This window comes from Triturus cristatus, chromosome 3_1, assembly GCF_964204655.1.
Source record: "Triturus cristatus chromosome 3_1, aTriCri1.1, whole genome shotgun sequence".
In the NCBI taxonomy this organism is placed as follows: Eukaryota; Metazoa; Chordata; class Amphibia; order Caudata; family Salamandridae; genus Triturus; species Triturus cristatus.
The window spans coordinates 686,577,314-686,842,740 of record NC_140583.1 but is presented as its reverse complement, the minus strand read 5'-3'; the positions used below and the strand labels follow the sequence as shown (position 1 = coordinate 686,842,740).

General features: G+C 45.7%; 1 long non-coding RNA gene across 1 annotated transcript; it reads left to right on the top strand.

Annotated features, from left to right (window-relative positions):
* Nucleotides 1-51,195: 51,195 nt before the first annotated feature.
* LOC146860804 (uncharacterized) lies at nucleotides 51,196-218,930 on the top strand. Its single transcript, XR_014979205.1, has 5 exons — nucleotides 51,196-51,251; nucleotides 77,663-77,740; nucleotides 78,104-78,190; nucleotides 150,518-150,595; nucleotides 218,664-218,930. It is a non-coding gene; the product is annotated as an uncharacterized LOC146860804 (long non-coding RNA).
* Nucleotides 218,931-265,427: the final 46,497 nt, after the last annotated feature.

The window sequence follows — 265,427 nt, the reverse complement described above, 5'->3', positions numbered from 1 at the left end:
TACCAACAATCCAACATCTCGTGGCGCACGCGAACGGATAAGAAAACTCGTCGGCTTACGCAGGGACCCAGTAAGTCGCGACCGCGCACACGAGAACGCATTTTTAAAGCGCGAACATGAAAAATACTTCCGTTTCGCGGCAGATTACGAAAGTATTGACATTTTCGCGCTCTCTGCGGAACGCAAAAATTTCAAAATATCGCAAATCCCGCGAGCGGAACGAAATTTACCGCCCAGGCCGACTCAATTACAGATCAGTAGTGAAACATGGGGTGGATATCGCGGGCCTCATACTTGCAAACAAGCTAGACATTCTAATCCTGACCGAAACATGGATAAACGAAGCCTCAACACCTACACTTGACTTACTAGTCCCACATAATCATGAAATCATTAGATTAGATAGACCCAGCAGACCTGGCATAGGTATTGCTAGCATACACCAAAACAATCTCTCAGTGTAACAGCCACATAACATTGCGCTATCTTTATGCGAATACTTATGCATTGACATTTTGAGCAACAACAAGCCACTGTTCAAAGTGCGCATGATTTTCCACCCACCAGGGAATGACATCTCATTTATAGAACAAATTATGGAAACCATCTCAAACACAGGACCACACTGCACTCAAATCTTCCTCGGAAATTTCAACATCCATTAGAATGACCCTTGTGACCAAGCAGGTAACAGTCTTAAATCCTTCCTAGCGGACCTCAACCTTGACTAACACTGCTACCCATAACTTGGGTGCAACCTTAGACCTTATCATTGTCAAGAGTTAAAGCATCCAACTAGAATCAATCATCCCATGTAACTGGAAAGATCACCACCATTTCACTTTCCTCATCACAGAATCGGTGAAGAAATTAAAGGCTCAACTAAAGATTCCCAAACAATGGAAAAAAAGCATGCAGAGTATTAACTAGAACGATCTGATAACCCTCCGCAATAACATCTTTATACCTCCCGTCCATTACATCACAGACATCTACAGCAACTCCATGCTGAACTGTCTATACTCGTTAGCTCCCTTACAGCTTAAAAGAAATGTTCACACAAGATTCCAAACCTTGGTTAAATGACAGCCTAAATGGAGAAAGACATGAGCTTATACTATTCGAATGATCATGCAGATTCATACCATCCCTCGAAACTGTGAAACAGCGGAAATCATTGAGGAACATTTACAGCAAACATATTTGAAGCTTGAAAGCGAATTTCTTTAGAGTCCAACTAGATAAAGCCAGAAATCGCCCAAGACAACTGTTCAAACTTGTCAAACTGCAATTTAATAAGCAGCCCAACCCTTCCTGTACAGGTTCTAATCCTTAACCAAATGGTGAGGAGTGTGACGCCTTTATCATGGAAAAGACAAGAAAGATTGAAAGTGACAATATTTACAGATGGCAGTGGTGGTCTAATTGGTAGCACAGCTATTCTCTTTGTGCATTAAATGTAAGTATCCAAGTATTGGTGCCACTCGAGGTTGAGAAGACTGCACCCCACTACCTAAGATGCCAAATCACCGAGGCCCAATTGGACCCAGTGAAAACGTTAAACAGATATATATAAACCTTGGCACTCTTATTCAATTTAATATTAATTCATACAGTTGTTTAAACAAGTCAATTTAAAGTACCAGCAGGACATAAATTTAGTTCTTGCCGTATCAATTTAATATTAATATATAACAGAGTCTTGAATCACAAATTTAAAAAGCAGCGACATTATAATCCAGGAGTAGACAGCTTGGTGTAACAATCCTCCATTTAAGCGTTTAACCGGCAGCCGACACGTGTTTCGTTTCATAGAAACTTTTTCAAGGCTGCAAATAATGCCATAAGAAAAATAATTTTCATTGTTCATATCCATAAAAGATCAAACTTCAAAGGAAACAGGAAAAACGCAATCTTATTTATAAATAGAAAGCAACAATATGGAGATTATAAGATCAGCTATGTTAATATAACGTGTGAACATGCTTAAGACAAGGAGATAGTGCAAATAGACCAAGAGTAACCCGTAGTGAAAAATGTAAAAAGAATGCAGTGCTTATAGTCCAAGATGAAGATGTTCTATCAGATAGAGGGCTATTTCATATAGCCCACTAAAGATTCTGTGGTCTTGTCCAAATAGATACCTTTAATCATTGATAAAGTGGCGACCAAACAGTTGTATAGAAATGTCCAAGTCTTGTATTGGGGAATCGTCTGTCCCTAATGAATTGTCAATAACAGAAAAAAAAGAAAGTCTAAGAACATTCTAGCTCAAGAATAAAGGATATGATATCCCATATATGTTGACAGATTAAAAATAGTAAATATACCTAAATATATTATAGCTCTTTGTCAGAACAGAAGACCGCGTCACATATTTTTTGTATAAATCCACTGGTTGTTTTATCTGTAAGGTTAGAATAAACATAGAATCAGAATATTTCTAGGATTTGATGGGTGACTACCTAATTTTTAACATTTCTATAGGCATGCTAATCAGTGTTGGCATTCTCATTCCATGTATTACATTGTATTCCGGTTAATTTTTCTAGGTCAATTTTCATCAAAAACATATATCAGAAGAAAAAACAGACAAAGCCGCTTGTGCGAGTTATGTAATACCTTCCAAGCACTCGGCGCTTTCTTTGCCTAGTTGTTTCGGTTAAAAAAACCTGGCAAATTCTATGTATAGACAAGCTGAAACAGTCCACTTTAAAGGACATGTTTAATAGTGGAAACAATTATAAAACAAAAAAAAAAGGACTTACAGTTTTAGTAGTCACAGAAACTAGGGCTATGATATGCCCCTAGGAGCCATAAGGAAAAAAAGAAAAGAAAAGTATTAAAAGGCAATAAAAACCAATCAGTTATATGGTGCATTGATCCCTTACTAAATTTAATTTAGATGTCTCTGTTCTAAGTATCTATTTCATAAAATTCTTGTATGACAATGCTTGCCTATGTAAACGGCTCGCAGTCCCAAGCCCATATAGCATCAGAGACAAACAGAAACAATGAGATCAACATATCATTTAAAAATATGTTTTTTTTGCATAGAAAGAACTCTTTATAATCATTGGAGCAAAGAATGTAGGATCCCCAAATTACAATGTAGTAAGTTAAGTATCAGTATTGTGTCATTAAAAAATGCAAACTAAATCGTTTGTGCATTACGACCAAGTACTCGTATTGCCAATATTTCGACATATACTAGTTGCTTACAGATGCGAAGAAATATCTCATCTGTATTTCAGCCAAGCGTCGACATATACTAGTTGCTTACAGATGCGAAGAAATATCTCATCTGTATTTCAACCAAGCGTCAAGTGACAATTACCCACGGCAATTTACTAAAACCATATTCGTTTACAAAACGGTCCTGAGTAGTGTTGGTCCCAACTAACCAGTAGTATAAAAGTCTCCCTTGCGGCGCAGTCGTTCCAAGTATAATACGCAAAACCGGCTCCAGTTACCGGCACTCATTTTAAAGCGATTTCGTCGGCTTAACGTACTGCGTCATGTCACATGACATGTTCCATCAGTACTTGTTCATTGTAATTGAAAGAGGACTATAGTGACTACAATCCTTGCTATTTTAATATATCCCGCAGCGGCCATTGCTACATAATGTTAATCCTGCCTGCTGTGTTATTTCTGCATGCCATTGTAAAATTATTTTGTCCCAATATATTGACAGTGCATTAGTAGGTGTGTGTTGAATACTATCATCTCATCTATAGCCTTGTGCAGAAATTAGATGACGTCTTTTGGTTATTGGTTACCGACATTTCGAACAGTGTTAGAAACAATTCTCTCATGTAAGATATCTCAATTGACGTTAGTATGTGCCCAGTGATTCAGAAGGAGAAAGAACAAATATTTGTCAACTCAGTTTCAAAAGCACATAGTAATCAGACACTTTTTACATATAGATTGTCGTGTCTTTACAGTTTTGAAATCACTTTTAACATGTCATTCATTACGTATCATTCGTTGTGTTAATGCTGCACTTGTGATTATATTAAATTCCCAGTTTATACAGCACAAAATGAGGGTGGTACATATCATATAAATACAAGTGTACACAGCAAACACAATACCAAGTCAACTTGATTTGATTAGTCCCAACATATACATAATTGGTATTTCTAGCATCCTCTTAGTTGATGTAACAGTTTTATAGGATACTACTGTTGCTGAACTTATTTGTAGGCATTCTTTTCGATGTCTATGTTTGCAAGTTCCTATCTTAATAGTAAGAACCATCTAGTCTTTGAGAAAGATAAACAGCTCCTTGTCGATATTGATTCCTCTCTGTACCGCAAAAAGGCGTATGATCCATTGAGCTTCAGCCTTTCTCAACATTAGCGTCCTATCTCCACCCCTGGCATCAGTTTTAATTTCAGTAATGCCATGGAAGCTCAGACCTGTCAGGGTTCTATTATGATGATCATTGTTGAAATGTACAGCTAAAGGGTAACTGCAATCGTTGATCCTAATGGCCCTTACATGTTCTTGAATTCTTTCTTTCAAAGGTCGAATAGAACTGCCTATATAAATTAGGCCACAAATGCAATGTAAACAAAACATATCTTGTATTGCAGTTCATGAACTGACGAATCTGATCGGCTGTATTGGTGTTATATCTAAAATCCTTCAATTTGTTGCATGCAAATTGGCACACATTGCAATGTGCACATTTGTAGAACCGATGTGGTTTTGTCGATAATCAAGTCATGTCAGCTTGTTTAGGGGGTACGTAACTAGAACATAGAGAGTCCCTTAGTGTTCTACCCCTTCTGTACACAATGCTAGGATTCTGTGTAACTAGCTTTCTCATTGTGCTGTCTAAGTTCAATAGATGCCAATGCTTCTTAAAGATTCTATAGATCTGATGGCTATGCACATTATAGTTTGTGATCAAACTAATCTTGTCTCTTCTTTTCCTCTTCTGTGAAGCATTGGATCTATTTAATATAGAATGTCTGGTCTTTTGTAGGATTCTCTTTCTAGATTCGTTTAAATATGTCTGAAGAGTAACCTCGACTTCGAAAGCGCATTTCAAGGTTCGTCAGTTCTTGGCAAAATATGTTCTCCTCACTACAGTTTTTCTTGAGTCTAGTAATTTCCCCGCAGGGGATTGAGTTGATCTGCACTGAAGGGTGACTACTAGAAGCATGTAAGAGAGAATTACAGGCTGTTGGCTTCCTATATAAGCGGGACATGATTTTATTGTCCTTAGCATAGATCTTAACGTCCAAAAACTCTATTTCTGATCTGTCAAAAGTGTTGTTATTGAGATACTCCGTCAGGGCATCAAACTGGATCTTATTGCCTGCCCAGATGATAAAAATATCATCTATGTATCTTGTTCAGTATACTATAAGTCCTGTCAGTTCTGAAGGTCCAAGAAGCCATAGATGATGTGCCTCAAATCTCTCCATGTACAAATTAGCGTACGATGGGGAAAATTTAAAGTGGCCTGCAAACAGCGAGGGAGCAACTTCCTCTCTCATCTCATATTAGCACCCCCAACCCCTAATGGCCAAGACACCATATTGCCCAGCTCACACCTCCAAAGCAATGCTTCTTTGAGCATATCCAAAGCATTTGATGAAAGCGTGTTTCTTAAAATCCTAACAGCACTAAAATCTTCAAACCACTTTAGCGAACAACAAATGTCTGCAGTGAGATCAAAAAGTCCTAACTCCTACTCTTGACCAAGCTAATTAATGCCTCAGTTCTTCAAGGATCGATACCTGAGTGCCTTAAAGCTGAGCAGATTACCTTCATTTTCAAAAACCCCACCGCAAATCCCTCAGACCTACACAATTTACGACCAATCTTTAAGATTCCGACTCTACCAAACCTACTTTACAAATATATCCATAATCAACTTTGTAACCACAGTGATCAATTCAGTCTCTTAGATCAATTCCAATCCAGCTTCTGTTAGGGCCACAGCCCTAAATTGGCATTTACACTCATAGTTGATGATGCACTACAAATGTAGCATCAGACCAAATCCTGCCTTTTTATCCTCTAAGACCTCTCATTAACTTTCAATACGGTCAAACATGCCAGCCTCCTAGACCTACTTGAATGTAGGATGGGGATATCGGCGTCCATTCTTACCTGGTTTAATTCTTTTCTGCTCAACAAAACACACATCTAACCCTACTCAAGTAAAGTTTTGGGTCCCTCAGGGGTATTGGATCTCTTCTACTTTCTTTAACTTGTTCATGGAACCTCTTACCAAATTGTTGATCTTATCTAACATATACTAGCACATGTACGCAGATGACACCCAACTGTAAATCTCTTCTCTGAAGATATTAGGGTGCTCAATACAAAACTACAAAAAATATAAAAATGGATGACTTGTAACTACCTCAAACTACATGCTCTCAAAACGGAATTCCTCATAATTGCCCCAACCAAACATTCACTGTACATCGTAGAATGGATAAAACAACTAACAGCTCCTAACTTTGTACCATACATTATAGATTCAATAAGATCTCTGGGAATAACTCTTGACAAGAATCTGAACATCCAGGAGCACAAGTTGCTGCCATCAAAGGCGCAAACTTCCACATGAACATCTTAAGAGAAATAAGACCCTGCCTACCCGCGAATGACTTCAAGTCAACTGTTCAAGCCCTAGTGATACCCAGGTTGGACTATGGGAGTGCTACCCTCTGTGGCCCACCAAGATCTAACCTGCCACCACAAAGTGCCTCTCTTAACTCTGTTGCAAGGCTCATTACAGGATCTAAAGAAACAATCACATCAAACTTGGTCTTAAATCTCTAAACTGGCTCCCATACGAAGCAAGGATTAATTTAAAAATTGCTTTCATGACCCATATTGCCCTACACTCCAACACTCCAAGATAGGTTTAACAAAAACTGGAGCTATCTGGTGACGGTAGAGCATCGAGAGGCATTAGTTCCCCTCTGCTTAAACCACTGAAATTCTATAAAAAGAAAACATATAACCAAGCCCTCTCGGGTATAACCCTGAGAATCTGGAATGCCCTAACCCAAGAAATCAGACTGAATACCTCAACTGCTTCATTCAAGAAATAAGTTAATACTGATGAATTAACTTCTGCTGTGGAATACATGAACTAAATGCCAGGAGATAATTTAGCCCTTAGTCTGCACGTATGCTTATTTCCTGCATGCCATGTGCCTATTTCTCGGTTCGTAAGCATCATGGAGCTTAAGAGGTCCTGTTAGGGGAATTTTCCCATACCATGTCCTGTCCATATGGTGATGCTGTTTTTCTAGGTGTTGCCTCGAACATTTTAAACTTCTGATACCCACAAGGGTCATGTTTGCACTATATAAAACTATATAAATCACATTTCTTTTTAAATCTTTAAAAAAAGCCTGTGAGAGGAGTTGGCCTAACGGTTAGGGCGCTCGACCTCGGACCTGGGGGAACTGGGTTCGAGTCTCGGTAATGATGCTAAACATCCTGTGATTCTGGGCAAATCACTTAATCTCCCTCTGCCTAACAAAAAATTAATGAGTGTCCTCATATAACGGAACTGGTGCTATGTAAAGCGCTCTGATACCTGATTGGATTCGGGTCAAGATCAGCTATATTAAACTCTGCAAAACAAAAACAAAAAATATATATATATATATAGATATACTCCTCAAGATTAATGCTGGATATAATGAGGGTAGAAATTATGGAATGTGGTTGATTAGTAGAGGTAAGTAGGTTCCTACGAATAGTATTAAGGTCACAATCACAAAATAATACCCAGTCAAGGTCTCAATAAATTATTCCCTTAGTTGCCTGTGAGCAGGTACGCTTAACTTAGGAGACCGGTGAGTGAAGCATGTAAAAACATCAATACATGTAATAAGTAAGACTCAATACACAATAAGAATCCAACATTAATTTATAGAAATAGGAAATATGTTTATGATTTCAATGAAACCAAAACTACAAAAATACAATGTAGGGAACCAGAGATATGAATTTTCGAAGAAAAAGTGCTTTCTAGTGCCTAAAAGCCAAAAGCGCCACTTTGGCCCATCTGGTTGCGCTTGACCACGACAAAATCAAAGTTTCAGGCTGACTGCAATGGAGCATGGGTTGGATACACTTAGCGGGAGGGCCCAGTCACGTTTTCACCATCCGACGTAGTCACTTTTTTGGAGATTTTTCTCTCGACGTCGAGCGAGGTTCCTCGTCAGGCCGGCTTTGGATTTGATGACGGTGGCTTGGCTCAGTGTGATGCCTCGGGAAATGCCTGGAAGTTTTGTTGATGCCAAAAAGCTCTGAAGATTCAGCGGGGCAAACCTGACTCTCAGGCCGAGTAGCGGTTCAACGTCGCCGGCTTGACTCTCGTCAGAGAGTCGATCACCTTTTGGAGCTTTTTAACAAAAATTCTCCAAACTTCTCCAAACTAAAGGTCTTTTGGAGTGCTAAAGATTCCAAAACACCAATACAGGGTTGAAGAAGCTCTGAGTTGCTCTTTGGGATGTTGGGACTACATCTCAAACAATGCACCTTGCAAAACCTTTAAAGTCGAGCTGAAGGTGGTCAGCTGGTTTCGTCTTGCTGGAGATGATGCAGATGGAGCTCTTCTAACCTGTTGCTTTCATGGAGTCCACTAATTCACTTTTTAAAGCAAGGCAAAGTCATTAGGCCTGTAGTTCCAAAGTGTGCAGCAGGTGCAGTCCTTCAGATTTCAATCTTCTTGATGCAGGCCAGTGTTCCAGCAAGGCAGTCCTTCTTTTTCTTGTAGTTTCTGGAAGGGATGTGAGTTGGTGGGCAGCTCTCCCATATTTGTCCAGTGTTCTTGGGTGACATACAGGGGGTACCCCTGACCAATGGGGTGTAGGGTGCCCCCCTCAGGTATGACAACGTCCTCCAAAGTGTGGCATATTCTTGTCCAAGAAAGCCCTATTCATTTCAAATCCAAAATGGAGAAACTCTCTCATGTTGGTTAAGATCTGGCTAAGCCAACCCATGGGCATTGGTACTTTTCCCTAATACTCCCCTTCCAGCCCCTCTGCTTATTCAATTACCGGGGCTCCTGTCCGACTGGGGGTGCAGGATGTTGGGGTGAGTGGCGTCCTGTTCAAACTGTGATTGCCTCTTTGAAGACCAGTTGGGCTACTCCACCACAGTCCTACCTTTTGCTCTGCAGCCTCAGATCTCTTCCCACCAGATCTCCTTTGAGTCTATGCAGGTAGCTTTACACCTCATCAGAGCAGTTTGGGCCAGCCTGTCAAAGGCGGGCTACTCAGGAGAGGCTGCTGGAAGGCTGAATTTTGGTTCTTCAGAAAAGAAAGTCATATAACTTCTTTTCTGTGATAGTTATAATAAATCTAACCTTGGCAAGTTGTTGGATTTACTCTAGCTATCATTTTAATACTTCGAAGTATAGTTTTAGCCCACTCCTACCACTAGTTCTACTTTATTAAAGTATTCCAATTTTAGTCTATGGAGCCAATGTGCTACAATGGGGGGGGGGAATTGGTTGTTTTTCCCTCCAAAAGACATATAAACATAGTTTAAAACGCCCCTGCTCATAGTGGCAAGGCATCCTGCCCTTGGGACACTTAGGGGAGACAGTAGTGGTAACATATATGCAAAAATAAGGTAGTTCAAGACATTGGAAGTACTTTCAATTCCAAAGTTGAATTTGCATATAATTTAATTTTAAAAGCAGCCTGAAAATCAGGGTTGCCGTCTAAAAACTCAGTTTAGAAAAATCTGTAGTGATGCCTTTGAATAAGATAAAAAATACTTTTGCTGGTATGGGCCTTTCCTGGTACCCCGACAAGATAAATGTCTAGAGATCTTGTATTGCAACAGTCTCAGAGACACACTGCAATCTAATATGGATGCTCTTCTTTATGTAATTACAAAACAGATGCTGGGTTGGTAACCATTATTCTTGTCATAATGTGGCTGCCTTGACAATCAGCATTATGGAATTTCCTAACATCAATTTTTATCTTATGATGCTACCAATTAAAATCACAGGGAAATATTTATAGTTATTGTTAAGCTCTTATCTCAATTTCTCTGGAACAAGAAACCATCGTGTACATCTTTACATTGAATGAAATTACCCAAGATTTCAGGAAGGGTCAATTTCCCTGTTTCCTCCTTTCGCACATCCTTCATATGTTTCAAACCCCTAAATATTGGATACCTTCATCTATGGCACACTCATGTTTGCTTTTCAAGCCATATTTCATAGCTCATCTCTCCTTATATGAGCAGCACACTCCTGTTCTCTTTTCAAGCCATATTTAGTATCTCATCTTTCCATATATGAATAGCACACTCCTGTTCGTTTTTGAAGCCATATTTAGTAGCTCATATCTCCTTATATGAGCAATTTCTTCAAAGCTCCATTTGGTATAATAAATGTCTCTTGAAAAATGGAAAGTCGCTGTTTTGGCGAAACTGGTTGAACAAGGGTTTATTTACAGTCTCTCACTCACTTCTCGATAGCAATGCATTCATTTTGAAACTCCTTTCTCTTCCTTTACTCTCCCACCTAAGTGTCTGAAACAAAATTAGCTTTTGGAACCCTTGCTAGCTGCAATACTTCTCTCCTTTCCAACCTCGTCCATTTAGAAATATGATCCGTAGACACCCCCTTCCCCAGCTCCATCACCAACCCCTCCAAAGCAGCATTTATAAATAAAACATTGAGAACGCTTTCAACAGAGGAACCTAAATCCAAACTCAAACTCTTATGGGAATCTTTATTACTATTCAGTTGGCCGATACCCTTATGGGAAAAAATATGGGAAAAGATTTATACTACTGCATGTCCAGCCAATCTCAGTCAAACGTTATACTACTTTTATATTGGACTTTTTTACACCCCAGTAAATTTTTTGAAACTAAAATTGCTCAAAACCACATATCTTCTAGTGTTGAAATACCATTCCCAGTACCTACATTCATATGTTTTTCCTATGTCTTAAGATATCCCAATTTTGGGAGCATGTCTGGACAAGACTAGGGGATATCACATAGTTGTTTTATTTCTAGGTGGTTTGAGTAATCTATGGTCTCATAATAAAATGATTATCTTGAATTGGAAATCTATCGACAATATTAAACTTCAATAGTGGTGAAACTTGGTATGTCATAACCATCGACTGGATTGGTATCATTAACACTCAACTTCTTTATTGGCAAATGCGATAAACTGTGGGAACCACTTACTCATGTTTGTCTACACTTGCAAGCGATACAGCCTAATTACTTTCTAACTTACAATACTTTGTTTGTAATTTATTGTTTCGCTCATTAACCATGTTGTCTTCATCACCTTTTTATCATTAATATGTTTATACACAGTTTCAGGACGTTTTTTTCGGTGCAAGGGTCCATTTTTCCTTTTCTTTATCTCTCGCCTCCTTTTTTTCTTCTTCTCCTCTCCTTTCAACTTTTCTTAGCTATACTTCTTAGGATTACCATCCACTCAGTCTCGTTTTAAATTGGGCATTATTATCTTTTCATTCACTGCTAGATGATGTTGAATTACTTGCCTTCTTTGTTTTATGCTAATGGATTGGTATGCCGAATTTCATGTATACTTTTACTTCAATAAACATATTAAACTTAAAAAAACTATAGTTAACATTTCTTGAAGAGGATGTAAGAAGTAATGGTATACAGGGAAACACAGAATTAGGGAAAAATAGAATCACCTTTAGTTCTAATTATCACTTTCTGGGTGTTTGGTTAAGAGACAACAGATTGAAATGTTTTTAGTTTGCTGCCCTAAATATTTAAACAAATTAACTTACATTTGCATTACAATGATTGTGCAGCTTATTGTAGAGCTTTGCAACTCACCTGCTACTGGAGTTTACAGGGCCAGGGTAATTCTAGCTTTTCCAAATGGACACATGGTATATCAAGCATACACATGTTCATATCTGCATAAACTACAAATGACGGTCAGACTCAATAAGCAACTCACAGACCAGGCTTGGATTTGGTTTAACTGAGCAATTCCTCACTGTGAATGTAAGGCATGAATTGAGATTCTCAGACAGTGGCTTACTGTGTTGTTGCTTATGAGACAAGATGAATAGTTCAGAAACACAAGTGAGCTGTACTCAAATGAATCCTTGATCAGTTGCATTTAAGGATGCACATGAGAAACCATATTTGGGAAATGTCCTGGCCAAAATATCAAGGATATCTGCTCAGAAGGATCTGGGTCAAAGAAAATATGTACATTATGTTTTACTCTAATATAACAGGATGGAAATTCAAACCTGAATGTATGTCGATACTTCGCATACCATTACTTCGCATGATTGTAGTGCAATGTTTTTACTTAGCATAAACCATTACTTCGCAAGTTTTAACTGTGCATGCATTTACAACACAAATGGTTATAAATGTACTATGGCTTATGCTAATTAAAAACATCGCACTAAAATCATGCTTACACTACACTACCTTACACTACTTAAACACCGCTACGCTACCCTAAACCCTTAAATACTACACAGCCCCTCTTACCTCTCTCTCCTCGGTTCCTCTCTTCTCCTTGTTTGCAAAGTAATGGTAGGCGGACTAACATCCGCGTACTAATGGCTGTTTGACGGGAGTGACAAGCCCTGGTCCTTTCACACCGGACAATAAATAGAGCGGAGGAGAAGGCTTCTCCTACAAAGAGATCGCCCAGGCTGCGTGCACATCTCCGACTACGCAGTGGGGTCTGCTGTTACCCTTTTTCAGAGGTTTTCATCTTGATATTCAGCGAGGTCTGCAGCCCCGTCACCGCCCTGCATGCCCAGAGCCTGCACGTGCAAGCGCGCCTGCTGCCCGCTGTCCAGAGGCCGGACGAACACGACTGCCTGAAGGACAGACCGCCACACTCTGCCAAGGTGACAAGCTCTGCCCTCACTTCCCTCTCTCTCCTTCACAGCCGTCGTCTCTCTGTGTGTTATGCGGTTTATCTCGCAAGCGCCGTTGTCAGCTTGAGTTGAGTCATGTTCCACACATTTTTGTTGCCTGAGTTTATAACGCACGCCCTGACCCCGCGATTCCTAAATTCAGGGATGATGTAGACATCATGCACATGTTTAATTATGTTTTCGCCCCCGACGATGGAAGGAACATTGTATACTGCATGCTGCTTGACAATGTTTTCTTTGCATAACTTCATCGACGCCAGATAAAGGTGACGATGAAATAATGAAGTATGCCAGCCTTTAGTTTACATCCCAACTTATTAATGAGTTGTCAGGCTAAATATGAATCGTGGATCAAAAATAACTAGCCCCAGTCTCCCTCGAAGCTATATTCCTCTCTACCTGAACTCGCGTGGGTAGGCGCCGACACAGCAGAATTGTCATAGCTTAAAAAGGGGCGGAGGCATTTAAGAAGAACATTTCTATATTCTGGGACCGACTGTTAGGTCATCGACTTCACTTTTATTTTTGACTTGGCAAAGTTCAGAAAACTTGCAGAGGGAAGAAACTGTTGTTTTGTTTTTCTCTTTTCTAGATGCAAAGGTGCACAAGCTTCGTGTTCATCTCGCTAATCTTCTGTGCCAGCCTTTCGCACACGTTTGGACTTGTGTTATCGGTAAGCTGTCTTCATTCATCAATGAATTAACGCGTGAAAACTATGCTGGGGGGAGAGGGGCACTGTTTCTGAGGCGCTTCATTTCTTAAAAATAAAACATAAATATATGTAGAGGCCCAAAGTTGTTCTTATGAGCCTGTGGCCAGTACTGCTGGAAGCCGACATTAGCCCTGGTCGCCAGTGTGGCAATCTTTTTTGGCAACTCCCCCTCCTCCCCCTCCTCCCCAAAGACCCCCTTCTGCACAAATTCCCTCACTACCACCATCTAAAAAGTGCCCCTCATCTCTCCCTATCCCCTCACTAATAAACATTGCATTTGTTTTGTAGCTCTACTCATACCAGTTTAGGGTGTCAGTGCACTTTACACCACGCAGACATGATATAGAGACAATAAATCATGTGTGTATTCATCTGTAGAAAATGGTCCATAAAACAATGAGGATTTCAAGGTGGAGAAATCACGCATCCATACAAGAAGGCAGTATATTTAGTCTGGAGAAGCACAACTCAGGATTTAAATATCGCAGTGGTTGGAGTAGGTTTTACTAATAAGAATGAATTTCTACCCAAACAAACAATTTTTAGCAACTTTATGATAATGAAAGACTGGGCAAAACATAACATTCTAACCCTTGCAATGCAGTTTGCATGCAGTTCTTTGATGACAGTTCATAGTTACTGTGCTGTATTAGGATTGCAATTTATGAACTGAAAGTAACAAAAGGATCTCTGTGCCAAAGGCAGTTACCCACTCAGCTATCCAGATAAAATACAGCTCTATACTATGCATGATACACCTTCCTATGCAGGAGCATCTTAACCATCTGTGCTACTTTATGATCAGTCAAAAATGTCACTAGACAAAACTCTGATCTCTCTCAGGCAAGAACATTAATCTCAAGCATTAGCTTCATATTTGTATTGTTGCCTGCAAACTGCTGGACACATAAGGACCTCTGAAGCAGGTGCCTTTATACCCATAAGTAATTTCTAAAGACAGCAAACCCCACCCTCCCACTGCTCGGTGCCAGGTGTCGCTGCACGGGTCGCACTGCCCTGAGCAGGCTCTGCTGCTGAATATAAGAGCTACCCAGTCTTGAATCCTCCTCATGCTCTTTTCTTCCACTACCCTATCTCTTTATCTCACGTTTGCAAATTCTGTTTCAACCCTGCTTTCTCCCTTTGTCACTGTTTTTCTGTCTTTCTTTTCCTCCTTCTTTTTACAAAACATGAGTTCTGATGCCCATCCATGACACAGAGTAAGCACTGCCAGCTTCTGCATATTGTTGTGTTATTCAAATGATATGTATCACTGCAATCCCATTAATCTCAGACATACTTTTAGAAGTCTTAATATTAAGTATTTTTAACTAACGGGTGAAATAATATTAATGAAGATCATCCTTGTGAGAAAAGCAGACCAAGCAATATGTTGGAACCAAAGAGTACTCAAAAATGTATTAATCATGGTCCTACCTGAATAGTTTTGTTATTAGGTTATCAACGTAGGGGCACTTTTACTAACATTTCATGCAATGCTGGGCAGCAAGCACGTTTTTCTGCTGTGTTGTGTGAAAGGGAGAGAGAGAAAAAATGATCCATGTTCACAAAGATATGGAACATGTCTACTCTCTGCTTGCATTAGCGCACTTTGTGCTTCCTGGTGCCAGCACACGCACCCTTGCAGCATAGCGCTAGGGCGCCTGCATTACAGGCAGGATTGTTTTTCTGCAGGAAGGGACACCTTCCAGCACAATAACAACCTTTGAAGCATGTTCCTTTTTATATGTGTAATGCAGTGATGCATCAAACATAGACAGAGGAAATAACGAGGAAAAATAAAGTTATGTCTCCTCGTTGCGCCTCACTGGGGAAGACGTAACATTTTGAGGCATTCCCGTGTTTACTAGATTTAATCAATCTGGGAATATGCCAAAATCCATGGGTGGACGCATGGGAACGTCCATGCTCCACCCATGGAATGTCTCCCAAGTAGAAATGTAACGTAACACAGTGCAAGCAGCTGCGTTGCATTACATTTCCTTACCAAGCTACACAAGGCAGCGCAAATTGCCCCTTGCGTGCCTTTGAAAATATTACTGAAGCACTTACCTGGAGATGCAAGGACAATGCAAATGCTTCACAAACCCAGCCTCAGACTCTTGCTAATACTGAAATCCATTTCACACAGGGGAACATGAGCAACAATATTGGTGGAATTGGACAGAGGTAGTTAGTTTCTAAGAATTCCAAGTGGGCACCAAGTGCCTCTCTGGATCACTGACCGCTAATGTTATCTGAAAGCTGCCTGATGAACCTTACCTTAGTTGATGCACTTAGATCTCAGTGCTACAGAGTGCAGTCCACTAAGCTCGCCCCATATTGGACACACTCAATAAGAAAGGGTTCCACAGAGTTCTTCGCTGTACCTTTCAGTCACTTGCAGGCATTGCTGGAAACGGCATCAGCCTTGACTATGCAGAACTATTTCATGTTAGCCTCTCTTATCAGTACCCCCAAATTGGGATTGACGCATGATTGTACTGGGTGTTGGGCTGAAGTGGCATGGTGTCTACAGTATATGTGCAGCTGCTCAAAGTGCTTCTGTATGTAAAATTGACAATGTGGCATTGTGTAAATACTATTCATACACCAAAATGTAAGGAGTATCACTTTTGACTACAGAAATGGATGTCAATCTGGCTCAACTATCATGATGTCCAGGCGTACCAGATGGGAAATAGCAAAAGTACAGAAGGTAGGAGATGTCACCTAATGGTCAGAACTGCCGATTTTGGAAATGCAAAACCTGGTTAGAGCTTCTGTGTCTGCTCAACATGCTGTGCAACTCGGAAAATGCACTAATCTCCCTGTGTCTAAAAAACTGAATATGACCTTGTGTAATGTAATCTGGTGCTCATATAAGGCGATCCAAAGCCCGTGGGCAGAGACCGAGCTATATAAAACTGCAAAAAAAAATCAACCACATTTGCAGCAAAATCATTTTCTGAGTTTCAGAAAAGTAGCACGTCCTATGTTCTTTACAAGTTGAAAAAGGTAAGGGTACTTATACCAAGGGACGATCCCACCCTAAATAGGTATTTTTGTTATACTATGAAGGCTAACCTATATGTGGGGCATACCTCTAGAGCCTACAGGATACGGTTACATCAGAAGAAGTATAGGTTAATTATGTCCTAAAAATCACTTAAAAGAAAAATGGTACAGTCAAAAGTAATTTAGACATGGGAATAATTCCGATCCTAAACTACTTTTGACTGAACCATCTTTCTTTCAATCCAATTTCAGGACATAATTAAGTAACTACTTAGTGTGCATACACTGAGCGAGTCGCCCTCACCCTCCCCACAACATGTGGCCACATAAAGACATGAAGCAGGTTGTTGTCGTTCACTGCGTAGTCTTTTATTAAATCTTAAAGCAGTGTAATTAATCCTTTATTCATTTTGATTAAGGTACTTGACGATTTTCTGCAAGGCAAAGGTATACACAATATTATTTACCATCCAATCATGGCCATACCTCTTCGTCATGGCCCCCTGTGCATGTTGTGCCAGCAGGCCCCAACTTGCCCTGTTTCAGTTGTAACTTTCTGTGCTAGTCCTCCTCCCAGAGAGAGGCACTACCACCGGTGCACTGCTTCCACCTTGGCCCCACCGTACCGGGGTATACCCCCTCCAATGTTCTTAGACTTACACACCGGCATCCTGGGTAGGGCAGGAGAGTCCAGGACCACCAGTAGGTCAGTCCCCCCTCCCGCCAGCCCAGAGCCCCACAATGAATGCTTGCCCTGTCCAGGGTCAGCCAGTCCATGCCAAAAAGGAAGTCTACACCCTTTTCTTGCCTGGGCCCCCGCCATGCTCGTCCTTATTTGTAGGTATGGGTGGGTGGGTAACTCATCGCTGGCCCGCTGCCGCCAGAGCTGCTTGGAGAGGACAAAGAGGATTAATTCTGCCGCTCCCAAAGCTTTTATACCCCAGGAGGAGGGGTGGACGACCCTGCCTCTCTGATGACGTTGTGCACGCATGGGCACGCCTCACCTTCTTCCTCTTCTACCTTGCAGTCTCCCCCTTGTCCCCTTTCTACCTCGAGGAAATCTATGCTGGCTTCCGCCGGGGATGCAACTAAGGGCGCCACGCCCCTAGGTGCGGGTGGCGCCGCTCATAGTGTGCATACACTGAGCGAGTCGCCCTCACCCTCCCCTCAACATGTGGTCACATAAAGACATGAAGCAGGTTGTTGTCGTTCACTGCGTAGTCTTTTATTAACCCCTTCGCCGCGGCACGAATTCCGCCGCGGCGCTGGGGGAGTTCGGGGTCAGTGCGGCGCCGCCATGCTCGTGACGGAACCACTCCGTCATGAGCCACGGGCGCGCTGTGCTCATGACGAAGTGGTTCCGTCACGACTCCGCCCACTCGCATTGATCGCCCGCACAGGCGGGGAATCAGTGCCGCGTGGGCGGAGCGGCCGCCAACGGCCGCAGCATGACAGAACCACTCCGTCATGAGCACACGGCGCCCGTGGCTCATGACGGAGTGGTTCCGTCATGAGCAGGGAACGGCTTAAATCTTAAAGCAGTGTAATTAATCCTTTATTCATTTTGATTAAGATACTTGACCATTTTCTGCAAGGCAAAGGTATACACAATATTATTTACCATCCAATCATGGCCATACCTCTTCGTCATGGCCCCCTGTGCATGTTGTGCCAGCAGGCCCCAACTTGCACTGTTTCAGTTGTAACTTTCCGTGCTAGTCCTCCTCCCAGAGAGAGGCACTACCACCGGGGCACTGCATCCGCCTTGGCCCCATCGTACCGGGGTATACCCCCTCCAATGTTCTTAGACTTACACACCGGCATCCTGGGTAGGGGAGGAGAGTCCAGGACCACCAGCAGGTCATTACCCCCTCCCGCCAGCCCAGAGCCCCACAATGAATGCTTGCCCTGTCCAGGGTCAGCCAGTCCATGCCAAAAAGCAAGTCCACACCCTTTTCTTGCCTGGGCCCCCGCCACAGGGCGAGGAGCTTACTGGCGGACTCGCCCTCCCCCCAGCTTATATCGTGCTTAACTGCTTGGGTGCCACCTCTACAGCACTAACCTGTTCCGGTATGACCAAGAAACCTGTGCTGCCTGCGGGTCAACCTCCGCTCATACCAACCACCAGCTACCTACCGGTTGATGGCAACTACTCGGCACCCAACCGGCGCATCCTAGGAGCCGTTTAACACACCGTCCGTCATGGTGCTTATGCTGTAGCCAAACCCCAGACAGCTTCCATCCTACCAGGGAACTCCAGGGTAACACAGGTAGTGCTGCCAAGACTACAACCCCCAGCCAGTCGGTCTTCGACTCCTCCAACTGGACTCCCCACCGGTGCCCTCAATCATGCCTCTGTTCTGGTATCGGATCGCCCACCTATGGCCCACCGCAGTCCGGAACCACCAGCAGGTCCGACCTCTCTATCTCCAGCCAGGTGACGTCCGGGACCACCAGCAGGTCAGTCCCTTCTGTCACAAGCCAGATGCCCCAGAAGCTAAGTCCAGGCTGATGACCACCATAGGCAGCTTCACCAGAACCTCTGGGAATACTCATGACACACAGCGTGTGTGAATGCCTGTGTTGTGATCCATCTCCCAGCTGCTCCAATCCCAAAGAAGAACTGCTGCCCACCACCCTTACCTGCACACATCAGCCATTGTCAACTTATCAACTGGGCACCTCCTTGTGCCTAGACACCACTCAGCTATGCTGCATATTTTGTGTCCATCAAAGGACCCTCTTGTGCAGGACTTGTACTGACCTAAACTCCTGCACAACCGCCCTCTGAGCTATTGCTCCACCCACTGAAAAAAGCTGCTCCCTCTGTGAGAGGTGTTGCTTAACTCCTTACTGTTAAGACCTGTCGTTATAGGCTGCCACAGGGGTATAAAAGGCTGGTTTTGTTTTGCCTCTTACTGTTAAGACCTGTGGTTATAGGCCGCCACAGGGGTAAACATGGCTGGTTTTACCGTGATAGTATAACGCGTTCCCCGTAGATACCCCGAACCCGAGGTGAAGTTTGTAAATTGTACTCCATCACCACCTTTACCAGGGAGCCTCCCGTCACCGTATCCCCTGCTATGTATCTCTTAAGCTTATTCATCCTCCCACCCCCGCATGGCCAACACTACGAAGATGACGTACCCTTGGTCAAGGGAAACCGAGGCTGGATGATTTAATATTGCCTGGTAACTAGCCAGACCCGGTAACCCATGCAACAATACTCACCGCTCAGCCCCAAACGGACTAATACCCTGACGGTTATTATGCCCCCCGTAAAAAAACCCTATGTGAAAGGAATAAATACTGTTCCCTATGGGCACAAACTAGTGGTGGTAAACTTGGGTTTGGGAGGGGTCCTCCTACAACAAATGCCTTGAGAATGATTTTTAAACTTATTAGCATCACTTATTAACATTGCCTGTGAACCATGTCACTAATCAATATCTACATGTTATTGTGATGAGCTTTTAAATAAATGTCTTTAATCCCAGGGATAAGCCTGCCGCCGCTCACATGGAGCCTGCTAACAGAAGCAGAGCCGACTCTTACACCAGATGGATGTTCCTTAAGAAGGCACGCTCCTTACAGCCACACCAGAACACCTTCCTGGGTAATAATGTGCTCCAGCAGAGCAGCATAGCATATAGCCATATACTGCAACACCCCTACTACCTCTCCAAGGTATTGCACCGCACGGGAGACTTTGGTACCCTGGGGAAATGATCTAGTTATACGCTACCCATACAGCGCCCCCCCCTAATGAGGGGGTTTGTCTTCCTGCCGCACCAGTGAAACCGGTAGCTACCAGCGCAACCTTGCCAGAGCAGTAAAGGGTGTATCTTTATGATGGCCGGTCCTCAATTATAATAATTGTGATGGAGGAAGTTCCCCCATGGCGCAATAGTGTAAGCCCATGTATAAATCACGGCAAATCGCCAACCAAGAAAAAGTAATAAAATATAGCGGCAATGACACAAATTACTAAAACCTCTTACCGGATCCACGAGGCTTGCAACCAAATCATTTGGCTTGTTGCACCTCTGTTGCCCCTGCCCGAAGTGTCGATCCCGACCTCAGAATCCAGCCCCTTAATACGCAGAGTAAGAGGCAGTAAATGCCAGACTGTGAGGTAAGTGACCAACCATTTAAACTAGAGATGGCAGGATGCAACTGGTCCTGAACCGAAGTGCTGCCGCACTCATGATATTACTGTCAATGCACCTGACCATGTACCCAGAACATCCGAACATGTGGTTTAACACGCTATATCGCTGGACCTTAAGAAGGCTGAGACTCGGACAAGAGCTGTCTTCCCCACACGTTTGGAGCCCTTGATTAACGTACTGTTCTCATGTAAAGCGCAAAATTCATTGTGTCGCCTTGTTAAACTATTCCCCCCCTAACACTATTGTTTCCATTGGGTCGGGTGTTTGGAACACATCCAGTTTAGCATTTACGTTACCAGGCAGTACTACTGCGACAAGAAAGAAGCGTCCCCCTATTTTATTAATTTCTACAGAACTGCTGTCTACCAATTCTCTCGCCCTTTAACCTTGCGATGTAACAGTTACCACAATTCTATTTGAGCTGTAGTTACCTAATGACTGCAATGCCTCCTTTGCGACTGTGCTGTACCCTAGTCCTCGTTTTTCTAAGCACACCTGCAAGTACTGTGGTTATTGCTCAACTAAATTGGCAGGATTTTTATACAGCGGAAAGAGAAAAGGCTACCGAGACTTACACTGTAGGCTTGGGGCTGCCGTCCAGTTCCCTGGACTACCGCCCTGTGTCCCCCTCATGAGCCAGAGCCTGCTCGCTAGGCATCCCACTTTTGTATCCACAATCCACATACCAGCGTGAATACCATCACAGTACATTACCCAGGATTTGCATAGCGCCAAAATTGTCCATGAGGTACTTAAGTCGCCGAATAACCAAGGCAGGGAGATCACGTGCCCCCCCCCACGAATCCCCAGGCATTGATGCCCCGACTGGAACATTAATCCCACTAGCATTCAAGTCAGCAGCTCAGGCCGTTATGCCACCTCCTCTGATTGCTCCGCTAACCTGAGATTTCCACAGCGGTGTTGTTATAAAATGTAGCATGGAACAGGCGCAGAGCTACGCACACCGATCACTTCACCATACCGCCTGGCCATAATGACCGTGTTAGCAACCTCCACAAAGATGCATGCGGCGATGCCGGGGATTAGACTCTAGGCCTCATACATGCAAAGCATGCGCTCTACCACTTAAGCTACATCACTTTCCTCCTTCGCCTCGAACCCTCAAGCCTCCGGGTTTCTCAGCTGGGTTAGTCGGGATATTGCCGTGGGGTCGTCTGCCTGCTTCCCCCCTCTACTCCTTGCTACTGCTACCGTAACATCAAATTACAGCTACTTTGTAGGGCTATGGCCGGTACCGGAGATGTGTACTACTATGTTGCCATTACCAGTAGATTGGCCTGGACTTGTAACTGCAAGCTAAACGGATATAAAGTCAGCGTATAACCCGCTGTGTACGTACTGGCTTGATACCAACCGATACCAGGGGTGACCCAGGACCCTTACACTAGAGCTGGTGTACTTGATGGTTGGTCTTCGTAGCCGTTGCCGCGTCTTCTGCTGCCGGCTCTTCAACGTCCCCCCTCCAGAAACGCCGGTCGACTTCCCAGGATCATGCCACGACATCTCAGGGAGAACCACATGAAACAAAGGGAAAAGCAACAATAACTGTTACCGTGGACAGCAACGCTATTCCTGCTCTATCATCAGCACTACATCCGTGACTCCCCTATATTTGTTACTCCCCTACAAACAAGAGTGACCTAATCGCGGTGCGATAAACCAAGTATTTTATTTATTTATTTATTTTAATTTTTTTTATTTATTTATTTATTTAATTAATTTATTTAGAACCCCCAGATGCCCGCGAGCAGGAAAATGCTCACGGCACCCGGGTTTCCGAGGAGGCCTCCCATCCACGTACTAACCAGGCCCGACCCTGCTTAGCTGAAATGATCGGGCGCATGCTGGGTGGTATGCCCGTAGTTCCACTAGGGCCTCCTAACCCATAAACTTCTAACGCGTGCTCGCGCCTCGAGTTGAGCAGCAGGCTGCCGATCCCACTTCGCGCTCAGACGCATCCCAACACGTATACCATTGCAATTACCTTCGCACTAAGGCCAGTTTGTTAGCTATATGGAACACACTGCATGCTGGGCTTTACGCCCGTAGATCCGGTGCGGCCTCCTAACCATAAACTTAACGCGCGCTCGCGCCTCGAGTGGAGCAGCAGGTTACTGCTCCCATCCTGCGCTTTGATGCCCCCCCCCACTGGTATGTTGCTCTAAACCATCGCAAATACCTTCACAACAAAGCCACTGTGACGTCGATCTTGTTAATTATATGGACCACACGTAACTGTATCTAAGCAAATCGCCGCCACCCTCGCCTAGCTATAGCTCTGATGCAGCCTCCTAGCACATACGCTTTAATGTGTGCTCGAGCTTCAAGCGGATTAAATAGCCACCGCCCTCGCGCACAGCAAATAATGCCTCAACTAGCCATATTTGTGCCGCTAACAGCCCCTACTGCCGCCGTTACCCGCATAACATCCATGAAAGTGTTAAACAGACTTGCTTCAAGACCAGCCATTACCGGCGGCCCAGCATACACCCTGGCCGAGACTCAATACCGAGAACGTTAACCCCTAACCATTTAACTCGTGCTCGCACCTCGAGCCCCCCTTTCCCATTATTCTTCCGAACCCCACTAATATCCCTTAACTACGCCAAGGCCCCCCAGCCTGCTGTGCAACTCGCTTCCAGGCGAGCGCGCTTCAGGAATCTCCCATCCTCCTGTCGACGATGCGCCCCTGCTGCTTGCCGGAATCTATGCAGGCTACCTAGTAAGGGGAGGCAGAATTTCAAATAAAACGTGTGGCAAGAAAAGCCGAAAGCTCTATGAACCAGCCTATGATTAAGGTATTCTTACCGAAACGCGTCAGGCTATGTCCCAGCATGTGAGAGTTGGCCTGAGAGGAATTGTGGCAGCCAGAGTGCGTTCCCGCCTGTGGGCAACTTTTGGAGCGATAAATAATACACGGCGGCCCAGCCGTGGGGCATGAACCGCCGCCTGGAGTGCAAAGCGGACCATGGACCTTGGAATAATGACAAGTTCGTAACATGGGGCAGCGACACCGAGAAATAGACAATGCACGTTCTGGGGCCCATCCAGGGCAATGATTGGGGACACATTGAATACGGCACCCATTCATGGGAGAATCACCGCACTACGAATCCCAGAATACCAAGGCGACAGCTCATTGGAGGAGTCTATTGGCCTATAGGAAGGCAGAATTTCAAATAAAAGGTGTGGCAAGAAAAGCTGAAAGCTCTGTGATTAAGGTATTCTTACCGAAACGCGTCAGGCTACATCACGACACGTGAGAGTTGGGGTGAAAGGAATTGTGGCATCCAGAGTGCATTCCTGTCTGTGGTCAACTTTTGGGGTGCGAGTGGGTTAATAAGGTAAGAAATATACATATCTACATCTATATCTATATATCTATCTATATATATATATATTCACTGAAAAAACCATAGGTTTCACACATGTTATAGTTAGCTGGACATTTTACTGATAAAAAACCAATGAAATTCCCCCGTTATAGTTACTGTAGGCAACTATAACTCACGCGACCGCAATCCTCTGCTGATGCTAATACTGTATTTAGACACTTATTTGCCCATGTCTTCTTCCATTAAATTTTAGCTATACATATATTACAAATATTTTTTTTTCATAAAGACACATATGTCATCAGCAGAGGATTACGGTCGCGTGAGTTATAGTTGCCTACAGTAACTATAACGGGGGAATTTCATTGGTTTTTTATCAGTAAAATGTCCAGCTAACTATAACATGTGTGAAACCTATGGTTTTTTCAGTGAATTTGTACGGTTTTTTAAATGCTAAGTTACTTTACGCCATTTGTGGACGCAGTTCGTTCCATGCGCGCACGGTGCGCTTCGCGCACCGTGCGCGCACAGTGAGCACGCGGTGCGCTTCGCGCACCGCGTGCCCACATTACGCTAGATGGGCCATGAACGCACGATGCGCTTCGCGCACCGTCCGCACATGGAGGACATATGATGAGCAAACTCTTAAATCTGCTTTTCATTTATTTATTTTTATTTTTTTTACCGTACGCTTACCGTAAGCTTACGGTACGCGTACCCCGTGATTTTTTTTAAAATCAATAAATGTTTTTTTTGTACTTTTCTGTCCTTCTTTGACCCCCTTACAAATGTTAGGGGGTCTGTAACTCTCCTCATTGCCCCCTTTCCTTGTTTTCTCTGTTTTTTTTCTGAGTGAAACACACAAAATGGCGGCCGCCGCTTCCTGGTTTCGGCCGATTCGAATGTTTACTAAGATCTAAGAGCCAATCAGAATCGCGCTCGCGCACGCCACCGTACGCTTACCGTAAGCGTACGGTAAGCGTACCGTAAGCGGGCTCAGATATATATATTGATTTAAAGGCTATTTTCTCAGAATCTACTGAACAGATTTACACCAAACCTACAAAAGGCACTTCCTTGACCTAGGGACTACCTCTCTGCCAAATTTTGAGTAATTCTGTTCAGCCGTTCGGGCTGTAGCTCGTTCTAAAGGTCCTATGGAAAAATGCATGGGAAAAACGCGTTTTGGGACCCCCCTTTTATCTCAGCCCCCGCTTGACGGATCCCCCCGAGACTTTCAGGGTAGGAGCGGAGCGTAGCGCCCCACCTATTTTGAGAAATTCGCGAGGATTCGTCGACCGGCGCCAAAGTTATTCAAAATAGAATGTTGAGGTTTTCCTATGGAAACGTGGTCCTAACTATAACTACCTACTGGCGACCGCCAGTAGGTAATATAGATATATATATATATTCACTGAAAAAACCATAGGTTTCACACATGTTATAGTTAGCTGTACATTTTACTGATAAAAAACCAATGAAATTCCCCCGTTATAGTTACTGTAGGCAACTATAACTCACGCGACCGTAATCCTCTGCTGATGCTAATACTGTATTTAGACACTTATTTGCCCATGTCTTCTTCCATTAAATTTTAGCTATACATATATTACAAATATTTTTTTTTCATAAAGACACATATGTCATCAGCAGAGGATTACGGTCGCGTGAGTTATAGTTGCCTACAGTAACTATAACGGGGGAATTTCATTGGTTTTTTATCAGTAAAATGTACAGCTAACTATAACATGTGTGAAACCTATGGTTTTTTCAGTGAATTTGCAAGGTTTTTTAAATGCTAATTCCTAACTATAACGTGTGTGAAACCTATGGTTTTTTCAGTGAATTTGTAGGGTTTTTAAATGCTAACTTACTTTACGCCATTCGTGGCGTGCGCGCCCACTTTACGCAGTTAGTGCCATGCACGCACGGTGGTCACGCGGTGCGCTGCGCGCACCGCGTGCCCACATTATGCAGGATGGGCCATGTACGCATGATGCGCTTCGCGCACCGTGTGCACATGGGGGACATATTATGCGCATCGTTGTGAAATGTTTTTTTTATTATTTGCAACTGTTACATAAGCCATGCACAAATGGTGCCCTGCAGGCACCATTTGCGCATGGGTTGTGGAGAGTGTGGATAGTATTTTTTTTTTTACTCAAATTTTACCGTACGCGTATGGTAAGCGTAATCGGCGATTTTTCGAAAAAAAAAAAATATATTTTTTTTTGGCCTTGGGGGTTGTTTGGGGGCCCGTATATCACTGCTGGGTGAATATTATCTCAATAAACTGCCCCTTTACACATTTTTGGGCTTCATTTATGCTGCCCCTCTCAGAGTGCGAGAGAGAAAATGGCGGCCGCCGCTTCCTGGTTTCGGCCGATTCTAATGTTTACTAAGATCTAAGAGCCAATCAGAATCGCGCTCGCGCACGTCACCGTACGCGTACGGTAAGCGCACCGTAAGCGCACCGTAAGCTGGCTCAGATATATATATTGATTTAAAGGCTATTTTCTCAGAATCTACTGAACAGATTTACACCAAACCTACAAAAGGCACTTCCTTGACCTGAGGACTACCTCTCTGCCAAATTTCAAGTAATTCTGTTCAGCCGTTCGGGCTGTAGCTGTGTCTAAAGGTCCTATGGAAAAATGCATGGGAAAAACGCGTTTTGGGACCCCCCTTTTATCTCAGCCCCCGCTTGACGAATCCCCCCGAGACTTTCAGGGTAGGAGCGGAGCGGAGCGCCCCACCTATTTTGAAAAATTCGCGAGGATGCGTCGACCGGCGCAAAAGTTATTCAAAATAGAATGTTGCGGATTTCCTATGGAAACGTGGTCCTAACTATAACTACCTACTGGCGACCGCCAGTAGGTAATATATATATATATATATATATATATATATATATATATATATATATATATATATATATATATATATATATATACACATATATATATAGATAGATATATAGATATAGATGTAGATATATATATTTCTTACCTTATTAACCCACTCGCACCCTAGACCTAAAAAACACCCTTGCCACCCAAAAACCCACACCCACCTAAACCCTAAAAATGCCCTTTCCACCCAAAAACCCACATTCACCCTAAACCCTAAAAATTCCTTTGTCACCTAAAAACCGATATCAACCCTAAACCCAAAAAATACTCTTACCAGCCAAAAACCCCCACCCGTCCTTAACACTAAAAATTCCCTTGCCACCCAAAAACCCATATCCAACCTGATATATACATAATACTCTTACCTGCGAAATACTTATATTTTCATTGTAAAGGAAGGCATGGTAAAGGTATATTCGTTGTAAAAGTCTGCATGGTAAAGGCATACATGGTAAAGACGTGTTGTAAAACCTGCGTGGTGAAGGAATGCGGGGCTCAGCCATCATTGTAAAGGCTGATTCCCCCCTTCAGACATGATGTAGATTGCTTTAGCTCAGCATATCTCCTTGGGTCTCCTGTACGGATGGATGATCAGGCTGGCTACGAAACAAAAAATAATGCGCAGTTTAGACAGTTTTATCAAAATCACTTCAAGATGTAATCAACTCATTGGCTTGGATTTACTATGGCTTTGCACTGTAGCAAAGTATTGTAAAGTGCCTCAAAATGACAGATTAGTATTTACTTTTTTCTGAGCAAACAAAAGTAGTTTGAGCTGCTTTACATTGCTTTACGTCAAGGGGGCGTTATTGGGAGCGTGCGTTGGCACATTGCAAATTTATTGCATATATTAATCTACCAAATTCTTCACCTGTGCCTGTTTTCTGTGCTGTCGGTGTTCGAAACCTGCGGTTTGCTGATAGAATTGCTAATTCTGTAGAAAAAAAAATCACATAACTTATGCACAGTACTAGTGAAGAAGAGGCTCACCAGACAAACACTATCTGAGTTTAAAAGACAAAGAAACAAAATCACTAGAAATTTCTTAGGCAGACGTTAATAAATTGTCAATGAACTAGACAGGACTGAAAAAATCTACGTATTCCATGTTTGCACACTCTCCTGGTTTTAGAGTCCCCAAACTCCATGCAGGCAATGAAAAAAGCCTCTTTCCTTATCAGATTTGGTGCTTGGTAGCCACCACTAGAACATGGTCAATTTCTCTCAATGGAAATAGTGCTCGCGCTCCGTCCGTTGAAAGATAACTGTGGCCAACCTTATCACTCTTACATCCTTTTTCCTATAAAAGATCACAGGGTGGGTAATCATGAATAAGACATACTCACCTTCATTTTACCTGAGGTGTCCCTTGCATGCATGTTCTTGCAAACGGAGCACCCAGTCACACCCCAAATACCTAGGGGCTGAAAGCCATTTATCATCTAGTGTCCTCACAACAAATAAAGCTGCTGTTTCAAAATGTTTTCCATTCATGTTCCTTTGGAGGCACAATGGGCCCGATTCACAGAACTAACAAGACAAAATCCTAAACTTACTACCATTTTGGTATTCACAGAAGGCACTTACTCATTTTGGTATTCACAGAAGTTAGGAGTCCTAACTTTAGGACTCCTAAATGCCTTCTGTGAATACCGAAAGACTTAAAGTTAGGATTTTTCTAGGTTTAGGAGTAGTAAAGTTAGGACTCCTAACTTTAGGACTCCTAAATGCCTTCTGTGAATACCGAAAGTCTTAAAATTAGGATTTTTATCAGTTTAGGAGTAGTAAATTTAGGACTCCTAACTTTAGGACTCCTAAATGCCTTCTGTGAATACCGAAAGTCTTAAAGTTAGGATTTTTCTCAGTGTAGGAGTAGTAAAGTTAGGACTCCTAACTTCAGGACTCCTAAACTGCGAAAAATCTTAACTTTAAGACTTTCGGTATTCACAGAAGGCATTTAGGAGTCCTAAAGTTAGGACTCCTAACTTCTGTAAATACCTAAATGAGTAAGTGCCTTCTGTGAATACCAATATGAGTAAGTGCCTTCTGTGAGTACCAAAATGGTAGTAAGTTTAGGATTTTGTCTTAAGTTAGTTCTGTGAATCGGGCCCCCACTCTTTATAATAACTCTTCAGAGCGTGAAAAGAAACCCAGGAGATCCCTATATCAGAGTCATGCTAGGTCAGAGTCTGCCATCACTTGGTTAGATTGAGATCTAGCACTGTATCTAGCCAAATCTTTGTATTTGCTGCCACACAGTGGATTCATTGGATCGAAACCAACACGACTGGCCCTGGCTACACTCCAGGGCCAGTTACATGTCAGCAGTAGAACATGTCAATAGCACCCCATGCCTGCTGCACCAAGATATGATTGTCAAAGGATTTTAGAGCTTCTTGTTGGTGTATTTGAGGACAGGTAACTCTTCAGACAGTTGAATACCATAGTATCTTCCTTAATGTCATGGTTTAGGCATATCCTTCATTTTTAATTTAAAAAGAAGGGACTAGATTCTTTGAAAACAGCAGCTATAAATACTACAAACTCTTCACATTTCAGACATGTTTGCAACGTGCCTTTAGTATCTAAAAGTCCAGAAGTAGTTGCTATGCTACAGATGCACGTGCTTGTAGAGTGCAGTCAATCCCAACCCTTTATCCTGCATAGATTTGCCCAGCATGTGGGAGTGAGTCCTTCTGCACTTCATGGCAGGCCTGTACTGTGTCAGATGAGTGTGTGCCCTGATACTACTGGACCTCTTTGAAGGTTTTTGCCATTGATCCTGAAGTCCTTTTGAACTGCGGGCCCCTTGTGCCGCCGGTGTGTCACTTTTTGTGACACTCCGGTGGCACAGAAGCCTGCTTTATATTTACCAGGCAGCACTAATCCACTTTTTAATGGCTTAATGCTGCCTTGGAAATATAGTTTCCTTTAACACAGTTTTCTTTATTAGAGGGGCGTGCAATGAGTGTTTCTGGGGGAGTTCCGGGCAACATTCATGGCTTTTTTACACTGCCTCAGATTGACAAGACATCGTAACTCTGAGGCAGCGCCAAAAAACCCCAAGGGAGGCATAAGGGAGGCATAACGAGGAAAAATATCTTTATTTGATCGTTTTTTTGCAGAGATATTTCCCTCCCTGCACAAAAATACTTATCTCCGCAATGCAGGAGATATTTCCCTCCCTGCACAATAATAATTATCCCCGCAATGCAGGCCCCATTGCACAAGGGTGCCTGCATTGGCACAGGGCTGCCTATTGTATGCCAGCGCAGGGGAAAAGGACAGGACTGTGACGTATATGATAGATATGGCGCATTCCTGCCCTTTTCTTTTGCCGTAGGGTAGCGCAGCAGGAAGGCCTGCGGCCCTATCCTCCAGCAAAAACTCATAAATGAGGCCCTACGTGTTTTGGTTGCTTTTGGACACCACTTTCTAGGGTGGCTCAGGGGCTTCTTTTTTCTCCTACCATTTGTGTCCTCTTCCTCATGCTGTCATGTAGTGTTTGTCCTTGTCAATCTTTCTGTTCATTGTTTGATTACATGGTGTAACTTCTTTATTAGATTTGTAGCCATGATGTTACGTCCACCTTAAGCTGGAAGGAGATCTGGGTTGTTTTCAGATTCCAGATTTATATCATGTTTAATTACCGTTATAAGAGAATGTGATTTACCAGACTAATACATTTAGCACAATTAAAAAGATAACTGAGGGAACCCTGTCCTTGCATTTACGGTCACAAATGAAGCTTTGCTGGTTTTTCGTGTGGTCACGATGGGTTGTTTTCACCTCGATAAAATTAGAAGAGTTTTCCATTTTGACTTTGCTACATGGGGCTGCATCAGACTTTGCCATCATTTAATTGCATGTGGTCTTTAGCAATATTTTACATTTGCACATGGCAGCGCTTCTTATCAGGTGCGTTCACAATGTTCAGAGTATGGTTTCTTGTCTGGTTGTGATGCTGTTAAAAAATTAGGGTCAACGCTTATTTGCACTCTTGCACCGACCGTGGGTATCAGCAACCAGTTGCTCAAAGTGGTCTAGCTATGTTAAATGGCTATCCATTAAAGGACCCTCCTTACCGCCCCCACAAATTTGCAGCTACAATAATTCCCATTCCTTCCGGTCGTCAATGGAAAGATGTTAACATTCAGCCTCATGCATCAACCCAAAATCCAGTCGGTAAAATACCGAATCGCTAATAGCTCCCGGTATTAAGTTAAAAATGCCCAATCGCAATGCATCAACCCAAAAGCAAAAATCGCTATTTAAGGAATCCTTAAATAGCGATTCTTTAAATAGGGATTCCTTAAATACCAATTCCTTAAATAGCGATTGCATTTAAGGAATCCCAAAGTGAGATTCCTTAAATGCAATGCATCAAAGTTAAAAAATTAGCGATTTCGCTAATAGGGGGAGCAAATTACCATGAAGATGAACTGCATGGTAATTTGCAAAAACTTTGAAAAATGCACTTTTGTGCATTTTTCAAAGTTTCATGTTGCGCATACACATGCCCTTAGAGCATGTGTGTGTGTGCAACATATGTGCACATATAATTTTCAGGGGTGCTATAGGGTGTCATTTTGACACCCTTGCACCCTTGAAATTGCATGAGCAATTTGCGAGAACCTACTGGTACTCGCTATTTGCTCATGCAATCTCCGATTCATTCCTATGGGCCTGGAGGCCCATAGGAATGATTGGGACGGCATTCCTTAATTGCTACTCGCTATTTGCTAGTAGCAATTAAGGAAAGTTAAGGAATCGCTATTTGAATAGCGATTCCTACATGCATAGCCTTTTGCTATTCCTTATTAGCGAATCCTTATTTTTTGCTAATAAGGAATCGCAAATGCTAATGTTGATGCATATGCCCCATTGTTTTTTGCATGCTACAAAGGACAAATAGTCCTATTGGTTCTTATAACTAGGCTCTTGAACTCCTTCTGTTTGTGATTTGAAGTGTGAGGACAGCCAGATCTTTCACCATCTTGGCCACTCCAGCAGCAATGACGTTGTGACATTGAACTCCTAGTTTCCCGGGCTGGACCTTCAGAGTTTTTTCGTTTCCAGATGCCATTTTTAAGTCAATCGTGCAAACTAAGCAACCCAAATACCTAAATGCAAGCAAGGAATAATAGTAAAAGGAGTGGCATTTCAGTGCCTCCCCTCATAGGGAACCCACAGGCACGACTGCAAGGATAAGCTCCCTGTACTTTGTATCTGAAGGGGTTTCAGAAAATTGTTATTCATAAACTGATCATTTTCCTTTCCCTTGTTTTATTTTGAAAAATAGTTACTTTTTAAATCTTTGCACTTTACATTTCAAAGACAATTTTCCAAAAGATGAGCTAAATTCACGGGTTTCATTCTTTTTTTTAATTTTATTTCATTTTAGTCCTCCTATTCACTCAATAAAATAAAACTAGGGCACGTCAAAAATTTTACTCAGTGGTGCACCAGCTGCAGCCACAACCGTCAAAAACACTAACTGGGGGGGTAAGGGACGACCATCTGGGGGCCTTACCATATGGGTGGCAACTCATTTGGGTTGCACAGCCGAGTCTGTTAGCACTCACTCGGACGATATACAGTGTGTAATCCTGAAATGGCCCAATAATTTTAAGCTGGCTGCTGTGAATGTCTACTCGAGGCCTGTCAGTCTAGCTAGTGAGTCTACTACGGTCGACGAACTATCAAATTTTCTGTACTCCATCCCTACGGATGTGTCCCTACTAGTAGCAGGAGATTTTAACTGTCACTATGAACCCTTACCGGGGATGGATCATGGTGCACTTGCAACTGAGGATGATTACTGGTCCATCCCGCAAATTCAATCTCCTCACACTAGGTCCTGGTCCCCTCTAGCGGTCCAAATAACGGCCCTCACACTAAGCCATTCAATTAGGGCTTGTAACGGACGCACCAATTCAGATACACCTTCTAGGTGCACATACAACAAAAAGGGCCACGAATCACGTCTAGACTACATTATGGTTCGGACACAGTTGTGGTCGAAGGTTATCGACCTCGAGATTATTGTAAGGGATGACAGTGATCACAATTTGCTGAGGCTGGAGCTGGCTTCTCCGGTCACACAACCGAAGGATTTAGGACCTAGAGATGCCCGAGTAGATAGGTTAGTCTTAACGAATGACCGGCGCAGGGTCAAGTGGGACAAGGTGGAGGCATCTTCTGAGGACCTGGCAAGATTGTACAATTCAGTCTTGCCGTGTTTTACTGAACTAGATGTCTTAATAACCCAACAACCTCCTCCAGATTTTAATATCAAATTGTAGGCCCTGCATACGAATCTCGTTAGTATCTTGTCAGATGTGTTTAATCCAGTAGTAACAAAGAGAAAGAATAGGGCCCCCCTCTCCTCTTGGTATAATGATGCTTGTCGCCTGGCAAAAAAAGAGTTGATTCGGGCTGTAAAACAAGGCAATGACAAGATCCTTATCACCACCAAGAGAACACATTATAAAGCTATACTGAAGTTGGCCAAACAGGATTGGGACTATGCAAAATGGACCGACCTGTCATGCGCTTTAGAACAGAAAGATGCCCGTAAATTTTGGTCTATAATCAACACAGGAAGTGGGGATCCCAAACTGGCTACTGAGCCTAATATAGATGCTAGTATTTGGGAAGACCGCTTTAGAGCCCTGTACGCTATTGAAGTTGATATGGACACATATCCGGCTCTACCAGCATTGAATGACTCCTATGACTATATAGAGTTTTCGCCTGAGGAAGTTGTTAATGCCATTTCGAAAATTCCATCCAGTAAGGCCCCTGGGCTAGATAAACTGCCGGGAGACCTCTTTAAACATCAAATGGAGATCTGGGGACCATATCTATGCATTTTATTTAATGCAATCTTGAGAGGAATGAATGTGCCCTGCACTTGGTTGGGTGCAGAAATCGTTCCCATTTTCAAGAAGGGTTCCCCTTTGCTACCGGCAAATTACAGGCCCATCAGCCTCATAGATGTTCCGCAAAAAAATTTTGCGCGGCTCATCCTTGAACGACTTGAGGACTGGATGGAGGAGCACGCTATACTGAGCCAATACCAAGCGGGGTTTAGGAGGAACACCTCTACCATGGACCAAATCTTTCGCTTGTTATTACTATTTTGGAAAACAGCAAAGATTGAGGGTGGCAGCCTCTACATGGTATTCGTGGACCTCCGCTCCGCTTTTGATCTAGTACCCCGAGGGAAACTTTGGGGCGTGTTGGTCAGTTTGGGGGTGCCTCTACCAATCCTGACAATACTGATCAAGTTGCATGAGGGCAATTTTGCCCAGGTGCGTCATGGGAAGAACGGGGCTTTAACCTCTAAGTTCCCCATTGGCAGAGGGGTGAGACAGGGGTGCGTTTTAGCACCTACCCTGTTCTGCCTATATGTCAATGGTGTGATTTCCCATCTTAATAGCGCCCTTAATAATGACGCCCCAATTTTGGCAGGTAGCAGGGTGCCAGCAATTATGTTTGCGGATGACACCCTGCTACTTTCCAAATCACCAATGGGAATCCAGCGTGTGCTTGACAGTTTCGAGGATTTTTGTAGATGTCGTGGCCTGGAAATTAATGTGAACAAAACAAAGTATATGGTGTTTAATCCCTCACCTTCCACACGGCCGAACCCAAAACTAGATTCATCAAATTTGGAAAGGGTAAAAACCTTTGATTATCTAGGAGTAACGCTGAGCGAAAATCTTTCATGGGTTCCACAAATCGCCAAGGCGCAGTTGAAATTAGCTCAGTATGCTGGGGGTATCCTTAAGTTTTCCAACACGTCCACATACAAACCAATTAAACCCCCGCTTGAAGTATACAAGAGCCAGGCCAGGGCAGCAATTTTATATGGAGCGGAACTTTGGGGGCATTTACCAGGGTCGGAACTTCTTAAAATTGAAAACAAGTTCATCAGACAGCTACTATCACTTCCACAGAGTACTCCGTTGCATCCTCTAAGGATGGATCTGAATCTGAGGTCGATGGATGATGAACTAGCTCTGAAGCCTCTTAGGTATTGGCACAGGTTATGGACTACGCCGGAACTACTGCATTATAGACTAGAGCTGAAGGAAATTCTGGCAAGCAACTGTGTACTAAAAATCCCTTGGTTTGTGTTTATAAAATCCCAGTGCATCAAACTCGGGCTAGGTGATATGTGGTATGAACCGGAATTAAGCTGCAAGATGATCTCACGGAAGATGCTCACTAAGATCTATGTGGCTGAGCAACAAAACAGAGTGCAGACTGCCCCTAATATTGGAGTTTTAACTAAATCTTTTTTAAGTGTCAAGGATTTTTATCAATTTGAGAATTTTATGGATATTATTTATCCTATACCATCAAGAAAACTATATTTGCAATGGAGATATGGCACACTACCTCTGCGAGCTTTCACTAGCAGTTGGGCATCAAATTCTATTGAGGCCTGCCCTGGCTGCAGCTGTGCTAAAGAGGATGAGCCCCACGTATTATTTTTTTGCCCTGCATACTCAAAAACTAGGAAGCATTGGATAGTGCCTATCTGCAAAAATATGGGTTTTCGGCAATGTAGCCATGCTTTTAGAATTTTAAAAACAGACACATCTGAATGTATAGTTTTTGCAGTTTCTAAATTCCTTTTAGCAATGTGGAATAGGAGAAGGGGACTATGCACTACTTAATGTATTGTCATGACTTATTTCATTCTGTGCCAAGTTTGTCTGTGTATATATTTATTTTTTTATGTACTTTTTAAGGCAAATTGCCGAAATAAAGATATCTTGATGATAATGATGATGTATCTGAAGGGGTTTCAGAAAATTGTTATTCATAAACTGATCATTTTCCTTTCCCTTGTTTTATTTTGAAAAATAGTTACTTTTTAAATCTTTGCACTTTACATTTCAAAGACAATTTTCCAAAAGATGAGCTAAATTCACGGGTTTCATTCTATTTTTTTAATTTTATTTCATTTTAGTCCTCCTATTAACTCAATAAAATAAAACTAGGGCACGTCAAAAATTGTACTCAGTGGTGCACCAGCTGCAGCCACAACCGTCAAAAACACTAACTGCACAACATCCAGGGGGTGGGCAAGGCCGGCAATGCCATCACTCACCGCCTGCCTGGCATGTAAATCCTGCAATATGTGCTTTCTGTGATGCGACCTATGTAAGACAGATTAAGTCTAAGGGGCATATTCTCAAGGACTTATCGCCGAGTTAGCAGCACTTTATCGCAGCCAAAGTGGTGATAAATGTATTGCCCCATTCACAAGCTGGTGCTTACAGTTGATATCACCAGTTTTCCTGCGATAGCAGCTGCAAAAAACATCGCCATGGATGACACTGGCAACTAACGCTAATGATATACAGAGTAGGCGTTCCCGTGCAAAAAGCCACAAAAACAGCACTTCGCAATATTCCCAACGACCAACCAGATTGGCGATAAGATCCCAAAACATGCGATAAGGCGCGTTAGCAGCAGGGATTTAACACCTGCTCCTACTTGGTGTTAAGTCGGATGAAAACCTGCACCAGAAACGGGAGCCCAGCCTGCAGCCACATCAGAAGAACAACAGATGCCATGTAGATACTGATCATGCAGCTCGGACACCCAAGAGGGCCACAATACCCACCACCACCACCCCCAGGCTTGCCACCCCCCTTGGAGCCCCCCGCACCCTCCCAGACTTCCACAGAGGCAGTGCAGACAAAGACAGTGGACCTTCAGAAAACGCACCAGCCTCACAGACTAAACACCAGAGGATGTCATTGCCCAGTACAGGCTCAAAAGGACAACCATCCTCTGCATCCTGACCCTCATTGCCCACAGGCTGATGGTACCAACACAGCGGAGAACCAACATCCCTCCACAGACAAAGCTGCTGGCTGTGCTGCACTTGTTGGCCTCTGGTACCTTTCAACCAACAACTGCCAGAGTCAGAGGAGTCTCACAGCCAGCCCTATCCAAGTTCCTCACACCTGTCTTGGATGCCATCATCAGCATGGTACCCCAGCACCTTTACTTCCAACACGCTGGAGACCAATCAAGGCTTGTACGCCATAGCTGGCTTCCCAAATGTGTTGGCGGCAATCGACTGCACACACGTACTCCTCCTGCCCCCTGCCGCCACTGCACACAATTACCGCAACAGTAAGTACACGCATTCCATCAATGTGCAGGCAGTAGTGGACCACCGGGGACTCTTTACCAATGACGTCGCTAACTACCCAGGCAGTCTGCATGATTCCATCATCTTCTGACAGTCCATCATCAACCAGCGCTTTCAGGATGGCACCTATGGATATGCACTGCTTGTTGGTAAGTAACAACTGAACACACTTCAACTCCACAAACATACAACTCACAACTCTGGGAATGCACACGTTACAAAATCACATACAACATGACAACCAACATGCTCACATACCAGACACGAAAACACAACTTACTGGGGCAACCTGGGCTAGCCATGTGCACAAGCCATCAACGGCATGGCACCTCAGCCACACAATAGCAGAATGTGGGGAGAGGTGGGAACCAGGCATGTGCGAAGGAGGCAAGTGACCGCTTGAATGTGAATGTACACAATGCCAAGTGTGGCGTGGATGTGCTGGACAGACTTGAGTTTGCAAACCACAGACATTTCCATGTCAACATACACTACTGATGTTTGGAGTGTACTGGACAGTGGACACAACCATGTTACCTCAGCCAGTGTGGAAGATCGCGTAAATGTAGCTCGTTATGTCCCCCCCTGTAAGCGTGAGCGGAGTGGGCTGGCCCGGCATACGCCAGGCCAGCATAGGAGTGTGAATAAAAAGCCCTTTGCCCTGGGCGTGGTTCTCTTCTGGAATGGCCAACGTGTCTGCCAGGGCAGCACCTCTCAAGCCGCCACGAGGCCGACACCGTGAGCAGTGGTGGCTGCGATCTTGTGCGCTTGCTGCACCCCAGGCCGCTGGTCCCCAGACCCGTCTTACCCGCCCCTGCGCACCTAGACCTCACTGCTCACCTGCCGACACCGGCATGTGTCAAAGAGTGCCCACCACGTGCCGGAACAAGCTCTAAGCCCGAGTCCCATGACCTTGGCAGCCTCCTCAGACCATCGCTGGCCTCCGTGACACAGGCCCCCAGCACACCTTTCTCGTTGATGTATTCCACCGCTGCCTCTGGCCTACACTGCAGTAAAGTAGGTCACACATTTGGAACTGAGTCTTGATTTATTAATGGCCGAGTTCATATCATTGTACGCAAGGAGAGGAGTAAGAGGAAGACGCGATTCAGTCCGGAGGAAAAAAGGATCAATGTTATGGAGGTGATCGAACACTACCAACAACTGCTCTGATACCACTTGAATCCCAAGCCAACAACACGTGTCTGTGGGCCCCTGCTGACCGCTGCCTCTGGCCTACACTGTGGTCAAGTAGGTCACACATTTGGAACTGTGTCTTGCTTATTTAATGGCAGAGTGTTAGAACTGGGGGTCTCTAGTTGGCAGAGGTAGGTACCTGTGTCCAAATAGGGACCCTTGCTTCTAGTCAGGGAAAGGGGGAAACACTACTAAAATAACCCCTGCTCACCCTATTGGTAGCTTGGCACGAGCAGGCAGACTTATCTCAGAGGCAGTGTGTAAAGCATTTGTGAACACATACAGTAATACAGTGACAACACTACAGATGGACACCACACAAAAGTTGTATGTAAAAATAAGTATTCTTTATATAGACTTATCACGAGACCCAAATGACAAAAATCCACAATACTAGTTAGTAATAAGAGTTAGTTCAGTTCAAGTAAATGCTCAATGCGACACTTTGCTCACAATATACCTTTGGATGCGTAAAGCAAAACACACAAAAAGGGTTGCAGGGAAGGTGATGCTTCTATTACTTCATGCAAGAGCGGAAATGTGTCGGTTCCTTACTGCAGCGCAGGGACGTAGATGCGTTGGTTTCCTTACCGGAGATGAGGTGATGCGTCGGTTCTTCACCGCGTGGGGATGGGAAGCGTCAGTTTCTTACTGCACCGTGTTGTGTTGCGCCGAGATGTCTCTTCCATGCGATGATGATCCGGTGCGATGCGAGAAAATGACATCTTCCTCACGATGCAACAACGTAGACGTGATGCGTGCATGCCCGATGGCTGTGCGGAGACTCAGTGATTTCTCCTGAGCCGCGGCAGGCCCTGCCACACGCTTCGTCGGTGATGCGACGGTGACCTCTGTGGCAGCGGCACGCTTCTCCGGTGATGCGGGGCGCTTCGGCGATGCTTTGGTGACAGAGGCAGCGGCGGCACGCTTCTTCGGCGTTGCGACAACAGTTGCTGCGGTGACGACGTGCTTCTTCGTTGAGTCCCGCTTCCAGCTCCCAGCGATATGCAATCTCTCAGAAGTCCCAGCACAACAGCAGGCACTTCAATTCCCAGCAAGGGAATTCAGGAGGGAGCTGGTTGGGGACGTCTTGTATCCCTGGGACTTTACGCATGAGGCAAGATCAGTTCAAACTCTTAGAGATCTTCCTCAATGTGACAAAGCCACAGCAATGTCTTTTCTCCTGTACTTGGCAGAAAGTAACCACTGCAGGCCAACCCCTCAAAAAGCACAGGGGCAGTACTCCTCCTTCAGCTTCTCTGGTTCTTCTCATTGGCAACAGGTCTCTTGATTTCCCAGAAGTGATTGCAAATCAGGGCATGCTCTACCTCTTACTTACAATGCACCCTGCTGGCAGGCCTACCTTAGGGGTGACTAATATGCATAAAAGGGAAAGTTTGGGGACTGATAAGTGTGGGCACTTACCAAGTCGACATGGCAGTCACAGACTGCACACAGGCTCTGAAATGGCAGGCCTGAGACACACTTTCCAAGCTGCTCCGGTGGGTGGCACAACCAGTGCTGCAAGCCCACCAGCAGCATTTGATTTATAGGCCCTGGGCACACGCAGTGAACTATACTAGGGTCTGACAGTAAATCAAATTAGCCAATCATGGAGTCACTATTCCATACATCAATTTATCATAGGGAGCACTTGCACTTTGGCACTGATCAGCAGTGGCAAAGTGCCCAGCAAAGTGTCCAGCAAAACAGGTCAAAAACAGAGGAGGCAATCAGTAAAAAATGGAAGGGAGAGTCACGCCAATGGTACCAGGTCTAACACAGAGTACATATGTTTATGGCAGATTTTATATCACTGTACCCCCTTCAACGTGGTGCCACCAACTCTGTGCATAGCATTCCAACAACACGTGTCTGTGGGCCTCTGCTGACCACTGCCTCCGGCCTACACTGCGGTCAAGTAGGCCACACATTTGGAACTGAGTCTTGATTATTCAATGGCAGAGTTCATACCATTGAACACGACTCATCGCAGACTGCATCCCCTTTCAGCTCTAGTGCCACTAACTCTGTGCACCAAAATTCATGGACACTCTCTGGTTGAACTTTGGTGGCGTCTGAGTCTATGGCCTGGGGGTTGTCTTCATCATCATGTGGCTGGTACTGACTTGGTGTTAAACATGAGTCTGTAGCATTCATTTCCTCCATATTGCCTGTCTCAGCTTGGTTCTGCCCTCTGCATCATGCCCTGGAAGAACACCTTCCACTGCCCCCCAAAACCCTCCACGACATTCAACTTTTCATATCGACGAGGACCCGCTCAGCTCTTGTGGCCCTACCTCAGTGCACCGCAAGTCACCATCCCATGGTGGTGTGCCTGAGCCGGCCGCAGTGCATCCGGGGCCACTAACTCTGTGCAGCACAAGTCATGGACCCTTGCTGTTTGCCTGATCACTGTTGTAGTTGTTGCCAGCACCAACCATTCTCTGAGGGCTGTCTTACACTCACTTCACACTCATCCAGCATAGGCGTCACTGGACATATGACCATGGCAATAAAAGGGGCCGGGCGCACATGCCCGTAGCCAGTTCCACAAACTATCTAAGTGTGCCTGTGTGGTCATTATGTATGCATGAGGGCCCCGGGCCCTACCACATTACATTGTGCTGTGGACAGCGGATGCAACCATGTCACCTCAGGCAGTGGGTAAAACCTGGGACATGTAGCTGTGTCGTACCCCCCCTGTAAGCGTAAGCAGAGTGGGCTGGCGTACGACAGTCCAGCGTAGGGGTGTGGATTATCACCCCGGGGCTCTGGGCGTGGTTAAGTTTTGGGCTTGCCAAGGAAGTAACTAATGCATGTGTCTCTGTTGCAGTGTCGGCGCCACCCGTCCCGCAATGGACAATGTTTCAATGTAGCATGTCCCCAGAGTGCGGGCTCGGCCGAAGGGATAAATGAAGGAGGGCAAGCCCGCTCGGGGTCCGGGATCATACATGCCAACTGTTCAGTGCGTATCGCTATTACCGCAGCATGAGCCAAAGGTCTAGCCTCAATCGCATCGCGAGTTCAGCCAGTCATGAACCCTACATCTGTGTCTGCCCTATCTTTACCATAGGCCTACACACACATGGCCACCCACCTACAACGCACAACATCACAGTGTCGTTGTCAGGCTTGTGGACATGGGCAGACAGGCATGACAATGGTGTGCTGTAGTAGTGCAAGTGATGCAACCGTGCATAGGAAAATAGGCTTGGGGGATAGAGGAGCAGCAGTAAGGCTACGTAATACACAATGATGGCGCTCATTTGCTACAAGCAGTACATGTCAAACTGGAATCACTAAGTCACACATATCACACACCAATAAACTAGTGAGCCTGCCAATACATCATGCAGAACCAACTATTGACTCATGTCTCTCTGCACTGTCACAGGTGATCAAGGATATGCAATCTGCCCTTGGATGATGACACCCCTCTGAGCCCGAACACACAGGCCCAGAGGCAGTACAATTGGGCCCACAAATGCACCAGGGGCATCGTGGGACACACATTTGGCGTGTTGAAGTCACGTTTCAGGTGCCTGGATATCACAGGTGGAAGGCTCCTGTACAGCCCAGACATCGTGTGCAAGATGATCGTGGCATGTTGTGTGTTGGACAACATATGTGTACGCACCAATGCCCCATGGATACAAGTGCCAGATGCACCGGACAATGATGAGGAAGATGAGGCAGGTGGACAACACCCCACTGCAGCTGCAGCAGGAATAGCCCATAGGAACAACATCATTAACAATTTCTTCACATGAGGACGTCACATTGTGACAGTCCTTAGCAATCATGGGACAATACCAAATGACCACAGGCACAGCATGTGCAAATAAATTCATTACAACACACATTCCCTGAGTGTATGTCACTCCTCTGTACAAGCACATCACTCTGACAAGTGTAAGTGCAACATGTAGTGCTAACAATCTCTGAAATGGAAATTAGATGGTGGGTGTGTCACCTCTGTACAGAGAGGCTGTTTAGGATGCCACGTATTCGATATGCCATATCTGTGTATCAAAGATGTCACGGAATCCTACTCATCAGCGTATCACATGTGTCCCAAATCATTACATAGAGGCTGTCATTTGTGACCTACAATTGACAACAGGGCTTCTTTTTGGGTCAAATATGTGACACCATGATGCAGGGCTGCACCCTGTGACTCAAGTCCCTCAACATGGGCAACATGGACGTAAGGTGGAATCACTGCCCCTACATTCTCCCATGCTTTCATACTTGATTAATCATATACATGACACATTTGTGTGTATTTGAATGTATTATACACGTTCAGTGGAGTGTTGAAGCTGTCTTAGTACTGGGCCATGCAAACAACACTTTACAATGTTGCCCTGTGGAGGGACAGCCAGAGTCCTTTAGGGATTGACAAGTTACTTGGAAGAGGAAGTGTCCAGTCCGCAGTCAGATTGCTGTGTCATTGTTGAGTAAACAAAATATGGCAGTCCATGATGAGGTCAAAGGTTGTTGTCGCTGAGTGTATCGAGGGACAGTGGAAGGTGTTATTCCAGGGCATGATGCAGAGGGCAGAACCAAGCAGTAACACGCCATATGGCGGTGATGAATGCTACTGCTTTCTTCTTACCACTAAGGCAGATTCATCCTCATCTTCGTCCTCTGACGTTTCATGTGCCTCACATGTGGGTGGTGGTGTTTGGTCTGCAGCACTGTGTGACACTGACACATCAAGGGCCAGAGATGCGGATGTAGAAACAGCAATCATCTGCTCAATGTCTTGTGGCATCACTCCCATGATGAGGATCTGCAGGGCATGGATGATCCCATCTACAGCTTGCTCGTGTGCAGCCGTGGTAGCCATTCTTTGCGCCTGCATCCGCTCCATGTTCTCCATGACCCTCCTTATGTTTCCCAACTCACGGATGACATTGCTGTGGCCACTCTGACTAGACAGTTGTTGTAGTCTCCGAGTCAGGACTCCAGCAATGCCAGCCATGGATTGTTAGAGGGCATGGGGCGGACTGTTAGTGTCCGTTAGGGAGTGTAAGTGGTCCCTGATGGGACTTAGACACTCACATATGGCATCCAGTTTGGCTGCCATGAGTTGGAACCCCACCCGCACCTGTTCAGCCAGCCCCCCCTGTCAGTCTAACACACGGCTTTGGAACGCCATGTGTTCTTCTGTGAGGTGCTGGGAGCCAGACGTGGTGGTGGGTGCTTCCTGCTGTATGGTCTGTGCAGGTGGTGGGCTCATTTCGATGGTGCTGTGCTGCCCTGTTACTGGAGGTGGGCTATGGAGGTTGTCCATGAACCGCTGGAGTTCGTCGTAGTCGATATCCTGGGGCTCGTCTCCATCATCACTGACGTGATGTAGGGGCTGCTCTGCAGGAGGTGTTGATTGTCCCTCTGCAATATAAAGGGGAGATGCAGTTTCACTGTGTGTTCCATGTATGTTGACGCATTGGCGAAGTTTACAAACAGACTGCATGACAATGTACATTGTGACTGTTTGTGAGGAGATGCCTATTTGATGCTGGACAGTGGACATTTGTGCTACATCACGGATGTGAGGTTGTACTCGTACATTGTCATCTCACAGTTTCCTGCTATGCCAGATGTGAATTGCCATTTTGTACACACATGCGGCACCCATTGTGTCCTGTGTTCTGTTGTGAAAGTGTTGCAGTTTGTACCACATTGTTGTCAATGTTGAGGTGCTTAGATTCTTATGTGTGTGTGCTTCATTGTGGGTGAGTCATCACTGCAGCTCTGATTTGGCTGCCCCTTATCCCTTTCAGGCAGTGTGCCTTTGACTTATGTGCTTCTACAGTGCTGAGATGTAGCAGACTTGGATAAATTGGGCTCTTGGTCAAGTTGTGACTCTTGGTCATGATTTGTGCGCAGATGTGTTGTTGACGTCAGGGGTTGTTTGTGCACGTGGATGTGTCAGAGTGTGACCTGCTCCTTTCCGGATGTGGTCCACACTCAGCCACCTCAGTGTTGTGTCGTGCACAATGTCATGATGATTGGACTACAGCCATCCTAATTGTCAAGTAGTGTCACTTGCATTATCAGTGTGGCTCACAAATATGCATCTTTGCCGGGTTTCGCACATGTTTATGTGTTGGTTGTGAGACTGGTGATGTGTGGGATGGGACCCCTTTGGGCACATGGTGGACGGGGGCCTACTTGGTGTTTGTATGTGTGCTGCAGTGTTGCACAGGGATCAGGGAGATGATCCAGAGTTATTGTGGGTATGCAGTGTGCTCTACTTATTTGTGCATGTGTGCCATTGTGCCCATCTCCCCCAGTCCCCCCAGTCCCTGGTTGGTACTCACCCTGTTGATGTTGTGTCAGGTCATGTTGAGTAGTGTCAGGGTCCCCAACGCCTGGCACCGTATCCCGACTGATGACTGTGGCCACCATTTTCTCCATGTCATCCAGCTTCGGGTGTGCCTCTGGTCCCCCACCTCCAATCTGCGTTGCTGCTTTCGTGTTGGCATCGAGTTTTTTCTTGGTATTTCCCTGCGCATCATTCCAGCGCCTCTTGCCCGCCTCCATTGTCCTCCTCAACGCTGCAACTGCAATCACATGGTCCAAGATGGTCTGCCATATTTGCGTCTTTATTGCCAATGACACGTTGGAGGTGACGAACAGTTTTTGGTAGTGTTCTATCACCTCCGTGACGATGATCCTATATTCCTGCGGGCTGAGCCACGTCTTCCTCTTCTTCTTGGCCTTCCCCGACCCCGAGGTTCGTTGCTTATCGTCTGTGGGGATTGTGAGGTTCGCGTTGTCCTCTGCAATCGGTTCGGGTGCGTCCATGGTGCTACACTGGGAATTGCAGGCCTGTCGCTGGTTATTGCTGATTTTTGTATCGCGATTTGGGACATCGCCACTTTTTTCGCATTCGTGTTTCGCATTTTTCGACAACGAGTTAATTTTAACGTGGTCAATTGTCGCGTTATTGTGAGACTATCGCATGGTACCGCCGTGTTGGGAATACTACGTTAACACGTGTTTATTTTCCCGCGATAGACTGCGATGTGAGAAGTTGCTTTAAGCAAATTTTGCGATAATTATCACACGTTTTTGAGAACATGCCCCTAAATTTTAAAATAAAGCCGCCTTCCACTGCTGGGGTAGGATCACAAATATCTGGAATTGAATAGTATACATTCTCTGCCATATTTCACTATTTTAAACAAAACATATTTATAATTACGCATATTGGGCCTCATGTAGGTAGCTAAATACCGGTCGGTAACGGCCGAAAATCGGTAAATATGCCGTTACCGACCGGTATTTAGTCAAGTGAGATGTAGGAGGCCAAAAACCAGTTTTCGGTAAATATGAAGCGGTAAATACCGATTCATATTTACCGAATACATATTTACCGAATCGGTAAATATGAAGTGGTAAATATGAAGTGGTAAATATGAAGTGGTAAATATGAAGTGGTAAAACTGAAAAAGACATGTAGGTAAATTCGGTAATTAAGAAATCCATGAAATTCGGTAATTAAGAGTCGGTAATTAACACTGATTGAAAGCAGGTGGAAGTATCAACAGTGCATATAAGCAATCCCAAAATGCAACAGCGTGGACAACATGGCCGCTCTGTATGTCATTGCAAGGCGCCTACGTCTACAGGCAGCAGGTCTGAGGATATGGAGACGGGAGGAACGCATCTACAGACAGCGCATCACACTCTTCCAACTGACTGACGCAGAGATACATGAAAGGTACAGGCTACACCCACAAACCATCATGGACCTGATAAGGGACCTGCACCCACTCCTGGACCAGCCAACAAGAAGGGCGCATGCCATACCACCACATGTGCAGGTGCTCTGCAGCCTACATCTACTGGCATCTGGCAGTTACCAGGGGGTGATAGCTGCGGTGGGCGGTGTATCCCAGAGTTGCCTGTCCCGTTTCTTCAGGAAGTTCCTGGATGCCATGATGCAGAGAATGCACCACTACATCAGCTTCCCAAACACACAGGCTGAACTGCAGAAAACAAAAACTGACTTTTATCACATGGCACAGTTCCCCCATGTCATTGGCTGTATTGATGGCACACACATCCCAATCTGCCCACCAGCTGCCACTGAGCACATCTACAGGAACAGAAAGTCCATCCACTCCATCAATGTGCAGGTAATCTGTGATGCAGGGAACATCATCACTGATATTGTTGCGAAGTTTCCTGGGAGCACCCACGACTCCTACATCTTCCAGAACAGTGGGATCTACACACGACTGCTTGCCGGAGAATTTGGAGAGGGATACCTGCTAGGTAAGTAACAGTGACGCCCCATGAAACCTGCAAATCATAGTGTATTGAGGCATGTGACTGATGGTTCCCTTTTACTCACCTAGGCGACAGTGCATATGCCTGCCGGTCATTCATCCTCACTCCCTACCTACACCCATCAACCCAGAGTGAGAGACGATATAACGTGGCACATAAATCTACACGCAATGTGGTGGAGCGCACGTTTGGACTACTGAAAAGCAGGTTCCGCTGCCTCCACAAGAGCAGAGGCGCACGCCAGTACACACCCATCATCTGCTGCAAGATCATTGCCACTTGTGCAATGCTGCACATCCTTGCCACGAAGAGAGGTACAGAGGTGGAACTAACAGATTTTGAGGACAATGAGGATGAGTCAGGCCAGCCAGAGGCCAACGCAGCTGGAGTGCCAACTGCAATAGATGGGAGAGAGAGACGGGCAGAGATCACATGCAACTATTTCTGAGTAAGTAAGGGGACACAGCCAGTTGTTGGATGTCATGACGTAGTTTAATAATGCGCCACTACGCCATAACAACAAGATCAAGCCAATCTGGCAACATTGCATATTTACAAGGAGTAAGTCCAGGGTTACGTCACCCATTAGGAATTGGCTACGCAGGGCTGCATCAATGTTTGCGCACACGCGCTGCAGTGTGGGATGGCACGGATTGAGCATCCTCACTACTGCCAACCCCAAGCCGCCTGCTGCTCCTGCGTGTATCTGGGACGGGGGGTGTGATGCTGCTCCTGCTGTTGGAGTCGATGCTTTCCGCAGCATGCCCTGCAGCAGTTGTGGCCGCCTGACTTGTTAATAGCACCTCAAGTGCACTTGTGACCTGCACCATCCCCCGAGACACGTCGCTGCAGCAGTGTGTCAGGCCCTCCAGCATCGACACAGAGCGCCGGCAGAGTAGAGAAGTGGCAGTTGCCAGACGGTTGAGTGCCCTGGTGTGACTGTCTCTCCTCTGCCGTTCCCGGCGCCGTGCATCTCTTTTAGCATCTAATTTGCTGCACAACAGCTGGATTGACTGGGACATGTCCCGAATGCCCGCTGCCATTTCACCCATCCCCACTGCCATTGTGCTGATGTTCTTGTCCATGTTGACAAAAGTTGATTTCATGCCCCGTATATGCCTCTGGACTGACATGACTGCCTTTGTTTGCAGGCGCTGTTGCTTTAACATGTTGCCCTCGAGCCCCGAGAAGACCCCATGGCTGTCAATGTTTGCTGGTGGACTCTGCACACGCGACCTGCGGCGCAGTCTTGCACCCGTGTGTTCTACCTGTGAGGTGTAGGGCACAGTGGCATGGCTCCCATCCTGGGGCATAGTATTTTGCTCCGGGCCCCTGCTGTCGTCAGACGAGGTGTCTAAGGCTCGCAGCCTGGCGGCAGCATGCCTCCTCGACCTCACACATGCAGGCGGTGATGTGGCCGGTGACTCAAACATGAGTGGCGATGCTGGCTCTGGTTGAGGTGATGCTGGCTCTGGTTGAGGTGAGGCTGGCTCTGGTTGAGGTGAGGCTGCCTGTGGTAGTGGTGAGGCTGCCTGTGGTAGTGGTGCAGCTGGCTGTGGCAATGCTCCCTGGGCTGAACTTGTGCTGGCCAGAGCTGATCTGTCTTGCCGGTGTGCCCTCTCTCCTGCAGCATGTCCTGTCCTGCGCGATGTCACATCTGTGGACAGAAATGTAACATCAGCTCAGTGTACCTGAAGGGCTGTATTGCAAGCATCACAATAAATTCATGTAACACTCTCACATTGTCCTCTGCCTGCTTTTGGCTAATGTGTGTACCATGCATTGTTGTCCTGTGCTATTCACTTCACGGTTGGGGGTTCCCTGACTACATCTCCCAGAATGCATTGCCTGTCTGCACTAACACATGGACTGGAGTGGGATACTCATTTCACAATGGGGGATGTGGGATAGGGGTAGGGGGGGCTACATTGCTGTGCATTCGTCTTACCTTGTTGGGTGGCGGCTCTGGCAGAGCTGTCGGCATCCCCAAGCCCCACGACGCTCTCGTGCTCTATTGTGGCCTCCACCAGCTCCTCCAGTTCGGTGAGGGCAGGTGCTCTGTTGGTTCCACCTCCAGTCTGGCTGGCCTCCTTCTGGATTTCCCCCATCTTCCTCTTGGTTACAATCCTCAGGTCATACCAGCGCTTTTTGAGTACCTCAATGTCCCTGTGGGTCACTCCCACAGCATTGACCTGCGCCTGGATACCCAGCCATATATTGCGCTTTTCTGACTCCGGCACTTGCAGGGACTGCCTCCCAAACAGCTTCTGGTACTGCTTCACCACCTCCTCCATCAGCACCTGGAGTTCCTTGGGACTGAATTTCATCTTCCTCCTCCTTTCCCCTCCATCTCTCAGTGTCCTCTGCGTGGACATGATGATTTTGTGCTGCACAAACAGGCACTGGCTCCCTGCCTCTCCTCTTCACTCCAAGCCTCTCCAGAGTCTGTTAATTGTGTGCACCTGCCTGGGTGTGGCCACTTCCTGGTTGGGTGGGGTGTGGTTGCACAGGATTGGCTGTTTCATCCAGTCATGTGATTTTTTTTCCCGATTCGGTAAATACCGATTCGGTATTTACCGAATCGGAAAATAACTCTTCGGTATTTACCGAATCGGTAAATGACACTTCGGAATTTACCGATTTGGTAAATACCACCTCGGTATTTACCGATTCGGTAAATTCCGATTCTTGAATACCGAATGTTACCGATTCGGTAAATATTACCGAATTATTACCTACATATAACTTAACGATTCTTAAATACCGATTCGGTACGGTTCAGTATTTAAGAATCGGTAAATTTTATTTACCTACATAAGGCCCATTGTCAGGCAGCATAACACATATTGTGCTTAAGCAGATGTAAGTGGGTCGTGCATTATTAGAGTGCAGAGTAACCTGCTGAAACATCTGCTAACACGTGCTTGTCTGGTTCTCACAATCTTTGTCGAGAGGAGTGCCCAGTGAAATACATCACAGCAGGCACATATCCGCAGAGGTTCATTGTCCCTGCTCCTGACTCCAGAAGATTGTTCCATGGGAAAAGCATGGAGGGACTCTATCAGGGATGAGGAATTACACAGACTCAGCTCGTTAGTGAGTGCAGAGACTCCACCGCGCAGCCTACCTCTTGTGCAAATACAAACACAGGGGCTCTTGCTCAGTCCCTTCACTCAGTGCTTTGACATTGAGACAAACACATCTTGGATGAGCCCTGAGCAGTATTGCTGTCCTACCATCATCCTGTTGCTATGAGGCCGGAGGTCGGAACCTACCTTAGGATGCGCTTCCATTGCTATGCATGGCTTGCATTGTTGTATTGTTGCATTGTTGCACATGGCCGGCACTACTGCATCAACGCAGAAGCTTCCATGCAACATCGATGTTCCTTTTAAATGGAACTCATTCTCCAATGTAATCCAACGCGTATACGAAGCATGACGTAAATAAGTATGGACATGCTCCAGAACACTTGTTAGGTGTTATTTTTGAATACTTTTTTAGTATACATAAAAATCTAAATACGGCTGAAAGAAGGTTTTTTTAAACATACCACCTGGCAAATATAGACCATTTACATACTTTTCTTGCTCATATTTTAAGTAAGCTTTTCTGTTTAGAACTGGACCATAGACAGCTTTAGTTTGTATGGCATGGTAGGCAGATGTGAATAATGAGCAACCTCGCCTCGACATCCACCTGTCACGGCTAAAAAGGCAGATTGCTGACTAAATGCTATGGATGCAGAAATAGTTAGAACTCTACAAGTGCCTGTGCAAGTCTCACTTCTCATTGCAAGACCTGAGTGTAAAGCACTGCAGGGGCTGGGCAATGTAATTATCTTAATGGCCATTGCATTAAAGTAATCACATTGCCCGGCTTCTGGCTTTGATCACGAGGCAGCTCTCCCAGCAGGAGAGCCCGTGTGATGGCACCTACGTGGGGGAATGCCAGGGTCATCGGGTAATGTGGCATTCCGGGGGGCTGGGGGCTCACAAGATCCCTGCTGCGGATGTTGCTTCAGGAGCACTGCATGGCGCCGGGCAATGTCATTACCTTCTTGTCATTACCTGGAGGCAGGTGCATTGCCCAGCTCCTGACAGTTCTCCTGAAAGCTGGTGGAACAGCCCAGATTTGCCTGTTCTGGTTTTTACCGGAATCTTTCACTCAAGGCTAATTCGGCATATTGGAAATCTTTACAGGTGAACTAATGCCTATGTACTAGCAGGTGTGACTGTATGTATGGTTTGTGTGTATTGTGCGTGTGTTTTTTCACTTTTATGGGAATATCATTGTATGTGCAAATAATCTTGTTCAGAGATGTGGCACCGTCCCTACTACAGCGCGGGCATGGGACCTTTACTATTTGACACTGTCTAACTGACGCCATCTTTTTGTCAGGCAAAGGAGAAGAGAGGCTGGACGTTGAACAGTGCTGGCTATCTGCTAGGACCAGGTAAGTGCGCCTGGAAAATTCTTGTTAAAACATGCCTACTGTTGAGTAACCTGAATGCAGTGGTTCAAGCGGTACTTGTCAAATCATATGCTTTTAATTGAATTATTTTGTTTAACTTCATCCTTTGAAAATATTAAGCTGGTTGAAACTATTTTAAATGTATCAGATGTATTTATTTTAAACATGATCAGAGCATTACTGCATGTGAAAAATTCCATAAATAAATGCTTTTAAAATCATGACCACTTTAGTTTTTTTTTTATCTTATTTTATGTTATTTTATCGTATCCTATGTTCCCAAAAATGCACTGAACATATCTGGGCTTAAGAACTGGTTTAGATATGAAGTAAGCTAAAACACACGACAGCAGCTTTTCCTCACAGGACATGGCTTAAAGTGATTTTCGGAGCCACATAATACAGATCTTTCTGGATCCTAACTTCTTATTACAGATTGGGTGTAACAATTGTACCGGGCTGTAATTGTGGTCACCAGTGGCAGTTTTGGTCCTCCTGTATGCAGCCGTGAGTGTTGACAGACAATAGGCGCCACTGCCAATAATCCCCACAAGCATTACACACTGCATGCCACTGCCAACGCCCTCTTCTGAGGCAGGGAGGCATTATTTGCTTTGTGGCATACCCCATCCAATTGGGAGCTGTCCTTTGTCACCAATTGTGCTGTGTATCATGTTGGTATCAAGGTGCTGGTGGAGGAAGCTACACCACCCCAAAGCTTCGACCAGCCATTGCAGGTCTTAATAGTGGTCCTATTGTGAGGGTATAGGAATATTCCATGTGACTCCATCCACCCACTTGGTGAGAAGAGGAGGCACAAAGTTCCCATGCACAGAGAGAGGGAAGGCAACCGTAATACTCGTCACCCCTCAGCAGTCTCATTTCCAACCCGGCCTCCAGTAACTGAAACTTACAGGTGCAGAGACGGATCGTTTTTTTAACCATCCTAATGGCGGGAGATTACTTTACATAATGTTCCTCCATTATGGTTTTCTCCTCCTGAGTGGAATAGTACACCACCCACTCTGGCGGTTCGTATTTGTGCCTTGCATGTACATCTCGCATGCTTAGTGGGCGATGCTTTCCTAAAGAGAGCAGACTTGAGGAAACAGATAAGGAGGGCTTGCACCTGTCCATTAAATATTTTAATTATCATTGGTTGTACCATTCTTCAGTTACAAAAGGTGTCAAATGCCAAAACAGATTCCAAAATAGAAGCTGTCCAATGTGTATTACTCTTAATGTAAAAAAAGACCTGCGTTGTTTTCCGCATCACTGAGTCAAAGGAATTATGTTAGCTCGCAAATTACAATATTTGGAAGCAATGGGAAGTCAAATTTAATTTAAAAAGAAGATCTAGATGTTAAAAAATGGCAACTGGGGTTGTGGCCAAGCAAGATGGCTGAACGCACGTGAGCCGTTTCAGCTCCGGACACCCTTGGCTGCTGATACCCCTTTTTCGGTCAAAGAAGGAGAGGCAGATCCTGCATGCAGAGAGCGGAAACTTACCAACGTTCAAGAGGTGTGCTACGGCCGGTTCCGGGGTCGGCGACCAGCACTGGGGGCCGAAGTTTGCAGGGAGACAGGAGCGACCAGGCAGGCCCTTTAAGATGGCGCGCTAGAGGAGTAATGGCCGCGGTGCCCGCAAACCTGTGGCAGCCCGTTTGTGATGAGCGCTACCGGAGTACACTTTTGCCGGTGGCGAGCCCTGTCTTTTATCGGCTCCTGGTGAAGAGGCGGCACATATCCCTTCGGCTCTCTGAGACCGGCCAGACGCGGGAAAACGCGGCCCACGGGGCAGCAGGGCTGAGGCCAGGCATCGCGCCCGAGATTTGGAATAGAAACACCGCTGTAATTTCTCACCGCCTGCCACTGGGAATGACGGCGGACGCCTCGGGACGCTGCTCAGCGGGTCAGTCACCCCTTTTCCTACCTTCATTCCACAGTTAATGTGCCCAGCAGGAATCCCTGGTGATCAGGCATGCCTGACCCTAAGATGGCGCCGACAATGCGACCTGGCTTGAGACAGGGCCCAGTTTCCTTCACGTGATCTCTGAGTGGGCTGAAGAACTCTGTGAAATCTCCTCCCCTGCTGACCCTTCTGCGGCCCATACCATAAAGCGACACCTGCTACTGCTCACAGGCTCTTCCCCACAGCTGCCTGACCTCAAGAGGGCTGGGGGAGCTTAACCACCGACTTCAGGACCTGTTAAGCGTCTAGAGGCATTGAACACAGAACCTGCATGACAGCGACGACCCGCGGAGGGGCCCTTGAGGCCAGCACCAGCCCCACACTTTACTGCCCCTATGCCACCCAAGAAGACGGCAGACAAGTCTTCCCCCGCGACAGACGCGACGCAGGCGCAGAAGATGGCCCTCACCAGGGAGGATCTGCTCGCCTCCCTCCAGGACTTCAAAACTGAGCCCTGTCAGGAAAGAAAACAAGACCTGCGCACCTCGATGGATCAACCTAAGGCTGACCTGACGGAGAAAATGACGATGCTGAGCCACGATGTAGATGCATTAGGCTCCAGGGTGCTAGAGGTGGAGAAGCAGGCGCAGACCCTCGACCTGCGTTCCAACAAATTACATGAAACACAACCAAACCTTCAGTCGCAGCTACACCAAGTGATCCTGAAGACAGAAGACCTGGAAAACAGGGCCCAGAGGGAGAACATTTGCATTTGAAACCTGGAAGAAGGCGCGGAGGGACCGGACCTCGAGGCTTTTGTGACCGGTCTTTTCTCAGAAATCCTAGCACCCCGCCAATTAAAGGTGAAGATAGACCGTGTCCATAGAGTGGGGCCCATGTTGACGGGGGAACAACTCAGGACACGTGATGTTCTGGTAAAACTGCATTCTTTCAAAACAAAAGAAGCCATCCTCAGTGCGGCGAGGAAGAAAGACGAAACTTCCTTTCAGGGCTACAAATGCACGCTTTTCCAGGACTTGGCTCCCTCAACTCTGGCACGCAGGCAGTCGCAGCGCCCGGTTACCACCAAGCTAAGTGAAGAAGGGATTCGATACCGCTGGATCTTCCCGTTCGGTCTTGCTTTTGAATATAAACACAAGCCACAACACATCACTGATTTTCGAGATGGCATCCAACTTTTGGGCCTGCCAGACCCTGAGAACAACGAGGCCACGAGGCCTGTGCACGATCTGAGCCAACATCGGAGGGACACTTGGTCCTGGCAAACGGTCACGAAGACAGCAACTTAAATGAGTATCTCCAGTTTGGGATCAACGGATGTTGGCTAGGGACGCCAGGAACATATTGGAGGAATCACAGAGTTGCTACACTGAAGGTCGCAAGACAGTAGTCGCAGACGAGATCTAGTTTAACGTGGAAACGCTGGTTATTACAACATGACTGTCTTCAACCTCTACTGAAACTGTTGACTGTTCTCTTCATTCATCTTGCATGGCAGCCGGCGGGTGCGGGCCTTGCCCGTACTGCTCAGAATTACCGTACTCTCTTTATGGGAGTTTTCAGCTGGATGCCCGTTGGCAACCCAGCATGATCTTTCTAGGGGATTTGAGGAGGGGTGGGTTTCCGGTGGTGGTGCGGCGGTAGTACTTTCACACATCCAGGTGGGGTTGTTATAGCTCACAAGAGAGTCCGTGTTGTAGATCTGGTAATATTGGAACGAGGAGCTACAGAGTATACATGGTGTTCCAAGGGGGAGCGTTGTAGGAGTGGGGAGAGGGCTCGAACCGCTTAAATGATCTCCATAGCGTCAAGGAACATTAAGGGTTTAAATTTGCCTCAAAAACGTCAAAAAATATGGAAATACCTCAGTGATCGCCAGTTTGACGTGGTGGCCCTCCAAGAAACACACCTTAAGAAATCCGAAGAAGCGAGGCTTCGCCACAAAACGTATCCGTTGGTATATAGCTCCTCAGCGGGCACCAAGCATAATGGAGTGGCATTGCTGTTTCGTAACATGGCTAGATTCCAACCTGAGGCTCTTAAAACTGATTGGGAGGGCAGAGTCTTGTTGGTGAAGGGGAGGCTCAGAGGTACGCTATGCACATTTGTTTCTCTTTATGCACCCAACTCGGGTCAGGCGACATTCCTATCTACCACTCTTGACATGATTGGTGACTTCGCAGAGGTTCCGGTCATTCTTCTAGGGGACTTTAACTCGGCCTGGCAGGCAATTTTAGACAGCTCACACGCACACCGGGCTACCCCCACTGGTTTCTCTAAAGGGGCCAAACAGAAAATGTCCCTGTTGGGTCTCAGTGACACCTGGCGAACACTATATCCCACTGACAAAGATTTTAACTACTACTCTCATGTCCACCAGTCCTTCTCCAGGATAGATTGCATCTTTATCAGTCAAGTACTGGTGGGTTTACTGCAGGCGGCTCAGATCCTACCTCTTTCAATATCGGACCATAGCCTTATAACTGCCGGTCTAGTTCGGGAGGGGAACAGGCCGGGCGCGGCACATTGGTACGTCCCGGGCTCACTCCTTCGGGACAAGACCAGCACCGCCGAACTGAGAAACTCCATTAACAAGTACTTTGCGCTTAACACGTCACATGCTACTACACCACAGAACAATTGGGACGCCTTTAAGGCGGTGATAAGGGGCAAATGCATACAACTCAAAGCAGCGTTGAACAAACAGAGAGCGAAAGAATGCGTAGCGCTTGAAGGGGAATTAGAGGTAGTGGAAAAAGCCCACAAAACCGCCCCCCACATGGATGCTCTAGCGGCAGCTCACTGCACTGAGGGGCAAACTCTGTGCTATCTATAATAATAGAGCGGAGTTTACGCTACTGAAACTGAGGTGCTCAGCATTTGCTCAAGGGGATAAAGTGGGGAGTCACCTAGTGCGACAACTTCGTGAGAAGAGGGAACGCGAATTTATCGGGGGTATCTTGGACGGGGATGGCCATGTGACACATGCAGACGACCACAAAGCTAATGCCTTTGGCAAATTCTATGGGGAACACTACACTGGCACCACACCAGACATAGTCTTGCAACAGTAATATTTAGCTTCAGTAGAACTTCCACAGCTTTCCCCAGTGATCGCGGAACCCCTAGAGGGCCCCATTACCGCTGAGGAGGTCAGACAGGCTATCGCCAAACTTAAGCTTCACAAATCCCCGGGCCCCGACGGACTTACAGCACAATTTTACAAAAGTTTCATGTCTGAACTTGTCCCACACCTTGTTGAACTTTTTAACCCCTTCGCTGCCAGGCCTTTTCCCCTCCTGTGCCACGCCCTTTTTTGGCTATTTGGGGTAGTGCGTGCTGAGGCCCCTGTAACTTTTTGACCACATAAGGTATCCACGCCAAATTTGCGTCCTTTTCTTCCAACATCTTGGGGATTCTGAAGGTACTCAGGGTTTGTGGATTCCCCTGGAGGGGTCACAGAAATGAGCCAAAATACAGCAAAATGTAGTTTTTTGGGGGGAAAATGGGAATAACGGGCTGCAAATGAAAGCATCTGGGTTTTTCCCTGCAAATGTTATCAAAAAAGGGTTTGTGGGGCTGAAATCACCATTTTCCCAGCTTTTAGGGGATACCAGACTTTTGTCAGAAACCCAAAAGTTTTTACACAATTTTGGAATTTTTCTGGGACATAGCCTATTTTTGCTATTTTTTGTGATTTCAACCTCCTTCCAGTTAATGGTAGAAATGGGTACAAAAGCAATAATGGATCCTGGAAAGCTATACATTTTAGAGAAGTAGACAAAATTCTGAATTCAGCAAGGGGTCATTTGTGTAGATCCATCAAGGTTTCTTTATAGAAACTAACAGTTAAATATAGGATAAATTGAAAGTTTGTTGAAAAAAAGCGCCTTTTGTGTCAACGATTTCACCTGTAACTTCTTCTAATTTTGACAGCTCTTTGAAAGCAATATACCGTTACATCCGCTGGACATTACTGGTTGTGGGGATATATAGGACTTGTAGGTTCACCAAGAACCCGACGAACCCAGAGCAAAAAACTGAGCAGCAACTTGCAATGGTTTTTTATTATGTACCGGGTATATAGTAATTATTCTGTAAAAATGTGTACATGGAAAAATCGGTATGAAAGACACCTATGTATTTCTGAAATGGGAACAAAATATAGAGTTTAGAAACAGTAGATATTTGCACATTTCCGAAATTGGGATACTCATACTAGCATGAGAATTATGAGTCATTTTTTAGAATGACTTCTTTTTTACACAATGTCTTTCATTTGGAAGGCAGAAATGCATCGAAAGTCAATAGGTAATAACAGTTCCTTTACAAATTTGAATTACCCTAAATCTCCCGATAAAAATGGTACCTCACTTGTAGGGGTAGGCATAGTGCCTACGACAGGAAATGGCTCAAAACCCAACGTGAACACACCACATTTTCACATTGCAAAATTACCCTTTTTAGCAAAGTGCCTAGCTGCAGTTTTGTAACCCTAGCTCTGCCGGCACCTAGGGAAACCTAGCAAACCTATACATTTTTAAAACTAGACACCCAGGGGAATGCAGGATGGGGTGACTTGACTGCCTCCCACCAAGGTCTGTTACCCAGAATCCCTTGCAAACCTAAAAAATTGCCAAAAAAAACACCTTTTCCCCACATTTCTCTGGTTGAAAGTTCTGGAATCTGCGTGGATCCACAAATTTACACCCACCCCGCGTTTCCCAAAGTCTTCCGAGAAAAATGGTACCTCACTTGTGTGGGTCAGCCTAGTGCCCGCGACAGGAAACGGCGCAAAACGCAACGTGGTCACACCTCAATTTTGCAGTGAAAAAAGACCCTTTTTTGGCATAGTGCCTAGCTGTAGTTTGTGAACCCTAGCTCTGACGGCACCTAGGGGAACATAGCAAATCTATACATTTTTGAAAACTAGACACCCAGGGGAATCCAGGATGGGGTGACTTGACTGCCTCCCACCAGGTTCTGTAACCCAGAATCCCTTGCAAACCTAAAGAATTGCCAAAACAACTGCATTTTCCCCACATTTCTCTGGTGGAAAGTTCTGGAATCTGTGTGGATCCACAAATTTCCACCCACGCCGCGTTCCCCAAAGTCTTCAGAGAAAAATGGTACCTCACTTGTGTGGGTCAGCCTAGTGCCCACGACAGGAAACGGCGCAAAACGTAAGGTGAACACACCTCAATTTCGTAGCGAAAAATGACCCTTTCGTGGCAAAGTGTCTAGCTGTAGTTTTTGAACCATAGCTCTGCCGGCACTTAGGGAAACCTAGCAAACCTATACATTTTTGAAAACTAGCCACCCAGGGGAATCCAGGATGTGGTGACTTGACTGCCTCCCACCAGGTTCTGTAACCCAGAATCCCTTGAAAACCTAAAAAATTGCCCAAAAAACGCATTTTCCCCACATTTCTCTGGTGGACAGTTCTGGAATCTGCGTGGATCCACAAATTTCCACCCACCCCACGTTCCCCAAAGTCTTCCGAGAAAAATGGTACCTCACTTGTGTGGGTCAGCCTAGTGCCCGCAACAGAAAACGGCACAAAACGTAACGTGAACACACCTCAATTTTGTAGCGAAAATTTACCCTTTTTAGGCAAAGTACCTAGCTGTAGTTTTGAACCATAGCTCTGCCGGCACCTAGGGAAACCTAGCAAACCTATACATTTTTTTAAACTAGACACCCAGGGGAATCCAGGATGGGGTGACTTGACTGCCTCCCACCAGGTTCCGTTACCCAGAATCCCTTGCAAACCTAAAACATTGCCAAAAAAACAAAATTTTTCCCACATTTCTCTGGTGGAAAGTTCTAGAATCTGCGTGGATCAACAAATTTCCACCCACTCTGCGTTCCCCAAAGTCTTCAGAGAAAAATGGTACCTCACTTGTGTGGGTCGGCCTAGTGCCCACGACAGGAAACGGCGCAAAACGTAAGGTGAACACACCTCAATTTCGTAGCGAAAAATGACCCTTTCGTGGCAAAATGCCTAGCTGTAGTTTTTGAACCATAGCTCTGCCGTCACCTAGGGAAACCTAGCAAACCTATACATTTTTGAAAACTAGACACCCAGGGGAATCCAGGATGGGGTGACTTGACTGCCTCCCACCAGGTTCTGTTACCCAGAATCCCTTGTAAACCTAAAACATTCCCCAAAAACACATTTTCTCCACATTTCTCTGGTGGAAAGTTCTGGAATCTGCGTGGATCCACAAATTTCCACCCACCCAGCGTACCCCAAAGTCTTCCGAGAAAAATGGTACCTCACTTGTGTGGTTCGGCCTATTGCCCACGACAGGAAACGACACAAAACGCAACGTGGACACACCTCAATTTCGCTGTGAAAAATGACCCTTTTTTGGCAAAGTGCCTAGCTGTAGTTTTTGAACCATAGCTCTGGTGGCACCTAGGTAAACCTAGCAAACCTATACATTTTTTAAAACTAGACACCCAGGGGAATCCAGGATGGGGTGACTTGACTGCCTCCCACCAGGTTCTGCTACCCAGAATCCCTTGCAAACCTAAAAAATTGCGAAACTAAACACATTTTCCCCACATTTCTGTGGTGGAAAGTTCTGGAATCTACGTGGATCCACAAATTTCCACCCACCCCGTGTTCCCGAAAGTCTTCCGATAAAAATGGTACCTCACTTGTGTGGGTCGGCCTAGTGCCCGCGACAGGAAACGGCACAAAACGCATCATGGACACACCTCAATTTCGCAGTGAAAAATGAACCTTTTTTGGCAAAGTGCCTAGCTGTAGTTTTTGAACCCTAGCTCTGCCGGCACCTAGGGAAGCCTACCAAACCAACATATTTCTGAAAACTAGACACCCGGGGGATTCTAGGGAGGTATGGCTTGTGTGGATCCCCCAATGTTTCCTTACCCAGAATGCACTGCAAACCTCAAATTTAGCTGAAAAAAAAACATTTTTCACACATTTTTGTGTGGGAAAGTTGTGGCATCACCAGGCTGACACAAATTTCCTACCACCCAGCGTTCCCCCGGGTCTCCCAATAAAAATGGTGCCTCACTCGTGTGGGAGGCCCAAGTACCCGCGACAGGCAAGGGCCCACAACGTAGTGAGGCGACATGAAAATTGCCTACCTCACAACGACCTGGTTTTGCAAGGGGAGTCACCTGGGTTTTTGGCCCGGTGCTCGGCGGCCACCTAGGGGAACCTACCAAACCCACACATTTCTGAAAACTAGACACCCGGGGGATTCCAGGGATGTATGGTTTGCGTGGATCCCCCAACGTTTCCTTACCCAGAATGCACTGCAAACCTCAAATTTAGCTGAAAAAAAAACATTTTTCACACATTTTTGTGTGGGAAAGTTGTGGCATCACCAGGCTGACACAAATTTCCTACCACCCAGCGTTCCCCCGGGTCTCCCGATAAAAATGGTGCCTCACTCGTGTGGGAGGCCCAAGTACCCGCGACAGGCAAGGGCCCACATCGTAGTGAGGCGACATGAAAATTGCCTACCTCAAAACGACCTGGTTTTGCAAGGGGAGTCACCTGGGTTTTTGGCCCGGTGCTCGGCGGCCACCTAGGGGAACCTACCAAACCCACACATTTCTGAAAACTAGACACCCGGGGGATCCCCCAACGTTTCCTTATCCAGAATGCCCTGCAAACCTCAAATTTAGCTGAAAAAAATCACATTTTTCACACATTTTTGTGTGTGAAAGTTGTGGCATCACTGGGCTGATACAAATTTCCTACCACCCAGCGTTCCCCCGGGTCTCCCGATGAAAACGGTGCCTCACTCGTGTAGGAGGCCCAAGTACCGGCGACAGGCAAGGGCCCAAAACGTATTGAGGCGACATGAAAATTGCCTACCTCAAAACGACCTGGTTTTGCAAGGGGGTCACCTGGGTTTTTGGCCCGGTGCTCGGTGGCCACCTAGGGGAACCTACCAAACCCACACATTTCCTAAAACTAGACACCCGGGGGATTCCAGGGAGGTATGGCTTCCTTGGATCCCCCAACGTTTCCTTACCCAGAATGCCCTGCAAACCTCAAATTTAGCTGAAAAAAAACAATTTTTCACACATTTTTGTGTGGGAAAGTTGTGGCATCACCGGGCTGACACAAAATTCCTACCACCCAGCGTTCCCCCGGGTCTCCCAATAAAAATGGTGCCTCACTCGTGTGGGAGGCCCAAGTACCCGCGACAGGCAAGGGCCCACAACGTAGTGAGGCGACATGAAAATTGCCTACCTCACAACGACCTGGTTTTGCAAGGGGAGTCACCTGGGTTTTTGGCCCGGTGCTCGGCGGCCACCTAGGGGAACCTACCAAACCCACACATTTCTGAAAACTAGACACCCGGGGGATTCCAGGGATGTATGGTTTGCGTGGATCCCCCAACGTTTCCTTACCCAGAATGCACTGCAAACCTCAAATTTAGCTGAAAAAAAAACATTTTTCACACATTTTTGTGTGGGAAAGTTGTGGCATCACCAGGCTGACACAAATTTCCTACCACCCAGCGTTCCCCCGGGTCTCCCGATAAAAATGGTGCCTCACTCGTGTGGGAGGCCCAAGTACCCGCGACAGGCAAGGGCCCACAACGTAGTGAGGCGACATGAAAATTGCCTACCTCAAAACGATCTGGTTTTGCAAGGGGGGGTCACCTGGGTTTTTGGCACGGTGCTCGGCGGCCACCTAGGGGAACCTACCAAACCTACACATTTCACACCCGGGGGATTCCAGGGAGGTATGGCTTGCGTGGATCCCCCAAAGTTTCCTTACCCAGAATGCCCTACAAACCTCAAATTTAGCTGAACAAATCACCTTTTTCACACATTTTTGTGTGGGAAAGTTGTTGCATCACCGGGCTGATACAAATTTCCTACCACCCAGCGTTCCCTCGGGTCTCCCGATAAAAATGGTGCCTCACTCGTGTGGGAGGCCCAAGTACCCGCGACAGGCAAGGGCCCAAAACGTATTGAGCCGGCATGAAAATTGCCTACCTCAAAACGACTTGGTTTTGCAAGGGGGGTCACCTGGGTTTTTGGCCCGTGCTTGGCGGCCACCTTGGGGAACCTACTAAACCCACACATTTCTGAAAACTAGACACCGGGGGGATTCCAGGGAGGTATGGCTTGTGTGGATCCCCCAAAGTTTCCTTACCCAGAATGCCCTGCAAAACTCAAATTTAGCTGAAAAAATCACATTTTTCACACATTTTTGTGTGGGAAAGCTGTGGCATCACCGGGCTGACACAAATTTCCTACCACCCAGCGTTCCCCCGGGTCTCCCAATAAAAATGGTGCCTCAGTCGTGTGGGAGGCCCAAGTACCCGCGACAGGCAAGGGCCCAAAACTTATTGAGGCGACATGAAAATTGCCTATCTCAAAACGACCTGGTTCTGCAAGAGGGGTCACCTGGGTTTTTGGCCCGGTGCTCGGTGGCCACCTAGGGGAACCTACCAAACCCACACATTTCTGAAAAGTAGACACCCGGGGAATTCCAGGGACGTATGGCTTGTGTGGATCCCCCAACGTTTCCTTACCCAGAATGCCCTGCAAACCTCAAATTTTTCACACATTTTTGTGTGGGAAAGTTGTGGCATCACCGGGCTGACACAAATTTCCTACCACCCAGCGTTCCCCCGGGTCTCCTGATAAAAACGGTGCCTCACTCGTGTGGGAGGCCTAAGGACCCGCCACGGGCAAGGGCCCAAAACGTAGTGAGGCGCACTACGTTTAGGACCCTTGCCTGTTGAGGCGCACTACGTTTTGGACCCTTGCCTGTCGCGGGTACTTGGGCCTCCCACACGAGTGAGGCACCGTTTTTATCAGGAGACTCGGGGGAACGCTGGGTGGTAGGAAATTTTTGTGGGGGTGGGGGCATTGGTATGACCATTTCGGGCAGCCCCCACCCCCACGCATAAAAAAAGCCTGCGTACTCGCTGGCGCCTTGTGAGCTTTCTGGCCCCCCAGGGGGCAGATCAGGGGCCACTGCCACCATCTGCCCTCCCGGGGTTGGCAGAAAGACTGGAATTTCTCTGGGGGTGGTGTGGGGTATTGTCATGCCCATTTTGGGGAGCCCCTACCCCTACACTAATAAAACAAAAAAATCCATGGTTTCTAGTGGGCATTCTGTGCCCCCAGAGGGGCCAGATTGAGGGCTACAGCTCCCATCTGCCTCCTGGGGGGCATAGAGACTGTCATTTGTGTGGGGGGGAGGGTGGGAGCATTGGCTTGCCCGTTTCAGGCAGCCCACACCCTAAAAACTATTGCGCAAAAAAAATCCCTGGTGTATAGTGGGCTTTCTGCCCCCCCAAAGGGGCCGATTAGAGGCCAATGCCCCATCTGCCCCCCGGGGGGGCAGAAAGACTGTGATAATTGGGGGGTGGGGTGGGGGCATGGGCCTGCCCGTTTTGGGCAGCCCCCACCCCTATTTTTATTTTCTTTCCAATTCCCTGGTGTCTAGTGATCTTTTTGCCCCCCCGGGGGGAGGGGCAGATGGGGCATTGGCCCCCAATCTGGGGCATAAAGGCTGTAATGGTGGTGGGTTTCGGGCAGCCCCCACCCTAAAAAAAAATGAAAAGAAATCCCTGGTGTATAGTGGGCTTTCTGCCCCCCCGAAGGGGCAGATTAGGGGCTGATGCCCCATCTGCCCCCCGGGGGGACAGAAAGACTGTGATACCCTAAAAACTATTGCGCAAAAAAAATCCCTGGTGTATAGTGGGCTTTCTGCCCCCCCAAAGGGGCCGATTAGAGGCCAATGCCCCATCTGCCCCCCGGGGGGGCAGAAAGACTGTGATAATTGGGGGGTGGGGTGGGGGCATGGGCCTGCCCATTTTGGGCAGCCCCACCCCTATTTTTTTTTTTTATTCCTTCGTGTCTAGTGGGCTTTTTGCCCCCCCGGGGGGGCAGAATGGGGGCTACTGCCCCCATCTGCCCCCCAGGGGGGTAAAAAGACTAACTGAAGCCAAAATTATTTAGGGGGAGCAAAGGCCCTTGCCCAAGGGGCCGCTCCCCCTCCCTGGTGTCTAGTGGGTGGATCCCTGCTTGGGGATCGCCCTCCTGTGGCGATCCCCAAGCAGGGATCCACTGGGGAGGGGTACCATTGGAAAGGTGAGATTCTCCCCTTTCCAACGATACCTCTCCCGTCTTTCTACGTACTCAGGAGGCTGAGATAGCCCCCTAAGCACGTGCAAAGTGAAACTGAAATGAGCCTGGGGAAGCTCTTCCCCAGCTCTTCCCCAGCTCCCGAGGCTATTTTGGTTAAAAGGGAATCCCTCTGGTGCCCGCACCAGAGTGATTCCCCGGGGAATGCCTCATGGCGAGCTGGACTCGTCATGGGCAAAGCGCGACTGTGCTCCATGACAAGTCCAGCTTGTCATGGAGCACAGAAGAGATTAATGCAATTGCGACCGATGCCAGGGTCTCGGACACCATGGCCAAAGTGGTGATATCGGTCATTCGCAAACCAGGGAAGGACCCTCAGGCTAGTGCCTCGTAGATGCCCATTGCTCTTCTTGACCTTGACGCGAAGTTGTTCTCAGCGATCCTGGCTGCCCGGCTGAATGACCTGATGCCCACACTTATCCACCCTGATCAATCCAGCTTTATAACAGGGTATCAAACACACAATAATATCCGTCGTATTGTCCATCTAATTGAGAAAGTCTCTAAATTTAAAATCTTGGCTATGTTAGTGGGACTCGACGCCGAAAAGGCCTTTGACAGGGTGGATTGGTCATTCCTCTTCCTGACCATGCGGAAACGTGGCTTTGGAGATAGGTTTCTCCATATGGTGCGGGCGAACTACCACTCCCCAAGGTCGCAAGTTCTGATCAATGGGTACACGTCCCTCCCATTTGCCCTTAGTGGAGGCACGAGACAGGGCTGTCCGCTTCCCCCCCTTTTATTTGCCCTTAGTATTGAACCCCTGACATAGAGTTTCCGAGCAAATGAGGAGATCCGGGAATCCGCTTCAGAGACGCAGACCATAAAACGTCTCTTTTTGTGGATGATATTCTGCCTACTCTCCGGGAACCTGCCTCCTCCCTTCAGGCAATACAGGATGAGTTGACTCGTTTCGAAATAGTGGCAGGTTTTAAAGTCAACCTAACCAAATCTTCCATACTCAACCTCACGCTCACGGACACTGAAGCAATGAGACTGCGACACCAAACACCCCTACAATGGGCAATACACTCCCTCCTTTACTTGGGCGTTTATCTCACGCCTAAAATTGGGGACCTATACAAAGCCAACTACCCTGCGCCAGTGTTACAGACATAACAAGATTTCAAGAGATGGAAACCTCTTTATGTCTCTTGGCTTGGGCGAATCAATGCCGTCAAAATGACGGTTCTGCCAAAATTTCTGTATCTATTTAAGGCTCTCCCCACCAAGCTTCCCCCTGGATTTGTTGTCCCACCTACGTTCACTGACCACCAACTTCATTTGGCAAGGAGGGCGAGACCGCCTGCCCTTTCACATGCTGAGTCGACCAAGGAAAGAGGGAGGAGTGGCGCTCCCAGACTTCACCTTATACTATCAAGCAGCACAACTGCATGTCGTAACGGAATGGACAGCACAGGAATCTGAAAAACACTGGCTCCATATGGACCGGGCTATTGTAGGCCGCTCTATTTGGGATGTTCTATGGAAGCCTAAGAAGGACAGGCCAGCAAACACATATCTGAGCACCCCCATACGCACCACCCTCACGGTCTAGGATCACGTTACAAGAAGACAGGGTTGGACCACTTTCCCATCCCCATATACCCCTATCCATTTTAACCCGGCCTTCCCGCCGGCCTTACACGAAGGGCCATTTGACTGTTGGAAGGAGGGCGGGTGACTAAAGCTTTCGGACCTCTTCCACAACTTTGATATTCTAACGTTTGAAAACTGCAAACGTGATTTCCTAATCCCATATAGCGAACACTACCTCTATCTCCAGCTGCAGCAATGGGCCACGCAACCCCATGTACCGGAGGAGGCAACTAGGGACCTGACAGACGTGGAGCATTTGGCCTTAAAGCAGGCAACATGAAAGGGGCCATTTCTTCTCTCTACACTCTATTAGTGAATACTATACGCGCTCCCCGAGCACGTTACACGCATTTCTGGGAACAGGTGCTCGGCCGGGACATCACAGGAGAGGGGTGGAAACTGGTGTGGGGGGACATTACTAGTCACAACCACTCGTTAGCACTGAGGGTGGCTCACTATAAGACGCTTCCAGATTGGTATCTCTAACCCCACTAAGCTCAAGCTGATTTTTCCTGATACCTCAGATCTCTGCTGGCGGGGCTGTGGTATGCAGGGAACCTTTCGCCATATTTGGTGCGACTGTCCAAGCATTCGTCCATTCTGGGAAGAAATCCTTTCACATATTAAAGAAATGCTGGGGTATCCCATTCCGACGACTATAGAGGGGGCACTATTGGGTATCAGGGACCACGCGCTGGAACACCAAACGAGAGCCGATAAGGAAATCATCTGGGCTGGGAGCGGCTAAACTCACCATAGTGGCCACTTGGAAAAAGAAAGATGCTCCCGCCGTTTCGCCATGGCACTCCTGTCTGTGGAGAATACTCTCCATGGAGCGCCTGGCTGACATCTTTTGAGATGCTTTTAAGAATTTTGAATATAGATGGGGCCCATTGGTCACTTATCTGTCCCGAGGCTTACATAAGAGTTATGCACCTCTTCCAATTCTAAACCCCACCAAGGGAACCAGGCAAATATCTTTATTCTCCAAGGGCAGGTCAAGTCCAATCTTCATTCGGCCGCCCACTCACTACTCGTCCATATCACTCAACTCCATACTATGCGAAAATACCACCACCGGGACGGGGGGGGAGGGATGAGAGAGGGGAAGGGGAGGGAAGTTCCTGGGTTTATGGTTCTTTGTTCTCACATAAATGTGTGCCCTTCCGAAATGTGGACCTAAACTGAGCATCTTGTCAGCCGGATATGGGAGGCATGTAAAGACCCTGTGATTTGAGCAACAGGGCTGCAATTAGCTGATTCTCCTGCCTCAGGGGTTTGCAGGATATAGTATTCCATGTTTGTTGTATTTGACTATGATGCTGAATAACAATAAAAAATAATTTTGACAAAAAAAAGAAGATTTGACTGAATGGTTTATTGTGTGAGAAGAACCTTATAATGGAATTTTAGAACCAGAACATGCAGGTCCCCTGTTTACCTGCATATGTCTCCCATCCAGCTGGGTAATAATAACTGTTGTTTAACTGACAAAAAAATACTCAGTATGTAGTGTGAAACTGAGGATGCTCAGACGTGAGTCCCTTGCTCACTTTGCCACTGGATTCAAGCAAGCCTGGCTGAAGACGGCTGAAATGCCAGAAACCGGTCCTAGGAAGCTTGTTTCCGGTCCAGGGAAGGCATGGCTTGGCAGTTCGGGCTGGACTGTTCCCATGAGGCACAGGGTCAGACTGATTTGCATATGGCCATGTCTGAACTGGGTTGGCAGAGTGGGCTAAAGAACGGTGATGGATCAAACCCGGATCTGTTGAATGGGTGTGAGTGTTTGATTGATTCTGATGCTCCGTCCAGCACCACCCCCTTTTGTACACACCAAATTTGGTCATCGCTACCAAGTTCAAGAGTAGGACACCAATGGTCCATAGCTAGGCACCGTAGCATCCGTAAAATGGTCCCAGCTTTTGTTCACTGGCAAAGTAGCCACAGCGCACCTCCGACTCACCAATTAACCAACTTCAAAAAGTTTTTTAAGGCTCCGCTCTACAATCACTGCACACAAGGTCATTCACTTGAACTTGTGTTTGCCAGCACGGAAGCTGGTTTACCTCCATTAATTCTGTCTAGCTGAAAATGTGAGAGGAACATCGAGCTGCCCACGGAATCATACACAACATCTACCAATTGACTAAAATTGTCGCCAGTGCGCCGTAAAATGCAATTTTCTACAGGAGGTGGAAGTTGTAGTGCTCTCCCTTCCATGACGTAAAGCATAGAGGAATTCATGATGACTTTAAATGTCACACTAAGAAGCAAACAGGTGAGGCAGATTTTATCAAAAGGCTAGCGCTACGAAACATGCGCTGCCTTCAGTAGAGCATAACAGTTTTAAAAAGCTTGCTCAACTACTCCCTGTAGCGCTCCTCAAAATGACAACAGTACTCACGGGTCAAAGGTTCCTGAAACAATTTCAACAACACTGTTGTAGTACATCCACATGTGCACTGTTAAGTAGTGTTTCCTCTCGTACTGCAGGTAGAAAGCAGGTAGGAGGTCCTAGAAATCCACCACTCACATGTGTTAAAGTACAATAGGCAGCCCAGTGTTTCTAATGGACACTGTGCTTGGAGGAACACGCTCTTCAGTTTCCGAGATGAAGCAGGTGACACACACCAAACTGCAGGATGAAGCACACTAGGTCCAAAGTATTCACTATCAGCTCAGTGTAAAAGCTGATACAAGGAACTGCAGGCTCAGTTAGAAACAGTACTGCCAGTACAAGTTCTCGCAGGAGCCAAAGCAATATTAGCTCAGCAGCGCCTATTTAAATGCCTGCGGCTAAGGCTGCCTAATGGAAATAGACACCGGTGGTGCTCCCAGGCGCATTTCCTCTTAGTACTTAGTAGGCTTAAAATAGGCTCTCCTAAAAGTTCTCTTAACTTAATGTTTGTCCTCCACCGGAAGCAGCAATCATGACTCCTTTTAAGTTTCAGAAGTGGACTTTTCTCCACAGTAGATCTGTTTTGCACTCGTCCCCAGTGAAATAACGTATGAAGGAGGGTAGGCAGGAATGATGATGAATCCAAAAGGTCGTTTTTTTCTTCTGATTAAAGTAGGCATCTTAGGTTACAGGAATAGTAGGTTACAATGTAGTATAAGTAGCAGCAGCCCAACTGGGGGCATCTCAGCTGCTCAACCCACACTCTCCAACTGACATTTCACTCAACCAGACACACCGGAACACTGTATGACATGACTCATACAATGGCTGAGCAGCAGGGCACAGAATACAAAGAAAGAACTAAATATCAAGAAGAGCAGGATACTACAGTACGTCAACACTTTTACGCTGTGTAACCACCCACTTGTGGGCACATATCACAACCAAAACGTAAAATACAGTGACCATACAAACAATACATAACTGATACACTTACTCTACTCAAGAAGGGAGCCTTTAGAGTCCGTCAGTATGGGTATTGTAGCCCATAAAATATACACTAACACATCTCTTATTCTTACCAACCTTCAAAGACTTTTTTTTTTTAAGTTTAAAAGAAAGTTTATTGGATATAAGTGATACAACAGTAATACAATACGGTATATAGCAATAATAAAAATAGAAAATATGCTGTGTACAATAAAGAAAGAAGAAATAAGAAGGGGAGAAAAGGGGGAGGGGGAGGGAAAGTAAAAAGATACAGATATCATATAACAATACAACTGAAAATATTGTTCAAAAATATAACATGTATATCATATTGATCTCACTACTACAAACTTAATTATATACTGAGAATAAGCACAAAATATAACAATATTTAATTAACTATAATCTAAGGAGGTTTGGAGACTTCTTCTATGGCTGGAATATGAGATGGCAGCGATTGAGCTGACATATCTAGAAAGTTGGTGACGGGTAGCCATAATAAGTCACATTTAATGGCCAGTGTAATCGGGTGAACATAAGCTCTATCTAATCGATGGTTATAACAAACACCATACCACCAGGCCTGAAAAGAAATGTTTGAGGCATTTTTCCATGATTTAGTAATTTGCTGAAAAGCAACAGCTATAAGTAAATCAATAATGAGAGTATTAAGGGAGGTGGAGGAGGACCAAACATCTGCAACACTACCTAGAAAAATATGAGAAAAAGAAAAAGGGATATGAGTGTGAAATATTTTGTTAATTTGCTGCCAAACCCTAGTCCAAAATTGATGAATAACTGGGCATGTAAATAACATATGCATAAGATCTGCAACAGGGGCTGGACATGACCAACAGGTAGAGGGAAAGAGATGGTTAATCTGATGTAATTTGTCAGGAGTGAATAAAAGTCTGTTATATATGAAAAATAGTGTTTGTGTGGTATTTGCTGCCCTAGAAGATTTCCTTAGTTTAGTCCAAATTTTATCCCATATTGAAGTGGAGAAGGAAGCGTTTAAATCAGTTTCCCAGCTAGATTCAACTGCAGATTTATTCCGAGGCTGACCAATGGGTCTCAATTTATTATAAATTTGAGAAGCTGAAGTGTTCACTGTTAAGAACGAAATTTGAACCGGAGAGGGAGTAGTCTGTGTGGAAGAAGTCATGAGTTTATCGTAAGAACTTTGAGCAGCTAGGGTCAGTAATATATATTTAGGATGATATGAAGAGGGAAGAGAATAACGCGTTTGCAATATAGAGAAGGGTATGCAGGTATCACCTAGAAAGAGCTGATGACTTCATTTAAGACCAAGATTGAACCAATCTTTCTAAAAAAGAGTCCGATTTTTAATCTTAATGTGATTGTTATACCAAATCGGAGATTGCAAGAACCGGTTTCGGTCATCTAAACCATCTAGCATAAGGGGATGAAGAATTTTACGAGTATGCATAAGAATGGAGAGAGAAAATTTTTGGGGGGTATTAGATAAGGATAAAAATTCATCAAATGAGAAAGGATAAATGAAGTGAGATTCAATTTCTACCCACAAAGGTAAAGACAACAAATCAGTCGCATTCTGAGATAATAATGAAGAAGAATTCTTAAGAAAGAAGGAAGTATGATAAGATGCAAAATCGGGGAAGTTAACTCCACCTAAGTGTTTAGGTTGTTTAAGTTTGGAAAAAGACATCCTAGATTTTTTGTTCTGTCACAGAAATTGTGAAAGAATAGTATATATTTTTTTGTACCAGGATTTAGGAATGTTAACAGGAAGATTAGATAAGAAGAATAAAATTATAGGAACCAACATAATTTTTGCAGAGTCTAATCTACCCCACCAAGATAAAAACAAGGGGTGCCATCGCGCTGTAGAATCGGCTAACGTTGACTGGAGATTCCTAAGATTGAGTGATACAGTATCCTTAATAGAAGGAGTGAACCATAGACCTAAGTATTTAATCTTAGTAGGACTCCAATGAAAGGAAGAAGATACAAAATCAGCATGGAAACAATATTTATTTAACTGAAGAATTTCGCATTTATCTACATTGAGTTTGTATCCTGAAACTGAGGAAAAAGTAGAGACTTCTGAACGAAAAACCGGTAAAGAGGACTGAGGATTAGATATAAATAAAAGAATATCATTGGCATATGCCGAGATTTTTAATTGTTTATCGCCGTAAGGAAAAACAGTAATAGTTTTGTTCATCCGGATTTTAGATAAGAAGGGCTCTAAAGTCAAAATAAATAAAAGGGGAGAAAGAGGACAACCTTGCCTGACACCTCTGAGCAGTGGGAAAGAAGGAGAAACAAGTCCATTAGCTAGAATAAATGATCTTGGAAAAGAGTAAAGCAGCGAAACATAGGATAGAAACTTAGGGCCGAATCCAAACCAAGTAAGAGTCGAAAATATAAACTGCCAATTTACCCTGTCAAAAGCTTTCTCAGCATCCAAAGCTACGGCTGCTAACGAAGATTTATGGGAATGAGACTTACTAAGTACATTGAAAAAGAGACGGGTGTTGTCAGAGAGGTGGCGACCTTTAATGAAACCACATTGTTCTTTACCGATTAAGTGAGGTAGAATATTATCCAGACGAAGCGCAAGAATCTTCGCAAAAATGTTATAGTCCAAATTAATTAAAGAAATAGGTCTGTAATTTTTACATAATGAATGGTCTTTACCTTCTTTAGGAAGAAGACAAATCAGAGCCTCTTGAAATGAACCTTCAGAACTCCGGGAAGTAATAAAAAACAGGTATAATCTAAGTAATTTGGGAATAAGTAAATTGGAAAAATGAGTGTAAAACTCTATCGTAAAGCCGTCCGGACCCGGAGCTTTTCCCTTTTTAAGTGACTGAATAGCATTGAGAATATCTTTAGCGTGTATATCAGACTCTAGAGAAGAGAAATCTACATCCAAAGAAGAAGGAGGAGGAGGGATGGAGGCTAAATATTGATCAATATCAGATAAGAGGGGTGGAGATTCTGGAGTGTATAATGATTTGTAAAAATTGGAGAATTCCAAGAGAGTGTCCTCGTCTTTATGGAGCACGGTATTAGATGAAGATGTGATAGACTCAATTTTAGTATGTTGTTTTTTAACTTTGAGATATTTAGCAAGGAGATTACCAGATTTGTTTTGTGCACTATAGTACTTAGCGCTGGATTTAAGTAGATATAGATTTGCAGAATCAGTAGAAACTTTATTAAAAGAAAGTTTAGCGCTAATGAGTTCCTTTAAGGTAGACTGGCTTTTTGACAAGTAATAAAGGTGTTCCAACTTTTTAATTTGTAAATTAAGTGCTTGAGACGAGAGAGAAGCTGCACGTCGCTTTTGGGCAACAAAGGATATGATAAAATCCCTAGAGATAGCTTTAAAGGAATCCCATACAAGTTGAGGAGATAAGTGAGGGGATTCATTCTCTTCGAAAAATAAGGAGGCAAACTCGAGAAAGGCTGGCGTGAACTTAGGATCTAATAAAAGAGAATTATTAAATCTCCAGCGTCTAGTCCCTTTAATGGGAGGAAGTAGGTCCAAAATCAAGGAAACCGGAGCATGATCAGAAATTAGTATAGAGCCTATGTCTGCATGAGAAATGTGTTGAAGTAGAGCCTTGGAAATAAAGAGGTAGTCTATTCGGGATTGCGAAGAATGAGCAGGTGAATAATAAGTATATTCTTGAAGTTTGGGATGACAGAGTCTCCAAGAGTCTACAAGAGCTCTTTGAGAAATAGTGGAAGTGAATTGAGAATGTGTAAAAGAGGGGACAAATCTGGAGCTGGAGTGTCTGTCAATAAAGGGATCTACAACCACATTACAATCCCCACCAAAAATCAAATACTCATCAGTACATTGCATTAAAAGTGAAAGAATGTGGGGCCAAAACAATTTATCTTGCATATTGGGAGCATAAACATAAAAAATAGTGAGGGGAATCTTGTTAATCAGTAAGGAAATCACAACCCATCTACCATCAGAATCATTATCCTGCTTTATGAGTTGGACATCTAAGCGTTTATGACAGAGAATAGCAACACCATTGCGTTTTCCTGAGCCCGGTGATGCAAAAGCATGGCCTACCCAGTTCCGTCGTAACTTAGTTATTTCTGTATCCTGTAGAAGAGCAATATCTCCCTTTAAATTTGCAATATATGACAAAACTCGTTGACGTTTGATAGGAGAACTCAAACCTTTAACATTCCAAGATACAATATTTAACGACATTTAAATCTTATATAAACTTAGTCAAAACAATTCGTAAAAGAATTCGCCATGCATGCAAGCAAAAAACAATGTGAAGAATGCAGCAAAATACGAAAAAAGGTCATTATTATAAAGAGATAGCAGTGAGAAATACAGAAGATCATAAGACAGCAGAAAAAATGAGGATAAGGAAAGAGATGAGTTAAATGAGAAGCATAAAAGATAAGCTGAAAATATAGATGAAACAGAGGGAAGAAGAGAAAAAGAGGGAAAGAGTGAAGATAACAGGAAACAAAGAGACAAAACAAGATTAATAACAATTGAGAAGACATTACAAATAATAGAAAAACATACCACAAAAGAACAATCATGGTGGGGTAGGTGGAGCCACATGGAGAAGGCCAGACGCCGGATGAGAAATCGCAGGACAAGAAGCACATGCAGAACATCATCCAGGCAAAACGAAAAAACAAAAAAAGTAAGGGAACACAGAGACCGCAACCTGTTAAAAGGGAACATAAGAAGAATAATTAACATGGGAAGTGACAATAACACCAACGCTTACACATATGACTAAAACAAAAGAGAATCACAATTGAGGGCAAATAAGTAACAAACAGTGAGCATTTGGAGCTAAAGCATTCATGTCAAATTATGACTTAGAAGTATCCATAGAGACTCCTCTACAAGAGTTCAAAATTTTTTGAAGCACACCAGGGTCTTCATAGTTGGTTGTTCTGTTGTTATAAGTTACTTTGAAAAGACAGGGATGGAATAAGCCATAACGCGCGTTCATGCTGCGAAGTGTTGGCCTCATATCTAAAAACTTCTTGCGACGGTCAGCAGTAACCTTGGCAAAGTCTTGAGCAAAAAAGAGGTTAGAACCATTCCAAGTAATCTTTCCCTTCTGCTTGGCAGCATATAAAACCTTAAGGAGATCTGTATATTCTAAGAAGTACAAAATAACCCCTCTAGGCTTTGTTGAGGAAGATGAAGAACAGGGGTTCTGACCTAAACGGTGTGCACGTTGAATATTTAATGGCGGAGATGCTGGAAAACCAAGAAGAGTTGGAAGAAAAGATTGAAAATAAGATATTGGGTCAGAACCTTCAAGTCCTTCAGCCAGGCCATAAATGCGCAGATTATTACGCCTATTGCGATTTTCTAACTGCTCGACTTGTTGTTTGAGATGGTCGGCTTCTTTGTGAATATGAGGAACTTGAGCAGCGAAATCCTGAACAGAATCAACACGCTTCTCCAGAACATCAACCCTTTGTTCGGTACGAGACCAATTATCTTCCAAACTCAGCAGACGAGTGTTAGTTTCTTCCATATATGGCTTGAGGGCGCAAATCTCCTCAAGGATAAGTTCCAATGAAAGAGGCGAAGAAGAGTTGGTGGGAGAGGGCGGATTCGCTTTTCCTCTTTTTCTAGGCGTGAAGGAAGCCGAAGACGGTATTTTGGATCCTTGTTTGGAGCCTAATCGAGTCGTAGAGGAAGAGGAGCCCTTCGTAGTAACAGAGTCAACAGGATTATCATCCGCGCCCTCTTGCAGGATGTTAAAAGGATTGAAATCCTCTAAAGAAGCATCATTGGATTGCAGAGTATCCTTACGAGTAGTCCGAGATGTTGCCATGACTAAACTGAGAAAAGGTACCCCTCAACAAAACTCTTGTGAGAAAAGTACAGTAGTATAAAGTCACTGAAAGCAGAGTAACACACAATGCCACTGTATGGGTTATATTTAAAGGAACGCCGATAATAACTCCAAGCTCCTTGTTCAGAAAGTGTTAGCACCCAAAATGAGCGGACAGCAGCAGAGAGCGAAAGAATAACATGTCTGACCAATTCAAACTCCTTTCCTGAGGAAACCAGTCATTCTCCAGATGCAAAAAGCAACAAGCATGAGAGGATCCAAAATTGCATCAGTCAAGGCAGATAAAAAGACAGTAGAAGTGCTCCAATAAATTGCCCCAGACTCTTCTTTATAGAAACATCTCATTGAAGGTCTGCATTATTTGTGGAAAAGCAGCGGTAAACGTGAGGAGCTCATTGTGAGAAAAAACAAAATGGCGGCCGCAAGTAAAACGCAGCCGTCGTGGAGCCGAAAAGTGTCTTCACGCTCACCATATGCCAGGAATTTAAACTTGGTGACTGGAGCAGCACTTCTAATGATGCCTAAAGCCGTTTCTGCGCTCCGACAGCGAGCTGAAATAGCCTGGAACAGCTGCGCCGCCTCACGCCACCGCAGAGCTCACTGTAGCGGCGGCCATTTCCTAAGGCGCCGAAACCACGCCCCCACAACCTTCAAAGTCTACTTATCAATATTTCCTAGTCGTACAAATATTATCCCTCACAATCATTGAAGCTGGCCACACAAGTCATGCTCATCATTTGCAAAACATTAAGGGGCTTATTTTCAAGTCCCTTGCACCGCTGATACGTCACTTTTTTCCCCATATTAAAAATGACACACCGGTGGCGCAAAGGGCTTGTAAATAAGCCCCTAAGTGAATGCAACATCCTGCATGCAGTTGCCACTTAAATCTCTATACTGTACGCAGCCCATCAAAACATCTCACCACTAAAATAGACAGTAAAAACACTGCTAAGTTGAGTATAGAAAGTAAAATATCCTATATAGGTTCATGGTCATAACCTATGTGTTCATGCTATGTATGTACACTATCACTGCATTCCCCATGCAGCTCCGCAAAGGGTTTATTGTGTCTATAAGCCATTTAATGGCCATACATATCTAAGTTTAATATACAAGCCCTTAAAATGGTCTAATAGTGTGAAAGAGGTGCTCTTAAAATTCAAGAAGAAGTAAAATGATATTAGACTACACAGAACCCTGTTCCATTAGAACAGAATGTAGAGCATAAGACAGCACTCATTCTGCAGCCAAGAGATGCTCATTATTATTCCTTCTCTCCACCAGAGACCTGTCTTATAATGTGGAGAGTGGCAGACAATGACCAGTGAAGTACTCACTGGAAGAGCTGAGATACTATTAGAGCATTTCATTATATGCAGAAACAATGGTTCCTGTGGCGATCAAGAGTATATAAAGGAATATAATATTATTATGTGCAATCGCTATGAATTACAGGGTTAAAGTGATGTCAGAAGGAGAAGAACAGTACACAACTCAATATAGGGTGAAGATAACAATAGTTTATATAATCATAGTAAAAACAGTTATTCAATTGAATGGTGCATTGTGTCCCCAGTGAACATAGAACATTCGTGACAGTTTTGAGACAAATACATAAAAAGTTTTCCAAAAGAGTTTTAAAGTCGACCCTCCAGAAAAATGTATTTTTTTAGACCCTGTATGGATGGGGGGGTCTCTTCAGGACCTAACGATATAGGGACATCTAGTTAGGCAGGATTCTCTGTCATCGTGAGTAGTGTATGACACCCAATGTGAAAAATAGGAATTGAGGGTTACTCACATGGGACCCAGAGGGGAGGGAAGAGATGACAGACGGGCTGATCTGCACCAAGTGCAACAGCTGTGATAGTTGACCCACACGACAAGGCACTGGTGGAATTGGCCCTATTTATTTATATGGATTCAAGAAGAATCATCCAACGTTACGTCAATCTGTGCACCTTTCCACAACTTGACAAAGGCTAAATTAATTAGCCGCGTGTGCAGCCGCTACGTGCTGGAGGGACCGCTTTCGTCCATGTCCCACGTTGCTATGTGTATTAGAGCATTTCAGTCATGGATAAAGATTATTTTAATAACACATGACTGGAATGATGGGGCAGTTGGCATACACCAGCCACTGTAAGTGGTTGCCGTGACATTCTCTTCAGTACAACGATCTACGGTTCAATGGTCTACTCAGCTTTCGTTGAGAGGGCATCAAACTTGATTCTAATATCCAGACTTGTCCTCGGCGGGGCCAGTTCTTTTATTCTGTAGACATATGTAAGTTCACTTTGTAGACTTTGAAGTCAAAATGTCGTTGTACATAAGACGTCGCCCCTCATTGTGTGATGAGAGCTGTACTGGAATGGATGAGCTGTACTATACTGGGTACTGGCTGTTCTCCAAACTGTGTAATAGGAATCATCCTTTTTTTCAGATCGAGTTGATCAACATATACAGGAACACGAAAAGAACATTCCCGATGTAAGGAAGAGAGAAGAGCCACCAGGAGAATGTAAGATAGCTTTTGGAGGTTATTTTACATAACAACAGTCTATTTTATTTAAGCTGACTTACAGTAGTACTAAACCCACACATCCAATTCACCATCACCTAGACATAGTCTAAGTTCACCCAGTTCTCATAGCATAATCCTTTCCTACGATTTCATCTCTTTTTAAATACATTGATTCCTTCTTTCATTTACAAACCATCATGTTTAAAAATGGTCCATCAGTATGTTCACAGAACCCACGCAATCCAATTTAGAAACCTAATTCAAGACCGTAAATAAACCTGCAACAGTGATAGCATTAAAATATCAAGATTTGAACATGGAAAGGGAATTAATGTCTCTGGTGTGTGTTGCATTAAACAGATGCAGTAGACAACCACAGATCCTTCAATGACAAACATGGACTTGCTGGAAAACGAGAACTGCAGCTCGAAGATGATGCAAAGTCAGGTAAGGAATGGCCGAGGGGCTTTAAACCTCGGTACACACTCCAGGCAGCTATCCAGGTCTTTGATCTAAGTCCATGTCTTTTTTCGGAGAGTCCTTTTATCTAAAATCACTCAGTAGAAGGTACAAAGGGAGTACAGAGCATAAGCTTTCAAAACCACACATGTCCTGCTTATGGAGTAAGCAAAATAACAGGTTTATAGGTCATTGAAGAATCGTTTGGTAGACTTTCTTTGCGCTTCATTTGTTGTCAACAAAATGTGTCACCCTTCACAACAAACAGCCCTTTAAAATAACATTAAAAATTAACCGTCCTTGAAATCAGTCACAGCCCTTGCAGGTAAGCGTGGTGGGGCGGTGTGGGGGCGGGGTGGGGCGGTGTGAGGGGGAGGTGGGTATGCATGTGACAAATGACGGAATAGGTAAAATAATGTAATAAATAAATTAAACCACTTACTTTGCACTTGCTGCATCACCGAGTGGGTGATGCGGCGAGCGCACGGTAATTAGTTTTATTTATTTATTTATTTAACCTATTCTGTCCTTTGTCGCTTCCACCCCTCCACCCCCACCCAGCCCCGCTCCACTGCGCTTACCTGCACGTGCTGACACTGCTTAAAAGAATAGCAAACCCAGAGGTACTGCTGATCAATGTTGCTAGTTTTATTATTCTGACAGACGCTATGAAGCTCTGACAGAATATCCTTTATCAGGTGTCCAATAATTTATGAGGGATTGTACAGTAACTCTGTGTGCAGATTAATGTCAGAAAAGCAAACTGTGTGATGATCTTTTTTTAAGTTTAAAAATGCTTTATTGAGAATAGAAATAAACAATATGCAATTACATATAATAATAAAAAGGATCAATAAAACAATACAAGTAGATGAAAAAGAAGAAGAAATACAATGCATTAACCTAAGAACAAGGAAAGGATATTGCATTGCTCAAAAATTACCCCTAAAACATCACTACAGTTATGAGAAAACATGCCTAAATCTTGAATTGTAATATGAAACGAATTGCTAATGAAACAATGCATTTTAATCTTTTTAGAGATGAGAAAAGCAGAAAGAGTAGAAGGAGGCAGAGAAAGAGTGAAAGAAAAGAAACTTTGTGATGATCGTATTCACATAGCAGAAGATATTAAGGCAATACTATTTTGACAGATATGCAAAGATTTGTCTATTCCCTAATCCCATATGAGGAAAGCCATAGTTTACCAAACCCTTATTAAATTACCTACATATTTACAGAGATTCGCCTCTTCCTTCGTCCCATATGTGGACAGCCATAGTTCAGCAGGCATCATTAAATTCCTACATATTTACAGAGATTCGCCTCTTCCACAGTCCCATATGTGGGCAGCCATAGTTCAGCAGCCATCATTAAATTCCTACATAATTACAGAGATTCGCCTCTTCCATAGTCCCATATGAGGACAGCCATAGTTTATGAATCCATCACTACATTATATAGAATGGCAGGAGGGGATCAGATATGCAGTTACATAACTTTCCTTCAATAATCTCATTTTATGAGCTCTTAACGACTGCAAAAGTTATAGAACAACTTGAGTGATCGATATCGTATGGTGGCTTACCAAGAGGCTGAAGCACAGGGATCCCTTAAATCCAAAGGCATTATTCTGCTCTTAATGATTTAAGAAAACATCTAACTCAGCTCTTAATTGCACCACATTGTTTAATTTCAACAATTTCCATTGACAAGATCTACTGAAACCTTTCAAATGATGTATAAAATCCCCTCGTTTGTAAATATGTGATTTTCAGTGACTCATATTCTGTCAAGCAGCCCAGCCGTTATCTTTGATGATTGCGACTCTTCTGTTGAACCATAATGTACAGCTTTGCACTTTCTCAAAGTCTTTTGCAATAGGAGCTGAAGCAGGCACAAGATTTCTTGGGCGGCATTCCTCTGCCAGCATGACCATCAAACTCTACCCTCAGAGAACAGCACCTCACTTAAGTCACAATGACATTGTGTGAATGGCATCTCTTATAGGCACGAGAGCAGAGTTACCAAAATGCCATGTAAAGCAGCGCAGCAAGACAACTTGCTGCGCTTCATGTAAGGGAGAGGGCAGAAATCCACCATATTTAACATAATATGGCACATCCCTATCCACTCCTTGTACTGGTGCATTATGTGCTGCCTAGCCCGGGGCGTTCCCGGAGAAGGAGCGAGATTGGGTGGATTTCTTTTCAAACGGAGGGGGGGCAAGGAGGAGAGCATTGGTGCTTCTCATCGGTCGGGAGCACACTGCTTTGTTGAGTTTGTTTGAGTTTGTTTGAGTTGTTGTTTGTTTGCTGGTCGGGAGCTTTATGAGTAATGCATGCATTCAACATATGCTTGTGTCCCGGCACTCTGCAACACCCAACAGTTCAACCTGTTCTGATATGCTCTCCTTTCTGTTAGAAATGGGATTTCTGGTTGGCTAGGGCTTGCGCCTAAACCAGGCAGAAACTACCACTCTAGTCAGGGCAAGGGAGTTACACACCGAAGGTAACCCCTGCTCACCCCTTTGGTAGCTTGGCACGAGCAGCCGGGCTTATCCCAGAGGCAATGTGTAAAGCATTTGCGCAACACACACACACACAGCAGCAACACACTAGGCACACCACAAAAAGAAACTCCACACAAGCTTATACAAGCATTGGCATAGCCAATAGGTCTCGCCTTTGGGACCTTATAAATATTTAGTAATGCAGTACAATATCCTTACTGCAACAACATTAACTGTTGCATGGCTAAACACATAAGGTTCCAAAGGTGAGACCTATTGGCTATGCCAATGCATGTTTTTACTGCCAATGGTGGGGGGGAATTGCAAGACTAGCATATTTTCAGAAATTCGTGAAAAAAGTGTAACTTGAAATTCCCAAAATGATGCGAATTACGCCAGTGTAACACAAATTTCACACAGGACAAATAATTACAAAAATTACTATAACTGTTTATGCACACAAACACACTCCAACATGCCAAACACTCTAATGGCTTTCAAAGTATGTGTTCTAAAACATGATTATAAATGGGCATACAGTCACATGATGCATGGTATGAACGCACACAAATCCACACTCACGTCCATACACAAACACATAAGAATACACATGTCTGCGCACGCCAACAAACACTAGCTCAAACATGCACATATACGCGCACGGGCACACCCACCTCTCCCTCCCCCACAACCATAAAGGTACTCGCAGGGCCCTCCGGCCCTCTCTACTTCTCGCCCTACCGCCTTTGACTGCACTACTAAAGCGCCTCCTTTTTCGCAATGTGGGCACTCGGTGATAAACAACAACGGATATTGGTGTAAAAGGAAATAAACGTACGTAATCAGGCACGTATATATGGCTAATTGCACCAAATATTTCCTTGAAATTTATTCGGTTTACTACACAATATGGATACAGCACATAACCCTCTACGCTACACTATAAAAACACTTGTACACAGACACACACGCACATATATATATATATATATATTTGATATATTTGTATTAATATATATATATAATATATATTACCTACTGGCAGTCGCCAGTAGGTAGTTATATTTAGGACCTATTTTCCAAAGGAAATCCGCAACATTCTATTTGGAATAACGTTGGCGCCGATTGACGAATCTTTGCGAAATTGTACAAACTTTTGGCCAGCTCCGGTCCACTCCTGTCCTGAAAATTTCACGGTGATTCGTCAAGCGGGGGCAGAGAAAAAAGGGGGGTCCCAAAACGCGTTTTCCCCAAGCATTTTCCCATAGGCCCTATTGACGCAGCTACAGCTCGTACTGCTGAACGGAATTACACCAAATTTGGCAAAGAGGTAGTCCTCAGTTCAGACTCGTGCCTTTTGCTTAAATGGTGTAAATCCGTTCAGTAGTTGTTATAAAAGTACATCAGGCCATGGACGATGTCAAAGATTACTTTATTTATTCTACAATAATATGGGCCCACGAGACCAACAGCACGGGCGCGCACCGGTCATGGCAGGACCAGCCAGTGACTTGGAGCTTCGCTGACGTCATATAAATACAGCTCCGAACATTCGGAGCTGACAACTGAGTGACGAGCACCAAACATAAACGAAAGACTTCGCTGGAAGTCGCACCAAGTTATAATTATTTCAATACATTCTCAACATCTCCCTTTCCCAATCGAACAACAACACATTAGTACAACTCATATTCATCATATCGTTTAGGAGGTTTGATTGCCCTTCTAGACCTCATCTGAAGTCTAGTACCTGGACTTCCCACTTGTTCCTTGGCCTCAGTATACACAATTTTGCTCCCGCTACTTTGGTTTGTGTCAACCTCTCTTCTTGAGCTCAGCCTTGTATGCGCGTTGACATGAGATGACTCCTTGCTGTGGTTGTCTTCCATTGCCACACAACTGGTTCCAGTTCCCTCGTTGTAAAGTCCATTCCACCCTTCCTCAGGATCACTCATACTTTGCCTTGCAGACACATGTCTTCCCAATGCAAAATGCTTTCATCTACATCTCCATCTTGTTTATCTTTTCCTTCCATCATAATTTTTTCTTGTCTTCTTTTTCAGTTTTACTACATCGTCCTTACTTCGCCATCCTGTCTTTTCCAAACAAACAGCTCCTTTAGATGCCTGATGCACACGAATAGGATCACTGAACACTAACTCCCCTTTTGCCACTTTGTAGGGTTTTTTTTACGATTACCCAATCCCCTTTTTCAATTTCTTTTCCTTTAGCTTTATTCGTTACATCGGCATATGCCTTAGACTTTTCTTGCTTTGAGACAATTTTCTGTTTGACTTTTACCACATCGTCCCTTATTTCCTCTGCTATCTCGTTTCCCTTATACCCATGTTGTATTTTGGCGTGATCTCACTGGTACACTCCCTTTCTCTCATCAGATAGAATGGAGTGTGTTGGGTGGTTTCATTTGGAGTAGTATTGTACGTGTCTATTTTTTCACACATATAGGTTTTTACATTTAAATTTGATGCAATTGCCAGTTGGCTGCCTTCCTTTATGAACTTGTTCATTCTTTCCACTTGTCCATTACTTTTTGGGCTGTATAGTGGCGTTTTTTCTTGTTTGATTCCTAATTGACCAAGGAAATCAGTCATTTTTTGAGACACCAGTTTAGTTCCATTGCCTGACACTATGATTTTAGGTTGTTCAATTGAGAAGATTTTTCTCAGAAACTTTATCACGCGTTCAGTGGTTATGCTCCGTACAAACTTGTAATGCACCCATTTTGAGTAATAGTCTGATAGCACAACTATATACCTGCATTCTTCTTGCAATAAGTGGAAAGGTCCTGCAAAGTCAATTGCTATTTTTGCCCATGGTCCACTTGGTATTTCAACCATCTGCAGTTCCCCTTTGCTTACTTTCCAGTGTTTGTCCGCTTTTAAGCACTGTTCACATTTCTCAATGTATCCGTTCACATCGCTGGTTATTCCTGGCCACCAATAGTATTTTCTCAATATATTTCTTGTTGCTGTGCTGCCTGGGTGACCTTTGTGAGCTATTTTGATTAGTTTCTGCCTCAACTTGGCGGGCGGTACAAACAGGTTGCATCTTTTTAAGAACCCATTTTCGATTGATAGTTCGTCGCTTATTTGTTGGTAGCTTTTTAATTCATTTGCTAGGTTTTTAATTGGAGGCCATTTTGATGTAAGATGCGTCATAACCTTCTTCAATAGGTTATCCTCCCTTGTACTTTCCAGCCACTCTTTTTCTGTAATTGATCCGTTGCACATCACCGTTGCATCAACTAATGCCCCTACACACTCTTTGTCCTCAAGAGAACCTTCATCCTTTATATGTATAGGCAATCTCAACAAACAATCTGCCCTGCAGTTTTTTCCTCCTTTTATGTGGCTTATGCTGAAATTTTACTCCTGCATTCTTGATAACAATCTTATTAGTCGTGAACTTGCTTTGCCGTTACCACGTCCTTTTCCATCCATCATGTATGTCAACGGTTTGTGATCCGTGACAATTTCAAAGTCTTTTCCCCATAAATAGTTTTTCAATTTTTGTACAGCCCAAACACATGCAAGTGTTTCGCTTTCTATTGTGCCGTAATGTTTTTCTGCCTCGTTCAATGTTCTAGATATAAAAATCAATAGTGTTCTCTGTTTTACCATCCATTTGACAGAATACAGCACCAATTCCTTTCGCACTTGCGTCAACAGTGATGATATTTTTTAAATTGGGGTCGTAGGGTTTTAGTGCAGGCGCATTAGCAATATCGCTTTTTATCGTTTCAAATGCTCCTTTTTGTTCACTCAACCACTGGTACTTAACATTTTTCCTCAACAACTTTCTTAAAGGTTCCGCCTTATTTGCATATCCTTGTATAAATTTTGCATAGTATTCGCTGAGGCCTAAAAATGATTTTAAGGAGTCCTTATCTTCTGGTTCGGGTGCATCCCTTATAGCTTTTACTAAGTCATCCTTCGGTGTTACTCCCTTTGAAGTTAGGGTATGCCCCAGATATTCGATTTTTTCTTCCATGAACTTACATTTTTCTTTTGAAACTGTCATTCCTTTATTTCTTAATATTTTCATCACTTCACTCAGTAAGTCTAGATGTTCTTTTCTTTCCTTTGAATGTATCAGTATGTCGTCATGGAATGCCTCAACCCCCTTTATGTTTCCAAACAGTAAATCCATTAGCTTTTGAAAAACTCCAGACGATGAGGCCAGCCCAAATGGCAGTCTTACATATCTGTAGGCACCAAAAGGCGTTATGAACGTTGTCGATTTTTTAGATTCCTCGGTTCGACACACCTGGTGGTAAGCAGACTTTAGATCAATTAAAGTGAAATACTTTGACCCTGCTGTAGACGTTAGTATTTCCTGTATTTTAGGAAGTGGATGGCAATTTATCAAAATGTTTTTATTTAATGATCTGAGGTCTACACACAGGTGCCAATTCCGATCCGGTAAAAACCGGGTACGAACCGTCGGACGGAGCCTTTTCTCCGTCCGACTCGTACCCGGTGCGAAATCCATCCGAAAATGCAAGTACGAATCATACGGAAACACCATTTCCGTACGATTCGAACAAAACACCGACCGAACAGAAACTAAACACAATTCCGATCCTGAAAGGAGCCGACGTGACGTCGGTACGCATCCAGCCTACGTTTCACGAACCAGGAAGTACGATTCGAACCGACGTCATCCCGCACGGAAAATATTTACCGGCTGCCAAAAACTGCCGGGAAATCAGGACGACACACGCAAGGAGCAGCTGGACGCGACGAACAGACATGGACCCGAACCTACGTGCCATCCCTGCCCTCCTAGCAGTCCACCTGGCGTACAGGAACCGACGCAGACGCCGCAGAAGGTCAGCACAACAACCAGGGGCAAAGGGGGGGGCAGGGGCAGGACACACAACACCAACACATGGTACCAAATCACACATGGCCTGGACATACCTGACCATCAGGGCCTGGTCACTTCCAGGGGGTGGGGGCAAGGCCAGCAACGCAAGCGTCCGCCACAACGGAAGTGGATGGTCACGCGAACCGGTACGTACCCTACCCAGGCCGCAAGAGCGTGGGTACGGAACGTACCACGCGTCCCCCTACGTCACTCCAACAATAGCGGTACGGCCCGTACCCACGTCAGAAAGGCCTTGGTACAGCTCGTACCAGCATTGCTGGGGTCATGTAGGGGTACGCGTGGTACGACCCGTAGCCACGCCCCCAAGGCCTGTGTACGGTGCGGACCCCACGGCCCGCAACAATGGTGGGACGCACCGTACCCACACACCAAAGGCATGGGTACGGCCCGTACCCAGGCACGCAGAGCGTGGGCAGGGGTATGTACGGACCGTACCCCCACCCGTGGAAGTACGGCCCGTACCCCCACCCGTGCATGTACGCCCCGAACCCCCACTCGTGTATGTACGCCCCGAACCCCCACCCGTGTATGTACGCCCCGAACCGCCACCCGTGTATGTACGCACCCAAGCGCCACCCGTGTATGTACGCCCCGAACCCCCACCCCACCCTGGTATGTACGCCCCGAACCCCCACCCGTGTATGTACGCACCCAAGCGCCACCCGTGCATGTACGCCCCGAACCCCCACCCCACCCTGGTATGTACGCCCCGAACCCCCAGCCGTGTATGTACGCACCAAACCCCCACCCGTGTATGTACGCACCAAACCACCACACCAGCCGTGTATGTACGCACCAAACCCCCACCCCAGCCGTGTATGTACGCACCGAACCACCACCCGTGTATGTACGCCCCCTAACCCCCCCCAGCCGTGTATGTACGCACCGAACCACCAGCCGTGTATGTACGCCCCCGAACCCCCCCCCAGCCGTGTATGTACGCACCAAACCCCCACCCGTGTATGTACGCACCTAACACCCACCCCAGCCGTGTATGTACGCACCGAACCACCACCCGTGTATGTACGCACCAAACGCCCACCCGTGTATGTACGCCCCCGAACCCCCCCCCAGCCGTGTATGTACGCACCGAACCACCAGCCGTGTATGTACGCACCAAACCCCCACCCCAGCCGTGTATGTACGCACCGAACCACCACCCGTGTATGTACGCACCGAACCACCACCCGTGTATGTACGCCCCCGAACCCCCCCCAGCCGTGTATGTACGCACCAAACCCCCACCCGTGTATGTACGCACCTAACACCCACCCCAGCCGTGTATGTACGCACCAAACCACCACCCGTGTATGTACGCACCAAACGCCCACCCGTGTATGTACGCACCAAACCCCCACCCCAGCCGTGTATGTACGCACCGAACCACCACCCGTGTATGTACGCACCGAACCACCACCCGTGTATGTACGCCCCCGAACCCCCCCCAGCCGTGTATGTACGCACCAAACCCCCACCCGTGTATGTACGCACCTAACACCCACCCCAGCCGTGTATGTACGCACCGAACCACCACCCGTGTATGTACGCCCCCGAACCCCCCCCAGCCGTGTATGTACGCCCCGAACCCCCACCCGTGTATGTACGCACCTAACACCCACCCCAGCCGTGTATGTACGCACCGAACCACCACCCGTGTATGTACGCACCAAACGCCCACCCGTGTATGTACGCACCAAACCACCACACCAGCAGAGTATGTACGCCCCGAACCCCCACCCGTGTATGTACGGACCGAACCCCCACCCCAGCCGTGTATGTACGCACCAAACCACCACCCGTGTATGTACGCACCAAACCACCACCCCAGCCGTGTATGTACGCACCAAACCACCACCCGTGTATGTACGCACCAAACGCCCACCCGTGTATGTACGCACCAAACCCCCACCCCAGCCGTGTATGTACGCACCGAACCACCACCCGTGTATGTACGCACCGAACCACCACCCGTGTATGTACGCCCCCGAACCCCCCCCAGCCGTGTATGTACGCACCAAACCCCCACCCGTGTATGTACGCACCTAACACCCACCCCAGCCGTGTATGTACGCACCGAACCACCACCCGTGTATGTACGCCCCCGAACCCCCCCCAGCCGTGTATGTACGCCCCGAACCCCCACCCGTGTATGTACGCACCTAACACCCACCCCAGCCGTGTATGTACGCACCGAACCACCACCCGTGTATGTACGCACCAAACGCCCACCCGTGTATGTACGCACCAAACCACCACACCAGCAGAGTATGTACGCCCCGAACCCCCACCCGTGTATGTACGGACCGAACCCCCACCCCAGCCGTGTATGTACGCACCAAACCACCACCCGTGTATGTACGCACCAAACCACCACACCAGCCGTGTATGTACGCACCAAACCCCCACCCCAGCCGTGTATGTACGCACCGAACCACCACCCGTGTATGTACGCACCGAACCCCCCCCCAGCCGTGTATGTACGCACCGAACCACCACACGTGTATGTACGCACCAAACCACCACCCCAGCCGTGTATGTACGCACCAAACCACCACCCGTGTATGTACGCACCAAACCCCCCCCCAGCCGTGTATGTACGCACCGAACCACCACCCGTGTATGTACGCACCAAACCACCACCCCAGCCGTGTATGTACGCACCAAACCACCACCCGTGTATGTACGCACCAAACGCCCACCCGTGTATGTACGCACCAAACCCCCACCCCAGCCGTGTATGTACGCACCGAACCACCACCCGTGTATGTACGCACCGAACCACCACCCGTGTATGTACGCCCCCGAACCCCCCCCAGCCGTGTATGTACGCACCAAACCCCCACCCGTGTATGTACGCACCTAACACCCACCCCAGCCGTGTATGTACGCACCGAACCACCACCCGTGTATGTACGCCCCCGAACCCCCCCCAGCCGTGTATGTACGCCCCGAACCCCCACCCGTGTATGTACGCACCTAACACCCACCCCAGCCGTGTATGTACGCACCGAACCACCAGCCGTGTATGTACGCCCCCGAACCCCCCCCCAGCCGTGTATGTACGCACCGAACCACCAGCCGTGTATGTACGCACCAAACACCCACCCGTGTATGTACGCCCCCGAACCCCCCCCCAGCCGTGTATGTACGCACCGAACCACCACCCGTGTATGTACGCACCGAACCACCACCCGTGTATGTACGCACCGAACCCCCCCCCAGCCGTGTATGTACGCACCGAACCACCACACGTGTATGTACGCACCAAACCACCACCCCAGCCGTGTATGTACGCACCAAACCACCACCCGTGTATGTACGCACCAAACCCCCCCCCAGCCGTGTATGTACGCACCGAACCACCACCCGTGTATGTACGCACCAAACCACCACCCCAGCCGTGTATGTACGCACCAAACCACCACCCGTGTATGTACGCACCAAACGCCCACCCGTGTATGTACGCACCAAACCCCCACCCCAGCCGTGTATGTACGCACCGAACCACCACCCGTGTATGTACGCACCGAACCACCACCCGTGTATGTACGCCCCCGAACCCCCCCCAGCCGTGTATGTACGCACCAAACCCCCACCCGTGTATGTACGCACCTAACACCCACCCCAGCCGTGTATGTACGCACCGAACCACCACCCGTGTATGTACGCCCCCGAACCCCCCCCAGCCGTGTATGTACGCCCCGAACCCCCACCCGTGTATGTACGCACCTAACACCCACCCCAGCCGTGTATGTACGCACCGAACCACCAGCCGTGTATGTACGCCCCCGAACCCCCCCCCAGCCGTGTATGTACGCACCGAACCACCAGCCGTGTATGTACGCACCAAACACCCACCCGTGTATGTACGCCCCCGAACCCCCCCCCAGCCGTGTATGTACGCACCGAACCACCACCCGTGTATGTACGCACCAAACCACCACCCCAGCCGTGTATGTACGCACCAAACCACCACCCGTGTATGTACGCACCAAACGCCCACCCGTGTATGTACGCACCAAACCACCACACCAGCCGTGTATGTACGCACCAAACCCCCACCCCACCCGTGCATGTACGCACCGAACCTGCTATAAGAATGGGGTGTGCAAAACACCCCCAGCAGTGCCCAGACACAGGAGGGGTGGGTGCAGGGTCCTCCCAGCAGTGCCCAGACACAGGAGGGGTGTGTGCCTATCACTCCCAGCAGTGCCCAGACACAGGAGGGGTGTGTACCTATCACTCCCAGCAGTGCCCAGACATCGGACAATATACCCCATCAACAAGTTCAGTGACCTACAAGGGTGATACCCCAGATGCAGGCGGAGACATCGCTGAGCCAGCATGGCTATATTGAAAGGCAACCCTCACACATCCAGGAAATGTAGACACAGCACAGCACAGCATTTGGGAGACACCCTGCAGGAAAAATGGGCTGGGCCACAGAGGACGGAACACACCTTGGGACAATGTCACCATACAGTGAGAGCAAACATGACCAAATACCATTTGCAGAGACCTTTGTGATGGCACGCAGATGGCAGGGTACACCCCATGAGCAGCACACTCCAACATTTCACAGACCCCTAACACATTATCACCACCCCAACGCAGGGAGCACCAGCACCAACAGCAAGTCCAGGAAAGCATCAGTGTGCAAAACAAAAAGAAAAGGCTTTATTCAGCAGGAAAATATATCAGAGAAAATGTCCACTATGTACAAGGGCCATGGGCCAGCCCAGCAGCAATGTCCGGGGGGGGGGTACACATCGGGACGTGTGTCCCCTAGCTTGGCTGCACAGTTCACAAGTCCATTTCATCCACAGAAGAGGGGGCATCAGGGGGGAGGGTGGAAACAGGCACCGCAGGGACAGGAGGGGAAAGGGTAGGTGTTGTGGGTGCAGGGAGGGATGAATCTGCCACAGGGGGGGTGCCAGCGCCAAAGGTGGAGGACAGAATGGCGCTGCACACGTCGGCAAGTTCCCCCAGCGACTCCCCCGTACCCAATCCAACCACAGGCCCCAAGGAGGGGGGGGGGGCAAAGGGATGGGTCGCAGCGCCACTGGGGGAGGGTGTGGACAGGGTGGGGGACTCAACTCCCCTGGCCGGGTCCCGCCTCCACCGCTTGCGGGGTGGTGTCATCCTGGGGCTGGGGGGCACACTCGCAGTGGATGATGCTGTCACTGACTGTTGGCCAGGAGAGCTAAGGGGAGTGGATTTGGAGGGAGTGGGTTGTGTGGAATGCGGACTCCCACTGTGGCTGCGTGTTCTACGTTTCCCCCCCGACCCAGTGGGTGTGCCTTCCTCACCCTGTGTGTGCGTGACAGGAGGTGTGCGCTTCGACTTCCCTGGTGGTGTGGTGCCTGTGTCTGTTGGGGTGCGTGCACGCTGACGTCTGGATGTGCGTGGGACAGGCACGGGAGTGGGAATTGGGGATGGGGCAGGGGTAGGGGGTGTTACGCAGCGCTGCAGGAGATCCAGTGCTGCAGTCAGTGTGGAGTCTATGGACCTCAGCAACTGCCGTTGGTCAGACTGCGCAGCCGACATGCCCTCCATGTATGCCTCCATCTGGGTCAGCACCTGGGTGTGGGCATGGAGGACATTTAGCATCGCAGTCTGACCAACCTGCAACTGCCTCAGGATGTCCACAGACTCCGCACTCACCGCAGCAGTGGTGACAGGGGCAGGGGGTGCGGTGCCTGGCAGGAAGGAGACATGTGGGGACCGAGCACGGAGGGAAGGGCCACGAGCATGTGGGAGGCCGGTGATGGAACCTGAGGTGGCGGGGGGATGTGGAGGGCTGCCATCAGCTGGGGGGGCAGACTCCGCCACCTCTGGGAGCTCAGCCTCGGACCCGTCTGCGTCATAGTCTGTGTTGGCAGTCAACAGGTCCTCCGCCTCACTCCCTTCGGCCTCCGTGCCACTCCATGTGCCAGACAGGACAGCACTGCTGGTACTGGTGCTCAATCTCTCCTCCCGGTCCGTGCTAGTGTCTCCTTCCGTGTCCCCCGGCGATGCTGTGGGCAAGGTGAAGAGACAGGAGAAAATCAGACACCTGTACACATATGTCACATGAGTCAAATATACATAGGTCACATTGCATAGCCTGAAAAGCAACAGGAGTAACACCTACAAAACAATGTACACATGTAGGCCATGGAACACACAGTTTTTCTACCCACCATGCCACTGAGACACAATGGAGATCATGACACAACAGCAAATCACTGCACCTGAAATTTTAGAGAGGAGTCAGCCTCTGGGGACAAATGTGCACAGCACCTGCACCACACTGCGTCGTCAAAAAGGGATGAGCATGAATCATATCCATTTACTCTTGCCGCATGCTGCAAAGGCAATACATGAAACCAGGCCACACATGACAGGGTCACTGCACCTTGAGCGTATGTCCAGTCAAACATCACACACAGGCTAAACCCAGCAAGGAGGATGAAGCTTCTGACATGTAGGCCTTGTACGCACAAACCACCCACACCTGAGACAATCTCATTGAGACGGAGAAAGTATGTACACCTCTTACTCTGGGATGGAAACACATGGCCTCCACTAATTCATGACTGTAAACACACAGCCCCTGGTGGCCATGTCCACACATCATTGACAGGCAAACATCATCAGATTGTCTCAACAACACACACAGGTAATGCCCACTGTGAGTATGCACAAGCAAAATGGGTCCCCCTGTACAGTGGACACATGTAGCAACCTGTAGGTCCTAACAGTTGAGCCCAGGGTACAATGCCACCCTACGCAACCCATGGCAAAGACACAGTGAATGGCCATATTGTTGGATGACGCACATGATACCTAGGAAGAGGTGCCCCAGGGCACAGTAGTGCCCACACTCCTCCATGGTCCAGGATGGACATGACTGCAAATTAAGCAACCGTCCCTGCACTTAGCAGGCCTCCCACTCAGGCACATCATGTCAGAGGGCACACAATTGGACATGCATGCTGGAAGGCTGTACATTTTGGAGACACACCCCTATGTCGTGATTCACAATCAGTGCCAAGTGACATGGACACCACAATGACTGAAATTGGCCATGGCACACGCAAGGTCCCCATACCTGTGGCACATCACCCCCACACATGATGCTGATAGCATAGGGCACCTGCATGAACTGCCTGCATAAATAACCTTGTGCAAGAGTGGCGACAGACCAGGGAACACATTGCAAGGAGGGGAAGGGAGGGAGTGAGAACAGCACTGTGCTACTTTGTGGAGAAGTTGACGCACTGCACAATCAAACCCTGGCAGTGTATCCATGCAACTGCACACTTACATTGGCTGGGGACACACAACTGACACACATGTACCTACCCCCTTCCTGCTGCTGCCTCTCCTGTAGGCGCCTGTCCATATCGGGGAAGACCACCGCCAGCACACGCTTCTGGATGTGGGTCAGACGACGGCGGCCACGGTTCTTACGGCTCTCAGGTGAGTCCCCCAGCAGGAGCCGTGCAATCCTCCTCGTCCAGCACCGGATGTCCTGCCAGCGTTTCCTCACCTGAGACAGGCTCCGCCTCCGACCCTCTGTACCCCTCACGGCACTGACGGCTTCCCTCCAGATCTCCCCCTTGGCAATGGCGCCTACCTGTGAGGATGCAAAAGAGAGAATACATTAATCCACATGAGCAAAGACACAGAGACACACATATAGAACAATCCTCATTATGAACAGGCCATGGTATGCATGCAACTAATTGCACCTTTGTCATAGGGACATTATCCACTGTGGAAGGCCAAATGCACTACGTGCCAGTGGAAGCACACGGGTGGCATGAGGGGTACCACACACTCACTGACCAGGGATCACACTGTGCCTCACAGGCTACACCAGGATTATGTACAGCACCTCACAGCAGTCACCTGCCCCAGCACACTGATGCTACCTCAGCAGAGTACACAGACACACACAGGTACAGGACAATCACATGGCATTGCCAACTGCGGGTACACACCTCACTCTGCCCATGTGCCAGTAGACGGGGGTGTCACAGGTGTGGGGCTGGCTCAGCACGGCATGCACACAGCACTGCTCCCTGCTCACATCCGATGGCCAGGCCATATCCATCCCTCATGCTGCTTGTGTGCAACACTCCCCATATGCACTCACCCACATGACAGGGGACTAACACACACACCAATGTGCAGGGGACGAACACGGCCTTTGGACACTCACAGCACAGGTACACTGAACAAACACACATCCATGGGTACTGACACCTGTCACACTGGGGGGAACACAGGATCACATCAGGACTGTGGAAACAACATCCCCAGGAGGAGTATGCAGGCAGAATGTGGCATGCACCTTGCATTCATTGTCACAGTAGGCACTATGCAAGTGAGGAGTGCACACAGGAAACACAGCATGCTCTGCATGGGTGACATGAGGCCTTCCACACCCTGGGACCCACTCCAAACAACAGTGCATGTCTGTCACACATGGACACAATGCCAGAAGTCACTGTCACACAAAAGGGGCACAGTCTAAGCTAGTGGAGTCTGCACTCACCTGAACCCCTGGTCGACCATACAGGCTCTGGAACTGTGGGAGGATCACATCTATCAGGGCAAGGTTCTCCTCCTGGGTGAATGGCTGTGACCTCTCCACAGTCCTGGACATGGTGCCAGAGGAATCACTATCAGCAGCAGTGGTAATGGATGAATGGATGTGCAGGCAAGTGCTCTCTCATGGGACCTGGCTGCCTTATATATGCCTGGCTGGCCTGTTCATGTATAGGAGTACAGATTGATTGGTCAGTCACATTAGCATCCTACGTTTCATCCAATCCCTTCAAACCTACCCCAGTGTGTGGCTTTGCATGGTTTCAGTTTTGATAATGATGTCAAGTCAACATCCACATTGCAACAATGTAGATTCTTTCAAACTGACTTCTGCTGTGCACCTGGTGCTCAAAATCAAAAATTTAACTCAGTCTCCATGGCAACCATCAGGCATTTAGGCCCTTATACTTGTCCCTCATGTGTCCCCTATGTGTTTTCATACATTTACACACAGGTACGGTGCGTTCCACGCCCTAGGGCACCCCACAAGCAGTGATACCGACCGTACATGCGCTTGTACGGTCCGGATCACAATATGGGCGCTGGCGTATGCGTACGCCACAGTAGTACGGACTGTACACGCGCTTGTACGGTCCGGATCACAATATGGGCGCTGGCGTATGCGTACGCCACAGTAGTACGGACTGTACACGCGCTTGTACGGTCCGGATCACAATATGGGCGCTGGCGTATGCGTACGCCACAGTAGTACGGACTGTACACGCGCTTGTACGGTCCGGATCACAATAAGGGCGCTGGCGTATGCGTACGCCACAGTAGTACGGACCGTACAAGCGCGTGTACAGTCCGTACTACTGTGGCGTACGCATACGCCAGCGGCAATATTGGCCCAGGGACCCTATACACGCGCTCCGAGCGTATGTACGGTGCGTATTACAACTGTCAGTGGTGACAGGCGGCACACAGACAGGAATGGAGCGGACAGGTATTGCCAAGGGTGGACACCAATGCATTGTCTGTGCAATACCACCTGTGTGTGACACAGGTGTGTCAGGATGTGATGTGGCACTTTACCCCTGAGGTGTGGGCAAAGCACATGTACGATGAGCTGTGTACACATGTCGTGTGTGATGGTGCGCATTGTACCACACATCCCCTGCACTCCTTTGACATGTGTGCATGTCGTACACACTAGTGGAGCCATGAGTCACTTGCATGTCCCAGTCACGGACACCCGCACCTGTCCCCTGATGCCAGGTACACGGAATATTACATATGACACGTGTATGGCTGCGTTGCATGCTGCAACCATGTCATGTGTGTGGCATGTCTTTCCATGATTTTGCTGTAGGTGTGTGATTCAATGTGTCAGCAGTTGCTGCTGCCAACATGTGTCTGTGTGTCGATGGGCATGGCACACTGTTCCGCACACCAGCCCACATATGTGATTTGCCATGAGGTGTGTATGTATCCAACTACACGGAGTATCAACACAAGTACATATCCACATGCTCCCTATGTATGTTCTGTCTCGACATGTACTCCTCAAAGGCAATGTGTGTGGCCTGTCCTATTCCTATGACATGTGACCAGTGCATATCGCATCCAACTACCTGTCTGTACCATACGCATACTACTTCTGCACATGTGTGGATGTCTGTGAATCCTGTGATGCGTGTGCATGTTCACTTACACTGGCCCACAGCTAGTCTCATGCCATGTCATCGTGATCTTGCCCCCCTCCGTTAGTGGCTGTCCCTTGGTAGGAGTGTAACCTGACTGGCGTTCGTGTCCAGGAACTGTGGCACAGACCTGACTCACAACGTGGCATATGTGTATTGGCTGTGTAACATGTGCTCAGTGCATTGACGATGTTGTTGTACAGTGCTCACTCTTAGGTGTTCCTTCCATTTCACTGCAGGGCTCCGCCTCTCCCTCGACGTATGCCAGACATTGCTGCCCTGCATGAACGGGACTGTATACGCCGCTACAGATTCAGCCAACGGTTGATTGATGAGTTGACTGGCCGGCTGGAAGCACAACTCCTCCCGCGCCACAGGTATCCAAGTGCACTGACACCCAAGTTGAAGGTGATGGCAGCCCTACATTTCCTTGCCACGGGTACGTTCCAACATACCATTGCTGATGTCGGGGGCATGTCCCAGACGATGTTCAGCCGTGTTCTGCATGATTTCTTAGAGGCCATGTTGTTTCACCTGGATGAGTACATTAAATTCCCAAATCGTGAGCAGTTGACAGATGTCAAGCGTGAGTTCTATGCCCTGGGAGGGATGCCCCATGTCATTGGGTCCATAGATGGGACACATGTTGCGTTGGTACCACCACAGGCACAGGAGGTGGTGTATAGGAATCGCAAACATTATCACTCCATTAATGCCCTTGTGGTGTGTCTGTCCAACATGGTGATTTCACATGTCTGTGTTCGCTTTCCAGGATCAGCACACGATGCCTTCATCATGAGGCGTAGCAGGGTGCCAGAAATGATGCTGCAGCTGCGGAACGAGCGAGCATGTATTGTTGGTGGGTAGACTCTGGCAGTGCAGTGTTTGGCGTCATCTTCCAATCTCACTGCCTGTGCTGACACACTTCTGTCCATGATGTTTCCTTGTAGGGGACGCTGGCTATCCCAACATGCCATGGCTGATGACGCCTGTCCGCAACCCCAGCACGGCTGCCGAGCACCTCTACAACAACGCACATGGGCGGACCAGGAGAGTCATTGAGAGGACGTTTGGACTTCTGAAGAGCCGATTCCGGTGCCTCCACAAGACCGGCGGAGCACTCCCATATGCCCCGGTGAAGGTGTGCAAGATCATCATCGTCTGCTGCATGCTGCACAACATGGCAGTGGAGGAAGCTGTTCCACTCATACTGGATCAAGATGACCAGGACCATCCACCCGTGGAGGATGAAGGGCTTGGTGACGGGGCAAGTGATGTGGAGGAGGAGGAGGCTGTGGAGGACATGCGGAGTCGGCTCATACGCAACTTCTTTGCTTAGTGGTGAGTTCCAGTGTCTGAGTGTGCACGCATTGGGCCGTGTGTGGCATGTGTTGCAATGTGTGTGTCCATCTGCATGTCTGCCAAGTGAGTCAGTGGTGTGTATTGAAGTGTCACTCAAGTGATGGCGCAATGGAAGGATGTTGTCTGAGGGTCATCATTGTCACCTGTCATGTTAACAACATGATACGTGTTAAGTACATGCTTGCGGATGTGCTCCTTTGTGCTGAATCCTTGTGTGTCTCTCTTCCACAGGTCCATGTGCATGCTGTCTGCTGGTGGCATTGTTGTGCTCCTGCTACTCCTCATGAACACAGCGACATGTGCTGATTCAGCGTCACATGCACGGGCAAGTGTTGAAATCTCCTCAGGGTAAGGGATGCCTCACGTCGTTTTGGGTGTGTGAATTGTTTGTAGTCTGTGTGCACTTCTCCGGTTCATGTGTGTTCCATTTGCATACATGGTGATCCTACATGGGGAACATGACATGGGGCAGGCTTCACCTGGAGCCATGGTCAGACTTGGTGACTGTCATGTGGCAGGGGATTGGGGATTGTGATGAGGCCATCATTGTGTGTAACACTGGCCTCGGAAACATACAGGTTGCACCGGGTTGACATGGTGTGTGATTGCCCCATCAGGGCCTCAATGGTGTATAGCGGCCTCTCCGTGGCAGCAGGGGGTGTTTAGCTGTTATCCGTCACTTGTGTGCCAGGTCAATGGGATGCCAGCATCTGTGTTGCAATGGGGGGTGCCAGTGTTGCTCCCACATGTACATCCACATGACCTGTGTATGTGTTGACAGAGTATCATTGTCATTCCAACACACATGACTAATAAATTTGTCCCTCTGTCTCCAAGGTGCCTCTTCCCTGTCAATGGTGCCCTGTTGCCACTGTGCGTGCCGCAGGTCTGGCATAGTTTTCATAGGTGGTGCATATGTGTCTATGTGTAGAGTGACAAGATGCTAGGGGTTTGTCAGGGAGTGGGAACTGTATTATGCACAAGATGCACAGTTCCATCCACCTCAAGGCAAGAGAGACCATCCCCCAGGGAAACTACAACATCTGTGTAGAATCCTACCCTGCAGTCTACGGACATGTGCCTCACGACTCCCATGGTACTTGTCCATATCCGGAGTGCATCTGCACAGCTCTGCTACTGCGTCGGGCAACCAGGCCACATCAACGTCCTAACGGGATGGGGGGAATGTTTCACAGCCAGCTGCAGGATGACCTTCTAGATCCACGCCCACACTCATGATGCAGCCCACAACCCCAACACAACCATGTGGCACAGTGATCCTAAACTGCATTCTGGCATCTCCATGCATCCAACCTTGGCCTAGCCACCATTCTCAACATCCGCCTGACGCAAGCATGCTGCACATTGTAGGGACACATGTCTAGACATACCTGGGAGCGGCAAGCCAGGTCACTCCACATGATCCCTGACCTCTGCGCATGACTGTTGCTCCCCTGAATGTGTCTGTTGCCACAGTTGTGCGGGAACCACTCAGCTGGTTGGGCCCAGCACAGGTGAGTTTGGTACTCCATGTCTGTATCAGATGAGACATTGGGACCCATGTGTGTCCTGGGCAAGACTGCGACCCCACGGTTTGGATGGTTGGAGTTAATTCTGAGATCAGGCATGCTTTGACTGTACGACACACACATGTATTGTAATAATGTAGAATCACGGCATCATCTTGTAAGTGTGATTCATTTATTTGTGGTGGGGTACGGGTTTGTGGGGATGACAAGAGGTGCACAGCGGGAGTGTAGAATCCAGAGTTCACTGGGGGAGTTGGTATCCTTGTCGTAGCAAAATGTCAGAGTCCATGCCACAGTCTTCGTCAACATAGGTCAGACAGTGACCAGCAAGTCCATGTGGCAGAGAATGTCATGTGCTGCTATTGGGCCAGAGGGCCAGGTGCCAGGCCAGGTGACCTGGGAGATGGTGATGTTCTGCTGACTCTCACAGTCTTTTTCGTGGACGACCCACCTTCCTGCGGGGACCCTCGGAAGCAGTCCGTGACGATGTCTGTGACGCTCCGTCGGATGAATCCTCCTCCTCCTGATCCCTCCCTGTGTCTGGTAATGGCCTTCGCCTGGTGCCACAGGGAGGGTTGCCCATGTTGTCGGCAATCCGACGGAGTACACCGGTCATTTGGGTTTGCACCGCCACGAGCTCAGCCTGTCTATCCTCCATCCTTCCTTGGTGTTGCAGTTGACAGGCATGTTGCTGGGACTGCAGGGTCTTCATCTCCTGGAGGGTCCCCTTGATGTCATTGAGGGTGGACGCAATCTGGTCCATGCCCCTGGTGTCACGCCGGTATGTATCCAGGATGTTGCTGACCTGGGACACTACCGGGTCCTGAGCTGCCTGGTCAGGTTCGCGCCTCCGCCGTCCTCCACTCCCGCCACCCCTGCCCACGTGCACCTGGCCTGCCGTTGTGGGTGCATCGGGTCTCCGGGACCCCTGAGGGATGGCATCTGCGTTGCCGCCTGCCTCCTCCTGGGTGCCCGGAGGACCGTGTCCCTCCTGGGCAGACTGGCTGGGTGGTCGTGTGCGGGCAGGGCTCCTGGACGTCTCCTGGGATGTGGCAGGAATGGGGGTGGTGGTTGGCACAGTTGTACCTGACGCAGGTGCTGCAGGTGGTTGGACACCAGAGGGGCCAGGTTGGTCTGGGTCATCCACGGAGTGGTGAGAGTCATCGCTGGCGGTGGGGTCATCATCCCGCGGAGCCTGGTCCTGTGTGACTTCCCCCCCAGTGTTGGGGGGTGTTCGTCGACGTTGACCTGTGTGTGAGAGAGACAATGTTAACAGTGTCACATGTGGCATCCATGTTGCATGCATTTCTGATTTGGCACTCTTCCTCTGGGTAGTTGGATCTGTCCTGCATTCCTCTCACAGTGCACTTGTGCATGGCTATGTCCCTTGGCCACAGCTGTCAGGGCTTTACGCATGTGTGAGACACAATCTTAGTTGATGCATCTATTTGGGTACACAGTCAGCAGTGTGGTGTGCGGGCGTAGCGAGCCATGCAGAGGCGCCTTACGTGTTGCACTGTACGTGGCCAAATGGTGTTTTGGCAAGGCAATTTGATGTTGCAGGTAGGGGACTGAAGCATTTGTGACAGGGTTCTTACCGACACGGTGGGTGGGTATACTGGGTGTGTGGTTAGGTCTGTGCCTGCAGCACGGATGGACTCGTGCACAGATTGACACATGGACCGGTCTTCATCTACGGAAGGGGGGGTTGAGGCACTGCCAGACCTGGTCTGCATGCACACAGTCCACCGGCTGACGAGTGGACATGGCCACACCACCCAAGGGTGATTTAGTCTCCCTGTGTCTCCCTTCCTCCCTCCCTCTGTCACCCTCCTCCCTCCCTCTGTCGGTCTCCCTCTGTCACCCTACTCCCTCCCTCTGTCTGTCTCCCTGTGTCCCCCCTCTGTCTCCTTCCCTCTCATTCCCCCTCTCCCTCCCTCTCTTTGTCACTCTCTGTCACCTCAGGCCAGCTTCCTGGGCACACACAGTTAGCCGGTCTTTGAATGGCCATTGGCTTGTTCATGTGAGTTAGTCCCTGTTCTCCGGGCACCCATTGGGCAGTGTGTCTGAGTGTAGGCTGCTGCTGTGGCGGTGTGTGCTGAGACTCTATCAGAGCGATGCATCTTCATTGTCTGCTGTTATGTGCAAATTGTGCCTTCAGACCCATGGCATCCTGCATGGCAGCCATCATTTGCAGGCAAGACAGTACTGTGTGGGTACACACAGTTTGTATGGCTGTGCCCTGGGCCATATGGGCTGAGGGCATTGTTGTGTGCTTGTGAGTTGCTCAATGTTAGTTTTGCTGCCCCCACTCCCAGCATCGACCACATCCTGTGTTGTGTTGGTGTTTTGTGTGGCCTGTGACTTGGCATGGCCCTGATTGATGCATGGGGCATGGAGGTGCCAGTGGCATGTGTGTGTTTGTGGAGTGTTGTTGTGTCCGGTGGTGGCTTGGGGGGGGTGGCATGCATGATTGATTGTGTATGGCATCCCCCCCATGTGAGGTGAGTTGTTTGTGTACTCACCAGGGTCTGGGAGTCCTGGCAGTCCGTGTAGTCCCTCCACCGCCAGCGTGGACATCACCTTCTCCTCCCAGGGATGGTATAGTACCGGTCTGGGGGGCGGCCCTCCTCCAGTGATGTTCCCCTGGTTGTGATTGTCAGTCATCTTCCTCTTGACCGTCCTCCGCAGATCGTACCACCTGGATTGGCACTCGTGCCTGGTCCTTCTGGTTGTCCCAACAGCATTCACAGAATCGACGATCCTCTGCCACATGGCGGTTTTTTCGGATATGCTGGTCTGTCTGACCAATGTCCCAAAGAGCTGTGGCTCGACTCTGAGGATTTCGTCGACAAGGATCTCCAGCTCCTCCTTTGTGAACTTTGGATTCTTGGTGGTGGACATGGCGTGGGGTGTGGTTGTGGGGGTGTGGGTGTGGATGGCTGTGGGTGTGTGGGTGTGGTAGTGGAGGTGTGTGTGTGAATGTGATGAGGGGGTGTTTGTGTAGGTGGTTGTGTGAAGGTATGCAAGTGTGAGGTTCAAGTATGGTGGTGTGGGTCGTCTGTGGGCTCTGGCAGCAGTGGGTCTGTTGCAAAGGCTCATGGTTTGTGTGTGTGGTCCATTTTTATTGGTCCATTTGTGGGTGTGGCTGTGTTTGAAATTTGTGTGGGTGTGTTATGAGGAGTGATTGAGTTTTGGGCCTCTGTTTGGCAGTTTGGCAGTTGCAGGTGAGTGTATGTGATGTTTGTGGGGTTGTTGGGCCTGTTTGGTGGTGTGGGGAAACTCTACTTGACTCTCCTTGTGTAAATATGGTTTGTCCGGGTTCAGTACGTGTTTTTTTGGCGTCAGTACGGTCCGTACATGCACTGGTGGGGGTGCGGTCCGTACATTCCCTGGTGGGGTGGTGGTTAGGTGCGTAAATACACGGCTGGGGTGGGGGTTTGGTGCGTACATACACGGCTGGTGGTTCGGTGCGTACATACACGGCTGGGGGGGGTTCGGGGGCGTACATACACGGCTGGTGGTTCGGTGCGTACATACACGGCTGGTGGTTCGGTGCGTACATACACGGCTGGGGGGGGGTTCGGGGGCGTACATACACGGGTGGGTGTTTGGTGCGTACATACACGGCTGGTGGTTCGGTGCGTACATACACGGCTGGGGTGGGGGTTTGGTGCGTACATACACGGCTGGTGGTTCGGTGCGTACATACACGGCTGGGGGGGGTTCGGGGGCGTACATACACGGGTGGGTGTTTGGTGCGTACATACACGGCTGGTGGTTCGGTGCGTACATACACGGCTGGGGTGGGGGTTTGGTGCGTACATACACGGCTGGTGGTTCGGTGCGTACATACACGGCTGGGGGGGGGTTCGGGGGCGTACATACACGGCTGGTGGTTCGGTGCGTACATACACGGCTGGGGGGGGGATTCGGGGGCGTACATACACGGGTGGGTGTTTGGTGCGTACATACACGGCTGGTGGTTCGGTGCGTACATACACGGCTGGGGTGGGGGTTTGGTGCGTACATACACGGCTGGTGGTTCGGTGCGTACATACACGGCTGGGGGGGGGTTCGGGGGCGTACATACACGGCTGGTGGTTCGGTGCGTACATACACGGCTGGGGGGGGTTCGGGGGCGTACATACACGGGTGGGTGTTTGGTGCGTACATACACGGCTGGTGGTTCGGTGCGTACATACACGGCTGGGGGGGGGATTCGGGGGCGTACATACACGGGTGGGTGTTTGGTGCGTACATACACGGCTGGTGGTTCGGTGCGTACATACACGGCTGGGGTGGGGGTTTGGTGCGTACATACACGGCTGGTGGTTCGGTGCGTACATACACGGCTGGGGGGGGGTTCGGGGGCGTACATACACGGCTGGTGGTTCGGTGCGTACATACACGGCTGGGGGGGGGTTCGGGGGCGTACATACACGGGTGGGTGTTTGGTGCGTACATACACGGCTGGTGGTTCGGTGCGTACATACACGGCTGGGGGGGGTTCGGGGGCGTACATACACGGGTGGGTGTTTGGTGCGTACATACACGGCTGGTGGTTCGGTCCGTACATACACGGCTGGGGGGGGTTCGGGGGCGTACATACACGGCTGGTGGTTCGGTGCGTACATACACGGCTGGGGGGGGGTTCGGGGGCGTACATACACGGGTGGGTGTTTGGTGCGTACATACACGGCTGGTGGTTCGGTGCGTACATACACGGCTGGGGGGGGGTTCGGGGGCGTACATACACGGCTGGTGGTTCGGTGCGTACATACACGGCTGGGGGGGGTTCGGGGGCGTACATACACGGGTGGGTGTTTGGTGCGTACATACACGGCTGGTGGTTCGGTGCGTACATACACGGCTGGGGGGGGGATTCGGGGGCGTACATACACGGGTGGGTGTTTGGTGCGTACATACACGGCTGGTGGTTCGGTGCGTACATACACGGCTGGGGTGGGGGTTTGGTGCGTACATACACGGCTGGTGGTTCGGTGCGTACATACACGGCTGGGGGGGGGTTCGGGGGCGTACATACACGGCTGGTGGTTCGGTGCGTACATACACGGCTGGGGGGGGGTTCGGGGGCGTACATACACGGGTGGGTGTTTGGTGCGTACATACACGGCTGGTGGTTCGGTGCGTACATACACGGCTGGGGGGGGTTCGGGGGCGTACATACACGGGTGGGTGTTTGGTGCGTACATACACGGCTGGTGGTTCGGTCCGTACATACACGGCTGGGGGGGGTTCGGGGGCGTACATACACGGCTGGTGGTTCGGTGCGTACATACACGGCTGGGGGGGGGTTCGGGGGCGTACATACACGGGTGGGTGTTTGGTGCGTACATACACGGCTGGTGGTTCGGTGCGTACATACACGGCTGGGGTGGGTGTTAGGTGCGTACATACACGGCTGGTGGTTCGGTGCGTACATACACGGCTGGGGGGGGTTCGGGGGCGTACATACACGGCTGGTGGTTCGGTGCGTACATACACGGCTGGGGGGGGTTCGGGGGCGTACATACACGGGTGGGTGTTTGGTGCGTACATACACGGGTGGGGGTTCGGGGCGTACATACGCGGGCGGGGGGTGGTGGGGTGTTCGGCGCGTATGCGGGCACATGTCTCCATGGTTGCTATGGGAGTTCGGTTCGGACGGTGTTTTTTGCGTACGGTTGTGAAATGGGGAGGACGGGAGGGATCGTACTTGCGCAGTCGGACTTTATTTTTCCGCACGGTGGGTTTCTCGCCCGGGGACGTGTCGGTGACTTTTCCCGACCCGAGGACGTGTGGGGAAATCTTCCCAATGCGATTCGTATGGACTTTTTTCCGTTCGAATCGTACTTGGCAGTTTGTACGCTACTTTGACGATTCGGACGGAAAAAAATCCGGATACGAGTCGGACGGGGAATTTTTTTACCGGATCGGAATTGGCACCACAGTCTTTTATCTCCAGTTGTCTTCTTTTTCGAAACTACAATCGCAGATACCCATTCAGAAGCATCTGCTTCCTCAATTACACCTTCTTTTTTCAGTTTATGTAACACTTCTTTCAATTCGTTTCTCACTGAGAGTGGTACAGTTCTCACTTTATGCTTTACAGGTATTGCCCCTTCTTTTATCTTTATATCATGTACAAATCCTTTTACACATCCAATTTTACCTTTGAAAATATTGTCAAATTCTTCCAATATACAGTTTAAACCCATTTTACCTTCATCAACATGTACCGCATTTACCATGTCTTCTCTTAACACTATTGGTTCTTTAGCCCCTGGTACAAGGTTTACGCCTAGTTTTGCTAGGTCCCTCCATCCCACAAAGTTCCTACCTCGCTTCGCTACATATACTTTTGTATTGATATCTCTTCCTTTGAATGTGAGTTTATCACAGAAATAACCCACCATATCAATGTTCTGCTCCCCAAATGCCTTTGGGTTTACATAAGTTTCTTCTAATTTTACATTTTGCCATTTTTCTTCAAATATCATGTCAGATATCAATGTTATGGGTGACCCTGAATCTGCCGTGAATGGTAACTCCACATCACCAATTAATACCTTTCCTATCGGACCCTTAATTCTTCCATCTACACTATCTATTGATAGTACAATGTTTGCACACATTTCTTGTTCTGACTCACTTAATGCACTTATCCTCATTCCTTCTACTGTTTTCTTTGTTTTACATAACGCTGAATAGTGGCCCAATTTTTTACACTTAACACATTTCTTACCTATTGCTGGACATGTTTTGCAATCAGCTAAATGTTCCCGTGACCCACATCTGAAGCAACACAAGTTTTTTACTCCTACCTTTTTTCCGCCCCAACTTTTATCGATACCTCTTGGTTCTACTTTCCTTTTATCCCGTAAATAAAAGACGTTAGAGTTACTGCATGTACTCGATAATGCCTTTGTCGATATCAGTGACCTTTCTATACCCTTGGCAATATCCGTCACTTCCTCTAATGTCCGATTCCTGCATGTTAACAACCTCTCTTGTACTTTTTTTGAATAACAGTAAAACACCACCTGATCCCTTATATATATATCTGCCATGTCTTCAAATTCGCAATCTTTTGCTAGGACTCGTAAACATGCTATATACTCCTCAAAAGTCTCTCCCTCTTCTTGCCTTCTCAATGCAAATTTGTGCCTTCCTACCATTATACTACTCTCTTCTGAAAATTGTTTCTCAAGTTTTTTTAGGGCTTCTTGGTACTCATTTAATGGTATGAACACCCCTGGCGGGCTTTCATACTCCGGTAGTCTATCGAATATTTCTTGTCCAGTTTTTCCTAGAAGACCAAATAAAAGCGCTTTTTTCCTTTCAGCGTCATATTTTTTTCCATCAATTGACACTATGTAATTTTCAAATGCCCTTAGCCAGCTTTTCCATTTCATTATTGGCTTCCCCAGTTCTTTCAAGAACAGTGGTGGTACACATATTTTTACTTTGCGCCATGTTTTATTGTTATGTGCTTCTGCTTGTTTCTTTTTTTCTCCTCTCAGTTATATTTTCTTTATTCAATCCTTGCTTCTTGATTTATTGATTTATCTTTTCCTCCTTAGTATGTTGGTCTATTTACTTATTTGTTCACAGTCTAACCAACATTTTCCTCTAGACAACAGTCCATTTGTCAAAGTATCATTTAATTTATAAACGCGCTTCACTTCTCATGCAGCTGTCTCAGGCATCTATTTATTTCCTTGACTGCACCATTTGATTGTACCTCACATTCACTTATCGCTTGCTTATGTGGGGCACAGCGCATTGGATCTTGACAGTTTATTTGCTTATTTGTGGATGTACACCTCTAATCTTCTTCTCTTCCATACGCGCTGCTGTCATTAATTATTTCCACATACGCGTTTCATTCCTCTCAGCCAATTTTCGATATTTAAAATGGCGGCTCGTTCACTACGTTGGTGCGACGTGTCCGGCGTTGCTCCAATCAAAACCCGGAGCTAAGCCATACGTCACACCGACCTTCAGTTTACTTTTCCTGTCAAGTTTTTTCTCACCAACAGCCAACGCGTTATATCCCCATGCAACGTTCACTTACTTCTTGCTGTCGATCGTTGCTTTACACTTAGGCATTCATTTACAGTTTTTTTTTCTTCCGACTTTTCCTCCGTGATGTTTTTTTTTTTATCTCCAAATTTCAATTGCCCGTGAGCCCGTTTCTTCATCCCGTTCCTCGTCGCCATTGTTATAAAAGTACATCAGGCCATGGACGATGTCAAAGATTACTTTATTTATTCTACAATAATATGGGCCCACGAGACCAACAGCACGGGCGCGCACCGGTCATGGCAGGATCAGCCAGTGACTCGGAGCTGCGCTGACGTCATATAAATACAGCTCCGAACATTCGGAGCTGACAACTGAGTGACGAGCACCAAACATAAACGAAAGACTTCGCTGGAAGTCGCACCAAGTTATAATTATTTCAATACATTCTCAACAGTAGTTCCTGAGAAAATTAGAGTTAAAAAAATAGATATATCTGGACGGAGCCTAACCACACATCTCATCGTGAGATCTGATTGGCTGTCAGCACTTCATCCAAGAAGTGTTGGCAGCCATCGTGGGACCAATATACATGATAGCACCTCATTAAAAAGCATTGCAGTTAATAGAAGGTTTTAAGACTTTAGTTAGATTATACATCATTTGTTGATGGTACCATACTCCTTTTAGGAATTGTGGTGTGTTCTAAGGTGGTTTTACCATGTGAAAAAGCCTTCTGCTGTGGTATCATGAATCATGTTTGAGAGAAAACTGTTTTCTCATGCTTTTCCCACAGAGGTTTGGAAGGTGATCCATTAGCTAAACTGAGAGCATATTTTCTATAAATTCACATTATCTTTCTCAGTCATGTGAGAATGAAGTCTGACATTCTCAGTAAAACATGTACATCCAACAAGGGCAGAGACTGTCAGTTGATTCCTTTGTGTTCTACTGCAGCTTCCCAGAGTGTTCTAAAGAACAACTAGAGCGCTAACAGTCCTACTTATGACAAACGTATTGCACACCTGAAGCCATCTTGATTGGAATAAAGCGGGAACTCTTAAAACATTTAATTTGAAAAGGAACAAAATGAGGGGGTTCATTTTGCCATAGAAAGTATGTTTAGTGCTGCAGAAAGAAAAATTAGGGCACATTTTGAGTGACTTCTCAAATCCTCTTCAATTTCATTAAAGAATTCTGACATGCAGACTGAAACATGCACTTTGAATACTAGCAGCAGACTTCCCTGGTGCGCATTACTACAGTAAGCTAATAAGCAACTAGAGTGCTAACATTCTGAATTTATGGCAAATGTGTGACACATCTGAATGCCTTCTTGATGGAATCAAAGTAAAAAACTGAAAGTATTTCCTGCTGAGGAGACTGTAGTAAATGAGGAAATTAGGAAACATCATACCAAATAAGTCTCCCAAAATGGCCACCAGAGACTAAAGAGCCCAAATGTAGCCCAAATATCACCCAGATGTAGCCCAAGAGTAACCCAATGACAGAATGTCCCAGAGTGTTCTAACGAACAACTAGAGCGCTAACAGTCTTACTTATGACAACAGTATGGCACACCTGAAGCCATCTTGATTGGAATAAAGTGGTAACACTTAAAACATTTAATTTACAAAGGAATAAAATGAGGAGGTTAATTTTGCCATAGAAATTATGATTAGTGCTGCAGAAAGAAAAATTAGGGCACATTTTGACTTCTCAAATCCTCTTCTATTTCATAAAAACATTCTGACATGCAGACTGAAACATGCACTTTGAATACCAGCAGCAGACTTCCCTGGTGAGCAGTAGCTTTACTACAGTGATCTAATGGGCAACTAGAGTGCTAACATTCAGAATTTATGGCAAATGTGTGACACAGCTGAATGCCTTCTTGATGGAACCAAAGTAAAAAACTGAAAGTATTTCCTACTGAGGAGACTGCAGTAAATGAGGAAATTAGGAAACTTCATAACAAATAAATCTCCCAAGATGGCCACCAGAGACAAAAGAGCCCAAATGTAGCCCAAATATCACTCAGATGTAGCCCAAGTATAGCTCAATGACAGAATGTCCCAGAGTGGTCTTAAGAACAACTAGAGCGCTTACTGTCTTACTTATGACAAAAGTATGGCACACCTGAAGCCATCTTGATTGGAATAAACTGGTAACACTTAAAACATTCAATTAAAAAGGAACACAATGAGGGGGTTCATTTTGCCATAGAAATTATGATTAGTGCTGAAGAAAGAAAAATTAGGGCACATTTTGAGTGACTTCTCAAATCCTCTTCTATTTCATTAAAAAATTCTGATATGCAGACGGAAACATGCACTTTTAATACCAGCAGCAGACTTCCCTGGTGAGCAGTAGCTTTACTACAGTGATCTAATGGGCAACTAGAGTGCTAACATTCAGAATTTATGGCAAATGTGTGACACAGCTGAATGCCTTCTTGATGGAACCAAAGTAAAAAACTGAAAGTATTTCCTACTGAGGAGACTGCAGTAAATGCGGAAATTAGGAAACTTCATAACAAATAAATCTCCCAAGATGGCCACCAGAGACAAAAGAGCCCAAATGCAGCACAAATATCACCCAGATGTAGCCCACATGTAGCCCAATGACAGAAGTTTGCAAAACACTTATTTTATGTGTATTTGCAGTTTTATATAGTGCAGACTTGTCAGGTATTGGAGTTCTTTACATGAGCATTGGTTACATCACACAAGATCAAATTCATTTTGGTTGTAGACATGGTGAGATTAAGTGATTTGACCAGAATCACAGAATGTTGAGCTGAAGCAGAAACTCCAACCTGGTTCCCCAGTTGCAAAGTCTGCAGCTCTGGAAGTAACACCACATCCTCTCCCCTAGGTGCAACATTTAATCAAGTAGTCAACTGGATAAAAAAACATAAAGATTACACATCATTTAAGTTCTATTTAAAAACTCAGAAAATATGTCCTCATTTTAGTTTTTTAGAGCACTAACCATAATTTTGAGGCAAATGAGACCCTCTCATATATGTAATTTCTAAAGGAAATGCTCTAGGTATTACAGTTTTGATTACATCAAGATGACGTCAGGCGTTCTACACTTTTGTAATAAATATAGAATGTTAGCAATCTAGTTGTTCATTGGGATACTGTTGAGAGGCAGAGGCCAGGGGCATGGACTCTGAAAATTGAAGGCAGGTAGGAGAGTGCAGAGGCAACAATTTGACCACACTGGGCAGGCAGGAAGGGCAGTGGCAGCACAGCAGACTATGAAGGGCAGTGGAAAGGGGGGCAGGGGCAACAAACCAACAATACAGGGCTGGCAAGAGAGGCTGTGGCAATATAATAGACCATTGTGGGCAGAAGGAAAAGGCAGTGGTAGTACAACCATACATGCCAACAGACCTGTTTCAGCCAGGAAAAGTCCAATGTTTTTAAGCTCAAATGGGCTTTATTTGATCTGTCTCCTGTCTACAATCTCCTCTTTTTCAATGTAACTCAAAGGGGAAAATCAATACCCCTTTTTTTTTTCAAAATCTCCCTCTTGCCAAGTTCAAAATGTTCGCAAGTATGGTACATTGGATCATGGTAGGCAGGGGGAATTGGGGTAGGGACATGGACTCAGATAACAGAGGACAGGAGGGACATGGAGAGGTGCACCAAACTGACCCTACAGGGCAGGCATCAGGGTTTGCAGCAGCACAATACACCGCACAGGGCATGCGGGACGGGAGTGCAGCACAACAATCCATAGAAAGCAATAGGGAGGGGACAGGACCATGCACATGGACAACAGAGAACAGAGGGGAAAGAGGCAAGGGTAGCTAGCTGACCATAATGGACAGACAGGAGAGAAAGCTGCAGCATAACAGACCATAAAGGGCAGGAGGGACGGATCAGGGGCATTACAATGGAACAGACAAGCCAGGAGGGAGGGAATAGGGGTCTGCACATGGAAACAGAGGGCTGGGGGCAAGGGGGCAGGGCAGGAGCAGCAAGATGACCATGGAGGTCTGGCAGGATGGGCACTAGATACAAGACACACCATGGAGAGCAACAATGATGCCATACACACAGACCATGGAGGGAAGGTGGGAGGGGGTCAGGGGCAGCTAGCTAACCACACAGGGAAGGTGGGAGGGGCCATGACAGCACAGAAGACCATGCATGGCAAGCAGGAGGGTTAGTGGCAGTACAATGGCTATGATGGGCAAGAAGGAGGGTGCACGGGCATGCACAAAGGACTATGGAGGATAGAAGGGAGGGTCAGGACCTGGGCACAGACAAGAGAGTTCAGGGGAAGGGGCATCACAACAGACCACGCGGGGCAGGCAGGAGGAGCAGTTGCAGCACAACATACCAGGGAGGGCAGAAGGGTGTGGCAGTAAAATGGACCATGGAGGACAGGAGGAAGGGGATAGGGGCATGGCATGTGGACAGGCAGGGTGGAGGTGGCAGGGACAGGTTAAAGTCATCTGACAATGCTAGGCAGGTGGGAGGGGAGTGGCAGCTCAACAGAACACTCAGAGTAGATAGGAGTGGCAGGTCCATGGAACATGGTGGGCAAAAAGGATGGAGCAGGGGCATGCACAAAGACATCGGAGGGCAGGGGGAAGGAGAATAGGGGCAGCAAGCTAAGCACAGAGGCTAAGCAGGAGGTCAATGATGTGCCATAGAATTGGGCAATGGAGGGCAGGAGGAGTGGACTGGCACATCATGCTAAATGGAGGGCAGTGGCAGCACATCAGACCATGCATGGCCGGAGGGAGGAGGCTAGTCCATGGATACAGACAACAGAGGATAGGGAGGAGGTGGATGTGGCAGCAAGCTAACTGTTCAGAGAAGGTGGGTATTAGGAACTTTATTGTTTTTAAAATGTGTGTCTGTGCGAACTGCTTAAAATATGAACAAGTATGCAGCATAATCTCACTTTTATTCAGGAAGAAGAGGACGTTTGGGACTGTGACTCCGGGCTCACTGGCAGAAACACCCCCTGACCCTCAACCCCCATCGCAAAATGTAATGCCCGTGAAAAGGGTAGGTGGACGCAGTGTTATATAGAACATAGTCCTGAGAGCATGATTGAAAATGAAAACTAGATATAGTATATGGTATAAACTATGCACCAAAAAGTGTGATATAAGATGAACCGGGGCGTGGAATATAATATGCAACACATTGTGCGCAATGACAGATTCATTGGAGAGTGCGAGATAGCACAGGCACTAGCGCATGCTATGCGATATGCGCCTTGGAGTGTAATATGCACAGGGCAGTGTTGTGTAACCTAACTAGTCTCTAAAGTTGTAATATAAAATATGTGCTGGGGAGTGTAACGTTGCATATGCACTGTGACAAATATATGGATCCCAGATTGTAATATGTATGGCATAGCGTTTTGCGTTATAACAGAGGCATCGATGAAGGCACGGTAGATGGGGCAATATAACCCGTGCAAAGGCAAGTGTGGCATGACATATTCACGGGGTGGTGTTACAGTGGACATGGGCTAGAGAGTGTCATAGCATACGCACTAGCTGGTGGAATACAAGACAGAGGTGTGTGGCACTCGGTGGGCACTGGTGGGTGTAACACAGCATTGGGCTCAGCCAGGAGCACGCTGTGACTCTTTTCCAGAGAGTAAAATAAAAAGTATTACACATCCGGCGGTGGATGAGTGTTTTATTAACCGTGAGAGGGGTTTCTTGCATAGTTTGGTCGAATTTTTGTCGAATCCCCTTTGAATGGCTTGGTGTGCGTGTGTATGAAATGTGCTCGTCAATAGCTACCCATGTTTGTATAAATAAACGACAAGGGTGTCTACTTGGGGAGTACCCACCGGCGGGGGCGCCAGGATTAGGCACGGTAGGGCGTCAGACATGTCAGAGCTTCACTAGTGGTGTAAATACATTCCCCGTGGATTCATTGTATGCATAGTCACCTTTTAATGAATATCACGCAAATCATCATGGTGATAGGTACATACGGTTTGTCCAGCATGTCCTAGATGTTTCTATAAATATACATTTTTTTAAAATAATAAAAAACAAAGGCTGGCCCCGGGGAAGGGGGTCTCCGGGGCCATAAGTGGCCTGAGGAGGGGGGCAATGCAGCCCCCCTCCTAAAGAATTTAAAAAAAAATGCCATGACCCGGGTGTTGGTGTCCCCGGGGCCAATAAATTAGAAAAAGAAGGGGGCCACACAGCCCTCCTTCTTAAAAAAATAAAATAAATAAAAGATCGGCATCGCGCCGGAGGCCATGAGCCCTCCTTGCAGCAATCTGCAAACGCGCCCCCTGGCCAGTTGTAAGTTGGGGAATGAATTCCCCTTCAATACTGAGGGTCCCTGAGGGCCAACGAGCCCAACAGGTATCTCCAGTATGCGCCAGGGAGCTGCGTTGCAGACAGGTGTTCTGAGGCCACGCCCCTTTTTACACCTCTATGCAAAGCAGCTCTGTGGCGCTTACTGGAGGTACCTAGTGGGCTAATTTGACCCTATGGACCCTTAGTATTCAAGGGGACTTAATCTCTCAACTTAGAACGGCCACAGGGCGCGTTCACACAGTGGTGAAGGGAGGGGACGGGGCCTGAGGTGACGTGTGCAAGCACGCCCTGTGGCGCGTTTTAAGTTGGGGAAATAATTCCCTTTAGATCCCGAGGGACCCTGGGGGCCTACTAGCCCACCAGGTGCTTCCAGTAAGCGCCACTGCTCTGTGTTGCAGTGAGGTGGTCTAGGCCGTGCCCCTTTTTACACCTCTCTGCAATGCAGCTCTGTGGCGCTTACTGGAGGTACCTAGTGGTCTAGTTGGACCCTAGGGACCCTCAGGATTCAAGGGGACTTAATTTCCCAACGTAAAACGACCACAGGGCGTGTTTCGACAGTGGGGAAGGGAGGGGATGGGGCCTGAGGTGACGTGTGCAAACACGCCCTGTGGCGCGTTTTAAGAGGTAGTTTTAATCCCCTGCCTATTATGTACTAGGGGCTTACAGAGGAGGTCATGCTAATCACAGGGGGACCCCAATGCAGAGTGTTCCCTAGTGTATGTAGGTGCTTTCACTGTATTCTGAGTGTCTTTTAACATAGCACTGGCTCTAGGACTGGTTAGTCAGACTCAGTTACCACCAGTATCCGTCTGAAAAAGTTGAGGGTACAGGATGATTTTGCAACAAGGCTTCCTTCTCCTCTTCTGTTTGTTCTTTCTGCACGTTATCCTTCTTCCTGCACTTTTCTTTGTCTTTGAGGACTTCTGTTGCTTCTGCATTTCTTTTTTTTCTTTCTGTGCGTTTTTTCTTCTTTCTTCACATGTCCTATCTCTGTAGGCATAGTTAGAAATTAGCATTTAAAAAAACCTTTGAAATTCACTGAAAAAACCATAGGTTTCAGGCACGTTATAGTTAGGAATTAGCATTTTTAAAAACCTTAGAAATTCACTGAAAAAAACATAGGTTTCAGGGGCGTTATAGTTAGCTGGACTTTTCACTCTTACAAAACCATTGAAATTCCCCCGTTATATTTAGTTCAGCTAACTATAACTCGCGCGCCCGCAATGCACTGCTAATGACGTCACATATTACATCACTCATGACATGGTCAGTGACATCACTCATGACATCTAAAATGACATCACTGATGACATCACTGATGACATCATCCTTGTGAGAGAGTGGCAGACCTCCTCTCCCCTTAATATAACCTTTGATACACACATTCATTCAAAAATAGAAACTAAAATTTTCAAAACAATGGACATACCAATACCAGTTACAACAACCTATTCAGTAATTCTAAGATCCACATACACATCCACTCATTCACTAACAGTCCTATATAGTCACTCATACATGTACTCACTCATCATATGTACTCATACACCTATACATCCTGTTACACAACGCCACTCATCCATAGAGTTCCTCACACACATAGTCACTCATGCTAATAAAGAATCAAACATCCATTTACTTGCATATACAGTTATACACACACCACCACACTTACTTCTACAGAAACATACACATACTTAGTCTTTTAAACAATCACGTATAGAAACACATACTTATTCATACAGGAACTCTTTCAATCTCTCACTCTCACATATACTCACTTATATACACCAATAGTCACATATACTAGTTTTAAACATATGTAGTTACTCATAAAGACACTATTGAGACAGTCATTCACTCACTAACACACCTATGCACACACTCATCCACCCATACAGTCCTGCACACATGCTGTCTTTAACACATACAAACAGTGAGTCACTCATTCATGCACCTATGCGCTACGTAATACCCCCACCAAACCATACAGACACTCAGACACTCATGCTGATACTCAAAAAACCAACTAATAACCTATATAGACACTCATGTAGCTACTCACCAACCCATGCAGCCACTTATACACAAAGTGAGAGACTGATATAGATATTTACATATGTAAACATTACTCACTAAGCCATGTATTCACTAAGATACACTTAATCAGTCAGTTATACAATCAATTTTTCAAAAACAAATCATCCATTTAGACACTTACATACCCATTTATTCTTCCATCGACCTTGAGATATACATATATAAAACATATGTAACTTTCAGAAAAACACACATTCACTGGATGATGTCATCCCTGATGTCATTTGAGATGTCAACAGTGATGTCATGAGTGATGTCACTGACCATGTCATGAGTGATGTAATATGTGATGTCATCAGCAGTGCATTGCGGGCGCGCGAGTTATAGTTAGCTGAACTAACTTTAACGGGGGAATTTCAATGGTTTTGTATGAGTGAAAAGTCCAGCTAACTATAACGCCCCTGAAACCTATGGTTTTTTCAGTGAATATAATATATATATACATAAAATGCAATTGATGTGTGTGTTTATAGATATATGTATATGTACATGAGGTTAGGTTATGATTAGCTCTTGTTTTCAAGTGTGGGTACTAGATGAATGCACACGTGATTCAGCGATGGGGACTCCATGCTAAAGGTCACGTGACAGCCCCATGCTCCGAGGCCATTTTGGGAGGCCTAGAACTCTGCCTCCTTTACACCAATTGTGCCACATTTCTAATTTCCTAAAGCTCGCGAGCAGCAAATAACTCTCTTGTAGTAAGAGGGAGGTCACGTTCCTTTTCCCGAATGAAGCCTGCATCTAAATGCACATGTGCATTAGAACTATTAGGACATGCGTGAGCGTGCACGGATCATATACTGAGCGCTCATATTACATATGTTATATATAGCTGCACACACAGACACACCCACGTCGAGGTGCACGCACCGCTCACTCCCGGGACCCACCTTTGTTGCAGAGTTCCCCGTGGAGCAAGGCGAAGAGCAGGAGCATGAGTAGGGGTGCAGCACAGGGGGTGCAGGACTCGGGGGTCCCCATTGCCGCTTCTGGCTTGGTGGGCGCTCAGTGCACCAGTGAGGGAGGGAGGCATCTGTCGTCTGTCACTGGGCCAGTCTTCGAGCACCTGGTGGCCTCTCCTTAGTCTGTCTCTTAGAGTGACTGACTATCTCCTTGGATACCGGATGAGAGGTGTCTGTCTGCCTCCTGGTTACCGTACCCTGGATGTCTGTCTCCCTGGTTACCTATCCGTGATTTCTGCCTGTCTCCCGTGGTACTGTCTCCAAGATGCTCGTCTGTCTCCTGGTTGTTGTTTTCTGGATGTCAGCCTCCTGGGTTAGCGTATTTTGGATGTCTGTCTGTGTCCAGGACGTGTGTGGGATGTCTGTCTCCCTCTCCCGGGTACCCTATGCCTGATGGTCCCTCAGTCTCTCTCGGTCCTGTTCTCGGATGGCCGTCTTCTTGGTAACAGTCTCGGGGTGATGGGAGGGGTGCTGGGTTCGGGGTCCGGGGAGGATGAGGAGGAGGAAGAGGAGGGGGATATTGTTTGCTGGTCTTCGCTCCCCACTTAGGATGCTGCCAAGAATTAAATATATGGAAAATGCCCATCCCATGCACCGCAGCATGACATCACCGGCCAAGGACCGGCAGCTGTACCAGCCAATGGCAGGGCTCTTTCAACAGATACCGCAGGAGGCAGGAGCCAGAGGAGGGGGCTAGTGGGTGATGGGGCGAGCGAGGAGATGTGGAGAGAAACCAAATCAATTTCCATTTATTTATACATGGTGTGGCTTAGGCTGCTCGCAAAAGAAATCCCATGTTATAGGCCCCGGTGCTGAGGCACCGAGAGGGATACTGTGCTTTGGTTAAGGACATGCGATGAGGTCTAGCGGTGAAACCAGGATTTGAACTCTTATCTCTTGGTTTTAGAGTGTGAGAGTAGGAAAAAAAGAGAAGGGGCGAATGAAAAGAGTCAAACGAAAGGAAAACAGATATCACAGGAGAGAGAGCGAGCGCAAGAAAGAGAAGGGAAAACGGGGGAGTGACCTACAGGGCAGAGGAAAACACACGGCACTAGGAAAACAAGCGTGCGTACCTCACGCAAAAAGTAAAAATAAAAAAGTGTTGGCAAAAGTGAAAGCGTTTCCCTTGCAGGAGCGAGCTGCATCAGGAGCGATAATTGCTAACACATGGCGCCAAAGCTTGCTCCCGCAATGGAATCGCCAAACGTGCACACGTTGCCATTGAAAGCAATGCAACGCGTGCACATTTTTGCCCACAAATCTATGGCAATTACAAAAGGTCTTTTTCCTATGCAGCGCATGCGCGCTACGTAGGCGAGAGCTAATAAAAAATAGCCTTTGTATTATTCAAAACCCATTAGATCATAATCCCACAATATACACTATGCCAACTGGCACTAGGCAATATTTAAAGGGGACTACATACAGGACCAGGCCAATCAGGCCACGGTCTGAACCATCAGCAGGTAGTAAATATAAAACATAACCAGTATCTACTGGTACAATTATGACCTCAGCATTATCACATTAGGCATAAAACACATTAGGCCCAAACCTCATTAGCATAAACACATTCCGCAATAGGCCTCACCAGCATGAACACATTATGCAACAAATCACGTTAGATTAGGTATAAACAACAACATATACACCTTATGTCATAGGCATCACATAAATCACATTGGGGCCTAAACCTCCTAAGCATAAACACCATACGCAATAGGCATCACAAGCATAAACACATTACGCAATAAAAATGCAGTGCACCACAGTACACTGACTAGGTGCATACATCACCTTAGAAACTGACCCCAGGCCAACTGGCCTTTCACTGGGGATCCAATGCCCCATGTCCAGAAATGTCAGGGCGTGAAATGAGGCTGCTCGAATGGCCCTCTGGCTGCCTTGGCAGCAAAAACACAGTGCGCAGATGTGCTGGGGCGTGGGATGCAACTCACCCCTTCCGTAAGAAGAGAAATGGCCCCCAAACGTTGCAGCTGCCTGCGCTCTCGCAGGGCAGCTGGGATTGGCACAAAGAAGAACTGGCACCACTGGGCCTCCTGGGTTCCCACTGGGACTCAACAATAAAATGGTCCCCAAGTCCCACTCCGTGACTTCTAAAAATGATCTGGCCCAAACATTGCAGCTGCCTACTCTCTCTCGCAGTGCAGCTGTGGCGTGTCAAAATGAGCAATAACACCTGTGGTGCCTCTGGAGCCCCACTCAGGTACTCCTACAACACTGTCTCTTCGTTGTGGTGGCCCACACCGTGGCGGCACAGCTGTTGCAGAGCAACAACTCTGGGAGCTTCAACAATGCTCCCCTTAGCCCCCACTCACCGGAACTTCTGCTGGTTTCGCCCGGTCTCCTGGGACACGTGACTTCTCTGTGGAGCCCACAAGGCTCCAGGCTCTGCGGCAGGCCCCGCCCACAGTCAGACGGCGCTTGCCTGACTTCCTGGTCGCGTTGCAGTGGCTCGTTGGGTCAGGCCGAGGCAGTGATTCTTGACAAAGGCAGGGTGGGCTCCCGCTTAACAGGTACCACAGTGCGGGGTGGGCTCCCACCGATCTGCAAAACGCGGGGTGGGCTCTCGCTAATTAAATATGCATAAAAGCAGGGTGGGCACCCACTTCCCTCAGCAACATCAGGCTCCCTCTACATTCGTCACAGCCCAGCGCTGCAAATCAAAACAAAAATGCTCCTCTTGTCCTGGGGCAAGGAAATAAAGATGCAGCGCACAAGAGGCGCTGTGCCCCCAACAGTCCCAGGGCAAGGGCTGGGCCCAGAAAGGCCAGTACACAGGGCCCTCCAGCAGGGAGGCAGTCCCTCGTGGTGGTTCCTCCTGGGGCCCAGCAGCAGCAGGTTGCAAGGAAGCACAAAAAGCACAACCCTTTCATGGGGTCATATCCCAATTTCCTTAGTCTGCCCTGGCACTGGGCTTGGGGGGAACCAGTCCTAACTGGTTCTGGGGAGTGTGGAGCACTTTGTTTACAGGGCTCCTCTTCCCCTTTGTCAGGAGGGGGCTTGTCATCAGACACATCACAGAGGGGCGGAGCCAGCATTCACCTAGGTAGGCACAGACCTATTCAGGGTCAGGGGACTACTCCTCCCAGTACTCCAAATGCAGATGTCCCATTCAGCCTAGCGCTGACTCACCCTGCCCTCCCTAGAGCCACACACACCTCACCAGCCCCTATCACTCCAAAGCCAGACATGCAATCCACATCAGTCAGGCAGACACATAGCACACAGAAATGCCAACTTCTAAAAGTGGCATTTCTAAAATAGTTATAATAAATCTGCGCACACCATTGCGTAGCATTATTATCACTATTCCAAATATACCAAACTTGACCACTCTGCTCCTCTCATATCAGGAATTACCACTGAAACACTTATCAGGGAATCCCCAATACATTCCTATGGGAGTGCAGCCTCACAGTAGTGAGAAACCAAAATGGCTGTTTGTCATTACCAGGACGTCACGCACTTAAGGTACATGTCCTACCTTTTACCTACAATGCACCCTGCCCATAGGACTAGCTAGGGCCTACCTTAGGGGGTGACTGACATGTAGTAAAAGGGGGGTCACAGACAAGGCACACACTTTAGGTGCCACATCACAGTGGCAGGGTGAACAACCTTTACAACGCAACTTTTACACCGCACTACCATTACAACGAAACTATTACAACGCGAAATCTGTTACAACGCATGCCATTACAACGCATGTCATTACAACGAAATGCACTAGATGGCGTGCTAACATTAGAAATAGTGTAGTTTTACTATCCAAACACCTTCCCTACTGCAACGTGGACTGGAGTTAGAATAGTAAATTATACATTTCTAATGTCAGCACTCCATCTAGTGTACGTCGTTGTAAAAGCATGCGTTGTAAAGGCTGGCGTTGTAACAGATCTTGCGGTGTAAAAAATGCGTTGTAACGGCATGCGGTGTAAAAGCATGCGTTGTAACGTCATACATCCCAGTGGCAGTAACACTGCGCGCACACACCCTGCAATGGCAGAGGCCTGAGATGGTTTGAAAGGCTACTTTGGTGGGTGGCACAATCAGAGCTGCAAGCCCACCAGTCTCATTTAATTTACCAGCCCCGGGTATATGAGATGCCACTTTACAAGGGACTGACAAGTAAATTAAATATGCCAAATAGGTGGAGACCAATCTTTACCATATTTATCACAGAAAGCACACACACTCTACACTGAACAGCAGTGCTAAAGTGCCCAGAGTTCTAGAACCACCAACACCATGTCAGAAAAAACGCTAGGAGGAAGGCAAAAAAGTTCAGGGATGACCCTGCAAAAAGGGCCAAATCCAACACTCTCTATATGCAATGTACCTCAGCCAAGATTTCCCTGTTATATGATCACCGTGGGTCACCTTCTTGGAGTAGGGCAGGGTGAGGAAAGCGTAAAACGCAGGACAAACTGCTCTATGTTTCCCAGACCTGTCCTGCAATGTTGTGATCCCTGGTATATGTCCCTGGGTACTGGTGTGCGTATTCCAGTGCCCATCTGCGAGACACAGAGTAGCACAAGACTAGCACAGAAGCACAGGGCCTTCCTCCTTCGTGGATATACGTACTTGGCTGGTTTAATGCTTGGCCCTTTGCGTGAAAATAATGTTTTTCTCCCTTAAAGAAAGCTGATCAGGCATTGCCCTTGTGCCCATAGCCCTGCACTTTCTGCTGCGCTGTGTTGGGGGTAGGTGTGAGGGGCCTATGAAGGAACAGCAGGACTGGTGTATGTCTTTAAAGAAACGAACCAGTAGAAATGCTTTTTGTTTATGTACAGCCTGTGTTGTTCTGCGGGGGTGAAATGCTGGCACTTCCAAAATATGCTATTCTTTAACCCTGGCAGTGCAAACCTAGCGCTCTCTTCGCAGCTCAATCTGCATTCCAGAAGTCGGATCCTGTATGTTAACCTCAGTCACTGCTCCTTGTTAAATGATTCCATCTTGATGTGCACCTTCTCTGAAGTTCAATAGATTCTTAACCCCTTCGGTGCTCATGACGGAACGGTTCCGTCATGAGCCACGGTTGAGCTGTGCTCATGACGGAACCGTTCCGTCATGACCCCGCCCGCGCAAGATTCCGTCAGCACAGCGGCGGAATCTGCGCAGCATGGAAGGGGTTAATCAGGCTTAATGCCACCACACAAATAAACAATAAACCAATAAGTAAATAAACAAACAAATAAAAGAAGCTTGATAAAAAGCAGACATTGGATTACTAAGTCTAAGGGGTATCAAAACTGATATGATTATAAGTCAGTATCTTTTGCGTATGTTCTACTAGCTCTTTTATGTTTAAGAGGCAAACTTGCCAGTAATCAGGTCGCTCACGTCTTGTCACTTCACAGTTCTACTAATGACGTACTTGATGATTCTGATTACTTGGTTGTTCTCACAGAGTTGAGGTGGAAAAGTTGCAGTGACGAACTTGAAACCTGTGAAAATGAGCCCTAGCAAGGGCAGAGAACCTGAAAAACCTTTCAGATATTGCGGTGATTAAGGAGGCCTCTCTTGACCAAGGGAAACAATAGTATTTGCACTTTTGGCATAATACCTAATTCAGGAAATAGCCACTCATTGTTGCAATATTTTAAAAATGCTATTACGCTATATTTGAATTGTTAATGTTACTTTCATTTGGATGACACCACTGCAACATTGTTTTGGAACAGTCTCAGCACAGCTGCACGCTTGGGCAGAAGCTAGTAGCATTATTTCTGGAGTTCACTGTGGGATCACAAGAGGCTTGGACTTTTCAAACAGTGCCTAAACATATATCTTATGGTGATTGTTGAAAAGTGGGTTATTGGTAGGGGTAAGTATGCACCTACCACTGGTAATAAGGCCACCAACACGGTATAAGATCCACTAAAGGTCTCAGTAAATTAGCCCATGCTCAACCCTTGGTAGCTTACAACAAGCAGTCAGGCCTAACTTATGAGACAGTAGTGCAAAGCAATTAAAAACACCAATACATCAAAGAAGTAAGACACAACACACAATAAAAATCCCACACCAATTAGTGAAAATAGGAAATATTTTTATGAACAAATAGTCACCAAAACAACAAAAATCCAATGTAGGGAACCGGAGATTTGAATTTTTCAAGATTGACCACTTCGTAGTGTTTGAAAACATAGAGCGCCACTCTTAAACTTCCGGTAGCTCTTGACCAGGATAAATTCAAAGTTTGAGGCCAACCGCGATGGAGCCCTGGTCAGCTACACTAAGGGGGAGATTTTTCTTCAGACATCGCACAACCCTTTACAACACACCAGATTCCGAGAGGGTTCGTCGGCTTGACTTTCCATGAGGCCCTGGTGAAATCCTTGAAGTCTGGAGCTCTGGAGCTTTCAGCAGGAAAAACCTGAAATTCAGGCTTCGTCGCTGTTGACGATAATCGTCTTGACTGGGCAATCACCTCATGGAGATTTTGCTCCAAACATCTCCAAACTTCAGGAGGTGCTTCCTGAAGGTCTCCTGGTAGGTTAAAAGTGTCCAAAGCACAAATACAAAGGTCTGGAATCTCGTAGATTGTCTCTGGGATGTCTGGGCCTCAATTCACACAATGCACCGGGCCAAATCCTTAAAGGGCCACTGCACGCACTCCAGGATGGAAACGCTTGGTGAAGATGAAACAAGTGGGCTCTATTAACCTTACAGAGAGTCCACTCCTTAATCCTTCTTGAAGCAAGGCACGGTCCCCAGGGCTGTACTATCAGATTGTACAGCAGGCGCAGTTATTCAGAGTGCAGGCCTTTGGGTGCAGATCCAGATTCCAGCAGGGCAGTCCTTCTCCTTGTAGTTTCAGGCAGCAGATCTGAGAAACAAAGCAGCTCTCACATATTTATTCAGTGTTCTGTGGTGACAAGCAGGAGGCACCTCTGTCCAATGAGATGCTGGGTGTCACCCAAAAGCATGACAACTTCCTCCAAAGTGTAGCCTCTTCTTGTCCCACAAAGCACTGCACTTCCAACATCAACATGGATGATTTCTCTCCAGAGGAATAAGATCTAGCTAAACCAACCCACAGTATGGCTCAATTTTATTACCTCTCCCCCCCCCCCCGACTTCTGCAAATTCCTGTCCAAAGCCTACCATCTGGCTGGGGCACAGGATGTGGGGTTGGTGCGCCTGGCATTCTTTACTGATTTGCTCTCTTGTTGAGCTCAGTTTAATTTATCCAGTCCCATCTGCAGGACCCCTCTTCCCCAGCTGCAGCGCTCTCCATCAGATAACCTCTGCTCCAGCCAGGCTACTTATCACCTAATCAAAGCAGCCTGGTTAAGCCTGTTAAGCCTGACCAATCAACAGAAACTACTAGAAGGCTGGATTTTGGCTTATAGAAGATAAAGTTCTATAACTTATCTTCTGCACTAGTCATGATAAATTCAACAGTGACAAGTTGTTGACTATATCAATACCAATCTTTTAAGCCCTTGAATGAAATTTACTTATTTCCTAGCAATAGGCATATCTAAATAGAAATATTGCAATGGTCGCATATGGAGCTAAATATCTACAATGGGGAAAAATTAAATGGGCAAATTTTACTGACCAAGGCATATAAATCATCGTTTATAAGGTCCCTAATTACAACTAAATGGCCCCCCACCTCTGGGACACCCAGGGGAGACCCAGGGATGCCTAATATCTGAAAATAATGTAGATTATCACTTTTACAGTGCACATACCACCAGATTTGAGTTTGCATGCAATTTACTTTTTAAGACAGTCTGGAAAGCCAGGTTACCTTTAAAATGACAGTGGGCACTCAGCAATCCACACATGCAAATGTAGGAAATCTGCTGAGCCGCCTCTAATCTTCCATGCCCCATTACATACTTGTGGCTTATGGGTAGTTTGAACCCCCTTGCCCTAATATATACTAGGGATTCATAGGGTCTGTCAATGCCACTTTTGAGAATCCACTTTTAAAGACAGTCACACAGTCAAGCCAAAGAGAAGGCGTTCCAAGTAAAGTATATCATTCTGTCCCCGATGCCAAGTCAGACATATATATGTTTATCCAAATGATCTCTCTATTTATGAACCACAGTACAAAAAGTTGGACAATTAGGTTGTATTTAAAAATAAAATACAGAAAAAATGCAAAGGTGAATCTTATGTCAGTTATATCCACTACCTTTCTACTATCTCTTTTCAAATGTCCAATCTAATTATTAAATGAAACCAATTCTCCTGAATGTGAGCCATTTCTAATCAAGCATTGAAAAAGCCAATATGTCTAGCTTTCACAAGCTTGTGAGATGATTACATATTTATGGGCCAACTACGAAGTCGAACGGAAAGCCTCCTCCCGACAGTTGGAATCTCCTCCAACGGGGTCAAAGCCCTTCAGACCGATTGGGTCGGTTTACAATCTGCCTGTCCGATTACGACGTTCGCTGTCAGAAGATAAACCGTGCAGTCAGTCTGAATCGGTTCCGACCAGCTCTCGGGGTATTTGTGTCAGTCGCATCATACACCCTATGGACAGGGTTTCCGTCCTCTGGATTGCGATGTTGATTTCCAACAGTCTTTCCGCATCGGGCCAACAAGAAAAGGCTGTTGGAAAGTGACTTTGGGGGCCCCTGAAGGGGACCCCTTCATCCTGAGGCCTCTAGTTGGGGGCCCAGGGGGTACCTAATAAACCACCCTGTGAAACCCTGCACTGTATGGCAGGCACTGTGGGGTGCCCACAACAGGGTGCAGGGTTTTACACACACCCCATTTCCCCATATGAGCCTGTGTTATGACCGGTTGTCAGGTGAAACACATGCTCCCATAGGAAACAATAGGAATCTGACAGAACAGTGTTTGGTCGCATCATTTTGCAATGGGTGGAACTGCCAACCACGAGTCGGTCGCTTCTTTCTGCCCGACATCGTAATCGGCCCCTTAATATATATTTTTTTGCAAGCACATGTACCAAAATAAAACAAAAAACACAAAACATGAAGCCACATAAACATTACGGCCATATGCTTAATATAAAAACATTGAAAATATAAAGCATTCACTTTTGTGGTTACCATACAAGTGAATTTTTTAAAAATAATTCTTTCAGTTGCACCATGCATTTTCTTATTATTATTTGTGAAGGACACTAAAATAAATAATCTCCTTTGATTTGTATTATTTGCACTTCTGCCTGCATTCCTGGAAAAATACAGTTTACTGTGATGTCCACATTGCCCACTGTCCAAATTCCAATACTTTCATATTTTGACTACCAAACCTGCACATTGGGTGCAAAAGTGAGGAGTCTGCATCCTCTTTATTATGTGAAACCACATCAGGTTACCTGGATCGCTATACTTCACTTCATAGATCTGCAGTTATCTTTCTATTCTTTGGTGGTAATCCAGTTTTTGAGGTTCCTTGACATCTTATTTGGAAAATAAACGCTTAGAGCAGTGGCCTTCAGAGTTTTTAATGCCATGCCTCCATATATAAAAGAAAATTTGGGGCCGACCCGAAGTTTTCACAATTATTTTATGAAATGTGCAATGTTTTAATATGTCTAGAATTATTTGAACATTACAGTCATGTTAAAACTTTCAAGAATGCAATCAAATACATGACTGCCAAACATACTATTCTCGTTAAGTAGCCCTTACTAAGGTGTCAAAGTATTCACAGTGTGTTATTTGAAATGGGAGTGTGGAGAGTTGAGGAACATTTGGAGTTTCTTCCCTTTTGACACATACTCACAACCAGCTATAAATGACAAACAATGTTAATAGTGCCCCATTACAGAGTGACCTACTTCTGATCTTTTGTTTTCAGCTTAACACAAAGCACTTCTACCAGCATGATGCTTCTTTTAACCAGAGGATGGCTCACCACCTGGGATCAGTTAAGGACCCCTCAGGGGGACCTGCTCCCCAGTTTGAAGACCCCTGACTTACAGGGTGAAGTGATTACTACTTCAGACACTATTATGTTGTTATAGTGCCCTGTCTGGTCTTCTGGTTTTAATTTCAGCAATCTATCATGCGTCTGTCTCAATTACAATAATGTTCTAGACTGTCTTCATTTCGAATCACATACACACATACATTCATATTTGTATTCGTAATCATGTCTCTGAATAGTCTCATTTATACACAAGTGCAAATTTTGAGTCTGTAAACCATGTTTAGGATGGAGCTACCAACTATTTTAATGCTGAAGTTCTGCTTGTTTGCCTGAGGTGTGGCTTGACTGTGAGGGTAGGATTGCCCCACCTAAATAGCTATTCTGAGGCATTAGCAATTTGGTCAGGGCTTGCAAAACTCTCTTGCACAATATTTCTGGAGATTGTTCACATGATCACAATTTTCAAAGTAGATCTTTCATATATCAAGTTTGTCCTTAAAACAGCTGACCTTTTTCACTCTTTTATATTGATTGCCAGTGGTCTTCAAATGTGGATCTAAGTCAGATCAATGATTTAAGTCAGATCAACATTTGTTGGTAGAAGAAATCAGGTAGAGTTCACATTACAATCACTCTATGACCTTGAGACTCACTGCTTACTTGTCCCATTAGAAGGTTTTGAATCTGATTGATATTGAGACAAGACAATGCAGGTAAAAAATAGAAGTGTTGAGTGTGTTTATTACCAAAGAGCAATTTTTTGTGAATCGCCATTTAGTAATCAATATTACCAATGTACAAAAGTAACATCCAGCCTATTACTGACTTGTTGTGGGTCGCAAATAGACCTACATCCTGAATATTAATGAGTTAGGTCACATTGTGACCCACTAGGATTCGCAGCAATCATAGGGATAGTAGCTTGATGGGGCTAGCAGACCACCATGTCTGCGATTGCTGTTGAATAAGGCAAAACATTCTTTTTAAATGCTGTCTGTTTTCCTTAAAACGGTGCATTTAAAAATAAAAAATGAAACATTTAATTTTAATTTTTAAGCTTAGGCAGTGATCTGTGGGACCACTGCCTGCTCTAAAAAATATCGTTTTTAACATTCCCAAAGGGACCCATTCCCATTTGCAAATTGGTTGACACTGTCAAACGGTTCCTACAATCAATTTGGAATGTGTATCTAGACAACATTAATGTCAGAATATGGGGACTGAATCCACTTAAATCATCAGAGCATGTTAGCCCAATTCCAAGCTAGTTTACAGTGCACCATTTGGACCCCAAACCTTTGAGGATACCGGATGGTATCTGCAACCTCCGGACATGACCAAGGAAACAGTGAAAACAGATCAAACCTTTTGCTATTGCTTAGGCATGCTACGAAGGTAAACACTAGGGGGCATATTATCAAGCACGGCGTTAAAATTATCGCCGCTTTAGCGGCAGAAAACTGCCGCTAAAGCGGCGATAATGGGCTTGATAATATGCCCTAGGGAATTCCAATAGAAACCCATGTTGACACAAGAACATGGACTTCTATGGGAATTTTCTGCGGCATATTATCAAGCCCATTATCGCCGCTTTGGCGGCAGTTTTCTGCTGCTAAAGCAGCGATAATTTTAATGCCGTGTCTTGATAATATGCCCCAAGATATTTACAAGGTAACGCTTCAAACATTTATTGAAGTAATTGTATTCTTGTGTAAAAAACAGGACCGACAATCATTAGCAGGAGGAAACAAAGCACTGCATCCAGCATTACAAAAATGGTGAAAAAGATAAACAGTTCAACTATTATGGCGCTACAATGATTGTCAAAAGTGGGGTCTCTAGTTGATACTCTTTGTTGCAGTTATTCTGTCTTAAAATTGAAACTTTTTGTGAAGAGGTAGGTACCCTGTCCAAAAAATGACCTACACTCTAGTCAGGGTAAGTGTGGAACACACTAAAAGTTTACAGGTGCTCACTAAGGCTGGGCGTAGTGGGCGTAGTGAGGCTACGTGAAGCCTTACGGAGTGGGGCCAAATCTACGCCCACCCGCACACTTCGCGTAGCCCCACTACGCGCCGCCCGCCTCCCTCCCGCCCTCATTTTACAATTACTTAGAACATTATATATAAAGGAAATTACTTACCTGAGCTGCCGCATCCCGGGGCTCCATCTTGCTGCTTCCTGGATAGCTTCTTCCTCACGAATGCGCATGCGCGGGCGCCCACGCATGCGCATTCGTGAGGAAGAAGCTAGCCAGGAAGTAGCAAGATGGAGCCCCGGGACGCGGTGGAACGCAGCAGCTCAGGTAAGTAATTTTCTTTATATGTAATGTTCTAAGTAATTGTAAAATGAGGGCGGGAGGGAGGCGGGTGGCGGGCAACTCTGCTTCACCGCGCCGTGTGCGTAGTCTGCCCCTGCTACGCCTACTTTGCGAAGCGCAAAGTGGGCAGTACTACACGGGCGGATCGGAGCACTGCGCCCACCCTTAGTGCTCACCCTCTGGTAGCTTGACACAGAGCAGTCAGGCTAAAGTAAAGAGGCAATGTCTAAAGAATTTGTGTACACACACACAGTAACACAGTAAAAACACCACAAAAGTACTCTGCAATGGTTTAGAAAAATAGCCTATATTTATCTGAGTAAAACAAAAGAAAAAATGTCAAAATTCCAACATACACAAGTCAAGATAGGCATTTTTAAAGATTAAATAAAAACAGCAGTGCTTAAAAATCTACAGCCCCCACTGGGGCTATCCGGTCACATGCAGCACCTTGTCAGTGTCGATAACCAAAGAGCCAGCATCAGAAACCAAGGACACAGCATCAGGATCCAAGACATGATGTTGCGCCGTTGCAGGTGAGGCGTCAGTTCCTTAAGACAGTGGAGGGTCGTTGAAGCTTTTGCCGCTCTGGAACGATGCATTGCACATAGGAGGTGGTGTGTTGGTTGCAGGGGTGAGACCTTGGTTCCAGAAGGTAATGTGGCATCTAGGCACCCTGCCCAAGGGGCTATCTAGGGCCTTCCTTGGTGGTGCCTCACATGTAGTTAAAGGGAAGGTTTGGGCCTGGCAAGTAGCTAAACTTGCCAGGTCACCAATGGAGTTTAAAAAAGCACACAAAGGCTCTGCAGTGGCATGCCTGAGACAGGTTTGAAGGGCTACTCATATAGTTGGGAAACTCAGTGCTGCAGACTGGTCACAGTTGATTTACAGGCCCTGGGCACATGAAGGTGACTGTACTAGGGACTTAGTAGTAAATCAAATATGCCAATCATGGAGAAACCAAATGCCATAACATTTTAGACACAGAGCACATGCACATTAGAACTGGTTAGCAGTGGTAAAGTGCCCATAATCCTAGAACCAGCAAAAACAAAGTTCAGCACACAGTCAAGAACAGGAGGACAGAAGTAAAAAGACTGGGGAAACCACGCCTAAAGATGCCTTTTCTAACAGTGATTATATGAAAATATGCAGCTATATCATACTTGTACTCCTACCTAGTACTAGCTAGACTATTGACCGCTTAGTGGAAGTACCCTCTGCCAAATCACTCGGGACAACCCAACTCCCCATACCTGTGTAAGATGTATCAGGAAGTCAGTCTGGTATCAAAAAGGCTGCCGTCCTTTGCAAGATAGAGATTAAAGTCAGCAGGGCTGCATATTAGTCACAGGCAAGCTTTCCAGGATAATTCATAGAATTGCTCCTCTGATGAACTTAGTTCAGAGGCAAGTTATATATTCAAAACCCTGTTCTGATCTCACTGTGCCTGAGATGCATCGCTGCTGAGATTGTTTGTCTTTATAAATTAGAGCTGTCTCCAACCAGACAACGAAAGCAAGGGCAATGTGCTTAGTGTTCCGTAGCCTTGGACAGAGTGTATAAATGTTATGACAAAATGCTTACGAAGAAATGTGCTTAAAGCAAAATACTTTCCAAGTATGTTATCATGCATGTGCAAAGCATGTAAGAAGTCACAGTCTAAAAAGATGTCAAGTTTAAATATGTCAAGTTTAAATGTGCCAATCAAAATGGAGATGTTTATGCATGGGCCCAGTTGAACCTTGCAACACCACCAACTTTGAGTTGGTGATAAAGTGTGAATGTTTTCCAACTGCATTTCGGTCACAAAACATTCATTCTGATTCGGGTTTTGGAAGGGACACCCTAAACATGCCCCTTCCAAATACCTAATTGGTATGCATTCTTAATTTCAAGTTGTGATTCTGTAACATGTTATTGAACCGTGATTTGGGATTAATGCATACTGAAAGGAATTTTTACATCAGAAACAACCTAATTCATCTAGGCCTGAAAGTCTCTCTGAAAAACATTCTGTACTTAATGCAAAGTAATCAGCCCTTTTCAGAAAAATGTTCTTCTTACATAAACTGGTTACCCAGTAATTGCAGATCGTAAATCTTTTGAAGGTCATCAATTTCATTGTGAAATCTCATTACAAAACATAGATCTCCTTCTCTTCACAACCTAATTTATGATTAAGTTTGCTATTTCATGTGAAATGTATACTTTCCTGTCTTTTTGCATGTGCAAGTGGTTTTCCTATTCTTAATTTCATTCTGATTACAAGTAAATCTTGGACTACTTATAGCAGTCAACACTTATTCTAAAGGCTTGCTCCCCCCTATTGTTATGTTTAGTTTTGGTGGGATTGAGCTAGTAGCTTCATGCCTCCAATGTCTTCGGACTTTCCTTTTCAGTCTATTCACCCTTGGGTGAAGAAATTGAACAATGTCTTATATTGATTCTCCACTTAGGGCCTGATTCCGATGTCATTCGGAAGGCCTCCGAATCGGATTTGGCTTTCTTGGATCCGATTCGTAGCCCTTGTTTATGACTGAATCGTACACAGGTCCGAACGACCAAGTATGATGCGAAGATCGCATATGCGCCAACCGAACCGTTTCTGGGGCCCGAACCTGTCCGTATGACTCGTCCGTAGCCGAATCGTGCCGTGCCATGGAGCCGATTTTGAACTGAGCGAGTATGATGCACGACACGGACAGCCTCTTCACCTCAATCTCAGCGAGACGAAACAGCTGTGTGAAGTTTACTTCGGGGGGCCGTAGCAGGCCCCCGTTCACCCGGGCCCTCCGAATCTGTCACAGGTGTTTGCCCATGGGTCCCCCCAATCCAGGCATGCACAGCGTGCCGGGCACCATGGGGTGCCCGCCACAGGGTGTATGCTTTTCCCTACCCACCCCTTTTCTGCAATGGGAGGCTGTGTACGCGTCTGTACACAGGCTTCCATAGAATTCAATGGGAGTCCGAGCAAACCGAGTCCGTAAGCATACAGCAGCATCGTACTCACTCGTTCAGACTCCCGGAGCATGTCTCGCTTGGAAAGCCCTCCGGATCCGAGTCGTACTGAGGGCTTTCCTAGCAAGATCAGAATCGGGCCCTTAATGTGATTCCTATATTGATTTTTGCTTTAGACTCATTTCAATTCCGATCCAGCATATTGGGTTTTGGAAAGGGTCTGCTCAGTGCAGTATCTGTAAATTATTCCATAAATAATACCCCCTTTCTCACTGTCTAATGAAGTCTCATACAATTATCTAGTATGTCTTCATTGATTAGGAAAGAATCGGTCTACTTCTATATCATCTCTGTTTGGTTTTCTGGCACTTCTTTGTTCACTAGCTAAATATTAGGTTGTTTCTGAATTCAGCCTTTAAAGCAGGCATTTTGTTGAGGCAAGATTACATGTTTCAGTGAGCATTTTTAGGGATAAAATAACATGTTCAATGGAAATGAAAACTTAAACCCATTCCTCATCCTTGAGTTGAAAGAGGGATTCTGTTTGAAAACCTACCCTTCCCAATCAATTAGTATAGGATGGATTAATAGCAACTGTATATTCTCCTCTCTTTCATAAACATTAGTAGATTTCAGTATTTATTGTCTTTCTTTTTCTGTCCTTTGAGCCCATGCTGATACCAGCAAGTAAGCTTTTCCGAGCATTTTCCTTATATTTGAATAATACATGTTGTTTTCATACAGAAGTACATTCTTATGCTACCTTGTCCTTGTCCTGAAGAGATACTTAAACAATCTCAGATTCAAAATGTGTTGATTACCCTAAGAGGACCAGTAATTGGACTAAGATCCATAATATTCACCCCTCCATATTTTCCAACATTCAATCCTCTCCCCTATACTCAGAAAAAAGGGGCCTTCTGGACTTTCCCTAGGACCTATTCACTTGGTATATCCGACCCGGTTCCAAAGCAGTCATCCTAAAATCATGCCTAGGTCCTGGTCTACTGCTTCCATAGACTATCATTTGCGCTTTGTGATTTTTGGTGCTACATTAACCTAGTGCTTTAAAAATGTATTGTTCTGGTTATCATTTTTGTTCTTTTGGTATCTGTTTGTTTATTACATTTTACTCCATTTTTCTATTTCCATTTGGGAATTCTTTTGCTTGTTGCTTTGTCTTTGTTACTGTTTTGTTACTGCATAAATACTTCACATCTTGCCCTAAGTTAACCTGTCTGCTCTGTGACATAGCTACAAAATGGTTGAGCTCATTCTAATTTAGCGACTTTGGGAGTTCATCCTTACAAGGTGTGTTATTTGTCTTTGATGTGGGCAGTTGCCCACCCCAAATAATAATCCGCTTTCTTACAGTGATCCAATATCATTCACTTGCAGAGTCCTTTTATTGATCCATCATTAATCCAGTGCTCCAATCTGAGAAAAATTCAAGAACCCAAATTAAAAAATACATTTGGAAGTGATTGAACAAAAGATGTTTTTTTCCATCTTGGGTCCATCAACCTCCACCTGGGTCCAGAAACCTAAAGGATCTGATTGTCTGGCAGTGGGAGAAAATGTCTCTTGCCATTGCCATTATAGCATGTGAGAATCTCTCTCCATGTCACAAAAAAAATAAAATTGCCATGAAGGCCATGGGGGGTATCTTCCAAGTTTCAGGCTCATGTGCAGGGCTCAAAGGAGCCCCTCGTGATTTATATATTCTTTTGAGTCATCTTTAACATGTGGCTCATTAACAAGATGGCTGTTTGTTAACCCAGAGTTTTCAAACTGTCCAAACAAGGATTTTAGGACAGACTGAGGACCCTGAGTGCTCAAAGTGGCCTTAAACCTGAGTTGTAGAACATTTTGAGAGACCAAGTTAAAAAATATACATACTAAAGTTATTGAACAAAAGAGCTTTTTCGCACATCATCATTAGACTGGGTTCACAAAACCAGATATTGTCTAGGGATCTCAAATCCCAGCCCCAGGGTCCGGAAACTCACAAAACACACAAAATAAAGTTATAAATGGTCATGATATATCAAAACAAAGAGTCAGGGCCTTTAGCTTTGGAGGTTTAGGCCCAATGCCTGGCTGAGTGCCATGACCTGCAGCTAATCTCTGCTGTGCATGATGGAAGGCCTTGTCCACCAGGGATTCGCTGCACATCAATGTTGGGCATGGGACTCGGCCTTTGAGCCCTCCGCCCAAACTCTGGAGGTTGATGCCTGTCTGCTGGGACTGGGACGAAGCTCACGGCAAATGCCACTGCAGATGGCCAAATTCTATGACCAGCCTGGAAGAGGAACATAGCAAGTGAAATAAGCACAGCATAAAAAAACCTAGATATTCACTTCATGTGAAAGTTAGTTATGGTTATGGTTCAGTGAACACAAACTCCAAAAAGAACTGTAAATTCATCAGGTAAAGTATAGATTCCACAACACCATAACTCACTCTGCCTGTCATGTTTTGCACTTGTTAGGCAGCTTTTTGTTCAATATCCATTGGCAAATAGGTCCACTCAGCTTGACAGGCTGTGTGAGCTATGTGTGCATTAACACACAAAATGTGGGGTTTGTGTTTGCTCAACCATAACTAACCTACAACTGTGTTTTTTCAAAATACACTAATTCTTGTGCATAAACTCAAATTACTCCATGTGACAAATCTCAGGCACCACAATAAAAACTTTGGTCTCAGATTTATGTGGTAGTGAAGTGGAACAGTCAAGATCCACACTGTAATGTTTGTAGGTAGAATTAAACCAATTATTCAGCACTGTCTACTGAATTCCGACGTCCTTATACAACCCAGGGAGTTAGATACCCATCTATGGCCTTCCCAACTTCCTCAGATCTCAAGTAAATGTTCTTGCGCAGCACATGTGTAGGTAACTGAAATGTGTGGTGATTCTCAGATCTGCAGTCGAGGCATCAACAAACCAAGATGTGCCAGTGATATACATGTTCGATAATCTTCAAACTTGTAGGTGATGCATCGGCGCAGCTACCCTCAGACCTGCCTGTGACGTACTTTTGGAATAATCTTCAAATCTGTAGTTGATGCACCCGTGAAGCTACCATCAGATTGGCCAGTGATGTACTTTTGAAATAATCTTCTAATCTGTAGGTGAATGTACTTTGGGAATAATCTTGAAATCTGTAGTTGAGACACCAGTGAAGCTATCCTCATATCTGCCAGTGAAGCACCTTTGGAAAAATCTGCTAATCCATAGGTGAATAGAATGTACTTTTGGAATACTCTTTAAATCTGTAGTTGAGGCACCTGTGAAGCTACCCTCAGATCTACCAGTGATGTGCTTTTGAAATAATCTCCAAATCTGTAGGTGATGCCCCTGTGAATCTATCTCCAGGTCTTCCAGTAACGCACTTTTGCAATAATCTTCAACTCTACAAGTAATGCATCTGCGCAAATACTCTCAGATCTGCAGGAGATATACTTGATTATCAGCTTCCTTTCTGCATGGAGCGTGCTTGTACATGGTGCCTCAGATCTGTAGCTGACTTGTATGTGCAGCAAACCTCAGGATGTAGCTGATGCCCTTCTGCAATGTTCCTCCATTCTGTATATGATGCACGCATGAAACTACCCTCAGATCTGCAAGCAATCAATCAATCAATCATTTGTAGAGCGCACTACTCACCTGTGAGGGTCTCAAGGCACTGGGGGGGGGGGGGGGGGGGGGAGCTGCTTCTGCTCAAACAACCAGGTCTTGAGAAGTGTCCTGAAGGTCAGCAGGTCCTGGGTCTGTCTCAGGTGGATGTGGAGGGTGTTCCATGTCTTGGCGGCGAGGTTGGAGAAGGATCTGCCGCCGATTGTCGTTCAGTGGATGCGTGGAATGGTGGCGAGGTCAGCGGAGCGAAGCTGGCGGTTGGGAGTGTAGAAGGTGAGTCATTTGTTGAGGTATGCTGGTCCGGCATCGTGGAGTGCTTTGTGAGCGTGGTTGAGGAGCTTGAAGGTGATCCTCTTGTTGACAGTGAGCCAGTGCAGGTCCCTCAGGTGAGCAGTGATGTGGCTGTGGCGGGGGATGTCAAGGATGAGGCGTGCGGAGGCGTTCTGTATGCGTAGGAGTCTCTGCTGAAGTTTGGCCATGGTTCTAGCATAGAGGGCGTTGCCGTAGTCCAGTCTGCTGGTGACATGTGCCTGGGTGACTGTCCTGGTTCCGGTGGGGATCCATCTGTAGATCTTGCAAAGCATGCGGAGGGTGTTGAAACAGGAGTAGGAGACGGCTTTGACTTGCTGGGTCATTGACGGTGATAAATCCAAGAGGAACCCCAGGTTGCGTGCGTGGTTGGTGGATGTTGGTGCAGTTCCCAGCGAGGCCGGCCACCAGGAGTTGTCCCAGGCGGAGGGGGTGGATCCGAGGATGAGGACCTCCGTCTTGGCTGAGTTCAGTTTCAGGTGACTGTTCTTCATCCATTTGGCGACGGCCTTCATTCCTTTGTGTAAGTTGGTTTTGGTGGTGGCGAGGTCTTTGGTGAGGGAGAGGATCAGCTGGGTGTCGTCGGCGTATGAGACGATGTTGAGGTTGTGCGATCGGAGGATGCAATGCACCTATACAGTGCACCTATACAGTGTGGGCTGGATCTGTAGGTGATCCACTTGTACTGTAAGTCTCATATCTGCCAGTACTGCACTTGTGCAGTGAGCCTCGGATCTGCATGTAATAATTCTTGACTTGGGTTGTCACATATCAAACAATGAGGGTGACTATAAGGTGTAGGGTCCTCAGTGCATGCAGAGGTTCGTTTGCTACTGTGGCCCCTCTGTCCTTTTTTCTGGCCATCCTATCTTATTCACTAGTCACTCTGCCTCCCCATTGTAACTCACGGGTCAGCCTGCTCCATTCACTTCTCAAGCTGACTCATTTACTAGTCACCTAACCAATATGTGTGTGATGGTGTGTGTCCTTCAGTCACCTCTCTCATTTCCTGGCCACTTTGCCTCCTTTTCAGGCCACACATCTTCAATAACTCCTCAGACTGCCGCATTCGATGGCCCCATTTGTTCCGGTTACTGCGTTATTCTTCTTAATATACTCATATTATTGTTAGTCGCAATACCTCATTATCCTGCACAGTGTGCTGCTTTGTCTTCTGGCTCACATGGATAATTTTCTGTACAATAGGTGGAGCAGAGCCGATTTCACATTAGATTCTTTCCGGAATGCAGCGACAATTTCGGTGCATTTTATATTATTTTGAGTATATACTTCGGTAAGGGAAATATGCCGAGCACAGATTGGCTCCAAGCATCTAAAAGGGTTCATACCAGGCGACAGTGCCTTTTGCTGTCCAGGTCTCCCATAATCATGCCTCCTTTCACCAGATACAGAATCCTGGAGCGGAGCAAGGCCTCCTGCCAACTCAATCAGGTCCATGGCTCATGTAAGCTCCGGCATGTCAGTGCAGTGTGTTGCATCTTGCTCTTCCTCCTTCCTTGTCCTTTCTTGGGGGCATATTTACAAGGGCTTTATCTAAAAAAAAGCGGAGATAAAAATATCGCCCTATTTACAAGAGGGTGCTAACATGCATAATCGCATGTTAGCACCCTTTTTCCCAACGCCTCCCTGCAAAGTGGGCATCACTGGGCATTCCCCGGATGGACTACCTTGCAAATATCGCTGATCTTCACATCGCGATATTTACAAGGCAGCCCAAAGGATTTTAGCACACGTTAGATTTTGGCAAAAACGTCCGTTTTCGCCAAAAACGAACGTCTGCTAAAATCCAGTCTTACCTATGATTTACATAGGGGGTGGATTGTGCTGATACGACCACAGGGTCGTATCAGCAAGGTTATCAGCAAGGGTATTGCCGTTTTGCAGGTAACATCACTGGAAAACCAGCGATGTTCCCTGCAAAACTGAGATAACCTCGCTATCTCTGTAATTTTTATCGCCCTGGAGAAACGTGTTGTTAATAACGCGCTACCAGGGCGATACATTCCAGAGATAGCCTGCGATAAAAAAGTTATCGCTAAGCACGGCCAGTGATTATTATCGCTGGCCATTGATAATATGCCCCTTAGTGTATTGTACTCTGCTGCTCAGCCAGTCTCTGTGAGGTCATCCACTGTTCTAGTTGTTTATGTTTAAGTGTACTGTCAGTTATTCCTGAGGCTGAGCAGCAGGGTGGCTGCTCCCGGGAGGGCCTTTGCTGGAACTTACCATCTATATTATATGCTGTACCTGTCCACCTTGTAATTTCATTTAATCAATAAATCTACCCCTTGGACACAGCAACTAAAGAGTCATTCTACATCTTTGAAATGTTACACTGGCACCGATTGGAAAAAAGAAACTGCGCGTGACAAAACTAAAAAGAAGAAACTACAAAATAATCTAAGAGATAGTAGCTGAGCCTGATGCCTAATGACTTGGCTGCCCCACCGGTGTTTACAACAACAGACAGCCTACGGAAGTAAGTTTTAGGCGTTACATCTCGTCTGCCTTCAATGAGCGTTTGATGTTTGAAACTGGCCAGCTTACAGAAAAATGTTTTGGGCATAGGACGTCATGTGATTTGAATAGTGTGGAAGTCTGAAGTCTGCGCAGTCTACTGGTGCTTTGATTTGCCTTGCCAATCCTTACTTGATTGAGACTGAAACTTGGTATGCTGTGAACAACTGGCACTTCTACTGTTTGGAAGTGTAACTGAGAGGAGCAGTCTGTGAACCCTGCTGCTTCCTGCTACGTTTTTACTATCTGCTGCAATATCTCTTCGGTGAATAAGAGCATCCTATACTACAGTAAAAGCTTCTCCTTTTGTGTAGTCTGATCTCCATTACCTCCTCGTCCGTCTTCTTCGCCACAGTAGTAAGAATGAGCCTTCGGCTCCCGACAGAAACTCCAAGTGAAAATTAGCATACCAGTCTCCCTCTCCCTCCAATATGGCCCCCAGTGACGACAGCCAATCCCATAAAGGGATTTAGAAATCCACAAACGACCTGTTTTTTTGTTTCTGCACTGCTCCGAGTGCTGTGTTCCTGCTTGTCAGGAGAGTGTGGGGCGGCGGTCCTGCTGTAGCGGTCTCTTGTGCCCTGTGTTCGTTTGGTGTTGGGGGAACGTTAGTTGTTGTTCAATATGTTATGTTCCTCTGACCAACGTGCCTCTCCGGTTCCTGCTCTAGCGGCCCCGGCGTGGCGGAGGTCGGGTTCGCTTTGGGACCCGCCTCCTCCCTGAATCCGCGCCTCGGTGTCCTGCTGCAGCGGACTCATAGCGGCGTGTTTTTCAGTCCTTGCCGACCGCACGTCCTGCACAGCGGACTTTATGCGGTCGGCGCTTTGTTACTGTTATTCGCGCTTCAGGCGCAGGGCATTCTGTTGCTGCCGTCTTCCTGTTTGTGGATTCCTTTAGCTCGACAGTCCTTGGCGGCGACTCCTCGGCCGGGGTTTTTCCTCGGGTAAGGGGCGCGGGCTTCCGGCTCCTTTATTGTGTGTTGCGGGCGTGTCCTGTGTTTTTTCTTGATTGCCGTGGGGCCAGGTGGCCATTTAAACGCTGATTTCTTGCCGGTTTCTGTGCTGGGTTGTTCTTCCCTTACTGCTTTTGCGTTTGCTGCTGTTATGGAGATTTCTGGTGATGATGTGGCTCCTGGCCTTGGGGAAGTCGCTTCTGGGTCTCAGGATGCTTTGCCTTCCTTGTCTGTGCTTCAACAGATGATTGATTCGGCTGTGGCTGCTGCTTTGCAGGGCAAAATGGCTGCGCCTCCTTCTAAGAAGATCAGGTCTGATCCTGCCTCCTAGGTTGATTCTGACGCTGAGGATGATGTGGAGGTTAAGGGTCGCTTTGTGCAAGGTGCTGACCTTAAGGACGTGCTGGGGCACATTCGCACCAACTTGCTGTTTCCTGATTTGGTTGTTCCGCTGGAGGAGGATTTTTTTGCGCAATATCAACATCTGGATCCTGAAAATCTTCCTCTGCATTCTTCTGTTGTAAAGGTGTTAGAGACTGAATGGAAGGATGTTGACAAGGGGGCTTTCCCATGATACTTGGCTAAGCGTTACCCTTTGCAGGATTTTTCTACCAAGTATCCTTCATCTGTGAAGGTTGATTCCTTGATGGCGGCGATGTCGTCTCATGGGTCTGTGGTTTCTGAGGATTCCTCTCCAGCGGATCCTGTGGATAGGAAGGTGGATGGGGCGGTGAAGGACACTTTTTCTGCTGCCAATTTTTCCATCCGAGCTGCTACTTACTCTTCTTATGCCATTCAGTCCCTGCTGAAGGATTTTCAGTCATTGGCTGAACTGTTGGACCAGGGGGAGGATGTCTCCTCTACGTTGGCCATGATGGAGCAGCAGGTTCGTCTCCTTTCGGACTTCTCTTTTGATGCTTTAGGTGCGGCTGCTTCTGCGGCTGGTTTTTCGGTGGCGGCTAGGCGCCAGTTGTGGCTGCGCTCCTGGAAGGCTGATGCTACCCAGAAGTCTTTGTTGATGAAGATTCCATTTACTGGGGTTAAGCTTTTTGGGCCTCCTTTGGAGGATATGGTGAAGAAGACTGCGGAGGATAGGAAGCTGCTGGCTCCGGATCAAGCTGGTCGTTTCCGGTCTTTTGGTGCTACCCGTGCCTTTGGTCCTTCTCGTAGGGGCCGTGTTCACCAGCCCTTTCGTGGTCGGGGGCGTGGCCGGGGTGACCCTTCCACTGATAAGTGCCGGTTCTCCAACGTTCCCTCCTCCGCTTCTGCTCCCTCCAAATCATGTCTCTGTTTCTCCGGGGAAGGGTCCAGTTGGGGGTCGGCTGCGATTCTTCCTGACGTCCCGGAGGTTGTCTGTGTCCGATCAGTGGGTCCTTCGTGTGGTTTCTGAGGGTTTTCGCCTTGGGTTCAGCCAGGATCCGCCAGACTATTTCCAGTCCACTCCTTGCCCCAGGTTTGCCCTCAAGAAAGCGGTGCTTTTGGCAGGTATAGACTCTCTTCTGGCAAAAGGTGCTGTGATTCCAGTTCCGGAGGCTCAGTGGGGGTTGGGGGTGTACTCCATCCTGTTCCTTGTGTCCAAACGCACGGGGGATCTCAGGCCTGTCCTGGACCTGAAGTGGCTGAATGGCTTCATTCCCCCTCAGACTTTCAAGATGGTGTCTCTGAACGTGATTCTACCTCTGATTTCTCGGGGAGACTTTCTGGCGTCAATCGATCTGCAAGACGCCTATCTCCATGTGCCTGTGCACCCCGACAGTCAGCGTTTTCTGCGGTTCTGTGTCCTGGGTCGGCACTACCAGTTTCAGGTATTGCCTTTTGGTCTCTGCTCTGCACCCAGGGTGTTTACGAAGGTTCTGGCACCTATCATTGGTCATTTGCATGGGGAGGGCATTCAGGTGTTTCCCTACCTGGACGATTTATTGATTTCTGCTTCTTCTCTTCCTAAGGCGGTGATCCATGTCCAGAGGGTTTGCCGGGTCCTGGAATTGCATGGCTTCCTGGTGGATGTGGGGAAGTCCTCCCTGGTTCCTTCGCAGGATCTGACTTTCATTGGGGCTCGTTTCAGGACTCTGTTGGGGTCGGTGTTCCTGCCCCCTGCACGGATGGAAACCCTGCTGTCTGCTGTTCAGTCCCTGCTGTTAGGTCCTTCCCAGCCTGCGGGACTTTGGTTGAGGGTTCAGGGTCTCATGTCCGCTTCCTTGTCCGTGGTTCCTTGGGCTCGCCTCCACATGTATCCCATGGTGTCCCACATTTTGTTGCATTGGGACCCCTATTCTCGGAATCTCGATCTCTTGATTCCTGTGTCAGTGGGGGTTCGGGAGGCCCTGGGTTGGTGGTTGGACGTGGTTCATCTCTCCCGGGGTTGTCCTTTTCTGGTGGTTCCTTCTCGGGTCCTCACTACCGATGCCAGCCTCTTGGGCTGGGGTGCTACTCTGGGGGATTCTTCGACTCTGGGTGTTTGGGCTCCGAATGTGATGTCTTGTTCCTCGAATTACAGGGAGCTGAAGGCTGTCCAGTTGGGTCTGTTGGCCTTCTCGGACCTTCTCTTGGGTCACCATGTTCAGGTCAGGACGGACAATCAGGTGGTCATGGCGTATCTCAATCATCAGGGGGATTGCCGGGTTCCTTCCCTCAGTTCCCTCAGTTACCAGATTTGTTTGTGGGCGGAGTTGCACCTGGAGTCACTGTCGGCTGTTTACCTTCCTGGTCGGAAGAACGTGGTTGCGGACTGCCTGAGCAGGGTCTTTCCGTCCATGGGGTCCTTGTTCCTGACGCGCCTGATGTTCCGGGCTTTGCGAAGGAGGTTTGGGTCTCCAATTGTGGACCTGTTTGCATCCCGGTCCAATGCGCAAATCCGTTGTTTTTGCACGATTATGCCGTGTCCGGAGGCATGGCGGATAGATGCTCTGTCCTTCCTGTGGCCGAAGGGCCTGTTGTATGCATTCCCTCCTGTTCCCCTGATCCCCGCTGTGTTGCAGAAGATCAAGAGGGAGGGGGCCCTTGTTTTTCTGAGTGTACCGGGTTGGCGTCGCCGCCCGTGGTTTCCTCTGTTGTTGGAGTTGTAGGTGGGCACGGGATGGTTGTTGGCCTTCGATCCTTTTCCTCTGGTGGGGCCTCCACTTCCTCTTCCGGTGTTCTGGTCCTTGGGTCTGCGGGCCTGGCTCTTGAGAGGGACTCCCTGATTCGGGGTGGGTGTTCTGTGGTAGTTGCTGATGTTATTCAGCGGTCCAGGCGTCCTTCTACTTTGCGTTCCTATGCTAAACACTGGACCAACTTTGCTGCTTGGTGCGTTCGGCACGGTTTGTCTGTGTCTGACTTGGATCCTGCACGCATTCTTGATTTTTTCTTTGAGGGATTTGATTTGGGTTTGGCCATCTCTTCTCTTCGTGCACAGTGGGCTGCCATTCGGACCTTTCATGCGCTTCCTTTGATCTCTGTGACGCCCTTGGTGTCCAGACTTTTGAAATCTCTGGCTTTTCAGCGTCCCCGTCCTGTTCTGTCTTCTCCTCCTTGGGATCTTCCGCTGTTTTGCGTGCTCTGCAGCTTTGAGCCTTTGGAGTCGGTTGACCTGAAATTCTTGACTCTTAAGGTCGTCTTTCTCGTGGCTATTGCTTCTGCCAGGAGGATTCGGGAGTTGGGAGCTTTCCTGCGGTCCGCTCCTTTTTTGTGTATTCTGGAGGATCGTGTTGTGCTACGCCCTCACCCCACTTTTGTTCCTAAGGTGAATTGCTTTTTTCATCGTTCTGCTGAGGTGGTTCTTCCAGTTCTTTATCCTGGTCCCTCCTCTGGGGAGGAGTCGCTGCTGCATCTTCTGGATGTTCAGCGCGCCTTGTTGATTTACCTGGATCGGACTTCTTCCTTTTGCAAGGTGGATAACTTGTTTGTGAATTTTGGTTTGTCCCGTAGCGGTTTGCGCCCTTCCCTGTCCACTCTCAGTCGTTGGATTAAGGACGTTATTCTGTTGGCTTATGGTTCATCTTCCTTGTTTCTCTCTCTTCCTATTCAGGGGCGTTCCACTCGTTCGGTTGCTGTCTCCTGGGCCGCTTTCAAGGGGGTGTCCATGGAGGATATTTGCTGTGCTACCACTTGGTCTTCCCCTCATACCTTCTGTTAGACCTGGCATCATTGGCATGACTCTCTCCTCCATTTTTTTCTGTTGGCCTCCTCTGTTTACGATGTTTTTGCTGGAATATTGCTTTGGCACTGTGCCTCTGCTGATCAGTGCCACAGTGCAAGTGCTCCCTATGTTAAATTGATACATTGATTGGTGTTACCATGATTGGCTTGGTTGACTTACTGTTCAGACTCTAGTCTAGTGCAACGCATGTGCCAAGGGCATGTAAGTTAACTGCTGCTGGTGGGCTCGCAGCACTGGTTGTGCCACCCACAGAAGCAGCTTATAAAATGGGTCCCAGGCCTGCCATCGCAGAGCCTGCGTGCAGTCCCTGACTGCCATGTCGACTTGGCAAGGAAACCTACTTGCCAGTCTCTAAAACCTTCACTTTGCCACATTTCAGACACCTCTATGGTAGGCCCTAGGGCTGGGTGCATTGTTGGTAAAAGGTAGGTCATGCCCTGATGTGTGTGGCATGACCTAATAGTGAGTTACAGCCATTTACGTTTTTCACTACTGAAGGGCTACCTGCCTCCCATAGGCCAGAATGGGCAGACTGATTATTAACTCCATTATAACCTATCTGACTCAGGGAGCATGGTAGCAGGTCGAGTTTAGTATCCCTGAACTCAGAATTTAATAACACACCCTTTAGGATGGATGGTTTTTAAATTCTGTGTTTGAAAATAGCCCTTTTAGAAAGTGGCTATTTTCTTGTCCAACTATCCACCGGTCTCTGCTGGTTTGGTGTGTGTGTCAGGGGCTGGGTGGCTCCAGAGGTCTGAATGAGTCAGTGTGGGGTGAATGAGGCATCTACACTTAGAGTGGGGGAAGAGTAGTCCCTGATAGCCTGCCCTGCCTGACACAATGCTGGCTCCACCTCCTGCCGGGCGACTGATAGCCCTGCCCCTGCCAGTGACAATACTGGCTCCGCCTCCTGCTGGGTGGCTGATGACCCTGCCCTGCTCAGTGAATAGGCCAGGTGCCTCGGCCTGGCAACACCCACAACAAACCTAGGATGGGGGAAATTTCCCTGCTTGGACAAAGGGAACAAAGCAGAAAAGGGGTATAAAAGAAGGACCCCTGAACCAAAGAACTTAGATCACTTCTGACAAGGAAATCTCTACCAAGGACAAGAAGCCTGCTGATCCAAGGACTTGCCTCCCCCTTCTGCCAGTGTGCTGTTTGCTGGGGGAACCCGAAGCTGCTTCTTTATTTTTGCCAAGGGACAAGGAGAGAGGAACTTGGTGTGTACTCTCAAGCTTGCAAGAAAATCTTCAAGGGCTGGAAGAGTGCCAGCCTCCTGCTGAAGCGTTACAACAAACAAATGATGGACGGAATGCTGACAATGCAGACATTCTACCCCAGTCAAGAGATCTGGGTTAAATCCATCGTTCTTTTGCCCACTACACCACCCCAGTTCAGACATGGCCATATGCAAATCAGTCTTGACGCTGTGCCTCATGGGAACAGTCCAGCCCGAACTGCCAAGCCATGTCTTCCCTGGACCAGAATCAAGCATCCTAGGACCGGTTTCTGGCTATCAGCCGTCATCAGCCAGGATAGCTTGACTCCAGTGGCGTAGTGAGCACGGGTCCCACGTCTGGGAATACCCATCCCACTTAGGGCGAAAAGCGTTACAACAAACAAATGATGGACGGAATGCTGACAATGCAGACATTCTCCCCCAGTCAAGAGATCTGGGTTAAATCCATCGTTCTTTTGCCCACTACACCACCCCAGTTCAGACATGGCCATATGCAAATCAGTCTTGACCCTGTGCCTCATGGGAACAGTCCAGCCCGAACTGCCAAGCCATGTCTTCCCTGGACCAGAATCAAGCATCCTAGGACCGGTTTCTGGCTATCAGCCGTCATCAGCCAGGATAGCTTGACTCCAGTGGTGTAGTGAGCACGGGTCCCACGTCTGGGAATACCCATCCCACTTAGGGCGAAAAGCGTTACAACAAACAAATGATGGACGGAATGCTGACAATGCAGACATTCTCCCCCAGTCAAGAGATCTGGGTTAAATCCATCGTTCTTTTGCCCACTACACCACCCCAGTTCAGACATGGCCATATGCAAATCAGTCTTGACCCTGTGCCTCAGGGGAACAGTCCAGCCCGAACTGCCAAGCCATGTCTTCCCTGGACCAGAATCAAGCATCCTAGGACCGGTTTCTGGCTATCAGCCGTCATCAGCCAGGATAGCTTGACTCCAGTGGCGTAGTGAGCACGGGTCCCACGTCTGGGAATACCCATCCCACTTAGGGCGAAAAGCGTTACAACAAACAAATGATGGACGGAATGCTGACAATGCAGACATTCTCCCCCAGTCAAGAGATCTGGGTTAAATCCATCGTTCTTTTGCCCACTACACCACCCCAGTTCAGACATGGCCATATGCAAATCAGTCTTGACCCTGTGCCTCATGGGAACAGTCCAGCCCGAACTGCCAAGCCATGTCTTCCCTGGACCAGAATCAAGCATCCTAGGACCGGTTTCTGGCTATCAGCCGTCATCAGCCAGGATAGCTTGACTCCAGTGGCGTAGTGAGCACGGGTCCCACGTCTGGGAATACCCATCCCACTTAGGGCGAAAAGCGTTACAACAAACAAATGATGGACGGAATGCTGACAATGCAGACATTCTCCCACAGTCAAGAGATCTGGGTTAAATCCATCGTTCTTTTGCCCACTACACCACCCCAGTTCAGACATGGCCATATGCAAATCAGTCTTGACCCTGTGCCTCATGGGAACAGTCCAGCCCGAACTGCCAAGCCATGTCTTCCCTGGACCAGAATCAAGCATCCTAGGACCGGTTTCTGGCTATCAGCCGTCATCAGCCAGGATAGCTTGACTCCAGTGGCGTAGTGAGCACGGGTCCCACGTCTGGGAATACCCATCCCACTTAGGGCGAAAAGCGTTACAACAAACAAATGATGGACGGAATGCTGACAATGCATACATTCTCCCCCAGTCAAGAGATCTGGGTTAAATCCATCGTTCTTTTGCCCACTACACCACCCCAGTTTAGACATGGCCATATGCAAATCAGTCTTGACCCTGTGCCTCATGGGAACAGTCCAGCCCGAACTGCCAAGCCATGTCTTCCCTGGACCAGAATCAAGCATCCTAGGACCGGTTTCTGGCTATCAGCCGTCATCAGCCAGGATAGCTTGACTCCAGTGGCGTAGTGAGCACGGGTCCCACGTCTGGGAATACCCATCCCACTTAGGGCGAAAAGCGTTACAACAAACAAATGATGGGCGGAATGCTGACAATGCAGACATTCTCCCCCAGAAACCGGTCCTAGGATGCTTGATTACGGTCCAGGGAAGACATGGCTTGGCAGTTCGGGCTGGACTGTTCCCATGAGGCACAGGGTCAAGACTGATTTGCATATGGCCATGTCTAAACTGGGGTGGTGTAGTGGGCAAAAGAACGATGGATTTAACCCAGATCTCTTGACTGGGGGAGAATGTATGCATTGTCAGCATTCCGTCCATCATTTGTTTGTTGTAACGGGGGGGGGGTACCGGAAGAGGAAGAGGCCATGAATGGGCACGTGGCATCTCCCGGCAGCAGTGTTTCCTCTAAGAGCCTTTCTCCTGAAGAGTTGAAAGACAGGGAGAAGGAGAGGGAGTACAAGTTAGAGATGGCAAAACTTAAATTAGGAAGGCAGTTGGAGTTAGAGAATGCAAGAAGCAAGAGAGAAGCTGAAATGGAGAGCAAAAGATTAGATTTTGAAAGAGAGAAATTAGCATTTGAACATGAGAAGATGTTGAGGGAGATGGAGCTTAAAACTAAGGGGCAGATTTATGAGCCCCTTGCGCCACTTTTGCGTCACTTTTCCCATGTTAAAAGTGACGCAAAAGTGGCGCACGGGGCTCATAAATCTGCCCCTAAGAGTTTAGAGTTGAATCCCTCTGGTGGCAGCACTCATCTGTGCCTGCAGAAAGTAGGTTTTATTTTCCCAAAGATGTGATAAAAGATTACAGTAGAAATGAGGATATTGATCAATGGTTCAAAGCATATGAGTTAGCATTGTTGGCCCACCGGGTCCCTGAGAAAGATTGGGGAGCGGGGTTGTGGGGTCGCTTTGTCAATGAACGGAGAGATACCTTGTTGGACATGCCTGCTGAGGAAAGGATGTCGTATACTCATATGAAAGATGCTTTAATGTTAAGGTATTGCTTAACTCCAGAAAAGTACCGACAAGCCTTTAGAGAATGTAAGAAGTTGCCTGGTACTATGTGGATTGAATATGTGTCCTTTTTTTGCAGAGCCATGGATGGTTGGGAAAAGGGTAGCAAGGTGGATAGTTATGATGCTCTTTATGATTTGTTTGCATGGGAGCACTTGTCTAATAACTGTTTTCCAGAGCTACGCCAGCACCTTATTGTTAGCAAGATATCTAACCCTAGAAAACTTGCTGAGGAGGCGGACCGCTGGGTCAGTACCAGGGTCCACGAGGGTCCAGTGGGAGACTCAGCCAAAGGTGGCCAGGGTCCCCAGCAGAAGAGTGGGGGGGACAGGGGTAAACAGAGGGAGTTTCAGAAAGGGCCCCAAAGTAATCCCCAAGGGAACCAAGGGAAGGGTTCCCAGCCTCCCCCTGTAAAGAAGCCAGAGGTCCCGACAGGTAAACCTGTTCCCAGGGGCCCAGTGACCTGCTACGTTTGTAAGCAGGTGGGACACCGTTATTATGATCCCCAGTGTCCCATGAAGGATTCAAATGCACCACCGCGTGCACCCCCCCGTCAGGTAGCAAATGCAGCCCTGGGAGGGAGCGAGATGGGTGCCCCCGGTGGGTGGGGTCCCGCAGAAATGTCCCTGGTCTCTTTAGGAGACGTGGAAATGGTCCCTCCAACCCCTCTGCCTAATAACACTAAGAAATATAGGCAGTGGGTGACCATTAATGGCCATAGGGTGGAAGCTCTCAGAGACACCGGAGCAAGTGTGACAGCTGTCAAGTGTCACTTGGTGTCCAGAGACCAGGTGGTCCCTCATGCATTCTACCCCGTTGTAGCTGCTGACAACTCAGAGTAAGTGTGAGGTAGCTCAAGTTCCTTTTGAGTGGGGGGGGGTCTCAGGTACTCTTCAGGTTGCTGTGAGGCCCGCCATGCCTGTTGATTATCTCCTGGGCAATGATTTGGAGGACTCCCCTTGGGCTAAGGTGGAGCGAAAAGCGCATCTGGAAATGTTGGGTCTGCCGGAGTGGGTGTGTGCGACCACCCGGTCCATGTCAGCTAGTAAGGGTGTTGATGGGGTCCTGGAGCCTGAAAGTATGGCCCAGGACCCAACCATGAAGAGAAGAGGCAGGGGGCGCGGGAAACCGTACCCCATCGTTCCCACGGTCCAGGAGGGAGCAGACCCTGAGGGGGATGCCCTGGAAGCTACAGGGGAACAAGTGGCTGAACTGGGAGACCTGCCCGAGCTGACCCATTAGCAGCAGGATGGTGGTCCCTCCAGGGAGGAATTTTGTGCTGAACAGAAAGTGTGCCCTTCTCTTGTGGGTATGAGGCAGCAGGCCTCAGCCCAAACGACAGGTGATCAGTCAGGATCACATTGGATTTACTGGGAGAACGACCTCCTGTATAGCGAGCCTAAGGCTGCTGAGCCTGGGTCAGCCCGTGTGCTGGTGGTACCCCAGTGCTTCAGAGCCTTCCTACTGGGGTTGGCTCATGACGTTCCATTAGCTGGACATCTGGGGCAGGACAAGACCTATGACAGGCTTGTCACCCATTTTTATTGGCCCCAGATGAGAAGGGATTCAGACATCCATTGTAGGACCTGCCAAACTTGCCAGGCAAGTGGGAAAAGTGGGCGGAAGCAGAAGGCTCCCCTCCAACCTTTTCCCGTAGTCAGTACCCCCTTTGAGCGAGTGGGGATTGACATTGTGGGGCCACTGGACCCCATGACAGCCATGGGCAACAGGTTTATCCTGGTCTTGGTGGACCATGCCACCCGGTGCCCGGAAGCCATCCCTCTCCGCACAGTGACGTCCCCCGTGGTGGGACGGGCACTGATGGGTGTTTTCTCCCGCATGGGGTTTCCCAGAGAGGTGGTGTCAGACCGGGGCACCAACTTCATTTCTAATTATATGAAGTCTCTGTGGAAGGAGTGTGGGGTAACCTACAAGTTTACCACTCCTTACCACCCTCAAGGTAATCTGAAATACGACATTGAGCAGGGCCAAGAGCCTTCAGCTCTAAGTTTGAAACCGGATATTGAGCAGGGCTAAGAGCCTTCTGTGCGCTCTGAAATAAGGCGTGCAGGAGGAGTATGAGCCTCCTGCGTTGACTGTGATATGGAACATTGAGCATGGCTACGAGCCTTTGCTACTCTCTGAAACGGGGCATTAAGCAGGGCTGTGGGCCTTTTGCCGTGAGTGTGAAATGAGACGTTCAGTAGGACTATGAGCATTCTGTGCTCTCTCTCAAATAGGATATTGAGCAGGGTTATGAGCCTTCTGTGAAGAGTATGGAATGGGAGCATGAGCAGGGCTATGAGCCTTCTGTGAAGAGTACGGAATGGGACATTGACCAGGGCTATGAGTGAAAATGGGACCATGAGCAGGGATATGAGCCTTCTGTGAAGAGTATGGAATGGGACATCGAGCAGGGCTATGAGTGAAAATGGGACCATGAGCAGGGCTATGAGCCTTCTGTGCTCTCTCTCAAATAGGATATTGAGCAGGGTTATGAGTCTTCTGTGAAGAGTATGGAATGGGACATTGAGCAGGGCTATGAGTGAAAATGGCACCATGAGCAGGGCTATGAGTGAAAATGGGACCATGAGCAGGACTATGAGCCTTCTGTGAAGAGTATGGAATGGGATATTGAGCAGGGCTATGAGTGAAAATGGGACCATGAGCAGGACTATGAGCCTTCTGTGAAGAGTATGGAATGGGACATTGAGCAGGGCTATGAGTGAAAATGGGTCATTGAGCAGGGCTATGAGCCTTCTGGAATGGGACATTGAGCAGGGCTATGAGTGAAAATGGGACATTGAGCAGGGCTATGAGCCTTCTGTGAAGAGTATAGAATGGGACCATGAGCAGGGCTATGAGTGAAAATGGGACCATGAGCAGGGCTATGAGCCTTCTCCACTGCCTCTGAAATAGAATGACCTAGGCACAAGCCTGCAGCTGCCTGGCTGAAGCAAGCATGCAGTGTTTTGCATTGGAGAAGGTCTGATTATGCTTTCATCTGTTCTTTGAAATTATAGTTATTGCTGTAATAAATTAGATACATTCAGAAAAATAATAGCCTTATTCCTCTGTTATAGGAATCAGACAATTACATTTCCGCATATTTTATCTGTTTTCCAGTTTTTGTACCCTCGACCTGTAACTTTATAATCATTCCTTTTAAACATCAGTGGCAGAACATACTATCTTGCTGTGCATTCTGTTTCACCTTTGCATCAGTCAATAAACTGTCAGATCCTGCTGTTCGCAAAGATTCTTGCGAAAGCAGATTTTTTTACAGTTTTAACCATCTAGCAGTAATAACATTGTTAGTCACAGAAGCATTTGATGTACATGTTTATCAACATTTCAACATTGTCTTGACTTGAACATGAAACATTTTGCTTTCCTAGGTAACCTGGTGCGAACATTAACGGATGACAACACAGTACGTCAGGCGATTTAATTTTTAACCTACTTGCATCTCAAAGGTAAGCAAATTCGGTTTTAAAAGTTACGGTTTCATGTGGATTTCTTTAACTTTTCATAGTGAACGTATGCAAAGAATGTCTATTTCAAAGTTTTGCGCAAACAACAATTCCCTTGTTTGAGCCTCTAGAGAATTGATCCAGCGCAAAACCAGGGGGGGACAAAATTTACAAATCCTCCTTGCGTCGCAGACCCGTCGTCACGCTAACTCATTCACACACGCATTCATTGGTGGGGCCCATAACACAAACACACATACGTTTCTCTCACGAGTCTGCACACAGGAGGAATGATGCTGCGCTGGACATGTGGGGGGGTACCTTATTACCTATAGGGAAGAAAGTTATATTACAGAATATACATTTGCATCACCACCTATAGGATCCTAACCTTAAACATCAAGGCACTCCACCACTTGGTCGATGGACCAATTAGTTGGACTGGTTGATGGTGATTTAGAACCAGCTAAAACACATTAAGCTATAGAATCCTCAATTGTCCTAGTGGAAAAAACCACAAACTCATAATATCTTGTTAATCAAATTATTTTATCTAAATATTATTTGCAATTAGCATTTTAGTCAATCAAAGTTGAAATTTAGTCAAATAACACAATTCGCATAACAATTTATATTTACCTATTCTTTCTAATGGGGTCTTTTCTATTGAATTGGCTCTGCATAAACCGAATTCTCTGCTTAATTGTCCCAAAAAAGCAGGCCAAGACTCAAAGTCCGGAAAGTTCTTTGCTCAGCACGTCACAGTCCCAAAGATCTCCAAAGGACCAGAAAACGTGCAAGCATCTGTCATCGCCTGTGGGGTCGGTAGGGATGTGCGGTCATCGATCGATCTCCATTCTAACTCCTCCCTATTCTACTGCCCTTCTTATAATAGGTTTCTGGGTAACATGAAACATTCTTTTACCAATACTACAATCTGATTGGTCAATTTAAAGGAAATTTTAACATCGTCGAATTTTCACAGACTTTTGGTTCTCAAAGAAATGTTAAGTCACTTCCTCGGTCCTGGACGTGTCCACGATACAATGTATTCTCTTCTGGTTGAGGATATTCATTATTCTTGTATTGGTTTTTACTAACTGAAGTTTGGCAGTCCTCCATTTTCCTATCCTTGACCAGGAACACTGGGCTCTGACTTGAGGTTGCCTGGAGGTCTACGGAGCCATCCCAGTCTGCGCAGTAGACATCGCGCTCACGAGACGGTGGCCACTTCCGAACTCCATTTTGGATGTCATGGTTTGGTAGGCCCAAATGCCAACTTAAGCAAAACAAACACAAAAGAGTAATTAATTTACAGAAATGAAGATTCTAATATTAAACCCTCACTAATCCCTTTATGTATTAGTAATTTCCTAGCTTTTAGCGACATTTAAAGCAATAAGACTCACTCTTCGGTACAAACTTGAACACAAACGTCACAAAAGCAACATATATCATGCAATATTCTCTCACCACACGTACTAATGTTAATAGGCGTTCAACAGTTAGTTATTAGGGTTATTCTGCCATGCAAATAGCAATGAGTCCCGTGTGTAATTGGTGTTTACTAAAAGTGCAAATGGTTGATTAATATAACACTGCAAACAGTTAATTCAAATGATAATATAAGTCAGTTAAGTGATTAGTATTTTCATGCAAAATAGTGGAGGTATACAAAATTTTGCTTTACCTGCTCCATCAGAATGTAGATGTAGTAGGATCTCTAGATCCTCCAGATATAGTGGGGGTAAATTACATAAAACCCCAGCTGTGCTGAAATGCCGCCGTTCATGGAGATAAGTTGTGATTTGTCTCTTGTGGGAATTATTCTCTGTGTTTGATCCAGAAGCCTCTCTTCCAATCTTCTGCCATCCATGGCCATACGTGGGAGACCAAAGCAGTACCATGGGAAGAAATGCTTTGACAATTGCATATGAGATCTGTTCCTAGACCCAGCACACATCCATGTTCACTTAACATGATATGAGCCCATTATACTTGTTTCGCTTAGGTAAGCGTTATTGGTTTCCCCTGCAGTATTAAATGCGATTAATTACCCTTTTTGCATCGATGGGCCTGAGCTAAAGCCAGAAAAGTAAAAAAATAAAAATATAAACAAATCTTTTTCAGCTTTTTGTGTCTGATTGGGCTTTCTTCTCAGCAAATCAAGTTGACGAGCCTAGAAAGCCTTCTATTAATCAGCAGGTGCTTCAGAAGAGGCTGAGGGAATGTCACGAGAGAGAGGAATCCTTTTTTCAACCTTTCTTTTAGTTTCAGAATGTTCTATTGTATCATGAGGTAAAACATATTAAACCATAGGAGAATTGACAACAAGAACTATTACAAAGAGCCTGTAACATACAGTAAAACAATTTGCAAAAAATCTAAACATTTAGTAGCAATAAATTGCATAGTGCTAAGATAGATAGCAAATAAAAAATATAAAGCAGTTATATGCTTGTAGAATAAAAAGAGGGAAGGAGGTAGAGAAAAAGAGGAAGAGAAAGAAGGAGGAGCCTTTCATAAGATAACAGATAAAACAGATTTAACAACCAATAATAGATATCAAAATAGTGCATTATAAGCACTATAGTATCAAATCATCTAGGTAGATCAAAATCACGTCTTTGTTAGAGGGTCTATAAATATGTTTGGATAAAAAAAGGTATACGACCTCCAGAGTAAATTTCTTCCAATTATTACCTGTATAGAAGCCAATTATGTCCATCTAATCTGTGATTATGACATATCGTATTTTGCCATCTTGCAAAAGTGATCTGCGTAGTACCTTTTAAATTTGAAATAATTATCTGCAATGCAATAGCAATGAGAAGCTCCATAATTTCCCAGTCAAGGTATCAATATTGAAGGATCCTCTGAGGGATATGTTTATCATAGTAAGTTAAACAGTACATATATCTATAATTTCATCCCAAACTTGTAGCCAAAACATTTGCCAGGGGGGCACTCTAAGAACATATGCAATATTCCACTATTATCCCTATTACAACAAGACTAACATTTTCTATCATTAGAAAGTTTCATTCTAGAAAGAGAAGAAGGGGTTATGAATAACCTATTATAGACGAAATATAATGTTAAGCGCATACACTCCGGAGCACCCCCGGGCTCCTGCCCGCACCACATCTTCCACAAATCCGCCACCTCCATCGCCCCTTCATTACGCCACATCATCAACTGCTCCAATGATGACTGGAAACACGCTGCGATCAACCCCCTGCTGAAAAAAACATCTGCCAACCCGACAGACCTGAAGAATTTCAGAACCATCTCCATGCTCCCCTTCCCAGCCAAGGTCATCAAGAGCCCACCAATGCCCAACTCTCCGAGTTCATTGAAGCCAACCATATCCTTGACTTCTCTAAATCTGGCTTCCCAAACACCACAGCACCAAGACCGCCCTCCTCGCCGCACCAATGACATCCACTCCCTCCTCAACTGGAGAGATATAGCAGACCTCATCTTCCTGGATCGGTTGGCCGCCTTCGACACCGTCTCCCACTGCACCCTAAGCAGGAGACTCCGCGATGCTGCCATCTGAAAAACAAAGCCTTGGGCTGTATCTGATTCTTCCTCACTGGTATATCAACTCAAACTACCTCTGTTCCTCTCAGAACCCACGGAAATCAGCTGTGGAGTCCCCCTGGGCTCTTCCCTGAGCCCCACCCTCTTCAACATCTACATGGCCCCGCTCACAGCCATAGCCAGGAACCTCAGCTCAACATCGTCTCCTATGCCAACGACACCCAACTGATCGTCTCCCTCACCAACAAACCCCCAATCACCAGAAACAACTTCCACGACAGCATAAAGGCCATCGCTACCTGGATGAGAGACACTTGCCTCAAGCTCAACCCAGACAAGACCAAAGCCCTCATCCTGGGACCCAACACCTCCACTTGGGAAAACTCCTGGTGGCCTGCCGTGTTAGGCACCCCACTAACACCCACAGACCACACTTGAAACCTCGGCATCATACTGGACTCCTCACTCATGATGAACCGCCAGATCAATGCCGCCTCCTCATTATGCTTCCACACTCTTTGTCTGCTTCAAAATACCTTCAGATTTCACCCAGAAACTCCCCAGGAAACTACAGAACATTCAGAAAACCACAGCCAGACTGGTCCTCAACATACCCTGCCACAGCCACATCTCCGAACACCTGCAAGAACTTTACTAGATCCCAGTCAGCAGAAGAGTCATATTCAAATTTCTCACACATGCCTACAAAGCCATCCACGATGCCAGACCAGCATACCTGAACTACTGCCTCTTATTCCACATAACCACCAGACACCACTGCTCTGCAGGACTGGCCTTTGCCACCGACCTTCGGATCTGCAAGACCAGGCAAAACATGGAACACCCTCAGGCTATCCCCGTCGCTGACCCAATTCAGGAAGGATCTCGAGACCTGACTCTTCAACTGAACCTCAGAACCCAGTTGGACCTGCTGCCCCCCCCCCAGGTGCCTTGAGACCCTTGCGGGTGAGTAGTTGTGCTTAACAATTACTGATTGATTGATTGATCAGGCAAGGTGAGGGCCTGCATCAAGGAGGAGGTCTCTAAGATGCTGGAGTTAGGGTTGATTGAGCCATCTAACAGTCCCTAGTCCTGCCTGGTAGTGCTGATACCGAAGGCTGACCCACTGGGCACCATTTCAGAGGGCCACTTCAAGTGTAGGGTGCTATCCGTTGGCTTAGAGCATGCCCCTGACACCTTTCAGAGGTTGATCAACAGGGTCCTGGCTGGGAAGGAGGCATTCTGTGCTGCTTAACTTGATAGTTAGCTGTCTACAGCTCCAGCTGGAAGGAACATCTATACCATCTCCATGAGGTGCTTCAGGCCTTGCAGCAGGTGTGCCCGACTATCAAGGCAAGAAAATGCCAGATAGGGCAGGTTTTCATGGTTTCTCTAGGTCACCTGGTGGGCCGGGGCAATGTTCAGCCCCTCCTGGCTAAGATTGGAACTATCCTGGCCTGAAAACCCAATAAAACACAGACTGCGGTGAGGGCCTTCCTGGACCTCACAGTATACTATAGGAGGTTTGTTAAGGGATATGGCACCACTGTGACCTGGACTGAAACCTGCCAGAAAGCCTTTGGTACCCTAAGGGAGACTATGTGTACAGCAGTTCAACTCAAGGCTCCTGACTGCTCCCAGGAGTTCAAAGTGCAGCCAGGTGCTTCAGAGCATGGTATTGGGGCTATCTTAGCACAGTTAAATGAGGAGGACCTAGACCAACCGATAGCCTTCATTAGCCAGAGGATATTTCCACATGAACAGAGATGGAGTGCAATCTGAAGGGAGGCCTTTGCTGTGGTATGTGCACTGAAGAAGTTGAGACCATACCTCTTTGAGACACACTTCTGGGTTCAGACAAACCACAAGCCCATCAGATTGATCATGCAAATGGGGTGAAAATACCAAACTGTTGAGGTGATCCATCTCCGTACAGGGAATAGACTTTACGGTTGAACACCATCCTGGGTTAGACCACGCCAATGCTGATGGTCTATCCCCTCTTCCGTCTTACAGATGAGAACTTCCAAGGTGAAGTTAGTTCTCCCCACTTTCAGCTGACGGGGGAACACATGTTAGACCTGTCAGTCTAGGAGTGGTTTTCCCCCAAACATTTTGCTTCCATCCTCCATTTTTTCTGACCTCCTTTTTTCTGGCCTTAGGACTCTGAGCACTTTACCACTTCTGGCCAGTGCCAAAGTGCTTTCTTCTCTAAACATGGTAACACTGACCTATAACCTGGGTCTAGTACTGGGTCAGCAGGGATAAACAAAAGGCAAAACCACTCATTCTAACATCTCTTGGTTAGAGAAGAACCCTTTAGGGAACAGAACCCATCAATCACCGAAGAATCAGTGTATTGTCATCATCTGGGTCTGTCTCTCCTGTCACACCACACCAGAGCTAGAGAGAACAGCCTGGTCGCGGGTCAGGGGAGAAGGCGTACAAGGGTTGTAAACAGTACCAGAAATGACAAGAAAACAGTGGGTGCTCCTTCGTGTGAAAAGGGGTTCAAAAAAAGTGCAGCGCTAAATCAAAAAATGTGAATAAAAATGGCTAGAGAAACTCAAAAGTGCTTTAATCGGTAGAGCACCTCTGCCAAAATTAAAAAGCAAAATGGCAATTTAGCATAAATACATCGTCATTATGCTCATTGTCCATAGTATGTGGTCGACATGTTTCTGCCCACTGGGATCTACAAAGTATCGAGGGCATTCATCAGGACCTTAATATTGCTGCTACTATGAATAAGTTGTAAAAGTATATTAAATTACAGACATTCCTACCACCGGTTGAACTCCATGAATGTAAAAACCGGATACCTAGGGAAGTGGAAAAACATAAATAAGGAGATGCGAAGAGCTATCCATGTTGATAAAACCAGCAAACAACAGTATAAATATACCGCCATACAAAACACAAATTTTTGTGTTAGTAACATCTAAAAGTGTATTAGATTGCACTTACCCTACAAATGTGGGTGATACCCTCACCTCAACCTGGCTCTACTCAGGGAAGGGGGCCCCCCTCTGATAAAGGGGAAAGGAAAAAAGAAACACGGCTGTTGTAAAACATGCCTAGATCTTTATGTTCCCCATACCAAATGACTAAGAAGTATAAAGTTTGTCCATGTCTCTAAAATAGGTGGAGGCACAAAGTATGGCAATAAAGTACTAGTCAGGGTAGAAGGCCTCTAACCAGATAGAAAGAAAGAGCCCAAATACTCCATCGAACAATGTAGTTAAAGGGCCATTGAAAAAATCCAGAGGGTTATTGTAAAAACACTAATGTTAAGGACTCTTTAAGTTGTTCTAGAAAGATTATAAGGCATTACAAGAGCAAAAGCCAAGCTTACCTCTCCGTCGGTACCCCAGGGCGGTCTATGAGTAAAGACCAGAGGTACCGACCCGAGCAGAGGGGGAGTGTTTTTATAATGTACTAGATTGTAAACAGGTGAAGCTGTTTAAGCAAGGTGGCTTGAGAAAAGCCTGCAATGTTTGCAGCAGCGCGAGGACCCCAAAGCCGATAATAGGCACCGCGCATGCGCTAGAAAGTGATGAAAACAGATGAATCAGTTGCAGCCAATCTGCTTCGGCAAAGCGCGTTGAACAGACTGATCAGCTGGGCGGCTTCGGCAAAGCCTGCAGTGTTTCCAACAGCATTAGGACCCCAAATGACAATGGCAGAGTACTGCGCATGCGCGGTGACCGCGACGTGGTGCGCATGTGCCGTGCTAGAGACATCGGTCTACCACATCTCCGATAAACACAGCGCATATACTGAATGTAAAATTGAATGCGCATGTGCCGTAATCGAGGCGCTACAGTGATACATCTCGAATATAGTGGGTTCCCATTCTAGATAAATGTAAAGGAATTACGGTAAGCTCCAGCACCAAAAGCGGCCAAAGAACATAACCGCTATGGTCGCTATGTAAACTATATACATGAAGGGAGTTCCCAAAGCATAACGTGAAGTCCCCCACGAGGATAACATCTCAATCAGACAACCTCTACAAGTGCGTGCCCTTCATTAAAGCGTGTTTAAAGTCGATGGGCATGCGCTCATATCTATTTCAACATAGAGAGAGATATATGTATGTGGTGTGTAAGGTTTTGTCAGGCCAACGAAAAAAGAAGAAGGGAACTATTATGACTGAGTTCCACGCGATAACCATTATGATACGTTCAGTATGTTAGTGAAATGGGGTTCAATAAAGAATTCACAAACATGGTGTATTAGTGTTGAAGACTCTCCAATTGAACGTATCACACTCTATTCACACCATATTCACAGACAAGGCAAAGATTAGGAGGTGTTGACCAGGGAGTACTGGATGAGAAACGTACTCCTGATTATCACTAAGTTTAAAGCAAAAGCCAGGGAATATCGTCATTAAGTCCTGTGGTATCTGAGTGTAAACGGTACACCCATCTCTGTTCTCTACAGAGGAGAAACCGTTGGATATCCATGATGTGTTGGGGAATATGGGGTTGCTCCAATATTACCCACCGAAGATCTGTTTCTCTATGGCCTGCCGAGATGAAATGGTTGGTAAGTTTGGTGGCACTCTTTTTGCACCGAATGGTGCTCTTATGTTCTGCTATTCTGAGTTTAATTTTCCTCGATGTCATTCCCACATAGTTCATTTCGCAGGGACACTTGATAAGGTAAATGACCCTCTCGCTGTTGCAATTAGTGTGTTTATCAAGCCGCCAGGGTCTACTTGTGCCAATGTCAACCTCGGTGGTATGTGATGTCTGGGGACACACCGAACAGTTCCCACATGGAAAGTGACCTTTAACAGGGGGTAGGCCCCACAAGGACAGCTCCGCAGATCTCTGGGACGCTCGAGGGCGTGTGTGTATCAGCTGGTCTTTGATGTTCTGGCTCCTCTTGTAGGCAAATAGAGGAGGAGGTAAGGTCTTCCCTTCAATTTTGACCACTCTCCAGTTCTTAAGAATGCTCTTCTTAAGGGCGTTAGAATGGCTGGAAAAAGTGTTGACGCATGTTATCCGATTCTCTTCAGTGCTTGGATCACGAATCCGTTTTTCCAGGAGAGCCTCCCTGTGGTTGTTCAGAGCTCTCTTCATCGATGTTTTCACTGTACTCTTTGGATATTGCCTATCCAGTAATTGTGCAGAAAGTTGATTGGCATGTTCGTAATACTTGGAAGTTGTTGAACAATTGCGTCGAATGCGGAGAAATTGCCCGAAGGGCAAATTTTCTCGCAGAGCTCGTGGATGGAAACTCTGGAAATGTAACAAGGAGTTCCGAGCCATCGGTTTCTTATATAGTTCAGTCGTGAGTATGCCATCCTGAGAGCTGATTTTAAGATCCAAGAATGGTAGGTTCTTTTTTGAAGTTACACAGGTAAACTTAAGAAAGTCATTTTGAAGGTTTAGCCATGTGTGGAAATTCTCAATTGTGTCAATAGGGCCTCTCCAAATGACCAAAATGTCGTCTATATACCGTTTCCAGGACAAAATATGGCCTAGAAACGGATTATTGATAGACAAAACCTCAGCCTGCTCAAAATGGTGGACATAGAGGTTGGCCAAGGAAGGAGCAAAAATGCTCCCCATCGATGTTCCGGAGATCTGAAGGAATAGCTGGTCCTCAAATTGAAAGAAATTTTCTTTCATAGCCAGGGTCGCGCAGAACATGATGAACTCAACTGGTGTTGTGCTCTGCAGATCTTGTGTTTCAAGGAGTGTTTTGATGACAGATAAAGTCTCATCCTGTGGGATGCAGGTGTACAATGACTCCACATCGAAACTCACAAGGAAGTCTCGTGTGGAGTCAAAAGGCATTCCATCAAGGATGCGCAGAAGATCCTTGGTATCCTCCACATATGTCGGCATTGTTTTCACAAGAGGTTTTAGGAAAAAGTCTACGAAGGTAGACAAGGGTTCGAGGAGTGACCCTATCCCCGAGATAATGGGTCTACCTGGGGGGGGTAACACTCCTTTATGTATTTTTGGTAATACATAGAAATAGGGGACTACTGGAAAGTTGGTTATCAGAAACAATGCCTCATGGTTGGTGATCCAACCTCGCTCCAGAGCGTCATCTACTTTCTCCTTAATGATAGCAAGAAGCCTCTTGGTGGGATCCAATTTAAGAGGCTTGTAAAAGGTGCCGTTGGTAAGTTGTCTTTTACACTCGCTTCGGTATGCTGTTGTGTCCATGATCACTGTGGCGCCCCCCTTATCTGCGGGTTTGATGGTAATTGACTTGTCAGATGACAAAGTCTGTAGGGCAAGAGTTTCATGCTTAGACAGGTTCATGAATTGTTTTCTATCGAGTTGGAATAATACTTCAGCATCCCTCAGGACAGCCCTCTCGAAAGTAAGTACTTCAGGAGGAATTAGATGTGTCGGTGGGTTGAAGGTGGATTTCGGACGTAAACCAGTATTGGTGGTGTTCTCTTCATCGACCTCTTGTGGTTTATTGCCAAAGAAAGCACGTAGCCTCACTTTTCTGAAGAAAACAGCTAGTTCCTGCCGAGTTTGGAAAGAATCTCCCTTATATGTGGGGACGTAACCAAGACCTTTTTCTAGGACGGTAGTCTCATCCACAGTAAGCTGGCGGTCACTGAGATTAACAATCAAGCTGTCGTGTTGCTCGGGCCTGGTGCTGTTGGATCTCTCAGATTGCTCCGAGTCCGGGAGGATGGAGGGCTCCAATGGACGGTTGTTTGAGCGGGTCTTCTCTTGCCTCTGGAGCGGCGTTGGCCTTGTCCTAAAAAAGGCTGTTCTTGGAAATTTTCAGGAAAAAATGGACCCGGGTACATTGGCTGTTGGTAATAAGGTTGTTGAAAATTGAACGGGCCCGGCGGCCACCATTGTGGTTGGGGGGGACCTCCAAAGAAATTGCCTCTCCTGGGTCCTCTTTTCCTCCAGTTGAATCACTCGTGTAGGGATACACTTTGGTCATAGAGAATTTGGCCAAATCCTTCTTGAATTTAATGATTTTATTGGCCAAGATGTTGTCTCTAAACTCTTTGCTGGTTTTGTCCGTTTCTTTTGACTGTTTGTTATAGGTAGCCGTCACTAGTACTGATTTAATTTGGGATTCTAGGTGTTGTATCTCAACCAGGATGTTATCCGCAATCCTCAGTACTAGTGACGGCTACCTATAACAAACAGTCAAAAGAAACGGACAAAACCAGCAAAGAGTTTAGAGACAACATCTTGGCCAATAAAATCATTAAATTCAAGAAGGATTTGGCCAAATTCTCTATGACCAAAGTGTATCCCTACACGAGTGATTCTTATGTTCCTCCCGCTTATAACCAACAGAGTGGCAGGACCGGTTCTAATTACTCAACTTCTGGGAGTGATGGAAACTCCTCCGACTCAGATCCAGGCATGCACCAACCTTCAAGAGGCCGCAACTGGAGGAAAAGAGGACCCAGGAGAGGCAATTTCTTTGGAGGTCCCCCCCAACCACAATGGTGGCCGCCGGGCCCGTTCAATTTTCAACAACCTTATTACCAACAGCCAATGTACCCGGGTCCATTTTTTCCTGAAAATTTCCAAGAACAGCCTTTTTTAGGACAAGGCCAACGCCGCTCCAGAGGCAAGAGAAGACCCGCTCAAACAACCGTCCATTGGAGCCCTCCATCCTCCCGGACTCGGAGCAATCTGAGAGATCCAACAGCACCAGGCCCGAGCAACACGACAGCTTGATTGTTAATCTCAGTGACCGCCAGCTTACTGTGGATGAGACTACCGTCCTAGAAAAAGGTCTTGGTTACGTCCCCACATATAAGGGAGATTCTTTCCAAACTCGGCAGGAACTAGCTGTTTTCTTCAGAAAAGTGAGGCTACGTGCTTTCTTTGGCAATAAACCACAAGAGGTCGATGAAGAGAACACCACCAATACTGGTTTACGTCCGAAATCCACCTTCAACCCACCGACACATCTAATTCCTCCTGAAGTACTTACTTTCGAGAGGGCTGTCCTGAGGGATGCTGAAGTATTATTCCAACTCGATAGAAAACAATTCATGAACCTGTCTAAGCATGAAACTCTTGCCCTACAGACTTTGTCATCTGACAAGTCAATTACCATCAAACCCGCAGATAAGGGGGGCGCCACAGTGATCATGGACACAACAGCATACCGAAGCGAGTGTAAAAGACAACTTACCAACGGCACCTTTTACAAGCCTCTTAAATTGGATCCCACCAAGAGGCTTCTTGCTATCATTAAGGAGAAAGTAGATGACGCTCTGGAGCGAGGTTGGATCACCAACCATGAGGCATTGTTTCTGATAACCAACTTTCCAGTAGTCCCCTATTTCTATGTATTACCAAAAATACATAAAGGAGTGTTACCCCCCCCAGGTAGACCCATTATCTCGGGGATAGGGTCACTCCTCGAACCCTTGTCTACCTTCGTAGACTTTTTCCTAAAACCTCTTGTGAAAACAATGCCGACATATGTGGAGGATACCAAGGATCTTCTGCGCATCCTTGATGGAATGCCTTTTGACTCCACACGAGACTTCCTTGTGAGTTTCGATGTGGAGTCATTGTACACCTGCATCCCACAGGATGAGACTTTATCTGTCATCAAAACACTCCTTGAAACACAAGATCTGCAGAGCACAACACCAGTTGAGTTCATCATGTTCTGCGCGACCCTGGCTATGAAAGAAAATTTCTTTCAATTTGAGGACCAGCTATTCCTTCAGATCTCCGGAACATCGATGGGGAGCATTTTTGCTCCTTCCTTGGCCAACCTCTATGTCCACCATTTTGAGCAGGCTGAGGTTTTGTCTATCAATAATCCGTTTCTAGGCCATATTTTGTCCTGGAAACGGTATATAGACGACATTTTGGTCATTTGGAGAGGCCCTATTGACACAATTGAGAATTTCCACACATGGCTAAACCTTCAAAATGACTTTCTTAAGTTTACCTGTGTAACTTCAAAAAAGAACCTACCATTCTTGGATCTTAAAATCAGCTCTCAGGATGGCATACTCACGACTGAACTATATAAGAAACCGATGGCTCGGAACTCCTTGTTACATTTCCAGAGTTTCCATCCACGAGCTCTGCGAGAAAATTTGCCCTTCGGGCAATTTCTCCGCATTCGACGCAATTGTTCAACAACTTCCAAGTATTACGAACATGCCAATCAACTTTCTGCACAATTACTGGATAGGCAATATCCAAAGAGTACAGTGAAAACATCGATGAAGAGAGCTCTGAACAACCACAGGGAGGCTCTCCTGGAAAAACGGATTCGTGATCCAAGCACTGAAGAGAATCGGATAACATGCGTCAACACTTTTTCCAGCCATTCTAACGCCCTTAAGAAGAGCATTCTTAAGAACTGGAGAGTGGTCAAAATTGAAGGGAAGACCTTACCTCCTCCTCTATTTGCCTACAAGAGGAGCCAGAACATCAAAGACCAGCTGATACACACACGCCCTCGAGCGTCCCAGAGATCTGCGGAGCTGTCCTTGTGGGGCCTACCCCCTGTTAAAGGTCACTTTCCATGTGGGAACTGTTCGGTGTGTCCCCAGACATCACATACCACCGAGGTTGACATTGGCACAAGTAGACCCTGGCGGCTTGATAAACACACTAATTGCAACAGCGAGAGGGTCATTTACCTTATCAAGTGTCCCTGCGAAATGAACTATGTGGGAATGACATCGAGGAAAATTAAACTCAGAATAGCAGAACATAAGAGCACCATTCGGTGCAAAAAGAGTGCCACCAAACTTACCAACCATTTCATCTCGGCAGGCCATAGAGAAACAGATCTTCGGTGGGTAATATTGGAGCAACCCCATATTCCCCAACACATCATGGATATCCAACGGTTTCTCCTCTGTAGAGAACAGAGATGGGTGTACCGTTTACACTCAGATACCACAGGACTTAATGACGATATTCCCTGGCTTTTGCTTTAAACTTAGTGATAATCAGGAGTACGTTTCTCATCCAGTACTCCCTGGTCAACACCTCCTAATCTTTGCCTTGTCTGTGAATATGGTGTGAATAGAGTGTGATACGTTCAATTGGAGAGTCTTCAACACTAATACACCATGTTTGTGAATTCTTTATTGAACCCCATTTCACTAACATACTGAACGTATCATAATGGTTATCGCGTGGAACTCAGTCATAATAGTTCCCTTCTTCTTTTTTCGTTGGCCTGACAAAACCTTACACACCACATACATATATCTCTCTCTATGTTGAAATAGATATGAGCGCATGCCCATCGACTTTAAACACGCTTTAATGAAGGGCACGCACTTGTAGAGGTTGTCTGATTGAGATGTTATCCTCGTGGGGGACTTCACGTTATGCTTTGGGAACTCCCTTCATGTATATAGTTTACATAGCGACCATAGCGGTTATGTTCTTTGGCCGCTTTTGGTGCTGGAGCTTACCGTAATTCCTTTACATTTATCTAGAATGGGAACCCACTATATTCGAGATGTATCACTGTAGCGCCTCGATTACGGCACATGCGCATTCAATTTTACATTCAGTATATGCGCTGTGTTTATCGGAGATGTGGTAGACCGATGTCTCTAGCACGGCACATGCGCACCACGTCGCGGTCACCGCGCATGCGCAGTACTCTGCCATTGTCATTTGGGGTCCTAATGCTGTTGGAAACACTGCAGGCTTTGCCGAAGCCGCCCAGCTGATCAGTCTGTTCAACGCGCTTTGCCGAAGCAGATTGGCTGCAACTGATTCATCTGTTTTCATCACTTTCTAGCGCATGCGCGGTGCCTATTATCGGCTTTGGGGTCCTCGCGCTGCTGCAAACATTGCAGGCTTTTCTCAAGCCACCTTGCTTAAACAGCTTCACCTGTTTACAATCTAGTACATTATAAAAACACTCCCCCTCTGCTCGGGTCGGTACCTCTGGTCTTTACTCATAGACCGCCCTGGGGTACCGACGGAGAGGTAAGCTTGGCTTTTGCTCTTGTAATGCCTTATAATCTTTCTAGAACAACTTAAAGAGTCCTTAACATTAGTGTTTTTACAATAACCCTCTGGATTTTTTCAATGGCCCTTTAACTACATTGTTCGATGGAGTATTTGGGCTCTTTCTTTCTATCTGGTTAGAGGCCTTCTACCCTGACTAGTACTTTATTGCCATACTTTGTGCCTCCACCTATTTTAGAGACATGGACAAACTTTATACTTCTTAGTCATTTGGTATGGGGAACATAAAGATCTAGGCATGTTTTACAACAGCCGTGTTTCTTTTTTCCTTTCCCCTTTATCAGAGCGGGGCCCCCTTCCCTGAGTAGAGCCAGGTTGAGGTGAGGGTATCACCCACATTTGTAGGGTAAGTGCAATCTAATACACTTTTAGATGTTACTAACACAAAAATTTGTGTTTTGTATGGCGGTATATTTATACTGTTGTTTGCTGGTTTTATCAACATGGATAGCTCTTCGCATCTCCTTATTTATGTTTTTCCACTTCCCTAGGTATCCGGTTTTTACATTCATGGAGTTCAACCGGTGGTAGGAATGTCTGTAATTTAATATACTTTTACAACTTATTCATAGTAGCAGCAATATTAAGGTCCTGATGAATGCCCTCGATACTTTGTAGATCCCAGTGGGCAGAAACATGTCGACCACATACTATGGACAATGAGCATAATGACGATGTATTTATGCTAAATTGCCATTTTGCTTTTTAATTTTGGCAGAGGTGCTCTACCGATTAAAGCACTTTTGAGTTTCTCTAGCCATTTTTATTCACATTTTTTGATTTAGCGCTGCACTTTTTTTGAACCCCTTTTCACACGAAGGAGCACCCACTGTTTTCTTGTCATTTCTGGTACTGTTTACAACCCTTGTACGCCTTCTCCCCTGACCCGCGACCAGGCTGTTCTCTCTAGCTCTGGTGTGGTGTGACAGGAGAGACAGACCCAGATGATGACAATACACTGATTCTTCGGTGATTGATGGGTTCTGTTCCCTAAAGGGTTCTTCTCTAACCAAGAGATGTTAGAATGAGTGGTTTTGCCTTTTGTTTATCCCTGCTGACCCAGTACTAGACCCAGGTTGTTCAGTGTTACAATATTTGGTTAAGGGGATTCACAACCTGCTGGTCTTTAAAACCTTTCCCTTGGACCTTCTCCCACGTTTTTTGTTGATACAACACTGACCTATACCCAATTTACAAATTTAATTTGCTTATAAGTCCCTAGTAAAGTGGCACTACATGTGCCCAGGGCTTATAAATCAAATGTTACTAGTGGGTCTGCAGCACATGAAGCCAGGCGATGGACTGTCCAGGCTGCACCTCACATATTAATCACTAATAGTCGAAATATCCTGTGGACAATTTGTACGGCACTTATCGCTGTTTAGTGCCACTGTTCGACAGATTCCAAACTTGTTGTACATAAGGAAGTGCACCAGGAAGCGAAGTCCAATCTCATACATTTTACAATGACATCCTTTATTTTATCAATCTTCAAAACTTTTTTTATAAAAATTACAATCCAGCCAATGTGTTTCATTCCAAAACACTCATGGAACTTCGTCAGGGCTGAAATCAATCACATAAAACACCTAAAAATTCGACATATGATACAACACAACATGTACAACATTATAAAAAAGACTACATTTAAAGTCAAATGCACACATATAAATATATACATATAAACTAGCCCAAAACCATACAACACATTTGCCATGAATGATTAAATAGGAAGGCACAAAGGACAAACATATGCAAGGTCAAATTATTGAAACAAATCTAGTGAGAAAGACAAAAACATGCACATTAAAAACACACACTTAAGTGACATAGAGATAACTCAATTTAGGGAATACGGAGAAAAGTCTAACTATAACATATATTTTGATCGGTAAGGTACGAAGACGTGTGAAAAATCCCTACTAAACAACTACGTCTGAATACCCTCATATCAAAAGGCTGAAGGAAAAGAAAGTGAAAATAGAAAAGACAGGGAGAGAACCATGTGAGGGCCTTACGTAGTTATGTCAAGACGTGCTGCCGAAGATGAATAACCGGACCATATAAATAATATTAAATACGCTCTAACCTTAGAATTTCAATCAGGCCAATATTAATTATACCATTATTCCAGCAATGTTTGCCGGCTGTTTGTCAGTTTCTATGGGCTTCCTCCAGCCCCATATCCATCACATAGTGCAAGAGATACACATATTGAGGACAAAGCAAGGATCCTAATCTTCACATCATATCCCTGCTTCATAGTTCTGGCACCTTAAGTTCACCCAAGGTTAGACGACGTCCGTCGTAACACTTAAACTCCTAATATGAAGTCCTAAATTCCAGGATCTAACCATATTTATTATGTCTGGCAATCAACCCTTAAAGGCTAATCATGACTATGTAAATCATGGTAGGGCAGTATACACCTAGGGCCATTATGATTGGCTGTGACAAAATAAGCAGTAGTCAAACGAACATTGGTCAAGGGCTTGCTGTAAGTGATTAAGAGAAATATCACCATTACGCCTGAGGCAGAATCACAGCATGCCAGGCTCGGAGCTAGTGAGCCGAGTCACAACCAATAGCCATTTTGACTATATAACACATATTTATTTATGTATTTTATTTTAGAGGTTTTATATAGCGCTAGGTGGGACCGGAGGTATCAAAGCGCTTTACATGATAGAGCTAGTTACGGTAAGAAACAAATTACAGCCTCATGGAATAACAAACCATCAGAGCGCTTTACATGACTGAGATTGTTACGGTAAAGCAAAATTACAACATCATGGAATAACAGCAGGTAAAACAGAGAGAGAACGGCTTGAGATTATACATATCATGTAAACAGATAGTCAGAGTAAAGAGTTAAATATATATAAGATATGGAAGATCGAATTTAAGGTGCAGGTAAAGACCCCCAATATTTATTGAGGAGGTGCATTTTGAAGTCTTTTTTAAAGCTGGTGTAGGAGGGGTTGCATCGTAGGTCTTTGGGGAAGGCATTCCAAATGTAAGGAGGATTTCCGGAGAAGGAGCGGGATTGTGTGAATTTCTATTTATCAGGGGTGGGACAAGGAGGAGAGCGTTAGTGCTTCTCAGAGGTCGTGTGCTGCCCGCTTTGCAGAGTTTATTGGTGAAGTATGGTGGTGCATTTTGATGGTGTGTGATGCATGCGTTTTTGTAGGCGGATCTGCCTTCGATGGGGAGCCATTTAAGAGTTTTGAGGGCTGGAGAAATTTGCTCGAATTATTTGCAGTCGGTGATGAGCCTGGCTGCAAGGTTGAGGACAGATTTGAGTGGAGCTCCGATGAGGATGGCATTGCCGTAATCAATTCCGTAATCAATTCGCCAAAGGACCAGGGATTGAACTACAAATTTAAAATCTTCAGTTGGGAGAAAGGGTTTGATTTTCCTGAGAGGTCGGAGAGGAGGGCTCCTTTAGCCGAATTTTTGATGTGGACATAGAGGTTAAGACTGTTATCGATGGAGATACCAACAGATATTACTGAGTTGGACAAGGAGAGAGAGCAGTTTTGGGCATTGAGGTCAGAGATCCAGGTTTGAATGGGGAGAGGGTTGTTAATAGGGGAGAAGAGAATGATTTCAGTTTTTTGGGGGTTGAGTTTGAGATGATAAAGGTGGAACCAGGGTTGGATTTTAGTGAGGGTGTTATTAAGGTGTATGATGTCAGCGTGGGTTTTGAACTTATAGTAGAGTTGGGTGTCATCAGCATAAAGGTGGTAGTTGATATCAGCTTGTTTTCTAGAATGAGGGTGAGGGGTTCCATAAAGAGGTTAAAGAGAGAGGGTGAGAGAATAGATCCCTGGGGGACTCCTAGGGAGACCGGAGTGGGGTTAGATAGACAGTCTTGATTTTTAATTTGCTGGGTTCGATGTTGAAGATAGGAGACAAACCATTTGTGGGTAGTACCATTGAGGCCGAAACGATCTTTGAGCACATCAAGTAGGGCAGAGTGGTTAACAGTGTCAAAAGCTGCGGAGAGATCAAGGAGGATAAGTAGACATGGCTCACCATTATCAAGGGAGTGGTGGATGTCATCAACAATGTTTAGTATGGCAGTTTCAGTGCTGCAGCCCTTTCTGAAGCCTGATTGTAAGGGGTCCGGAAGGTTGAATTTTTCGATGTGTTTTTCTAATTGGAGCAAGACACATTTTGCGAGGGCTTTAGAAAGAAGGGGGAGGTTAGTGATGGGGCGGAGATTGTTTAAGTCATTAGGATCAGCATTAGTGGTTTTAATAATGGGGGAGATTTGACCAAGTTGAAGGGAGCTAGGGACACTTCCAGTAGCAAGGTGGGTGTTGATGATTGTGGTCCAGGATGGGACAATAATGTGCTTTAGGTCTTGGACAAGGTTAGATGGGAGGGGGTCTTTGGTATGGGAGGACTGTTTTAGTTTAGCAATAATGCTGTGGACTTCGTGCTCAGTTACAGGGAGGAAATTATGCCAGGAGTTATTGTTTTTTGGTCGTGAGTTTTGGTGGTTGAGTACGAGAGGAGTAGTGGTGGGAAGGTGTGGGGGTAGTTTAAGGAGGTAATAGGAGAAGGAATGTGTGAGGAGGGGTTAGGGTTAGGTGAGGAAGCGGGTGAGTATGAGCGGGGATCAGGGGCTGTCAGGAGTGTGGTTTGTGATTTAGAGGGGATGTCAGAAGTAAGTAGGGGTTTGGTTGGGATCTGCGTTGAGAGGAAGGATTGATCTATTTTGGTGATTTTTTCAAAGAAGAAGAGGGCAATTTCTTCACATCTAGTGGTTGAGGCTGTCCGGTTAGGCGGAGCTGAGACGGTTTGGTGACGGATAATGTTGAACAGTTCTCTAGGTCTGTTTTTGGCCCGATCAATTTGTGTACGGAAGAAGGATGCCTTTTCATTAAAAATGTGTTTTTTGTATGTAGATCTAGCTGATCTGAGGAGTGTCAGGTTTGAGTGGGAGGGATGCTATCTCCAGGTTCTTTCAATCAGTCTTAATGAGCGTCTTTTGTTGTGAAGTTCTAGGTTAAACCATGATTTGGAAGGGATGTTTCTCAGAGGTTTAAGTTTAGGAGGGGCCAATTGGTCTAGGACATCCGTGACAGCTTCATAAAGTGATCAGTAAGCTCATTTGCGTTTTGTGAGGGAGGAGTGAGGAGCAGTTGAGCTTGGAGTTTCGACTCAAGCTCATCAGGAGGGATACATTTAAGATTTCTGGTCCATTTCATAGGCTTAATTTGTTTAGTGGGGAGGGGAGGAGAGGGGGCGTGATAGCAATGGTGAACAATATGAGGTGGTGGTCGGACCAGTCAATGGGGATGATGTTGGTCAGGAAGGCCAAGTCATTGTTGGCAATGATGGAATCCAGGCTGCTCCTTTAGTGTGGCTGGGGGACTGACATATTTGTTTGAGGTCATTGATCTCTAGAAGGTTGGTAAGAGGGTTTTAGTGGGATCATTGGTGTCATTCAAGTGGAGGTTGAGGTCTCCAAGGAAGAGATTTTTTGAGTTGGATATTGAGGATTGTGTCATTAAGTCGGAAAGTTCATCAATAAAGCGGTGTGGATCGTCAGGAGGGTGGTAGATAGCACGTGAACAAATAGGGTGGGTACCTTGAACTTTAAGTTCAGCTTCAAGGTATGCGAAGGTGGAGTGGCCAGAGTTGTTAACTAGGGAGAGCTGAAGTTCGTTTTTGAATATTATGGCCAGGCCACCCCCTATTCTGTCAGGTCTGTCTTTTTCTGGCTATAGAGTATCCGGGGGGAGAGAAGATCAAGCATGCTCGTTGCGTGGTCATTGAGCCAGGTTTCTGTGAGGAACGCGATGTCAATGGATTCACTAAGGATAGATTCTGAGATTTCAGTGGCGTGTCGGACGGCAGATCGACAGTTAACAAGCATGCAGGCGAGTGGTTTGGGGTTGTTTTGGGGGAGGGCAGGAGTGGATGGTGGTGAGTTGTGGAGGGGGTCTTGGGGAGGCGGGAGAGGAGGGAATTCTGTTGGTCCCTAGAATGACAGGTATGTTGGAGTAGGGAGCGGTGGGTTGTTGACTAAAGTACTAGGATGGTAAGAATTGCATAGGTCGGAGAGGTTGGATGGGGAGGTGGACCAAGGTGCGGCAAGGCCTAGACATCCGGTTGCGGAGGGGGGAAGCATTCCAATGATGACGATTGTGGTTGGGGTGGGGGGAATTTGCACGCTTGAGTCGGATTCCAGGGCTGAGGGATTTAAAATCTATTCTAAGTCAAGAGAGTTCATTCGTCAGTAAAGAGATTGCGTTCAATGTTGTGTTGGGTCAGGGTAAGATGAGGGTGAGAGGGAATGGATAGTGTTTGTTGCAGACAGGGACCAATTGTGTGTAGGGTGTGTGAGGTCAATGGTGGTGGAAGGAGTAGAGTTAAGGCTAATAGGCGTGGATGGTGGCGTGATGGAGGACAAGAGATTTGAGAACTCAGGGGATGTGGATAGAGATAATATGAGGGCATAAAGAGTTTGAAGTAGGACTGTGTCGGGGATTAATGGTGGCGAGAAATTCGGTGGTTGTGATGGAGGATTAGGAGAGGATGAAGGTGGGTCAAGAGGTGGTACGATGGGAGAGCCAGGGTGGAGGGGTAGGGATTCAGGTTGGGGGGTCCAGGAGGGAGGATAGGGGTTAGTTATTTTAGAAGGGGTTTTGGGGGACAGGTCATTGGAGACTGTAAGTGGTTGTGAGAGGGGGTGTGCAGTGGGGATGTCAGAAAGAGGGAGGATCGTTGAAGGAAGAGAATATATGGGTGACAGTGGTTGGGAGATGGCATTAGCTGTAGAGATGACAGGGGAGGGGGAGTGGGAAGTAGGTGTTTTGAGTATGGTGTTGGTAGGAGGGAAGACAGGGGAGGGGCAGAGTGGGGTAGGGGGAATGGAGAGAGCGGGGGTGTTGAGCAGTTGGGTATACGGAGGATTAGGGATAATTTTCTCTAGGTGGAGAGATAAGGTGGTGAAGTGGTGCTCAAAGATGATGAGGTGTGATTCGGTGGCTTGTATGAGGATGTTACCCGTTTTGAAGATGGAGATGTCGGTTTCACCTGGAAAAATTGGGGAGGGAGAAGTGGATAATTCAAATCCATAGGGAATTTTGATTGAGTGAGTGACTGGGAGCTGACGTAGGAAAATGCTTTTCCATTTGGAGGGGCATTTGGAATAGAAGATGTAGTTGGATTTTATGTGAGAAGAGAGGCTGAAGTAGTCATCGACAATAATTGTTTCAGGGTTTCAAATTAGTAGTTTATGTTTGAAGTTTTTCTTAGCGTTTTTAGACAAATTGGGGGGTAAAGGATGGTCTAGGAGTTACGGCCATGTTTGGAGAGTCATGGAGGATGTGTGCGTGATTGAAGGGGGCATGTTGGGACGGGGCTGAGAAGTAGAGAGTTAGAAGAAGGTCATGAGGGCAATTAGGGGTACATTAATGGGGGATGAATCAGGGGGAGGAGAGTGGGAGGGATACCGAAATGGTGATCCACAGCCCGTGCGCTTCTTCCAAGTGTTCTTACACGGCTGCAATTTTGAGCACCAAAAAGATAATAAGAAAGTAAAAGTAGTAATATGGCCTCCACAGGAGTGCAAGATAAAATAGTCTAGACGGTCTGGGACAGAACAATTACACTTACAGATCAGGAATGGAAAGAACAGTGCTAAGTCATTGCCATATATGTCTGGTAAGGGATAAAGCTTAGCGGGGGCTCAACGGGCTAGTGAGTTTAACAACAAAGTCTTCAATAGTGAAAGTAGGTTACTAGATTGTCAACAATGGATGGGTAACTGTGGAGAACATATCATGCTTGCTAAAAGCATATAGGAAGATCCAGACAGAGAGTTAAAGGAAATAAGTTCCACAAGAAAACAGTGTGGGTCGATGTTCATAATTAGGCCACAATGGGGAGCTCCAGACTAAAGCAAGATCAGAGAATTCTATTAGTTTGCCGTCAAAAACAGATCTAGTCTGGTGTAGATTGTTTCCTGAAAAGTAGGGAATTGAAGAGATAAACGGGAACGATGGCAGCAATAGGAAGATAGTAAGGAGGGGTAACAATTTAAAATGGGGTGAGTGACCTAAGATTCAGTTGGAGTCCATCAAAAGTCCTCGATGGAGCACGCAAAGGTCGGCAATGTGGAACGATCATCCTCATCATTTGCATGTATTAAACAACTCCATCATTGGCCCACAAGTTCGAAAAGGCTGCACAGGTCCTGCTCTCCAAACAGGGGTTAGAAAGGGACAAGTGACATCCTGTACCAGCTCCAAGCAAAGTAAATCAGGACTTTGAGGTATCTGGGAGAAAGATTACAACTCAATTTGCAACATTTGAGCTGCGCTGTGAGCTGCCGGCATCAGTCACATCCCAGACAAGGGAATCCATACCGAGAAAGCATCCGCTCAGGAAGCAGGGACATCGCGAGATGGCAGGCTGGGGGGGCAAGAACGTGATCATATGAAGAGCTCCCAAGATGACCACTGTGATGACCAGGACGACGGGAGCCACCAATCAGCCCCAGAAAAGAACTCCGGCTTATGAAGTCAAGGAAAGTGGGGACTGGAGAGGACAAACGAGCCCTCTGCAGATACCGGGAGATGGACTACCTGTCGGACATCACCAGATCAGCTGCTGCACAGACGCTCCCTCCAGCCAGTCAACAATAGGTCACAACGGCAGCGCAGAGCCCAGTGCCCCCAAGCCTCGAGGGCCCTGCAGAGCACACCGGGAAATAATCTGCAGTCCCGGGAGATCAGCCAAAGGAATTCTCCTAGCAGAGAGCTCAGCAATCACTCACCATCCACATCCAGACAGTGTCTAAATCTCACCTCAAGCCGTCCGATTTTTCAACAGTTTGTCAGGCACGTCATGCCTTCCACCAGCACAGCAGCACTCATGATCAGTGTACTGTCTCTCCACGCTGAAGCCTCCTTAAGCAGGGAGCTCACGAGCAGGACTCCGTCCGACGGCAATCGTCTCCTTCCCGGTAAATTGTTAAATATGCTTGTAGCCCTCCGTGACTTTCTTTGTTGCTGTTGATGGCTGTGGATGGGGGGGCATAACCAGGGATTGTCTCAGATTAGAGATCCCAAGCCCAGGGAGCAAATGGTGGGAGCTTCCACGCCGTCAGCCATCTTGTATATCATATCATAACATAGTATGACAATCTGCACTTAAGGCCCTAATAACCGGTTGTGACCAACTGAATGATAGGCAAAATGTTCACAGATTCACAATCATGCCGCTGGTAAAACTACAGCAAGCCAGGCTCAGTGCTAATGAGCCTCGTTACGACTGGGGTAATCCACAAATTTAGATTCCTCTGGCCCATGGAGACACGGAGCTCCTCCCTCTAATCCCCATGCACTGCAGACTCACTTGTTGACAAATTCATACGTTTAAAGCAAAACAAGTGACCCGAATTTAAGCATGGAGTCAACATCCCCCAAAAACTCACCATGATAAGTGCGTCTCCATCTCCAGTGTAACTGCGGTTTGTATTTTTAAAAATGCACCCGCAGAGCACCTTTAAGTGCCCTGCATCATGCTGCAGGTGCCGGGTATTACTATAAGAATGTCACGAGACCTACGACCAGCCTCCGCAACGTCATGGGCATCACAACTTCCCCGTCTCCACATGGCAAGTAAAGCGCGGCCGTCTTTGAATGTCCGAACAATAAATCAGAAATTATTTAGAGCTATGCGCCCCGTGGGTGCGGCCAGTAATTACCCTGCATAACTTACCTGGATTTTCAATGCAACACGTTACCAAATTTCTAAACAAAATGACATGGTTCAACCCAAAATTATGTTCAACAAAAGAGCAAAACTAAAATCATGTTGAGAGAAATTCATATAGATATGTTATGATTGCCATGGGACCCTCATGCTGCGTCCCATACCTTAGTTAGGAAAGTAACAATACCGTCACGCCCCGTGCTCACAAAAATTGAACCACCAGACATGAAGTCAGCACAAGTGGGAAAAACGAATAAAACGGTGGCCATCTTGAAACTTATTATACCAAGAATGAGAAAATTGAGAAAGAAAAAAGAGAAACTTATTTGCAACTCTCGCCCAGTTACCAAAAATTAAGCAGGCCGTCCCCCATAAAATTGAAAATGAAAGTCAGAGGTCAACTTAAACAAGCCAAGAGATTAGCCTACCATAGCTTTAAGATCAGAGTGTGTAAGAAAGGTTTCCATGAAAAAAAAAATTATGTCAAACAGCATCCAAAAATATATCTGAAGACCCTATTTCAAAAATCAACATAAGACCCACCCTAAATAGCAACCCGAACCATTGATAAATGATGAGACATTTAGCAGAGATAATTATAACCCTTACCGTCATAGGTACCGAATTGTTTCCAATAAGTGTAACAAAGATTTTTATGAAAATAATCAGCTCCTATGAGTCAAAGACATATGGTGAACCAGATTTGCGAATGGGGGTCACACGTGGAGGGGAAGATAACATATTATGGCAGACAGTCGGAAACCTTAAGTAAGATGCAGGAAGAAAACATAGTTGCTGGCGTTAGCTTCACAATAAAAACCGTGTTGAAAAAGTCACCTTTCAATGTCTGTCCTAACTCCTCTTATTATTCCAGAAAGTGATGAAATTCATTATCGGTGTTATGTCCTTGAGCAATCGCCCATAACCGACAAATCCATTTTGCCTCCCTCTGTCTCAGGAGTAACTCTCTGTCACCCCCTATGGTCCCCATCCCAACATGATCAATTCCATGAAACCAAAAGCTAAAATTAGTTGGGTGAGCTTGTTTGTAATGTTCAGCCATGGGATACCTGGTATCACAATTTAATTGGCTCTACAGTGTTCCTGTACCCTCAATTTTAGACCGCGCATTGTGCTGGCCACGTATGTCATGCCACATATGCCGCCCAGCATGTATACAACAAAAGCAGTGTTGCATTTAATAAACTGTCTAATGTTGTATCATTGTGGGGTGGTAAATGGGCAAACATTTCAGAAGTTCCATACAAACTCCCCTCACCCTGTTTTGGGTGATAAATACATGTCCACCTGTCTTGCTGAAGTCACATAACTGGGGTAGGGTTTGTCTTTCAGGGTGAAACATCTTCTGTAAGTTACAGAGGGGTTCCTTGATAGTGAATCCTGTAGACTGAGGATCTCATTTAACAGGTACCAATTTTATTTCCGAATCCTAAAGATTTAATCACTATAGGTGATGTATTTACTTATAAACCTAAGATTCCTATTCTGTTTGTCCATCTTCCACCCACCTTGATTGCTCACTAACATACAGGCAATGTGTAAAGTATTTATGCAATATACAAACAGCAGTAAAACGAAAAAAAACACAAGAAAAATCACAAGCCAACTTAAAAAAATAGAGTGAATTTAGATAAATAAAATGACACCATAACAACAAACATCCAATCAGTAGAACTGGAGATTTTCAGTTTTAAACTTTTACATAAAATTAGTGCTTAAAAGCACAAAGCGTCACTAGCGTTTATCTGGTTGTGTTATATGGCCATTAGGGTCATTGTCAGCATTGCTAAGTTAGCATGAGCTTTGCTGCCATGATGCTGCTTTTGCCTGTGTTACTACATGACTTTATTTTGCAAGACTCTGTTTATGCCTTTCACAGGAGAACTGTCTGCTTTTCGCGTTCTCTGCTAAGTTCCTGGAGTTTAGTCTGAACACGATGTACAAGGTCGATAAACAATGCCCCTTGTTATTCTGTTCTGGTCAGTCCCTAGCACCTAGACAAAACATGCTAAACACAGCTGCACTGCTGGAAACTTGTGCTTTGATATTACGGGAATGCATGTTGTTTCAACACGCACTTGGAGAGAGCCCTTTCCATAGAGAAAAGCTATGCTGTTCCTATGATGTAAACCTTCCATCTAGGCTTTAAGGTATGGGGTCTGCTGTAAAAGCCCAGAGATCTTATTTTATATAATAAAACTTCTTCCAGTCAAGGGGAGGGTTGTTAGGTCTTATAGCCCTTTTTCCACTATGTAAATTGATACTTGTATAGCGCACTACTCACCCGCAAGGGTCTCAAGGCACTTTTACGAATACCGCTGTGGAACCCATCCTGGCTTTCCCTGTGAGGTGTCCACTCCTGGGAACCCCCAAGGTGGAGGCCAGGCATCCTTAGCGTTGCGGGGGCCGTTGTGGAGATTAAGCAAGCTATTGCCCAGAGTTGCAGAGTGGGACTCCATGATTGGAATAGGCACCGAGGAGAGAATTGTCAGGTCCGTGGAATTTTGAACCCAAGACCCACCGAGTTGGGGAATTGAACCCTGGTCCCGGGGCAGACCTCTGCAACAGGGTCTGCCGCTCTAACCATTGAGCCACACTTCTCCACTATCTACATATATATATAAATACATCCCCTTCATACTCTATGGAATTGTAACCATGCTAATAGAACTGAGTTTAAGAATTTTGCTGCTGGTAATGGCTCGTATACTGCATTATAGAGCACAATAGTTAAAATAAACATTTGAAACTATTACAGTGACTCTGCCAGTTCATATTGTGGACAAGTACGTGTGAGTAAGCGAACGGGTATGTTTTGCTGCCGCAATTTCTGAGAGAGTCGGAAGTGTTGTGTTCTGGGTTGTCTAATCATTTGTAGATTGTGATTATGTAGGAGAACGAATGAGACACTATAGCTAGTCAGTTTGGGATTTTGGGTACTAAGGTGGTAGGAAGGTATTACCCCTATATACTGAGGTCCTGTTTTCCTGCGCATAGTTTTGTGTATGTGCAGAATCCCCACAACAGTTGTGCTAGACTGGAGGAAAGTCACAAGTTCAGACTGACCACAACGGTCAGGTGGTACAGATGGGCTTTACTGTAGCTTCATGTTGAACGTCGTCACGGGCTGTCAGTGCAGTTGCATGCAGCGCAGATCTTGTGTTGCTGGTCATCACTGGTGTTTGCTGTCAATGCAAAGAGCAGGTTCACAGTGGCGGTCATTGTGGCAGCAAAGTATTGGTGTGAACAGGCCTGTTTGCAGTTGTAAGGAACCCAAACTTCAAGGTTTTCACCTTTCCTTGTGTAAGAATACAATTTGATGCCAGCCAAGGATCCAGGAACGGGGGCGGTAGCTCTTGGGAACAAGAGGCTCACCCCAGCAGAGGGCTGCAGGGCTCAGGCAGGTTCAGATAGGTATGTTGCAGCAGGTTAGCTGAGCAGTTACAGGGAGGCTTCAGAAGGTTTTTGTGCCACTATATCTCCCGCAGGAAGTCAGCCAACTGACCCTTGGAGTGACACTGGTTAGACTGGGATGATGTCAAGCAGGTAATGTCTGCCTTATCAGTCAACAGGGCAGCCACTCAGGCAGCAGGACATTCAAACATTTATACCTAGCTCCAGCTTTTGTGTGGGGGATTCCCTGTCCTATCCGCACATTTGGGTCTGGAAAGTTCTTCCCTGTCAAGGCTTCAAACTTGGCTGGGAGTGACAAAAGGCAGGGCATGCATGGTGTCAGATTCATTTGTATGGGCTGGGGACAAACCCATTTGAAGTAAAGGGGGTGCTGTGTACAGCCCCTCCCAATCATCCTGCCAGGAAGGCCCATCCTGTCCACACCTAGGCCCCCTTTGTGTTACTTGTTGTCTGGAAGCAATGCACATACCCCAACAGCAGAGCCATTCACAGTCATGTTGCCCAGTACACTGGCACAAGGCACACACAGCTAAGACAAGAAAATGCCAACCTTCTAAAAGTGGCATTTTCAGAATTGTAACTTGAAATCCAACTCCACCATTAACGAGAATTTGAAATTACAATTCACTTAAGTAAAATCAGTATATTTCTACCTGCTCCAAAACCGAAGTTACCACTTAATAAATGTAATAATCTAACCTGGTGTTAGTCAATTGGAGCGGAAGATCTTCCAACTGTAAAAAACAACTTCAAGAGTTTTTCACTCAATGGCGTACACATGTCATACTTCTAAAATACAGTGCACCCTACTCTTTAAACTTTTTGGGCCTACCTTAAGTGTGACTTGTGAATATTAAAAAGGACGGTTTAGGCCTGGCAAAAGGTTTATTTTCCCAGGCCGAAATTGCAGTTTAAAAGTGCACTACAGGCTGCAGTGGCAGGCCTGGGATGTGCTTTATAACGCTACTTTAGTGGGTCGCACAATGAGGGCTGCAGACACAAGTTGCATTTAATTTACAGGCCCTGGGTACATGTTATGCCATTTACTATGGTCTTACAAGTAAATTAACTGTGCTAGTTAGGTGTAGTCCAAATCTACCATGTTTAAAGGTGAGTGCACAAGCACTTTAGCTCTGGTTTGCAGTGGTAAAGTGCACACAGTCCTAAAGCCAACAAAAACGAGTTCCGCAAACAGAAGGTGTGAAGGCAAAAAGGATTGGGGGAATACCACAGCAAGGATATAAGGTCTAACAATCACCCTTCCAAGCACACAGCACCTAGAATGACAACTACAAGCAGGTTCTGTACCTTAGTCTGGGAAATACTTACATCACAGAAAACAGCTCTCCTTTAACAGTATCAATCTGGGCCAGGAGTTTAGGTTTAGTGTTGAGATTTACACAGTGAACACTACTGAAATAGTGAAACAATAGATTGTATTCAGGTAAAAGAATTTACCTTTGCAAAGCACTTGAACGAAAAAGGTGTTTACTGAGGATTAGGTGACTGATTAAAAAGAGAGAGGAGAAAAATCCAATCCAAATAAAAGTATTTCCTTTCAAGTATTTAAAAATAAAATCAATTCACGAATACATGAGCATGCCTTCTAAAATGTGCAGTTTTGAGATGCAGCGCTGTCTAGTAAACTTTTAAATTGGTGGTGTTTGTATAACTTTTATAAATTAGACCTTGTAAATATGTGCAGAGAGCAAGAAAGTATTTTTATAAAGGGTCCAGACAGCTTCTCGTTCCAACAGAATTTTGAGAAAGGGACACATTGTTAGTTTAACAGCATACATTTAAAGTAGATTGATTACAAATCCAAGGAATTCTGAATTTGCAGTAATTAAATTTTCCAATAATGTCGTGTCAAACAATTCTTACCCTTCCAAAGATTATTTGTGTTACCTTTCCATAGAAGACTTTGAAATAGTGGATATTTTCAGTACAGTTTACCTAACAGTTGTCTAAAGATCTACATGTATTACAGGCACTTCCAAATCTGATTATGCAATACCACACAGCCTATCAACTATCAAAATACATCACCATTCTTTGCTTCGCCATTCTGCCTCCTACAAATCGATTCTCAGGCATATATCACATGTCATGACAAGTAATTTGTGCCAGTGGTTGTTGGTGGGCACCATCAGCACTTATTTATTTGGACCTGGACATTTTACATTAGTCCTTTGGATGGTGGTCCTGGTTTTCAAAGACTGTTGTGGTCTCTTGGAAACCCCAAATGTCTATATGCTGTCTAACTGATTCCAGCCCATATTCTGACAAAATGCTTGCAGGACCGCCTAAGCCTAAAGAGACACAAGTCTCTCTGTTGTCTTCTTTTTTATTTCTCTGTGACCCGGATGGCAGTGTCAGTCTGTCAGTAAGGACACCTGGGCTAGTAACACGTTTTCCAAAGCATAAGGAGGGTCTCTCAGGCTGAGAAAAGGTCAGCCTGACAAATACTCATCATGTCAGGGTCAGGCAGCCAGGGGGTTTATATATACTAATGTGTAGGCTGGGCAGCCTGAGCCAAGTTTTGCTGGGCTGAAGAGCTCACAGCCCTCAGGGCAGTGACATCATTAGTCCAGTAAATCCCTCAGAGGATCCTTCCCATCATTATGAGAGGGTTGTCACAGATAGAGTCAGGTCTAGGATCTTTAGGATCAAGTTCTGAAGTGCAGAGGACTGACTGTCTATCAATGATGAACATTATCCTTTACTAACACATCACAGAGTGAAGTGGGATCAGCAAGTATCACCGTTCACACCCCATTTTGTGATGAGTAAGAGAAGGCTCTCCTCTCACTAGTTGACCCATAACAAGGTTAGCCAATGAGAGGATTCTGCTGGATCATCCGCTTTTTTTATCCCCTCAAGCCTATGAGCCTTCCCGAGCCATCGTGCATCTCCTTCTCACCACCCGCTAGTCAGGCCTCCATGGCTGAAGTCTAGTTAGTGCTTTATTGAATGTTTGGGTGCAAGTTTGTATGAATATATATGTATTTGCATACATGTGCTGTGAATTTGTGTGTACGTGCAAATGTGTGCTTTTGAATGCATGTGTGTGATTATGTGCATGTGTGTGTTTGTAATTAAATGGTGAATGTGAGTATGTGCACTCCTGTGTGCTTGTGAATGAAAGGGTGTGTGTATGTGTGTTTGTGGATGGGTGGAAGTAAGTGCTCATGTGTGTGCCCACCCCCTACTTCTCTAAGCAACCAGCTGCCATTGCTTCAAAGCATAACTTTAACATGAAGGTTACCAGGCGGGAGGAGGGCATTGACAAAGGGCTGAGGAATTTTTGGAAGCTTTTTTTCCAGTATTACTGTAGGCCAGAGGCCTTCAAACTGTGGGGCTCTCTCCCCCTTACCCACTCGGGGGTTTGTGGCTGTATTTCCAGCAGCCCTGCCAAGTACCACGCATCAGTAGTGAGACTAACGCATTTCAGTGTGGTGGTCTGCATCACCGCACTGAAATGCAAAGTCACGCATATTAGGCATAGCGCCCCTTCGGCTGTCAAGCCAAACTAGCACTGCTGATCATGCACCAATGCTCAACTAAAGTTGGACTAGCAGCGTGCTATGCCCGCTGCTCCTCCTGGCAGGCTTGAGGGAGCAGACTGAGCTAGCTGCTACATTGTAAGAATCATTCCTGACACCGCAGATGACTGCTCAAGTTGCTTTAGCAAGGCACACTTTAATAGGCTCAGGTGGGACGCAGGTCCTGCGGTGCGCGAGCCCGTGGCTGAAGTTGAGAGTGGCTGCAGTAGCGGCAATGGCAGCCAACGTTGCTGGCACTGGCGGGTTTATTTGAAAAAAGTTATCATCATACCCACCCCAACCCAAATGGTCCAGGCCGCTGGAGCTGTAGGACACCTACAGTGTGGGTCTCTGAATCATGCCTGGGCTGGCGGCGACAGTGTTTGTCGCGGGAGTTATTGCGTTGCGACCATGAGTCGGCCCGGAATTGCTGCTCGCCTCCAAAGTAAGTGAGTCAGATGTGCCAGGAGTGAGGTATCTCACTCTGCTTCAATGTGTTTTTATCAATTATAATAGCTCTTCCGATTAGCGCGCGCCGCGGTCATCAATCTTCAGTTGTCAGGGTGGCCCGTTACAGCTGAAGATGGTTCCTCCAGGCATCTGCACTACTGGGCTCCTCTCCCGGTCATCCAATGCGGGGAGCTAGTGCGACGCCCCACAACCTATAATGACAAGTGTAGGCTTTTGCACGTTCAAAGATAAAAGGTACAGCACAGATGCTTTTGCTCAATGTAATAATATTGCAAGAAGTGTGCCTCTCTGATCGACTCGATATAAACAGAAAAGCAAAGTCAACATGAAGGTGCTGCATCTAGTGCCAGGGACCCTAAGGTAACGGAGGTTTAACTTATGTGGCAGAGCTGACTACATTATGTGGGACTTACAAAATTGAATTATTTTGCATACTGTTCTGTAATTGTAATACATGCAGCGCACAAGGCACTTTCTGACTCTAACCCATTTGTGCGATAACCGGGCCAGAAACCAGACAAGACTCCTGCTGCTCCTGTGGGTGAACCGTGTGCAAGCATAAACACACAGTACATACCGAACCTACGCCACTAGGTGGTCCATGTGTGCAGTAAAAGGGTCACAAAAAGAGACATGTCTCCTCCGCCCCATCCCCGCAGGTGTATTAAGAATCTCAGAAAATGTAACCTACGTCACACTTGTAGCAATTATAAAACAGTCTCCCAGCGTGTGACCCATGTGTGCAGTAATTATTGATTTTTGGTTTATAATTCAGCTACCTTTTACCCCCTTTTTGATAATATGCGGATGAGTAAGATGCTCTGGAAGAATGAAGAAGCATTGCTTTTTTGTATGTTAACTCAGTTTGGATTTTAAATGCCTGTGTTGTTTGTTTTAAATGTCCTGTTGTGTGACGGATAATGCACAAGCCACCTACCGCCAGAGTATAACTCTGCATCTGAAGCCACATCACTGAAGTGCAGCCACCAACACATGGCTAGGTTAGCAGGCCAGACTGTGGGAAGTAGCCCTAAAGGCCGTTTCATGGCATACACACATCACTCCAGCAAGTGCTCAAGCCTCTGAGCTTTCTTGCTGCGGACACCCTATCTGTACTTTGTAGGAGACAGTGACTATTCCTCTGGGTGAAGCAGACGGAAATTGAAAAAATATATTTTACAATATCTGCTTTACTTATGAGTTTCTCACTAAAATCACGGAAGATAGTGTGATTTCGTGCTGCTTATGGAACCTAAGGCCAGTGAGCTTTTTAGTAATTTCTCATAATTGCAGAGAAGCATCTGGGGACATTTTAGGCGTCTGAGGAGATTTTTAGGCATGTGTGGCTACTATCAGTCCCCAACCATCTCCCCCAAACATACTGACTTTAAAAGTATAGGTACTATTTCATAATGCAAACATCTGTTGCATCCAGTAAGTATTATATCTTGTTTTTAACTGCACGTGTCTGCATATGTGCACAGAACTTATAAAGTTCTAAAGTACTACCTCTAAAAGACTTGATTAATATCATGATTACACATTTGTTTAACAGCACAATCAGGTTACAAGGGCACCAGGTTAGTGCCCTTCATGTCTGGTACCTTTCTGCAGTTTTAAGATCTTAGAGTTTCTCGTTGCCCAAATGGGTGTAATGTCAGATATTTTTAGGTTTCCCTCGTCTTGATTTCTCTCACGAGAAAGTGTCACTCATAGTTGTTGAAATGTCACTCTGTAAGTGTTTCTAAATGAAGGTGATCTAGAAGCATAGACTTGGTTTATTTAGATCTTTTCCAGGCTGTCTTCATTACAAGCAGCAGCTGAAGTGCATACAAAAATAAATGAGAACTGTGATCCACGCTGTGGTAACTGACAATAAAATAATGCTCACACCGTAAATGAGAAATTAATGCAAGCTAATCTAATCAGTGGGAAATGCTCTCTTTAACATTATGAAACCTCATCTGGTTAATACAATCACTTCATATATCTTTCTGTGAAGCCAAGGAGCATAGAATGGAGTCATGGCTCTTGCAGTAAGGAACAAGGGCTTTTGTGTGTTTACAGTGCTATAAAGTCCCAGCTTGTAACAAAAAGCACTTAAAAAAAGCTAATATTCAAAACAAATATTACTTACAGTATAGGATTGACTGCTGGAGAATGATTAGGGGCCATATGTATCAACACATTTCCCAATAGACACAGAATGGGCAAAACCCTTTGATACATCTGGCCCTCAGTGTTTACGGTAAAACAAGTGCCTCCAAAGCATATATTTAGTAACAGATGTTCCAACGGTACCTAGTGCAAGCGTTTTTACATTAAAAGGACACTTTCCAGAACTAAACATCTGGCTGTCACCTTTCAAAAAGAATACATCTTTGTCATCAAGAAACTTCAAGTGACCATGTAAACTAAAGCCTATACTGGGTCTCAAGCAGCCTTTACATTTGTTGATTAACCAACTGCACCCAATTACATTTATTTCAGGTCACAAGCACTTTGGTGAGAAGGCTTATTTCTTCTTCAGGTCTTTACCCCAACCTCAGCTTGAGAGACTCCCACCAACTCCCCTTTCACTTTCACCCAGAGGCACCTCAAGGTCCACAAAATTATTCAGAGATGGTTTATTTCAATGAAAATTATGGGAACATTTTTCGTAAAATTTAAAAAGCATTATCACATCGCTCCCCATAGATCCCACCCACTTCGACATGCTGATCTTCATTCAGGTGAGATGAGGGGTGGCCGGAAGGCCAGCTGGGTCACATTCAGAAGCAGAGCCCTGATCGTCCTGACCTCTGGGACCTCAGAATGATGGCCAGGAGAAAGAGGAAAGAAGTGAGATCCATGCACAGTATCAACAATATGGCCAGTACAGTACAGTAAGGTTTGCTATCTGGGAGCTAATATTTTTGCCTACAAATGGCTAGAGACAGCTTTCTCAGAGAGATGTCCTGAGGAAGGAGGCAAGATATGGGAGCTTATTTTTTTTTATAAAGATAATGCCATCACTACCATTAGTGCAGCATGTCCTGTGGCACTTGGATCAAGGGTGTGAGGGGCCCCAGAACCCCATTTATAGCTGTCTTACCAGCAAAAATTGGATTGGAGAACATTTTCCTTGCTAATATTTGGGCCCAGGTCAGCCATTGTACCCAGGGAACAGGGCCCAAGCAATGGGGAAGGGAGAGATGTTGGAATTTTCTTCCTTATTTTTTTTTTTTTACACAAAGTGACAGACAGCCTACTTTGAGCCTCAGGTTTCGGAGTGATGGCAGAGGAGGAAGCCTTGTAGGGTTGTAGGCATCAGTGGTGCTGCAGATGCAGTGGCACCAAGGCCCAGGGGTCTGAGGGGGCTACTAAACCCCAATTATTGCTGGGTTTCTATCCTTCCTTGCTTACATGAATGCCCAGTACACCCTTGCTGTGCCAGTGTTCAAGACTGTTTCCCCGATCTCCCCAATGGCAAGTACAATCCCTCATCCTCCTTCCCTATTTCCAAGCCATAATTTTTTATCCATGGCGCCCATATCTTTCGAACTTTTCGGGGACAACCGCTTGCCTTATATGTCACTTTCTCCGCAACCATATAGAGATCTAAACATGTTCTCCATTCCTTCAGTGTAGGGAGTTGGCAGGCACCACAGTAACAAACTACGTCCCTTTTGGCTACTACTAGCCCCAAGTTAGCCAACATAAGTTTATGTTGTGGCAGGTCCACGTCCATGGGAATTCCCAGTATGAAGAACCTTGCTTCCAGCTCAATCTCGGCTGCCAGTCTATTGTTCAGTTCCTTCACTATCTTACTCCAGTATGTTTGAACCCTACTGCACTCCCAGAGGGTGTGTATAACTGTACCACGTTCTGTGTGGCATCTGAGGCAATATGGGTTATCTGCTCTCCCCATAGTGTGTAGTTTCGCTCTGTCAAAGTAAGTCCTATGCAGGATTTTATACTGAATGAGTTGTAATCGCAGTTTTATCGCTACTTCACGTGGGTGCATAAGGGCGGCCTCCCAGTCAATGTCTTCCATTGGGCCAGTGGTGAGTTCCCACTTAGCTCGAAGTGGGCCTAGCTTGTCAGGCATGTTGTTAATTAGTGTTTTATATGTGAATGAGATGGCTTGAGTTGGAATCTCTTCCTGTAAGTCTACCTTCTAATGGGGCGTACTCCGGCAGTGTCTCCGCGTCCAGTCCCTCTGCTTTCCAGGCATGTTTCATTCTGAGATAGGCAATCGGATTGAGTGTCGTGAAGCTGATATATGGTTTGAAGCGAGGTGAATGGTGCCTTTCTCTAATATATCCCCTATTTTGGAGATCCCTATTAGATCACACTGCTTAAAGCCTCGTAATTTTCCAATCTCAGCTAGTCTAGTTCCCTCCCATATTGGCGTTTCCCTTGTTGGTTTCATGTCCGATTTTATTTGCTTCTCAGCACTTTTCCACGCTTCCAGCACTCTTTGAGTAGCCGGTAGGAGCCGACTGCAGTCTCTACCTCCATATATGTAGTGTAATTGTGTGCGTTCTCGGAATTGCAATCTTTCCAACCAGTAAGTGGGGTGGTCTCTCGAAGCATGGTTCCATTCATTAATTAAAATGAGATGGGCCGCTTTGTAGTAAGCTCTAACATCCGGCAGTGCCAGACCCCCATTATATGGGTTCCCTTGCAGCGCTTGCAGTGCTATAAGTGGATGGACCCCGTCCCACAGAAACAAGCATAGCTCACTGTTGAGGGTAGTAAAAACAGTCTCCGGTATTTTGCAATAGGTGTTTTGCAAAATATATAGCAACTGAGGTAGTGTGACCATCTTTTACATAACAGCCCTCCCCATTATTGTAAGAGGGAGTTTCCTTCATCTCTTGACATCTTCTTGAAAGTTCAAAAGGATTCGCCTGATATTGTGTTCTAAGTTAGTTGCTACCTCAGAATCCTTGACGGGTTCGGACTACACAGGCCAAAGGCTCCAATAAGAGAGCAAACAGAAGGGGAGACAGGGGACAACCCAGTCTAGTGCCCCGTTGAATTGGCCAACTCACTGAGACAGCCCCGTTGACTTGGACTTTAGCCTCAGGAGCGTTATACAGAAGTACCAACCATTCCCTAAAAAGTGGACCAAATCCAAACTTTTCCAAGGTGCAGCTTATAAAGGGTCAATGAATGGTTTTGAAAGCCTTCTCGGCATCAAGCGAGAGGTGCAAATGGGGGTTACTTTGATTCTGAACCGTATCCATCCAATTAGCGAGTCGCCATAAGTTAAAGCGTGTGGCTCGCTTTGGCATAAAATCTGATTGGTCTTTATGTATGAGGGGGGCAATAACCGTCAAGAGACGCATCACAAGGGCAGTAGCCAGAATCTTTGTTTCAGTATTGAGCAATGATATAGGTCGGTAGGACCCACAGTCTTTTGGAGGCTTCCCCGGTTTATGAATTACCTCAACAGAAGCCAATCGGAGAGCTTTCTGGAGAATCCCTTGTTCTTTAGACATTGCGAATATATTTAATAAGTGCGGTGCCAGCAGGCTATTATTTAATTCAAAAAATTCTTCCGGGAGTCCATTTGGACCCAGGGTTTTCCCCGACTTTTGGCGGTTAATGGCCTCCATCACTTGCTCAAGAGTGAGGTCTTCCTCCAGTTTATAACAACAGTAACATATCTGCAGGTCTACTGAGAAAAACAGGATTAAAAAAAGAGGCTGCAACTCAATGGTATTATAAACAAAGAGAGGATGTAACTCAGAATGGAAACCCTTTACTGAGGAAAATCTTTTAAAAAGGACGAATTCCTATCACTCACCGAGGTGACATGCTTCATCATTCGGGTCTCCTCCTGGCCACACGCTAGTGTAACCAAGGGTTACAACCTTCTAGCACTGAGAAGGGAGCTCATGGATGTCTTTTTAGGTGTACTGGAGAAATTCAAGAGAGAAAGCTCTCTATGATATCACAGATGTGAAGGGGTAGTTCTAAAAGAGTGATGGGCGCAGTGCATGAAAAGTGAAAGTAGGAAAGGCTCAAATTACGCCTTAGATCTTGTGGTTGGCGGTCGTCCAGTGCTCCTCCGCCGCAGCGCACCTTCTGATCCCCACTGATGTAGTTTTATGGCGTCAAGGGTCAGAATGGATTTCAGGATATATTCGGGGTTGGCAGAGCTCGCAGAGAACGCAGCTACACGGCAATGTTTTTGGCTAAGGCTCCGTTCTGACCCACATTTTTAACAATAAGCAGAGAAGACTTCCCTCTTTGCAAGTCAGCAGCTCTCATTAGTAAAGCAAGTAAAGTGGAATTGACGCTCAGGGGAATGAGGGCCCAACACATCACAATCATGACTGTCTTTGTTTCCAAAAGAGGCATAGGGCCTTGCTAGCTTCAGAGCTTAGGAAACCCTTCCTGCAATGTGGGGGCAGTACATATAAGCTTGTGTTTTTCTGAAAGTGGCAAAATTGCCTGTCTCAGAATTGAAGTGATGGCCAGGTATATTGGGAAAGGGGTGAAAGAGGCAGTGAAGACAGTCTGCCATTTAAGACTGCAGCTTTGATTAGTGCAGTAGGTGCATTTGCATTGGAGCACAGGAGTGTGAGGGGCTCATAACACTTCAAATATGTGGGGCAGTGTTGCTTGGTCAATTTCTGTTTTTGTTTGATGCATTTGCTCTTTTATAAATCTCACGTTTAGTGCAGATTTTGAATTATCTCATAAGCTTCACCCCCTGCGAACAGCCATGCAACTCCCACTTACCAAATCTTTCCATAAAGTCTCTGAGCAAAAACGTTTGAAGAACACTGCCAAAGGCAATGCAGCACAAAAATTACTTAGTTCCCAACGGTTGCATGCGGTGCATGCTTGAGAGTTCAGCAACAGAGAGAGTTGTCCTGCCTTTTTTCCAGCACTACCTGTCCTGGCTGTCTGCAATTTCCAGAGAGAGCCGGTGTTATGTAGCATTGCAGGCTCCAGTACCACCACTGGACCATGCTTCCCACTTCAAAACACGCAGCAAATTGACAGCGAACTGCTGTGATAACGGCAGTGTGAAACCGGCCACTCCTAATATCTGACAAGGTATGGAATGATCAAGGACCAAGGATTTGGGATGGGTGGGGAGCATAGGTGCTGAAAGGAGGGGTGCTGGGGGTGCTGCACATCTTCTAACAACAGCCTACTCATAAGCTAGGATTTCTTCCCTGAAATCTTGTACCTATGTAAAACATTTTCTAATTACTTATATATATTTAGCCATGATTCTGCATTCCATTCACTCCAATTTTTGCCCAGTCGCATGATTGTGGTTTGTAGTAAGGAATGAAGGAAAATGTATATGCACCTTCTGCCACTATTAACCCAGAAAGTGGTCTGTTGCTTACTCCTTACACATTCTTTTAAGGGGATATCTCAAGCCACAGTTATTTTCTGTGTGATCCCTATCTTCTTGATTAGTGTTTGCCAGTGTTCTTGTGTCTCCATGCATGTCTCCTACTGGTTCATGTCTTCTACCAAACCATGCTAGCATTAGGGGCGGCTCCTCCGTGGTGGCGGCAGAGTGTCACCCCACAGAGTCTGTCAGCGGAAAATAAAATGATAATTTAACAATATTATCATTTGTTTTCCACTGACTGAACCAAGGAGTCTTGGGCAGGGTGGGGCTGGGTCAGTCATGGTAGGTAGGAGGGGATAGTGTGCACTGTTAAGTGCGCATGTCGTTTTGGCCAGCCGTCTCAGGTTGGCCAAACAGACATGCACACTTAGGTTTCTCCAACCTGGCTGTGCTGCACAGCTGGTTTGGAGAAACACCGCATGCACTTAAGCACTGTCTGAGCGACAAACCAGGCCACTCAGACCAATCCTGGTGCTGCTCTCATGCTATGTGAGCAGCGGCTGGATTTGGTGTGTTGGTGCTAGTGTCCCAGGGACTGCTGCGACACTCTAGAGTGAAGAGGAGAACTGAAGCGTTGGCCGCAGGACAGGTAAGTTTTTTTTTTATTCTATCTCCCTAACCCTCCCTTTCCCGCACTGGAGTTTTGAGGCACCTGCCACTGGCTAGCATGATTGGTGGTTTGTTTTGTGGGTAGTGGTGTGCATGGATGGATTGCAGTATAAGGGACAATGTTATTATGTTCCTTAACAGGGTGGCATCTTGTTAGTTGTTGAATGGGGGCTCCTTTGTCGAAGGTGTAGATCATCAGACTTTTACCTGTAGCTTCACCTGATTGCGTTAGTTGTGTAATGTTATATGCCAGGCTCTACATCACCATACAGTTACTTTAATGTGCAGAAGCAACCTGCATATTTCCAAATGAACAAACGTACCCTTTTGTAAATGCAAGGGCAACACAAATACTCCGCAGATTTCATAAATGTCTCTATCATCATGCACACCAAGAAAATCGCGGTTGCTTATATTCACCTCGAAGCCTCTCTAGACCTACCTCCTGTCCTTTTCAATTTGGTGATTACCTGCACTTATTTTTTCCATGTAAATCCTGCTTATAGAATACCCATTCACTGAACTTTGAAAGTGCTCCAATAGATATTACCCAATTCAGTGGGACTCGTTTTACCCACTTCAGAGGCTTGAGGGCTTGATTGACCTTCCTGAAGTCTGTTTATGTGATTTGGCTGTTCTGCACAGTTTTCTACAGCAGGTACATTGATGCACTGAGTTACATAACCATCTATCCTACCTTACAGTGCATGGCTGGTATTTTCTGGTTTTATGCAGCAATAATGGCCTGATTACAAGTTTTGGCAGTGCACAAGCGGGTGACACGCCACCTCCATGATCATGCACCGCCAAGACTCGCTGCCGTCCTACCGCCAGATTACAAGTATTTTGGGGTATTTTTGTGCTGTTTAAAGACTCATTGTGAGCCTTAAACAGCACGGCTGCAGGACCCCCAGTGCACGTTCCTGCATGGGAAGGAATGCACCATGTTGTGCAGTCATTCCTGTGCAGGAACTGGGTGTGCAAAAATACAGAGGTGTGCAACATGGGTTCCCCTGCATGCCCCCCATGCACAGGGTCTTTCCTCACCGCCAGCAGTTGCATGGAGGAGGAACCTCCATGACACCACTGGCGGTGTTTTTTTTTTTACTTGGTTGTGCCTCAGGACGCAATCAAGTATATTTTGTCCTCAGGCCACTGTGCCACTTTTATAGAAGCAGTCATAGTGCCTTAACCCCGTTCCCTGGCTGTTGTGGCGGTACAATGACGGTCCGACAGCCCTAATTGTAATCTGGCAGTCAGACTACTGGTGCGGCAGTGGCGGGACCGCCACCGACACGCCACCATGAGTTTGGCAGTCCTCAGACGACCAAACTCATAATCACCCCCGAAGTGTCATGATATTGGGCGTATTTCATATTTTTAGGCCTTTCATAGTCACTTTTGTACAATTGCATTGTCACACCTAATAGATTCACAGAGCATTTGTCAGGGCCACTGGCATTATGCAATTATGCTGGAGTAGCATTACTTGCAAAATTATGGACTTGCTGCATGTGCCACAAAATCTATAATCTGCTGCATATTCTGCAGATGTTAACAAAAGATAAATGTTTGTAGCTCAAACGGATCTCAAATTACTGAAAACAGGGCTACCCATGCTGTTTTGAAGGGGAAGAGCATTCACAAAGGTCGACTGGTCAGTTTTCTGTTGATTATTGCTGTATTTGGGAATTAAACTGGCAGTAACTTGGTGAAACCTTTGCCCAGACAGTGTTATTGGCCTAGGGGAGGGAGGGAGCCTGGCTGCCTGCTTCTTTTCCCTGTTCCTGGAGAACAGGGAAGCAGAGAAAAAGTGGGACCGAGCCAGATGAGTTTAATTATCTTTTTATTTTTTTTAATTAAATTAACCCCCTTCCTCCCTGCGCAACCAAGCGCCCCTCCAACCTGCTAGTCGTGACGGCCTCGTGAGCGTTGTTCATTGCAGCAAATGCTGTGATGGAGCCGCAGAACATACGCAATGCCAGCATCAGTAAATGTCCTAGGGTCACTGGTCAAGGAGGCATCCAGTCACATTTCTTCAATGCATTTTGTGCTATTGCCTAGTGTCATCACTGTCTGTGGACTGAACATTGTGCCCCCCCCCAATGTCTATTGCAAGGAAAGATTGCATTGTCAGCTCCCAGGCCTGGAGGTTTATACTTGTTAATTATAATGTGAACAGAAATGCTTTTGAATGAGGTATTTGGCTCGATTTCTAAAGGTTTTGCAAACTCTACACAAACATTGGTAAAGCCCTACAAGTCTGACCTTGACTTCGTTTTTTCTGAGGTAATTTTGATCACATGAGAATGTAAGTATATTTTTAGGTTTCATGTATATTGATGTTTGCTCAAGTATGAGATTGGCGTGTAATTGTTCATCGTATCATTTTGGCAAATAGTATTCAATATATATGCCATGCATGTAGAAAGCGGCTTCAGGTCAGTCTTCTTCCACTACTGGCTTGAGACATCGTTAAGCACACTTTGGATCATGCCACTGTAGCATTTTTTTCTCATGTATTCCCGTCAGCGTAGATGTGTCCTTTTGATTTTTGTGGAACTTATGAGGAACTATTGTACATCTGTCACCAAGCATTTAATTACTTATCTCAGTCATGGGTTGTATATGAAATGCATATTTTGTTTTGCACTGCACCAGGCTATATGTGCGCTCAGAGGAGAGCCAAGGGAGATGGAAAGTTTTTTGCACTGTATTGCAAACAGTCCCCCTCAGAGGAGACTGCATAGCACCCGCACTGTGCCCAATGTAGGATGGCATGAAACCTTCTTATATATGTATTACCAAAGGCCAGCCAACACTCAATGTAGTTTTGTGGTCGTTGTTGGCCACAGTTTTATTACCCTTATATACATACTCATTTTGCAATCCCCTGGACATACTTTTATGGCCAGGGTCATAAATCATTATCATGAACCATCATAAAATCGGGTGTCATAAATCATTTTGCTGCTCATCATAAATCACGTCATAAATCATATGGGTATCGTAAATCATTTGTGTTATGAACAGTCATAAATTGGTGTCATAAATCATTCTGCATTACTGGTCATAAATAATTGGCCATAAATCATGGCTTGTCATAACTCATTTGCATATCACAGAGTCGTAAATCACCCTGACAGTTTGTTATTCTGCTGGCTTGCAGGTCGCTCTCCTTTCTTGCCACTATTGGGGTCAATCATTGTTCTGTTGGTTTCTACGCCGCTTTGCATGTGGGGGTAGCCTCTTCCCAGAGTTAGGCCCCAACTTGCTACCTTGCTAGTTTATTTTTGTGCCCAGCCGTCTAGCATTGGGGCTCCCCCCACGGTCCCAAAGGTTATATATGAGCCCCGGGGAGAATAGGAATTAGTGATAAGTGCTATTTATTTTTTGACTGCAAAATTAGGAGACGCACACCCAGCGTGGCGCTCAGCGCAGCCCCCTGGTGTGTATGCACTGGGTGCACGACTCCTAACACGTCGAACACGAATATGATGTCACGCGCAAGTGCGCAAGCGTCGCGTAAAGTAATACGTATGTGTCGCGTATGTGCCTGGAGTCGCGTACCGGTCGCATAGCAATCGCGCAGGAAAATACGCACCCAACGCACACCCTACGCAGATCCTACACAACAATCGTAAAATGGCAGCTAAGTTCTGTGCAGTGATTGAGAAAGGTACGCTTTGGGTGCGTTACTCCAATTTTTATTTTTTTTTAAACAATATAAAATATAAATATATTTAAAAAAATATAACATTAAAAAAACAATATTATTTTCTATATTTTTAAAAACATTTTTCCCAATTTATATTAAAAATATGTAATGTAATTTAAAAAATAAAATATGTAAAAAGAAATAGTTTAAAAAATGTAGAAAATCAGTATCAAAAAACTAAATATAACAATTAATATATTTAAAAATAATCATTTAAAAAACCTTTGAAATTCACTGAAAAAACCATAGGTTTCAGGGGCGTTATAATTAGGAATTAGCATTTAAAAAACCTTTGAAGTTTACTGAAAAAGCCATAGGTTTCAGGTATGTTATAGTTAGGAATTAGCATTTAAAAAACCTTAGAAATTCACAGAAAAAAACATAGGTTTTAGGGGTGTTATAGTTAGCTGGACATTTCACTCGTACAAAACCAGTTAAATTCCCCCATTATAGTTAGTTCAGCTAACTATAACTCGCGCGCCCGCGATGCACTGCTGATGACGTCACATATTACATCACTCATGACATGGTCAGTGACATCACTCATGACATCACTGATGACATCTCAAATGACATCACTGATGACATCATCCACTGAATGTGTGTTTTTCTGAAATTTAAGTATGCTGCGCTCGTGGTCTGCAACCACCCATATTATGCTGGCGGTGCCAATGCCGGCACCGCCAAGTCTTTACGAGCTGGTTTTCTACTGCTGATTTCACAGTAGTGAACCCGCCATGAAAAAGGTGGTGGAGAGGCAACTAAGGGGACCATAACAGGGCCCCCTGATTCTTCTGGTCCTGGGGTGCATGCAGGGAGCACATATTGTTTCCCCCTGGAACTGCACCCCCATTTTACATGCCACACCAAAAACCTGTAATCTGGTGGGTGTGCGCACGACAGGCTTGGCAGTCCTCCTGTTGGCATGGCAGTGAAGGCCGACAGGAGGACTGCCAAACTTGTAATAAGATTTCTCTGGGTATATGAAATAACTCCACAATATTATACACAAAAGCTCACCTTGTTGATATTTTGGTTGTAATTAATGTTGCCATTCAACATTGTTTGTGTATAGCAAGTTTTCTTTGATTTTCTCTACAGAAGCAGGCACATTTGATAATCTACCTTCTCCGTTGTCCTTAGAGGAGACAAACCAACCGTGAAGATAATACCAATGTGCAGGCCCTGTTTTTAAACAAGAACTCTTTTTACAGAGAGATTTGAATGAATACGATCAACATGAAGAAAATGGTTATTATTCCGATATTTTAAGTTCCACGGAGAAAACTTGCCTCCCTATTTTTGCTGTAATGTCATACTACAATATTTTGCTTAAAAAGTAATTTTCTTCAGGCAAGTGAAAAAATGAATAAAATAGCAGCTGCAGAATGATGACTCATTTAATTCATTTCTGACAGCTTTTAGTGCAAAAATGATCTTTCTTCATTAATTGTGACTGTCCAAGCTGTGGGTAAAACACAAAAAAAGGAGTCGTCGTTGGACTGGTGATTGTGATTCTTGGTCTCCAACTGTTCCCATTAGAAGACCTTCTTCCAATCAAAGAAAATTGTCCTCAGCTAATAACAAATATTATTAGTGTTGCAATGCTGATGACCTCAGACAAGATTATAAGAGAGTGCACCGTGTGTCAGTCTATCTGAAGTGCCCACCATTGCACATCTGGCAGGGTATAAAAACTTTACAGCACTAGCATCACTATGGAATGCCTTTGCCATAATACCTTTACCACACTTGCATTCACCACACATATGCCTTTACTACAAAGTTAAGGTGAGTGTGTGGTTTTATATATATGTATATATTACCTACTGGCAGTCGCCAGTAGGTAGTTATAGTTAGGACCTAGTTTCCATAGGAAAAGCGTATTTTGTTTTCCCAATAACTTTGGCGCTGGTTGACAAATCTTCGCGAAATTTTCAAAGCTAGTGATTAGCTCCGGTCAGCTCCTGTCTTTCAGGGTGATTCGCCAAGGGGACGCCGAGAAAAAAGGTGAGTCCCAAAACGTGTTTTCCCCATGTATTTTTCCATAGGAAACTTTAGACAAAGCTACAGCCCAAACTGCTGAACAGAATTACACCAAATTTGGCAAAAAGGTAGATCTTGGTTCAGAAAGAGTCCTTTTTGTTAAATGGTGCAAATCTTTTCAGTAGTTCCTGAGAAACTTGAAAAAGAAAAAGTTTTGATATCTATGGCCGCGGTGGATTCGGGGAACCCTCCCGAGCACGAGCTTCACTGTGATTGGCTGCCAACACTACAAACCAGGAACCGTGTGCAGCCATCTTGTGACTTGGTAGAAACCAGTCACAAGAAAACCGTGAAACACAGTGAAAAAAATAAAAAGGGGGCACATTTGGTTCTGGAAAGTTCTTCCCAGTCAAGGCTTCAAACTTGGCTGGGATTGACAAAAGTCAGAGCATGCATGGTGTCAGATTCATTTTTATGTGCTGGGACAAACCCATTTGAAGTATAGGGGGTGCTGTGTACAGCCCCTCCCAATCATCCTGCCAGGAAGGCCCATCCTGTCCACACCTAGGCCCCCTTTGTGTTACTTGTTGTTTGGAAGCAATTCACATACCCCAACACCAGAGCCATTCACAGTCATGTTGCCAGGTACACTGACAGAAGGCACACACAGCTAGGACAAGAAAATGCCAACCTTCTATAAGTGGCATTTTCAGAATTGTAACTTGAAATCCAACTCCACCATTAACGAGAATTTGAAATTACAATGCACTTAATTAAAATCAGTATATTTCTACCTGCTCCCAAACCCAAGTTAGCACTTAATAAATGTAATAATGTAACCTGGTGTTAGTCAATTGGAGCGGAAGATCTTCCAACAGTAAAAAAACAACTTCAAGAATTTTTTACTGGCAGTGCGTACACATGTCATACTTCTAAAATACAGTGCACCCTACTCTTTAAACATTTTGGGCCAACCTTAAGAATGACTGGTGAATATTAAAAAGGACGGTTTAGGCCTGGCAAAAGGTTTATTTTCCCAGGCTGAAATTGCAGTTTGAAACTGCACTACAGGCTGCAGTGGCAGGCCTGGAACGTGCTTTAGTGGGTCGCACAATGAGGGCTGCAGACACAAGTTGCATTGAATTTACAGGCCCTGGGTACATGTTATGCCATTTACTATGGTCTTAGAAGTAAATCAACTGTACCAGTTAGGTGTGGTCCAAATCTACCATATTTAAATGTGAGTGCACAAGCACTTTAGCTCTGGTTTGCAGTGGTAAAGTGCACACAGTCCTAAAGCCACCAAAAACAAATTGAGCAAACAGAAGGTGTGAAGGCAAAAAGGATTGGGGGAATACCACAGCAAGGATATGAGGTCTAACAATCACCCTTCCAAGAACACAGCACCTAGTATGACAACTACAAGCAGGAAATACTTACATCACAGAAAACAGCTCTCCTTTAAAAGTATCAATCTGGGCCAGGAGTTTAGGTTTAGTGTTGAGATGTACACAGTGATCGCTCCTGAATAGTAAAACAAAAAGATTGTATTCAGGTAAAAGAATTTACCTTTGCGAAGCACTTGAACAAAAGAGGTGTTTACTGAGGATTAGGTGACTGATTAAAAAGAGAGAGGAGAAAAATCCAATCCAAATAAAAGTATTTCCTTTCAAGTATTTAAAAATAAAATCAATTCATAAAATGAATGAGCATGCCTTCTAAAATGTGCTGTTTTGAGATGTCGTGAACATTTAAATTGGTGGTGTTTATATAACTTTCATAAATTAGACCTTGTAAATATGTGCAGAGAGCAAGAAAGTATTTTGATAAAGGGTCCAGGCAGCTTCTCGTTCAAACAAAATTTTGAGAAAGGGACAAATTGTTAGTTTAAGAGCATAAATTTAAAGTAAATTGATTACAAATCCAAGGAATTCTGAATTTGCAGTAATTACATTTTCCAATAATGTTGTGTCAAACAATTCTTACCCTTCCAAAGATTATTTGTGTTACCTTTAGATAGAAGACTTTGAAATAGTGGATATTTTCAGTACAGTTGTCTAAAGATATACATGTACTACAGGCACTTCCAAATCTGACTATGCAATACCACACAGCCTATCAACTATCAAAATGCATCATCATTCTTTGCTTCACCATTCTGCCTCCTACACATCGATTCTCAGGCATATATCACATGCCATGACCAGTAATATGTGCCAGTGGTTGCTGGTGGGCACCATCAGCACTTATTTATTTGGACCTGGACATTTTATATTAGTCCTTTGGATGGTGATCCTGGTTTTCAAAGACTGTTGTGGTCTCTTGGAAACCCCAAATGTCTATATGCTGTCTAACTGATTCCAGCCCATATTCTGACAAAATGCTTGCAGGACCGCCTAAGCCTAAAGAGACACAAGTCTCTCTGTTATCTTCTTTTTTATTTCTCTGTGACCCGGATGGCAGTGTCAGTCTGTCAGTAAGGACACCTGGGCTATTAACACGTTTTCCAAAGCATAAGGAGGGTCTCTCAGGCTGAGAAAAGGTGAGACTGACAAATACTCATCATGTCAGGGTCAGGCAGCCAGGGGGTTTATATATACTAATGTGTAGGCTGGGCAGCCTGAGCCAGGGTTTGCTGAGCTGAAGAGCTCACGGCGCTGAGGGCAGTGACATCATTAGTCCAGTAAATCCCTCAGAGGATCCTTCCCATCATTATGAGAGGGTTGTCACAGATAGAGTCAGGTCTAGGACCTTCAGGATCAAGTTCTGAGGTGCCCAGGGCTGACTGTCTATCAATGATGCCTCACATTATCCTTTACTAACACATCACAGAATGAAGTGGGATCAGCAAGTCTCACCGTTCACACCCCATTTTGTGATGAGTAAGAGAAGGCTCTCCTCTCACTAGTTGGCCCATAACAAGGTTAGCCAATGAGAGGATTCTGCTGGATCACCCGTTGTTTTATTCCCTCAAGCCTATGTGCCTTCCCGAGCCATCGTGCATCTCCTTCTCACCACCCGCTAGTCAGGCCTCCATGGCTGAAGTCTAGTTAGTGCTTTATTGAATGTTTGGGTGCAAGTTTGTATGAATGCATATGTATTTGCATGCATGTGCTGTGAATGTGTGTGTTCATGCAAATGTGTGCTTTTGAATGCATGTGTGTGATAATGTGCATGTGTGTGGTTGTGATTAAATGGTGAATGTGAGTATGTGGACTCCTTTGTGCTTGTGAATGAATGGGTGTGAGTATGTGTGTTTGTGGATGGGTGGAAGTGAGTGTTCATGTGTGTGCCCACCCCCTACTTCTCTAAGCAACCAGCTGCCATTGCTTGAAAGCATATCTTTAAAATGGAGGTTACCAAGGAGGGAGGAGAGCATTGACAAAGGGCTGAGGAATTTTTGGAAGCTTTTTTCCCAGTATTACCATAGGCCAGAGGCCTTCAAACTGTGGGGCGCCCTCCCCTTGACCCACTCAGGGGTTTGTGGCTGTATTTCTAGCAGTCCTGCCAAGTACCACGCATCAGCAGTGAGACTAACGCATTTCAGTGTGGTGGTCCGCATCACCGCACTGAAATGCAAAGTCATGTATATTAGGCATAGCGCCTCCTCGGCTGTCAAGCCAAACTAGCGCTGCTTATCATGCACCAATGCTAAACTAAAGTTGGAGTAGCAGCGCGCTATGCCCGCTGCTCCTCCTGGCAGGCTTGAGGGAGCTGACTGAGCTAGCTGCTACATTGTAAGAATCATTCCCGACACCACAGATGACTGCTCAAGTCATTTTAGCAAGGCACACTTTAATAGGCTGAGGTGGGACATCAGGTCCTGCGGCTGAGTGAGCCCGTGGCTGAAGTTGAGAGAGGCTGCAGAAGTGGCAAAGGCAGCCAACGTTGCTGGCACCGGAGGGTTTATCTGTAAAAGATAATGATCATACGCAGCCCAACCTCATGGACTAAAGTGGTCCAGGCCGCTGGAGCCCCAGGACACTTGCTGTGTGAGTCTCTGAATCATGCCTGGGCTGGCGGCGACAGTGTTTGCCGCAGTAGTTGTTGAGGCCACAAGGCGGCCCGGAATTGCTGCTCGCCTCCAAAGTATGTGAGTCAGACGTGCCAGGAGTTCGGTATCTCACTCTGCTTCAATGTGTTTTTATCAATTATAATAGCTCTTTGAATTAGTGCGCGCCACAGTCATTTATCTTCAGTTGTCAGGGTGGCCTGTTACAGCTGAAGATCTGCAGTCACACGCATTCAACCTGTATCCCATGTCCCTCCTCACATGTTTTATTCCCATAATCAGCGGGTGTTTACAAATGCGCCTCATAAAACACTCATTTAGAAGCGACCGTCGTGTTTAAAAATAGACGTCACACTGCAGAGCCCTAATTTGAGATTTAATCGAGGTTTGTTGATTAGCTGGTTCCTCCAGGCATCTGCACTACTGGGCTCCTCTCCCGGTCATCCAATGCAGGGAGCTAGCGCGATGCCCCACAACCTATCATGACAAGCAAGTGTAGGCTTTTGCACGTTCAAAGATAAAAGGTACAGCACAGATGCTTTTGCTCAATGTAATAATATTGCAAGAAGTGTGCCTCTCTGATCGACTCGATATAAACAGAAAAGCAAAGTCAACATGAAGGTGCTGCATCTAGTGCCAGGGACCCTAAGGTAATGGAGGCTCAAATTATGTGGCAGAGTTGACTACATTATGTGGGACTTACAAAATTGAATTATTTTGCATACTATTCTGTATTTGTAAAACATGCAGCACACAAGGCACTTACTAACTCTAACCCACGTGTGCGATAACCTGGTCAGAAACCAGATAAGACCCCTGCTCCTCCTGTGGGTGACTCGTGTGCAATCATAAACACACAGGGCCTCATTTATGAGAAGTGACGCATCGCTGCGTGAAAGCAGCGATGCGTCACTTCTCAGTGCGCCCTCCTTGCGACACCAATGATGCGTCATATTTATAATATTTAGCAACCCTTTCATCCTTCAAGGCCCATGACCTCAGCCTCCAATTCGCTACCTGGTTGCCGCCCCTCCTGCCCACTGTCAAGAGAAGCGGTGAATGGTCTGAAATGCCCCAAGCTATATATTCTATGCTGTCCACGTGCCCAACACACAGTATACTTCCCTTTCCCAGGCCAACGTTCTATGTGTCTTCCAGGCCCTATGGTTGTCTTATTGTCTTTCAGCGGCCGTCCGGCTCCTCATCCCATTCCTCTTCGCCATTGCTGGTCGGATGCAATTGCTTCGTACTTGTGTCAAGCAGGATCGGGTCTGGAGCTTCAGTCATTGAATGCTCTCCAGTAAAGGGTGTTCACTATCTGCATTGCTAATTCTTCTCTCTCTGACAGTTCAGTGGTGACGTTATCACTCTATCTCCGCAAATTGTGTGCTGCTTGATCCTGCATGGCATCATTGTCTGAGTCTGATATTTGTGACTTGCTTTCTCTAGGCCTCAAAGACCTCCCCGGTGTTCTCCCGGCTTTGGACCGGACTTTCAACACTCGTCTCTGATCTCTTTTTTTTGGGGGCCTTTCCTGGCTTGGGCCCGTCCTTTTTTCCATTTACTGAGCTTGAATTTGGGGTGTTCTATGCCTTAGCAGGGGCAGCTCCTCGATCCGCGACCATGCCTCGTCTGGGGTTTGAACGAACAATGTAGTGCCTTGAAAGTTGACTTTAAGTTTAACCCGGATTCCGAGTGCTCGAAGTTTCGCCTTGAACGGGTTCAAAAGTCCGTCTTTGCTTTTGCACATCACAGGAATAGTCCGGGAATACCATCACTCGTGTGTTTTTGTATTTAATCTCCCCCTTCTGCCTCAGCTCACGGAGTATTAAATCTCTATCTTGAAAGTTCAAGAAACAAGCTATCAAAGGCCCTGGAGGTGCCCCCTGTGGCAGACATTAGGTATCTGGTGCGCTCGTTCAATGACAAAGCAGGTCGAGAATTGTGTATCTGGAAGGGTGTCTTTTAGAAATGTCAGGAGAAACTGTCCCGGATCTGTTTGTTCCGCATTTTCCGGAAAACCGATTAATCTGAAGTTATTTCTGTGGGCCCTGTTTTCTGCATGGTCGACCCTCCAGGCCACCTCTTTCATTGAAGTCCTGCCACGTCTTTCCACGTGGATTGAGAGATATCTTCTAGTTCTGTGATACGGTGTTCCGCCTCAGTAACTCGCTCTGAGAGTTTTCGTAAATCATGGCGTAATAGTGTGACCTCCAACGTATCTCTGCCATTTTCCCTTCCAAGCTTTCTTGTGATGTATGAATCGCTTGCAGTATGGCCGTATTTTCTGAAAGAAGAACGAGACCTCCCTCCGCTCCCACTGGTGCAGGGAGCACTTTGGCAAATTGGTCCAATTTTCCCTGTCGCGACGATTTAGGCTCCTTATTCCACGCCATCTCAGGCGATCGGGTGGTAGGCTGTTGTGGCTAGGCACTCTCCCCCACAGTGGTGGCCCCTGTAGCACCGCCGGCAGCCTCCTCAAAACTCACTCCATAGAGGTTATATCGTAACTCTTTGGAGCAGCGTAAACGGTGTCTGTCAGGCCGTATAGGCTAATGTGTAGGCCCTAGTGCCCCTTCTGCCAATTGCGATTTCCAAAGAGGGCATCAAGGCCCACGTCTCCGTCCACTCCCCCGCCACTTACCTCGGTGTTCATGTGACAGATAGAGGGCACCCGTGGGGTGGGGAGAGGAAGAGCCCAGGCCAACTGGGTTGCTTTTAGGACTTATTCTTGGTCCCACTAGGGACAGGAGTTAGACAAGGGTGTCCCTCGTAGCTCTGTGTCCCCCACCGATGTCCCTGTAAAATCACACCATGTGTGTGAGGTTGAACGCCACAAAACCTCAGATTGGCGCAGCCAGCAGGTCCTGTATCCACACTATGGGGCGTTGGAGCTGCATTAACTACACCCACAAAGTCCAGGACTAAAGGACTGTGCTGGGGACTGCAAATTCACGAACTTCCTCAGCACTTATCTCGTCTGACCACACCCGTGCTGCTGGAATCTGTGGGGGGAAGAAAGAGTCCATCAACAGTCCCGTTGGATTACTTCTGTCAGCGCTACGGACTGAGTTCTAGCCCCCAGTCTCCTGGTCTTCCCCTGTAGGCCCATGAAAGTTCCCCAGGATTGTTCGGGTCCAGGCGGGGTGATTATTGCGGCCTCCACAGCAGTCACCTGCCACCCGCAGTGACGAGGGAAACGTGGAGGGGGCACAGAACCTCTCACTGGGCTTTGATGTTCGGTCCGCACCTCAGTCCGGCATGGCGCCCAAGGGTAGAGAACCACTCCCCCACCGGCAAGGCGCGATTGCTTCTCCCTGTCCGCCTCCGCAGTTCAAGGTCTTCACCTGCTCCAGATGGGTGTTTATTGCACCTTGTTGCGGTGTTAGCGGCGTGGGAGGGCAAGTTTGCTGCTAAACCCCAGTTGATTGCCCAAGTGTTATTATGGCGCACTCCACTTCCATCTCACAGCCTTAGTGGGTCGTGGACTCACTGCGTCTCCGCGGGCTGCTCCGGCAGGATGCTATTTTGGAAAGCACCGTGCCGATCGTAGTGTTGGAAAGGCTCAAATTACACCTCAGATCTTCTGGTTGGCAGGCGTCCAGTGCTCCTCCGACGCAGCACACCTTCTGATCCCCACTGATGTAGATTTATGGCGTCAAGGGTCAGGATGGAAGTCAGGATATATTCGGGGCGGCGAAGTGTCATGATATTGGGCGCATTTCTAATTTTTAGGCCTTTCATAGTCACTCTTGTACAATTGCATTGTCACACCTAATAGGTTCACAGAGCATTTGTCAGGGCCACTGGCATTATGCAATTATGCTGGAGTAGCATTATTTGCATAATTATGGACTTGCTGCATGTGCCACAATATCTATAACCTGCTGTATATTCTGCAAATTTAAACAAAAGATAAATGTTTGTAGCTCAAACGGATCTAAAATTACTGAAAACAGGGCTACCCATGCTGTTTCGAAGTGGGAGAGCTTTCACAAAGGTCGACTGGTCAGTTTTCTGTTGATTATTGCTGTATTTGGGAATTAAACTCGCACTAATGTGGTGAAACCTTTGCCCAGACCGTGCTAGCGCCTGTAACAATGACAAAATATTAAGTAATACTAGAAGAAAACACGTTGCATTACTCCGCATAATTTGTCTTTTCATTCCACATAATTTGGTAAACCGTACAGCATAATCTGTTCCCCCCGCCTTCCCCCTGCCACATAATTCCGATAGCCCTGACATTTGTGTGACATTTACACTACTGCTAGAGAGATTTATTGGCTAGAGTGAGCAACTGAAAGAGTAAGGGCATTAAACAATCTAAATAGTGCACACTATAACCAAACAAATTCTTGGATGGAGACTTCAGAGTCGGTTGAGCTGGAATAGTTGATAAATGGATTAACTGCCTTTCATAAATGTCTCTGAAGGTTATTTTTTCGAACATACCTGATTGATTTTTACCATTCTTAGTCATTTGACTCTTGCCCAGTCGTCCATCATTTCCCACCAGCACATGTCAAAATTTGGAAAACGTGAGCTGTTTAGTGTTGCCGCAACAAACCAATTTAGTGAACATAACTGACAAGTCCATAGTGCTATACGCCTCCACTTCCCAGCATGCTTCTGACATGTTTGTTCACAAGTCTGGCATTAGGACTGTAGTACTATACACTTATGCTTCGCAAATATGTCCATGTAAAAGAGGGACAAAAAAGCCCAAATGCCAACTTCGGAGAGACAGAGGGAAAACAGAATTGAAACTATTTGTGTAGGGGCGGCTCCTCCACTAGGGCAGAGGAGCATCGCCCAAAGGTAACAACTTTCGTTATTACCATTTAAAGTTTCGTTGTGGGTGGGGGGTGGTCTCAGCTGCTCTGAGAGCAGGGGAGGGGAGGAGTGGTGTGCCTGCCCGCTACAGCATGCACAAAGACTGTTTGGTTGGTCCCCTGGGGCCGCCTAAACCAGGCATGCACACTCCTCCTTTTCTCCATGCAGCCTACATGGAGAAAATGGCTTCCCCATTAGACCCTGGCTCGTCGGCGTCCCGACTAATCACAACGCTGCTTTAGCAGCATTGTGATTGACTTAGGGAAGGGAGGGAGCCTGGCTGCCGGCTTCTGCTTCCTGTTCCTGGAGAACAGGCAAGCAGAGAAGATGCGGGACCCAGCCAGAAAAGTTTAATTATCTTTTTTAATTAAACTAACGCCCCTCCCTCAGGGCCGGACTGGCCTGTAGCAGGCACCGGGCAATCCCCCGGTGGGCTGCACGGCTGGGGCCTGTTTTGGGCACCTGGGGGCCGTTTTTGTTACAGGGCCGTTTTTGCGGCATAATCGGCCCTGTAACAAAATCGGCCGAAAACCGGCCCTGGCAAAGAGCTTGGGGGCACTCTCCCCGAGCACTTTGCCAGGGCCGGTTTTGGTTCTCAGTCCGGCCCTGCCCTCCCTCCCCACGCTCCCCCAACCTGCGAGTCGTGCCGGGCCTTGTGAGCATTGTTCATGGCAGCACAGGCTATGATGAACCACAGAACATACACAATGCCAGCATTAGTAAATGTCCTAGGGTCACTCGTCAGGGAGGCATCAAGTCACATTCCCTCATGCATCGTGTGCTATTGCCCAGTGTCATCACTGTCTGTGGACTGAACGTTGTGCCCCCCAATGTCTATTGCAGGGAAAGATTGCATTGTCAGCTCCCAGGCCTGAAGGTTTATACTTGTTAGTTATAATGTGAACATAAATGCTTTTTAATGAGGTATTTGGCTCGATTTCTAAAGGTCTTGCAAACTCTACACAAACATTGGTAAAGAATATATGTCTGACCTTGACTTCATTTTTTCTGTGGTAATTTTGATCACATAAGAATGTAAGTATATTTTTTGGTTTCATGTATAAAGATGTTTACTCAAGTATGAGGATTGGCGTGTAATGGTTCATTGTACCATTTTGTCAAATAGCATTAAATATATACGCCATGCATGTAGAATGTGGCTTCAGGACAGTCTTCTTCCACTACTGGCTTGAGACATTGTTAAACACACATTGTATCATGGCACTGTAGCATTTTATTGTCATGTATTCCCATCAGCTTAGATGTGTCCTTTTGATTTTTGTGGAACGTATGAGGAACTATTGTACATCTTTCATCAAGCATTTAATTACTTATCTCAGTCATGGGTGGTATATGCAAAGCATATTTTGTTTTGCACTGCACCAGGCTATATGTGCGCTCATACGAGAGCAAAGGGAGATGGAAAGTTTTTTGCACTGTATTGCAAACAGTCGCCCTCAGAGGAGATTGCATAACACCTGCACTGTGCCCATTCCAGGATGGCATGAAATCTTCTTATATATGTATTACCAAAGGACAGCCAACACTCATTGTAGTTTTGTGGTCGTTGTTGGCCACAGTTTTATTACCCTTATATACATACTTATTTTGCAATCCCCTGGACATACTTTTATGGCGTGGGTCATAAATCATTATCATGAACCATCATAAAAATGGGTGTCATAAATCATTTTGCTGCTAATCATAAATCTTGTCATAAATCATTTGGGTATCGTAAATCATTTGTGTTATGAACAGTCGTAAATCATTCTGCATTACTGGTCATAAATAATTGGCCATAAATCATTTGTTGGTCAAAATCACTTGCTTGTCATAACTCATTTGCATATCACAGTGTCCTAAATCACCCTGACAGTTTGTTATTCTGCCGTCTTGCAGGTGTCTCTCCTTTCCTGCCACTATTGGGGTCAATCATTGTTCTGTTGGTTTCCACCCCACTTTGCATGTGGGGGGTAGCCTCTCCCCAGACTTAGGCCCCAACTTGCTACCTTGCTAGTCTCTTTTTGTGCCCAGCTGTCTAGCGGGGTCTGGGCTGCGAGCGCCGTCTCCGTTTGTTACCCCCTTTCGTCAGGCCTACTCACCCAGCTGTAAGGCATCCCAAAGTGAGTGGCCCTCCTTCTACACACACCCCTGTCGGTGTGCCTCCATAACCAACCAAATGTACCCCTCTCATCTGCCAGCACTGTGACACTGCTGCTGTGTAGGTGTGGGTCTCGAAAAACCTTTGGCGCAGCTCCCCAGCTCCACGATGTAGTAGTGAGCCATAGTGTGGGGAGCGGGGCCTTATATCCCCCTTACGATTTTCCTGCGATACTGGAATAGCACAATGATTGGGGGGTTCAACACATCACCTGGCCCCCCCATTGGCCAGGTGACTAGGTGCCTCGCTGGTGCGAGTTTGCCGCAAGGGAAGCACCCATTCTGCTTCGGGGTGCTTCCAGGTGGCTAAAACTGGCTCTTTGCAGAGCTCTGGCGTCCGTTATGGTGCCGGCCCTCAAAGCCTTCTTAGGGGGTGGCTTCTGCTTGGAAGCTGAAATTGCACTATATGTGCAACAGAGAACCTCACAAAAGATTTCAAAGGAGATGAAAAGCTGCAGTTGCACTATACTACCAATTGAGATCCTCAAAGAAGAGTACATAGTAGATGGAAAACCTGTTGCACTCGAACACCAACAAAGGTCCTCACAGAAAAGGCCTGAGACATGTTTTAAGTGTTACTTGCTAGTCGGTGGCACAATGAATGCTGCAAGCCCACGAGTAGCATTTAATTTAAAGGCCCTGTGCACATTTATTACCATATACTAAGGACTTATCAGTAAATTAAATATGGCAATCAGGCATAAGGCAACTTTGCCATATTTTAGGGAGAGATCACAAGCATTTTCATACTGCTTAGCAGTGATAAAGTGCACAGAATCCTAATGTCAACAAAAATTCAATTCAGAAAACAGGAAGGATGAAGGAAAAAGGTTTGGGGTGACCTTGCAGAGAGGAGCGGCTCACAGAAGAATACAATGTCGTTGGAAAACTTGTTGCTCTGTATTATCAACAGAGGTCCTCACAGAAGAGTACAATGCAGATGGAGATGGAAAGCTGTAGTTGCACTATTCTACCAACAGAAGTTATCATCGAAGAGTGCAACGGAAAAGGAAAACTTGGTGCAGTATACTACAGGGGTCCTCACAGAAGAGTGAAGTGGCATTACAGCCCTTCCTCGGTTTATACTTTGGAAGAGTGAGTTTTATGAAAATCACACAACGTTGCTGTCTTGAGAAAAAACATACAGCATTGCTTTATACTTGTGTCCATTGTTTTCCTCAAATAATTGCAATAAACAGCATATTAACTTCTGAAAGATCTAATTTGCCAGCCATAAACTGATTTCCGCCATTGACCTTTTCCTTTCCGTTTAGGAATCAGACAGTGTACCCTCATGGAGAATGACAAATGCACAATTATTCTGGTATGATTCTAACATCTTGGAATGTGTTCTCACAAAGAATACATGTAACTTGGACACTAATGAATCTGAAAGAAGTGCAAGTGCTAAAAAGCTACTGCAGTTACCCAAGTTGTTACTAACAAAGCTGAGGGTGTGTGTCTCCAACCTAGAAATCCACATATACATGTTCAGGGATGAACACTTATTCGTAATCTAGGTCTGGGTCATCCGCTGTCCGATGTAAGGCTGGCTGTTCCCAGAAACCACAATGTCATCACACTCTGAAAGATTTAGTAGATAACTGCCAAAAAGAAACTGACACTTTCTCAGGAGGAAAAAGCCAAAGGTGTTAAAAAAGGCTCCTTGATAGGCAAAGCCTTCACAGGATTGTAGAAAAACAGGAATCTGTAAGCAGGGTCTAAAAATACAGGGATCACATATCTCACTGTGCACTCTGGTCCAGTCCACTATCTACCATAACAGGAGTGTGTGAAGAACTCTTAGGAAAAGAATCAGGCAAAAAAGGCTTCATATGAGAGTCATGGAAGGTAGAGTGAAATCTTTCAGGAGTTAGGAGGACTGAGCCTAAAGGCAACAGGATTTATTTGTTTGATTATTGAAAAGGGGCCAGAAATGATGAACAACATCAGACTGGAAAGTTTTGAGAGGGCATAAACCTGAAAGATACCCACACCTTCTCTCCCACCTTAAAGTTTGTTACCAGTCTTCTTAATCCATCTGATCTAACCTTCTGGGCAATCACTTTTAGTTCAGAGTCAAGTTGCTTTAGGAAATTAGAATCAGTTTAGACATGAAAAGAGTGGAGAATGTAGAAGATGGAAAGGAATGAGGATGGAAACCTTGGATACAAAAGAATAGAAAACCTTGGTAGCAGAGTGAACAGAGTTGTTATGCGGGAACTATGTTAAGGAAAATATTATGCCCAGTTATTTTGAGTGGCATTGCAAAAACATCCACATTATAATAATAATCCACATTTGTAAAGCGCGAACAATCACCCGTAAGGGTCTCTAGGCGCTGGGGGCCGTCGGGAAGATTAAGCAAGCTATTGCCCAGAGTCACATGGTGCTGGGCTAATCTGCCTCCAGCGCCGGGGATCGAACCGTGATCCCCAGATTCCAGAGTGAGTCGCCCTGGCCGCGGCGCCACACCTCTCATGTAGTGTTCAAGGATAGACTTAACTCGTGTAATTTGCTGTGGCATACGTATGTGATTATTATAGCAAAATTACATTAGATTAAACAGAATTACACGAGCAGCATAATCCTGCATTTAGCACTGTTTTCATAGTGCAAAAAGCCCTCTTCTAAACAACTTGAACCCGAAAATGCATTCGGCACCTAGAACATGGCCCTAAATATAACCTAACATGAACAGCAGCACCCTGCAGCCACTTGCGCTCTATTCTTCTGATCTTGCGCTAGGCATTTTTGCCTAAAGTTACTCTAAAATATGCAAGCATGCATAGCCACATCATTTTCGTAATTTCCTGTCCCAAAATTACTGGGATTACTCCGGCATGATTAACATTTTGGCCAGACCTATTCAAGACTTTCGTTGACCCTATCAGTCTGTCCATTAAACTACAGATGGTAACCTGAGGACAGAGCTTGATAGATACCCATGGTAGCGCAAACTGAATGTCATAACCTGGGCCATACTGGGAGCCCCTGTCTAAGGTCAAGAATATATCAGCCAGAGATTTCCTTGATTTCATGCTGACAGATTGAAGCCTTCGGAACAAAGAAAAGTGAGCTATTTTGAAACAAGGTCTATTGTGACCATGATCAATTGGTTTCCTGCTGAAGAGGGTAACTCCCGGAAAAAGCTGGTAAAAACTGTGTGCCATCAATGAGGAGGGACAGGCAAATTCTGGAAAAAGCAAAAAGGTTTATCCTGGACTGCTTTGGATTGTGCACACTCAGGTCAGGATTTAACACAAAGCTCTACATCCTTGTGAACAGTAGGCCACCAGAAGGAACATAGGATTAGTTCCAAGGTTGACTTAACCTCATGATGACCTGCTACTGCAGCATCGTAAAACATTTCCAGAACCTAAGTAGGGATCAACAAGGCCTGCTGGACAAAATATAGATTCTGATGGTAGGCCAAGAGTACTTGACTCTGCAGTGCATCAAGTACTTCTGGAGGGATCAGGATATGAGAGAGATACAAAATGTGATTCTCCAGGTTGTGTCCGTCTGGAGCTGATGTAGCACTGCTCCAATGGCAAAATTTGAAGCATCAGTAACCACAAAAATCTTCCTGGGTAGATCTGGGCAGCTGAGAAAAGGAGCTTGGGGAAAGCCTTCTTGAGACTGACAATGCCCTTCTCTGCTTGAAAAGTCAAAGAAAAACCTTTAGTTTTAATCTCCTTATTCAAAGTGGTGGATAAATGGTTAATCATTTCAGCAAAGTTATTTTTAAACTGTCTGTACAAGTTAGTTAGTACATAGAAAATAAAGGTCTCCTTGATGGACTTAAGGGTCAGACAGTCCAAGATGGCCGAAATCTTAGAAGGTTCCATAGATAATCCACTCTCTGTGAGACTACACCCAAAATACTCCACTTCTGCCCTTTCAAACTCTCACTTCTCTGCTTCAAAGAATAGGCGGGTTTCCCTTAGATGTAGAAAGATGGAATGAACATGAAATCTATGTTCAGTAAAGGAAGCAACAAAGATCGGGACGTCCTCCAGATACACCACAAGAAACTGGCTCAGGATGTCTATTAACGAGTCTGTAGAAAACTACTGGAGCATTATTAAGGCCAAAGAGCATGACCAGATATTCATAGCACCAAAAAGGTTTTCAAATGCCACCTTCCACTCATCACTCTTCTTTACCTGGAGAAGATGGTATGCTTCATGCGATTATATTAATATTTAACACCCCGAGTGGGCTCAATGATGTCCTTGATCGGTGTAACCAGGCAACAGTCCTTAATGTTGGTCTTATTCAATCCACGATAATCAATGCAAAGTCTTAGCTCTTTGCACTTCTTTGTGACTAAGAAGAGAGGAAGCCCCAAAGGGAATGTTGTTGACCAGACATTAAGACTATCTGAAGACTTAAATCCAAATATTCCATCTGAAACTGCTCCATATGCTGGGAAAGAGAGTATATTTTGCTATAGGAAAATATGGCTGTGGTTACGCTCAGAATTGCCCAATACAAAACCCTATGTTATGTTATGTTAACATGCTTTGTAAAGCGCACAGCTGCCTCAGAAAAGATGTGTCCTAGTGCTGAAGCAGAACATAGAGGCTGGAGATCAGAAGAAGGCACTAGGCTGTGGGGAAGAGATGGGTTTTAATAGCTCTGCGAAAGACCATGTATTTCTCCATGGCACGAACAGAGAATGGCAGAACATTCCAAAGCTTGGCAGCCAAGAAACGGAAAGAGTGCCCGCCCTACCGTGCCCTCCTCATACGAGGCACAGTTGCCAGATGTTGTCCCGTTGAGCAAAGCTGGCGCGTAGGGCAGTAAGGTGACAGCAGATTGAACAAAATGTCAAGATTTTCAATGCAGGACCTTAAATTCCATTCGGTTGACAACAGGAAGCCAGTGCAGCCGACGGATTGCCCTAGAGGTGGGGCAGGTTCTGGGAAGAACCAGCAGGGTTCTAGCCGCCGCATTTTGAACTCGCTGTAGTCTCAGGTTTTTGGTCTTGTTGACCCCTAAATACAGTGCATTGGCATAATCCAGTATTGATAAAAATGGAGGCCTGGATGATCATTTGCCTGAAGGATGGGTCAAAAAACATAAGTAATGGTTTAAGCCCCCGAAGTATGCCAAAGCAGGTCCCTCCAACTTTCTTGGTTTGAAACTGAAAGCTGAGGTCCGAATCAACCCATGCTCCAAGATCTTTCACCACCTGCTTAGGAGTAGGTGCACAGCCCAATATGGCCGCCCACCACCAGTCCCCCCACAGCGGTGACAGCCATGAGATCTTCCTGAAACTTTGATGCTACACCCCTGTGTTGTCCGAGAGAGCCACCACCAGCTGTGTATCATCAGCATATGATACAATGGTAAGCCCTCTGCTCCTCACCAGGACCGCCAGAGGTTGAACATAAAGATTGAAAAGCGAGGGGTTCAACATGGAGCCCTGAGGGACCCCTTGTTTGTTGGCATGGAACGTGGAGGCGAACGGAGGGGCTACAACCTGGAAGGTCCTATTAGAGAGAAAGGAAGCAAACCAGGCCAAGGCCGGGCCCACAACACCTGCCTCCTTCATCCTGCGTAGCAGGATCCGATGAGAGACCGTATCAAATACGGCGCTGAGGTCTGAAAGAATCAGAGCCGACGTACGTCCCTCATCTAAAGTGAGCCTAAGATGCTCGATGACAGCCAGGAGAGCAGTCTCCATACTGTGACCTGAGCGGAAGCCGTTCTGAGAGATGTCGAGGCAGTTGTTTTCTTCAAAAAATCTGGTAAGAATGGAATTGACGTAAGTCTCAGTGATCTTAGCGGTCCACGGCAGAAGAGAGATCAGGCGATTGTTTTCCAATTTAGCAGCGTCTAGTGTAGGTTTCTTGAGCAGAGGAACCACCCTTACTTGCTTCCAAGTGTTAGGAACAGTCGCTCTAGACAAAGATTTATTGATCACCTGACTCAGAGGTGACAAGATCGAAGGTAGCAATCTCATGAACTGGTCAGGTTTTGGGGGGATGAGAAGGGGAGACAGATTTGATCTTGGTGCAAACTAACCGTAGCTCCCCCAAGGAGACGAGCGGAAATGCATCCAACGTATGAGTGGGGGGTGGAACCAGCGCGGGGTCAGAACTGATAACAGTGTGAGTAAAGGACAGATAAATATTCTCCACTTTTTAAACAAAAAATGTGGCAAGAGCCTCACACTGCTTGTTAAAGGAAATAGGAGGCGCTACCGGGACCCCAGGCTGTTTTAAACTTTTCAGTATGGAAAAGATAGTTTTAGAAAGATTACCACTGCTCCTGATTTTCCCTGCAGAAATAGGCTGCACGCGCAGTGTGAATGGCCCTATGGTAGCATTTTATTGCTGCTTGATAACACTTCTTTTGCGAAGGGTCATACTCCCGTCTCCATGACCATTCCAGCGTTTTGGATGTTTTACATAAAATGGCGAGATCATCATTATACCATGGGCTGGATTTGGAGCTACGGCTAACTGACCCCTTCACCGGGAGAAGTGCATCAAGGGGACTGCAAATCCAATCTGAGAGTGCTTTATCAGCAGCATAAGTGTCGTCTGGCATGCTGAAAGCATTTCTAGGGAGAAGATCATGAAATTGGACGAGATCAAGTTTATGCCAGGGGTGTTTAAAAACAGCCTTCTGACGTTGCTTCAGCAGAGGGAAGACCCCTGAGAGAGACATGGAAATCAAATAGTGATCTGACCAGCAGAGTGGAATAGGAGTGTGGACTGATAAAGAAGGGAGATTTGTGAACACCGGGTTCAGCAGATGGCCTGCAGAGTGAGTGGGACCCTGAACCAATTGCATCAGCTGACAGGCACCCAAATCAGCCAAGAAGTTGCCCAACTCCGTTTCCTGGGAATTTTATATAAGTGCAGGTTCAAATTCCAGATGACACTAAAATTGGCTGTCCTTGTTGCCAAGATATTAACAGTTTCCTCAAGCGACGACCTAAACTCTTTAGAGGCTCCGGGTGGACGATATATAAGTAACCCAGACATTGTATAGCAGGCGTTCAGAGAGAGCCCGAAGTGAGCGCACTCACAGCCAGCTAGAGTCTCTTTAGTGAAAGAACAAGTGTAGCAAGATTTAAAAATCAGGGCAATGTCCTCACCTCTAGACTCTCTATTAAGGGTCCCAATGTTACACCCCTGTGGGAGGGCCAGTCCTAGCACTGACTCAGAGTGGGCCGATAGCAAGGTCTGGGTTAAAAAAAGGGTATCTTGGGATTCCTCAGATAGCATGTCATAAATGTCAGAATGGTGTTTAACTAATGAGCGACAATTAAGGCTGAGTAGTTTAATGACATAATCAGAACGTGAGGTAAGAGAAGTCAATGAGGGGGTCAATGACCAGGATTTGAATCCACAGTACAGACAGCAAAATGGGCCCTCTGGAAGGAGCCCTGAGGAGTGGTTACAAGTACCGACAAATTTCCTAATATCCAGGAGATTGGCCGGGGCATAGGTGAGCCTGTTTTTAGCGAAACCAACAGCATGCCTGGCATCTGGCAACGTCCAGCCACGGACGGGCCCGGATGAGCTTGCCATAGACACGCCTTTGGCGTGCCAGCGGGGGGCCCGCTGCGCACGTCCGCTGCGCTGTCGCGATCTCCTTATCTAAAATAGAGGAGATCGCCAGCCTAGTCCCGCCCTCCGGGGTCCAACCGGAAGTGTGTTGCTTTTGGAGTATGGAGGTGTAGAGAAATATGAGCTAGCACTGGGGTCAAGGAATGGTATTTAAAATATTAAAAGTTTAAAAACAGTCGTAAAACACACAGTGGAATAAGTAAGCAGCAAGATGTTAACATGAGTAGCAGCTCAAGTGCCAAGTGCAAAGAAGAGACGCGCAGCCTCGTCAGTATCCGTTGTGCGATCTCGATATCCTCATCTAAAATAGAAGAGATCGCCAGGCCATTCCCGCCCTCCGGAGCCCAACCGGAGCCCAACCGGAAGTGCGTTGCTATTGGAGCGTTTGCCGCAGAGAAGGAAAGAGCCCGCCCTCCACACAAACGGCTAAGCTGTGGTGGACCGGAGGGAGGCTCAAAGTATGGAGGTGTGGAGAAATACGAGCAAGCTCTGGGGTCAAGGAAAGGTATTAAAAATATGAAAAGTAGCAGCTAAAGTGCCAAGTGCAAGAAGAGACGCGCAGCCTTGTCAGTATGAAGAGGGAGTGACAAAGAAGTAGGCTCCTGAAAGACTTTTAAAAACTCATGATAAGCCATAGCAATTTTCAAGGTCTGGGTTATAATGGAATGAGATTGGTCTTCAGAAAAATCTTGTACCACTGGAGCCCAATAGCCCCAGTCAGAATAACAACTGTGTTTAAAAAGTCAGGAGAAAAGAGAGACAACCCTTGTGTGTCAATTGAAATAGGGTTTATGTTATTTCCACCATGGTATCCAGAGGGTTATGACATAGTTCGGAGATGTGATTAGATCAAAGGCAACCATCTCTTTATGAGTGCCTTAAGACACTAAGTTAGGAACCTTGATGGAAGTCACTAAACCTGACATCAATGGAGATCCCTCAATGGCTTGTACATGATTCAAGAACGACTTCTCTCTGACCAGAATTTGGAGTCTCTAGACACAGTCTAAGTCCATATACATTTCAAAAGCACTGGAATCTAAGAAGGCTGGAACACAGATGAACTGCCCAGGGTGTACTTGAAGAATTAAATCTGATACAACATGCAGGAACTGGACACATCGAAGCATCTATGCAAAGGCTAGAATCTGGCATTTGCCTTGTGGTCTGGCTCAATCAGTATAGTCTCACAACAGGTGATTTGGGCTTGCACAATGGAGACACAAGCCTCTCTTACTTTTTTTTATCTCTTTTAGCTTTTGACAATGGGCATCTAATGGACCCATGCTCCATTAGTTCTTTCGGCACACCAGGTTAAGAATTAGTAGGATCAGTAGCTCAGTATTTTGCTCAGTCCACCTAAAAACTCAGGGAAGAGGAGTAAAAGTGAGGCTCTGGTTTCTCTATTTTCTATTCTTTCCTTAAGTCTTTGTTCAATCAGGGGAAACTGATCCAGAAGTTCATTAAATGCGGAAGCTCTGGAAATCTTGCCAAATTATCCTTTAACTCCTCTTATAACCCTCTTCGAAATAAGGTCATCTAAGTGCATTCCACCCAGGTAGTTTTAGCATCAAGCTCATGAATTTGTTTTCAATAGAACAATATAGTTTACTTTCCCTAGGTTATTCCACAAAAGGCGTCCTCTGCGAAGCTTCACAGTCAGTTCACTGAAACGTCTTCTCGAAGCTTGCCAAGAAATTGGATAATTGTTCAGACAAGGGTATTCGGTGACAAATAAGTGAATTGCCCAACTCAGACCTGCATTGATCAAGAAACCAATCAGAGACCCCACTTTGGACTTGCCAAAGGAATATTGTCCATGTCAAAAGGCAAATTAACCACAAGGCCATTCCATAACTCCTTTAATCCTGAATATCTCCAGAATTCTTACAAGCTGAAGGACTGATAGCAGGAACCTGGAATGAATTGCTGGGTGAAAGGAGAGGGTAATGGGAGAGCAGCCACTATCAAAATGGAAGATTTGTGCATCCTAGGGTAGTCAGACTAAACTGAACAAGATTTGTCAGCCAGCCATGATGGATTCAGTGTAATCATTGATTCCCAAGTAATGGCAATAGAAGGGAGCGAGGGAAGCTGGTTATAGCAGGTCTCTGGCCTGCTCTATTATGAGCATATGTTCTTCAGAAATGGAAGGTTACAAACATAGCTTTTGGCTTATAGATCATAGTCAGTTGTATGTGTGTGCAACCATCAATCATGAGTACACAACTTTGTGGATTGCTACCGGAGACTGCCAGCTTTGCTTGATGTCTTGAAGCCATGGTCCCCCCAGACAGTTTTCATATTACTAGAAGAATTTACTTGAGGTTCGATGATGCAATGATGGTGGTAGCTCTGGGAGATCTCTGTGACATCAACAGTATGGGTACAATTTTGGAAGCACTTTAGAGCACCTAGGTGCTTAACAGCAAAATAGGCAAAATAAAAAGAAAAGTATGAGCACACTAATACCACTGGCACAATAGCATTAATTAACATTTAATTTGCTTCATATTCAGGATTTGGAATTTGTTGGAGCTTAACAACAAGGAATGCTAAGTAGGTGCTTTAAACATGGCCCCCACTCTGCAAACGTTCAAGGCTGTGAAGGGAGCCTCTATGGTGGCAGCTTTCTGTGCAACATTGAGATCTCCATCAAGCAGACAGTGATCTTTAAGGATGGTAGGTGGTCTGCCAGCCAGGTGTTAGAGACAATGAGCTCTGCCACCATCGCTGACCGGAGAGCGATCTACCTGGGTCTAAATGAAACCCTTTGGTATATATTTACTATGGTTTTACGCCATGTTTTGGTCACAAACGTGATGCACATCAATGCAAAATCTCTTATTCCCAATTTACTTTCCAGCATAAAAATTGTTTTGCACTGGAAAATCACTTGAAAGTAATACAAAGCAGCGCATAGTGCTGCTTTGTGTTACTTAGCCCAAGGGGGCTTTCCATGTGTGGTGCTTGGTACATTTGTTTACAACCACCTAATGTTTTTGACACATACCCTATTCACTAAAAAACTAGAAAAGGGTTTCTATTTAAAAAAGCACCCAATTCAAGTAGATGCTATCACGGAGAAAGCTTTTATTTCTCCTTTCTTTTCTAATCTTGCATGTGTGCTGCACTGTACAGCACGCATACAATGTGGGAAATGATTTAAAGTTAGGCAAAGCCTAGTATTTAGTACTGGAAGGGTACCCTTCCAGTTCAAAACCTGTGCTAGACTCACTCAGACACCCTTGCGCTATGGTGCACAGGTGCATGCATTTTGCACAGCAGCCTGATTGTGAGTTGGTGCTAGCGAAAGGGGAGGAAAGTGCCATGTCTCTGTAGATATGGCACTCTCCTGCTCTCTCTTGCTCACGCCACGCAGCACAGCATTTTTGATCTTAAAATAATCATGATCATCAGTTCCAGATGATGTTCACTGTGAAAACAGAACTCTGAATAGGGGGTGGGAATAGAGACCTCTTTGCATAACAACTGTTTGATATGCCTATCAATTTAGTGGAGGGGACCTAGGGCCAGATGTACAACTCATTTTACTGGTCGCAAACGGCCCATTGGTAAAATACATTTTACCATGTACCAACCCTATTTTGCAAGTCGGTAACCTATTACCGACTTGCAAAATAGGGTTTGCGGATTGCTACCAGCAAGGGGCGTGTAAAGGGCATCCGTTTCTAATAGCGAGTCACACTGGTGTGTATGAATAAATACCGTAAGGGGTCCCCAATGGACCCCTTCCCCTTTGTGAATGGGGCCACCAGTATTTTTTCAAAACAGGCAGCAGTCCCACGAAGCACTGCCCACTCTAAAAAATTGAAAAGCACATTTTTCATTTCATATGTACTCAAAATATAAAAATTAAACACCGGGCAATCCCACTTTTTATAGGCTGATCTCCTTTATAGACTGAATTGCCAAAGGTTTTGCTTAAAATCCTTATATATATATATCACCCTGAAGATATTTAGGTTGTAATTTTGTAATTAATGTTGCCATTTACCATAGTTTGTGTATAACAAGTTTTCTTTGTTTTTCTCTACAGAAGCAGGTGCATTTGATAATCTACCTTCCCCGTCATCCTCAGAGGAGACAAAACAACCATGAAGACAATACCAATGTACAGGCCCTATCTCTGTTTTTAAACGAGAACTCTTCTTACAGAGAGATTTGAATGAATGCGATCAACATGAAGAAAATGGTTATTGTTTACATTATTCCGACATATTAAGTTCCACAGAGAAAACTTGCCTACCTATTTTTGCTGTAATGTCATACTGTAATATTTTGCTTAACAAATAATTTTCTTCAGGCAAGTGAAAAAATGAATAAAATAGCAGCTGCAGAATGATGACTCATTTTGCTAATATGGTATGATGCGTATCTTGCAAGAAAAAGCATCCGTACGTTTTCACTTCATTCATTTCTGACAGCTTTTAATGCAAAAATGATCTCCCTTCATTAATTGTGACCGTTTAAGCTGTGGGTAAAAAACCAAAGAAGGAGTCATCGTTGGACTGGTGATTGTGATTCTTGGTCTCCAACCGTTCCCATAAGAAAACCTACTTCCAATCAAAGAAAATCGTTTTCAGCTAATAACAAATATTATAAGTGTTGCAATGCTGATGACCTCAGACAAGAGTAGAAGAGAGTGCACCGTGTGTCAGTTTATCTGAAGTGCCCACCATTGTGCAACTGGAAGGCTATACAACATTTACAGCATTATCATAACTAGGGAATGCCTTTGCCATAATACCTTTACCATGCCTGCATTCACCACACATATGCCTTTACCACAAAGTTAAGTTGTGTGTGGTTTTATATACATGTATATATATGTGTATATATTATCTACTGGCGGTCGCCAGTAGATAGTTATAGTTAGGATCGTGTTTCCATAGGAAATCCGCAACATTCTATTTGGAATAACTTTGGCGCCGATTCACGAATCCTCGCAAAATTTTCAAAATAGGTGGGGCGCTCCGCTCCGCTCCTTCCCTGAAAGTCTCGGGGGGATTCGTCAAGCGGGGACTGAGAAAAAGGGGGGGTCCCAAAACGCGTTTTCCCCATGCATTTTTCCATAGGACCTTTAGTCCAAGCTACAGCCCGAACGGCTGAACAGAATTACTTGAAATTTGGCAGAGAGGTAGTCCTCAGGTCAAGGATGTGCCTTTTGCAGGTCTGGTGTAAATCTGTTCAGTATTTCCTGAGAAAATAGCATTTAAAAGCATATATATATCTATAAGCGCGCACCGTGCGCGTACGGTAAAACTTACCGTACGTGCACGCTGCCGTGCGCGAGCGCGATTCTGATTGGTTGTTAGATCTTAGTAAACATTCTAATAGGTCGAAACCAGGAAGTGTCGGCCGCCATTTTGTCTCTCGCAGTCTGAGGGGGTGAAAAACAAAGGTGGAGAACGTGAAAAGGGGGCAGGGTGGACAGTTCCTGACCCCCGAGCCTTTGTCAGGGGGTCCCAGAAGGACCCTCAAGGGCCAAAATTTCCTTTAATTTTTTAGCGAAAAATCACGGAGTACACGTAGCGTGAGCTTACGGTAGAAACGGAAAAATTCTGCAAACTGCGTGACGTGGGCGCGCGCGCACAGTGCGCAAGGCGCACCGTGCGCGTACAGTACGCGAAGCGCACCGTGCGCGTACGGTACGCGCACGGTGAAAAACCTTAAAAAAACCCCCAAAAAATACATAACTTAGCATTTAAAAAAACGTACAAATTCACTGAGAAAACCATAGGTTTCACACACGTTATAGTTAGGAATTAGCATTTAAAAAACCTTGCAAATTCACTTAAAAACCATAGGTTTCACACATGTTATAGTTAGCTGGACATTTCACTCGTGAAAAACCATTGAAGTTCCCCCGTTATAGTTAGTGCAGGCAACTATAACTCACGCGACCGCAATCCTCTGCTGATGACGTCAGATATTACATCACTGATGACATATGTGTCTTTCTGAAAAAAAAATATTTGTAATATATGTATAGCTAAAAATTAATGGAAGAAGACATGGGTAAATAAGTGTCTAAATACAGTGATGTAATATCTGACGTCATCAGCAGAGGATTGCGTTCGCGTGAGTTATAGTTGCCTGCACTAACTATAACGGGGGAATTTCAATGGTTTTTCACGAGTGAAATGTCCAGCTAACTATAACATGTGTGAAACCTATGGTTTTTTAAGTGAATATATATATGTGTATATATATTATCTACTGGCGGTCGCCAGTAGATAGTTATAGTTAGGACCGTGTTTCCATAGGAAATCCGCAACATTCTATTTGGAATAACTTTGGAGCTGGTTGTCGAATCCTCGCGAAATTTTCAAAATAGGTGGGGCGCTCCGCTCTGCGCCTACCCTGAAAGTCTCGGGGGGATTAGTCAAGCAGGGGCTGAGAAAAAAGGGGGGTTCCAAAACACATTTTCACCATGCAATTTTCCATAGGGACCTTTAGTCCAAGGTACAGCCCGAACGGCTGAACAGAATTACTTGAAATTTGGCAAAGAGGTAGTCCTCAGGTCAGGCATGTGCCTTTTGCATATATGGTGTCAATCTGTTCAGTAGTTCCTGAGAAAATCAAAAGTAAAATCATATACATATCTGGGCGGAGCCTAACCACACATCTCGTTGTGAGATCTGATTGGCTGTCAGTACTTCATCCAAGAAGTGTTGGCAGCCATCTTGGGACCAATATACATGAGAGCACCTCATTAAAAAGCATTGCAGTTAATAGAAGGTTTTAAGACTTTAGTTACATTATAAATAATTTGTTGATGGTACCATACTCATTTTAGGAATTGTGGTGTGTTCTAAGGTGATTTTACCATGTGAAAAAGCCTTCTGCTGTGATATCACGAACCATGTTTGAGAGAAACAGGGGTGGGGGAATCATATCGCCCGACGCCCGAACCATGTTGTTTATATTGACGGGCAAGAAGATTTATTGTCTATTTATGTCCGACGGACATGTAGACATTAATCACGTTTTAATCAAGTTAAAACAACAGGCTGTGGGCACTCTGGGGCTCACAGCCAATCCTAAGCTTGCAGAGAGCCTTTGGCGGCATCTGATTGGCTAGCAGCCCATGACTGGGCTCTAGCCAGTGATTGGCTGGGGGAGTGAAACGTCACTCAGCCTCTGCAAGCAGTAGTCCGTGGTCGCCACGAGGCTTGCAATAAGCATTCAGGTAAAATAAGCAATTTTGCCCGCTTGAATTGTGTGATATTGTGACGGAGGTGCTGCGATTTTCTTTTATTTATATTTTTAGCAACCGTGCGTGGGTAGATTAATTAGTACAAAAGCCTAGGCCTGGCCCGCCTCGGCGCCTCAGATGAGGACGTCAAAAAAGCGTATAGCAAGCAGGCGCGCTGCGCTACCACCACTTCATGGGGGAAACACCCATTACAACGAATTCAGATTCACGCGCTGCCATCGCAACGCGGGTTTAACATCGCGGGTCCGGAGCCTTCATACCGCAGATGGAAACAGATCTGCAGATTAATGCTTTCAAAAGAGACATCCGTTGGTGACTTGCAATTTATAACTTAAAGTCCTAATATAGAATAGTGAACTATTAACTTTCAGCCCAGAACTGCATAAACACACCGACAAATATACATTACAAAATTGATTAATGTTGCAAAGAGGGTACATTTGGCGAAAAAACGATTCTTATTATTAAAGGAAGCTCCCAACTTTGCTGTTTCTTTTTCGACTCTGCGTTTGTGCTTCTCCACACCAAGCACTCTTAAACTACTGCCTACCAGTATGGGTGACATGTGACTCCTACACTTTCACTCCTTTGGCTTATGGGCAAAAAATCATTGTCGCACACGGCGCAGCCAGCACTAAAAGCTTTCGAAGCACCTGCTGCAGCGTTTCTTTCCGCCGGCAATTACCAGGCCTCACAGAAATGTGTAGGAAACTTGTGTGATGAATTACCATCCTGGAAAGAGATCTGTTTTGTATAGTTGAGGTTGTGACCTCGGTGAAGTTAGTGCAGAGGGTTAATATGCCTGCTGCAAAGAACATGTACGAAGTCGATTACAGAGTGCATAGGATGGAAACAGATCTGTAGATTAATGCTTTCAAAAGAGACATCCGTTGGTGACTTGCAATTTATAACTTAAAGTCCTAATATAGAATAGTGAGCTATTAACTTTCAGCCCATAACTGCGTAAACACACCGACAAATATACATTACACAATTGATTAATGTTGCAAAGAGGGTACATTTGGCGAAAAAACGATTCTTATTATTAAAGGAAGCTCCCAACTGTGCTGTTTCTTTTTCGATACAACTTACCGATTTGCAAGGAACGTAGGGCTCATGTCTGGCCAGCTGCAAAAGTGAGGGGTAAATGGCAGGAAGCACGCTGGCTGACACCTTTTATATCCCACCTATACATTTTTACAAGGGTGACGGTAAATTAGTACATTACGTATGGTTTGAAATGTACGTATTTTGTGGGAATAAATACACAGCCAAAAAAAATGGAAAAAAAGCGGAATAGAAATAAAAGAATTGCCGTCAGGGTTAAGGGGAGGGGGCGCAGGGGGGCAGGGACGCGATAATATCGCTTGACAAGTTTTCCTTTAGCATTATTATTGAACAGCATTCAATGGTTTACTGATTTTAATAAAGCAAAAATATATTAATGTTTCTCTGTCAGCCGGAGCCCTTAGGTTTGATGTGGAACGGGGGTAGGTGGGACAAGTGGATTTTACAGGACATGTAGATCTCAGTGGCATTTTGTCCCTTGGACAACTAGATTATTTGGAAAATTCCACACCCCTGAAATAAAAGACCGGCATCGCGCCGGAGGCCACGCCCCCTCCTTTCAGCACTCTGCAAACGCGCCCCCAAGCCAGTTGTAAGTTGAGGAATTAATTCCCCTTCAATACTGAGGGTCCCTGAGGGCCAACTAGCCCAACAGGTATCTCCAGTATGCGCCAGGGAGCTGCGTTGCAGACAGGTGTTCTGAGGCCACGCCCCTTTTTACACCTCCATGCAACGCAGCTCTGTGGCGCTTACTGGAGGTACCTAGTGGGCTAGTTTGACCCTAGGGACCCTTAGGATTCAAGGGGACTTAATATCTCAACTCCGACCGCCCACAGGCCCTGTGGCACGTTTTTAAGTTGGGGAAATAATTCCCTTTCAATCCTGAGGGACCCTGGGGTCCAACTAGCCCACCAGGTGCTTCCAGTAAGTACCACTGCTCTGCGTTGCAGAGAGGTGGTGCAGGCCGTGCCACTTTTTACACCTCTCTGCAATGCAGCTCTGTGGCGCTTACTGGAGGTACCTAGTGGTCTAGTTGGACCCTAGGGACCCTCAGGATTCAAGAGGACTTAATCTCCCAACTTAAAACGGCTACAGGGCGTGTTTACACAGTGGGGAAGGGAGGGGACGGGGCATGAGGTGACGTGTTCAAACACGCCCTGTGGTGCATTTTAAGAGGTAGTTTTAATCCCCTGCCCTATTATATACTAGGGGCTTACAGAGGAGGTCATGCTAATCACAGGGGGACCCCAACACATAGTGTGCCCTAGTGTATGTAGGTGTTTTCACTGTATTCTGAGTGTCTTTTAACATAGCACTGGCTCTAGGACTGGTTAGTCAAACTCAGTTACCACCATTATCCGTCTGAAAAAGTTGAGGGTACAGGATGATTTTGCAACAAGGCTTGTTTCTGCTCTTCTGTTTGTTCTTTCTGCACGTTATACTTCTTTCTGCACTTTTCTTCGTCTTTGAGGACTTCTGTTGCTTCTTTCTGCATTTCTTTTTTTTCTTTCTGTGCGTTTTTCCTTCTTTCTTCACATGTCCTATCTCTGTAGGCATAGCTAGAAATTAGCATTTAAAAAACCTTTGAAATTCACTGAAAAAACATAGGTTTCAGGCACGTTATAGCTAGGAATTAACATTTAAAACACCTTAGAAATTCACTGAAAAAACCATAGGTTTCAGGGGCGTTATAGTTAGCTGGACTTTTCACTCGTACAAAACCATAGAAATTCCCCCGTTATAGTTAGTTCAGCTAACTATACCTCACGCGCCCGCAATGCACTGCTGATGACGTCACATATTACATCACTCATGACATGGTCAGTGACATCACTCATGACATACTGTCATGAGATTGGATACTGCCAATGTAACATGCATTCGCTTAGCTGACCAGAGCTCTTTCAAATGTGACTCATTTTATAACCAGCAATCACTAGAAAAACAGAATTTTACTTGTCATGCTATAGTATGTACCCACCCATGGGTCTGCCCATATAAATCAGTCTCAAAGGGATCACAAGGAAAGGCTGTGAATCATGGCAATCTACAACCGCATCATGTACCGTGTATGACAACACTCAAGAGAACTGAAGTGACAACATTAAACATGCATATCAAAAGACGTTGCACCGCACAAATAAAAAGACTGCTAACAATTCCAATTACAGTTTACATGGGTGGTCTTTGTTGCAAATGCGTGACTTTTTTCAGTTAAATATACAATGTTAGATGTGTTTTGCTATATTGTGAATAATCACGATCATTCAGAATATTTATTTTTATTTTTTACAAAGACCTTCAAACAGAGATATACCACAATCTGGTGCTTAATGAGCCTTTGTAAAAGAACAATCGCGTAAAGGTCAGATACAAGCCAGATGGTGGATTTATAATAGGTAATAACGAATTACTAAATCAGAGAGGAATAGGTTTGACAATACCTATTCTACAGTGCTTGGGCCTGCATTAAATGAAGGAGTGGTCTCTCGTGTGATTAATTAAATGATACTGACAGAAAAGACAATGAGAACTGTACTGTTTGAAGAAACGATTCTGGCTCTCAGCAGGCGCAGACAGTGAATGCAATTAGTTTTCAGTGAACAAATATTCAGTATGATATGGTCGGTGGCAGGCCACTGGTTGTATCAAATAATACCGAAAAAAGCAGCGCAACCTACTTTGAATGGACGCAACGTTGCGTGCAATAAGCAAATGCCAATATCTAAAATGTAAATGCGGGATGAAACCACTTTTTTGTTTGCTTTTGTTAAAGAAAACTCGGCCCAAAGTCTCTTTAGTGAAATCGCAGGGATTGAAAAAAATTAATAATTTCAGCGATTACTAAGCAAAAACAATAAAGAAAGAAAAAAATAAACAAACAAACAGCATGGGGTTATTCCAATACTTAACTGCATCGGAGTGCCTGCAGGCAGCAACTCTTTCTGGTGTTGCGTGCTGGTCTGAGGCAAGCTCAGCCAGTGGCGTAACAAAACTTGAGGGGGCCCCCCTGCAAGGCACTTGGAGGGGGCCCCTGCTCCGTATTTAATCAGGAGCTCTCGGGACAGAGCACTGTGCTAAGGGGGAACCCTGGAGCGCGGGCACCGCGGGGGTTGCAGGCCTGTGTTATGCCACTGGTCAACTGCATCAGAGTGGCCCAACTGGACTAGCTGTCACTCTGCCACTTTTACAAAATGACAGCAAATTAACTAGAACGTTTCAATACACTGCCCCTCAATGGTGTCTAGTACTGCCACTCTCGCTGCCAAACCCTGCCTGTGTCCAATGTCTCCCCCAATGTCCTGTTCTGCCTCTGACTGTGAAGGTCCTTGCTCTATGCTTCTTGCTCTTGTCTCTCACCCCTGCCTGTCTCCTGTTCTGCCCCTGCTTGTCAGAGTCCAGCTTTCCTCTAATGTAGCTCAATTTTGTTTGTTCCACCTAATTTTGCCTTGCAAATGGCTACAGTTGTGGAGTTGTATGACCTCAACATGATCAAAATGCAGGAACGCAGTTATTAATCTCAAGATACAACTTTCAAATTCACAGTAAGAGATAGCAGTTGAAATGCAGTCTGGCTTCCTCTCTTTAAACCGTGCACCTGATAAGCCCATCAGCATTCATCTATTAGTACTGCCAACGCATTCCTGTTTTCACCCCCCCCAGAGGTTCCTGTTCAAGCATCCTCAGAACCGTTCACTAAAAGTGCCAGCAAAACTGCTTTGGGAGCAATGCATGGGGAGCACTAGTACATTTAATCTACACATACTGTTCAAGCAGCTGGCACTCATAATCCACCTAAGAGAATACCTACGCCCACTGGTGTTAGGAAACTGCCACCCCTGTGGACCTCCCAAAAATCCGTAGTGTCACAAGCAATTACAAGAATTTTTGGTTTTCCAACTCCATCCGGAACCTGAAGATCTAACACTCAAATTGTCCTTGATCTAGTGCAGAACACCGTCCTTACCTATAGCAACACCAGTTCGGTTACAGTGATCAGGCTCTCAAAGGGCCACCCCGTGTACAGGAAAAAACAGTTCTCTTTACCCAGTCCTGCATGTCTAAAATTAACCAACAATAGGCATTTCGGAATGTACTTTTGTTTGATGATGTCTGTTTGGGTATTTAGACCTATTGTGGCATCATTCACAGGATGGCCTCTTAAACATTCTGCCTCTTCAGCCACATTCTATTTCCACACTTCAAGGACTGGGTCACTCAAACGACTGCGCCAACTCTCCAATATATAAGATCGTGAGCCTCCAAGCAGGCTTCATACACTAGACACATCAGCAGGAGCATTGAGCCAGGGGAGGGTGAAATCTACCACTGACTGAGTGATCTAACAAAGGTTTCTCAACCTCATGTATCCACCTCCTGACAATAGCTCTCTTATTCCTTGTGAGTCCCTGACTCGGCCAGTGCCTCTAGGGGTTACCTGAGCAGTGCACATTCACTGCAGTGATTTAACTCCTAACTGAGTCACTTACTCAGGGTAAACTGAGGAAAGACAGCTCACTATCCTGTGTCCAGCTCTTGGCTCTGACACTGAGACTGTTTACCTGTTGAAGATCATTCACCATCCTGAGTATCCAACTCTTGATTCAAACATTGACTCCTTGTGTGACCCTACGATTACCTACTCACCACCAATGTGTGCATGACTCAGCCACTGACTCCTAACGGGTATTACACCCTACCGCTTTCAAACATGAACAGGCGCTGTGGATGCATACCTAGAAAATCTTAATCCCACTCAGTGCCATCATCTTGGCCATGCTCTAAGCCTGGCCCCCAAACCTTACCCGTGCGCTTCCCCCACATCCTCCCTGTGATGCCCTTGTGTGCTCTTACCACTCCACGTTGCCTTTTCACCCATATGCTGCTCCCCTTACCACCCCGTTGTGTTCTCTCTCATCCATGTGCTCCCACATGTTCCTCTTTCTCTCTATTTGCTTTCCCTGCCATTGGTGCTCCTTCTCTACGCCCTCTGTGTTGCTTCACGCCACCAAGTTGCTTTGCACACCCCTTCCTGTTGCTCCCCCTCAGTGTTGCTCCGTCCTTGTTCCTCTCTGCACCAAGTTAATTCCCTTTCCCCTGTGTAGCTTCCCCTACCCATGCTACTTTCTTTTTATTTACAGATCCAACTCGGACCGGCAAACAAAAAAAAGCGAAAGCAACATTTTGTAGGTATGTGCCTACAAAACAACATGGCTGGGCTGGGTGTTGCTTTTTTTCTCTTTTTAAATAGACATGCTGCATAGCTTTAGGTATTGTGTACATCATGGCTAGAACCATTGATGAAGGTTCTCATAGGCAATACATATTGGATTTGCCAATGTTTGTTTAGATATTGCCTTTACTGTGCTTCTTGACGACCACTCACTAATTTCTTCTCTAGGCAAACAAGCCCTGAATGGCCCAGGAGGGCAAAACTGGCTGAAGGCACGGTTGGAGTGAATAGCAGGGAATAGTGACAATGATGGCAGGGGAGTGGTACTGCTCTCCTAAGGCAACTTTCATCGTAGTATACCCAGTGTGAGACCCACTCATCTACATTCATCTGCACATCTGGGTGGGATTCTCTATACCTATTGCTGCTCAATACCCCAAAATGTTATAAAAATATCTCAGAATTGACAATCAAGTAAAGTAACCAGCTAAGCGGACTATGATCCTTAAAAAATACAATAAAAGACCTACAGAGATTACTGAAAACCATAAACTGTGCGCCTCTGTCTCACAATTCTTCATCCATCACACTGCTAACGGCTGCATCCCATAACACGATAACCGTACCTCACGCACGACACTGAAACACTTCCTACATAGGATCAAAACAAAGACAACATACTTCCAGCCACACACCCCACATGCTGTATCATGCTACTCTTCTAGACAAGTGCTTTAGCACCCGACATAAGAGTAGTAAGCGCTATAGAAACATTGCAATACAATACTAAACTCTTCTGGGTGCGCTAATGTAAGTTTCTTCCTATGGAGACTGAATTCAGGTTGCCTGCTGTCATTGGGCCACCCAGGAATCACCAACCACCTGCACCATAAGCAAACATTGACATAATAAAATTCTGCTTTCATGGAACTAGGTTATCTTTTTCTCAAGTCTGAAGAGTAATCCGTAAAAGAGGTGAGAGCAGAGCGGCAAAGAGACTTGTATGCGCCACTGTGGCTATGATGTACCTAGCCTTGCCTACTAGGACCAGTAGATCTGCCGGGATATAGCATTACCGCGCAGTAATATCCAGGGTAGGTTTAATGGCTGCCTCCGTTTTCTTTGTAAGAATGGGAAATAATATGCCATTTCTGCCTTCCTGGCTGATAAAAGCACACAGTATGCCACTGTATGCTTTGCTTTTCTCAAACAAATACCTCAGAGTGTTACCTGAGGAGAATTTTCGCAGGAACGCAAGCACAATATCTCCTAACTTCAGAAAGTAGAATCAAGCACCACAAACACCGATTCTGCTCACCTTCACCTTTGTTGCAGTACTTGGAATGAGACGGCTGGAGTGGGATGATTTTTAGTGAAAGACTTAGAACTAGCTCTTATGATACATGTTGGAGTGAGTAAAAATGTATATATATATTTTTTTTATAAATAGGGTAGTTAATTCACGACCCACGTGCCGATGACAATCGAGACATGGACTGGAAAAGACCAAGACAGAAATGTGCAGATGCGGAAATAAACCTGTTGAATTTTGAACGAGAATTTTATGGCTTTTAAGCTTTCATATATGTGCAAGTGTGTACTACATCAGGCGCCACTTCATCAATGTGCCGCCTTTAACACAGTGCCTCATTATAATAATCTCTCCACACTTTAAACTTGGGGGCATATTAGCAAAACCAGCGATAAAATTATCGCCGTTTTAGCGGCAGGAAACTGCAGCTAAAAAAGGCGATAATGGGCTTGTTAATATGTGTTATAGAATTCCAATAGAAGCCCAGGTTAGATGTCCTGCACATTTAACCTGGGCTTCTATTGGAATCCTATAACACATATTAACAAGCCCATTATCGCGGCTTTAGCAGCAGTTTCCTGCTGCTAAAACGGCGATAATTTTATCGCCGGTCTTGCTAATATGCCCCTTGGAATTTGCAATTGTGTGCGCAAATGTCTCCGCTCCTGTCTTACATCATCTAGAACTTAATCTGTCTCTTTCCCCTCCTTTTCACTTGGGCTCTTCTACAATTACTTGCTAGGCCCTGGCCTGTGGCGCTCCTTCCAGAGCCCCAATTTATTTAATGTCTGTCTGTCTTCACTCTAAATGCTGTGGTTGCCCACAATATATTAGCATTACAGTCAAAAAGATATTGCAGATTTAAAAAGTCCACATTCAGTGCAGTGCTCCCACGGAGCCGAATCCCCACTTTATTGTAAGTCATGAACAGTGCTTCAATAATGAACTCTGAACTGACTTATTATTTCTAAGAATAAACTTTAAACAAACTACACTATTCGACAATAAATGCCTACACACCCTGATAAAGTCGTCCTATTGCTTGTAATTTCCTTCCGGAAGATTAGTTTTGTCTACAAGTTAAGGCGAGCTCCCCTTAATATAATGAGCCTCAGAGGCCCGGCCGGGCCTGCGCACCATTTAATTAATGAAGATGCTCAGAGCCCGGCTGGGGTCCAGGCGTGCATGCTGTCATCGTGCGCACCATTTAATTTATTAAGAGTCCGGGACACCATTTAATTTCTGATGATGAGGGGGCCCCTGGAGCACTGGCCCCCCCACAATGCGGGGGCTGCGGGGGCCTGTGTTACGCCCCTGACCTCAGCAGCTGATCAACCTGGCTCTTGCAGCAAGAGGTGATCCCGGGAGAGGGTGAGCCCGGCTGATGATGAAGGGGCAGTCTCCTTAACCCAGCAGCGGGGGAGGTGGGAGGGAGGAGTTGCGAAGTGGTGGGAGCGCACCCTACGGAGAAATGCACCGTCCAAACTGCAAGCAAAACATACCGGAAGAGTCTGAACCGGGCGGCTGATGAACTCCTTAACCTGGCAGCAGGGGTGGGAGGAGAGTTCCATAGGCAGCCTGTGTTTGGTGGTGGGAGAGAGGCCACCCTATGGGGAGATGGAGCTTTAAAGTTGAAAGCACGGCGCTTGGGAAATGGGCGCCGGGCTGAATAGTGTGAAGATGATTAAAAAAAAATTGAGGTGCAATATAAAATTAAATAAATTGCAGCTGAAGGATTCTCTCTTTCGCTTGTGCACCGCAAGGAGCTTTTGAGCTGAAGCATGTAATGTGTTATAAATACTAAAGCAGGCGCCGTGCTGAAGAAAAGTGGGGTGCCCGTGTTCACAACACATATGTGGGTCCCTGCGTGTGAAGCAGAAGTCCTAGTAAATAGTAGTCCCCAAAGAAGTACATCAAGACCTTTTGTGTAAGGTAATTGTAATTGGCCGGTGCTCCTGGCTTAAACACGGAAGTGATGTATTGGGAGCACCGGACAATAAGGAGACAGGAAAGAAAAGCGATTTAGAAGTTGACCAATGGCAAGCAGCGAGTGAAATTTCCATCCGTAGAGTGATTAACCCAGTTCTTGCAGACAGCGCATGCACGCTGATGCTCAACCTAAACATGTATTTGCTGAGTTGATAAAACAGCAAGAATGATCTCATAATAAATCAAGCGTTGTAAGGGTGCTGTATAAATTGGAGCATTAGGAGAACTGCATTGAACTAATGCAGTAGCAGCTGCATGTTTAAGATGCACTTAAACTTTACGGCGTTCAGTAATCAGTCCACCAACATAATTCCGATCAGTTGATCATGCGCAATACATTCAATAGTCGAAGCTGATGTAATTAGGGTACAACACAGCGGGGAATGTTCCACATATACAATATATGTTCACACTATGAAAGTCTGAATGAATGACAAATTACTCCTCCGGCTAACAGCAAATTGCATTAGCAAACAAATATAAAATGTAAATTAAAAATACTGACTGTGAATCATGTGATTTTACACAGGGAAATCAATAGGAGTTTCTCAACTCAATCTTATTACAAAACTGCTCGCATAGCAACATGTACTGTCTATTGGGTTTCACCCGACTTGTTATAGTACAGACCCAATAAATATTGTCCCCTGTGCTATATATATTCACTGAAAAAACCATAGGTTTCAGGTGCGTTATAGTTAGCTGGACTTTTCACTCGTACAAAAGCATTCAAATTCCCCCGTTATAGTTAGTTCAGCTAACTATAACTCGCGCGCCCACAATGCACTGCTGATGACGTCACATATTACATCACTCATGACATGGTCTTTGACATCACTCATGACATCACTGATGACATCTCAAATGACATCACTGATGACATCATCCAGTGAATGTGTGTTTTTCTGAAAATTACATATGTATTATATATGTATATCTCAAGGTCGATGGAAGAATACATGGGTATATAAGTGTCTAAATGGATGATTTGTTTTTGAAAAATTGTTTGTATAACTGACTGATTAAGTGTATCTCAGTGAATACATGGCTTAGTGAGTAATGTTTAAATATGTAAATATCTGTATCAGTCTCTCACTTTGTGTATAAGTGGTTGCATGGGTTGGTGAGTTGCTACATGAGTGTCTATATAGGTTATAAGTTGGTTTTTTGAGCATCAGTATGAGTGTCAGAGTGTCTGTATGGTTCGGTGGGGGTATTACGTAGTGCATAGGTGCATTAATGAGTGACTCACTGTATGTGTTGAAGACAGCATGTGTGCAGGACTGTATGGGTGGATGAGTGTGTGCATGGGTGTGTTAGTGAGTGAATGACTGTCTCATTAGTGTCTTTATGAGTAACTACATATGTTTTAAACTAGTATATGTGACTATTGGTGTATATAAGTGAGTATATGTGAGAGTGAGAGATTGGAAGAGTTCCTGTATGAATAAGTATGTGTTTCTATAAGTGATTGTTTAAAAGACTAAGTATGTGTAAGTTTCAGTAGAAGTAAGTGTGATGGTGTGTGTATAACTGTATATGCAAGTAAATGGATGTTTGATTCTTTATTAGCATGAGTGACTATGTGTATGAGTAACTCTATGGATGAGTGGCGTTGTGTAACAGGATGTATAGGTGTATGAGTACATATGATGAGTGAGTACATGTATGAGTGACTGTATAGGACTGTTGGTGAATGAGTGGATGTGTATGTGGATCTTAGAATTACTGAATAGGTTGTTGTAACTGGTATTGGTATGCCCATTGTTTTGAAAATTTTAGTTTCTATTTTTGAATGTGTGTATCAAAGGTTATATTAGGGGGAGAGGAGGGCTGCCACTCTATCACAAGGATGATGTCATCAGTGAAGTCATCAGTGATGTCATTTGAGATGTTATCAGTGATATCATGAGTGATGTCACTGACCATGTCATGAGTGATGTAATATGTGACGTCATCAGCAGTGCATTGCGGGCGCGCAAGTTATAGTTAGCTGAACTAACTATAACAGGGGAATTTCAATGGTTTTGTACGAGTGAAAAGTCCAGCTAACTATAATGTCCCTGAAACGTATGGTTTCTTCAGTGAATTTCTAAGGTTTTTTAAATGCTAATTCCTAACTATAACGTGCCTGAAACCTATGTTTTTTTCAGTGAATTTCAAAGGTTTTTTAAATGCTAATTTCTAACTATGCCAACAGAGATAGGACATGTGAAGAAAAAAGAAAAAACGCACAGAAAGTCCTCAAAGACGAAGAAAAGTGCAGGAAGAAGGATAACGTGCAGAAAGAACAAGCAAAAGAGCAGAAAGAAGCATTGTTGCAAAATCATCCTGTACTCTCAACCTTTCCGGACGGATACTGGTGGTAACTGAGTCTGACTAACCAGTCCTAGAGCCAGTGCTATGTTAAAAGACACTCAGAATACAGTGAAAACACCTACATACACTAGGGAACACTAATCGTTGGGGTCCCCCTGTGATTAGCATGACCTCCTCTGTAAGCCCCTAGTATATAATAGGGCAGGGGATTAAAACTACCTCTTAAAACGCGCCATAGGGCGTGTTTGCACACGTCACCCCAGACCCCGTGCCCTCCCTTCCCTACTGTGTAAACATGCCCTGTGGCCGTTTTAAGTTGGGAGATTAAGTCCCCTTGAATCCTGAGGGTCCCTAGGGTCCAACTAGACCACTAGGTACCTCCAGTAAGCGCCACAGAGCTGTGTTGCAGAGAGATGTAAAAAGGGGCACGGCCTAGACCACCTCTCTGCAACGCAGCGCAGTGGCGCCTACTGGAAGCACCTGGTGGGCTAGTTGGCCCCCAGGGTCCCTCATGATTGAAGGGGAATTATTTCGCCAACTTAAAACGCGCCACAGGGCGTGTTTGCACACGTTAACTCAGGCCCCGTCCCCTCCCTTCACCACTGTGTAAACACGCCCTGTGGCCGTTTTTAGTTGTGAGATTCAGTTCATTTGAATCCTGAGGGTCCCTAGGGTCCAACTAGCCCACTAGGTACCTCCAGTAAGCGCCACAGAGCTGTGTTGCAGAGAGGTGTAAAAAGTAGCACGGCCTGGACCACCTCTCTGCAACGCAGCTCAGTGGCACTTACTGGAAGCACCTGGTGGGCTAGTTAGCCCCCAGGGGCCCTCAGGATTGAAGGGGAATTATTTCCCCAACTTAAAACGCGCCATAGGGCGTGTTTGCACACGTCACCTCAGGCCCCGTCCCCTCCCTTCCCCACTGTGTAAACACGCCCTGTGACCGTTTTAAGTTGGGAGATTAAGTCCCCTTGAATCCTGAGGGTACCTAGGGGCAAAATAGCCCACTAGGTACGTCCAGTAAGCTCCATTGCAGGGAGGTGTAAAAAGGGGCACGGTCTGCACCACCTCTCTGCAACGCAGAGCAGTGGTGCTTACTTGAAGCACCTGGTGGGCTAGTTGGCCCCCAGGGTCCCTCAGGATTGAAAGGGAATTATTTCCCCAACTTAAAACGCGCCACAGGGCGTGTTTGCTCACGTCACCTCAGGCCCCGTCCCCTCTCTTCACCACTGTGTAAACGTGCCCTGTGGCCGTTCTAAGTTGAGAGATTAAGTTCCCTTGAATCCTAAGGGTCCCTAGGGTCAAACTAGCCCACTAGGTACCTCCAGTAAGTGCCAAAGAGCTGCGTTGTATAGAGGAGTAAAAAGGGGCATGGCCTCAGAACACCTGTCTGCAACGCAGCTCCATGGCGCATACTGGAGATACCTGTTGGGCTAGTTGGCCCTCAGGGACCCTCAGTATTGAAGGGGAATTAATTCCCCAACTTACAACTGGCCAGGAGGCACGTTTGCAGAGTGCTGCAAGGAGGGGGCGTGGCCTCCGGCACGATGCCTGTCTTTTATTTATCTTATTTTTTTAAGAAGGAGGGAAGTGTGGCCCCCCTTCTTTTTCTAATTTATTGGCCCTGGGGACCCCATCCCCCAGGGCCTGCACCCTAATTTTTTGTTGTTGAAAAAAATGAATTTGGAAGGGGGCCACGTGGCCCCCCTCCCAAGGCCTTAATCGGCCCGTGTGCACCAACCTTGGCCTTTTTTAAAAAAAAATCTTTAGGAGGGGGCTGGGTTGCCCCCCTCCATAGGCCACTTATGGACCTGGGGACCCCATCCCCCGGGCCGTCCTTTGTTTTTTATTATTTTTAAAAAACATATATTTATAGAAACACCTAGGACATGCTGGACAAACCGTATGTACCTATCACCATGATGATTTGCGTGATATTCATTAAAAGACGACTATGCATACAATGAATCCACGTGGAATGTATTTACACCGCTAGTGAAGCTCTGACGTGTCTGACGCCCTACCGTGCCTAATCCCGGCGCCCCCGCCGGTGGGTACTCTCCAAGTAGACACCCTTGTCGTTTATTTATACAAACATGGGTAGCTATTGACGGGCACATTTAATACACATACACACCAAGCCATTCAAAGGGGATTCGACAAAAATTCAACCAAACTATGCAAGAAACCCCCCTCACGGTTAATAAAACACACATCCACCGCCGGATGTGTAATACTTTTTATTTTACTCTCTGGAAAGGAGACAAACCTCACTTGAGAGTCACAGCATGCTCCTGGCTGAGCCCAATGCTGTGTTACACCCACCAGTGCCCGCCGAGTGCCACACACCTCTGTGTTGTATTCCACCAGCTAGTGCGTATGCTATGACACTCTCTAGCCCATGTGCACTGTAATACCACCCCGTGAATATGTCACGCCACACTTGCCTCCGCACAGGTTATATTGCCCCATTTAACGTGCCTTCCTCGATGCCTATGTTATAACGCAAAGCGCTATGCCATACATATTACAATCTGGGATCCATATCTTTGTCACAGTGCATATGCAACGTTACACTGCCCAGCACATATTTTATATTACAACTTTAGAGACTAGTTAGGTTACACAACACTGCCCTGTGCATATTACACTCCAAGGCGCATATCGCATAGCACGCGCTAGTGCTTGTGCTATCTCGCGCTCTCCAATGAATCTGTCATTGCGCACAATGTATTGCATATTATATTTCACGCCGCTGTTCATCTTATATTACACTTTTTGGTGCATAGTTTATACCATATACTATATCGAGTTTTCATTTTCAATCGTGCTCTCAGGACTATGTTCTATATAACACTGCGTCCACCTACCCTTTTCACGGGCATTACATTTTGCGACAGGGGGTGGAGGGTCAGGGGGTGTTTCTGCCAAGTGAGCCCGGAGTCACAGTCACATTCTTCCTGAACAAAAGTGAGATTATGCTGCATACTTGTTCATATTTTAAGTAGTTCGCACAGACACACATTTTAAAAACAATAAAGTTCCTAATACCACCTTCTCTGAACAGTTATCATGCTGCCCCATCCACCTCCTCCCTATCCTCTGTTGTCTGAATCCATGGACTAGCCTCCTCCCTCCTGCCATGCATGGTCTGATGTGCTGCCACTGTCCTCCATTTAGCATGATGTACCAGTCCACTCCTCCTGCCCTCCATTGCCCAATTCTATGGCCCATCATTGACCTCCTGCTTAGCCTCTGTGCTTAGTTTGCTGCCCCTATTCTCCTTCCCCCTGCCCTCCGATGTCTTTGTGCATGCCCCTGCTCCATCCTTTTTCCCCACCATGTTCCATGGACCTGCCACTCCTATCTACTCTGAGTGTTCTGTTGAGCTGCCACCCCCCTCCCACCTGCCTAGCATTGTCAGATGACTGTAACCTGTCCCTGCCACCTCCACCCTGCCTGTCCACATGCCATGCCCCGATCCCCTTCCTCCTGTCCTCCATGGTCCATTTTACTGCCACACCCTTCTGCCCTCCCTGGTCTGTTGTGCTGCAACTGCTCCTCCTGCCTGCCCCGCGCGGTCTGTTGTGAGGCCCCTTCCCCTGAACTCTCTTGTCTATGCCCAGATCCTGACTCTCCCTTCTATCCTCCATGGTCCTTTGTGCATGCCCCTGCACCCTCCTTCTTGCCCATCATAGCCATTATGCTGCCACTAACCCTCCTGCTTGCCATGCATGGTCTTCTGTGCTGCCATGGCCCCTCCCACCTTCCCTGTGTGGTCAGCTAGCTGCCCCTGACCCCCTCCCACCTTCCCTCCATGGTCTGTGTGTATGCCATCATAGTCTCACTGTTGCTCTCCATGGTGTGTCTTGTTTCTAGTGCCCATGGTCATCTTGCTGCTCCTGCCCTGCCCCCTTGCCCCCAGCCCTCTGTTTCGATGTGCAGACCCCTATTCCCTCCCTCCTGGCTTGTCTGTTCCATTGAAATGCCCCTGATCCGTCCCTCCTGCCCTTTATGGTCTGTTATGCTGCAGCTTTCTCTCCTGTCTGTCCATTAAGGTCAGCTAGCTACCATTGCCTCTTTCCCCTCTGTTCTCTGTTGTCCATGTGCATGGTCCTGTCCCCTCCCTATTGCTTTCTATGGATTCTTGTGCTGCACTCCCGTCCCGCATGCCCTGTGTGGTGCATTGTGCTGCTGCAAACACTGATGCCTGCCCTGTAGGGTCAGTTTGGTGCACATCTCCATGTCCCTCCTGTCCTCTGTTATCCGAGTCCATGTCCCTACCCCAATTCCTCCTGCATACCATGATCCAATGTACCATACTTGCGAACATTTTGAACTTGGTAAGAGGGAGATTTTGAAAAAAAACTAGGATATTGATTTTCCCCTTTGAGTTACATTGAAAAAGAGGAGATTGTAGACAGGAGACAGATCAAATAAAGCCCATTTAAGCTTAAAAACATTGGACGTTTCCTGGCTGAAACGGGTCTGTTGGCATGTATGGTTGTACTACCACTGCCTCTTCCTTCTGCCCACAATGGTCTATTAAATTGCCACAGCCTCTCTTGCCAGTCCTGTATTGTTGGTTTGTTGCCCCTGCCCCCCTTTCCTCTGCCCTCCATAGTCTGTTGTGCTGCCACTGCCCTCCCTGCCTGCCCAGTGTGGTCAAATTGATGCCTCTGCACTCTCCTACCTGCCTTCAATTTTTAGAGTCCATGCCCCTGGCCTCTGCCTCTCAACAGTATCCCAATGAACAACTAGATTTCTAAGATTTGATAGGACTGGATTCTTGTCTACCCAATTATCTACAAGAACCCTCTCAGGTCGCCAGGATCTTTTTACTTGCCAAATAGCGTAGAGGGAGTAAACACAATTATCAAAATATAACTACCACAAGTTGACATCATTAAAGGACGAAGGACTCAGGATCCACAATTTCCGAGATTTTATTATGAGCAAAAACATCTGAACATAAAGGCAACTTAATACAAGGCACAAAAGATAAGTGGGCACTAATACAAAATCTAGCCTACGAAGAATTCGCATTCGGCTAAAAATGAAAAGAATTACAGATTCTAAAAGCATCAAATAGAAAATCGAAATACTGATGTCAATACTGGGAATCATCAGTCAAAACATTTCTGTCCCTACCCTATTCTAAAGTGACATCCCTACTTAGCATTCCCTCCCATGCAAGAGAATCATGGAAAAGGTGTCAGAAGTGAAACTTCCTAAGAAGTCTTCACTTAGTGAGAGCTCGATTTTTGATGCTCCTTCTAGCTTCCCGCCTAAGCCTCATCTGCTCAACCCACGGTACACTGTCCCTATTACAAAACCCCAAAATTGTAGAACACGCTCTTCGGCACCCCTCTTCAGCCAAGTCTTCCTCCGGTAAATTTCCATCCAAAGCTGTCCATCTTCCATTATCCGTTAGCTTGACCTTGGGTCCCAGGCACCTTCCATACTAAGAGTTACAGTTGCACATTCCAATGCACTGCCCTGTTGGCTCCACACCGTATCGCAACTCCTAAAACAAAGACTTATTCTCACTAACGAGCTAAATGTCCTTGCACCTGCAACAGAAACATGGGAACGAAAAGAAAAACTCTTCCCATCTTGAAGTTTTACACTTCACTGCAACTCAAACCTTAACCAAGAAATCCCTGCCGGCCTACAAACATAGCTAAAATAAGAAATGAACAGGCCTTCTCTTCTACATATGCAGTTAGGCCTTACAAAATTAAACACCCTACAAAATCACATCCTAGGCATTAATTCGACATTACCATCATGTGAATAAGCAACCTACAATTTTAATTCTAGCATGACACGCATTTTCTCTATTACATTATTTTGTGAAAACTAATCATCTACGTTGTGATGAATACATTCACGATAACTTGCAACATTAAACTTCGCAAAACGTTCTTATATTCTAACACTTCTATGTTACATGATTATAGCAAATACATTTTATATGACGCTTCTAGATATACATTGATTATATGCGGGTGCCGACTAACGGTGAATATGATGCACCCCTACAAATCTCAGAATCACATGGCGCTCTATCACATTCTATATTTATTACAAAAGTGTGGAACGCCTGACGTCATCTTGATGTAATCAAAACTGTAATACCTAGAGCATTTCCTTTAGAAATTACATATATGAGAGGGTCTTATTTGCATCAAAATTATGGTTAGTGCTCTAAAAAACTAAAATGAGGACATATTTTCTGAGTTTTCAAATAGCGACAAAGAACTTTTAAATTATTTGTAATCTTTATGTTTTTTTATCCAGTTGACCACTTGATTAAATGTTGCAGTTAGGGGAGAGGATGTGGTGTTACTTCCAGAGCTGCAGACTTTGCAACTGGGGAACCAGGTTGGAGTTTCTGCTTCAGCTCAACATTCTGTGATTCTGGTCAAATCACTTAATCTCCCCATGTCTACAACCAAAATGAATTTGATCTTGTGTGATGTAACCAATGCTTATGTAAAGCACTCCAATACCTGACAAGTCTGCACTATATAAAACTGCAAATACACAAAAAATAAGTGTTTTCCACACTTCTGTCATTGGGCTACATGTGGGCTACATCTAGGTGATATTTGTGCTGCATTTGGGCTCTTTTGTCTCTGGTGGCCATCTTGGGAGATTTATTTGTTATGAAGTTTCCTAATTTCCTCATTTACTGCAGTCTCCTCAGTAGGAAATGCTTTCAGTTTTTTACTTTGAATCCATCAAGAAGGTATTCAGATATGTCACACATTTGCCATAAATTCTGAATGTTAGCCCTCTAGTTGCTCATTAGATCACTGTAGTAAAGCTACTGCTCACCACGGAAGTCTGCTGCTGGTATTAAAAGTGCATGTTTCAGTCTGCATATCAGACTTTTTTAATGAAATAGAAGAGGATTTGAGAAGTCACTCAAAATGTGCCCTAATGTTTCTTTCTTCAGCACTAATCATAATTTCTGTGGCAAAATGAACCCCCTCATTGTGTTCCTTTTTAAATTAAATGTTTTAAGTGTTACCAGTTTATTCCAATCAGGATGGCTTCAGGTGTGCCGTACTTTTGTCATAAGTAAGACAGTAAGCGCTCTAGTTGTTCTTAAGAACACTCTGGGACATTCTGTCATTGGGCTATACTTGGGCTACATCTGGGTGATATTTGGGCTACATTTGGGCTCTTTTGTCTCTGGTGGCCATCTTGGGAGATTTATTTGTTATGAAGTTTCCTAATTTCCTCATTTACTGCAGTCTCCTCAGTAGGAAATACTTTCGGTTTTTTACTTTGGTTCCATCAAGAAGGCATTCAGATGTGTCACACATTTGCCATAAATTCTGAATGTTAGCACTCTAGTTGCTCATTAGACCACTGTAGTAAAGCTACTGCTCACCAGGGAAGTCTGCTGCTGGTATTCAAAGTGCATGTTTCAGTCTGCATGTCAGAATTTTTTTATGAAATAGAAGAGGATTTGAGAAGTCAAAATGTGCCCTAATTTTTCTTTCTGCAGCACTAATCATGATTTCTATAGCAAAATGAACCCCCTCATTTTGTTCCTTTGTAAATTAAATGTTTTAAGTGTTACCACTTTATTCCAATCAAGATGGCTTCAGGTGTGCAATACTTTTGTCATAAGTAAGACTGTTAGCGCTCTAGTTGTTCTTTAGAACACTCTGGGAAGCTTCAGTAGAACACAAAGGAATCAACTGACAGTCTCTGCCCTTGTTGGATGTACATGTTTTACTGAGAATGTCAGACTTCATTCTCACACGACTGAGAAAGATAATGTGAATCTACAGAAAATATGCTCTCAGTTTAGCTTATAGGTCACCTTCCAAACCTCTGTGGGAAAAGCATGAGAAAATAGTTTTCTCTCAAACATGATTCATGATATCACAGCAGAAGGCTTTTTCACATGGTAAAATCATCTTCGAACACACCACAATTCCTAAAATGAGTATGGTACCATCAACAAATGATTTATAATTTAACTAAAGTCTTAAAACCTTCTATTAACTGCAATGCTTTTTAATAAGGTGCTTTCATGTATATTGGTCCCAAGATAGCTGCCAACACTTCTTGGATGAAGTACTGACAGCCAATCAGATCTCACGATGAGATGTGTGGTTAGGCTCCGCCCAGATATATCTATCTTTTTAACTCTAATTCTCTCAGGAACTACGGAACGGATTTACACCATTTAAGCAAAAGGCACGAGTCTGAACTGAGGACTACCTCTTTGCCAAATTTGGTGTAATTCCGTTCAGCAGTTTGGGCTGTAGCTGCATCAATAGGTCCTACGGGAAAATGCATGGGGAAAACGCTTTTTGGGACCCCCCTTTTTCTCGGCCCCCGCTTGACGAATCACCGTGAAATTTTCAGGATAGGAACGGACCAGAGCTGGCCAAAAGTTTGGAAAATTTCGCGAAGATTCGTCAATCGGTGCCAACGTTATTCCAAATAGAATGTTGCAGATTTCCTATGGAAAATAGGTCCTTACTATAACTACCTACTGGCGACTGCCAGTAGGTAATATATATATATATATATATATATATATATAAATATATATAAATATATATATATATATATATATAGAGAGAGAGAGAGAGAGAGAGATGTATATAAACAGAACCTACTAGTGCTTGCAATCCCCATAGATAAAGGGTTTTTTGTTTTGCTAATAACTTTGGTGCCATTTGCAAATCTTCACAAAACTTTCAAAACTAGTTTGCCAGTCAATTCAGCTGCTGTCTTCAAAGTTTTGGGATGATTCGTCAAGCTGGGAACGAGAAAAAGGGGGACCCAAAATTGGGATTTTAGACACACTTTAGCCCAAACTGCTAGACAGAATTACACCAAAGATGGCAGAAAGCCAGCTCCTGGTCCAGAAAGAGTCTTTTTTGTGATATGGTGGAAATCCGTTCAGTAGTAAAGAAACAATACATTTATATATATAGGGACGCAAATCCTCCACGGATCCTACAAATCTCAAGCTGAGATTTGATTGGCTGCCAACACTTCAGCAGAAAATGTTAGCAGCCATCTAGGGACTCAGACTCCTCACAGTCCCAAGGAAAAAGGTAAAAAACCAGGGGGCATGATAGGAATATCCCGACCCCCTAGGACTGGCGGTGGGGTCACACAGGGCCCAATTTTTTTTAAAATTACATTTTGGTGCCAATTCCCCGAAATTAGAGTTGCCCACGCTTGCTTTTCTTTGCCCCCCACCTCCGGGTGGACCAGGTCCCAGAGAAAATAAGTGTTTCATATTAAGGGGGAAGATGAAGGGGTGCACATATTTACTGGCCAGGCCCAGAGGGATGTGTGCCCCCCTACAAATATGGATGGGCCCTGGGAGATGTGGTCCCCCGGGCAAGACATCAGCCTGGGGAGGGGAGCTGAGTGCCCCACACCCTATTTACAATAAGGCCCGGACCGAGGAGGTGGGGTTCCAGGGGACAAAATATGGCCCAGTGAGAGGAGTCATTTACCCAACCCTAAAAATTAGGTGGCAGCCCAGTGCATGGGGTCCCATGGGGCGATTTGGGCTGTGTGCCCCCCTCACAGGTTGGCTGTATATGAGGGAGTTGGCTGCATGTAGGGGTTTGTCCGCAGCCCCTGTGGCCAAACCTCCACTACATTAAAAAAAAAAGTTAAAATTCACAACAAAAAAAAAGGTTACAGGGACGTTACAGTTAAAATAGAATTCAGAGAAATTCACAGAGGTGATATTGTTAGGTTCAGAATTTACATATACAAAACTATAAGTAGAACTCGTGCCCTAAGGTAACCATAACTCGCGCCCTCGCCTTGCACTGCTAATTACCCCACACATTACATCACTCAAAACATCTTCTATCATAACATTGATAATATCTCTGCAACACTTGTAAAATTATTGATAAGAAAACTGTTTATGGTGGGTGAGCGAGTTATAGTTACTTGAGATAATTCTGACAATAACTGTGAAATTTCTATGGCTTTGCGTGTGTAAATTCTGAACCTAACTATAGAGTCCCTGTAAACTTTGTTTTTTTCAGTGACTATATATACATAGGAAATGTGTTTTTTTATTTCGCTTATAAGTAACACTGTTTGATGAATCTCCAATAAACTTTCCAAAAACCTGCTCTTTTTTCCTAGCTTGTGCATGGAAAGATTCAGGATGATCCGTCAAGCAGGGGCTGAGATAAAAAGGGGGGCCGAAATGAAACCTGCTCTCTCTTCCAAATCGCAAAGCAAAATGCTTTTCCACAGGGGGAGCAGCATTTTAGCTGCTCCCCCTGTGGAAAAGCAATGCCGGCTCCCGCAGGACGCGGGGAGCCGGCTGGGACCGTGGGGTGATTGGGGACCCCCCACGGTCCCCAAGGATTGGCCAGGCCCTGGGGGATGGGCTCCCCGGGGCTACAAGTGGCTCAGGAGGGGGGCCACGCACCCCCTCCCCAATATGTAAAAAAAAATAAAAAAATTAAAAATACAAAAAGGCCGGCCCAGGGGATGGGGTTCCCGGGGCCATAAATGGCCTAAGTAGAGGGGCAAGGCAGCCCCCCTCCTATATGCAATTTTCTTTTTTTTTAAAAGGGCCATGCCCCGGGGGATGGGGTCCATGGGGCGGATTATGGCTTTCGGAGGGGGGCCACGTAGCCCCTTCACAAATTTTTTATTTAAAAAAAAAAAAAATTAGGGGGCACACCCTGGGTGATGGGGTACCCAGGGCCAAAATATTAGGAAAAGAAGGGGGGCCACACAGCCCCCCTTCTTAAACACAAAAAAAAGAAAAAGACCGGCATTGCGCGGGAGGCCACGCCCCCTTCTTGTAGCACTCAGAGGGGGAACGAATTTACCTTGAATACTGGGGGTCCCTGGGGGCAACTAGCCAACAAGAAACCTCCAGTATGTGCCAGGGGGCTGCGTTGCAGAGAGGTGGTCTAAGGCCACGCCCCTTTTTACACCTCTCTGCAACGCAGCTCTGTGGCGCTTACTGGAGGTAGCTGGTGGGCTAGTTGCACCCCAGGAACCCTCAGTATTCAAGGGGAGTTAATCCCCCAACTTAAAATACACCACAGGGCGCGTTTGCACAGTGGTGAAGGGAGGGGGCGGGGCCTGAGTTCACATGTGTGCAAACACATCCTGTGGCGCGGTTTAAGTTGGGGAATTATTTCCTTGTCATTCCTGAGGGTCCCTGGGGGCCAACTAGCCCACCAGGTACCTCCAGTAAGCGCCGCGGAGCTGCGTTGCAGAGTGTTGTAAAAAGGGGTGTGGCCTCTGAACACCTCTCTGCAACACAGCCCCCTGGCGCATACTGGAGGTAGCTGGTGGGCTAGTTGGCCCCCATGGACCCACAGGATTGAGTAGGAATTAATTCTCTAACTTGAAACGCACCGCAGGGCATGTTTGCAGACATGTCACCTCAGGACACGCCCCCTTCCTTCAGCACTGTGCAAACACGCCCTGTGGCACGTTTTAAGTTGGGGAATTAATTCTCTTTCAATACTGAGGGTCCCTGAGGGCCAAATAGCCAAAAAGGTATCTCCAGTATGTGCCAGGGAGCTGCGTTGCAGACAGGTGTTCAGTGGCCACGCCCCTTTTTACACCTCTCTGCAACGCAGCTCTGTGGCGCTTATTGGATGTACCTAGTGGGCTAGTTGGACTCTTAATTGGATTGAAGGGGAATAATTTCCCCAACTTAAAACGCGCCACAGGGCGTGTTTGCACAGTGGTGAAGGGAGGGGATGGTGTAGGAAAGTGGCTCTATATATACTGGACCAAAGTAAAATCAGCCGAACTACGAATTCCGATTTACTCACCTGTTATCAGGAAAGACCTCAGTGCTGCATCTTTGAGACCAGTACTGATCCTGAAAAGTAATTCTAACTGTACCTACCAGTAACTTGAATTTCCTTCCATAGGCTAACATTGATTTGTTTCACTTGGAAATTCGTCTAAGTGTGGAGTTTTGGAACATTAAAATATTCACCTAAAATCCTCCGAACAACGAATTCTGATTTACTCACCTGTTATCAGGAGAGAACCCAGTGCTGCATCTTTTAGCCCAGCACTGACCCTGGAAAGTAATTCTAACAATACTTACCAGTAACTTGTCTTTCCTTCCATAGGAATCTATTGTCTGGTTTTCACCAGAAAAGTTTCTAAATGTCAACTTTTAAAATACAATAATATTCCTTAAAAATCACTAGTGTAACCAAAACGCTTTTACTCAACTGTTTACAGGAGATGTCCCAGGACTGAATCTAGGATCCAGTCCTGTGGTTAGGAAAGTAATCAATAAAGTAACTAATTGCATTTAACTAGAAATTCCCATTGAGCTAAATGTTGCATTGGGTTTGAAATTGTGTTGCCCATTGCAACAACTGTAACTACTGTACTTAAAAGTCTTTTGCCTATTTGCAAAGTATTTAAACTAAAGTAATTCATTCTGAGAAAGTATACTTTGTAATTTAATTGTAATGTATAATGTAATTATAATGTAATTTAAAAAATAATATATCTAAAAATAAATAGTTAAAAAAATGTAGTAAATCAGTATCAAAAAAATAAATATAACAATTAATACATTTAAAAATTGTCATTTACAAAACCTTTGAAATTCACTGAAAAAAACATTGGTTTCAGACATGTTATAGTTAGGAATTAGCATTTAAAAAACTTTAGAAATTCACAGAAAAAACCATAGGTTTCAGGGGCGTTATAGTTAGTTGGACATTTCATTTGTACAAACCCAAAGAAATTCCCCCGTTATAGTTAGTTCAGCTAACTATAACTCGCGCGCCTGCAATGCACTGCTGATGACGTCACAAATTACATCACTCATGACATGGTCAGTGACATCACTCATGACATCACTGATAACATCTCAAATGACATCACTGATGGCATCACTGATGACATCATCCTTGTGATAGAGTGGCAGACCTCCTATCACCCTAATATAACCTTTGATACACACACTCAAAAATGGAAACTAACATTTTCTAAAGAATCGTCATACTAATACCAGTTACAACAACCTATTCAGTAATTCTAAGATCTACATACACATCCACTCATACACCAACAGTCCTATATAGTCACTCATACATGTACTCAGTCATCATATGTACTCATACACCTATACATCCTGTTACATACTACCACTCATCCATAGAGTTGCTCACACATATAGCCACACATGCTAATAAAGAATCAAGCATCCATTTACTTGCATATACAGTTATACACACACCAGCACACTTATTTCTACAGAAAGTTACACATACTTACTCTTTTAAAAAATTACTTAAAGAAACACATACTTATTCATACAGGAACTCTTCTAATCTCTCACTCTCACATATACTCACTTATACACAGCAATACTCACATATACTAGTTTAAAACATATGTAGTTACTTATAAAGACACTATTGAGACAGTCATTCACTCACTAACACACCTATACACACACTCATCCACCCATACAGTCCTGCACACATAGTGTCTTCAACACATACAAACAATGATGTACTCATTCATGTATCTATGCACTAAGTAGTACCCTCCACTGAACCATACAGACACTCAGACACTCATACTGATACTCAAAAAATCAAGCAATAACCCATATAGACACTCATGTAGCTATTCACCAACCCATGCAGTCCCTTATACACAAAGTGAGAGACTGATACAGAGATTTACATATTTAAACATTTCTCAGTAACCCATGTATTCACTATGATAAACTTAATCAGTCTGTTATACAATCAATTTTACAACAACAAAATCATCCATTTAGACACTTATATACTCATTTATTCTTCCATCGACCTTGAGATCTACATATATAAAAAATATTTAATTTTCAGAAAGACACACATTCACTGGATGATGTCATCAGTGATGTCATCAGTGATGCCATTTGAGATGTCATCAGTGATGTCATGAGTGATGTCACTGACCATGTTATGAGGGATGTAATATGTGACATCATCAGCAGTGCATTTCGGGCGCGCAAGTTATAGTTAGCTGAAATAACTATAACGGGGGAATTTCTATGGTTTTGTACGAGTGAAATGTCCAACTAACTATAACACCCCTGAAACCTATGGTTTTTTCTGTGATTTTCTAAGGTTTTTTAAATGCTAATTCCTAACTATAACATGTCTGAAACCTATGTTTTTTTAGTGGATATATAAATATATATATATATATATATATATATATCCACACAAAAAGCAATTAAGTCGGTGCGCTCTCAGTAATGAACAGGTAAACAGCGAGGTAGGTAATCCAAGTGTTTAATTCACACTACGCGTTTCGGCGACAAGCCTTGATCACGTGTGACAATGTGCTGCAAACAGTCCTTGATAAAGCATTGAAAATACGAGGTCATCACAATAAAGAAGGGACTACGTACAACCACTGGTAGCGGCCATCTTTGAGTGGTGAAAACAGTAAAATTGCATTAATACAGACGTAAACATTGCATACTAAGAGTGAATCCGAAAATCAAGGATATAATTTATAATAAATGATGCAATGTGGACCGCCTCCTCAAATGCGGGACGTCCCTTAGGCTACACTGCTAGATCAGAGAAAAGTAACTCTAAACTATAGAGGTAGCATACAAAGTGAAGAGTAGTCGCTATAGCAAAGATGCCCCACACTAATATCTCGAAAAAATGCGTGAGCATAAAAATAGGTCATGTGACTTACAATCTCCGGGCAAGTGCCCAGGCAACCTCCTGGTATGCTATTGTCTCGGGCTAAATTACATAGCGAGAGCGGTCAGCATAATACTAAAATAGTACTGCTCACAAACCTTAAATGTGCAGGTGATGACCTAGGTCAATAGGACTTATCTTGAACCAAAAAACGTGCTCATATGCTATGACAAGGAACCGTCAGTGGAGAAGATTGCAGTGATGAGCTAGTGAAGGGTGATATCATGGAGGAAAAGGGTAGGGTGCCCGTGCCGGTGAGTCAAAGTGAAGGGCTCCTTCCTTCTCTCCTGTAAACAATACAAAACGAATGAACATGTCAGTGCAACGAATAACATAGCTCATAAAAAATTTTTTAACACACTAATAAGTTACATAACATAACATACACATGGAACAAGAGACTGTTTAAAATGCAGAGAGGCAAAACAGCTAAGAAATGCTGTACATGGGTGAGCATAAGAACACTGTATGCTAGAAAAGTAACGCAGCAGCCAAGGCAATAAAGATAGTGATATACCAATACTAGCCTGCTGCAATCACATGATTATTTACTGTTTTAGGTGGATTGACATTTCTTCATCCATGTTCAACCCACCTGGGCTCTTTGTTTGAAAATCTATAATATACCTAGATTCACGTTGTCTGAGGTTAAGAGTTCTGTCCCCCCCTCTGGGATTCCTAGGTATATGTTCCAAAATAAAATAGCTCATGTCGTTGATGTTGGAACCATGTTTCACGAAAAAATGACGGGCAACAGGGTATTTGGGGTCATTGTTGGTAATAGCCCTCAGATGCTCCATCACCCTCTTTTTGGCAGGACATGTGGTACTACCAATATACCAGAGTCCGCACGTACACTCAATGGCATAGATCACGAAACAGGTGCTACACGTGAGAAATTGTGTGATCTTCTTGGACACCCCTCCATATGTCAGATTATCTTTGAATGTGCTGTTTCTGCAGGCTTTAAATTAAATAAAAAGGAAAAATCCCATGAGGCCATGGCCAGTATTAGTGGTGCGATCAGTGATATCATTTCTGACTACTATGTCCCTTATGTTCCTATCTCTCCTGTAGGTTATGCTGGGCCTGTCAGGAACCAGATTGCCAACCACCCCATCAGATTTCAGGATATCCCAATGTTTGGCAAAGATGCGTTGGATTCTATGCGCATCAGAATTATATGTGAGAATCACACGAACCTCATCAGTGGTATCTTCAGTCGTTCTCTCTACTCTGTCTTTGAGGGTATCCGCCCTACTAATCCCTTCCGCGCGTTCTTTCGCTTTCTTGAGAACCCAGTTAGGATAGCCTCTGGCTTGGAAGCGGCTGACAATGTTATCCCTCTCAGCTAGGTAGGCATCGGAATTGTTGCAATTTCTCTTAGCCCTCAGCAGCTCCCCGTAAGGTATGCTCCATTTGAGAGTGTCAGGGTGGCTGCTGAGGGCATGCAGGATGCTGTTGCCCGCTGTCGCTTTCCGAAAAAGAGTGGTGCATATCTTGTTCTGTATTACTTCCAGTCCTACATCTAGAAAGTCAGTTTTGATGTCATTGATACTCCCAGACAGAACGATGTTGTAGCTGTTGGTATTCAGTTTCATGATAAATTCCTCAGCTTCACCTCTGGTACCATTCCAGATGATGAACAAGTCATCAATGTAGCGACGCCACATGACAACTTTTTGGAGATCGGTTTCCAAGGTCCTGCTAGCTGTTATCTCTTGCTCCCAGTAGCCCATGAATAAATTGGTGAAACTGGGAGCAAAGCAGGAACCCATGGCAGTACCGTTCACCTGCCTGTAGAGGGCACCATTGAAGGAAAAAATATTGTTTTTGAGACAAAAATCGATCATTGCCATTATCATACAGCTATGTTCCCTGTATCTGATCGGTCTTTGCATCAAAAAGTACTCACAGGCTTCCATCCCCTGTTGATGATTGATTATTGTGTACAGGGACTGGACATCCAGCACAATAAAGAGGTAGGTGGGCTCCCAGGTCAATTCCTCAATTTTACCAAGAAAATCCTTGGTATCCCTCAAGTAGCTAGGAAGGGATATGACAAATTCCCTTAAAAAATGGTCCACATACTTAGAGATGTGTTCACTTACACTCCCTATGGAAGACACAATGGGGCGACCAGGAAGTCTGACTTTGTCTTTGTGGAGTTTCGGCAGTAAGTACAATATGGGGAGTTTCGGGTGGTCCCTTTTGAGATAGCAGAATTCTTCCCATACTAAGAGGCCCTTGTCTTTCCAATCAGTGAGTTTATCCCAAATGTCCGTGATGCTCAAGTTATAGATGTCCCAAGATATGGTTATATATATATATTACCTACTGGCAGGCACCAGTAGGTAGTTATAGTTAGGACCTATTTTCCATAGGAAATCTGCAACATTCTATTTGGAATAACGTTGGCGCCGATTGACGAATCTTTGTGAAATTGTCCAAACTTTTGGCCAGCTCCGGTCCCCTCCTGTCATGAAAAATTCACGGTGATTCGTCAAGCGGGGGCCGAGAAAAAAGGGGGGTCCCAAAACGTGTTTTCCCCATGCATTTTCCCATAGGCCCTATTGACGCAGCTACAGCGCCCGAACTGCTGAACGGAATAACACCAAATTTGGCAAAGAGGTAGTCCTTAGTTCAGACTTGTGCCTTTTGCTTAAATGGTGTAAATCCGTTCAGTAGTTCCTGAGAAAATTAGAGTTAAAAAGATAGATATATCTGGGCGGAGCCTAACCACACATCTCATCGTGAGATCTGATTGGCTGTTAGTACTTCATCCAAGAAGTGTTGGCAGCCATCTTGGGATAAATATACATGATAGCACCTCATTAAAAAGCATTGCAGTTAATAGAAGGTTTTAAAACTTTAGTTACATTATAAATCATTTGTAGATGGTACCATACTCATTTTAGGAATTGTGGCATGTTCTAAGGTGATTTTACCATGTGAAAAAGCCTTCTGCTGTGATATCATGAATCATGTTTGAGAGAAAACTATTTTCTCATTATTTTCCCACAGAGGTTTGGAAGGTGATCTATAAGCTAAACTGAAAGCATATTTTCTGTAAATTCACATTATCTTTCTCAGTCATGTGAGAATGAAGTCTGACATTCTCAGTAAAACATGTACATCCAACAAGGGCAGAGACTGTCAGTTGATTCCTCTGTGTTCTACTGCAGCTTCCCAGAGTGTTCTAAAGAACAACTAGAGCGCTAACAGTCCTACTTATGACAAACGTATTGCACACCTGAAGCCATCTTGATTGGAATAAAGTGGTAACTCTTAAAACATTTAATTTAAAAAGGAACAAAATGAGGGGGTTCATTTTGCCATAGAAAGTATGATTAGTGCTGCAGAAAGAAAAATTAGGGCACATTTTGAGTGACTTCTCAAATCCTCTTTTATTTCATTAAAGAATTCTGAAATGCAGACTGAAACATGCACTCTGAATACCAGCAGAAGACTTCACTGGTGAGCAGTAGCTTTACTACAGTAAGCTAATAAGCAACTAGAGTGCTAACATTCTGAATTTATGGCAAATGTGTGACACATCTGAATGCCTTCTTGATGGATTCAAAGTAAAAAACTGAAAGTATTTCCTACTGAGGAGACTATAGTAAATGAGGAAATTAGGAACTTCATAACAAATAAGTCTCCCAAAATGGCCACCAAGGACAAAAGAGCACAAGTGTAGCCCACATATCACCCAGATGTAGCCCAAGTATAGCCCAGTGACAGAATGTCCCAGAGTGTTCTAACAAACAACTAGAGCGCTACCAGTCTTACTTATGACAAAAGTATGGCACACCTGAAGCCATCTTGATTGGAATAAAGTGGTAACACTTAAAATAATTAATTTACAAAGGAACAAAATGAGGGGGTTCATTTTGCCATAGAAATTATGATTAGTGCTGCAGAAAGAAAAATTAGGGCAGATTTTGACTTCTCAAATCCTCTTCTATTTCATAAAAAAAATTCTGACATGCAGATGAAACATGCACTTTGAATACCAGCAGCAGACTTCCCTGGTGAGCAGTAGCTTTACTACAGTGATCTAATGCGCAACTAGAGTGCTAATATTCAGAATTTATGGCAAATGTGTGACACAGCTGAATGCCTTCTTGATGGAACCAAAGTAAAAAACTGAAAGTATTTCCTACTGAGGAGACTGCAGTAAATGAGGAAATTAGGAAACTTCATAACAAATAAATCTCCCAAGATGGCCACCAGAGACAAAAGAGCCCAAATGTAGCCCAAATATCACCCAGATGTAGCCCAAGTATAGCCCAAAGACAGAATGTCCCAGAGTGTTCTAACAAACAACTAGAGCGCTAAAAGTCTTACTTATGACAAAAGTATGGCACACCTGAAGCCATCTTGATTGGAATAAAGTGGTAAAACTTAAAATAATTAATTTACAAAGGAACAAAATGAGGGGGTTCATTTTGCCATAGAAATTATAATTAGTGCTGCAGAAAGAAAAATTAGGGCAGATTTTGACTTCTCAAATCCTCTTCTATTTCATAAAAAAATTCTGACATGTAGACTGAAACATGCACTTTGAATACCAGCAACAGACTTCCCTGGTGAGCAGCAGCTTTACTACAGTGATCTAATGAGCATATAGAGTGCCAACATTCAGAATTTATGGCAAATGTGTGACATATCTTAATACCTTCTTGATGGAATCAAAGTGAAATACTGAAAGCATTTCCTACTATGAGACTGCAGTAAATGAGGAAATTAGGAAACTTAATAACAAATAAATCTCCCAAGATGGCCACCAGAGACAAAAGAGCCCAAATGCAGCACAAATCTCAACCGGATGTAGCCCACATGTAGCCCAATGACAGAAGTGTGCAAACCACTTATTTTTTGTGTATTTGCAGATTTATATAGTGCAGACTTGTCAGGTATTGGAGTGCTTTACATGAGCATTGGTTACATCACACAAGATCAAATTCATTTTGGTTGTAGACATGGGGAGATTAAGTGATTTGACCCGAATCACAGAATTTTGAGCTGAAGCAGAAACTCCAACCTGGTTTCCCAGTTGCAAAGTCTGCAGCTCTGGAAGTAACACCACATCCTCTCCCCTAGGTGCAACATTTAATCAAGTGGTCAACTGGATAAAAAAACATAAAGATTACAAATAATTTAAAAGTTCTTTGTCGCTATTTGAAAACTCAGAAAATATGTCCTCATTTTAGTTTTTTAGAGCACTAACCATTATTTTGATGCAAATGAGACCCTCTCATATATGTAATTTCTAAAGGAAATGCTCTAGGTATTACAGTTTTGATTACATCAAGATGCCGTCAGGCGTTCCACACTTTTGTAATAAATATAGAATGTTAGCAACCTAGTTGTTCATTGGGATACTGTTGAGAGGCAGAGGCCAGGGGCATGGACTCTGAAAATTGAAGGCAGGTTGGAGAGTGCAGAGGCAACAATTTGACCACACAGGGCAAGCAGGAAGGGCAGTGGCAGCACAACAGACTATGGAAGGCAGTGGAAAGGGGGACAGGGGCAACAAACCAACAACACAGGACTGGCAAGAGAGGCTGTGGCAATATAATAGACCATTGTGGGCAGAAGGAAGAGGCAGTGGTAGTACAACCATACATGCCAACAGACCCATTTCAGCCAGGAAAAGTCAAATATTTTTAAGCTCAAATGGGCTTTATTTGATCTGTCTCATGTCTACATCTCCTCTTTTTCAATGTAACTCAAAGGGGAAAATCAATGCGCCAGTTTTTTTCAAAATCTCCCTCTTACCAAGTTCAAAATGTTCGCAAGTATGGTACATTGGATCATGGTAGGAAGGAGGAATTGGGGTAGGGACATGGACTCAGATAACAGAGGACAGGAGGGACATGGAGAGGTGCACCAAACTGACCATATTAGGCAGGCATCAGGGTTTGCAGCAGCACAATACACCGCACAGGGCATGCGGGACGGGAGTGCAGCACAACAATCCATAGAAAGCAATAGGGAGGGGACAGGACCATGCACATGGACAACAGAGAACAGAGGGGAAAGAGGCAATGGTAGCTAGCTGACCATAATGGACAGACAGGAGAGAAAGCTGCAGCGTAACAGACCATAAAGGGCAGGAGGGACAGATCAGGAGCATTACAATGGAACAGACAAGCCAGGAGGGAGGAAATAGGGGTCTGCACATGGAAACAGAGGGCTGGGGGGAAGGGGGCAGGGCAGGAGCAGCAAGATGACCATGGAGGTCAGGCAGGATGGGCACTAGAAACAAGACACACCATGGAGAGCAACAGTGAGACTATGATGGCATACACACAGACCATGGAGGGAAGGTGGGAGGGGGTCATGGGCAGCTAGCTGACCACACAGGGAAGGTGGGAGGGGCCATGGCAGCACAGAAGACCATGCATGGCAAGCAGGAGGGTTAGTGGCAGTACAATGACTATGATGGGCAAGAAGGAGGGTGCAGGGGCATGCACAAAGGACTATGGAGGATAGAAGGGAGGGTCAGGACCTGGGCACAGACAAGAGAGTTCAGGGGAAGGGGCCTCACAACAGACCACACGGGGCAGGCAGGAGGAGCAGTTGCAGCACAACAGACCAGGGAGGGCAGAAGGGCGTGGCAGTAAAATGGACCATGGAGGACAGGAGGAAGGGGATAGGGACATGGCATGTGGACAGGCAGGGTAGAGGTGGCAGGGACAGGTTACAGTCATCTGACAATGCTAGGCAGGTGGGAGGGGAGTGACAGCTCAACAGAACGCTCAGAGTAGATAGGAGTGGCAGGTCCATGGAACATGGTGGGCAAAAAGGATGGAGCAGGGGCATGCACAAAGACATCGGAGGGCAGGGGGAAGGAGAATAGGGGCAGCAAGCTAAGCACAGAGGCTAAGCAAGAGGTCAATGATGTGCTATAGAATTGGGCAATGGAGGGCAGGAGGAGTGGACTGGTACATCATGCTAAATGGAGGACAGTGGCAGCACATCAGACCATTCATGGCAGGAGGGAGGAGGCTAGTCCATGGATTCAGACAACAGAGGATAGGGAGGAGGTGGATGTGGCAGCACGCTAACTGTTCAGAGAAGGTGGGTATTAGGAACTTTATTGTTTTTAAAATGTGTGTCTGTGCGAACTACTTAAAATATGAACAAGTATATGCAGCATAATCTCACTTTTATTCAGGAAGAAGAGGACATTTGTGACTGTGACTCCGGGCTCACTGGCAGAAGCACCCCTTGACCCTCCACCCCCCCATCGCAAAATGTAATGCCCGTGAAAAGGGTAGGTGGACGCAGTGTTATATAGAACATAGTCCTGAGAACACGATTGAAAATGAAAACTAGATATAGTATATGGTATAAACTATGCACCAAAAAGTGTGATATAAGATGAACCGGGACGTGGAATATCATATGCAATACATTGTGCGCAATGACAGATTCATTGGAGAGCGCGAGATAGCACAAGCACTAGCGCGTGCTATGCGATATGCGCCTTGGAGTGTAATATGCACAGGGCAGTGTTGTGTAACCTAACTATTCTCTAAAGTTGTAATATAAAATATGTGCTGGGGAGTGTAACGTTGCATATGCACTGTGACAAAGATATGGATCCCAGATTGTAATATGTATGGCATAGCGCTGTGCGTTATAACATAGGCATCGATAAAGGCACGTTAGATGGGGAAATATAACCCGTGCGAAGGCAAGTGTGGCATGACATATTCACAGGGTGGTGTTACAGTGCACATGGGCTAGAGAGTGTCATAGCATATGCACTAGCTGGTGGAATACAACACAGAGGTGTGTGGCACTCGGCGGGCACTGGTGGGTGTAACACAGCATTGGGCTCAGCCAGGAGCACGCTGTGACTCTCAAGTAAGGTTCGACTCTTTTCCAGAGAGTAAAATAAAAAGTATTACACATCCGGCGGTGGATGTGTGTTTTATTAACCGTGAGGGGGGTTTCTTGCATAGTTTGGTCGAATTTTTGTCGAATCCCCTTTGAATGGCTTAGTGTGCCTGTGTATTAAATGTGCCCGTCAATAGCTACCCATGTTTGTATAAATAAACGACAAGGGTGTCTACTTGGAGAGTACCCACCGGCGGGGGCGCCGGGATTAGGCACGGTAGGGCGTCAGACACGTCAGAGCTTCACTAGTGGTGTAAATACATTCCACATGGATTCATTGTATGCATAGTCGCCTTTTAATGAATATCACGCAAATCATTATGGTGATAGGTACATACGGTTTGTCCAGCATGTCCTAGGTGTTTCTATAAATATATATTTTTTTTAAATAATAAAAAACAATAGCCGACCCCGGGGGATGAGGTCCCCGGGGCCATAAGTGGCCTGAGGAGGGGGGCAATGCAGCCCCCCTCCTAAAGAATAAAAAAAAAAAAAAATGCCATGAACCGGGGGTTGGTGTCCCCGGGGCCGATTCAGGCCTTGGGAGGGCCAAATTAATTTTTTTCAACCAAAAAAATTAGGGTGCAGGCCCTGGGGGATAGGGTCCCCAGGGCCAATAAATTAAAAAAAGAAGGGGGCCACACAGCCCTCCTTCTTAAAGAAATAAAATAAATAAAAGATCGGCATCGCATCGGAGGCCACGCCCCCTCCTTGCAGCACTCTGCAAACGCGCCCCCTACCCAGTTGTAAGTTGGGGAATTAATTCCCCTTCAATCCTGAGGGTACCTGAGGGCCAACGAGCCCAACAGGTATCTCCAGTATGCGCCTGGGAGCTGCGTTGCAGACAGGTGTTCTGAGGCCACGCCCCTTTTTACACCTCTATGCAACGCAGCTCTGTGGCGCTTACTGGAGGTACCTAGTGGGCTAGTTTGACCCTAGGGACCCTTAGGATTCATGGGGACTTAAACTCTCAACTTAGAACGGCCACAGGGCGCGTTTACACAGTGGTGAAGGGATGGGTCGGGGCCTGAGGTGACGTGTGCAAACACGCCCAGTGGCGCGTTTTAAGTTGGGGAAATAATTCCCTTTCAATCCTGAGGGACCCTGGGGGCCTACTAGCCCACCAGGTGCTTCCAGTAAGCGCCACTGCTCTGCGTTGCAGAGAGGTTGTCTAGGCCGTGCCCCTTTTTACACCTCTATGCAACGCAGCTCTGTGGCGCTTACTGGAGGTACCTACTGGTCTAGTTGGACCCTAGGGACCCTCAGGATTCAAGGAGACTTAATCTCCCAACTTAAAACGGCCACAGGGCGTGTTTAGACAGTGGGAAAGGGAGGGGATGGGGCCTGAGGTGACGTGTGCAAACACGCCCTGTGGCGCGTTTTAAGAGGTAGTTTTAATCCCCTGCCCTATTAAATACTAGGGGCTTACAGAGGAGGTCATGCTAATCACAGGGGGACCCCAACGCATAGTGTTCCCTAGTGTATGTAGGTGTTTTCACTCTATGCTGAGTGTCTTTTAACATAGCACTGGCTCTAGGACTGGTTCCCTCCAGTATCCGTCTGAGAAAGTTGAGGGTACAGGATGATTTTGCAACAAGGCTTCTTTCTGCTCTTCTGTTTGTTCTTTCTGCACGTTATCCTTCTTCCTGCACTTTTCTTCGTCTTTGAGGACTTCTGTTGCTTCTTTCTGCATTTCTTTTTTTCTTTCTGTGCGTTTTTTCTTCTTTCTTCACATGTCCTATCTCTGTAGGCATAGTTAGAAAATAGCATTTAAAAAACCTTTAAAATTCACTGAAAAAACCATAGGTTTCAGGCACATTATAGTTGGGAATTAGCATTTAAAAAACCTTAGAAATTCACTGAAAAAAACATAGGTTTCAGGGGGGTTATAGTTAGCTGGACTTTTCACTCTTACAAAACCATTGAAATTCCCCCGTTATAGTTAGTTCAGCTAACTATAACTCGCGCGCCCGCAATGCATTGCTGATGACGTCACATATTACATCACTCATGACATGGTCAGTGACATCACTCATGACATCACTGATGACATCTCAAATGACATCACTGATGACATCACTGATGACGTTACAACAAACAAATGATGGACGGAATGCTGACAATGCAGACATTCTCCCCCAGTCAAGAGATCTGGGTTAAATCCATCGTTCTTTTGCCCACTACGCCACCCCAGTTCAGACATGGCCATATGCAAATCAGTCTTGACCCTCATGGGAACAGTCCAGCCCGAACTGCCAAGCCATGTCTTCCCTGGACCGGAATCAAGCATCCTAGGAACGGTTTCTGGCTATCAGCCGTCATCAGCCAGGATAGCTTGACTCCAGTGGCGTAGTGAGCACGGGTCCCACGTCTGGGAATACCCATCCCACTTAGGGTGAAAAGCGTTACAACAAACAAATGAATGACATCACTGATGACATCATCCTTGTTATAGAGTGGCAGACCTCCTCTCCCCCTAATATAACCTTTGATACACACATTCAAAAATAGAAACTAAAATTTTCAAAACAATGGACATACCAATACCAGTTACAACAACCTATTCAGTAATTCTAAGATCCACATACACATCCATTCATTCAACAACAGTCCTATACAGTCACTCATACATGTACTCACTCATCATATGTACTCAAACACCTAGACATCCTGTTACACAACGCCACTCATCCATAGAGTTAGTCACACACATAGTCACTCATGCTAATAAAGAATCAAACATCCATTTACTTGCATATACAGTTATACACACACCACCACACTTACTTCTCCAGAAACTTAGACACACTTAGTCTTTTAAACAATCACTTATAGAAACACATACTTATTCATACAGGAACTCTTTCAATCTCTCACTCTCACATATACTCACTTATATACACCAATAGTCACATATACTAGTTTAAAACATATGTAGTTACTCATAAAGACACTATTGAGACAGTCATTCACTCACTAACACACCCATGCACGCACTCATCCACCCATACAGTCCTGCACACATGCTGTATTCAACACATACAAACAGTGTGTCACTCATTCATGCACCTATGCACTACGTAATACCCCCCACCGAACCATACAGACACTCAGACACTCATACTGATACTCAAAAAACCAACTAATAACCTATATAGACACTCATGTAGCTACTCACCAACCCATGCAGCCACTTATACACAAAGTGAGAGACTGATACAGATATTTACATATTTAAACATTACTCACTAAGCTATGTATTCACTAAGATACACTTAATCAGTCAGTTATACAATCAATTTTTCCAAAAAAAATCATCCATTTAGACACTTATATACCCATTTATTCTTCCATCGACCTTGAGATATACATATATAATACATATGTAATTTTCAGAAAAACACACATTCACTGGATGATGTCATCAGTGATGTCATTTGAGATGTCATCAGTGATGTCATGAGTGATGTCAAAGACCATGTCATGAGTGATGTAATATGTGACGTCATCAGCAGTGCATTGCGGGCGCGCGAGTTATAGTTAGTTGAACTATCTATAACGGGGGAATTTCAATGCTTTTGTACGAGTGAAAAGCCCAGCTAACTATAACGGCCCTGAAACCTATGGTTTTTTCAGTGAATATATATATATATATATAATATATATTTCAGGAGGGGTGTGAGTAAAGACCCCATTCCTCAGGTCATTTTGGGCACCCAAGGACCCCATCCCTCGGGCCGCATATATTACTTGAGAGGAGGAGCACAACCCCCCTCAACAACACAATGGTGGCCCCGGGGACCTTATGCCCAGGGGTCAAATTACACAAAAGTGGGAGGGGCCATGTGGCCCACTCCCCAATGTCTAAAGGCCCTGGGGACCCCATCACCTATGGCTAAGTAATAAAATAAAGGGAAGGGGTGCATGGCCCACCTCCTGGAGTTTACTTAAGCCCCATGGTACCCCACCTCCGGGGGCCTAAATACAAACATTAAGGGGGCATGCAGCCTCCATCTCTGAGCCTTACAAAAGCCCTGGGGACCCCATCCTTCAGGACTGTTACTTTAATCAAAAGGGAGGAGCGGCCATGTGACCCCTCCCTGAGCTTCTACAGGCCCCGGGGCCAGCTAACTTACTTTGTCCCTAGTACCCCACCTCCGGGGGCCTAAATACAAACATTAAGGGGGCATGCAGCCTCCAACTCTGAGCCTTACAAAAGCCCTGGGGACCCCATCCTTCAGGACTGTTACTTTAATCAAAAGGGAGGAGCGGCCACGTGACCCCTCCCTGAGCTTCTACAGGCCCTGGGGCCAGCTAACTTACTTTGTCCCTGGGAGCCCACCCCTGGGACACAGCAGTTTCCCTGCTCAAAATTCCAAAGGCAGGGAAACGTGTTTTCTCTCATCGTGATGAATACAGGCCCCAGCTAGGCCCGCAAATACAAGGGTTCGCCCTCCTATGTATGAAAACTAGAAGGAAGTTGGCACAGAAACTGCAAATACAAAGACAGAGTTAATTAACCCTTAAGGGTGGTCCTACAACCTACACAACACTCTTCAGTATTGCATAGAGTAGCACACAGAACTTGCGTACACGGTCCCCTTTTATACACAACAGAGGGGCTCATAAGTGGGTGGATACAACATAGAGCAAAATTCATTACCATTTTTGGACATTTTCGATACAGGATCAATATATGGGCGGAGTTAACAATTTCCTGAGCCCGCGAAAACATGGTCAAACAAGGACTAACTGATAACAGATGTGGTCAAGTCTGGGCATGCGCCAGACGGACAAAGGAGCTATTTATAGACTGTTACTAGGCAGATTACAAGAGCAACTAGCGAAGAGGTAGGACTCTTCTCGTGCAAAGCACGTGGAGACATGGCAATACAAAATGGAGTTTGGACATTGGTCGACATAAGACAAGAAACACGTTTTGACTGTAGAGAATTCATGTCTTCAGTGAATGCTTAATCATATCGCTGTTTTAGTTTTCAACAGACGACCCTTTCAGCATTTACTGAAGACATTCGGCTTATTAGGATAATCATCATATATGTCAATTTTCATCATCTCTTCCACCTCCTTGTTTAAGTTTTTCTGATAGGTGACATTGGCAATAGCTTTCTTATCAGGAATACAAAATGACACACATAAAGAACAGACTAAGGGACCACACTGAACACAGATGCAGCAGGAAAACAGAACTGCTACAATAATACAGAGACCAGTTAAGACTTTCCATCCCCATGTAGTGATCAATGCCCAAAACCATCCAGAAAAGGTCCAAGTGCCATTTTCTGTATGAATCTCAGCTGCGATTTTATGCAATTTATTAATAGCGTTATAGACTGATGGCGTGTGGTCAGGAATAAATACACAACAACTACTTCCGATAATCCTACATGCTCCACCTCTGACTGCTAACATAACATCTAATACCATACGATTCTGTAATGCAACAATTCTAGTGATTTGCAATTCTTCCGTAAGATTCCCAAGACCAGCAGCAGCTTGATTCATTACAGCCTCTACAACTCTTGTTAATCGTCGAACCTTCCTACTATTTAGGGCAGCTCCAACAAAAAAAACCAATCCTAAGTTAAAATCAACATACTGCTGTAAGCTAGTGACGGTTTGGTCAACATCATCAATAGATAGAGTACGTTTATACCTGTTTACAGTTACATTGTTCAATAACTTCAAGTCTTTATGATAGGATGCAGGTGCTAAGAATACAGGGGGTAATAGGAACGCTACATAACATACTCCGGACCAGCCGGCGGGTAAGCGGTAATAACCTTTATTCCCACATACGAAGTACGTATTATGGGAAGCTAAGAAAGTACTATTATTTAATCCATCTATATTCAAAACAATAATACAATCACTAACACCAACAGGAATATGACCGACACTCTGGACACACAGGTCCGATTGAGCTTGCGCCACTTGAATTACAAATTCCTCATTTCCAACAATGTCTCTGGTGTTCGTGAATATGTAGGGGGTTGATTCATTATCTGGTCGATATTCTTCTCACTCCCATATTGTCCCATTAGCTTGTGGATAGCCTTCTTTATCTTGATGACATTCCTTATTAAGTCTAAAAAGTAGTCGTCCCACTGTAGGTTTCCGTGTGGAAAAAAGCAAGGTGTACCATGCTCTACAAGAGCCATTATGAGAGAAAGGAAGAGGTATAAACGGCGTTCCTCCTTTCTTCTGATGAGCTGGCATCATACCACATATCCAACAGTTCGTAGCATTTGTAGCAACATGGGTATGATGCAACATCTGGATAAAAGTATTATTCAAATAAGACTGACGATGCTTCAATTCTTGATACGGAAGGGTATAAAAGTAGTGCTCCTCAGGCACTGGAGTAGTCAAAACAAGCAACTCACGGGCAGGAGTCACATCCTCAACAAACCACGTGGTTATACCAACAATAGCTACAATGATAATAAAACTTGCCGCACAAAAAATCTTCTTCTTCTCCATTCTGTAGTAAAAGTCAATATCTTCCTGAAACTAAAAGGTTGTCAGAACTCTTCCCCTTAGGCAGCCGTTGATTTCTTCACCAGCGGGCCAAGACGGGTGTCACTACACTAATGCAGGGCTGATCCCCCCCCTTGCCTCATTGGCTCTCCGTTTCACTAACCTAAGGGCCGTTCTGACAACGTGTCCTGATACGGGAAAAACGGGAAAAAACAAAAAATCACTTCCTCGGTCTGAGATGATATCTTCTTCCTCCAGGAATCGCTTGGTCCGGGAAGAGCTCCTCAGTGTTGTTCGGTTCCACAGCACAGCCTTTCTCTGCAGTCAGGATTTCTCAATGGTCGGTCAATACAGCAGGCTCCACTAATCCAGGTGGCACTTTACGACAGTGCAGGGAGTGGATCCAGTTCTTCCGATTGGAGACTCGCACAGCTGTCCTCGTTGCGAGCAAGACTTGCTCAGGACCAACCCATCTCGGCTTCAGACTGTTCGTCCTTTCAAACACCTTGAGCATAACATAGTCTCCAGGCCGGAGATTATGCCCTTCACCTGTGGACCGATCAGGGAGCGCTTCTCGAACCTGTTGATGAATAGAAACCAAATTATCAGTTAACTGTGCCAGATAATCATTCATCATTACACAAGGTACATCATACACTGACTTCGGTTTCGGTGGACCCCAAATATTCATTGGGCGTCCGAACACGATCTCATATGGCGTGAGACCAGTCCGAGAATGCGGTATCGATCTAATTGACAATAATGCCAGCGGTAAAGCGTCTGGCCAAGTCAAAGAAGTTGAAGCTTGGATCTTAGCGATCTTAAGCTTCAAAGTACCGTTATATTTCTCAACTAATCCCGCAGACTGAGGGTGAAACACTGCATGAAATTTCTGGGTGATTCCCAGTCCTTTCAGGACATACTTGATAACGTCTGCTATAAAATGAGGTCCGTTATCACTCCACAACAATCTACAAACACCATATCGAGGGAAGAACTCCTTCAATAGCATCTTGGCTGTAGTCATTGCAGTATTGTCTTTCGTAGGGTATGCCTCAACCCACTTACTGAAGGCACAAACCACTACTAGAACATACTCCAGATTGTTACAGCGCTCAAGCTGAATGTAATCCATCTGCAAAACCTCAAAGGGTGCAGTAGGTGTTGCAAATCCTCCTGCTGGAGTTCGTGTACCCTTTCCTGGGTTATACTTCAGGCAAATCATGCAAGTCTGCACTACCCTCTTTGCCGTGCTAGCGATCTCCGGATGCTCCCAAACTCGTGTGAGTAAATTTACAATTGCGGAAGCTCCGACATGTGCTAGTCCATGTGCCATCTGAACCATAGGTTGTACGAAAGCTGTGGGTAACTTCCATTTATCCATCTGCTTATTTCTCCAACACCCTTCATCATCCAATTCTCCATCATTGGACCATTGCTCCCGTTCCTTATCGGAAACGGGTCCTCTGTATCTCTAGCACTTCTCTCCTAGCGTCGTGCCATCTTTCTGCCTGTGACTTCACAACATACATTGCAGTAGAGTCAGGCTGCATCGCAGTCTCTCGTGCCACCCGGTCTGCCAAAGCATTCCCTTCCCCAACTTTATCAACCACCTTTTTGTGGGCACTACATTTAACTATAGCAATCTTCTTTGGATATGTTAATGCAGTCAAAAGGTTGTGAACTAACTCTCCATTCATTATCTGTGCTCCATGTGACGTTAGAAACCCTCTCTCCTTCCCGAGTAGGCCAAAATCGTGCGCTACTCCGAAGGCATAGCGGCTATCTGTATAAACATTCACACACAATCCTGTACTGAGCTCACATGCTCGTGTTAATGCTATCAGTTCCGCTGCTTGAGCTGATTTCTGCGGTATGCGTGCTGTCTCCACTATTGTTTGTAATGTGGTAATTGCATACGCTGCTGAAGTCGTACCATCTGGTAGCTTCAGGCATGATCCGTCCACCCATAGTTCTCCATCTACATCTGTAAAGGGCGTATCCTGGAGATCAATACGACCCTTTGTCTGTTCCTCAGTCACAAGAATACAGTCATGTGCTTTTTGTGCTTCAGACTGAGTTTCCGAGAACGGCAACAATGTGGCTGGATTTAACGTTGCACACCTCTTCAACGTAATATGAGGAGCCAAAAGCGTCAATTCATATCCCGTTAACCGAGCACTGGTCAAATGCTGCATCTTTGTCTGATTAAGCAGGGCATCAACAGCATGGGGAACTAATACCAACAGCTATGAGATAACACAATTCCCTCACTTTGGCGTATTGACACAGCTGTCGCCGCAACCGAGCGAAAACAACCAGGCAATGCTCGGGCAACAGGATCAAGTACGGCCGAAAAATATGCACAAGGGCGCTGCTTGTCGCCGTGCATCTGCACTAAAACTGATAATGCACATCCATCTCTCTCATGTACATACAATGTAAAGGGCTTCGTATAATCAGGGGTACCTAACACTGGTGCTGAACAAAGGGCTTGTCGCAATTGCTGAAAGGCAATTTCACAACCACTTGACCAGGGAAGAGGAATCGGGGCATCTTTTGTCAAAAGT